Raw genomic sequence first — 247,233 nt, 5'->3', positions numbered from 1 at the left:
GTTGCCCAGGCTGGTCTCAAACTCCTGGGCTCAAGCGATACTCACACCTCAGCCTCCCAAAGTGGAATTACAGGCATGAGCCACCACGCCTGGGCCAGAATTCTGTATTTAAAAAAAAAAATTACTCATATCGGCATGCCTACACAATATATTGTTTGGTTTTCCTTAGTTTTGAACTTTTTTTTTTTGAGATGAAGTCTCGCTCTGTCGTCCAGGCTGGAGTGCAGTGGCATTCGGCTCACTGCAACCTCCACCTCCCGGGTTCAAGCGATTCTCCTCCCTCAGCCTCCCAAGTAGCTGGGATTAAAGGGGCCAACCACCACTCCTGGCTAATTTTTGTATTTTTTTAGTAGAGACGGGGTTGTACCATGTTGGCCAGGCTGGTCTCGAACTCCTGACCTCAGCCTCGGCCTCCCAAAGTGCTGGGATTACAGGCTTGAGCCACCGCGCCCGGCCAGTTTTGAACTTTTATGTAGAGGGCATCATATGATTTGTTGTCCTTTGTTACTTGCTTTTTTCACTCAACATATTACTATGATTCATCTGTTTCACAGTTAATTCACTTTTCACTGCTGTATACTGTTTTGTTGTGTAAATATACCACTGTTTGTTTATCTAGTCATCCTGAAGACGGACATTTTTATTTTCATTTTTTTCAGATGGAGTTTCTCTCTTGTCGCCCAGGCTGGAGTGCAATAGTGACATCTTGGCTCACTGTAACCTCTGCCTCCCAGGTTCAAGTGATTCTCCTGCCTCAGCCTCATGAGTAGCTGGGATTACAGGTATGTGTCACCATGCTCGGCTAATTTTGCATTTTTTTTTCTTTTCAGACAGAGTTTTGCTCTTGTTGCCCAGGCAGGAGTGCAATGGCACAATCTCAGCTCACTGCAACCTCTGCCTCCCAAGTTCAAGTGATTATCCTACCTCAGCCTCCTGAGTAACTGGGATTACAGGTGCCTGCCACCACGCCTGGCTAATTTTTTGTATTTTTAGTAGAGACGGGGTTTTACCATGTTGGCTAAGCTGGTCTCAAACTCCTGACCTTAGGTGATCCACCTGCCTCAGCCTCCAAAAATGTTGGGATTACAAGCATGAGCCACTGCACCTGGCTAATTTTGTATTTTTAGTAGAGACAGGGTTTCACCATGTTGGCCAGGGTGGTCTCTAACTCCAGACCTCAGGTGATCTGCCTGTCTCGGCCTCCCAAAGTGCTATTACAGGCGTGAGCCACCGCGCCCGGCCATGGGCATTTGGACTTCTAATTTTTTGCTACCGTAAGCTTTAGAGCACTGAGCTAATATGCAAAAACAGCAATCATGTAGTTTTTAAAACTTAGTCTGGGGTTAAAGAAGTATGTAAACAACTATGTTTTCTTAAAGATTTATAGGAGCATTGTGACTAGACCAAGGACAAAGAAGTTCCCAAACTCCTCGGCCCCTCGCTGCTGCCCAGATGTCTGCCATGGGGTACCTCTTGGTCACACCCTCCTCCTCTTCCCTGCCCTTAACATAGAAAGAGTCTAAGATTGTACTGACTTAAAATGGTACTTTAGAACGCTAGTACACCATCCTCTCAGTCTTGTTGGCTTTCAGAATAAACCAATAAACCTACTTTTTCTCCCACCAACCCCCCTATCAGTTGGGATCCTCTTACCTAGGCCTCCCAAAGAGCTGGGACCATAAGCACTCACCACCACACCCAGCTAATTAAAAAGAAAATTTTTTGAGGCAGGGTCTCACTCTGTCGCCATGCTGGAATGCTGTGGCATGACACTGCAGCCTCAAACTCCTGGGCTCAAGCAGTCCTCCCACCTTAGTCTCCCAAGTAGCTAGGACTAACAGCGTGTACCACCACACTCGGTTAATTTCTTTTTTTTTTAATTTTTAGTAGACACAAGGTCTTGCTGTGTTGCCAAGGCTGGTCTTGAACCTCTGAACTCAGGCGATCCTCCTGTCTCAGCCTCCCAAAGTGTTAGAATTACAGGCATGAACTACCAAACCTGGCTGAGTTTTTAAAAATCTTAATGAATGCATGGATTTAAATATATTAGCTGTGTTTTAATCAATTATAGTTATTCTTATTGAAATTCAAATTATTCATCTTTGGTTAGGGAGAACCTCTTCATGTTAGTTCTTCAGTCCTTTTGACACAATTCCAATATATGAGTCTTGGTGGCTCATACGTGTAATCCTAGCACTTTGGAAGGCTGAATAGGGAAGATTTATTGAGGCCAGGAGTTTAAGACCAGCCTGTTCAACATGGCACGATCCCTATGTCTATTAAAAATAATAATAAAGGCCAGGCGCGGTGGCTCAAGCCTGTAATCCCAGCACTTTGGGAGGCCGAGACGGGCGGATCGTGAGGTCAGGAGATCGAAACCATCCTGGCGAACACGGTGAAACCCCGTCTCTATTAAAAAGTACAAAAAAACCTAGCCAGGCGAGGTGGCGGGCGCCTGTAGTCCCAGCTACTCGGGAGGCTGAGGCAGGAGAATGGCGTGAACCCGGGAGGTGGAGCTTGCAGTGAGCTGCGATCTGGCCACTGCACTCCAGCCTGGGCGACAGAGCAAGACTCCGTCTCAAAAAAAAAAAAAAAAAAAAATAATAATAATAATAAAAAGCAATTGCAGTAGCCTGTGATAGCTTCCTTGCTATCTGATATGAAAAAATGTTTCTTTTCTTTTTTCTTTTTTTTTTTTTTTGAGACGGAGTTTTGCTCTTGTTGCTCACGCTGGAGTGCAATGGTGCAATCTCGGCTCACTGCAACCTCTGCCTCCCAGGTTCAAGCAATTCTCCTGCCTCAGCCTCCCAAGTAGCTGGGATTACAGGGGTGTGCCACCACGCCCAGCTAATTTTTGTATTTTTAGTAGAGATAGGGTTTCCATGTCGGTCAGGTTGGTCTCGAACTCCTGACCTCAGGTGATCCACCTGCCTCGGCCTCCCACGGTGCTGGGATTACAGGCATGAGCCACAGCGCCCAGCCTGAGAAGATGTTTCTAGACTCATCTAGTAAATTTTCTGCCCCAGATCTGAAATCCGACAGCTTTCCAAGGAGTCCTGATTTTTCTTAGTAGGAAATGTTATTTAGAGACTACAGCTTGAGTACTTCAGATATTTATTGCTACTGAGTCAGTCATTGTAGATGTTTTCGGTGAATAGTTAGTAATTTTTTTTTTTTTTTTTTTGAGATGGAGTCTTGTTCATTCACCAGGCTGGAGTATAGTGGCGTGATCTCGGCTCACTGCAACCTCTGCCTCCCAGGTTCAAGTGATTCCCCTGCCTCAGCCTCCCGAGTAGCTGGGACTACAGGTGCGTGCCACCATGCCTGGCTAATTTTTTGTATTTTAGTAGAGACGGGGTTTCACCATGTTGGCCAGGATGGTCTTGATCTCCTGACCTTGTCATCTCCCCGCCTCGGCCTCCCAAAGTGCTGGGATTACAGGCGTGAGCCACCGCGCCTGACTGTAATTTTTTTAAAATATGAAATGCATCAGGAGTTCATACTAATGTTTCCTATTCAAATTTAGAATTACAAGGTTTTTAAATTTTTATTTATTTATTAATTATGATGATGATTATTATTATTTTCTAGATGGAGTCTCGCTCTGTTGCCCAGGCTCACTGTAACCTCTGCCTCCTGGGTTCAAGCAATTCTCTGCCTCAGCCTCCTGAGTAGCTGGGGTTACAGGCGCCCGCCACCATGCCTGGCTAATTTTTGTATTTTTAGTAGAGACAGGGTTTCACCATCTTGCCAGGCTGATCTTGCACTCCCGACCTTGTGATCCACCTGCCTTGGCCTCCCAAAGTGCTGGGATTATGGGTGTGAGCCACCGTGCCTGGCTAGAATTACCAGGGTTTTAACTTAACCTTAGTCACTTTACATATTTCTCCCATGTCAAAAATCTTGATTCTCTTTTGAGGAAATAGAAAAGTCCACTCTTAAGTCCATATGGAGTCTCAAGGGACCCAAATAACCAAAACAATCTTAAAAAAGAGAAACAAAGGTGGAGGACTCATATTTTCTGATTCCAAAACTTACTACAAAGCTACAGTAATCGAAATAGCGTTCTATTAGCATAAAGGCAGACATACAGGCCAGCTGCAGTGGCTCACGCTTGTAATCCCAGCACTTTGGGAGGCTGAGGCGAGCGGATCACTTGAGGTCAGGTGTTCAAGACCAGCCTAACTGACATGGAGAAACCCCATCTCTACTAAAATACAAAATTAACCAGGCATGGTGGCTCATGCCTGTAATCCCAGCTACTTGGGAGGCTGAGGCAGAAGAATCACTTGAACCCGGGAGGTGGAGGTTGTGGTGAGCCAAGATCGAGCCATTACACTCCAGCCTGGGCAACAAGAGCAAAATTCTGTCTCGAAAAAAAATAAAAGATAGACACTATGACCGATAGTATAGAATAGAGAGCCCATAAAAATAAAACCTTTCCTTGGCCAGGCACGGTGGCTCATGTCTGTAATCCCAGCACTTTGGGAGGCCAAGGCAGGTGGATCACAAGGTCAGGAGATCGAGACCATCCTGGCCAACACGGTGAAACCCCGTCTCTACTAAAAATACAAAAAAAAAAAAAAAATTAGCCGGGCGTGGTGGCAGGCGCCTGTAGTCCCAGCTACTTGGGAGGCTGAGGCAGGAGAATGGTGTGAACCCACGAGATCACGCCACGGCACTCTAGCCTGGGTGACAGCGTGAGACTCCGTCTCAAAAATAAATAAATAAATAAATAAATAAAACCTTTCCATATACAGCTGAATTATTTCCAACAAGAGTGCCAAGACCATTCAACGGGGGAAAGAACAATCTTTTCAACAAATGGTTTTGGGAAAACTGGGTATCCACATGCAAAAGAATGAAGTTAACCCTTACCTAACACTATATACAAAAATTAACTCAAAATGGATCAAATGCTTGACCTGGTGACTCACATCAGTAATTCCCACACTTTGGGAAGCCAAGGCGGGAGGATCACTTGAACGTGGGAGTTCGAAACCAGCCTGGTCAACATAGCAAGATCCTATCTTTACAAAAGCCAAAAAAAAAAAAAAAAAAAAAGAAAAAAAGAAAAGAAAAAAATTAGCTGGGCATGGTGGTGCACGCCTGTAGTCTCAGCTACTCAGGAGGTTGAGACAGGGGATCACTTGAGCCCAGGAGTTCAAGTTCACGGCAGTGAGCTGTGCCACTGCACTCCAGCCTAAGCGACAGAGTATGACCCTGTCTCAAAAAAATAACTAAAAAGGGACCAAATACCTAAATGTAGGACCTAAAACTATAAACTCAGAAAAAGACATAGTACCGTATGTTTTTTATTGTTTATATGTTATTATTTATGTTTTTATTATGTTATTTATGTTGTATAATATTCATGACATTGAATTTGGCCGTGATTTATTGGATACAACATAAAAGCACAGGCCACAAAAGAAAAAAATAAATGAGGCTTATAAAAATTAAAAACATTTGTACATCAAATACAATATACTGGAGTAAAAAATCAACCCACAGAATGGTAGGAAACTTTTGCAAATTACGTATCTGATAAGGATTAATACCCAGAACATATAAAGAACTAATGATAGGCCGGGCGCGGTAGCTCACGCCTGTAATCCCAGCACTTTGGGAGGCCAAGGCAGGCAGATCACGAGGTCAGGAGATCGAAACCATCCTGGCTAACACGGTGAAACCCCGTCTCTACTAAAAATACAAAAAAATTAGCTGGGTGTGGTGGTGGGTGCCTTGTAGTCCCAGCTACTCGGGAGGCTGAGACAGGAGAATGGCCTGAACCCGGGAGGCGGAGCTTGCAGTGAGCTGAGATCGCGCCACTGCGCTCCAGCCTGGGCGACAGAGAGAGACTCTGTATCAAAACAAAAACAAAAACAAAAAAACAAAGAGATACCACTTCACACCCATTAGGATGGCTGTTATCAGAAAAACAAGATAACAGCTGTTTGCTGAGAAATGTGGAGATGTGGAGAACATGTGGAGAAATTGAAACACTTGTGAATTGCTGGTGGGAATGTAAAATGGTGCAGTCGCTCTGGAAAACAGTATGGCAGTTCCTCAAAAGAATTAAACCAGAATAGGCCGGGCGCGGTGGCTCAAGCCTGTAATCCCAGCACTTTGGGAGGCCGAGACGGGTGGATCACGAGGTCAAGAGATCGAGACCATCTTGACTAACACGGTGAAACCCCGTCTCTACTAAAAAATACAAAAAACTAGCCAGGCAAGGTGGCGGGCGCCTGTAGTCCCAGCTACTCGGGAGGCTGAGGCAGGAGAATGGCGTGAACCCGGGAGGCGGAGCTTGCAGTGAGCTGAGATCCGGCCACTGCACTCCAGCCTGGGCGACAGAGCGAGATTCTGTCTCAAAAAAAAAAAAAAAAAAAAAGAATTAAACCAGAATTAACACATGATCCAGAAATTTCATAGTACTCAAAACTACTGAAAGCAGGAACTCAAACTGATATCTGTACACCAATGTTCATAGCGGCATTATTCACAATAGCCAAAAGGCGGAAACAACCTAAATGTCCATTGATGCATGACCAGTGTGATAGTTAATTTCATGTGTCAACTTCACCAGCCCAAGTAATACCCGGATAGCTGGTAGAATATTATTTCTGGGTATGTCTGTGAGAATGTTTCTGGAAGAGGTTAGTATTTGAATCAGACTGAGTAAAAAGATCCATCCTGTCCAACGTAAGTGGCCATCATCGAATCCACTGAGGGCGCGAATAGAACAAAAAGGTGGAGAAAAGGTGAATTCTCTGCTGTCTTGAGCTGCAACATCCATCTTCTCAGACATCAGAGCTCCTAGAGGCCTTCAGACTCTGAGACATTACACCATTGGCTTGCCTGGTCCTCTGGTCTTTGGACTTGGACTGAATTACACCACTGGCTTTCTGGGTCTTCCAGCTTGCAGATGGCAGATGCAGATTCTCAGCCTCCATAACTTTGTCATCCAATTCCCATAATAAATCGCCTCTTATATATCTATATCTGTTTGGTTCTGTTCTGGAGACCCCGGACTAATGCAAATGGATTAACAAAATGTGGGCCAGGCACAGTGGCTCATGCCTATAATCCCAGCACTTTGGGAGGCCGAGGCGAGTGGATCACTTGAGGCCAGGAGTTCAAGACCAGCCTGGCCAACATGGTGAAACCCCACGAAACCCTGTCTCTACTTAAAAAATTACAAAATTAGCTGGGTGTGGTGGCACACGCCTGTAATCCCAGCTACTTGGAGGGCTGAGGCAGGAGGATTGCGTGAACCCAGGAGACAGAGGTTGCAGTGAGCCGAGATCACACCACGACACTCCAGCTTGGGTGACAGAGTGAGACTCCATCTCAAAAACAAAACAAAACAAAAACCCCAAAATATGGTATATACATGCAAGGGAATATTATTCACCCTTAAGGAAGGGAATTCTGATACATGCGGCATTGAGGAAACTTGAAGACAGCATGCTAAGTCAAAGAATCCAGACACAAAAGGACAAATGTATGATTCTACTTATGTGAGATACCTATAATAGTCAAATTCATAGAGAAAGAAAGTAGAATACCCGTTACAAGAAGCTGGAGAGAAGGGGAAATGGGGAGTTAATGCTTAACAGATGCAGAGTTTGTGTTGGGGATGATGAAAAAATTCTGGAGCAGGATAGTGGTGATTGATGGTTGCACACAGTGTGAATGTACTAAGTGCCATTCAGTGGCACACTTATAAATGGGTAACATGGTAGATTTTAGGTTATACATCTATAACCACAATTTAAAAAATCTCAGTTCTTTCTCTCTCTCTTTTTTTTTTTTTTACTTTTATTTTAGAAATGTGGTATTGCTCCGTTGCCTAGGCTGGTCTTGAACTCCTGGGCTCTGGGCTCAAGCAATCCTCCTACCTCAGCCTCCCAAAGTGCTGGGATTATAGATATGAGCTACTGCGCCCAGCCTCAGTTCTCAATGACACCAACCCATTACTCATTTGCTTTATCTCACACTGTATACAAAACAGTTTCAGAATAATGATACCAACTCTACCTCCATAATGATTTTTTTTCTTTTTCTTTTTTTCTTTTTCATAAAACTTATGACTCAACATAATATGACTTCTGAAAATATATTTTTGTAGTTCTTGTCCTTAGGTTATAGCCCACTAGGGATGATAGTCAGATAACTTTGTTTTGAATCTCTTTGAATAGTTAATCTCCATAAAGTTATACAGCAAATTAATACATAGTTTTATTTTCCATTTTTAGGAATTGCTTTTTGAAGTTTTATTTTTCTTCATAATGATGTGAGATATCGTTCCAAAGTCAAATCTATATAACAAGTTATGTTAAAAGAAGTCTTACTTCTTTTTTTTTTTTTTTTTTTTTTTGAGACGGAGTCTCGCTCTGTCGCCCAGGCTGGAGTGCAGTGGCCGGATCTTGGCTCACTGCAAGCTCCGCCTCCCGGGTTCACGCCATTCTCCTGCCTCAGCCTCCGGAGTAGCTGGGACTACAGGCGCCCGCCACCGCGCCCGGCTAGTTTTTTGTATTTTTTAGTAGAGATGGGGTTTCACCGTGTTAGCCAGGATGGTCTCGATCTCCTGACCTCGTGATCCACCCGTCTCGGCCTCCCAAAGTGCTGGGATTACAGGTGTGAGCCACCACGCCCGGCAAAAGAAGTCTTACTTCTATCCCTGTCCTCTCCAACCTGCTGTCTCCCTCCCCCTATAGGTAACTAATTTTTTTTTGAGATGGGATCTTGTTTTGTTGCCCAGGCTGGGGCAATAGTGCAATCATAGTTTACTGTAGCCCCAAACTTCAGGGCCCAAGGGATCCTCACCCTTCAGTCTTCAGAGGAGACTGAGGCCTGACACTACGGGCACTCACTACAACACCCCACTAATTATTTATATTTATATTTATATTTATTTTTATTTTTTGAGATGGAGTCTTGCTCTGTCGCCCAGGCTGAAGTGCAGTGGCGTGATATTGGCTCACTGCACGCTCCGCCTCCCAGGTTCATGCCATTCTCCTGCCTCAGCCTCCTGAGTAGCTGGGACTACAGGTGCCCACCACCACTCCCGACTATTTTTTAATATTTTTGGCAGAGACGGAGTTTCATCATGTTAGCCAGGATGGTCTCGATCTCCTGACCTCGTGATCTGCCTGCCTCGGCCTTCCAAAGTGCTGGGATTACAGGCATGAGCCACTGTGCCCAGCCCACTTTTTTCTATTTCATCATGTGTTTTCTTCCTTCTCCTTCTTTTTTCTTTTTTTTTAGATGGAGTCTCACTCTGTGGCCCAGGCAGGAGCGCAGTGGCATGATCTTGTCTCATTGCAACCTCCTCCTCCTGAGTTCAAGCAATAATCGCTCCTGCCTCAGCCTCCCAAGTAGCTGGGATTACAGGCGTGCACCACCGCGCCCAGCTAATTTTTGTATTTTTAGTAGAGGTGGGGTTTCACCATGTTGACTAGGCTGGTCTTGAACTCCTGACCTCAGGTGATCTGCCTGCCTCAGCGTCCAAAAGTGCTGGGATTACAGGTGTGAGTCATCACACTCAGCCTCTTCTTTCTTCTTAAAAAATGTATTTTATGGCCGGGCGCGGTGGCTCAAGCCTGTAATCCCAGCACTTTGGGAGGCCGAGGTGGGCGGATCACAAGGTCAGGAGATCGAGACCACAGTGAAACCCCGTCTCTACTAAAAATACAAAAAATTAGCCGGGCGCGGTGGCAGGCGCCTGTAGTCCCAGCTACTCAGGAGGCTGAGGCAGGAGAATGGCGTGAACCCAGGAGGCGGAGCTTGCAGTGAGCCGAGATCGCGCCACTGCACTCCAGCCTGGGCAACAGCGTGAGACTCCGTCTCAAAAAAAAAAAAAAAAAAAAATGTATTTTATATCTAGAGTTTCTTAGATAAATTGTAGTATAAGGATGTCTTCTGATGAACAGAAATCCTGAGTTTTAATATGGTAAAATTATTCAATGTTAAATGAATTTTTGTGGGCTGCACCTGGCCTACAGTTTATTAATCGATTCGCGTTAGTCCGGGGTCTCCAGAACAGAACCAAACAGGTATAGACATATAAGAGGCGATTTATTATGGGAATTGGTTGACAAGTTTATGGAGGCTGAGAAGCCCCACAATCTGCCACCTACATGAGCCACCACGCCTAGCCTCCCCCAAAACATTTTTGAAAAAGAACAAAGTTAGAGAAATTTCATTATTTAATTTCAAAATTTATTTAAAAGCTAAATGTGGTTGGGCGTGGTGGCTCATGCCTGTAATCCTAGCACTTTGGGAGGCAGAGGCAGGCGGATCACCTGAGGTCAGGAGTTTGAGACCAGCCCGGCCGACATGGTGAAACCCCGTCTCTATTAAATATACAAAAATTAGATGGGTGTGGTGGCACATGCCTGTAATTCCAGCTACCTGGGAGGCTGAGGCAGGATAATTGCTGGAACCCAGGAGGCAGAGGTTGCAGTGAGCTGAAATTGGGCCATTGTACTCCAGCCTGGGCAACAGAGTGAGATTCCATCTTAAAAACAAAACAAAACAAAAAACAAAGGCCGTGAGCGGTGTCTCACATCTGTAATCTCAACACTTTGGGAGACCAAGGTGATTAGATCACCTAAGGTCAGGAGTTCAAGACAAGTCTGGCCAACACGGTGAAACCCTGTCTCTACTAAAAATACAAAAAGATTAGCTGGGTGTGGTGGTGTGTGCCTGTAATCCCAGCTACTTGGGAGGCTGAGGCAGGAGAATCGCTTGAGCCCAGGAGGCGGAGGTTGCAGTGAGCAGAGATTGCACCACTGCACTCCAGCCTGGGTGACAGAGTGAGACTCCGTCTCAAAAAAAAAAAAAAAAAGATAAATGTTGGACTTTTTTTTCTTCCTTTTTTTTTGTTTGAGATGGAGTCTCCCTCTGTCACCCAGGCTAGAGTGCAGTGGTACAATCTTGGCTCACTGCAACCTCCCGGGTTCAAGTGATTCTCCTGCCTCACCCTTCCAAGTAACTAGGACTGTAGGCACATGCCACCACACTCGGCTAATTTTTGTATTTTTTAGTAGAGATGAGGTTTCACCATGGTGGCCAGACGGGTCTCAAACTCCTGACCTCAAGTGACCCACCTGCCTCGGCCTCCGAAAGTGTTGGGATTATAGATATGAGCCACCATGCCCAGCCAAATATTGGGCTTGATTAAAGGAGGTTTTACTGACAGTAACAAAACAAAACAAACAAAACTAAGAAAATAACACTGGCTCGGTGTGGTGGCACATGCCTATAATCCCAGCACTTTGGGAGGCCGAGACAGGAGGATTAACCTGGACGATATTCTGAGACCTCGTCTCCACAAAAAATTTGAAACACTAGCTGAGTCTCGTGGTCTACAAAAAATACTGAACTTAGCTGCGTGTGGTGTCACACATCTGTAGTCCCAGCTAGTTGGGATGAAGGCACTCTTTATTGCAGAAACTCCATCTGTTTACATTTCTAGCAATGTTTCCTAGCCAGTCCTGGAGTGAGAACAAATTCTTCCCTCCATTCACCGCTCCTTCCCTATTTCTCTTAATTGATTTTTAACAAGGTTTCCAAGGAAACCTTAGTGGGGGAAAGTTTAATCTTTTTAAGAAATGGTGCTGGAACAATAGGGAAAAATAAAGAAGCTCGGTCTTTCCCTTATGCCATATACAGGAAGTTGTTTCTTGTTTCTGCTGATACCCACTCATGGTCATTTACCTTCATGGGTTTGGTGGGTGGTTGTGAGGTCAAATAACAGTTCTGTGGGTTCACCTTGGGAACACTTCCTTCCACGGAGGGCTTGTTTCTGCTTCTGCTCCATCTTCTGCCATTAGGACTGGTAGGGTGAGGAGGTATGGGAGCACTGGATCCATTTTGGAACTAATTTGGCCTCTCTTGCGAGTTTATCTCTAAATAAGAGTCTCAAAGTCAGCATTTCATCATTGTTCTTGTTCTGGGAATTTATAAACATTGGCCTGAGGTTAACTACATTTGCTCTTTTTTTTTTTTTTTTTTTTTTGAGACAGAGCCTCACTCTGTCACCCAGGCTCGAGTGCAGTAGCATGATCTCCTCCGTTCACTGCAACCTCCACCTCCTGGGTTCAAGTGATTCCCCTGCCTCAGCCACCTGAGTAGCTGGAATTACAGGTATGCGCCACCATGCCCGGCTAATTTTTTGTTGTCGTCGTTATTTTGTTTTGTTTGTTTTTGAGACAGAGTCTTGCGCCGTAGCCCAGGCTGGAGTGCAATGGCACGATCTCGCTCACTGCTACGTCTGCCTCCCAGGTCCCAGTTCAAGAAATTCTCCTGCCTCAGCCTCCCAAGTAGCTGATTACAGGCACGCGCCACCATGCCCAGCTAATTTTTTTGTATTATTGGTAGAGAAGGGGTTTCACCATGTTGGCCAGGCTGGTCTTGAACTCCTAACCTTGTGATCCACCCACCTCGGCCTCCCAAAGTGCTGGGATTACAGGCATGAGCCACCGCACCAGGCCAACCTGGCTACTTTTTGTATTTTTAGTAGAGACAGAGTTTCACCATGTTGGCCAAGCTAGTCTGGAACTCCTGACCTCAGGTGGTCTGCCCACCTCAGTCTCCCAAAATGCTAGGATTACAGGCGTGAGCCAATGTGCCCGGCCCATTTGCTACATTTTTAAAAATTGGTGAGCCAGCCATAGTGGCTCACACCTGTAATCCTGTAACTGAAACACAGGTTCAGTTGCTCATTTGCTTGCAGAGTCCAATTAATAAGAGTGAGGTCTGGTATAAAGAAACTGACTTTTTATTCCAAAGCCTGCTAGGGCAAGAAGTACAGGCTTCCTGCCTTAAGGGGACCACTTTGCCTCCAAAGCAGAAAGCGGGTGCTTTTAAAGTGGGGGGTGCTGGTATGCTGGCATGAAAGGCATGCAGGGGAGGAAGCAAACAAGTAGGGGTTCACATACTCGCTTCAGTGCCTTATCTACCAGGTGGTCAAGCTGGTGGCTGCTGGTGCCTTCGTGGGCAGGACTAGGTTGTAAAAGTGTCCCAGAACTCTCCCAATGAGCGAGATTTTTGTAGTAGGCATACTTTGGGTTGTAGGTGGACTATTGTTGTAATGTAGGTTCTTGAGGCAACCTCCTGGTGGGAGAGAGTTTCATAGCGGGTACACTTTGGTTTGTAAATTGACTGTTATCTGTTGAGGCAGTCCCTGGTGGGATAGAGTTCTGCCCTGGAGCTTCTAAGCACCTAGTTAGATGAACTTGTCCCTAGGGAGTGTGTGGTGAAGTGGAGGTAAAAGCTTATGATTGCATTTCTAAAGGGCTACATAGGAAGTGGGGAATGGGGGAAATGGAGAAAACAGAAAATAAGAGAAAATAATTTAAAAAACATAGTAGTAATTCCTTATCTTTTTCTTTGAAAACTGGGAGTACTTGGTTACAATTCCCCACCGTCAAGTTCTGTTCCATTTCTCTGGGATTTGAATACTATATTCATTCTGGCTACTTCTGGCTGAAAGGGGTTGTAGGTCATTGGGTGTCAAAGAGGAAATGATCTAGTTGAAGTTGGAAATCTTCACAAGTGCCCAGTCTTACAGATGATATTTGTTGGAACATTATGGTGCAAGGTGTGGAAATTCTCTGGGAAACCCTGTCATGCAGTCTCATACAGAGGATACAACAGCAGTAAAATCCACATTGGAGAAGTCTACCTGTTTTTGCAACTAGAGCTAGAGTAGTAAGTAGCTTCCATCACCAAGACGGTCCTGACCCAAGCCAGAATGCCATCCATGGATCTAGCGACCATGTGGGGGCAGACATAGTTTTGACTTCCTGGTGCATATCTTGCAGGGCTGAGACATTTCCCAGATTATCTGGAATGTATACACAGCAGTTAGTCTTAATTAAAAGGCAGGTTCCCCACTGTCCATCGTAACTAGATATGATGACAGGTTGGCTAAATATGGATTTAACAGGTTATTATTGGAAGAGCTATAAACACTCATGAAGGTGATCATAAGTCCCGTCTAGTTCTTGAGAATGGATCAGTTTGGTTAAATAGTTGCATCCCATCCAGGAGGTGGCATTGCAGATGGGCTAGGCATTTACATGTGATGAAAGCAAACTTATGAAAAAGATTTTTCATAAGAGGCATTTCTGGCCAGGTGCAGTGGCTCATGTCTGTAATCCCAGCACTTTGGGAGGCCGAAGCATGTGGATCACAAGGTCAGGAGTTCGAGACCAGCCTGGCCAATATGGTGAAATCCTGTCTCTACCAAAAATACAAAAATTAGCCAGGTGTGGTGGCAGGCACCTGTAGTTCCAGCTACTTGGGAGGCTGAGGCAGGAGAATCACTTGAACTCGAAAAGCAGAGGTTGCAGTGAGCTGAGATCAAGCCACTGCATTCCAGCCTGGGTGACAGAGTGAGATTTTGTCTCAAAAAAAAAAAAAAAAAAAAAAGGCATTTCTATGGAAACAGAAGAAAAAGAAAGGTTAATTTTGGGCAAAATTTATCCAGATGTTAGATTCAAAGCCTCTTTAATCACAGAGGAGGAAGGGGGTAGCCATCTGATGTGTTTTTCTCACCTGTATTACAAGGAATAATGTAATAATAATTTCATTGAGTTCAAATCAGAACAATGGAAGAATAATTTGAAAGCATTAATTTAATAATCTGTAGCCTGGAAAAGTAATCCAAGTTGTGGAAAATTATAAAAACTCAAAAAACAAAAAAAAAAAACCAAAAAACAGACAAGACTAGAATCTAACAACAGGTTTACTATAATTTTTTTTTTTTTTTTTTTTTTTTGAGACAGAGTATCGCTCTGTTGCCCAGGCTGGAGTGCAGTGGCACAATCTTGGCTCACTGCAGGCTCTGCTTCCCAGGTTCAAGTGATTCTCGTGCCTCAGCCTTCCGAGTAGCTGGGATTACAAGCATGTGCTACCACACCCACCGAATTTTTTGTATTTTTACTAGGGACTAGGTTTTGCCATGTTGGCCAGGCTGGTCTCGAACTCCTGGCCTCAAGTGATCTGCCTGCCTTAGTCTTCCAAACTGCTGGGATTACAGGTGTGAGCCACTGCTCCCGGCCTATAGTTTTTTTTCCAAAACATAATATTTATCTCTCTAATCCCAATTTTGCTAAAGACAAATCATAGTAGGACAAATTTATTTGCAAAATAAGTTTTAATCTTATTTTGCACAGCATTTTAACTTCAGACCTCTTGTTTGATGGAGAGACACATAGAATGCCCACTCATATTATCAATTAGGCCAGGTTCAAAAGTCCTTCAAAGTATGGAAACAAAATATTGCCTCCTTCCATAAGAGAAAGAATTACTCCCACCCCTTCAACCGGGAGGTTTAGTCTTACTAAAAATGTGGAAAGAAGGAAGCCCTAAGGATCAATTACAACCAAAATGGAAGGGCCCCTGCTGGGTGCGGCCACCTGTGTGAGCCGAGATCATGCCACTATACTCCAGCCTGGGTGACAAGAGTAAAACTCCGTCTAAAAAAAAAAAAAAAAAGGAAGAGCCCCTATCGGGTGTTGCTGAGTATTCCCACTGCTGCTAAACTTCCAGCATTAAACCTGTTTCTTTCTTTCCTTTTTTTTTTTTTTTTGAGGAGTCTCGCTTTGTCGCTCAGGCTGGAATGCAGTGGTGCGATCTCAGCTCTCTGCAACCGCCGCCTCCCGGGTTCAAGCAATTCTCCTGCCTCAGCCTCCCAAATAGCTGGGATTACAGGCATGTGTCACCACGACTGGCTAATTTTTGTATTTTTAGTAGAGACAGGGTTTCACCATGTCGGCCAGGCTGGTCTCGAACTCCTGACCTTAAATGATTCGCCTGTCTCGGCCTCCCAAAGTGCTGGGATTACAGGCATGAGCCACCATGCCTGACCTAAACTTGTTCCTTATGAGTTGCAGACACAAAAGGACACTATGACCTACATCTGTGAACCTATGCCACCTGTTTAAAAGAATAAACATTCAGCCGGGTGCAGTGGCTCACACCTGTAATCCCAGCACTTTAAGAGGCTAAGGTGGGCAGATCATCTGAGGTAAAGGGTTCAAGACCAGCCTGGCCAACATGGTGAAACCCCATCTCTACTAAAAATACAAAAATTAGCTGGGTGTGGTGGCAGGTGCCTGTAATCCCAGCTACTCGGGAAGCTTTGGCAGGAGAATTGCTTGAACCCGGGACGCAGATGTTGCAGTGAGCCGAGATCATGCTACTGCACTCCAGCCTGGGTGACAGAGCGAGACTCCATCCCCCTCCCCCAAAAAATGGAAAAAAAAGAAAAAAGAATCAACACTCAGCCAGAAATGGTAATGTGATGCTGTGGGTGGAAATAGGAGCATTCATTTTTCTCTTCTTCCTGACTGTAATACTTCTTTTCTACTGCTTTTGCCAACTGCCTCCTCCTAGGAAACACCTATTTTGTCTTCATTGGGTGTTAGACACTACTCTAAGGCTTTGATCTCCTAGTTACCCTGATTGACTGTGGCTGGGAACAAAACTCCATAGTAAATATTTCAAAAGTTATAGCATCAGGGAATCATCTTCACAGTTTATGGATGTGTCATCAATATCCCCAGGAGAGAGAGTTGTACCTTCTGTACCATCCAGAAAATCTCACTGTCATCTCCCTAGGCTTCCTGACTAACCACAGCAATCCTAAGGTACCCAGAACCCCAATTTGTTAGGTGGACCCACTTGACAGATTTCACCTGAATCCCCCTACCACTGTTGCCTGGACCTGGGAAGTTGGGTGTCTATATCTCCAGTGCACTCATGATTCTGTCTTTTGCACTCACTGTTGTGTTAATGACATAAAAGCAGAAGTTTCCCTGCAATGCTCTGATCCAACTGTAGTTGCCAAGTTCCCAAGGCCTCAGTGAGATAAATGGGATTCCACTTGTAAGTGAGGAAACCATATATGGTGCCTTCTCTCAGATGAGACCACACAGGGCAAAAGCAACTGCCTACTCTAGGAAGGGGGAGTACTGGCCGGGCGCGGTGGCTCACGCCTGTAATCCCAGCACTTTGGGAGGCTGAGGTGGGCGGATCACGAGGTCAGGAATTTGAGACCATCCTGGCTAACGGTGAAACCCCATCTCTACTAAAATACAAAAAATTAGCCAGGCGTGCTAGTGTGCGCCTGTAATCCCAGCTGCTCAGGAGGCTGAGGCAGGGGAATCACTTGAACCTGGGAGGCGGAGGTTGCAGTAAGCTGAGATCATGCCACTACACTCCAGCTTGGCAACATAGCAAGACTCCGTCTCAAAAAATAATAATAATAATTAATAAATAAATAAGAGGGGAGTACTGCCCTTTCCGGAAAACAGAAATTTTTTGGCCACTCCTATCGCAGCAGACGAACATCCCTATAGACCCACTGGGCAGCAAAGGATTAACCTCACACCCCATAGGGCTTCTGTTTGTGACCCAACTGGTTTCATTTTTGTGTGTCAATGACTGGGAAGAAGTCAATCCTGTAACCACTCCTGATTCCCAGGGAGTCATCTGTTCTTTTAGGAGTAGCTTTCCCTTGTATATCAAAAACTTGGAGGAGAGATGAATGTATGTTGGCGCCCCCTGCCCCTCCAGGGGTCACAGTCTATAGGCCCCCGAGACCTAGGAACACCGGAAATAAATGAGCATAGGATGAATTCTGATAGGAATCGGGCGGCAATATGACTAGTGGCACCCCGGGGCAGCTTTGCCTACCACGAGTCAACCCTAAAGAACTTGACTCAGGCTGGGCGCGGTGGCTCACGCCTGTAATCCCAGCACTTTGGGAGGCCAAGGCGGGCAGATCACGAGGTCAGGAGATCGAGACCATCCTGACCAACACGGTGGAACCCCGTTTCTACTAAAAATACAAAAAAATTAGCCGGGTATGGTGGTGGGCGCCTGTAGTCCCAGCTACTCGTGAGGCTGAGGCAGGAGAATGGCGTGAACCTGGAAGGTGGAGATTGCAGTGAGTGAGATCGCGCCACTGCGCTCCAGCCTGGTGGCACAGTGAGACTCTGTCTCAAAAATAATAATAATAATAATAATTAATTTAAAAAAATTTTGGTAAAGCAGTGTCTATGGCAGTTTGGTTTTTAAAAACACCTCTTTTGCCCATTTTTCCTTCAGTTTCAAATTTGTTTCCAGTGTTCACATTCTAGCTAGTCCGCAAACAATGAGTCTTATCTCAGCACAGGCAGCTTAGTAACAGCAGACGTGAAGAAGGCAGAAAAGAAGAGAGAGAAAGCCAAGCTGGCAGGCCTCTGCATAGGAGCTGGGATTCACAAGCGGGGCGCGAGAAAGAAAGGAGAGGAAGAAAAACAGGTAAAGTGACCAAAAAGAAACTCACGAGCCTTCCAGCCACAGTTACTAGACTTTGGCTCAGCCTTTCAGGAGCGCCTCACTTCTCACTCCCTGGACAGGAAGCACAGCAGGTTTATCCAGATGAACTGAGAAGGTCAGGTGCTGTGAGGAGGGGCAGGGAGATGGCCGTCCAGAATACCACTGCCCCCCAACCCCGGGGCTGAGATGAGCGAAGATGTTCCTCTGTTTGGGACCAGGAGGCGTGTGTTCAGGAATGCTACCTGGCACCTGGCTGGAAAAGAAAAGCCAGTTCCCTGTAAGGAGTGTTCCCAGTGTTCCGTCTACGATGGCCTTGTTATTTTATTACCTTTAGAAAGTAAGTCCTGTTCTTGTTACAACAGTCACACTGCTGGGAAGTGGCTAAATAGTAATACTGATAAATAGATGAGGCCGGGCAAGGTGGCTCACGCCTGTAATCCCAGGGCTTTGGGAGGCTGAGGAGGGTGGATCACCTGAGGTCAGGAGTTCGAGACCAGGCTGGCCAGCATGGTGAGTCCCTGTCTCTACTAAAAATACAAAAATGTATTGGTATGGTGGTGCATGCCTGTAATCCCAGCTACTCAGGAGGCTGAGATGGGAGAATTGCTTGAATCTAGGAGGTGGAGGTTGCAGTGAGCCAAGATCGTGCCACTGCATTCCAGCCTGGGTGACAGAGTAAGACTCTGTCTCAAAAAAAAAAAAAAAAAAAAAAAAAAAAAAAAAAAAAAAAAAAAAGGTGAGTCTTCTTGGAAAACAAAACAAAACAAACAAAACAAAACAAAAACCCCACCATTCTTGTTTGTCTTCCATCAGGGAGAGTCTCAGTAGCCCATGTGGGCAGCTCTCCTGGATAGTCAGGAGGGTGAAATTGAAGGTAGAGAGTCTAGAAAAGGGCCAGGGCCCACACACAGTCATACATTCGCATGTGCAAACAAACAGTGTGCTTCCCAATGAGTCTCCAATTGAGGGGCTGGGTGAGGTCCTGAATCCCCCTCCTCAGATCCAAATGCCTCCATAGGCAGTTTGAGCTGAGCAAAGCTCTTATGGTTCCACATGTACAAACAAATATAAATGCATAAAATGCTCAAATGGTGTCAATAGCAGCCAAATCTGAAGTAGAGCAGGGCCCCCAGTGACACCCCAAAAGAGGTAGAGGGTGGGCCGGGCGCAGTGGCTCATGCCTGTAATCCCAGCACTTTGGGAGGCTGAGGCAGGCGGATCACGAGGTCAGAAGATCGAGACCATCCTGGCTAACACAGTGAAACCCCGTCTCTACTAAAAATATAAAAAATTAGCTGGGCGTGGTGGTGGGCGTCTGTAGTCCCAGCTACTCAGGAGGCTGAGGCAGGAGAATGGCGTGAACCCGGGAGGCGGAGCTTGCAGTGAGCTGAGATCGCATCACTGCACTCCAGCCTGGGCAACAGAGTGAGACCAAGTCTCAGAAAAAAAAAAAAAAAAAAAAGTAGAGGGTGGTCAGGGGTCAGGTGCACTCCAAATAACTCACCCAGTTTCAAAGTTTGCTGTCTTCTTCAGAGGTCACTTGCTTTGTACCAGTGAAACACTGAAGATGGCAGATGTCATGCCGGGAGGTGAAAGGAAGCCTCCTCCAAAACCAAAAGCACTTTTGGCAGCTGCTGGAAAGTTCCATAATGTTCCTGTCAGGGGATCCGCTAGCTATAAGCAGCTGGCACTCACAGGTGACCCCATGCCTCACCCAGGAGCATAACTGGGCTGTCCAGCTCAGACTCACCTAGAGCGGACAGCACTTCCCCATATGGGTCACCAAAATTGTAACTGAAATGCAGGTTCGGTCACTTGCTGCTTGCAGAGTCCAGTTAATGAGAGTAATGTCTGGTATAAAGAAAGAGACTTTTTATTCCAAAGCTAACTTAGGGGAAGAAGTATAGGCTTCCTGCCTTAAGGGTGCTGCTTTGGCTTTGGAGCAGAAAGTGGGTGCTTTTAATGTGGGGGAGGCTGGCATAGTGGCATGCGTGGCACATGGGAGAGGAAGCAAGCAGGTGGGGGATCTGCTTACTCTCTTTGGTGCCTTATCTACTGGGCAGTCAAGTTGGTGACTGCTGGCATCTTTATGGGTTGTAAAAGTGGCCAGAAACTTTCCAGGTGGGAGAGAGTCCTGTAGCGGGCATACTTGAGGTCGTAGATGGACTGTTGTCTCTTGAGGCAACTTCCTGGTGGGAGAGAGTTTCGTAGTGGGCATACTTTGGGTTGCACATTGACTGATATCTCTGAGACAGTCGCTTGGTGGGAGAGAGTTCTGCCCTGGAGCCTCTAAGCACATGGTTAGATGAACTTTCCCTGTGGGGAGTGTCTGGTGAAGGGGAGCTGAAAGGTTATAATTGCATTGGTTAATTAGGAAGTGGGGAATAGGAGAAATGGAGAAAAGAAAATAAGAGAAAAGAAGAAAAAGATAATAGCAACTTACTCTCTTTTTCTAAGAAAAATGGGAATACTTGGTTAAAATCACAACCCTTTTTTGGGAGACTGAGGCAGGAAGATAGTTTGAGTCCAGGAGTTTGACACCAGCCTGGGTAACATAGTGAAACCCTATGTCTAAAAAAAAATTAACTAGGCTTGGTGGCATGCAGCTGTAATCCCAGCTACTCAGGAGGCTGAGGTGGGAGAATCACTTGAGCTTGTGAAGTTGGGGCTCCAATGAGCTGTGATTGTGCCAACACCCCAGCCTGGGTGACAGAGTGAGACCCTATCTCAAAAAATAAAATAACAAAAAAATCCTGAAAGTTTATTGTCGTTATTGATATGCTTACTGTTTCCACAAATGATCCAGTTTAACACAGAGTTTAGGTTAATAAAACAATATAAATATTGTCAGTAGCACAATCTAGATAGCTTTTTTGTTTGTTTGTTTTCGAGACAGAGTCCTGCTCTGTTGCCCAGGCTGGAGTGCAGTGGCCGGATCTCAGCTCACTGCAAGCTTCGCCTCCCGGGTTTACGCCATTCTCCTGCCTCAGCCTCCCAAGTAGCTGGGACTACAGGCGCCCACCACCTCGCCCGGCTAGTTTTTTGTATTTTTTTTTTTTTAGTAGAGACGGGGTTTCACTGCGTTAGCCAGGATGGTCTTGATCTCCTGACCTCGTGATCCGCCCGTCTCGGCCTCCCAAAGTGCTGGGATTACAGGCTTGAGCCACCGCGCCCGGCCTAATTTTTGTATTTTTAATAGAGATGGGGTTTCACCATGTTGGCCAGGCTGGTCTGGACCTCCTAACCTCAAGTGATCTGCCTGCCTCAGCCTCCCAAAGTGCTGGGACTACAGGCATGAGCCACTGTGCCCAGCCCTAGATAGCCTTTTTTGTTGCAGTTGTTTGTTCTAAGAGAGAAGAAACTAGGTCTGAAGTCTTTCTGTGTGCATAAGCGCCTTAGAATCAAGATATCTGTCATTTTGTGTTTAACACAAATGAGAAACGTCGGTACCAGTTATGGATTTAGTATCTGTTTCTGTAGCTCTTTTAAAAACACCACCTTTTGCATCTCTAGATATTGCTCCCCATTACCCATGATTATTTGGAACTATATGAATCCAAATTGTATGAAATTGAGTTCTAGCTACTGGGAAGCCTGAGGTGGGAGGGTCGCTTCAGCCCTGGAGTTCTAGGCCACAGTGCACTATGCCCATCGAGTGTCTGCACTAAGTTCAGCTTCAGTATGGTGACCTTCTGGGAGCAGGACCACCACGTTGCCTGAGAGGGGTGAGCCTGTCCAAGTCGGAAAGGAGTGGATCCAAACTCCTGGGCTGATCAGTAGTGGGATCGTGCCTGTGAACAGTCACAGTACTCCAGCCTGGGCAATATAGCAAGACCCTGTCTCTTAAAAAAAGATTGTATCATACTAGAAAAGTGCACTTTGGGTATCTAAAGGAAGCACTGCATGCACCTTTCTGTCTGCCAACCAGTTTGTTTACTTTACATGTGGTCCATCCTGGTTCACTGGGCCCTGGGAACCAGCCCCCTCTGGCCCATCTCCAGCACAGTAACAATAGCCAATGTTTATTGAGTCTAGGCCGTGTGCCAGATGTTGAGCTAAATATGTAATAGGCTATTGTTTGAGGCTGAGTGCAGTGGATGATGCCTGTAATCCCAGCACTTCGGAGGTCGCAGCAGTAGGATTGCTTCAGGTCAGGAGTTTGAGACCAGCTGGGGCAACAAACTGAGACCCTGTTCATACAAAAAGAAACAAATAAACAAAACCAGAAATGAGCAGGGCGTGGTGGTGCACATCTGTGCTCCCAGCTACTTGGGAGACTGCGGCGGGTGGATTGCCTGACCCCAGGAGCTTGAGGTTGCAGTGAGCCACTGCACTCCAGCTTGGGTTACAGAGCAAGACCCAGACTCAAGGGGAAAAAAAAGGTTATTGTTTGAATCTAATGCTTACAACCAGCCTTTGAGGTGATACCATTAGTATCTTCACATTGTAAATGAGGTAACAGGTTTAGAGACATTGAGTAACATGCCCAAATCACGCAGATTAATGGAGGACCCAGGATTTAAACCTAGATTTGTCTGACTGCCATCTCTCTCTCTCTCTCTTTTTTACATTAAAAAAAAAAAAAAAATGGAGACAGGGGATGGCTATGTTGCCCAGGCTGATCCTGAACTCCTGAGCTCAAGCGATCCTCCCATGTCAGCCTCCCAGGTAGCTGGGACTACAGGCCTGCACCACCACCCCTGGCTAATTTATGTATTTTTGTAGAGATGGGGGTTTTTACCATGTTGCCCAGGCTGGTCCTGAACTCTGGGCTCAAGCGATCCTCCCGCCTTGGCCTCCCAAAGTGTTGGGATTACAGGTGTGAACCACTGCTCTTGGCTGAGAGCTGCCATCTCAACTGCCATTACCTACCACAATGGGACCCAGAAGCCTGGTTCTGGACACAGTGGCTGCAAGGACCCTCAGGGGCCCTTCAGTTCTGCCTTGAAGAAAATCATTTTTCCACAGGGTCATTCCGGGTCCACCCCTGGCCCCAGCATGGTCAGCTCAGGTGACAGGATGCTCTCAGGAGCTCTGGCTGGTCAAGGCCCTTTCTGATGTAGGGTCAAATCCATCCCCCGTTAGCTTCCGTGGGACGGTCAGCCTTCTGCCCTTGGGGCTGTAGAGAAGATGCGTGGCTCTTCCCACCCCAGGGAATCCCCTCAGATCTTGGCTCGTTCACTCAGCAGACATTTACCGTGTGTCCACAATGTGCCCAGGATAGAGGAGTGGACAAGAAGAAGTCGTGAGGCCTGGTGGAGCTGACATCTTAAAGAGGCAGAAAGTAAGTCCCATGTTGGCAGAGACATGCCCTACCCCCTTGATCCAGAGCCTCTCTGGATAATTCCAGCTTTCTAGATCGGAGACCCATTGGAAATGTGGTCCCAGATAAGGTACCCGCGTGAAGAACAGGGCCATGGGGCTGGCTGGGGTGACCCCACATAAGAAGCCTTGGCTGGTCCCAGGGTTTGGAGAGGCCATATGTCCAGGGCAGTCCTAGAGCTTAATCTGGCCAAATTCCAGTAAAAAGGAAAAAATAAAATCCTGCTTCCCCATCACCAAACACTAAATAAGCAGGCAGCAAGACAGGCCCAATCCACTGGCCTCCCCACTCCCTCCTAAACTCCAGAGCTCCCTCCCTAACTGTCTGCTGCCTCCTCCAGCCAGCGCCCATGGACATTTCTGACCAAACTCACATTCTGCCTTCTCCAGCCTGAAATCTGGCTTACCTATTCTCAAGACATCTTCCTCCCCACTCTCAGACTCTCCCCCTATCTCGGGTCTCTTTTATCTCCAAGATCTCTCTCCAGCCCTGCCAGGGTCCAAAATCAAGCATCAGCGCTGCTCCCCGCCAGACTTCCACCCTCCCTCACTCCCCTCAACCCGATTCTAACAGACACCTGAACAGGAGAACACAGTGTGAGATCATATCACAGGTCACAGACACACACACACAGACACACACAGACACACACACACACACATTTCCTGTTGTCCTGTGACCCTCCCTCTCCAGTCCCTGACTCAGGACACCATACAACAAAAGAACTCACAATACCAGTTTCAGTGTCATAAACGATAGATATGGGCCGGCACAGTGGTTCACGCCTGTAATCTCGGCACTTTGGGAGGCCGAGGCGGGTGGATGGCTTGAGGCCAGGAGTTCCAGACCAACCTAGGTAGCGTGGTCAAACTCTGTCTCTACAAAAAATACAAAGATTGGCCGGGTGCAGTGGCTCTCACCTGTAATCCCAGCACTTTGGGAGGCTGAGGTGGGCGGATCACAAGGTCAGGAGATCAAGACCATCCTGGCTAACACGGTGAAACCCTGTCTCTACTAAAAATACAAAAAAATTAGCTGGGTGTGGTGGCGGGTGCCTGTAGTCTCAGCTACTCAGGAGGCTGAGGGAGGAGAATGGCGTGAACCTGGGAGGCAGAGCTTGTAGTGAGCCAAGATCGCGCCACTACACTCCAGCCTGGGTGACAGAGCAAGACTCCATCTCAAAAAAAAAAAAAAAGAAAAAAAGAAAAAAAGAAAAAATACAAAGATTAGCCAGGTGTGGTGACTTGTACTTGTGGTCCCAGCTACTTGGGAGGCTGACTGGGGAGGATCACCTGAGCCCCGAAGGTTGAGGCTGCAGTGAGCCATGATCATACCACTGCACTCCAGCCTGGGAGACAGAGTGAGATGCTGTCTAAAAAACAGAACAAAACAAAAACTCCCCCAAACCCAAAAAGGTTTAGAAGAATAAATGCTCTGATATTGAGCCGGTCACCTTACCACTGCCCACCAAGGCAATTATGAAAGCATGAGGAGAGGGGAAGAGAGGAACACCAGAGGTTGTAGAAGGGAGCAGAGGAGTTGGGATGTCCCCAGGAAGAGCCCATGTCCCAGCCCCCACCACCCCCCACCACCCCCCACCCTGGCTGAGGAGTGAAAATGAAAAGAGACCCCCAGAGGCCAGGCACAGTGGCTCAGACCTGTAATCCCAGCACTTTGGGAGACTAAGGCGGGTGGATCACGAGGTTAGGAGATCGAGACCATCCTGGCTAACATGGTGAAACCCTGTCTCCACTAAAAATACAAAAAAATTAGCCGGGTGTGGTGGCGGGCGCCTGTAGTCCCGGCTACTCAGGAGGCTGAGGCAGGAGAATGGCGTGAACCCAGGAGGCGGAGCTTTCAGTAAGCCGAGATCGTGCCACTGCACTCCAGCCTGGGTGACAGAGCAAGACTTCGTCTCAAAAAAAGAAAAAGAAAAAACATACAGAACATTTTTGGTCAGGCACAGTGGCTCACGCCTGTAATCCCAATACTTCAGGAGGCTGAGACTGAAGGATCTCTTGAACCCAGGAGTTTGCGACTAGCCTGGTCAACATAGTGAGACCTCGTCTCTACTAAAAATACAAATATTAGTCGGGTGTGGTGGCACACGCCTGTAGTCTCAGCTACTCAGGAGGCCGAGGTGGGAGGATCACCTGAGCCTAGGAGGTCGAGGCTGCAATGAGCTGTGGTAGCGCCATTGCACTTCAGCCTGGGCTTTGGAGTGAAGACCCTGTCTCAAACAAAAAAGAAGAAGAAGAAAGAAGAAAGAAGAAGAAGAAAAATATTTAGAACATTTAAATCACACCTAAAACTACCCCTTGTGCTCCTTCCCAATCAAGCCCCATGCCCACCCTATAATCCAGACAACCACTGATTTATTTTTCCTTCCTTCTTTCCTTCCTGTCTTCCTGCCTTTTCTTTTCTTTCTTCTTTCTCTCCTTCTCTTTTTCTCTCTTTCTTTCCTTCCTTCCTTTCTTTTTTCTCTTTCTTTTCTTTCTTCTTTCTCTCTCCCCTCCCTCCTTTCCTTTCTTCCTTCCTTCCTCCTTCCCTCCCTCCTTCCTCCTTGTCCTTCCTTTCTTCCTTTCACTCTCTCTCTCCTTCCTTCTTTCTTTCTTTTTTGCTCTTCATCAGCCTCTACATTGACCTATGATCTGCTTTCTGATACTATGAATTTGTTTTTCCTAGAATTTCAAAAAATAAATCACACAATATGTATTATTTTGTGTCTGACTTTGTATATCATCTATTGAGAAGTTTGTATTCAAAAATTTTTTTGGTTTGTTTTTTGATTGAGTTTTTAGAGCTCTTTATGTAATAATTCTAGATAAAAGTCTTTTGACTTTGACTTTGCAATATGTGTATTGCAAATAGTTTCTTCCAGTCTGTGGCTTGCCTTTTCATTATACTAATGATGTCTTTCTGTAAGTAGATTTTTATTTATTTTGTAAATGTTTTTCTTTTTCTTTCTTCCTTTTTTTTTAGGCTAGAGTGCAGTGGTGTGATCTCCGCTCACTGCAACCTTTGCCTACTTGGTTCAAAGCGATCCTCCCACCTCAGCCTCCCAAGTGGGATTACACTGCCCGCCACCATGCTCGGCTAAGTTTTTGTTTGTTTGGTTTTTGTAGGGTCTTAACCAAATGACCCTGAAACAGAGTGGGACTTTTTTTTTTTTTAGTTATTTAAAAAATCTTGACGGGCATAATGGTATAGTTTTTTCTGCTTTTTTTTTTTTTTTTTTTCCACAGCACAGTAAGTGGATAACAATATTTGCAAGTCATGCCAAGTTAAAGAATATGGTCAATTTAATACAATTTTCTTTTGTTTGTTTGTTTGTTTATTTTATTTATTTATTTTTTTGAGACGGAGTCTCGCTCTGTCGCCCAGGCTGGAGTGCAGTGGCCGGATCTCAGCTCACTGCAAGCTCCGCCTCCCGGGTTCACACCATTCTCCTGCCTCATCCTCCCGAGTAGCTGGGACTACAGGCGCCCGCCACCTTGCCCGGCTAGTTTTTTGTATTTTTTAGTAGAGACGGGATTTCACCGTGTTAGCCAGGATGGTCTCGATCTCCTGACCCCCTGATTCGCCTGTCTCGGCCTCCCAAAGTGCTGGGATTACAGGCTTGAGCCACCGTGCCCGGCCAATACAATTTTCTAGAAACTTTCTTGGATCCTTCAAAAACTGGCCAATGCTTTTCTTGCATAAAGCCAAATCTGACTTAGAAAATGGCACATGTAATTTTTTTTTTTTTTTTTTTTTTTTTTGAGATGGAGTTTCACTCTCGTTGCCCAGGCTGGAGTACAATGGTGGGATCTCAGCTCACTGAAACATTTGCCTCCCAGGTTCAAGCAATTCTCCTACCTCAGCCTCCCAAATAGCTGGGATTATAGGCGCGCGCCACCACGCCTGACTAATTTTTTGTATTTTTAGTAGAGACGGGGTTTCACCATGTTGGTCAGGCTGGTCTCGAACTCCTGACCTCAGGTAATCCACACGCCTCTGCCTCCCAAAGTGCTGGGATTACAGGCGTGAGCCACCGCGCCCGGCCATGGCACATGTACTCTTTAGTCTTCTCCCATTTCTGTCAGGTAGCTCCTGCAATGGACACAGGTTTAACTTTAGGGTTGGATGGGGCCCCATTGCTGGTGGTACTGGTTGGGCTTAACTTCTCAGACAGCAGGAGGTAGGGGGTAGGGCTAGTTTGATAAGAGGGAATGGTGTCTAATGACCCTGGGGTGGAATCCTGCATTACAGAACTGGCTGGATTCCCCTTATAACTGGGGGCCTAAGAAGTCTCCAGGGAGGGTGTAGGCCCTCTAAGGGGAGCAGCTAGGAGGGGATCCCTTAAGCACAGCTTCTGGTGCCTGGAAGTGACATGAGCCAGTAAAGGGCTATAAACCCTGTATATAAAGGGCCTTCTCCAATTTTTCTTATTCTTTTTTTTACAGAATAACTCTAATTGTAAAATAGCATTATAGTGAATCATATTTAAGCCAAATTTCTTCTTTTTAAAAATTTGTATTGGACCCAAATGGTGCTGCAATAGAAAGTGAGGGGTTTTTGTTTTGTTTTGTTTTCCTTTAAGCAGAATTTGAATTTGCACTGATAGCCCAAAGACACCCTAGTGGTGAGTCCTCTGAAATACTTGTTATTGTCCCCATGACTAGAAGGATTGACACTGGACGCAGAAGTTTTTCTAAGTCTAGCGAAAACTGGGCTCTTGCTATTTTTCGCTTTTAGATTTTTACCTCTTGCAGAGAAGGCGTAAGTATAGGTAGCAAGGCATTGTGAAAGTGGATTATAAGCGTTTGCCAGTGAATGAAATATGACTAAAGACATATTTTTATTAAACGAAATGTAGAAGGAAAAGTGTAAATAAACCAAAAGAAAATGTTGTTACAGGCCAGGCACGGTGGCTCATGCCTGTAATCCCAGAACTTTGGGAGGCCGAAATGGGCGAATCACAAGTCAGGAGTTCGAGACCAGCCTGGCCAACATGGAAAATCCATCTTTACTAAAAATACAAAGATTAGCTGGGTGTGGTGGTGTGTGCTGGTAGTCCCAGCTACTCAGGAGACTGAGGCAGGAGAATCGCTTGAACCCAGGAGGTGGAGGTTGCAGTGAGCTGAGATTGCACCATTGCCCTCTAGCCTGGGCAACAGAGCGAGACTCCATCTCACCAAAAAAAAAAAAAAAAAAAAAAGATGTTACAGAAATGATAACTTTAGGGCGGAAAACAAGAAAACGCAAGGCCAAGACTCCCCTGGGGTGGGCACCCAAGCCACAGTCCTAGAAAGAATGCTAATGCCGACATCCCCTGAGCACCTGGAGGGCGGCCAACAATACCAAATGCCTAAAACCCCAGAGTATCTGAGAACTGGCCAACGAGAGTCCTCACACCAAATGTGGAAAACCCTGGACCATATCGGGGGTGGCCAACAGTGAACCCCAAAGACCAAGTCGGGGGCATAGAACAACTTTTTCCAGGGTCAATACGACAGGGACCTCTCACGAGCAAGTGTCCTGCCTTAAACAATTGCCCAAATATAGTTAGCAGGGATTTAAAGCAAAAACTACAAAAGAAATATATATTTCAGAGTGGAAAATAAAATGAAATAAAATGGCCAACAGAAAAATTAAATGGCATGAGAGGAGAAGGGACCAAGAGAAGGGGCAACAAGGATGCAATTGGTCAGGCATGCTTCGAGGGACTTTGAATTGACTATTTAGCTGACAGTCTTATTTCCTGGCTTACCTGATATGGAAGGGAGGAGGCAAAGGGACAGTCACCTGTCCACAGGAGCCAAAATGGTGCTGATCAGTCTCTAACTGGGGCCCAGTGAAGATCTTCTCCCCAGATTTCCCCAGCTTGGGCAAGCTTGGCTGCCAAAGGGGGATCAACAGGTGTACCAACAGCATGCCAGCTGCAGTAGTGAGTCCCACACAAGGCAGTTCTGCTATGGCTGCTTGCCCATCTGCTTGGCTCCATTGGCTGCCACGAAAGACAGTGGCTCTTATTTATTTATTTATTTATTTATTTATTTATTTTGAGATGGAGTCTCATTCTGTTGCCCAGGTTAGAGCGCAGTGGCGCAATCTCAGCTCACTGCAACCTCCACCTCCTGGGTTCAAGCGATTCTCCTGCCTCAACCTCCTGAGTAGCTGGGATTATAGGTGTGCACCACCATGTCAGGATAATTTTTGTGTTTTTAGTAAAGATGGGGTTTCACTATGTTGGCCAGGTTGGTGTCAAACTCCTGACCTCAGGTGATCCACTGGCCTCAGCCTCCCAAAGTGCTGGGATTACAGGAGTGAGCCACTGCACCTGGCCAAGACAGTGGCTCTTAAAATGAACCTTTGGGCTAGTGCTACACCTCTGCAGTATTAGAAGCTCTGCAGCTTCGATTGCTTGTAGCACTGATCACCTGCTGTCTCTTGCTGATCACCATCTTGACCTCTCTTGCCACCTCTCCCCAACTGCTACCTCCTGCCATCTCTCTGTTGTCTGTCTTGCCAATTGCTCTCACCACTTCTAATTGCCATCTATTGCTGTCTTTCTGTCCTGTCTCACCATCCCGCCAATTGCTGACCACCAATTGCCAATTTTCTCCTCTCTACTGTCTTGCTGCCTGTCTGCTAATTGCCAATCACTGCCATCTCTGCTGTCTTTGTGGTCTTCATGGTCACCAGGTGATGCAGAACAGGTGAGCCCCTAAATTGGGGCTTAGCTGGGAGGGTTCTAGGGTTCACACAAGAAGGAATTCAAGAGCAAGACAGTGGTATTAGAGAGCAGTTTTTAACTGAATGGCACTGCTCTTTGTGGAGCAGGGATAACTCATGGGCAGTGCACCTACAGCAGGCAACCTATGGGCTCTTGGCAACCGTATTTATATTCGCTTATACTCATTTTTAATTATATGCAAATAGAAGGGTGAGTTAATGCAAATTGATGGAGGGGTTATTTAGAACTTTTTAGGAAAGGGTGGTGACTTCTGGGTCATTGGTGTGGAAAGGCGTGGTAACTTCTGGGTCATTGCCATGACATTTGTAAACTGTCATGACGCTGGTGGGAGCGTCTTATGCGAAGGAGCAATGAGGGCAGCTAGGGATTGCTTTTGTCACCATCTGCTGGTTCTTTCCAGACAAGTCCTACTGGTCTCCTCTCTCGATTTTAACACTATTAATTCTCTGATTTCATGTGTATGGGATGTCTTTCCATTTGTTTGTGTCCTCTTCAATTTCTTTCATCAGTGTTCTGTAGTTTTCATTGTAGAGATAGTTTACCTTCTTGGTTAGATTTATTCCTAGATTTTTTTTTTTTTCCCAGCAAGATAAATGAGCTTCTTCATTTCTTTCTGAGCTAGCTCATTTTTGGTGTGTAGAAATGCTAATGATTTTTGTATGTTGATTTTGTATCCTGCAACTTTACTGAATTCATTATTAATTCTAGGAGTTTTTTGGTAGAGTTTTTAGATTTTCCTAAATATATGATCACATCATCAGCAAGGAGGGAGTTTGACTTTTTTTTTTTTTTTTTTTTTTTTTTTTTTTTGAGACGGAGTCTCGCTCTGTCGCCCAGGCTGGAGTGCAGTGGCGCGATCTCGGCTCACTGCAAGCTCCGCCTCCCGGGTTCACGCCATTCTCCTGCCTCAGCCTCCCGAGTAGCTGGGACTACAGGCGCCCACAACCGCGCCCGGCTAATTTTTTGTATTTTTAGTAGAGACGGGGTTTCACCGTGGTCTCGATCTCCTGACCTTGTGATCCGCCCGCCTCGGCCTCCCAAAGTGCTGGGATTACAGGCGTGAGCCACCGCGCCCGGCTCATTTCTTTTTCTTGCCTGATTGCTCTGGCTAGGATTTCCATCACTGTATTGAATAGGGGTGATGAGAGTGGGTATTCTTGTCTTATTCCAGATCTTAGAGAAAAGACTTTCAGCTTTTCCCCATTTAGTGTGATGTCAGCTGAGGGTGTGTCATATCAAATTGTTATGAAGTAAATTCCTTCTATTCCTAGTTTGTTTGGAGGTTTTATCATGAAAGGATATGGAATTTTATTAAATGCAATTTAGTAATTGTTTCAATTGAGATAATCATATGGTTTTTGTCTGTGTCTCCTGGGCTCAAGTGATACTCTTGCATCAGCCTCTTGAATAGCTAGAACTACAGGCATATGGCACCACACACAGCTAATATTTTACTTTATTTTCATAGAGATGGAGTCTTGCTACATTGTCCAGGCCATTCTCAAATTCCTGCCTCAAGTTATCCTCCTGTCTCAGCCTCCCAAACTGCTGGGATTACAGGTGTGAGCCATGGAATTTCTGTATACCATGTAGAATCAGCTTGTCAATTTCTATCAATCCAGTCTGCTGAGATTTCGATTGCTATTCTTGTTTGAATCTATAAAATTGAATCTCATTCTCAAAATGAGAAAGGCTTCTTGGAAGCTGCATTTTTTTTTTTTTTTTTTTAAAGATGGAGTCTCGCTCTGTCACCCAGGCTGGAGTGCAGTGGTACAATCTCCGTTCACTGCAAGCTCCGCCTCCTGGGTTCACGCCATGCTCCTGCTCAGCCTCCCGAGTGGCTGGGACTACAGGCGCCCACCACCACACCCAGCTAATTTTTTGTATTGTTAGTAGAGACAGGGTTTCACCATGTTAGCCAGGATGGTCTCAATCTCCTGACCTCGTGATCCGCCTGCCTCGGCCTCCCAAAGTGCTGGGATTATAGGTGTGAGCCACCGCACCCGGCCAGCAGTACATATTTTAATCAAATGTCTAGAATATGTCATTATTAACTGTTGCCATGGAGCAATGTGATATAATCTGAATAACTGTTAAAATTAAACTCTTAATTCCAAAAAATGAAAGATAAGCTTTGGTGTGAATGTGAAGAAATTGGAGCCCTAGTGCCTTGTTGGTGGGCATGCAAAAAGGTACAGCCACTGTGGAAAACAGCCTGGCAATTCTTCAAAAATTTAAACACAGAACTATCCTGTGATCAAGCAATTCCAATTCTAGGTATATATCCAAAAGAACTGGGCCGGGAGCGGTGGCTCATGCCTGTAATCCCAGCACTTTGGGAGGCCGAGGTTGTGGATCATGAGGTCAGGAGTTCAAGACCAGCCTGACCAACATGGTGAAACCCTGTCTCTAGTAAAAATACAAAAATTAGCCCAGCGTGGTGGCGCACACCTGTAATCCCAGCTCCTCAGGAGGCTGAGGCAGGAGAATCACTTGAACCTGGGAGACAGAGGTTGCAGTGAGCCGAGATCGTGCCATTGCACTCCAGCCTGGGCCACAGAGTGAGACTCCATCTCAAAAAACAAAACAAACAAACAAACAAAAAACAAAACAAAAAAGCAAAATCTGAAGTCAAGGACTTCAACAGATATTTGTACACCAACGTTGAGAGCAACATTATTTACAATAGTCAAAATGTGGAAACAATTCAAATGTCTATCCACAGATGAAGGGAGAAACAAGATGCAGTATACACATACGATGGAATATTCTGTGGCAATCTGAAGGAACGGAATTTTGGCATACGCTACAGCATGGATCAACCCGCGTCACATTATGCCAAGTGACACAAGCCAGACACAGAGGGACACATATTGTGTGATTTTACTTATTTGAAGTACCTAGAATAGGCAAATTCATAAAAACAAAAAGTAGAATAGAGATTGCCAGGGGCTGAGGTGAGGGGAATGCGAAGTTTTGCATAATGGACACAGAATTTATGTTGGGGACAATGAAAAAATTCCAGAGATGGAAAATGATGATAGTTGCATGACATTGTAGATGTACTGAATGGCGGTGAATTGCACACTTAAAATCAGTCAGATAAGCCAGGTGCAGTGGCTCTTGCCTGTCTGAAAGGAATTTCTCCTTTCACTTCTGTCAGTTTTTGCTTCATGCATTTTGAATTATTGAATGCATACTGTTATGACTTTGATGTTTTCTTAAGGAAGTAACTCCTTTATAATGATAAAATATCTCTTTTAATTCTCAGTAGTATTCCTTGTTTCTCATATGGCGCTCACCCAAGTCAAATGACTGATGTATCTCCAGGTCATCCCATCCTTGCCCTCCAGCTCTACCTTGGATGGGAGTCTACATCTCAAAAGTTCCTGAGATTATGTTCCCTACCCTCCTAGGCATGACGGACCTCAAATCAGAGATTAAGTTGAGTTATGGAGAAAATAAAGAAATAAAATAAAGAAAGTAAAGGTTCTCTTCTTTGTTGTCACTACTGGCTGGAGGCTGGATGCTCTTAAATGTCACAGACAAGTGCCACTCTGTTCCTCCCATGCTCCCTGCATGCCAGCTTGTCCCATGGTGTCCCTTTGTTTCTTTTCTTTCCTTTTTTCTTTTCTTTTTTTTTTTTGTTTGAGGCAAGGTCTCACTCTGTCACCCAAGCTGGAGTACAGTGGCACGATCTCGGCTCATTGCAACCTCCGCCTCCCAGGTTCAAGTGATTGTCCTGCCTCAGCCTCCTGAGTAGCTGTTACTATAGACGTGCGCCATCACGCTCAGTTATTTTTGTATTTTTAGTAGAGATGGGGTTTCACCATGTTGCCCAGGCTGGTCTTGAACTCCTGACCTCAAGTAATCCGCCTGCCTCAGCCTCCCGAAGTGCTGGGATTATAGGTGTGAGCCACCACACCCAGCCGCATGTGGCATTTTAATTTGGCAGGAAAGGGTGGAATTATGTAATGAGAGGCGCTGCAGTCAGCTCACTCCCCATCTGGAAGAAAATGCACCTGGGCCTGTCTCTTACACTAGCCCACAAAACAAATTCCAGAAAAGAAAAAGATTTATTAAATGAAAAAAAAAAAAACAAACCCATAATATGAATCTTGTAAGAAAATGTAAAATATGAGAAGACCTTCTCAATCAAGACTGGAAACCCAGAAGTTAGGAAATGTGACTGTTTAAATGTATGCGTGCCAAAAGAGGCTGGAGACAAAGTACAGGGATAAAGGAGAAACTCAGAAAAAATGTTTGCACAGCTGAAGACAATAGCAGCTTAATACCACCCCATAAAAGGGGTTTTTGCAAATCAAGAAGTGGACAACACAACAGAAAAGCGGGCTAAACATATAGAGGAGCAATTCACAGAAGAAAAATTCCAGTGGCCAACAAACAAAAGAAAAGGTGCTGCTTAATCAGGCTAAACAGTCGGGAAATGCAAAGTAAAGTTATACTACTACACCCATCAGTTTGGCAATAATTAAAAAGGCTTTGGGGCCAGGCATGGTGGCTCATGCCTGCAATATCAGCACTTTGGGAGGCCGAAGCAGGAGCGTTGCTCAAGCCAGGAGTTGGGGTACATATTCTCAGGACCTCTTGAGACTGCACCTCAGGACAAAAAAAAATTATATATATATATATGAGATATGGTTATATATGATATATATACTATATCTATCTATCTACATATCATATATATAAAATATGGTTAGGCTTTGTATTCCCACATGAATCTCATCTTGAATTGTAATTGCCAGGTGGAGGTAACTGAATCATCGGGGCAGCTTCCCCCATGCTGTTCTCATGATAGTTCTCACTCTCATGAGTGAGTTCTCATGAGATCGGATGATTTTATAAGGGGCTCTTCCCGCTTTGCTCGGCACTTCTCCTTCCTTCTGCCTTGTGAAGAAGATGCCTTGCTTCCCCTTCACCTTCTGCCTTGATTGTAAGTTTCCTGAGGCCTCCCCAGCCATCCTGAACTGTGAGTCAATTAAACCTCTTTCCTTTATAAATTACCCAGTCTCAGGCAGTTCTTTATAGCAGTATGGAAACTAATACTATATATATATTATATATAAGTTTTATATATAATATACATATATATGTAATATTTAACATCTATTAACGATGGGGATATGAGGAGATGGAAATTTTCATGCTTTTTTGTGGATAAGAGATGTTAATTTTTTTTTTTTGAGACGGAGTCTTGCTCTGTCTCCCAGGCTGGAGTGCAGTGGCGCGATCTTGGCTCACTGCAAGCTCTGCCTCCCGGGTTCACGCCATTCTCCTGCCTCAGCCTCCTGAGTACCTGGGACTACAGGCGCCCGCCACCACACCTAATTTTTTTTGTATTTTTTTAGTAGAGACAGAGTTTCCCCATGTTAGCCAGGATGGTCTCGATCCCTTGACCTCGTGATCCACCTGCCTCAGCCTCCCAAAGTGCTGGGATTACAGGCATGAGCTACCGCGCCCGGCCAAAGATGTTAATTTTTAAAAACTTAGCTAATATCTAGTAAAATAGAACATTCTTACATTTTCAGCCCAGCAATCTCATTCATGGCTTAGATGCCTCTTCCTCCAGGAAGCCTCCGGACCTCACAGTCCCAGCTGCTTGTGGGTTGTAAAGTGAATATCCAGCAACACGTCTCTTTCCCCTGTTCATGGGGCTGTGTCATCATCCAATTGCACCAGCACCGTCCAGTGCCTGCGCAGAGGAGACTCTTAGTGAACATCTGCTGGACGAATGGATCTGACCTCATGTCACCCTGCGAATGGCATAGGTGCTCTGCCAATTTGACAGGTGAACCATGAAGGCACAGCTCTCTGGTGACTTAACCAAACAATGGAGCTGAGACACCATTCCAACACAGACACTACTTTCCTTCCAACCCAGTGTTCAACCCACTGCCAGGCCTGCTCCAGGTGAGTGACCAGAGCCAGCAGAGACCCGGAAGGACAGACCTCACCTCAGCAAAGAATTGGGGGAGCTGTCTGAGTGGCCGAAACAGTGACTGGCAGGCAGGAAACAGCCTGTAGGTGCTGTGGGGTGTTTTGTTTTGTTTTGGAGACAAAGTCTCACTCTATTGCCCAAGCTGGAATGCAGTGGCACAATCTCAGCTCACTCAAACCTCCACCTCCCGAATTCAAGCGATTCTCATGCCTCAGCCTCCTGAGTAGCTGGGACTACAGACCTTTTCCCCAACACCTGGCTAATTTTTTTGTATTTTTAATAGAGACGGAGTTTCACCATGTTGACCAGGCTGGTCTTGAACTCCTGGCCTCAAGTGATCCACCTGTCTTGGCCTCCCAAAGTGCTGGGATTACAGGCGTGAGCCACCACGCCAGGCCATGTAAGTGCTGTATTTCATCCTAAATATGAATGTGGGGTTTATCATTCTAGTTTACAAGAGCAGACTTTTGTTGTGATCAAGTCCTCTTAACCACAAATAGAGTGCTTAAGTATTTTCAAATATCCTTCTTATGCCCATTATTGCAAAAATGCAACATGTCTGATTGAGCATTATTGGTTCTTGCTCCATCTGTCCTAATAAGCACACTTTCACACGTCAAGTGGTCTTCTGAGGCATAAGGAAAATTTGACTTGTGCTCTGCCGAGGACCATCCTGAAGATAGAGGGCTCATGTAGGCTTTTCAGAATTTTAATTTCACCCAAAATATACTTCATTGTTTAAAAATATTTTAGTGACTCTATACATAATACCTTTGACCATATGTGGAGAACCAAGGAACATAATGATGCTGGTTGGTTGCTCCTAAGTTCAGTGGACAAAATGATTAAAGAAAATGATGGGTAGGGCACGTTGACTCACACCTGTAATCCCAGCACTTTGGGAGGCCAAGGCAGTGGATCACAAGGCCAGGAGATCCAGACCATCCTGACTAACACAGTGAAACCCCATCTCTACTAAAAATACAAAAAATTGTCCAGGCGTGGTGGCAGGCGCCTGTAGTCCCAGCTACTCGGGAGGCTGAGGCAGGAGAATGGTGTGAACCTGGAAGGCGGAGTTTGCTGTGAGCCGAGATCGTGCCACTGCACTCCAGCCTGGGCAACAGAGTGAGACTCTGCTTAAAAAAAAAAAGAAAGAAAATTACGAACTCAGGGATTCTATCTGCCTGCTTCAAAGGCAGATACTGAGCCTCAAATCTGCTAAGATTGCCCTGAGTGAGAGTCTTATCTCCTGTAGAGAAAGAGCTGAAATTGTGGAAAAACAGACACAAGCTCTTATCATGCAAGTGGCTGACCTGCAACGAAAGAGGCATGCACAGCCTCACCAGGTGTCTACTGTTAAGGTGAGGGCATTGATTGGAAAAGAATGGGATCCTGTGACTTGGAATGGGGATGTGTGGGAGGACCGTGCTGCAGCTGGGGGCACTGAGCTTATAAACTCTGATGAATCTTTTTTTCCAGAAGACACAACTTGCCCATCCCCAGTAGCAGCAACATCCTCTCCCCAACCCATGCTATCATTAGCCTTTCCATCTTTGTCTGAGAAGATAAAACCTGTTCTGCCTGAGGCAGTTGCCAGGCAAGATAATGTTGATTCTCCTCAGGAGCCACCCCCAACACCTGTTTGCTTTAGACCTATGACTAGACTCCAGTCCCAGCAGGCCCCTAGAGGTGAGGTTGAGAGTGAGCTATACTCAAAAAGAACTGTTTGAGTTCTCTAATTTATATAAACAGAAATCTGGAGAACAGGCATACAAATGGATATTAAGGGTATGGGATAATGGTGGAAGAAACATAGAGTTGGATCAGGCTGAATTTATTAATTTGGGCCCACTAAGTAGGGACTCTGCAATTAATGTTGCAGCTCTGGGAGTTAAAAAAGTTTCTAATTGTTTATTTGCTTGGTTAACTAAATATGAATTAAAAGATGGCCCATTGTGAGCAAGCTGGAAATGCCTGATCTCTCTTTGTTTAATGTAGAGGAAGGTATCCAAACGCTTAGGGAGATTGCGATGGTGGAGTGGATTAGTCAAATTAGACCTACTCATCCCAGCTGTGAGGGTCCAGAAACTATATCCTTAACCTATGCCTTATAAAATAGATTTGTGAGGACAGCTCCTGCATCTTTGAAGAGCCCTGTAATTGTTCTTCTCTGTATGTCAGATCTAATGGCAGGAACCACAGTCACTCAACTACAAAATTTAAATACAATGGGAGTAATTGGGTCTTGAGGTGGCAGGGGCAAGTGGAGGCATTCAACGGTCAAAGGCAAGGTGGGAGTAGCTACTGTAATGGACAGCAGAGGCAAAGTGGCAATCAGAATAGTCTGACTCGTGTAGAGCTCTGGCATTGGCTAATTAATCATAGCGTTCCTAGAAGTGAAACTGATAGGAAGCCTACTTCATTCCTACTTAATTTATACAAGCAGAAAACTTCTAGGTCAAATGGACAAAAGACTAATTTGAAATACAAAAATAGAGAATCAGGGCTCTTCAATCAATTTCCAGACTTGAGCCAGTTTACAGACCAAAACTCCTTGAATGAAGGGGAAACCGGGTCCCCTTCAGGAAGGACCCCACTAGATTATTGACAATTTATGCACTGAATTGCTCACCCATCCTTCCCCAAGCACACATCTGGCTTTTTACCAGGGTAACTGTTCACTGGGAAAAGGGAAATGATCAGACATTTCAGGGACTACTGGACACTGGCTCTGAGCTGACACTGATTCCAGGGGACTATAAACGTCATTTTGGTCTTCCAGTTAAAGTAGGGGCTTATGGAGGTCAGGTAATTAATGGAGTTTTTGCTCAGGTCTGACTTCCAGTGGTTCCGGTGGGTCCCTAGACTCATTCTGTGGTCATTTCTCCGGTGCTAGAATGCATAATTGGCGTAGACATACTTAGCAGCTGACAGAACCCCCACATTGGCTCCCTGACTGGTAGGGTGAGGGCTATTATTCTGGGAAAGGCCAAATGGAAGCCATTTGAGCTGTCTCTACCTAGACAAATAATAAATCAGAAACAATATCGCATCCCTGGAGGGACTGCAGAGATTAATGCCACCATCAAGGACTTGAAAGACGCAGGGGTGGTGATTCCCACCACATCCCCGTTCAACTCTCCCATTTGGCCTGTGCAGAAGACAGATGGTTCTGCACGATATGCAGGCACCACCCAAAAGTGGACAGCTGCAGCGCTACAGCCCGTTCCTAGGACATCCCTGAAGGACAGCGGTGAAGGGAAATCTTCCCAGTGGGCAGAACTTTGAGCAGTGCACCTAGTTGTGAACTTCAAATGGAAGGAGAAATGGCCAGATGTGGGATTATATACTGATTCATGGGCTGTAGCCAATGGTTTGGCTGGATGGTCAGAGACTTGGAAGAAGCATAATTGGAAAATTGGTGACAAAGAAATATGTGGAAGAAGTATGTGGATGGACCTCTCTGAGTGGTCAAAAACTGTGAAACTATTTGTAACCCATGTGAGTGCTCACCAATGGGTGACTCAGCAGAGAAGGATTTTAATAATCAAGTAGATAGGATGACCTGTTCTGTGGACACCACTCAACCTTTTTTCCCAACCACCCCTGTCATCGCCCAATGGGCCCATGAACAAAGTGGCCATGGTGGCAGGGATGGAGGCTACACATGGGCTCAGCAACCTGGACTTCCACTCACCAAGGCTGACCTGGCTACGGCCACTGCTGAGTGCCCAATTTGCCGGCAGCAGAGACCAACACTCAGCTCTCAATATGGCACCATTCCTTGGGGTGATCAGCCAGCTACCTGGTGGCAGGTTGATTATATTTGACCTCTTCCATCATGGAAAGGTCAGAGGTTTGTCCTCACTGGAATAGACACTTACTCTGAATATGGGTTTGCCTATCCGGCACACAATGCTTCTGCCAAGACTACCATCTGTGAACTCACAGAATGCACCCTCATGGTATTCCACACAGCATTGTCTGACCAAGGCAACATCCTGAAGCAGCTGGATTGACAGAACGGTGTCAGGCAATCTGCCCGCCTCGGCCTCCCAAAGTGCTGAGTCTGTCTGTCCCAGGCTGGTCTGTCTCTGTCACCCAGGGTGGAGTGCAGTGGCATGATCTCGGCTCACTGCAGCCTGGAACTCCTAGGCTCAAGCGATCCTCCCTCCTCTGCCTTCCAAGTAGCTGGGAACACAAGCGAGGGCCACTGCCATGTCTGGCTAATTAAAAAAAATTTTTTTTGTAGAGACGGAGTCTCACTCTGTTGCCAAGGCTGGTCTGTAACTCCTGGGCTGAAGCGATCCTCCCACCTCTGCCTCCCAGTGTTGGGATCACAGCCGTGAGCCACTGGACCAAAAAAAAAAAGAAACCTAATATACAAAACAACGGCTGGGTGCGGTGGCCCTAGCACTTTGGGAGGCTGAGGTAGGCAGATTGCTTGAGCTCAGGAGTTTGAGGCCAGCCTGAGCAACATATTTTTCTTTTCTTTCTTTATTTTATTTATTTATTTATTTATTTTTTGAGACTGAGTCTCCCTCTGTCGCCCAGGCTGGAGTGCAGTGGCATGATCTTGGCTCACTGCAACCTCTGCCTCCTGGGTTCAATCGATTCTCCCACCTCAGCCTCCCGAGTAGCTGGGACTATAGGCGCCTGCCACCAAGTCCGGCTAATTTTTGTATTTTCAGTAGAGACGTGGTTTCACCATATTGGCCAGGCTGGTTTCGAACTCCTGACTCTGTGATCCACCTGCCTCGGCCTCCCAAAGTGCTGGGATTACAGGTGCGAGCCACCGTGCTCGGCCTCTTTTTTTCTTCTGAGACAGAGTCTCGTTCTGTCGCCCAGGCTGGAGTGCAGTGGCACCATCTTGGCTGACTGCAACCTCTGCCTCCTGGGTTCAAGAGATTCTCTAGCCTCAGCCTCCTGAGTAGCTGGGATTATGGGTGGATGCCACAAATGCCCAGCTAACTTTCGTATTTTTAGTAGAGATGGGGTTTTAACATGTTGGCCAGGCTGGTCTCCAATGCCTGACCTCAAGTGATCTGCCCGCCTCGGCCTCCCAAAATGCTGGTGTCAGAGGTGCATGAACCAGAGCAATTCTATCTAGAACAGGAGCTGGGTAAAATGAGGCTGAGACCTACTGGGCTGCGTTCCCAGAGGGTTAAGACATTCTAAGTCACAGGATAAGACAGGTGGTACAAGATACAGGTCATAAAGACCTTGCTGATAAAACAGGTTGCAGTACAGAAGCCAACTAAAACCCACCAAAACCAACGTGGCCACTAGAGCAACCTCTGGTCGTCCTCACTGCCACACTCCTACCAGTGCCATGACAGTTTACCAGTGCCATGGTAGTGTCAGGAAGTTACTGTGTATGGTCTAAAAACAAGAGACACGAATAATCCACCCCTTGCTTAGCATATCATCAAGAAATAACCATAAAAATGGGCTGGGCGCAGTGGCTCACGCCTGTAATCCCAGCACTTTGGGAGGCTGAGGCGGGCGGATCACAAGGTCAGGAGATCGAGACCATCCTGGCTAACACGGTGAAACGCCATCTCTACTAAAAACACAAAAAATTAGCCGGGCATGGTGGCGGGTGCCTGTAGTCCCAGCTACTTGGGAGGCTGAGGCAGGAGAATAGTGTGAACCCGGGAGGTGGAGCTTGCAGTGAGCCGAGATAGTGCCACTGCACTCCAGCCTGGGTGACAGAGGGAGACTCCATCTCAAAAAAAAAAAAAAAAAAAAAAAAACATAAAAATGAACAATCAGCATTGAGTTCCTTTACTTTCCTAACAAACTTGCTTTCACTTTATGGACTCGCCCTGAATTTTTTTTTTTTTTTTTTTTTTGAGACGGAGTCTTGCTCTGTTCCCAGGCTGGAGTGCCGGTGGTGCGATCATGCTCACTGCAACCTCCACCTCCCGGGTTCAAGTGATTCTCCTGCCTCAGCTTCCCGAGTAGCTGGGATTACAGGCGGGCACCACCACGCCTGCCTAATTTTTGTATTTTTAGTAGAGATGGGGTTTCATCATGTTGGTCAGGCTGGTCTTGAACTCCTGACCTCAAGTAATCCGCCTGCCTCAGCCTCCTAAAGTGCTGGACTCGCCCTGAATTCTCTATTGTGTGAGATCCAAGAACCCTCTCTTGGGGTCTGGATAGGCCCTTTCCTGTTAACATTGGGATTGCAGGCGTAAGCCACCATGTTCAGCCACCTTTGAGGCAGGAAAATAGCGTCTGGAGGCAGGCAACATACAAGGCCGACTCACATTTCAGTTATGACAGGAAATATCCTCTCCTTAGGGCGTACACCCTAAATGACTTTGTAACTTTACTTCATCCTCTTCATTTACACAGGGCGTATCCCAAGTACCCAAGAGTATTTAAACTCCAACAAATCCTGTAACTGGCCCCTATGCTCAGCCGGCCCCCACACTGGAGTGTACTTTCATTTTCAATAAATCGTTCATTCCTTCCTTGCTTTGTGCGTTTTGACCAATTCTTTTGTTCTTCTTTTTCTGTTTTTTTTTTTTTTTTTTTGAGACAGAGTCTCGCTCTGTCAGCCAGGCTGGAGTGTAGTGACATGATCTCGGCTCACTGCACACTCCGCCTCCCAGGTTCAGGCCATTCTCCTGCCTCAGCCTCCCGAGTAGCTGGGACCACAGTTGCCCGCCAAAACGCCCGGCTAATTTTTTGTATCTTTTTTTTTTTGTAGAGACGGGGTTTCACCGTGTTGGCCAGGATGATCTCGATCTCCTGACTTCGTGATCCGCCTGCCTCGGCCTCTCAAAGTGCTGGGATTACAGGCGTGAGCCACCGCGCCCAGCCGTTTTGTCCAATTCTTTAAGATGCCAAGAATCTGGACACCCTCCACCAGTGACATCTTCACAGTTCTGAGGAGTATTCATGGGGTATTTTGTAGAATGTTTCTCAATTGGTATTTGTCTGATCTTTTTCTCATGATTAGGCTGGAGGTAGCTGGGATTTCAGGTGTGAGCCACCATGCCCAGTCTCCAAATCCTGTTTACGCAAAAATTTTTAAAAATTAGCCAGCCTTGGTAGTGCGCGCCTGTAGTCCCAGCTACTCAGGAGCCTGAGGTGGATCACTTGATCCAGGGAGGCGGAGGCTGCAGTGAGCGGAGATTATGCCTCCCCCGCTGCACTCCAGCCTGGGCGACACAGACCTTGTTTCAAAAAAAAAGCCTAATATGGCTGGGCGCCCTGGCTCACGCCTGTAATCCCAGCACTTTGGGAGGCCGAGGCGGGCGGATCACGAGGTCAAGAGATCCAGACCATCCTGGCCAACATGGTGAAACTCCGCCTCTATTGAAAATACAATTATTAGCTGGGTACTCTGGAGGCTGAGACAGGAATATCGCTTGAACCCGGGAGGCGGAGGTTGCAGGGAGCCGAGATGGCGCCACTGCACTCCAGCCTGGCGACAGAGCGAGACTCCGTCTCAAAAATAAAAGAAGCCTAATACACGAAATAAAGCTAGAAATCTTCCCTGAGTCCTCTTGCCTACGGAATGAAGTCCACAGACCTAGGGGAGCGTTCGAGCCCCTCTAAGCCCACTTCCTTTCTCCAGCCTCTCGCGCGCAGTTCACTCCCGACAACACCTCCCGCCGCCACAAGGAGACGCCCGAGGACTGCCCTCCGTTAAAGCCCAAACCGTATTGCCACATGACCCGCTCCGCATCCACGTGAACAGCGTCGCACCCGGTGGGCGTCACGTGACAGACTCAGTAGTTCTCCAATCGCTGTGCACGTTGTGGGGTTTCCACCTAGGGCTCGGCCTGAGGCTTGTAACACTTCGTTTTCCCAGGAGTCACAGGGGCAGTCTTGCCCCTTGCAACTGGGTCGCGGTGACTCTCAAAGATCCCCCTCTACAGGGGCTTCGTGAGGCCCGGGCCTACAGCGGGCTCAGTCCCGGAAGTGACGTCTCCCACAGGGGCCGGAAGTGGCAGTGGAGGGAGGGAAGATGGCGGAGGTGGTGAGTCCGGTGCCCGGGGCGGGGCGGAGGGAGCCAGGGGAGGTGGGTAGAGCCCGAGGCCCCCCAGTAGCCGACCCTGGCGCCGCGCTGTCTCCCCAGGGGGAGATAATCGAGGGCTGCCGCCTACCCGTGCTGCGGCGGAACCAGGACAACGAAGATGAGTGGCGTGAGTGACGTTGGGGGGCGGGGCTAAGGAACCTGAGGGCGAGGGGCGGGAGGGAGTCAACTGAACCCCCGGGATGGGGAGGGGCCTCTGGAATTATGGGGCGGGCGGGGCGCAGATACTCCCATGAAGGGGCGTGGCTCTTAGCTGCTCCGAGAGGTACAGGGCGGGGCCTGGAAAGGGGTGGCAGTAGTGACTGAAGGAGGCTTAGGAGAGACCTTCTAAGTGCTGGAGCTTAGGGATCCGGCCTTGGGGTGGAGTTCAGGTCGTGGAAGGGTGGAGTCTCAGCCTGGCCCGGCCCGTCTAAGGCCCCTGCCTATGCTATTCCCATAGCCCTGGCCGAGATCCTGAGCGTGAAGGACATCAGTGGCCGGAAGCTTTTCTACGTCCATTACATTGACTGTGAGTTCTGGGCCTGAGGTGGGGCATCAGGGTAGGGTTGGGGAACAGTCTTTGGCATTCTGTCCTGAGCCATCCCCACTGCTGCAGTCAACAAACGTCTGGATGAATGGGTGACGCACGAGCGGCTGGACCTAAAGAAGATCCAGTTCCCGAAGAAAGAGGCCAAGACCCCCACCAAGAACGGACTTCCTGGGTCCCGTCCCGGCTCTCCAGAGAGAGAGGTGGTGAGTAGGTCCCCCACTTCACCTCTTCTCTCCTGCCTCGTGTTTCTCTTATCTGTTGGCATTAGGGGCTCCTGGATGGGCAGTAGGCGGCTCCCTCTCACCCTGACTTCATCTTGCAAAGGATGGGGGCCGAATTGCACATGTAGCTCCCAGAGTCCAGTAGCTAGTCCTGTGTCCTTCAGAAGGCGAGGGTGGGGTTTGATAATTTTGAGCTGAGGGACCCCTGTTCCCCTTCCCCATTCCACTGCCATCCCCGCCCCAGAGGAAGACCCTGGACCTATCTCTACAGCCGGCCTCGGCCCAGGCAAGCGGGAAGACCTTGCCAATCCCGGTCCAGATCACACTCCGCTTCAACCTGCCCAAGGAGCGGGAGGCCATTCCCGGTGGCGAGCCTGACCAGCCGCTCTCCTCCAGCTCCTGCCTGCAGCCCAACCACCGCTCAACGGTACCCTCAGCAATTCCAGGGACCTTGCTTTCTTCTCAGGTCCCACCTTCTCTACCTTCTGACCCACCTTTGTTGGTTTCTCTCTGCAGAAACGGAAGGTGGAGGTGGTTTCACCAGCAACTCCAGTGCCCAGCGAGACAGCCCCGGCCTCGGTTTTTCCCCAGGTGAGTTTCCCAAACCATTTCTTGTTCCCTTTCTCTCTTCTACTCTCTGGTGGCCTTTTTCAGGCTCATCTCACAGCCATCCCTTCTTTTACTACTATATCTGCAGAATGGAGCAGCCCGTAGGGCAGTGGCCGCCCAGCCAGGACGGAAGCGAAAATCGAATTGTTTGGGCACTGATGAGGTGGGTCTGGGGAGCAACAGAAGGAGCTGGGTGAAAAGGAAGGGATGCAAGCAGAGTGGAGAGTTAGTGATGAGTTTAAAAATAAAGAAGGGGTGGTAGGCGGGGCTAGTGTTGGTGGGATTAGGAGCCAGGCAGAACATGGTTCAAATGAGTCATTGGGGCTGGGTGCCATGGCTCATACCTGTAATCCCAGCACTTTGGGAGGCCAACCAAGGCGGGCAGATCACCTGAGGTCAGGAGTTCGAGACCAGCCTGACGAACATGGTGAAACCTTGTCTCTAATAAAAATACAACAATTAGCCAGGCGTAGTGGCAGGCACCTATAATCCCAGCTACTCAGAAAGCTGAGGCAGGAGAATTGCTTGAACCCTGGAGGTAGAGGTTGCAGTGAGCCAAGATCATGTCACTGTACTCCAGCCTGGGCAACGGAGTGAGACTCCATCTCAAAAACAAGGGTCATTCAGTGATCTTTTCCACATCATCAATCCCTTAGGGTTTCAGGTTTTTTATCCAGAAATTGGGGATCATGGTATCTCCCCCATAGGGTTGCTGTTAGGCTTGCAGGAAACCTGTCAAAGGGCTGTGAGCTGTGGTGTCCTGCTGAGCTGTCTCTTCTAACCTGGTATTTTCCACTGGCCCTGGGCAGGACTCCCAGGACAGCTCAGATGGAATACCATCAGCACCACGCATGACTGGCAGCCTGGTGTCTGACCGAAGCCACGACGACATCGTCACCCGGATGAAGAACATCGAGTGCATTGAGCTGGGCCGGCACCGCCTCAAGCCATGGTACTTCTCCCCGTACCCACAGGAGCTCACCACATTGCCTGTTCTCTACCTGTGCGAGTTCTGCCTCAAGTACGGCCGTAGCCTCAAGTGTCTTCAGCGTCACTTGGTATGAGGGGTCCAGGGAAGCTGCCTTCCCAGCACTCTCCACGTTGCCCTTGTTCCTGACTGTCCTCTTTTCTCCAGACCAAGTGCGACCTACGACATCCTCCAGGCAATGAGATTTACCGCAAGGGCACCATCTCCTTCTTTGAGATTGATGGACGTAAGAACAAGGTTAGTGCCTGAGAGGCAGTGGGGTGCTGGGGTGAGTCAAATGACATCTTCTTGCTCAGGTAGACACTGACCAGTCAAGCCAGCAGATCAGTTCACCCCATTTTTATTGAGTTCCTGCTGTCTGGCAGGTGTTGGTAGCCAGGAATGAGACAGTCTCTGTTCTCTGACAGCTTAGTCCATGGGAGAGACAGACATACCAATGACGTCTTAGCTCCCAGTGTCTAAAGTGTCATGAAACAGAGGGTAGGTTAGCAGGACCCAAAGGAGGTGGTTGGCAAAGCTTCACAGAGGGTTACTTTGGAGCCTTGGTGGATGACAGTGGCTGAGGCAGTTTCTCGCAGTGGTGCTGAGGAGGAGGCATGGATGCACAGAGATGCCTTGTGAAAGGCACAGATCATTCTGGCTGGGAGGCAAAAAAGGGAGGAAGCGGGAAGGCTCTTAACAGGGGACAGAGCTCAGGTGATGAAGATGCTGTGTTAACCACCATTCTGTAATTATTAACGTGGACCTGGGCATCCAAGTGGCAGTACCCAGCAGCAGGTGGTTAAAAAGCAATTTCTGGGCTGGGCAATTTCATGTCTGTAATCCCAGCACTATGGGAGGCCAAGGTGGGTGGATCATGAGGTCGGGAGATCGAGACCATCCAAATACGGTGAAACCCCGTTTCTACTAAAAAATACAAAAAATAAGCCGGGCGTGGTGGCGGGCGCCTATAGTCCCAGCTACTCGGGAGTCTGAGGCAGGAGAATGGCGTGAACCCGGGAGGCGGAGCTTGCAGTGAGCCAAGATTGCGCCACTTCACTCCAGCCTGGGTGACAGTGAGACTTTGTCTAAAAAACAAATAAAACAAAAAGCAGTTTCTGGCTGGGCACAGTGGCTCATACCTGTAACCCCAGCACTTTGGGAGGCTGAGGTGGGCCAATCACTTGAGTCCAGAATTTCGAGACGCCTGGGCAACATGGAGAAACCCTGTCTCTACTAAAAATAAAAAATTTGGCCAGGCACGGTGGCTCACGCCTGCAATCCCAGCACTTTGGGAGGCCAAGGCAGGCAGATCATGAGGTCAGGAGATCGAGACCATCCTGGCTAACACGGTGAAACCCCATCTCTACTAAATATACAAAAGAATTAGCCGGGCGTGGTGGTGGGCGCCTGTAGTCCCAGCTACTCGGGAGTCTGAGGCAGGAGAATGGCGTGAACCCGGGAGGCGGAGCTTGCAGTGAGCCAAGATTGCGCCACTTCACTCCAGCCTGGGCGACAGTGAGACTTTGTCTAAAAAACAAATAAAACAAAAAGCAGTTTCTGGCTGGGCACAGTGGCTCATACCTGTAACCCCAGCACTTTAGGAGGCTGAGGTGGGCCAATCACTTGAGTCCAGAATTTCAAGACACCTGGGCAACATGGAGAAACCCTGTCTCTACTAAAAATAAAAAATTTGGCCAGGCACGGTGGCTCACGCCTGCAATCCCAGCACTTTGGGAGGCCAAGGCAGGCAGATCATGAGGTCACGAGATCGAGACCATCCTGGCTAACACGGTGAAACCCCATCTCTACTAAATATACAAAAGAATTAGCCGGGCGTGGTGGTGGGCGCCTGTAGTCCCAGCTACTCGGGAGGCTGAGGCAGGAGAATGGCATGAACCCGGAAGGCGGAGCTTGCAGTGAGCCGAGATAGCGCCACTGCACTCCAGCCTGGGAGACAGAGCAAGACACTGTCTCTAAATAAACAATTAATTGTCCGGGCGCGGTGGCTCAAGCCTGTAATCCCAGCACTTTGGGAGGCCGAGACAGGTGGATCACGAGGTCAGGAGATCGAGACCATCTTGGCTAACACGGTGAAACACCATCTCTACTAAAAAATACAAAAAACTAGCCGGGGGAGTTGGCGGGCGCCTGTAATCCCAGCTACTCGGGAGGCTGAGGCAGGAGAATGGCGTGAACCCGGGAGGCGGAGCTTGCAGTGAGCTGAGATCCGGCCACTGCACTCCAGCCTGGGCGACAGAGCGAGACTCCGTCTCAAAAGAAAAAAAAAAAAAACACAATTAATTAATTTAGCTGGGTGTGGTGGTGCACATCTGTAGTCCCAGGTACTCACTCAGGAGGCTGAGTTGGGAGAATCACCTGAGCCTGGGAAGTCAAGGCTGCAGTGAGCCATGACTGCATGATTGCACCACTGCACTCCAGCCTGGGCGACGGGAGTGAGACCCTGTCTCAAAAAAAAAAAAAAAAAAACCCCACAATGTCTGAAATGCAGGAGAAATCATGTGCAGAGGTAAGGTTAAGCAGCATGATTCATAATTTTGCTGGGGTAACCCCTAAGGCAGTTATTTTGTTAAATTACATAGTTCCTTAACTCTGTCGTAGAGTAGCAGATCAGTTCCCAGGAGGTGTGACTGTGGATGTAGAATGTTAGGTTTTTTTTGTGTTTTTTTTTTTGAGACGGAGTCTCACTCTGTTGCCCAGGCTGGAGTGCAGTGGCGTGATCTGGGCTCACTGCAAGCTCCGCCTCCTGGGTTCACGCCCTTCTCCTGCCTCAGCCTCCCGAGTAGCTGGGACTACAGGCGCCCGCCACCTCGCCTGGCTAATTTTTTGTATTTTTAGTAGAGACGGGGTTTCACCGTGTTAGCCAGGATGGTCTCAATTTCCTGACCTCGTGATCCGCCTGCCTCAGCCTCCCATAGTGCTCGGATTACAGGCGTGAGCCACCGCGCCCAGCAGAATGTTGTGTTTTTTTTTTTTTTTTTTTTTTTTTTGAGACGGAGTCTCGCTCTGTCTCCCAGGCTGGAGTGCAGTGGCCGGATCTCAGCTCACTGCAAGCTCCGCCTCCCAGGTTTATGCCATTCTCCTGCCTCAGCCTCCCGAGTAGCTGGGACTACAGGTGCCTGCCACCACGCCTGGACAATTTTTTGTATTTTTTAGTAGAGACAGGGTTTCACCGTGCTAGCCAGGATGGTCTCGATCTCCTGACCTCGTGATCCGCCCGTCTCGGCCTCCCAAAGTGCTGGGATTACAGGCTTGAGCCACCGCGCCCGGCCAGAATGTTAGGTTTTTTAACAGCTAGACTCCCAAGACTGTCAGAGAGCGCTTCTCTGAGGAGCGGTGGTCGGAGTCTGACTTTGGACACATTAGTTTGTTGATTGCTGTTAAAAACATTACAGGGAGGTGGAGTCTCCTGGCCAGGCTTAGATGGAGGTGTGCAGAGTAAGTCGGGAAACTTGCCCGACTGAGCAGGGAGGCATTCAGACACATCACACATCTGGCACACAGGCTTTTCAACACTGAGGAGCAGCCCTGCGTAAGCTGCAGGCTGGTGGAGTGGGTCAGGCCCAGCCAGGGAAGAATACTCATCACCTATCAGTCTGGGGCATAGCACAAACAGTGAAGCTCCTGGTTGACCCTGAACCACTGGCCAGGCTCAAGGCAGGATACCCAGAATGGTGACAAGCCTTTTCTCTTGCAGAGTTATTCCCAGAACCTGTGTCTTTTGGCCAAGTGTTTCCTTGACCATAAGACACTGTACTATGACACAGACCCTTTCCTCTTCTACGTCATGACGGAGTATGACTGTAAGGGCTTCCACATCGTGGGCTACTTCTCCAAGGTCAGTGCCTGTCCAGGCTGTCCCTGTGCCCTATTCTGAGCCAGGTCCCTTCCCTGACACTCACCTGCCCCCCTTTTCCAGGAGAAAGAATCGACAGAAGACTACAATGTGGCCTGCATCCTAACCCTGCCTCCCTACCAGCGCCGGGGCTACGGCAAGCTGCTGATCGAGTTCAGTGAGTATGTGTGCTGCAGCCAGGGGGTAGTGCACCCATCATCGGTGCCCCATAGGCAGATGTGCCAGGCCACCGTGATTCTCAACCGTGGCTGTGCAGCCCGGTCTCTAGGGGAGCCAGCCAGAAATAACAGTGGCACTCTCCCAGAGTTCTCTCCATTCAGGCTGACTGCCCTGCTTATCTGGGGTAGGTTCTCAGCCCCACAGTTTGCTCCTTGGCCAGGGTTCTAAGTGCCACTCAGCTTTCCCCAAATCTGACTTACATGCTCCTGCCTGGGGCCATGGGCAGGTTAGTGAGCCGCTGGTGCTCATGTATCTGGTAACCGGTGTCCCATGATACAAGTCCTTGGGCAAGGACCAGTGGTTAATGTCCCCAGTTGTCCCCTGAGCCGTGCAGGCAGGTGTCCAAAATGCTGTCAACAGATACACGTAAGCATGGAATTCTCCCTTGCTCCTCGTGTCCAGTGAGGTCAGTCTCTTAAAGCCAGAAGGGACTCTGACCTTCATCACACATGAGCTCTTCAGTGCCCTCCCCAACCCTGAGGCTCCTTCTCCTCCTCAGCCTCTTCCCCATCACCCCGCATTCTATCTCACCACTCACTTGGAATAACTAAGCTCTGACCTGAGAAAAGAAGAGGAAGTTCTAGCTGTTTGCCTGGTGAAGACACAGAGGCTTTACTTGATCAAGGTTATGGTCCATTCGAGAAATTTATTGGTTAAGTGATGCCCAGATGGGGTCACATCCTCAGAACTTCTCAGCCTGGTAGCACAAGTGGATGCTTGAAGAAACTCAGTCTTGGAGCTCAGACTGCAATGGAGATGGGATGTGGGTGGGACTACCAAGGGGCTAAGGTCCATTGTGAGGGTGAGGAAGGGCTTCTAGAAGTCACAAACATCTCAGGTCCCTGGTGGGGAGAATGAAGACACTGCCCAAGAGATGTGAAGCCACTCAGGGCTGTGCAGGGTCAGGATCTCACTGGGGACTGCCTCCCAGTGTGCAGCTATCAGCAGGAGTTGGAGGGAAACAGCCATGGTGGGGGTCAGTCACCTGGCTCTCAGGAATGGTCTCCCCAACTTGGGAAGCACTTTGGTGCACCTTTTCTCCTTGCATCCTCACAACCACCCAGTCAGGCCACTCAGGTCTTAACAGCAGCTGACACTCCCAAGATCCCAGCTAGGAGGACTGATTTGACTGAGAATTCAAGCATTCTCAGGCCTGGATTAGAGACAGGAATCTGTCCCCACTTCCTTCCTTACATGCCCAGACATGGAGCCTGGGATGGCAAAGGAAAATTGGAGGCACTTTCTTCCCCTGAGCCATTTTCCCTGCATCCCCTGCCCATAAGCCTTCACTGGCCTCTGATCACCCTCGTGGTTGACTGCAGCTGCTCCTCTCAGTGCTCTCATGCCCTCCACTGTGCTCAACTCCCAGGGGAAGAGTGAATACTCGTTAGTTCTTCCTGAGGGAACTGAGGCGCAGAGAGGCGGAGGCCACAGAACTGCCAAGTGGCAGGGCCACGATGGGAACTAGGCAGCCTGCCTTGGCAACCTGTGTTTTTAAATGTTGCTTATGTTCATCTATGACCTCTTACTCACCCTCTCCTGCTCCATTGCTTTAGGCTATGAACTCTCCAAAGTGGAAGGGAAAACAGGGACCCCTGAGAAGCCCCTCTCAGACCTTGGCCTCCTATCCTATCGAAGTTACTGGTCCCAGACCATCCTGGAGATCCTGATGGGGCTGAAGTCAGAGAGCGGGGAGAGGCCACAGATCACCATCAAGTGAGCCTGGCGCTGCCTACCTGGGGGTACATGGCATGGCCTGTCTGTTCCTGGGCTTTCTTACTCTCTCCTGGGGCTCCTGGGGACAGATGAAGGTCCTCAGGGGACCTGACCTTTGCTCTCCTACAGTGAGATCAGTGAAATCACCAGCATCAAGAAGGAGGATGTCATCTCCACTCTGCAGTACCTCAATCTCATCAACTACTACAAGGTAGGGAGGCAGGCAGGGTGGAGACAGGTGTGTGGGATGCAGAGTGCAGGCCCCTGTGCGCTGGCCACTTGCTGAACCCATCTCCTCTGCCCAGGGCCAGTACATCCTCACACTGTCAGAGGACATCGTGGATGGCCATGAGCGGGCTATGCTCAAGCGGCTCCTGCGGATCGACTCCAAGTGTCTGCACTTCACTCCCAAGGACTGGAGCAAGAGGGGGAAGTGGTGACCAGGCACTGCCCACTGCAGTGCTAAGACAGCAGGACTGGGGCTGATAGCCCACCCCGCCCTCACTGCAGCTCCCACAAAGCACTCTAAGGGAGATGGGGCTGAAAAGCTCGAAAAGGAGGGGACAGGCCTGGCAGGGCCCATTGGTGCCCGGCACCAAGGCGAGCTCAGGGCTCAGGCTAACTCCAAGGTCAGCTGGCCACAGGCCCAGGCCTGCTCTGAACCAGGGACCAGAGGGAGCCAGGCAGCTGTGTACAGTGAGATGGGGGTGGGGGAGCTCTGTACAGAGGGCTGGTGGTTGTAAAAATTTCTTTTGTAAAGTAGAAGTTGGGGGTGGGGTGGGTGCTGGCTGCAAACAATTCTGGCTTCTCTTATCCCCATTGCCCACGGCAATAAATTGTTTCTATATGCCAGAGCCATGCAAGGTTCTTGGGGGAGAGGGGTCCATGCTGGCTTAGGGGCTCTAAGGTGCCCGGACTCACAGGTGCTGTAAAGAGCTCCTTTATTGGGGTGATGGAATCAGTGGTTCCAAAGAGCTGGTTTACTGCTGTGAAGGGATCGCAGCTTTGAATTTCAAGCTCTGGTTCTCAGTCCTCGGGCACCTGTGCGTGAATCTGCAAGAGGAGTCGCCTCTGCTGTTGGACTTGTAAGGCAGGGCGGCAGGCTGGCCCCCAGACCCGGGGAAGGACCCAGCTGTTCAGAATAACCCCTTCTAGACATGGCTAGGAAGAGTGGTCGGGGAGCTACGCTTCCCACGCACTACCCAGTAGAATCCTCCAGGCTTCGTCTGCCCAATTGTGCTCCACAGCCCATCCACCCGGGGACAAGACGGAACTCCTCATCTACTCACCGCTGCCGCAAGACTGGGCCAAGTTAGGGCCCCACGCACTTTGGCATCCGGGCCAGGGATGGTCTCCAGACCCCACAAGGTGAAGTGGCTGAAGCTGGCAGTGGCTCCAATGAAGCGGTCCTGAGGAAGGGGCCTGGCTCAGCATCGGGACTACAGCTCCCGCCCGCACCCCCTTTCAACCCTATCCCTTTGCTCACAAAGTCCCGTTCCAGCGGCGACTCTTCTTGGTCGTCAGTCCCGGAATCCCGCAAGGGGTCTGGCTTCCCCATGGACACTTCCTTCTCTTCCGTCACCATCACGTATCCCACGAGGCCAGGCGGCACCGCCACCTCCTCGCCCCGTAGACAGCGGCCCCGAAATGACACTTCGAGTCCTGGAGCGGGAGGCGCAAAGAGCCTCAGGCAGGACCCACACTGGGCCCAGGACCTGAGCCCTGCGGAGCGAGCCCGGAGCTGCCCTCCCGCCACTTCCGGACGCACCACGATCCCCCGGAGCCCAGGAGATGAGGGGCGCGCGGACCGGCGCGGGGGCTGCCGGGACCTGTAGTCCGGCCGCGATGCTCACCCTCGGGGCCCTGGCGGATGGCAGGCGTGAAGAAGCGCCCCACCGGAGCGGGCCCGTCCACCGCGACCTCGCAGGGCAGCAGGTGTAGTGCGACGGGGGCGGCGTCGCGTAGCGTGGCGGAGCGCAAATGGACGCGGTGCCTCTCGATGGCCGCCTCGTCGCCGCACTCCATCCTCGCTTCTACGCGACGCAAGGGCTCGCGGGTTGACGCTGAAGCTGGCGCGGAAAGCGCGCAGGGCCTCTCAGGAAGCCCCCCGCAGAGCCTCACGGGAAGCCGCCGCGGAGCTTCACGGGAAGTGTAGTCCCCTTACCCCTAATGCTTTCCCTGGGTCAAAGTCCTAGGACTCCCCTCCCCTCCCTTCCCTTCCCCGCCCCGCCCAGTCTCTCCCCTCCCCACCCCACCCCTTCCCTCCCCTCCCCTCCCCTCCCCTCCCTTCCTCCCCTCTTTCCCTTCCCTTCCCTTCCTTCCTTTCCTTCCCTTCCTTCCCTCTTTCTTATTTTTTATTTTTTAGAGTCTCATTCTGTCGCCCAGGCTGAAGTGCAGTGGCGCGATCTCAGCTTCACTGCAACCTACGCCTCCCGGGTTCAAGCGATTCTCCTGCCTCAGCCTCCGGAGTAGCTGGAATTACAGGCGCGCACCACCGCGCCCACCTAATTTTTGTATTTTTAGTAGAGACGGAGTTTTGCCATGTTGGCCAGGCTGGTCTCGAACTACTGACCTCAGGTGATCCTCCAGCCTTGGCCTCCGGAAGTGCTTGGATTACAGGCGTGAGCCACCGCGCCCAGCCAGGTTTTTTTCTTGTATTGTTTTTAATGGGACATGATCGTTGTAAAAATCTAAAATGATTCTGAACTCTTTATATTGGTTGGTAGATGGGTTCTTCATTTTTAGTTTATTAGGGACATCAACCCTTTTCTCAAATGCATTGAAAATGTTTTATCTGTGGTCTGTCTTGCAAACCTGTGTAAAGGTGATTTTTGGTGGACAAATACTTATTTTTGTTGTTATTTGGTTTTATAGACAAGGTCTCATTCACCTAGGCTGGAGTGCAGTGGTTTGATTGGCTAACTGCAGCCACGACCTCCCAGGCTTAATCCATCCCCCAACCTCAGCCTCCCGTGTAGCTAGAACCACAGGCCTGCGCCACCACGCGGCTCATTTTTGTATTTTTGGTAGAGGCAGAGTTTTGCCATGTTGCCCAGGTCTTGAACTCCTGGACTCAAGCTATCTGCCCGCTTTGGCCTTCCAAATCACGCTGGAATTACAGGCGTGAGCCACTGTAGCCGGGATAAAGACTTATTTTTTGTAGTCAAATTTATCAACATTTTTCAGTCTTTTAGATTTCACAATTCTCTTTTTGGTTTCTCAACTCTTCTCTAATGTTTATTTGTTCAGACACCCAACTTAGATATTATTTTTTCAAGTTCTCACATAAACACAAAACTGGAAATTTAGATTTAAATTGCGTTTAATTTATACATCCCTGGACATCTGGGAGCTGGCCTTGGTATTCTGTTGAACATAAATTTCAGAGAACATCAGCATCAGACAAGGTCACTCTGTGACCATGAGGGAGCAAGACAGAAACAGAACCTCTCCATCATCACATCTGAACGCTGGCAAAGGTGAACACTGTCCAAACCACAAAAGGCATGAAACATCCCTCTTTCTCCCACAGGAGAGTGACTGTTGTTTCCTTACCAATTACAGCACTAGCCTCCAACTAATCTTCTCTCCTGGGCAAGATTCATTAAGATAGTCCGTCATAGACATACCCCCACCTCTGACAGCATCCAAGCCAGAGAGAAGCCTGGCTTCCCTAAACCCTGACTGAAATCACTGAACATGGGCACAAATCCTCCTTTAAGTCCTTTCTAGCACCTTCTTACTGAAATGCCCCAGAGTGCAGGAGTAATATGCCCAATTTGTTCAACTGCAGATGTATTCCTGGTGGTCTTTGGCTAGAGTGGCAGATTAATTTAGAAAAAGGCTTGCTTTAGTTTTCTATCACGAAATACCTAATTCCATTTATTCACATCTCCTTGGATATCCGTACAGTTGTGAGGTTTTGTTCATATATAATAGTTTAAGTTTATTTCTTCCTAGGTTATATTAATAATTGTTTGTATTAAAAACTGAGGGGCTGGGCATGACTGGCTCACACCTGTAATTCCAGTGCTTTAGGAGGCCAAGATGGGGGAGGATTGCTTGAGACCAGGAGTTCGAGACCAGCCTGGGAAACATAGCAAGACTCCGTTTCTACAAAGAAAAAAATGTTTTAAACATGAGTGGGGCACAGCAGCATGTGCCCGTAGTCCCAGCTACTCAAGAAGCTGAGGTGGGAAGATCACTTAAGCCTAGGAGTTTGAGGCTGTTATTCGAGTCACAGTTGCACCGCTGCACACCAGCCTGGGTTACAGAGGAAGACTCTGTCTCTAAAAACCAAAATTGGGGCCGGGCGCAGTGGCTCAAGCCTGTAATGCCAGCACTTTGGGAGGCCGAGACGGGTGGATCACGAGGTCAGGAGATCGAGACCATCCTGGCTAACATGGTGAAACCCCGTCTCTACTAAAAATACAAAAACTAGCCGGGGGAGGTGGCGGGCGCCTGTAATCCCAGCTATTCGGGAGGCTGCAGTGGGAGAATGGAGTGAACCCGGGAGGCGGAGCTTGCAGTGAGCTGAGATCGCGCCACTGTACTCCAGCCTGGGCGACAGAGCGAGACTCCATCTCAAAAAAAAAAAAAAAAAAAAAAACAAAATTGGGGCTTTTATTTTTTCATTTTATTTTCTGACTGATTTTTTTTTAATCTATAGCAGGGGGTGGCAAACTTTTTCTGTAAGGGGTCAAATAGTAAATATTTTAGGTTTTATGGACCTTATGGTCTCTGTCACAGCTACTCACCTTCACCATTATAGCATGGAAACAGCCATAGACAGTACATACATGAATGAGCATTGTTGTGTTCCAGTAAATCTTTGCAAAAACAGACAGTGGATTGGATTTGAACCACAGGCCATATTTTTCAGACCCCTTGTCTGTAGCAAACCTGTTGATTTTTATATGTTAATTTTCAAACTAGATATCTACTGAATTCTTTTGTTCCTAATGATTTTTATTTTCTTAAGAAAATAAAATATTAGCCAGAATTAGCCACCTCTCTTTCAAATAATGATAATTTCACCTCATCATTACATCTTCTTTTTTGTTTGTTTTCATTACACCTTGTAATTTGTTTTCTTTTCTTTCCTTTTCTTTTCTTTTTTTTTTTTTTTTTTTTGAGACGGAGTCTCGCTCTGTCGCCCAGGCTGGAGTGCAGTGGCCAGATCTCAGCTCACTACAAGCTCCGCCTCCCGGGTTCACGCCATTCTCCCACTGCAGCCTCCCGAGTAGCTGGGACTACAGGCGCCCGCCACCTCACCCGGCTAGTTTTTTGTATTTTTTAGTAGAGACGGGGTTTCACCGTGTTAGCCAGGATGGTCTCCCCACCAGCATGGTTCAAACTTCATTTACCATGGAATTTTAACGAATTCTGTAAGGTCCAAACCTTGCTGCTGGTTCTTTTTTTTTTTTTTTTTTTTTTTTTTTTTTTTTTTTTTTTGAGACGGAGTCTCGCTCTGTCGCCCAGGCTGGAGTGCAGGGGCTGGATCTTTGGCTCACTGCAAGCTCCGCCTCCCGGGTTTACGCCATTCTCCTGCCTCAGCCTCCCGTGTAGCTGGGACTACAGGCGCCGCTACCTCGCCCGGCTAGTTTTTTGTATTTTTTAGTAGAGACGGGGTTTCACTGTGTTAGCCAGGATGGTCTTGATCTCCTGACCTCGTGATCCGCCCGTCTCGGCCTCCCAAAGTGCTGGGATTACAGGCTTGAGCCACCGCGCCCGGCCTGCTGCTGGTTCTTTAGTCCAAAAAACATGACATAAATAACAGATGGGCATCATGATTAGAACATCACTGCTTTCGAAGACTAGTGGTGATTGGCTGGTCAGTGCTGGTCTGTCATTCAGCTCATGCAGACGCCAGACAAGTGTATAGTTGGGTTGCCTCCTTGTCTCTCAGTGATCAACAGATATAACATTTTATGAAATTCAATGATTGGGCCAGGCGCGGTGACTCACACCTGTAATCCCAGCGCTTTGGGAGGCCAAGGTGGATGGATCACTTGAGGTCAGGAGTTGAAGACCATCCTGGCCAACCTGGTGAAACTCCGTCTCTACTAAAAATACAAAAATTAGCCAGGCGCCCGTGGTGGTGGGCGCCTATAATCCCAGCTACTCGGAGGCTGAGGCAGGAGAATCACTTAAACCTGGGAGGCAGAGGTTGCCGTGAGCCAAGATTGTGCCACTGCACTCCAGCCTGGGTGACAGAGCGAGACTCCTTCTCAAAATAATAATAATAATAATAATAATAATAATAATAGTAATAATTTTAAAAATCGGATGAATAACTGGAAGGGGGAATGGCTAACAAATATAAAAGTACAGCAAAAAAAAATGAGGATAAGACTGGAAGTGAAATTGTATATGAAGCTGTGGCACGAACTATATTGAAAGTCTGATGAATATCATGATATAGTTTGGATGCTTATCTCCTCCAATTCTCATGTTGAAGTGTGACCCCCCAATGTTGGAGGTGGGGCTTAGTGGGAGGGGTTGGGCCATGGGAGTGGATCCCTCAGGAATGGCTTGGTGCCCTCTGCAAGGTAATGAGTGGTAGTAAGTTCACATGAGAACTGATTATTTAAAAGTGTGGCAGCTCCCCATCCCTCTCTCTTGCTCCCTCTCCTGCCATGTGATACACTGCTCCCCCTTTGCCCTCTGCCATGGTTGTAAGCTTCCCGAGGCCTCACCAGAAGCAGGTGCTGGAGCCATGCTTCTCGTACAGACTGTAGAACTGTGACCCAAATAAACCTCTTTTCTTTATAAATCACCTAGTCTCCAGTGTTCCTTCAGAGCAACACGAAATAAACTAATACATATAATAAACGAGGTAAAGTTGCTTCAACATATTTTTTAAATTTTTTAATTTTTTTTTTTCTTTGTTGCCCAGGCTAGTCTTGAACTCTTGAGCTCAAGAGATCCTCCCACCTCAGCCTCCCAAAGTGCTGGGATTACAGGCATGAACCAACACGTCCAGGCTGCTTCAACATCTTTTAGTTTAAATTGCACTGGAAACAGAAGTCGTTTGTGGTTGAAATGGAATGTTTACTTCTATGTTGAACTGAAGACTGTAATTTGTTAACAATCCCCATCGGTTTGGCCAGCATTCAGGCTGAAGCATTGAAGTTAATTGCCACATTGACAGAAAACAGTAATTTCAAGGAGACTGTAGAAACTTTTACCAACGGTAAAGTGTGGTTTGTTTCATCATTTCAGAAGTTGGCATGAATTGATTAATGTGAAACTGTCAAGCACAGATGAGGATATTGCTGTGAATTCTGCAAGGATTCAGATGTCAAGGATTTTTTTTTTTTTTTTTTGGTCAGGGTCTCGTTCTGTTGCTCAAACTGTACTGAAGTGGCACGATCATGGCTCACTGCAGCCTCAAACTCCTGAGCTCAAGCAATCCTCCAGCCTCAGCCTCCCAAGTAGCTTAGATGATAGGCATGTGCCACCACACCCAGCTAGGTTTCTGCATTTTTTTAGAGGCCAGGGGCGGTGGCTCATGCCTGTAATCCCAGCACTTTGGGAGGCCGTGGCTGGCGGATCACCCAAGGTTAGGAGTTCGAGACCAGCCTGGCCAACATGGTGAAACCCCATCTCTACTAAAAATACAAAAATTAGGCCAGGCATGGTGGCTCACACCTGTAATCCCAACACTTTGGGAGGCCAAGAAGGGCGGATCACCAGGTCAGGAGTTCAAGACCAGCCTGGCCAACATAGTGAAACCCCATCTCTACTAAGAATACCAAAAAAAATTTTTTTTCTATAGATGGGGTCTCACTGTATTGCCCAGGCTGGTCTTGAACGCCTGAGCTCAGGCAATCCTCCGGCCTTAATCTCCCAAAGTGTTAAGACTATAGGCATGAGCCACCACATCCAGCTGATTTTGTTTTTTTTAACTAACCACTATACTAACGAGGATCAAGGATAATTATTAAGGCAGGCAGTGGTCACAAAAAGGATAACGATGTCCTAGAAGAAATGCCGCTGGCAAAAAGTTTAAAAGAACTTGGAGATATTTCACAACATTGGAAGTACAAAGGATAAGATGTTGAAAGTTGATCCAAACTTAGAAAGGAGTATGACAATTTGCCAAGGCATGCAAAATGTGTTCTTTTGTTGTTGTTGTTGTTTCTTTTGAGATAGAGTCTCGCTCTTGTCACCCAGGCTGGAGTGCAATAGCGCAATCTCGGGTCACTGAAACCTCCACCTTCCAGGTTCAAGTGATTCTCCTGCCTCAGCCTCCTGAGTAGCTGGGATTATAGGCGCCCACCACAATACCCAGCTAATTTTTTTTATCTTTAGTAGAGACAGGGTTTCACCATGTCGGGCAGGCTGGTCTTAAACTCCTGACGTAAAGTGATCTGCCCGCCTTGCCCTCCCAAAGTGCTGGGATTACAGGTATGAGTCACCGTGCCCGGCCTTCTTTTTTCTTTTTTTTTTTTGAGACAAGGCCTCACTCTGTCACCCAGGCTGGAGTGCAATGGTGTGATCATGGCTCACTGCAGCCTTGAACTCCTGGGCTCAAGCTGCCATCCTCCTGCCTCAGGAGGCAGCTAGGACTGCACACATGCGCCACCACACTTGGCTGCTGTGTTTTCGTGTTTTTTTTTTAATTTTTGTAGAGACAGGGTCTCACTATGTTACCCAGTCTGTTCTGAAACAGCTGGCCTCAAGCGATCTTCCTGCCTTGGCCTCCCCAAGTGCTGGAATTACAGATGTGAGCCACCACGCTCAGTCTATATATAGTATTTATAATTGTTCTCTTTGGTGTGGATAAAACACATCTCTATCAGACTGGCTTATGGGTGCAGAATTCCATTGGTACTTATTGAAAAACAGAAAATTGTTTCCTATAACCATGATACTTGAAGGATAGTTTGTCTGAATATAAAATCCTGGCTCACACTTGTAAAGGTATAATGTCTAAAACCTGCTGCTCCGTTGCTATCTCGCTTTGTATGCTGGTTTAAAAAGTCTGCTGTCGGCCAGGCGCGGTAGCTCACGCCTGTAATCCCAGCACTTTGGGAGGCCAAGGCAGGTGAATCATGAGGTCAGGAGATCGAGGCCATCCTGGCTAACATGGTGAAACCCCATCTCTACTAAAAAAATACAAAAAAATTAGCCAGGCGTGGTGGCGGGCACCTGTATTCCCAGCTACTCAGGAGGCTGAGGCAGGAGAATGGCATGAACCAGGGAGGCGGAGCTTGCAGTGAGCCGAGATCACGCCACTGCACTCCAGCCTGGGCGACAAACTGGAGTCCTTGAGGGTTTTTCTTTTTTTTTTTTTTTGAGACGGAGTCTTGCTCTGTCGCCCAGGCTGGAGTGCAGTGGCCGAATCTCAGCTCACTGCAAGCTCCGCCTCCCAGGTTTACGCCATTCTCCTGCCTCAGCCTCCCGAGTAGCTGGGACTACAGGCGCCCCACCTCGCCCGGCTAGTTTTTTGTATTTTTTAGTAGAGACGGGGTTTCACCGTGTTAGCCAGGATGGTCTCGATCTCCTGACCTCGTGATCCGCCTGTCTCGGCCTCCCAAAGTGCTGGGATTACAGGCTTGAGCCACCGCGCCCGGCCGGGTTTTTCTTTTTTAAAGAGTCTTTGAGGCCAGGCATGGTGGCTCACACCTGTAATCCCAGCACTTTGGGAGGCCAAGGTGGGCGGATTACCTGATGTCAGGAGTTCCAGACCAGCCTGGCCAACATGGCGAAACCTCGTCTCTACCAAAAATACAAAAATTAGCCGGGCGTGGTGGCAGGTGACTGTAATCCCAGTTACTCAGAAGGCTGAGGCAGGACAATCACTTGGATCCAGGAGGCGGAGGTTGCAGTGAGCCGAGATCATGCCACTGCATTCCAGAGTGGGTAACAGAGTGGGACTCCGTTTAAAAAAAAATAAAAAATAAAAGTCTTTAAAATTAGAGTTTTACTAGGATATGTTTCAAAGTTGATCACACTGAGTGAATCTTCCCACATTCCCAGTGGGCTCTTCCAATGTGCAGATTTTTTGCTCCTGGACAGTTTTCTTACAGTGTTAAATATTAGTGCTAGTTTAGTTGTTTATTTTTTCTTCAGGGACTCCAATAACACACATGTGATTCCTTCTTTGAGTATACTCTGTTTCCATTACTTTCTTTGGACCCAGCCTACTTCTTTATCTCATTTTCATTCTCTTGCTTGGTTTCCTATGTTCCTTTAATGCCCCTTATTAAATTTTTATTTGAATTTATTCTCCCTTGGGCATCTTGTAATTTAATCTTTACTTCTAGATAATTTTGTCTGTTTATTCCATTTCTTTCCAGAGTTCAAATCTATTTTCATTTCTTCCTCTATTTTGTCTGTTTCTGTTCTTTGTTTTTAAATTTCCCACCCAAAGTGGTTTTGCATGTCTTCAAATGCTTGTTTTGCATGTATTTGGTTCTGTTTAGTGTTGTATTGCAGCTTTCTTCTTCTTCATGGCTGTTGTTTCAGAGGTTTGTGTGAATTTTCCTTGGTTCATATGTGATGAAGTTCATTTTCTGATATTTTGCAATAACTGTATGAACCTGTCTTTTCATTATTCATTTTTGTGGTATTGGATGTTTTACAAGATCCCTAGATAATGCGCCCTCTTCTGGCAACATTATGAAGTCCAGATGCTTTAGTGAATTTGTTTTGCAGGGGTGGGGGTTGTGGGTCTTCTTCTTTTTTTTTTTTTTTTTTTTTGTCTTGGAGGGCAATTAAACTTCTCCATTTGCTTCCCTAGTCACACTCAAATGCCAAAGGACACTTTTCCCTTCTTTTGTGGGTAGTTGCTCCCCAAGGATCTATGTGTTTCCAAGACTGTGGCTTCACATTTCACCTGTAACTTTTTTTTTGAGACAAAGTTTTTTCTCTGTCACCCAGGCTGGAGTGCAGTGACACGATCTCAGCTCACTGCAACCTCCACCTCCTGGGTTCAAGCGATTCTCCTTCCTCAGCCTCCCGAGTAGCTGGCACGTGCCACCACACCTGGCTAATTTTGTATTTTTAGTAGAGATGGGATTTCACCATGTTGGCCAGGCTGGTCTCGAACTCCTGACCTCAGGCAATCCACCCGCCTCGGCCTCCCAAAGTGCTGGGATTACAGGCATGAGCCACCGTGCCTGGCCTCATGTGTACTTTTAAATCCTCCACATATTGTCCCAGCTCTGACACTACTGCAGACACTTTTGAACATTTTCAGGCTCAAGGTGTACTTAAGTGTTTTTGGTGAGGTCTTAGATCAAGCTTAAGCCTTTTACAACTCCCTCCTCTCCTTTGTCCCAGTTTTCCTCAGCCAGTCTTGTGGCAGGTGGGGCTGGAATGGGCATGTGGGAAGGAAAGTCTGAGCTGTCACTTGTTTTTCCTTTTTCTCTCTTTTTTCTTCTCCTTCTCCTTCCTCCTCCTCCTCCTTCTTCTTCCTCTCTCTCTTTCTCTTTCTTTCTTTCGTTTATTTCTTGTCTCACTCACCCAGGTTGGAGTGCAGCCTGGACCTCCAGGGCTCAAATAATCCTCCTATCTCAGCCTCCCAAGTAGCTAGAACTACAGGTGCACACCACCATGCCCAGCTAATTTTTGTATTTTTTGTAAAGACAGGTTTTTGCCATGTTGCCCTGGCTAGTTTCGAACTCCTGGGCTCAAGGAATCTGTCCACCTCAGCCTCCCGAAGTGCTGGGATTACAAACGTTGAGTCACTACGCCCGGCCGGGTAATTTCTATGTTATTTGTTTTTCTTGTTCTTTTTAAGTTTGAGCATTCTTGTCTCCAAGTTATCCTGAGGGCTTGCTGTTGCATAATTTTATCTTTTCTCCTCATTCCATATTGTTTCTCTAGGCGACACTGGGGACCTACGCTGCTACCATTGTCCTCCTACCTGAAAGCCTCTGACAAAATATTGTCTTCCCATTCCATCGAAGGTTTAGAGGCCTCAGTGTCCAAGGGAGAATGCTGCCAGGAATTGACACTGCATGGTTTTTTTGAACTGGAAGCCTGCCCCCGTCGCTTTGCCTGGGGGCCAAGAGCTCTAAGAGGAAGACTGACCCTGACTGTCCACCAAGGAGCTGCTGCTGCCACACAACAGAGACAAGGAGTCCGTCGTACCCAGGGGATCCCCGAGACATCTCTGAGGATTGCTGGGTTCAGTGACAGTGTTAATGAAAGCCTCAAGTGACCCAATACAAGCAGAATAACCAAGGACTCAAGACCCTTCAGGAATGAAGTTTGGGTCACCTCATTAAGTAAAGGAACTAAAGGAACATGAATGGGTATGGAAGAAAGAAGCTGTAAATATCAATCCAGGGTCAACAGATAAAATACAGGATGCTCAGTGTCAAAAAGGAAAACTTTAGCCCAGGTAAGTTTCACAGTGTTTAACTGAGCAAAGAACAATTCAAGAATTGGGCAGCCTCTCATGCCAGAGTGGGCTCAGAGATGCCAGTGTAGCCACGTGGTGGAAGATTTACGGACAGAAAGGAAAATGAAGTACAGAAAACATAAGTGAGATACAGGAAACAGCCAGACTGGTTACAGATTGGTGTTTCCCTTATCTGAACACAGTTTGAACAGCTGGCCACCTTTGATTAGCCAAAACTCAGTGACTGCCACAAGTGTTGGCTACAGTCTGCTTACAAGTCCATTTAGGTTATAGTTCACAATGTACAGAGAAACCTTTAAGCCAGACTTAAAATATATAAGAAGGCAGCTTTAGGCTAAACATGATTTAACACTGGTGATAGCCCGGGCACAGTGGCTCACACCTGTAACCCCAGCACCTTGGGAGGCTGAGGCAGGTGGATCACTTGAGGCCAGGAGTTGGAGACCAGTCTGGCCATTATGGCAAAACCTTGTCTTTACTAAAAATACAAAAATTAGCCAGGTGTGGTGGCACGCACCTATAATCTCAGCTACTCAGGACGCTGAGGCACGAGAATGGGTTAAACCCGGGAGGCGGACGTTGCAGTGAGCCAAGATCACGCCACTGCACTCCAGGCTGGGCAACAGAGCAAGACTGTCTCAAAAACAAAAACAAAAACAAAACAAAAACCCACCAATTATATCTGAACCTTGGAGAAACACCTATTGGTTTTTTAGTATAAGTATGTCCTATTAACAACTAAAAAAATTCATTGTTTCTCCAAAATTCAAATTTAAATGCAAATCCTATATAATATTTTTATTTGCTAAACCTAGCAACCCTAATTAGGGCCTTGTAACCCATTGCACAAACGATTCATACTTTCTTCCTTCCATGTAAAATAGAGATTAAGCAATATCTTTCCCCTTGTTTCATATAAAGTGTATTATTGATAATTGTTAACTAAAAAAAGAAACTCAATATACACAGTTTATAAATTTTGAAAGGAGGAGACTATTTCTTATAAAGGGTTAGGCTGGGCTTGGTGGCTCACACCTATAATCCCGGCACTTTGGGAGGCCAAGGCAGGAGGATCACTTGAACCCAGGAGGCCTTAACCAGCCTGGACAACATAGTGAGACCCCATCTCTACACAAAATTTTAAAAATTAGCCGGGGCCGGGCGCGGTGGCTCAAGCCTGTAATCCTAGCACTTTGGGAGGCCGAGACGGGTGGATCACGAGGTCAGGAGATCGAGACCATCCTGGCTAACACGGTGAAACCCCATCTCTACTAAAAAATACAAAAAACTAGCCGGGCGAGGTGGCGGGCGCCTGTAGTCCCAGCTACTCAGGAGGCTGAGGCAGGAGAATGGCGTAAACCCGGGAGGTGGAGCTTGCAGTGAGCTGAGATCCGGCCACTGCACCCCAGCCTGGGCGACAGAGCAAGACTCCGTCTCAAAAAAAAAAAAAAAAAAAAAAAAAAAAAAAAAAAAATATTAGCCGGGTGTGGTGGCATGCACCTGTAGTCTTAGGTACCTGGAGGCTGAGGCAGGAGGATCACTTTGGCCCAGGAGTTTGAGGGTGCAGTGAGCTATGATCACATCGCTGCACTCCAGCCTCAGAAAGGGAGTGAGACCCGCTGGGAAGCATGCCTCCAGTCAAGACCAGAGACAGGGCCGGGCGCGGTGGCTCAAGCCTGTAATCCCAGCACTTTGGGAGGCCGAGGCGGGCGGATCACAAGGTCAGGAGATCGAGACCACAGTGAAACCCCGTCTCTACTAAAAATACAAAAAATTAGCCGGGCGCGGTGGCGGGCGCCTGTAGTCCCAGCTACTCAGGAGGCTGAGGCAGGAGAATGGTGGGAACCCGGGAGGCGGAGCTTGCAGTGAGCCGAGATCGCGCCACTGCACTCCAGCCTGGGCAACAGCGTGAGACTCCGTCTCAAAAAAAAAAAAAAAAAAAAAAAAAAAAAAAGACCAGAGACAGGAACTTCAAAGGAGGAGGGGTTAGGGTAGGAGCTTCATGCTCAATGGATTGACTAAACATACCTATTCAATAGGTTACATGAGGAGCTATGAATATTCATGAAGGTGGTTCTGACACACGCATATTGAACAAACATGCATGTAACATACAACCCATGGTCACTCTGGGGTGAAGACTTAACATTTACATGTATTATAATTAGGCCCTATATGGCAAAATGTCTTTTCAGGACATGAAGACATGCAAGTGCAGGAGCTCTGTAAGCCAGCCAGAAGCAGTCCATGGTAGGTGGTCATCTTGTCGGGAAGAAATTACTGAAATCAGTCTTGTCCAACCAAAGCTGTAGTTATGGCTGGTGAAACAGTGGCTAGAGGTCAGTCAGTCAGCATCTGGTGGAGCTGAAAATTTTTTTTTTTTTTTTTTTTTTTTTTTTGAGACAGAGTCTTGCTCTGTCGCCCAGGCTGGGGTGCAGTGGCCGGATCTCAGCTCACTGCAAGCTCCGCCTCCCGGGTTTAGACCATTCTCCTGCCTCAGCCTCCCGAGTAGCTGGGACTACAGGTGCCCGCCACCTTGCCCGGCTAGTTTTTTGTATTTTTTAGTAGAGACGGGATTTCACCGTGTTAGCCAGGATGGTCTCGATCTCCTGACCTCGTGATCCGCCCGTCTCGGCCTCCCAAAGTGCTGGGATTACAGGCTTGAGCCACCGCGCCTGGCCGAAAATGTTTTTAATATTGCTTATCTCAAAGCCAGTGCTTGGGCCGAGTGCGGTGGCTCACGACTGTTATCCCAACACTTTGGAAGGCCGAGGCGGGTAGATCACCTGAGGTCATGAGTTCAAGACCAGCCTGAAGGCCGGGCGCGGTGGCTCAAGCCTGTAATCCCAGCACTTTGGGAGGCCGAGGTGGGCGGATCACAAGGTCAGGAGATCGAGACCACAGTGAAACCCCGTCTCTACTAAAAATACAAAAAATTAGCCGGGCGCGGTGGCGGGCGCCTGTAGTCCCAGCTACTCAGGAGGCTGAGGCAGGAGAATGGCGTGAACCCAGGAGGCGGAGCTTGCAGTGAGCCGAGATCGCGCCACTGCACTCCAGCCTGGGCAACAGCGTGAGACACCGTCTCAAAAAAAAAAAAAAAAAAAAAAAAAAAAAGACCAGCCTGGCCAATGTGGTGAAACCCCATCTCTACTAAAAATACAAAAATTGGCCGGGCGTGGTGGCGGACACCTGTAATCCCAGTTACTCAGGAGGCTGAGGCGGGAGAATCACTTGAACCCAGAAGGCAGAGGTTGCAGTGAGCCAAGATCACGCCACTGCACTCCTGCCTGGGTGACAAAGTAAGACTCCGTCTCAAACAAACAAAAAAAAACCAAAACACACAAACAAAAAAAAAAGTGTTTGTTTTTAAGCTTTTTAGCTGCTACAGAAAAAAAAAAAAACAAAAAACCCTTGTGCAGTTAGAACATAGTTTATTCATAAGTGGGGGGCAGGGGAGGCAGAGTGTGAAGGGGGGCCCTACATGACTTAACCCTTGCTTGGCATGGCCTTAGGTCCTGTTTACAATTTGGTATCTTATGCCACAGAGTCTGTTCTGTCCATCTCATGATCCCTATTTTGTTCATTCATGCTGGGCAGTTGTGTCTAAACCATAAAGGGATGGGGTATAACAGGTTGCATCTGACCTCCCAGCCTGTCAGGGCCAGGAATTAGGTTTTTTCTGAGGTCCCCTTGGCCACGAGGTGGCGTCTGTTCAGTCGGTGGGGTTTTAGGATTTTTAGTTTACATAACTAATTTGATAATCCAGGGCATTTGTTACAGCGTATCAAGGTGAGATTATGACTCAGCTATTTAGCACCTCCATGGCAACATGTACTTCCCCAACTGTCATGGCAGAGGAAGAGAGGGCTGGAAAAATGAGCACTGGCAATGACATACTGTGCCCCAAAACTGACCCCCTTCACATTTTTCTTTTTTTTCTTTTTGAGAGGAGTCTCGCTCTGTCATTCAGGCTGGAATGCAGTGGCCCGATCTCAGTTCACTGCAACCTCCACCTCCCAGGTTCAAGCGATTCTCCTGCCTCAGCCTCCTGAGTAGCTGGGATTATGGGCACGCCACCACGCCCAGCTAATTTTTGTATTTTTAGTAGAGACGGGTTTCACTATGTTGGCCAGGCTGGTCTCGAACTCCTCACCTCAGGTGATCAACCCGCCTTGGCCTCCCAAAGTGCTGGGATTACAGGCATGAGCCACCCCGCCCAGCCCTTGACCCCCTTCACATTTCATTAGCCAGAGCTGGACTTGTGGCCAGACCTGCCTTGAAGGAGGCAAGGAAAGGTATGTGAACATGAGCAACATCCACACAGGTGGACAAAGTGACCCATGTGACTTTGGTTCCCTCTCTTTAGGAAGAATTTTTGGATGTACTTGGGACAGTTACAGGCATGCTGCTATTGCCATGATCTTCAGGAAGCTGAAGTGATGAGCAGCAGTGTGTGATTCTGAGAACACAGAGGGCTGGGGTCTAGAAGCTATCTCAGGTGGGCTCACTCAGTGCCATCCTCCCTCTTGGTGCCTCCCTAGGAATGCTGAGAAGATGCAAAACCAAAAGCTTTTACTCCAACATTGCTTAGCCAAGCTAAACACATGCATTCCCTATGATTTAACAATTCTGCTCCTAGTATGTATCACAGAGAAATTGTCCCATGGGTCCATAAGGGCATATAAGAACGGCCATTGCAGCACAGTTCTGGTTGGGGTCGGGGGAGCTGAAGGTCATGTGGTGTCCACCACTGGAGGAATGGATGGATAAAATGGGATGGATGCACAGGTGGGCAGATGGGTGAAAGGATGGTCAGTCCTCACGTGGACTAGTTACCTTACTCTTAGGCTAACAACTAGCATCTCCAGGCAAAAAGAAAACGTTTCTGGATTCCCTTGCCACTGGAGTTCTGTGGAAGAGAGAAATGGAGTCCACTAATGAGATGCCCTTTGAAGGATGTGGATGGAGGAAACAGGGCCAAGCAAGTTTGCCCTGCGGGCCCAGCCTTGGGGATATTCAGTCCTTCTGCAGCAGCATCAAGCTTCTGGCTTTGTGGGTGTCAGGAGGCAGGAGTGGCAGTTGCACCCCAAGTCCCAGGGCCCAAGCACAGCTTCTGGGGTGCTTAGAGGGGGTGGATGGCAGGCAGGACAGTATGTTCTGATCTCAGCTCCAGTGGGAGCCTCCTGGAGGCGACTTCTCCAGCCTTCCCATGTACTTTGTTAAGTACCCTGATTCCCTTAAATTCCCTTCTGCCAAAAACAGCTGGAGAAGTTTCTGTTTCCTGAAACTGACCCCTTCCTGATTGGGAAATGACTTGCCAAGGTGACAAAGCAAGTTACTGTCACATCTCAAATTTGAGACAGGCCTCCTGACTACCTATTAACAGTCCCACTGTCCCAGGCCGGTTTTTTGTTTTTTGGGTTTTTTTTTTTTTTTTTTTTTGAGACAGAGCCTCGCTGCCGCCCAGGCTGGAGTGCAGTGGCGTGATCTTGGCTCACTGCAACTTCCGCCTCCCGGGTTCAAGCAATTCCCCTGCCTCACCCTCCCAAGTAGCTGGAATTATAGGTGCCCACCACTATGCCCGGCTGATTTTTCTATTTTTATTAGAGACAGGGTTTCGCCATGTTGGCCAGATTGATCTCGAACTCCTGGCCTCAGGTGATCCACTCACCTCAGCCTCTCAAAGTGCTGAGATTACAGGCATGAGCCACCACACCCAGCTCAGGCCCGTCTTTCCTCTCCTAGCCTGCCCCAGTCAGAAGGATCAGGAGGTAAAGCTGGCCCATGGGGAACCTGTGGCTGGGAGCCCATGAGGCAGGGGCAGCAGAAGGTGGCAGAGAGGGTTGGACCTCTGTGACCCTGGCTGTCTGCTCTGATGGCATGGTAATGGAAACCTGCTACCAGATGACAAAACACTATTACCAAACAGCTGGGTGACCTTAGGAAAATCACTCAACCGCTCCTGCCTACAGATTTCCTCACCTGCGGGGCCCTGCAGAGCTGTTGCAAGGATGAAATGAGGCAACGTACATGTGCCTGGCAGCAGAGCTGACCCCACACAGCTCAATCCTCAGTGTTGGCATGTTTGGGGAAAAAAAACAACTAGAGGAACTAGTTCTTCTTACCTGGGAAGATTCCTAAGCACAAATTAGATTTCTTAGGGGCTGAGATTAGAAAAAGCTTAGTCTCAGCTCCTAGACCTTATTAGCAGGCCCTTCCTAGAGCTGGCTCTAATCGGCATAGCTTGGGAAGCTCTCTTCCTGGGGAAGAAACCACCTAGCCACTGCGGCCTTTCTGTTTCTGGCTTAGGTCCACTGGCCTGCCTGGCGTGAGCTCCCTGGGGCAGGGAGCCTGCAAACCTTGGGAGTGGAGAAGCGCTGGCTTGGCCGGGTGTGGTGGCTCACACCAGTAATCCCAACACTTGGGTGAGGCTGAGGCAGGAGAGTCGCTTAAGCCCAGGAGTTCGAGACCAGCCTAGGAAACGGGGAGATCCTGTCTGCAAACAATACAGTGGTGACTCACACCTGTAGTCCCAGCTACTCAGGAGGCCAGCTGAGATGGGAGGATCACCTGAGCCTGGGAGGCAGAGGCTGCAATGATCCCTAATCGCACCACTGCACTCCAGAGCCAGAGTGAGATCCTGTCTTTAACCTCCCCCAAAAACAAAGAAAGAAAAGTACTGTCTGATAGGTCAGGAGGTCCACACTAGCTCCAGCCTCCTTCCTAAATCACTGGGAGGCCTTGGGCAAGGCCAGACCCTCTCTGGGAAGCAGAAAGGAGATTTTCCCCCTGCCTCCTGGGCAGGGATTGTGGAGAACGCTAGTGCGTCTGGGTGAGAAGGCACTCTGCAGCTCTGCAGTGCTGGGTTCTGTCTGGAAGCCTTCTCAGGGCCTATGACCCTGCTACGGTTTGAATGTTTGTCCCCTCCCACACTCATGTTGAAATGTAATTGCCACTGTAACAGTGTAAGATTAGACCCTAAGAGGTGGTCAGGCCACGAGGACTCTGCCCTCCTGTGTGAACTCAGGCTGTTATCTTGGGAATGGGTTCGCTCTCCCCTCACTCCTGCCATTCTGTCCAATGTCATGGGATGATGCAGAAGGGTCCTCACTAGGCTCCGGGCCCTCAACTGTGGACTTACCAGCCTCCAGAGCTCTGAGCCAATACATTCCTGTTTATTATAACTTACCCAGTCTCAGGTATCTTGCTAAAGCAGCAAAAACAGACTAAGACAGACCCTCACCCCCATGAGCCTGCTCCCAACCGGGGCCCAAAAGAAAACAAGCCAGCGAGGGCACTGGGGAATGCAGGGTTTTGGGGAAAGAGCTACAGGAGTGTGCCTTGGCCCCCACAAGGGCCACAGTCCTGCCCCCACCTGGTCTCCCGGGGCTCAGAGAGCAGCCGCCAGCCCACGGAGGTAGTCCCCCGCCAGGGGCAGCACAGCCCAGTCATCAGTCCGCAGGGCCACAGGCACTCCGTCTGCCAGGGCCGCCTCTAGCCGCAGCAGCAGCTTTGAGTTCGGGGGCAGGTGGATCGCTACATAGTAGCTGGTAGGGGGCTGGGCCACCACCACGAAAGGCTCCAGGTGGTGGGACACCAAGCCCTCCAGGCCCTGTGGCCCAAGTGGACACCACACACGACTCTCGGCACCCTCTGGCAGGCAGGAATCCCAGAGCTCCTCAAAGAAACCCAGCCCAGCACCCCCTGGGGGCTTCGGGAAAGGCAGAAAGAGGTCGGCAAAGTTGACGAACAGGGGTGGCAAGTGGGCATGGCACGTGAGACCAGTGGATGTGGTGTAAAGGGCGTGGACATCCAGCCGTGCGGGGGCCGGGCATCGGGGCTGCAGCGGCAGGAGCAGAGGGCGGGCAGGGCGACCAGGACACAGGCAGGGCACATGGACAGCCTCCAGGGGTGCATACAGCTGCCCTTCTACACGGAAGCGCAGCTCCAGAGAGTAGATGGGCTCCAGCGCCTCCGGCTGGAGCTTCAGCACTGGGAGTGGGCCCTTGACCCCATGGGACCCCACGCTCAGCCGTACCAGGGCCGGGGCCTCCTGCACCATCAGTGCTGCCACAAAGCCCTGGTTCTCGGCCACCAGTGAAGAGGCCAGTGCAGGTGGGGCAAGCGAGGGGCCCAGGGCCACCCCCAACTTGGGTCCAGCCAGGTGTGCCAGGAGGATGTAGTAGAGACGGGCATGGTCACGCCCATCGGGGTCCTCCAGCTGCCTGGCCAGCACCTGCAGCAAGTCAACCAGGCCACCCCTCACCCCTGCCCGCAGCAGCGCCCGGCAGACCCGCAGTAGGCCCTGCTGTAGGTCCCAGTTCGTGCAGTGGGCAGCTGCGGCCTGTAGAAAGTTGAGAGTAGCACTCTGGGCATCTCCATCTGCCACCTTTGCCAGCATTTTCAGGTGCCAGCAAAGAGCTTCATCCCTGCCCGGCCTGGACACCACCTCCTGCCGCAACACCACCTTCAGGGGCTCCCTCAGCTCAGAGTCCACCTGATCCAAGAAGTCCACAAAGTGGGAAGCCAGCATGGGCCGGACTCGGTATAGCTGGGCCAGTCCGTGGATCAAGGGGGTCAGCACTGTAGGTTGCCCAGCCAGGCAGCGGGTCACCAGATATGAGGCCTGGAAGCAGACAGTGGCCAAGGCCCGGGGGCCCTCATCCAGGGCTGCCCGCTGCCGCAAGCCGGCCAGCAGCTCTTCCAGGTAGTGCCGTGGGCTTGGAAGCTGGCCTTTCTCCTCTTCTTCATCCTCAGCACAGAGCAGGCATAGCAAATGCAGGCGGGCCAGGAGAGCCATCGGGTCATGCAGGAGACTGGGCAGGAGACCACGGCATAGCTGAGGCCCTAGCAGCAGTGGGGCAGCCTCCTCACCTTCGGGACCCAGCGGCCAGTTCTCAGGGAAGCTCAGGAGGCAGTGCAGGTAAAAGAGATGGGTGGGCGGAGGCAGAGCAGGGTGCTGGGCAGCCAAGGTGAGCCGGCGGAGCAGCAGTGCTTCATCCTGGGCTGTGAACAGGGCCTCACCAAAGGCCGCCTTGAGGGCAAGCACGGCGTGCAGCAGTGTCAGCTGTGCTGTGCCTAGCAGCCGTACCAGCTGCGGCTTGAAGAGTGCGGGTGGCTGTCCCTGCAGACCCCGCAGGGCCCAGCCCAGCAGCCACAGGAGCTGGGCCTGGGCCACAGGAGTGAGCAGATAGGAGGTGTCCAGGAGCTGGATCACCGCAGCCCGCAGCTCCCGCGCCTCCTCAGGGCTGTGCTCTCGTGCTGTAAGACTACGCTCCCCCTCTCCCTCCTCAGCTGCCGGCCAGCTGGGTGCTTGGGGCTGAAGGCGTCCATCGCCCTCCTCCACTAGTGTCCAATCCCAGGGACCACCCCCAGTTGGGGAGACCTTATCCGTGAGCAGTCCCCCTAGGCCAGCCCCAACCCGGGACTGGAGCACCAAGGTGTTGCGCAAAGCAAGGGCCAGCAGCAGGCTGATTGGCTGGACGGGGCCTTCCTGCCCCAGCAGGCCCCGTAGCAGCCCCAGGGAGCCCCCCAGCAGCCCGGGCTTGCAGCTCTCTAGCTCTCGCAGGCACTCGCAGGCGGTGGCCTGCAAGGGGCGCTGTTCCGAGGCGGGGACAAAGCCTCGCCCCAGATCGCTGCCTGCGGCCAGGCCGAGCAGTAGGGGCAGGAGCCGGCAGGAGGCGCCCGAGGTGGGGCCCAGCGCGCCGCCCGCCGCCAGGGCTGTGGTGGCCGCCAGCAGCAGGGGCCGACGGAGAGCTGAGGGCCGCGGGGGTAGGAGGACCAAGGTGTCCAACAAGGAGGTGGCGGCCACCTCGGCCGCAGAGACGTCGGGCCACAGCTGGGCAGGGTACTCCAAGCTCAGGGCCAGCAGGGAAACCTGGATAGGGGATTAGGAGGCAATCACGAAGATGAGGTTCAGGACGCGGCGGGCTGGGGTGACTCTGCGGGCAGGGGCAGGGGACGCGTGGGGGCCTACCTTGGTCTGCTCGCTCAGCTTCTCACTCCTCAGGTCGCCCAGCAGGTCCCGACCCAAATCCTCCCCCTCGGGACCTGCCATGAAGGCGGACGGGCTGGCCCGGAAGGCCCCCAAGCGCTGGGCCCAGGCGTCCCGGCTCAGGGGCCCCATCGTGAGGCGCGCGGGCCCCTGCGCAGGGAGAGGGACCCTCAGGCAGCAGCCACCAGGAGCGCGGGCCCGCCGCCAACCCCGAGGGGCTACGGTCACTCCCGGCCGCCGCGCAGATGCCGACGGGACCCGCGCCCGGCTCCCACGGTGACACCAGGGCTCTCAGGGCCGACGCCGGGGCCCCCGCGGGTCGGGACAGGAGCAGGGCGAGGGAGGGTGCGTGCCGAGAGCTCGTTAGGCCGCCGCCCTCCAGCCCGCGGCCCGCACCGAAACCACAGCGCCACCCCGGCCCCCGGCGCCCGCGGTAACGGGCCGCGCTCGCCGCCTGACTCAGCCGCCGCGGGCGCTCAGGCCGGCCGGCTCCTTCCGGGCTGGCGGCGCGGGGCGGGGCGCAGCGCGGGGGCGGCCAAGGCCCGGCGGGGTGGGGTGGGGCGGGGCGTAACGGGGCCACCGCCTCCCGCAGGTGCCGACTCGCCGGTTTCGCGGGGGCTGACTAACTGTCCCGCCGTGTAGGCCCCCTTCCCCGAAACCGCCTCAGGCCCAGGCAGGAAAGGCGGAGGGGAGTGGGTAGGGGCGGCGGAGCGGGGTGGGCCTGGGCCCCCGATGCCGGGTCCCGCGGCGCAGGGCTGCGATCCCGCGGCCCTCGGCGGACAGCGGCCCGGCCCCACCAGCGCCCGCCAAGCCGCGCAGGGCGGCGGCCAGCGCGCCCCCCGCCGGCGCCCGGGCGCACCACACCCTGCGCCAGATGCGCGGCCCCGGGGGGCGTGGGTGCGGGTCCTGGGGCTCCCGGAGTGGCCGCTGGGGGTGAGCAAGCTGCGGTCGCAGGGCGCCCGCAGGAAGAGCGCCCCAGCTGAACCGGTCCGGCGGGCGCCGCAGGGCTTGGCTTCGCTTCCCTGACGCCTGCCTGGGCCCCCCGCCCGCTCGGCTTGGGGGCGAGGAGCCGGCGCCGCGGTTGCGGCCCGCCAGGAGCTGCTGACCTTTGTTTGCCCGAGGCCGCGCTGGCGGCCCGCAGGGGTCGTGACGGCGACGGTGGGGCAGGGCCCTAAGTCGAAAACAACGGGATCCATACTCGGGAAGTGCGGGCTGTCAGGGCCTGGCCGGTCACGGGGCTCGAGGCATGCCTAGCGATGGGGAAAACAGGCCCGGGAGGAGGGCGGCCTTGCCAACCGAGACCTGGGGCCAAGCAGGGCCGGAACTCAGCACTCTCGACTTCAGTGGGCTGGATTCTGGCTGTTTGGGGGCATTCGGGGGTCTGGGCCGCCGCCTCTCCTAGGCCAGAGGCCCAGGTTACAGGTGCCCCACAGACCACCGGTTTTCCAGGGCACAGAACCGCCGGCGCCCAAACCCCACCACCCACCTCTAGCTCTAATTAGCCGCTTTGAAGATGAAACAGGCCTGAGCCCCCATGCAAGCCACTGCCAACTGGCCTCTCCCTACCCCATCCTGCTCCAGATGGGAGGTGGTGGAGAGTTGAGGGGTGGAGAGTGCCAAAAAGGAGGCTGTCTGGGTGCCCTCGGGGATGGAGAGATAGGGACCCACCCGGAGGGACAGGTCCAGCCAGAAGGCCCGGTCCCGGCTCCTCTAGGCCCTGGCTCCACAGTTGACTCACAGGCGGCAGCCCCAAACCACTTCCCTCTAGGTGCCTCAGTTTCCCCATCTATAAAATGTGAGTGATAACTCCCACCCAAGAGGCTGTGGGGTGAGGCAGCCTGGCTAATTAAACCCAAGATGAAAGAGGGCAGGATGAGAGCAGCCCTGGGGAGGGGAGGCAGCCTGCAGTAGGAGCCAGTCTGGTTTCCCTGTCTGAGCCCAGAGGGTGCTGGTAACTGCACATCCCCGGCCCTCACCACCCTCACGGTGAGGCAGGAATGATTATTAAACCCCTCGCAGAGTTGAGGAGACAGGCTTCCAAGGGTCAGGAGGCCTGACACTGGCTCTGGCCCCGGCTCAGCCTCTGACAGCGTGGCCTCTGCACACCTCCTGCCTGAGTGTTGGCTCCTTGAGGCTGAGGGTCTGGAGGGAGGGAACCCACTTGTGGTCTCCAATGCTGCAATGGACGAATCTGCATGGACTGACTGAGGCTCACAGCACTCAAGTACCGAGGGTGGGTACCAGATGAGGAAAGGGAAGCCCACAGAGGTGCGGTCACTCAGTCACAGAGCCCCTCAGAGGTGAAGCCTCGACTTTCACAAACAGCCCCTTGTTGCATCTGACCTGGTCCTCCCCCTACACCAGGTACCCTTGGCCCTCTTGGGTGTCCAGGTCCCTGGGTGGGCCCTGTTCTCACCTGTCTGTTCCCCTATGGGCGGGTGGTGCTGGCTCTGTCCCTGGCAAAGCCAAGCATGGAGCTGAGCTCAGACTGTCATCAGACTCACCCTCGACATCAACATGCCAGCCGAGGGCCCAGGTGTGGGCCACTGCCGGATGCTGAGCTGGGAATTCCCCACTCCATGCCCTGTCTCATTTCTCCTCCTGCTGAGTTTCTGTCCTCCCCATGCAGCCCAGTTATGGGCAGACACTAGACACAAGGCTTGGAAAAGGGAAAGTCAGTTTCCCAAGGGTTCTGAGCCTCAGTTTTCTCATCTGTAAAATCGGGCTACAACAAACACACCCTCGCGGGCCTGGCTGCTGGAGATACAGGAAGGCTTAGGAAAGAACGAGTCGATAGGCAAAGTCATGGAGATAGAGCAGATAGTGGGTGCTGGGCCACGGAGAGGGGAGACACAGTGACAGCTAATGAGTACAGGGTTTTCTTTGGGGCGATGAAAATGTTCTGAGATTTAGTGGTGCTGGTTGTACAGCTCTGTGAGGTTACTAAAAACCAGTGAATTGTACATTTTATAAAAGGGTGAATTTGATGGTATATGAATTCTATCTAAATAAAGCTATTTAAAATGGCATTTAAAAAGGGGTCCCACACCAGACCAGCAGAGGCACAAAAAGTAAAAATAAAAAGGGGCCGGGCACGGTGGCGCAAGCCTGTAATCCCAGCACTTTGGGAGGCCGAGACGGGTGGATCACGAGGTCAGGAGATCGAGACCATCCTGGCTAACACGGAGAAACCCCGTCTCTACTAAAAAATACAAAAAACTAGCCGGGCGAGGTGGCGGGCGCCTGTAGTCCCAGCTACTCAGGAGGCTGAGGCAGGAGAATGGCGTGAACCCGGGAGGCGGAGCTTGCAGTGAGCTGAGATCCGGCCAGTGCACTCCAGCCTGGGCGACAGAGCGAGACTCCGTCTCAAAAAAAAATAATAATAATAAAAAAATAAAAAATAAAAAATAAAAAAAATACAAAGGGGTCCCTCAAGTTCAGAACTTGCAGTGGTGGGGAGGAGAACCAACAATAAACAAGGAAGACAAAACAAAATGCCACAGAGTGAAAATTGTGGCAAAGAAAATAGGATAGTGGGACAGAGGTGGCGGGGGACAAGGATTTAGTTGGGGTGGATGGAGAGGCCCCTCAGAAGAGGGGACATTTGGTTGAAACCTGAATGAAGAAAGGTGGCCAGTAATCCAGTAGGGAAATGTGTTCCAGGCAGAAGGAGCATCAGGAGGAGGGCCAGATCTGGGAACAGGCCAAGGCTTGTTCAGGGGACGCAGGAGACAGCAGTGTGACTGGCATACAGGGACCCAGCTGGAAGGGAATTGGGAGGTCAGGGGCGGCCCCAGCACGCCAGGCCTCAGCCTCTTATTCCAGCTGCAGTGAAGCCACTGGAGGGTATGAGCCGAGGAGAGGCCTGGCCTGGGTTTTAACAGCACCTCGTGTGGCCCACCTGCCTCTCCAACCTCAGCTCCCCTGCCCTTTCTTCCCCTCACCACACAGCCAAGTTGCATTTGGGTTCGTGGCACACACACTAGACTCACTCCTGCTTTGTGGCCTTGGCATCAGCTGTTCCTTCTGCTGGTCATTGTCTTCTCTGCTCTGCACAGCTGGCTCCTCCCTCTCATTCAGGCCTCAGCACCCCTACCTGCCACCATCACATTCTCTTGCCAAATGTTTTGTTTGCGTCTTATGCTTATGCTTACTTGTTTCCTTATTTGTTTGCCTTGCTTTGTAGAATCTCAGTGCCTGGCACAGCAGGTTCTCAGAAATTAAGGGATGAATTTAGGGATGAATGAATGCCATGTAGCTGGCACTGTGCTGCTAGATGAACAGAGATATGCTGCTAGATGTGAACAGAGCAGAGGGCGCCAGCCTTCATGGCACTCACAGTTCAACTACGTTTCCCCGCCGTCACATACATCGTCTGTCTCCTGAGCTGCCCAAGAAGACAGCCACACCACACACTGCGGCCTGTGGGTCAAACCTAACCCACAAAGATGTTTTGTTGGACCCATTCCATGTTTTAAATTTTTTTTATTAGCTGGGTGTGGTAGTAAACACCTGTAGTCCCAGCTACTCAGGAGGCTGAGGCAGGAGGATCACTTGAGCCCAGTAATTCAAGATTGCACCACTGTGCTCCAGCCCAGGTGACCTAGTGAGACCCCAACTCTTAAAATTATTTTAAAAATAAAAAAATTGAGCTAACATTTAAAAATTAAGTCAGTTTCACTTACAAATCTGGACTTCTGGCTTCTCTTGGAAAATGGAAAGCTGTGGCCACGTGAGGTTTGTGCACCTGAATGACAGGATTGTGGCTGCCTTTCAGATAGGCACATTCTCTCCAGTTCCCACCCACTCTGTTCTCCCCCTGACCACCAGGGTCAGTTGTCTTTTGTCACTGAATTTGTAGTATTGTCTTCCTGTATCTGTGTCTCTACCAAAAGTTGGACTGTGAAAGGTGAATGGGTCACGGGAATCAAGAAAAGAGGATATTCATTCATTCAACAAACATTTATTGATAACCCACTTTGTGCCAGGCACAGCTGGGGATATAGCAGTAGACAACACTGCCTCCCACCTCGGGCCCCATTCCACACCCTGTAACCACACCTTGTGCAGGGAGGGGTTCCCTTGGCCGGCTTCACTTTATTTACCCAGTGTCCTGTCCTTCTGGACACTGGAGTTGCTCCCCTGATGGGGAAGACTGCACCTTGTGTCTAGGGACATCTGTGAAGACTTCACCATAGTATCCACCGAGCACCCACTGTGTACCAGCCCATCAGGGGGTGGCACAACAAAACTGCTCAATCAATACTTGTTGAACGAATGAACTAACTGCACCTCTCTCCTGGACAGAGAGTGGTTTAAGGTTGTTTCTCCTGGATTCACCTCAAAAGATAGGCACATACCAGGTGTTCACTTAATGTCAGTTGAACTCAAAGGTCTGGCTGGGATCAGAGTGGAGGTCACAGCCCTTGGAAAGGCAGGGGAAGAGGCAAACGCGCACGCCCCATCCCTGCCCTTAAGTAGGTCAGCGAGTGAGGGAAGCCCAGCCAACCCCAAAGTGTCACGATGGGATGGGAGCGTGGGCTTCATGGAGGCCTCTGAGGAGCGGGGGCCTCCCTCCACATGGGCCTGGGGCCTGAGGAGAGTATGAAGAGTGGCTGGGGGCGCGGGTCCCAGGCTGAACCTCAGCCCAGGGCAGGCCGTGGTTAGGAAGCTCTCCGCGGTGGCCGTAGCAGGTCAAAGGCGGCTGGGCCTTTCCCGGTCTGAGGTCCCCAGCCCTCCGCACTCCACCAGCCTGGCTGCACCTGAAATCCACCCATTTGGGACAAGGAGAGTTTTTGAGGGTGCATAAGTCCCAGTGGCCAAGACGTGGGGGTCTGTCGGGCTCTCGGCGCACTCCGCGCAGTTGAAGCCACTTCCTCCGTGAAGGCTTCAGGGCAGAACGCGGGTTCTCTGCCGGGTACTCGGTCGCGCGGTCCGCGCCTCCCCACACACCGGCCGGGGACGCTCCTGCGGCCCTGCGTGCCTTTTCGCACGAAGCCGGCGCCCAGCAAACACCCACCGGCTGAGCCACGAGTTGCTCAGCCAGGCCTTTGGGATCCCACGCCGCCTGGGCCCAGGCCCGGTTCAACAAGTGCGGACCGGGCCGCCCGTTCCCGCCCGGCGGCTTCGCGCCTCCCCAGGAGCCTCGGGCGCGCCGGGTTGGGCCGGCCCCAGTTGGACGAGTTTCGTGTCATCACCCGCGGAGCGTGCCAGCGCCGGTGCAAATAACGTTGCCCCCTCCCTCCGAAACCCCTGTTTGCAAACGCCGGTACGCCTGGCTGGGAGGTCCCGCTGGAGCCGGGCCCGCTGGGCAGCCAGGGGCAGAGTGCCCGACGCCCGCCCCCCGCCCTGCCCGGACGCCCCGCCCGGGCCGCGAGGCCACCTCACCCGCAGCGGAATGGAAACCGGTTCGACAGGTAACAAATAGGTGGGTTGTCACCGTTATTTCCCAACGCATGCGCCGTCGCTCCCCAGGCCACTCCAAGCTAATTAGATCAGATCACCGCCCCCCACCCCCCCGTCCCAGCCACCAACACACACCGCCGCGAGCCAATAAAGCGTCAACCCGTCCGTCCGGCTCGCACTTTAAGACTTCCCGAGCGGCCGCGGGGACGCCAGTCGAGCCGGGAGACGCTTACCTGCCGCTTCCCGGTGCACCTGGCCTCAAGGGACCTCGTTTGCAGGGAAGACGGCGACACTCTGCGGAGTTGGAACCGGCGCGCGCCGTCCGGGCTCGGACCTTCCCCGGAACGTAGGGGCGCCTTAGCGACTCCTTCCCTGCTGTGCCCCGTTCCCGGCGTTCAGCCCGGCCCCGCAAAGGTGGGACGGTTCCCGGCTTCAGTTACGGAAGCGGCCCGTGTCCAGCGACGAGGGTTCGAAAATGCCCCGCGCGTTCCTGGTGAAGAAGCCGTGCGTCTCCACGTGCAAGAGGAACTGGAGCGAGCTCCCAGACGAGGAGCGCGGCGAGATCTACGTGCCAGGTGAGGCAGCCGCCCTCCGGCCTGGGACGCCCGCCACGGCGTCGAGGCTGCGGGCGGGCGCAGGTAGGTCCGCGGAGCCGGACGGCAGGCGCCGTGTGGGCTCCGGGGCTGAATGCGGCCGCGGCCCAGGCTGGGTGGGCCCGCGGCTCCCGACCCGGGGCACAGGGGGCGGGGGCGGGGCCGGCGGAAGAGCGCCGGTGGGGGCGGGGGCTGCATGGTGGAAGCGGAGCCGCTCCCAGAGTATAGGGGGCGCGGAACCGCTTACCCCCACCCCCTGAACCGCGGCACAGAGGAGGCAGTGGGGTGTGTCACCGCTCAGGCGACCCTCGGCTCCGACGTCGTAAATCCAGAAAACCGGGATTTGCATGAGGCGGGAGGAGGGCACTGGAGCGATGCCACTTTGGGGGGCGGGGAGCGAGCTGGAGTTTCGGCCGAGATTTGTGTTAAAAGACTCTGAGCTCCAGCCGCTCGCACAGGTCCTTCCTCCTCCCCGACAACACTGGTGGCCGGGTCGGAGTGAGGGTCGAGCCGGTGGGGGGTGTGGGCCCCCAAATTTTCGTGGGGCTCCGGCTCCTGGTCCCGCGCAGTGCGCCGAGACGGTAGGGCAGGCGCCCGCTGCGCCCCTCTTGCCCTTAAAGCAGAGGTGGGATCGGGTCTCACGTCTGCTAGAAACGCACTTCCTTCACCTTGGCGGAGGACACAATTGCATAGAAAGCAGCTGAAGGGAGCCCACCCCACAGCGGGGGGCCAGGCCCGGGGAAGCTGGTGTACCCAGTTATTTTTGGCAAACGCCTAGACAGCGTCGACTGTGAATGAGTAACCCGAGTTGCTTCTTCCTCCAGCGGCATCTTCCCCTGAACGCCCCAAGAACACTCCTATCCCTTCTGTCCTCCCCAACCCCCAACAAAGTCTTTGGTCTGGAGAAAGCCTGCTTCCTTCCGAGCGCCCCCTCCCCAGGCCGTGGGGGCGGGGCGGGGACGCTCTGAACGCCCAGCCCAGCCCCTCCGAGGGGGGAGGGGGGAGTAATTAACCAACTGACTTTGACCCTTGATCTGCAGACTCCCTGGCACCGCCCCAGGCCTTGTAGGAAAGTGGGGAAATGCGGGCAGCAGTGAGGGGCCCTGTGAGGGCTCTTGCTCAGTTTCCCTCCTGAATCAGCTGTTGAAGACAGTGTGGTGAGGTCTTTGTGGCCTGTGGTGCTGGCAGGATGTTTCACAGCTTAACCTGATCTCAAGGGGACCCCTCTTTCACAGTTCCTTAAAACAAGGGAATGTGCCAGAAGACCCTGATAACCCCATTGGGGAAACTGAGGCAAAAAGGGACGTGAGTGGCCTTCTCACCTGTGGCAGATTAGGGTGTGGGCTCAGGATTCTGTTTATAGCTTCTTGTTTGGCCACCATCCCTGGTGAACTGGCTGGTTCTCTACCTGGGGGTTTGTGGGGGCACGCACAGGGCCGGAGCCCCCTCCCCGCTCGGCCCTCCGCCCTCACCTATGTTTGACTTGCTGCTTAGCTGCTCCTTGGAATCTGATAAACTGAACTTGGACCGTGGTAAAGGTGAGCTGAACTCCGAGCCAGGCTCAGTGTGCTGTTATTTTTTTTTTTTTTTTTTTTTCTTGAGACAGAGTCTTGCTCTGTCGCCCAGGCTGGAGTGCAGTGGCCGGATCTCAGCTCACTGCAAGCTCCGCCTCCCGGGTTCACGCCATTCTCCTGCCTCAGCCTCCCGAGTAGCTGGACTACAGGCGCCCACCACCGCGCCCGGCTAATTTTTTGTATTTTTTAGTAGAGACGGGGTTTCACCGTGTTAACCAGGATGGTCTCGATCTCCTGACCTCGTGATCCGCCTGTCTCGGCCTCCCAAAGTGCTGGGATTACAGGCTTGAGCCACCGCGCCCGGCCTGTGCTGTTATTTTTAGTTTTATTTCACATCCCAATCAGTAACAGATCATGTGTTGACTTTTACAAAGAACAAAGAAATTCCGTTTGTTGAAATCATTGACTTCTTCGTGTCCTAGCGATTTTCTCCACCACAGTTCTAGTGGCCACAGTGGAAGTGGCAGGGGAGACTTATGCCCCAGGGGCTGTCCCATCAGGTGCAGGGGAGGGCCTCTGGGTGGTCCGGGCCACCGGCTGCCACTGTCCAGGTGAGGGAGACCTGCCGGCTTCTCTGTAGGCTCCTCCAGGATGTGTGACGGGAGTCCAATCTCAAGGATGAAGAGAGAATTTGTCCTCATCTCTCTGGCAAGGAGAGAATCCTGTGGGTCAAGTAAAGGGTAGAAGATAGAGAACTTAATTTTACCTCTGAAAGCCATGTGGCCCACTGAAGAGTTTTCCCAGAGTTTTTGGCAATGAGAAAGGGAGTGTCCGCAGTCCACGCTCGGGTGCCTCAGATGGCTGGAGAGTGGGGGTGTGTTTTGTGCTGGCCTGTCCCCTGGCGGGGCCATTCCATCACCAGCCAACCATGACCCCAGAGCCAGCTGGGCACGTTTCCGTTCGCCTCACAGATTCCTGGAACGTTGTGACCAGCTAAGCGTTGACCCTATTTCCAGTGGAGGGCCCAGGAACGTGGGAGTGTTTGAGTTCTGACCTTGCTGCCAGGTTCCTCTGAGACCCTCAAAGCCTCCCAGAGACCACCTGGAAGGGGAAGGTTTTACTGGCCAGAGGTGCTGGGCCCCAGCCCAACAGCACTGATTCCAGGGCCCGAGTTTGACAATCACATCAGCCTCTCTCCCCCAGGTAGAGTTCTAGAGCTTCTCACTCCCAGGGCAGAATCTTGCCCCTGGGAAGAGGTGAAGACAGCTCCATGCATGCGCCCTGGAGACTTGAAAGGATTACTGGCTAGGAAGCCACCTTGAGCCACCGCCCCCCCCACAACTGCCCTCCCCTCGCCTTCCTTTGTTATGTCAATATTGACTTGGAGTGACAGGGAGTAATGCCTGGTTCCTTGAGGATAAACCCAGGCACCTGTACCCAGGGGGTAAATTCTACCTCCTGGACTGACCAGGGAAGGGCTCCAGGAACAGGGTTGAAGCTGGTTCTCCCAACCCCCCAGCAGAGCCCCACCCCCTGCTGAGTGAAATCTCCAGGTCAGAAGGCACCTGAGGACAGACTGGAAGCTGGAGTCAAGGAGCATCCCAGGGCCTCTTCCAGGCTTCCCAGCCTCCCCTCTGTCACTGGGCTGGCCACGGTCTGCTCTGCCACTAGCCTGGTGGACACTCGAGCTCAGGGAGGCCAGCAAGCTGGGCGGTGGGACACTGGAGCTTCCTTCAAGGAATGCGGCCCAGCCTGGCTCTACCGCTAGGTAGTGTGGGCACTTGGGCAGGTCTCTTTCCAGCTGGTCAGGAAGGCTGAGAGTGAGCTTTGGGGCCCGAGGATGCGTCGGGGGTGAGGATGGGGAGAGCTCCAGCCTCCGATGGGATGGTTACCCTGTAGTGGTTCCTTGGCCGTGTTTGGCAGCGAAGGAGATGTTTGCTGTGCTTGCCAGGGAGTGGGGCTGGGAGAGCGGACAGCCACACAGTGGATAGAGACAGAGGAGCAGGATGGGCCTGGGCAGCCAGCTAGCTGAGACTCCTACCTGTCCGCCGGGATCCTGTCACCCAGGCTGCTAGGCTGTCTGTGCTGAGCTTGGGTGTCCTGAGGCGGAAACCTGGCAGAGGATTTGTCCTGGAAAGAACAGGTGAGGGCAAGTCCTTTGGCCGCAGGGAGGATGGCGAGGGAAGCTGGCCATGGGTGAAGTCGGGGCTCCTTTGTATCATCGGCCATTTCAGCAAGTCCTGGATGGAGTCCCACAGGGACACTGGGCCTGTGCCCGGCTGGGTGGGGGCTGCCACAGGAAGCACTGCCCCCACTGTTCTGGGCGGGCACCCTGGCGGGAGGTCCAAGGCACAGTTTTAACTTCTTTGTGGATACCCAGTGAAAAGTGGTTGGGAAAGAGGGAAAATATACTGTCTGAAGGAACTTCTGGAAGTTCACAGTGGGAACAGAAAGAGCAGAGACTGGCCCATGCGTTTCTGGGCTGGCCTGCCTCTGGCTGGTGCTGGGTCCTTTTGGATGATTTGCTAGCTGACCTACAGGGAACAGAGGAGATGGGCACGGGGGCACCAGCCCTTCCTGATAAGGGTGTAAGGCTGCTGAAAAGCAGCTGCACTGTGCTGACATGCCGTCTCACCTTCAGAACTGGGCTGACCCCCATGTTCCGGGGCAGCACCCATGTGGTCAGCGGGGCCCAGGAGGGGGTCATCCTTGCATCTGCTTCATTTGCTCTCTCCAGACAGCCAGGGACAGGCCTCATGCCCAACATCTGGGCCAACAGCTTTCCATCCAAGAGATGGAGGACTTACAGAGGCTAAGGCAGGAGACAGGCCTCGATGGGCAACTGCCCTGGACACGGTTCCTCGGTGTCCGTGCCTCTGCTCTGGGCCTGGCCCTAAACATTGTCCAGGTAGAGGCAAGTTGGGCTAGCAGGAGGGGACCCATAAGCCCCCAGGCAGTAGGAAGAGGGCCAGGCTAGTTTGGCCTTGCCATACTCCACAGCTGTGGGTGGGTGATGAGTGGTCACAGCGCCACCGCCTTGCCGGAAACATCTAATTAGGGACAGAGAGCACCACAAGCAGGGCCCAACCAGTTCTGCTTCCTGCCTCCTGCCACTCAGCGACACTCAGTGCCAGGTGGCACGCCAGTGCGCACTCCCTGTGCGTGTGGCCACAGGAGGGACATGCTCATGGGGGTGGCAGGGAGACAGGTTTGGCAGGGTGGGTGGGATGAGGCAAACATCCCCACCCTGGCGGCGGGTGGCCGCCCGTCCAGCCTCCTCTGCCCCTCCCTCACGGTGGAGGTGGACCAGAGAGCCAAAGCAGGCAGGCCCACTCTCCCTGGCCCCGGTCTCCCAGCACCAGCTCGGCCAGGTTTGTGTGGAACAGCAGAGGCGGGCAAAGGACACAGGTCTACCTCCCAAATGCATGGATCTCAGGACCCTGACCATGAGCCTTCCCTCTGGTGGAGCAGAACAGCCCAGAGCAGCCACCGTTGTGGGCTCAGCCCGTCCCTCATCTGCTGTCTCCTGCTGTGGTGCGGCTGGGGGACCTCGCTCACATCATCCAGTACTGACAGGCAGAGGTGGGTAGGGGTTGCTGTTTGTCTCCACCTGGATTGAGAAATGGAAAATGTCATCCAGCTTTGAATTCTCAGCCAAGGTCTCCAATAGCTGGTGAGCCTGCATGAGAAGCTCACCATCGCCCCTGCCCACCCCCAGCCAGACAGCTCCTGTGGCAGGGGAACAAGCCGGGGTAGACAGCCAGACCCCGACACTCAGGCTCAGAGAGAGGTGCAATGCCAGCCCAGAGGCCAGGCCTGGGCCAGGCGCTGGTGAATCAACCCTAGGAATGAGGTGGCCCATTAAAGGCCCCCGGACAGACGGACGCCAGTGCCTGCAGGACGGGTTCTGGGCGGCGGCGGGCGCATTCTTCTCTCTCAGACCTTTGTTGTGTTTTGAGGGGGCGAGGGCTGGGGCCTCTCCCGAAACTTCAGCACTGTCAAACGCACCCTTGCTCCACAACCACATTCCTCTGCTTCCCCCACGTCCCTGTCCTCTGGGAGAAGAGGTGAGGGCAGCAGCCCTCCTGCCTGGGCCCTTGCCCGTTCTCTGCCTCGCCGACTGCGGGGCGGCAGGGTGCACAGGGCCATGCTCCTGCTTCTGCAATCCCACATCAGCCTCCCTCAGAAGCTCGCTCATCCTGTAGGTCATAGGCCCCTGGTGATTTTTCCTTCTGAAGTTTGGAGGATGTCCTTAGCTTACGGGTTTCAAGTACTGAGCTCAGGCTCTTTGGAAGAAAAATATTAAGTTGAAAAATTTGCCCCAGCTCTGTTGGCTTTGAGAATTGTCTCTCTGTGTCCCTCAAGAGTGCTCTCTTTCTGGTCGTCTGTAGTCAGCACCGGGCTTAGGGTCTGAAGCCAAGCCTCCCTGGCCCGCTCAGTGTGAGGTGCCTGCCGTGGGGCGTGGCTGCATCCAAGGGCTGCCAGGTATCGGTGCTGCCGCTGCTGAGGGAGCCCAGCCCGACATGCCCCAGCGAGTGGTCCTGCCGAGGGGGAGGGTTGCATAAGCCTGGGCAGGCCACCGAGACTGTTAGGCTGCATCCACCTGCAGCTCCCTGACCTCCTCCCTGTTCCACCCACCTGGCCTGTTTCCCCGCAGAGCTGGGACCAGCTGGGAGTGGAGAGCCTGGAGCCCTGGGCTACAACAGCAGGGACCGGCCTGCTGGGGTGGGGGTGGGAGGCAGGGCTAGGACCACCCACACCCCCAAGACCAGCAGCCAAATCTGTCGGAGGAGAGGCCTGGAGCGGCCCAGACCACCGGGGACCATTCTGATGCAGCTCCAAGAGCTGTCCCTGGGCAGAAGGTCTCCACTGGCTCATGTTCAAAGCCAGGGTGCAGGAAGGGGGTTCGGCCACAGAGGGCTCTGGCTCCCAGTGCCCTTTGTCCCTGTAGGAGAGTGGATGAGGCCTGGAATTCAGAGGGACTGGCCCAGGTGGGGCAGGCAGACAACTCCAGAGGGATAATTGGCAGGACAATTCGGTCCTCCCAGTTCCGCTAAGACACAAATTACTCAGCGGGCAGTGGCGCTTGGCTGGCATCACCTGCAATTACCTTAATAGGGCAGGAGGGCGGTACAGCAGTGGTGGTCGGGGCAGCCCCGCTCTGCCACACGTCTGCGATGGGAGGGACGGAGTCTCCAGGTTCCAGCCATCTCATGGATAGGGAAGCTTCCAGAAACCCCGCTGGATCCTTTCTTCTCTACCAAGCCCCTCACCTGTGTGTTCTCTCCCCAGTCAGCCTGGGCTTCTGCCCACCACAACCCTACCGGGAGCCGGAGCCCTCTGTGGCCGAACCCCCTTCCTGCCCCCTGGCTTTGAACATGAGCCTTCGAGACTCTAGCTACAGTGTGGCCCCTGGGCCCTGTGTGGTGGCCCAGCTGCCCTCTGAAGACATGGGACCCTTGACAGACCCCCAGAGCAGAGACCATGGCTTCCTGCGCACCAAGATGAAGGTAATGCCACTCACGCTGTCTCTGAGGGCCAGGGGCGTGCGTGTAGACCTGTGTCCAGCTCGTAAGACATGGCACAAATGAGATGTAGGCAGAGACTGACCTGGGACCTGGGCCAAGGTTTCTGCAGAGGAGTGCCGATCTCCGGGCAGATGGCACAGAGCTGTGGCCTCTGGGAGGTGGGCACCACCCTCCTCAGGGGCACTGGGGGCTGGCATCCACGTCTTCCCAGTCTGCCAGCCTGTGGCCCCGACTTCTGGAGGTCTGTCAGCAATGCTGTCCTCACCCACAGGTGACCCTTGGGGACAGTCCCAGTGGAGATCTGTTCACCTGCCACATCTGCCAGAAGGCCTTCACCTACCAGCGCATGCTGAACCGCCACATGAAGTGTCACAACGACGTCAAGAGGCACCTCTGCACGTACTGCGGGAAGGGCTTCAATGACACTTTCGACCTCAAGAGACACGTCCGAACTCACACTGGTAAGCAGAAGCCCGTGGCTGGGAGAAGCACGCCAGATCCACCCGGCTGCGGCCGTGCGGGAAAAGCCCAGCACCCCCGCTCTCCCTCGGTGACGGGCAGCCTGGGAGGGCATCCCGGAGCTCAGGGCCCAAGTCCTCCTGAGCTCATCAGTTAGGAGTTTTGATTTGAGAGTCACTCGGGAAATTGGTGTTGGACAGGCCTCCGTCCATCCCTTGGCCCGAGAGGCAGGGGTCCTGTCCTTTCTGTGTCCAGAAGCAGCTGACAGCCTCCCAAGTCCCTGCCAGGTCTCTGATGCTGGCCCCTGTCCTCCCCGCAGGCGTGCGGCCCTACAAGTGCAGCCTGTGTGACAAGGCCTTCACGCAGCGCTGCTCTCTGGAGTCTCACCTCAAGAAGATCCACGGCGTGCAGCAGAAGTATGCGTACAAGGAGCGGCGGGCCAAGCTGTACGTGTGTGAGGAGTGTGGCTGCACATCTGAGAGCCAGGAGGGCCACGTCCTGCACCTGAAGGAGCACCACCCTGACAGCCCACTGCTGCGCAAGACCTCCAAGAAGGTGGCCGTGGCACTACAGAACACTGTCACTTCCTTGCTGCAGGGCAGCCCCCACCTGTGAGTAGCTCGAGCCCTGGGGGTGCTCCCAGAGGCCCTGAGAGGGTCCAGGGTTGCCTCCCAGCTGCCTGGCCAGCCCACCCTCCTGCGACCTCTCACCCGAACACCAGTGATCAGGACTGGAGCCCCTGTGCCTTGGTCTCCCTTCTGGGCACACGTGCTCACTCAGGCCCAGCAATGACCTCTGCTCATTTTTGCATTTTTGACTTATGGTCTGAGGCTGCTCTGAGCCTGGGAAGATGTGCCTATGTCTGGAGAAGGGATGAGGCCAAGGCTGCCTTCAATTAGAAGCAGCCGCCCACAGAGATAGGCACTGTGTGCCTGGCAGCAGGACTTCCTACCCAGAGGAAATTCGAGCTAGGATCCCACTGCCCCCGCCTCTCAGCACAGGGCAGGGGCTGCAGGTCCCCAGTGGACAGCAGAGTCAAAAGCACTGGCAAAGGGCACCTCTGCAAACAACCGCGGTGGGGGCTGGCAGCGAATCCCCCACCTGGCAGGGCTTCCTCTAATGCTCAGGGTTCTGGAGGGCTCTGTCCTTCCGGCAAGGAGAGGCACACATGTGTGCCCAGCCATGTGTGTGTGCGTGTGCTTGTGTGTATGCACTGCTCTGTGTGCGCGTGCATGTGCACGCACAGGAAGCCTTTCCACATATCACCTCATTTCTAAGAAATAAACTGCAAGGTGCCAAGAAGGTTTTATTTCCTTTTTTTTTTTTTAAAGATGACAAATGTACAGATGTTAATATATTTTTGGTGCCAATGGCGATGTTTTTAAGAGCGGGACGGAGCTGGCTTTTCTCCATTCCCATGCGCTTCTATTTATCCTGGACATTTCAAACCTCCTCTGTGCCTTGGCTCTGGGCAGGGGCTGCCCCAGCCCACCCCTATTCTTTGTACGTGCTGAGACAGTCACTGGAAGATCTTCCTCCAGCGGTGCCCTGGATGGCTGCTCCTGCAAACAGCACGTGGCATCTTCTGCTCTTCCCTCCAGGCTCTGCCCTGCACATCCTGTCAAGGCAAGCCCCAGTGACCTGGAGAGCTGGCCTGATGCTGAGGGTGTGGCCTTCTGGGGCTTTAAGGGGCAGCAGGTGGGACGAATGACGATGTCCATCCACTACCTGAAGCACTAGGACACTCTTGCAGGGCCAGGCTGGAAGGCCGGCCCTTTTCTTGGTTGAGTCAAAAGCCCTAGCACAATGGCAAAAAATGGGACAGAATGACGACCAGCACCTCAGAAACTTCCAGAGGAAGGAGAGGATTTGATGGCTATCAAATTGTATCTGTTGCCTTTTTTCTGACTTTTTCACCTGGCCAGGCTGGCGTTTGGAGTGCCTGTGGGGAGAGCCATCCTGGCTGGCTGGCTGGCTGGCTGGCTGGCTGGCTCCCTTGCTGCAGCTGGGAAAGGGATTCTGGGTATAAAGGGGTGTGTGTCTTGTGGGCCAAACGGAAAGACAGGCAGGGGTCAGAGCCAGCCTGCCAGAGGCAAAGGCAAAAGTGGTCCCCAGAACACAGCCAGCGGGGCAGCCCCTTAAAGCCAAACCCCACCCGAAGCAGAACCACTTTGGCCTCCCCTGCGCAAAATGGGTAGTGTCTACACCTCCCTGGGCTCAGGCTCAAGCCCAGCCCTGGGCTGACCTAAGAGGAAAGCGCCTTCCTGGACTGCCCTCTGAAATGTGTATAGATTGATTCTAAAAACTCTTGTTTCACTTGACTTTAGAGTGTCTGGGGAGCTGCCATATTCTGAAAGTTACATAGCACACAATAATGTTATCTGGAAGCTCTGTTTTTGTTTACATTTCTGTATCCCTGGGTTGACTGCCAATCCGAGGCCGTCATGAAGCTCTGTGTTGTCTGTTTTATTTTATAACCTTCCTCTCAACTATTAAAATTAGAGATCTAATGTTTTCTGTGTTTTGGATGTTTTTGTCTTATGGGTCCCTTTTTCCCCATGCAGAGAAGTAATCGAAACGATTGACGCATTCTTATCCAAACCTTTCCTCGTTTCGGTCACCAGGGGCGCCCTGGTCAAGACAAGAGCCTGGCCCAGATAGCTTAAGTGACCTGCCCAGGGCCTTGGACAGTCACTGCCTGCTGAGTCCTGGTTCAGCATTCACTGCTCTCGGCAGTGGCAGCAGCGGGGTCCCCTGGGCTCCGTCCATCTGCCTCATACCACCCTGCATCCTGACTGGTGGCCTCTGCCAGGCTGAGACCACCAGGCTTTATGTAGTCACCCAGGGACCCAGTCTTGGCCTATCAGGAACCCCCCCCAGGGTTAGACCACAGGAGGAGCCACAGTCCCAAAAAGAGGGTGCAAAGCTCACATCACTTGCGGTCAGACACTTAGGGACAGCCACACTCTGTGTCCACACACCTAGGGACGGCCACACCTCTGCCCACGCACCTAGGGACAGCCACACTCTGCATCCAGGCACCTAGGGACAGCCACGCTCTGCATCCACGCACCTAGGAATGGCCACACCTGTGTCCATGCACCTAGGGACGGCCACACCTATGTCCATGCACCAAGGGACGGCCACACCTGTGTCCATGCACCAAGGGATGGCCACACCTATGTCCAGGCACCTAGGGACGGCCGCACCTGCACAGCACTTGTGCTGTGCCAGGCACACTCAGAAGTGTGTTACGTGTATTGGCTCACTTGACTCAACTCGCTTCGGAGGCAGGTTCTGTGACCACCCCCACCCTGGTAGAGTGAATTTGGGCAGCTGACACAGTGTCTCACGACTGATCAGCAGTGGAGCTAGGATGCTACCCGCCCGGCCTGGCCCAGGGTCTGCTCAGTAACACTGCTCATGCTATGGATGGAGAAAGCAGGAGGGGACGTAGGGTCCCTCTAGGAAATTCAAACTAGGAGGAAATCTGGAGCTTGCCTGGCTTTCCCTGTCGCTTACCATGATTGCTCTGGGAGACTGATCTCTTTGGGGCCCCTGGTCCCTGAGTCCCAATTTGTGCTTTTCCACCATGGCCTGGCCAGATGGATAAGAAAGCTACAGGCCTGGGACACTGGTCTTGTTCCAGGAGGCGTGAGAAGGGTTGGTACCAGGCGCTGTGAGGTGAGGGAAGGCACCCTTTTCCAAGGTTCCCTGTAGTCCGCCCACAGGACTCAAAAGGGCCCTAACCCGTCTTCTGTCTCTAAATAGCTGGGCATGAAGGATTTATCTTATCTAGAGAGAACTCTCTGTGAAAGGCCAACTAAATCCCATTTCCTATCCCAAGACATGCAGCCCCGTTGTTGGGAGCCCAGGGGACTGCCCACCACATGAACTTCAGGAGGCAGCACATGCCTCCAGGAAGCCGGGGCAGTGGAGGGGTGGAAGAGGCTCCCTCTGAGCCTCTGCACTTCCTCCCACGCCTCAGATGAGCTCAGGTGGGTGCTGTGCCCTGTGTCACCCAGACGAACTCTTCCCTAGCAGGGCGGGGCCAGTCACATTTCCGGCCCAGAATATTCTCCAGGCTCTGTTGGATGGCGGCTGTGAGGGAAACGAGACGTGTACAGGGCTCTGCTGACTGGGAAAAGGAGAGGAGATTAACCCAGAACAAATGGTGTGGCCAAACTACAAACACTATGGAACCCAAAAGCAGTCTTTTGCATCAGAAAGAACAAAGGCTTCTTGGAAGAGGTGGGTCTGCAGCTGGGCTGGAAGAGCAGGAGGATGTGAGTAGAACAGAGGAGGAGGTGTTTCAGGGAAGGAAAGTGGGCTCAGACACCAGGGGAGAGGAGTGAAGCCAGGAGCGGGGTGGAAGGCGTCCCTGTTTCCACTAAAGCCGATGCCTCTTCATTCAGCCAGTCACACCGTAGGCATTTTTTGAGTCCTGCCTAGGTGCCAGCGAGAACTGGTAACTATACAAGATTCTGAGACACAGGAGAGCTGGGGCACGTAGCCAGACGGCCTTATCAAGGATGAACGGAGAGTCCTATTTTTATACCTAAAAACAAAACAACCAAGTGCAGGGTGGGAAAAACAACAGTAAGTGCCATTAAGATTTATATTCTGGCCCGGTGCGGTGGCTCAAGCCTGTAATCCCAGCACTTTGGGAGGCCGAGACGGGTGGATCACGAGGTCAGGAGATCGAGACCATCCTGGCTAATGCGGTGAAACCCCGTCTCTACTAAAAAATACAAAAAACTAGCCGGGTGAGTTGGCGGGCACCTGTAATCCCAGCTACTCGGGAGGCTGAGGCAGGAGAATGGCGTAAACCCGGGAGGCGGAGCTTGCAGTGAGCTGAGATCCGGCCACTGCACTCCAGCCTGGGCGACAGAGCGAGACTCCGTCTCAAAAAAAAAAAAAAAAAGATTTATATTCTATCTTGGAATATTTTCCAATATATATATTTTTTGAGATGGAGTTTCACTCATGTCGCCCAGGCTGGAGTGCAGTGGCGTGATCTCAACTTACTCCAACCTCTGGCTCCCAGGGTTCAAGTTACTCTCCTGTCTCAGCCTCCCGAGTAGCAGGGATTACAGGCACCCACCACCACACCCGATTAACTTTTTGTATTTTTAGTAGAGACAGGGTTTCACCATGTTCGCCAGGCTGGTCTCGAACTCCTGACCTCAGGTAATCCACCCATCTTGGCCTCCCAAAGTGCTGGGATTACAGGTGTGAGCCACTGTTCCCTGCTCCATTTTTTTAATAGTGAATATATATTATTTTTACAATCAGAACAAAAAGTTATAAAACAATTTAGGTTTTTTCAGTGACTTGAAGTTCAACAGGTCAACAGGAAAATGGGGAAGTCCCTTCCCCCACCACCCAAAAAAGAGCTAATGATGGCTGAGAGTGGTGGCTCACAGCTGTAATCCCAAAACTCTCGGAAGCCAAGGCAGGAGGATCGCTTGAGCCCAGGAGTTAGAGGCAAGCCTGGGCAACATAGGGAGCTCCTGTCTCTACAAAAAAAAAAAAAAAAAATTACAATTAGGCGGGGTGTGGTGGCTCATGCCTGTAATCCCAGCACTTTGGGAGGCTGAGGCGGGTGGATCTCCTGAGGTCAGGAGTTCCAGACCAGCCTGGCCAACATGGCAAAACCCTGTCTCTACGAAAAATACAGAAATCTGCCGGGCATGGTGGCACACTCCTGTAATCCCAGCTACTCAGGAGGCTGAGGCAGGAGAATCGCTTGAACCTGGAGACAGAGGTTGCAGTGAGCTGAGATCGAGCCACTGCACTCTAGTCAGGGTGACAGAGCAAGACTTTGTCTCCAAAAAAAAAAAAAAAAAAAAAGCTGGGCATGGTAGCATATTCCTCTAGTCTCAGCTACTCCCAGGGCTAAGGTGGGAAAATCGCTTGAGCCTGGGTGGTCAAGACTGCAGTAAACCGAGATTGCACCACTGCATTCCAGCCTGGGTGACAGAGCGAGACCCTATCTCCCAGAAAAAAAGAAGAGCTAATGTGATTTTGGACAATATCAGAAGTGTGGCACCAACAGCCAAGGCTGCCTCCCTCTGCTTGGTCAGGCACCCATCAGTGGTGCAGGGGAAGAGCAGGGCCTCACATCAGGAGCCTGGTCTGAGCCTAGCCCCTCTGTCACTGTCTGCGCGATCCCGGGCGAGTGACCACCTCTGTTTCCTCATCTATAAAATGAGGTGGGCTCCTAAATCCAAAAGTTTCAGTTCCTCTCTACTCTAAAGACTCCATAAAAACCTTTTTTTTTTGAGACAGAGTCTCACTCGCTCTTGTCACCCAGGCTGGAATGCAATGGCACAATCTCGGCTCGCTGCAACCTCTGCCTCCCAGGTTCAAGCGATTCTCCTGCCTCAGCCTCCTGAGTAGCTGGGATTATAGGCTCCCGCCACCATGCCCAGCAAATTTTTGTACTTTTAGTAGAGATGGGGTTTTGTTATGTTGGCCAGGGTGGTCTCGAACTCCTGACCTCAGGTGATCTGCCCGCCTTGGCCTCCCAAAGTGCTGGGATTACAGGCATGAGCCACCATGCCGGGCCTCATAAAAACTCTTGAAGGCACTTGCTGGCAAACTGGCAGAGGTGAGAAGGCTAAAGGCTGGGAGGTTGCCCTGCAGGAGGGTCCAAGGGCGGGGAGGCCAAGAGAGCGGTGCAGGCAGTGGGAGACTCTTCCAAGCGCCCCAAGCCCCAGCTGCTGGGAAAGGCTGCAGGGCTGCTGGCCTGGCTGGGGGTCATGTGCTGGGACTCACTAAAGGGACCTAATTCTGGCGCTGCAGGTGGGACACAGCCACAAAATCCTCTACGGTCAAAGTACGCTGGCCGTGACTTCCAGACCTGCTCATCAGATCCAAGAAGGTAGAGCTAGGGAGAAAACGCTGGTGAGCCGAGTGGGATGGAAAAAACAGCTGAGCGGACAGCAAGACCTGCAGCAAGGCGGCTCCCTGAGCTGAACCTGGACTCGCTGTGGGCAGGGGCTCCCCTCTCACCCTCTCACTGTTCTCTGGGTCCACTCCCTCGGGCGATGGCAGCCACCTGACCCAGGATGTCCCACTCTTTTCACATCCAAAGCTCTCCTCCTGAGCTCTGGAGTCTCTTTGGCTCCTGCTCTCCCACCTTAGGCTCCAGGGCCTGGCTCTTTCAGTCCCTGCAACCAACCAGTCAGCTCCCAGTTCACCACCCTCCCCCAACACCCCAGCTCTCCCCTGCGGAGGTGGCATGGGGACAGCGGGGGTGGCAGGCAGGCTGCATGTGGGGGCTCAGGCACCTCACCCCTGTGGCGCCCATGCTGGGGGTAGGTTGACTCAAGTGTGGAGATCGGGGTCTTGGGCAAGGCCGCTCCCTTGTAACTTAGATCTTCCAGGTTCTGTTTCCTGATTGTAAGAGCTGGGTATCAGTGCCTGATTTCCTCCATTCCTCACTTTCTGTCTCTCTGTGAAATGATTCCATATAGTCCTACTTTGATCAATCTTTTAAAATAGAATAAAGGCCAGGCATGGTGGCTCACACCTGTAATCCCAGCCTTTTGGGAGGCCAAGGCGGGCAGATCACGAGGTCAGGAGATCCAGACCATCCTGGCTAACATGGTGAAACTGCGTATCTACTAAAAATACAAAAAAAAAATTGGTCGGGCATAGTGGCTCACGCCTGTAATCTCAGCACTTTGGGAGGCCAAGGCGGGCGGATTATGAGGTCAGGAGATGGAGACCATCCTGGCTAACATGGTGAAACCCTGTCTCTACTAAAAAAAATACAAAAAAATAGCCAGGCGTGGTGGTGGGCGCCTGTAGTCCCAGCTACTCGGGAGGCTGAGGCAGGAGAATGGTGTGAACCTGGGAGGCGGAGCTTGCAGTGAGCCAAGATCGCGCCACTGCACTCCAGCCTGGGCAACAGAGCAAGATTCCGTCTCAAAAAAACAAAAACAAAAACAAAAAAAATTAGCCAGGCGTGGTGGCACGTGCCTGTAGTCCCAGCTACTCGGGAGGGTGAGGTAGGAGAATCACTTGAACCCAGGAAGCAGAGGTTGTAGTAAACCGAGATCGCGCCACTGCACTCCAGTCTGGGTGACAGAGCAAGACTCTGTCTCAAAAAATAAAATAAATAAATAAAAATAAAATAAAACAGAGTAAAACACAAAGAAAACAGGTCATTTAAATTGTGCTCAGAGGCCGCGTGCAGTGGCTCACGCTTGTAATCCCAGCACTTTGGGAGGCGGAGGCGGAAGGATCACCTGAGATCGGGGGTTCAAGACCAGCCTGGCCAACATGGTGAAACCCCGTCTCTATTAAAAACACAAAAATTAGCCAGGCATGGTGGCACGCACCTGTAATCCCAGCTACTTGGGAGGCTGAGGCAAAGAATCGCTTAAACCCCGGAGGCGGAGGTGCAGTGAGCCGAGATTGTGCCACCACATTCCAGCCTGGGCAACAGTGTGAGACTCCGTCTCAAAAAAGAAAAAAAAAAAAAAAGACCAAGAGTTCTTGGGGCAAGATTTGGCTTTGGGGGCAGAAGTAAATAGTCCTGTAATAGCAGCTAATCATGACTTGCACTACCTGAGCTCCTACTACGCGTCAGGCCGAAGCCGCTGACATCATCTCTAGTCCCCAAAACAACCCTAGAAGGTAGCTATTATTGCTGCTATTTTTAGGCAAAAAAACTGAGGCTCAGGGAAATTAACGATCTTGCTCAAGGTCATATGGTGAGCAAGTGATGAAGCTGGGCTCTGACCTGACGCCTGCTAGACTCTAAAGTTTGGGCTCTTGTCTCTCAGGTCCTCAAGTGCTTATGAAACTCCTTCCCATTCAGTTCTTCATTTTGTCTCCAAACACTCAGTCTCTGCACCCACTCTGTGCCAGGGGCAGTGCTCAGGTTTTGAGGATGCCTAAGATGACCTCTGTCCAGAAGGTCACCTTCGAGTGGGGGAAACAAACACGGCCCAGTCCAGGCAGCGGAAGAGGAGGGTAAGAAGTGCAGGCTGGAGGGGGCCAGGTTGCCCCAGGATGCAGAGACTCCACCACCACAGACTCCACCCTCCAGCAGGAATCTCTTAAGCTCCCGAATGTACACCCCATGTCAAGAGAGTTGAGAAAAGACAAAGGAAGAAGAAATACTAACCTGGGTGGGCACCTACCTGCCATCTGTCTGGCATACTGCACATGGCATCTCATTTAATCTTCCAGCAACCCTGAGAGGCTGGCACTGTTACTGTCACTGTCACTTTCTAGACAAGGGCAGTCAAACCTAAAGAAGTTAAGAAACAGCCATGGTCAGCCCACGTTCCCTGCAGAGCAGAGTGTCCCGGCAGCCTGGGCTTTCTCTAGAGCATGCCACTGTCTTCCCAAGAATGTGTGGAAGTAGAAGGAAAGAGAGTGGGGACACCCCGAAGCCCGACTGCAGGGAACTAAACCCAAGACCCGGAGGGAGACCACAGGTGCCCAGGGCTGGCCCCGCCACACCCTGCCAGGTGTGTTTGCTCCTGCTAATGTCTCAGCCATAGCTGTCTCTTAAATGTCCCAGACCTGGAGGAAGGGTGAGACGGAAGTGCAGGAAGGAAGATGCTGGGGGATCCGGAGTGAGCGAGGACATTCCAAACCCACAGGAGCTCTGGAAGGAACTCCCAACGTCCGCCCCCGCCATGCCCTAACTCCTCCCTGCAGTTCCAATTTTCCAAAGTAATGATCTTGGTGGGTAAGAAACTCATCCTGTCCTCACCGCCTCGGCCTTGGCAGGGCTAGTCCAGCCGGCTCCCTCCACCTCTTCCCCTTGAGGACTCCAGGCAGGTAACAGGCCTGAGCGCCTCCCTCCCCAGGCACAGCGGACAGACGGACAGACGAGACCAGGACTGGAAGGACTTGCGTCCCTGTCACCAGTCGCACAAATGAAGCTGCCAGCGATAATAACAGGGCAAGGGCGCGCTCACCAGCTCTCAGGCCTTGCTAGAGCATGGGCCCTGGAGGAGTGGGGTTCCCTGCGTGCCAGACTGGTGCCTCCTGCCCTCCCCAACCAGCGCACTTTCCTCTGACTCAAACGCCCCCTAGGCGTTTGCTCCCCTTCACGCCCTTCCTGGGAGTTCTAAGAGGTTCCTGCCAGCGTTCTCTGAAGCCTTGAGTAGGGACCTCTGTGGGGCCACCACAGCCCTCAGGCCACAGCCCTGTAAGGGAGGCGGTGGGTGCTGGAGTCAGGGCAGAGGGGCTGCTGAGAGCTGCCCTGGCTAAGTTTCGTGCCCAGGTGAGGAGGAAGCATTCCCTAAGGAAGCCAGGAGCCCTCTAAGAAGTTTGATTTGCTTGGGGTTTGAAATTTCAGCCTTAATATAAAGAGTTCCTACATATCTGTAAGAAAAATAAAATGCGGCCGGGCGTAGTGGCTCACACTTGTAATCCCAGCACTTTGGGAGGCCAAGGAGGGTGGATCACCCGAGGTCGGGAGAACATGGAGAAACCCCGTCTCTACTAAAACTACAAAAAATTAGCTGAGCGTGGTGGCACATGCCTGTAATCCCAGCTATTCGGGAGGCCGAGGCAGCAGAATTGCCTTAACCCGGGAGGCAGAGGTTACGGAGAGCCAAGATTGCACCATTGTACTCCAGCCTGGGCAACGAGAGCGAAACTCCATCTAAGAAAGAAAGAAAAGAAAGAAAAAGGAAGGAATGAAGGAAGGAAGGTAGGGAGGGAGGGAGGGAGGGAGGGGGAAGGCAGGCAGGCAGAAAGGCAGGAGGGAGGGAGGCAGGCATGGTGGCTCACGCCTGTAATCCCAGCACTTTGGTAGGCAGAGGCAGGCAGATCACTTGAGCCCAGGAGTTCGAGACCAGCATGGCTAACAAGGCAAAACCCTGTCTCTACTAAAAAAAAACCCACAAAAAATTAGCCGGGTGTGGTGGTGTGCACCTCTAATCCCAGCTACTCAGGAGGTTAAGGCACAAGAATTGCTTGAACCCAAGAGGTGCATGTTGCAGTGAGCCAAGATTGCACCACTGCACTCCACCCTGGGAAATAGAGCAAGACTCCATCTCAAAAAATAAAAATAAAATAGAAAATAAAAAAAATAAAATGTGTACCATGGGAAGCTGGCAAACAGTATGGATTAACTATTCATAAAAGAGCTTCAAATGATAACAATTATATGAAAAAAGTTTTGGGAGGCTGAGACGGGCGGATCACGAGGTCAGGAGATCGAGACCATCCTGGGTAACATGGTGAAACCCCGTCTCTACTAATAAAATAAAATAATAAAAAAAACTAGCCGGGTGAGGTGGCAGGCGCCTGTAGTCCCAGCTACTCGGGAGGCTGAGGCAGGAGAATGGCGTAAACCCAGGAGGCGGAACTTGCAGCGAGCCGAGATCCGACCACTGCACTCCAGCCTGGGTGACAGAGCAAGACTCCGTCTCAAAAAAAAAAAAAAAAGAAAAAGAAAAAAAGAAAAAATTCAACTTCATTCATAATCCAAGGAATAAAAATGAAAATTAGGTATGTTTTACCTATAAACAAGTCTATCAAGGCCCAGTGTCATGGCTCACACTTGTAATCCTAGCACTTCGGGAGGCTGAGGCAGGCGGATTGCTTGAGGCCAGGAATTCAAGACCAACCTGGCCAACATGGTGAGACCTCCATCTCTTTAAAAAAAAAAGAGTGCAGTGGGTCACACCTGTAATCCAGCACTTTGGGAGGCCGAGGCAGGCAGATCACCAGGTCAGGAGTTCGAGACCACCCTGACCAACATGGTGAAACCCCATCTCTACTAAAAATACAAAAACTAGCCAGGTGTAGTGGCATGGGCCTATAATCCCAGCTACTCAGGAGGCTGAGGCAGGAAAATCGCTTGAACCCGGGAGGCAGAGGTTGCAGTGATTCAAGATCATGCCATTGCATTCCACCTAGGCAACAGAGCTAGAGACTGTCTCAAAAAAAAACAAAAAAACAAAAAAACAAAAAAAAGCCTATCATAAAACTAGTTTTAATATTGAAAAAGTAGAAACAATCTAAATATTTAACCTGAGTACATTAAAAATTATAATGAAATAAGCTATGTGTGGTGGCTCACGCCTGTAATCCCAGCACTCTGGGAGGGCGAGGCAGGCGGATCACTTGAGGTCAAGAGTTCAAGATCAGCCTGGCGAACATGGTGAAACCCTCTCTCTACCAAAAAATACAAAAAAATTAGCCAGGCGTGGTTGTGTGCTCCTGTAGTCCCAGCTACTTGGGAAACTGAGGCACAAGAATCACTTGAACCTGGGAGACAGAGGTTGCAGTGAGCTGAGATCACACCACTGCACCCTAGCCTGGGCAACAGAGTGAGACCCTGTCTCAAAAAAACAAACCAAAAAAACTATAATGAAATATGTGTAGCTCTTAAATATGATGACATAAAAATATTTCAGGAAAATGCTTACAATATATTAAGTTTAAAAGCAGGTTCCAGCTGGGCATAGTGGCTCACGCCTGTAATCCCAGCACTTTGGGAGGGCAAGGCAGGCGGAACACGAGGTCAGGAGATCAAGACCATCCTGGCTAACACAGTGAAACCCCATCTCTACTAAAAAAAATACAAACAATTAGTCAGGCGTGGTGGCGGGCACCTGTAGTCCCAGCTACTCGAGAGGCTGAGGCAGGAGAATGGCGTGAACCCGGGAGGCGGAGCTTGCAGTGAGCCAAGATAGCGTCACTGCACTCCAGCCTGGGCGACAGAGCAAGACTCAGTCTCAAAAAAAAAAAAAAAAAAAAAAAAAAGCAGGTTCCAAAACAGTATTATGGGGTAGGCACACTTGTCATTTTTATAAACATCAGTCAGTCCACATGTCTGTAGTAAAAATCATGGAATAGTAAACACTACAGTGTTTATAATCTTAAATTCTTGTTCAATGGCAGAATTATGACTTTTCTTTTGTTTTTCTATATTTTGTATTTTTTTCTACAATGTTCCCATATTGCTTTTGTAATGAAACCTTCTTGATGATTTTGAAAGAGTCCTTCAGGAAGGCAACGTTGGAATAATTGGCTGCACGAGGATGTTCTTCACTGAACAGTGAAAATTCTTGCCAATTTAGGCCAGCTGCGGTGGCTCACGCCTGTAATGCCAGCACTTTGGGAGGCTGAGGCGGGTGGATTACTTGAGGTCAGGAGTTTGAGACCAGCCTGGCCAACATGGCGAAACCCCCTCTCTACTAAAAATACAAAAAAATTAGCAGGGCGTGGTGGCCGGCGCCTGTAGTCCCAGCTACTCAGGAGGCCGAGGCAGGAGAATCGCTTGAACCTGGGAGGCAGAGGTTGCAGTGAGCTGGGTTTGCACCACCGCCCTCCAGCCTGGGTGACAGAGTGAGACCATGTCTCAAAAAAAAAAAAAAAAAAAAAAAATTGCCCATTTGATGGTTATAGAAATGGGCTGGGATGGCAATGGCTGGGAGGAAGGCCAAGGGGATAAACTGCTCCAGATCCAGGAATCCCGAATTTGATGTTACCATGAAATCTAAATGTGTAGAAAGCACAAAGAATCTGGAGTCCCCAGACACTGAATCTGAATCCTACAGCTGCTTTGAGGAAGATGCCTAGCTTTCTGAGACTCACTGTCCATAAAGTGGAAGTAAGAGCAATGTAGGATGATGGTGAAGATTAAATAAGATAATGAGTTGCTTTGTGAAGCAGAAAGCTCTAAACTAATGCTGGATGCAGCAGATAATAACATCTATGTCTGGTTTAGCTTTGGCAAGCTGGACAGCGGCTGCTGTGGTTGAATTTGCCCTGACTGCTGAGAACACTGGGCATGTTGCAGGTGAGAGACAATTTTCCCATAGGGTTCAGGGCAAACTCTTTAATTTTCTGGTCCATAGTACTATAGAATATAAAAATAAACTAGCTGGGCATGGCAGCTCATGCCTGTAATCCCACCAACTGGGGAGGCTGAGGCAGGAGAATCACATGAGCTCAGGAGTTTGAGACCAACATTGTGAGATCTTGTTTCTGCAAAAAGTTTAAAAATTAGCCAGATACAGTGGTAGGGCCTATAGTCCCAGCTACTTGGGAGGCTGAGGTGGGAGGATCACTCGAGCCCAGGAGTTTGAGGTTATAGTGAGCGATGATGACACCATTGCATGTCAGCCTGTGTGAACAGAACGAGACTCTATCCCAGAATTTTTTTTTTTTTGAGACAGATTCCTACTCTTGCCCAGGCTGGAGTGCAGTGGCAGGATCTCGGTTCACTGCAACCTCTGCCTCCCAGGTTCAAGCAACTCTCCTCCCTCAGCCTCCCGAGTAACTGGGATTACAGGCATGTGCAACCATGCCTGGGTAATTTTTTTTTTGTATTTGTAGAGATGGGGTTTCACCATATTGGCCAGGCTGGTCTCGAACTCCTGACCTTGTGATCCACCTGCCTCAGCCTCCTCAAGTGCTGGGATTACAAGTGTGAGCCACTGCATCCAGCCTAAAAAAATTTTTTTTCGGCCGGGCGCGGTGGCTCAAGCCTGTAATCCCAGCACTTTGGGAGGCCGAGACGGGCGGATCACGAGGTCAGGAGATCGAGACCATCCTGGCTAACATGGTGAAACCCCGTCTCTACTAAAAAAATACAAAAAACTAGCCGGGCGAGGTGGCGGGCGCCTGTAGTCCCAGCTACTCGGGAGGCTGAGGCAGGAGAATGGCGTAAACCCGGGAGGCGGAGCTTGCAGTGAGCTGAGAGATTCGGCCACTGCACTCCAGCCCAGGCGACAGAGCAAGACTCCGTCTCAAAAAAAAAAAAAAATTTTTTTCATTAAAAAAATTAAATAAACTTATTCAGAGCTCAGAGGAAGGTGTTTGGTGACCTGCTGACTACTCTTTGAGGAGTGAATATATGGCCCCTGATGAGAACCCCTGGTTAGTCGTGTGCTGAGCACTGGGAAGGAGAGAAAATGGCATAAAATGCAGACACCTGTTACCTCCTTCACCTATACCTGCTTACTGATGTTTTGGCGAAATGCTTGGGAGCTGAGTTGGGTGGACCAAGGATGCCAGAGCTTGTCATCTAAGGAGGCTGGGAGAGGCTGGGTGGTGGTTCTGGTTAGATGGGTCTCCACCCTGCACGAGATAGATGGGCAGGCTCATGAATCATGAGCCCCTCGTGTTCATAACCCATTAACTAGTTTGTCGCAGCACCACTCTTGACTTTCCCACAATATGGGCCCAGACATTCTCAGAGGGTACCATGTTCTTCAGTCCACCCAGATGAAATGGATTTACAAATCCAATGATGAGCTTTCTGAGTATTGACTGTGTTTGGAGATTCGTTCTTGACTGTGCCACTCCAAGTCCTTCAAATGAAAGACAACGTTCGCCCTTTTTTTTCCTTCCTTTTCTGCTCCTTCTAGGATACCCCTCGCCACGTTTTCTGTTTTACCTCCTTTTCTTTCAAGGAACCATTTTAATTGTTCTTCCTCTCCTTGTTCCTCAGTTTCCCTCGCCTTCTCCTCATGTCCTCCTCTCTCTGCCTCTGGATCCAGCCAGCGTCTTCCTCTGTGCTCTTCATGTCACAGGCACCTGTCACCAGGAGCCACTGATGCCAGGCTGTCCTGAGCCAACACACAGGGAGGACTGTGTGATGAGGGAGTACAGATGGCAAGACAGCCATTCAGCAGCAGAATGGGGGCTGCCCTTGCCACCTAGGCCATCCAGGCTGGGGCTCCTGAGCTGCGTGGTCCTCCCTTCATCACTCACCCCTTCTCTGCCAGCCCTCCTCCCCTGCCCTCCCTCCACAGGAGCCCTTGGATTTATCCACACCTGCTGGTGCCGACATGCCCTAGACTGAAAGCACCGCTCCAGGTGTGGTTTCGCCTGGTGAATGGAGAGGCACGGGGCAGCTCTGTGTCCAGAGGTGGGAGAGGCTGTTCAGGGCCTGCCTTGCGCTTGGGTTCAGCCAGCGCGGCTGCCCCCGTCCATGCCAGGCCGTTCTGTTGATCCCCGCTATCGAGCGGAGCGTCAGGACAGGAGCTTTTGCTGTCTCCTTCCTGCCTTAGAACCCCACCCACTGTGTTTTTTCTCATCTGAATCTCATTTTGAAATCTCCAGCCCAAGGGGTTTCCCAACACCTCCCAGTTTTGAATCAACCCGCTGATGCCAGCACTCCCAGATGAGGAATAGAGATGTGAGGTGTGACCTGGCCTGGCACTGCGCCCTGAAGACACTCCTGTGCCCGCAACAGTCATCCGACTGGTGGCATCTGGACAAACAAACCTAGTTCCTTCCTTAGCTTCCATGAAGGAGAAAAACAAGTGGGTACAAGCTGAGGACAAGGCTGGGAGTGGAACTGTAGGAACAAGGACTGGCCAGATGGGGACACCAAGGCAGCCACGCTCCTCCCCTGGAGCCACAGCTGCAGGTCTGGCCTGCACCAGGTGGTTCTCTTGGGCAGCCAAAGAATTCTCTGCCCCCACCAGTGTCTCGGTGGAAACCATGCCCAGTCTCTCTCGGGGCCACCCCACAGGAATATGCCTTTAGTTCCCCACCTATGGCTTCATGGGGAAGACTGCCGGCAGCAGGGGCCCAGACACGGCAGCAGAGTCTAGAGCAAACACAGAGAACTGGGTCAGTCTTCCTCTTTGTCCTACTGCAGCCTCGGGGTCCGGTCATTCTCCGAATGGGGCTGAAGGACACCAATAGAGCCAGAATGGCAGCCTGGGTCTGTGCATCATGTTCTAGCCAACAAAACATCCCACCTTGGATTTTATTTTTAAAATCTATTCAAAGCTTCGGTTCTGCATCCAATTCCCAGAGAGCCCATCCCCTCATCCAAATGCGCAGAGTGGCATGCCGGCACTGAGCCACCTCTGGAGGGTCGGCACCCTCTCACAGGGGTGAACACCGCAGACTGTAACTGAGCCTCTCTCTGCTCCTCTGATTTGAGGAGCAAGCACACCTGATACCACAGCAAGCACTTGTTCTTGGCACTTGGTGTCACTCTTGCTTCATCTTGGCTCAGCTTACACTCTTCAACAGACTGGTGGCGATCACCACAGAGAACTCTCTTCTTCCCCCTCAGCGCCACATGCACACACATGCACACTCACACAAGTATACTCACATATGCGCACAATTGCACACACATGCACACTTGCACACACACTCACAAAATTGCACACACATGCACTCACACACGCACTCACATACGCGTGCACACGCACACTTGCACACACGCACATTCACACAAGCGCACAACTGCACACACGCACACTCCACATGCACACTCACACACACACACACGCCCGCCAGGGCAGGAGCCTGGCTCTCCAGGAGACAGGGCAAGTGTCCAGACAGAAGGATGAGCGCCATGTTGTGGCACAGGAGGGCCCCATGGCGGATGGTGGGGAGGAAGGGCCGTGTGGACAGGCAGGGTGGGGTTGGGAGGGGTCCTCATCTTTCCTGAGCAGGGCCCTGGGTGGAACCAAGTCTTCTGCGATTGCTCATTGTTGACTTCATCAGCATATTCTTAAAATTCGAAATTGCTCAGAAGATAATCTAACAGCACAAACATGCACACATAAACAGTAAGAGTCCGTTGGCATCAAATTGGCAAAGTGTGGTGGCAGAAGCACAGGAAGGATCCATTCCAGGTGTGGGGCTTGCTGCCTCTCCCTCTTCAATGCGCTGGCTACCAAGCCTTTGCCAGTCCCCAGTGCAACAGTTCACAGACTTTTTTCTGCTAAGAACGGCTTTTGGCAACCCCAAAAATGTGATGTGCCCTTTCGGTGGATAGAATTAATTGGCGTAATAGAACGTGTCCTCCTCTCAGGCTTCAGCGCTGCTGCCTCTTCGCAGCTTCTCTCAGCCTCAGTTCTGTCACTTTTCCTCACTCAGACAACAACAGGTTCCTCCTAGCGAGGCGGTAATAAGCTCCCACTGGACTTTGGGGTCCTCTAGAATCACCTGCAAACTCCGCTCCTCCCTCCCAACGTTGTCTCTAGAAGATTCCTTTGTCCTCGAGGCTCTCCTTTCAGTGAAGGACCCTCATGGGGACACAGTGCCTCCTCTGGGACACACAGCCATAATATTCTTCTCATAAGAAATCCAACTCCTTGACCGGGCACAGTGGCTCACGCCTATAATCCCAGCACTTTGGGAGGTCAAGGCAGGTGGATCACCTGAGGTCAGGAGCTTGAGACCAGCCTGACCCAACATGGTGAAACCCCATCTCTACTAAAAATACAAAAATTAGCTGGGCATGGGGGTGCATGCCTATAATCCCAGCAACTCGGGAGGCTGAGGCAGAAGAATCACTTGAACCCGGGAGGCGGAGGTTGCAGTGAGCAGAGATCACACCACTGCCCTCCAGCCTGGGCAAAAGAGCAAGACTCCATCTCAAAAAAAAAAAAAAAAAAAAAAGAAAGAAAAGAAAACTTCTCTGCTACCCATGAGGGAAGGTGACTCAGGATGAAAGAGAAGTTTGACAATCCCTAAATATCACCAGCTTAAGAAGAGCCATTACCCAAGAAGTCAGTGTGGAAAGGGCTGCCGGCCTCAGCCACAGCTGTCCTCTACCCACACTGCCGCCTGCCGCAGGCCACAGCACTGTCAGCCGAAAAAGCCCAGTGACATCTGGGTTACAGGGCTTGAGGCTGCCCTGATTTCTAGCCAACAGCTGGGCAGTCCTCAGCAAGAGCTCTCCTGGGAACGGGTCGGGGAGATTCCCTGTGCCCTGTCATTCTGACATCTCCCTGCACAAGGGAGCGGGTTAACCATGTCCTTGCCACCTCATCTTTGAAAACATCTCATAAAAGCGCATCAGAGAAAACAGTCTTTTCATCCCACCTATCATTAGTTCCCAGAACAGGGGCTGGGGGTAGGCAGCCTCCCTGAGAGTTTGCGGGATGAGGCAACACCGGCGCCTGAACTACCATTTAGCCTATTTCTGGAGATAAGCCTGTTGATGTCAAAGTCAGAAATGACCAACTCCAGCCAATAGCGCCCTGTGGAACTGGGTCTGTGGCATCTCCTTTCTCCCAGGCACCATCCCCAGGGCAGGAGACAGGAACCCTAGATCGTGGGGGTTTGTGAACTGACCTAGGTAAATAATAACAAGTCGGGCTGCGCTCTCCTTGAGGTAGTTCAAAGTACTTTATCACCATTACCTCACTGATCTCACCAACATCCAAGGAAGGAAGGAAAGAAAAAAGGCAGAAGCTTTCTCATTTCATAAAACAAAAGTGAATGAGGGATGGGCGCAGTGGCTCACACATGTGATCCCAGCACTTTGGGAGGCCGAGGCGGGCGGATCAGCTGATGTCAGGAGTTCAAGACCAGCCTGACCAATATGATGAAACACCATCTCTACTAAAAATACAAAAACTTAGCCAGGCGTGGTGGTGGGCACATGTAATTCCAGTTACCCAGGAGGCTGAGACAGGATAATTACTTGAACCTGGGAGGCGGAGGTTGCATTGAGCCAAGATCTCATCACTGCACTCCAGCCTGGGCAACAGAGCAAGACTCCATCTCAAAAAAAAAAAAACAAAACAAAACAACAACAACAAAAAAGTGAATGGGGAGTGGGAGCTTTTAGGTGAACCAGCTCCTATTCACTCACGGTCAGTGAAGAACAGGTATCTCAAATATACACAATAACACTAATGGGGAGGGGGGAGGGCACACAAATGAACTCCAAAGCCCTGACTGGCCCATAGCCAGAAAAAACAAAAAAATTCCCGATTTGGGTAGAGGAGTCCTCAACTGGGAGTTTGACAGTTCAGACTGATTTCAAAAGACGGGCTGAATTTCACTCCTCTGTGCTGGAAAGGGTATCAAACCATAAATTCCCCCTGCCCTGACTTCACCAAACTGTCAACAACAGAGACGCGCACCTCAGTAATTAGAAGAAAAAGCTAAGTGGCTTGTCAGCTAAGTGGCTTGAGTAGGCATAGGTGTGGCTGGAAGCATTCTGTGTATTTTCTCTACAGCCAAATGTATAAATAGTCAGAAATACTAGTTTAATAAGCTTATAAATTTGGAGTGACTCTTTACATCTGACAGTGAGGTCTGGGGTTCAACTATTTCACCTCTGAAATCAAAGGGGCTGCTATGGAGTATTCATCTCTGACCACTTCTTTTTTTTTTGAGATGGCGTTTCGCTCTTGTTGCCCAGGCTGGAGTGCAGTGGCGCAATCTCAGCTCACTGCAACCTCTGTCTCCTGGGTTCAAGCAATTCTCCTGCCTCCGCCTCCTGAGTAGCTGGGATTACAGGCGCCCACCACCACGCCTGACTAATTTTTTGTATTTTTAGTAGAGATGAGGTTTCATCATGTTGGCCAGTCTGGTCTTGAACTCCTGACCTCAGGTGATCCACCCACCTCGGCCTCCCAAAGCGCTGGGATTACAGGCGTGAGCCACCACGCCCGGCCCATCTCTGACCAATTCTTCCAGAATGTTCCACAGGTTTCTTCCTCACACTTTATGATTCTATTTTACTGACACAAACAATTTGCCCTCCAATGTTTTGTGGAGGGGATAACAACTCTGGGTATTCAAAGATGTTTTCTGACATCTTCTCTCTTTCCTTCCCTTCTTGGTCTGCCCTGGACTACCTGAAATGCCTCCAAAACACGTGCTTCCCTTACCAATGTTCATGAGATGGGTACTTGTCCTGGTTAACTCCTACAAATTCACAAGATTCTCTAATGTTCAAGTTCAAAGCACTTGCATCTCTAGGTAATCATTGTTTGCTATAATGGTCTTTAGTTTTTTCTATCTACAATGTTTCTTTTTCTTTTTTTTTTTTTTTTTTTGAGATGGAGTCTTGCTCTGTCGCCCAGGCTGGAGTGCAGCGGCCAGATCTCAGCTCACTGCAAGCTCCGCCTCCCGGGTTTACGCCATTCTCCTGCCTCAGCCTCCCGAGTAGCTGGGACTACAGGCGCCCACCACCTCGCCCGGCTAGTTTTTTGTATTTTTTAGTGGAGACGGGGTTTCACCGTGTTAGCCAGGATGGTCTCCATCTCCTGACCTCGTGATCCACCCGTCTTGGCCTCCCAAAGTGCTGGGATTACAGGCTTGAGCCACCGCGCCCGGCCTTACAATGTTTCTAAACGTTAATTTAATTGAACTTAAAAGCGACTGTGCATAATGTGCCGCAACTTGGCACTCAGCTCATGTAAACAGTGTGTTGCTGACAGGGTAGGTCTAGTGCAGGAAATAACCCCGTCAGCAGCGCTGTCCCACATAGGACTACAAATCCATGACAGCCTCAGGGTTCCCCACGAGTCACAATGGGTGATGTCATTCTTCTGGGGCTTGGCTAGGCTATGGCTGGGTCTAGAGGCACTCTCTCTTCCCAGTCCGTTTTTAGAACTAATATTTGCAGTGCTACTTCCACATTTCCCTCTATTTCTGATTCATGCCAGCCTGGGGCCTGAGACAGAATAAGCCTGCAGCTGAACACATTGTTACCACTTTTTTTCCAGAACCTTAGGAAAACGTTGTTAATATCCAGGGCTATGAGTGACCTTGCCGTCCCACATCATGGAACTGTTTATTAAACAGACGGATGGACAACCTTATAATTAGGTCAACTACGTATACTCCGATTCAAGCCCTTGGTTCCATTCCTTTTCTCTCTAAGATTAGGGAATTTCTCAATGACCAATAACGCACAAATGCCCCCCCCCCCACATCCCGAGGGAGATTGCTCAGCCTACAGCCACCCTGTGAAGATCCCATGACTTCTGGCATCTGCCCCAATAACCCAAGTCTCTTATCTGTGAGCTTTGGTTTGTCAGACCCTGTTGTTCGCATTAGTCTTCCTGTGCCTGTGAGGACAGAACCCGGACAAAGTGGGAGTCCTGATCCTGCGTATGCTGGTTGAATAGGTAAACACCCTCAGATAAGGAGGCCTTGGGAAAACCATTGTGACGTCCTAAGAATGCAAGGTGTAAAAGTTCTGATCCCACTCTCCCACCCCTAAACCAGTTGAGACACAGACCTGCCCTTCCCCAGGTTGACTTGGCCCGAGTAGATAGCATCTGCAATCTACACTCGCTCCCTCCCTCCCAAGTGAATCAGTCCCCAACTGGTTACCTCCCCAGGCTCCTTGGAGACAACGCCAAGTACAGCCTAAGGGGTGACGGCTCCATTTCAGGAGCCTGGCATCTCCGAGAGTGCCACCCCAATCCTCCGCTTTGGGCAGGTGCATGGGGAGGACTCAGGAAAGAGGTGTTCTGCCATGGACCAGTCCAGGTCCAAAAAGTCTCGAGAAGTGCCCGGGAGCCAGGAGAAGAGCCGAGAGATGAAAGGAGATGCCTGAGGTGCCGCAGCCCAGGTCTGAGCCGGGCTAGAAACCGCGTGACAAAACAACGATGCGTTCTTAGCCGTGATGGAACTCCCAGATTAGCTCAGCTTTCTTCCTTTTGTTTTGTTTTGTTTTGTTTTATTCATCTCTGTAGCATCTGTTTTCCTCTGGGCATGTGACACTTCCACTTTTTCCCTTCTTTGGTCCTCTTCCAGAGGTTCTGTTCTGTGCCGGATTAGGTCAGGAGTGATGGATTGTTCTTATACACACGGGATATGGTGGATGAATGTGTTGATCTGACACTCATTGAGAGTTCTAAACAGGGAATGATAGCAGTGACAAGTGGCGAAAGACACAGCCCCTGCCTCTTGAGCTTCTGTGGGACCCAGCAAGCTGGTGGGGCGCACCCAGCTTTATGCAACTGCCCTCAGGAGAGCTGCACAAGCTCCAATGTTTCTACTTTTATTTTTATTTATTTATTTTTTGAGATGGAGTCTCACTCTGTTATCCAGGCTAGAGTACAGTGGCACGATCTCTGCCCTCCAAGTTCAAGCAATTCTCCTGCCTCAGCCTCCCAAGTAGCTGGGATTACAGGCGCCTGCCACTGCGCCCAGCTAATTTCTGTATTTTTAGTAGAGACAGGGTTTCACCATCTTGGCCAGGCTGGTCTTGAACTCCCGACCTCGTGATCCACCCACCTTGGCCTCCAAAAGTGTTGGAATTATAGGCGTGAGCCACCGCGCCCAGTCTCAGGCTCCGATTTTTCTAAATGGAAGCCTCATCTCTTACTGACCCACTGGGTAACGGAACCCTTGATTTTTTTTTTTTTTTTTTTTTTTTTTTTTTTTTGAGAGGGAGTCTGGCTCTGTCGCCCAGGCTGGAGTGCAGTGGCCGGATCTCAGCTCACTGCAAGCTCCGCCTCCCGGGTTCGGGCCATTCTCCTGTCTCAGCCTCCTGAGTAGCTGGGACTACAGGCGCCCGCCACCTCGCCCGGCTAGTTTTTTGTATTTTTTAGTAGAGACGGGGTTTCACCGTGTTAGCCAGGATGGTCTCGATCTCCTGACCTAGTGATCCGCCCGTCTCGGCCTCCCAAAGTGCTGGGATTACAGGCTTGAGCCACCACGCCCGGCCTTTTTTTTTTTTTTTTTGAGATGGAGTTTCACTTTTGTTGCCCAGGCTGGAGTGCAATGGCGCGATCTCAGCTCACTGCAACCTCCGCCTCATGGGTTCAAGCGATTCTCCTGCCTCAGCCTTCCTGAGTAACTGGAATTACAGGCATGCACCACCACATTCAGCTAATTTTGTATTTTTAGTAGAGATGGGGTTTCTCCATGTTGGTCAGGCTGGTCTCGAACTCCCGACCTCAGGTGATCTGCCCACCTTGGCCTCCCAAAGTGCTGGGATTACAGGCATAAGCCACCACACCCGGGCAGAACCCTTGATTTTTATGTAAGACCGATCTCTTGGCCTGGCGCAGTGGCTCATGCCTATAATCCCAGCACTTTGGGAGCCCAAGGCAGGCAGATCATCAGTTCAGGAGATTGAGACCATCCTGGCCAACATGGTGAAGCCCTGTCTCTACTAAAAATACAAAAATTAGCTGGATGTGGTGGCATGCACCTGTAAACTCAGCTACTTGGAAGGCTGAGGCAGGAGAATGGTTTGAACCCGGGAGGCAGAGATTGCACAGTGAGCCAAAACCACGCCACTCCACTCCAGCCTGGCAACAGAGTGAGACTCTGTCTCAAAAAAAAAAAAAACAAAAAAAACCGGATCTCCCGCTGGTAACAACTGGTTAATTAGTCTCTGGTTTTCTGTCCTCCTTCTACTCAAATGCTCCAGAAGAGCTCTGTATTTAAATACGCCCAAGTATGAATCTCTGGTCAAGTGAAGACTATTTCTAGAAAACGAGTAAGTCTTCCCAAATTCATCTGCCTCAGCTAGGACGGGCATAAATCACTTTTTCTTGAATTGGTCTGCATTGCATATCCCCCGTTTCCTTTTCATCTTTTTTTTTTTTAATTGCCAAACAAGATGTATGCCACCCAAGCCACAAAATGGTAGACAACCAATTTCTGTCCTGCTACATCCAAAATTCTCTAAGGTTCTACAAATACGAGCAATGATCACTAAATGACTTGTGCTGTAAGGGAAGAAGAGGAACTGGAAATATTCTGGCTAGTGCCAGGAGCTCTGGGGACCCCAGCTCTGCCTGGCTGCCTGGGTCCAGTCATTCCCAAGGAGATAATGTCTATGGCTGCTGACAGGTCTCTCTGGTGACCACACTTTCAGAACTGGAAATTGGTGGTGGCCTGATATGTAGCCTGACAAAGGGCCAGTGTGTCTCTGTCCCAGAAATTGAGATTGTCCCAGAAATCTGAGGCCACATGGTTACCCGCAGGACAGTTCTGACACCATTTAGCTCATTAAAGCAGATGTTCAAACTCTCCAAACCCACCTATCTACTCACAATTTGCATCCCCCCAACCCCCATCAGTCCCCTTTTTTAAAAAAAGAGATATGTTAAGCCAGGCATGGTGGCTCAGGCCTGTAATTCCAGCACTTTGGGAAGCTGAGGCAGGAGGATCACTTGAGACCAGGAATTTGAGACTAACCTGGGCAACACAGCAAGACCCTGTGTCTACAAAAAATCAAAATAAAAAAATGAGCCAGTGATGCGTGCCTGTGGTCCCAGCTACTCGGGAGGCTGAGATGGGAGGATTGCTGGAGCCCAGGAGGATGAGGCTGCAGTAAGCTGTGATTGTAACACTGAACTCCAGCCTGGGCAACAGAGCCAGACCCTGTCTCCAAAAAAAGAAAGAAAAAAGAGAGAAATGCTAGCGGTAAAAACAAACAAAAAAACCTAACTTAAAGCCTGCACATTCCCCACAGGAGGTTGTTTATGGCCCTGTATCCAGCTGGCTCTTCCTAGATTCAAAAGTAATTATTCCAAAAGAATGCTTTATGGTTAAAATTAAACCACAGTCCAAACGCTATTAGAACCAGACTTTGAACAAATGCCAAAGAGGACAGTTATGAACATCTTGACAAAAAAAGAGATCTACCAGAAGGAAGAAATCTAAAACAAAAAAATTAAGTAAAATGTTGAAACCTGTTCAACCACCCTACTATAGTTAGTACGCACTTTTTAACCACATTAGGAAAGCGAAACTCGTCGTGGGTGGGGTGGAAACGCTGCCAGGTCATCCTGTCTAAAGAAACTCGGGTCGCGCCTACCTGAGGGACGTGCGGGCGCGGCTCGGCCCCCACGAGGCGCCCCGACACCCCGCCGGCCGCGCGGCTCCCGCAGGCACAGCGCCCGCCCCGGCGAGCACCAGTGCATCACCCCGGTGACGTGGGTCACCTGCCCTGATGCGTTATTCCGCCGCTTGATGAAGAAACCAGCATCTAGGAAAACACAGAGGCGCCCATTAGCGTGCACGAAAATGCCCGAGGGAGCTGAGAGCTGGCGAAGTCACGAGTGCCGGGCTCCGGGCGGGAGGTGGGGGCAGGGCGGCGGGGCAGGGCCGGGGCGGGAGCGGCGATCCGCTGCCAGATCAGCAGCGCCCCCTCCTGGAACGCCGGGAGCGCCGCGCGCTCGGGTGCCGCTCTCCTTCCAGCCCGGCGCGCCGCTGCCCCCTATCGGACAAACGCTTTGACCGTTGGCTAAAGCAAGTATCAGACGTCAACTCCTCCAGGTGGCAAGCACGCCTGGCCAAGCCTCAGTTTCTACATCTCTCAAATGGGCGCGATGGCAACACCAGCTACCCTTGCACACCTCAGAGGGTGACCAGGAACAAATGAAGGAAGAGCCGCTGTTTCTCCCTGGGCTGGCCTCACTGCTTAGGCCCGCCTCGCTGCTTAGGCCCTAACAAAATCCAAGTCGCCTCCCTGAGGTCATCTTTCTCCCCCTTGTCTGAACTAGGAGCACAGTTATAAAACCACAGTCATGTTGTTCTAAGAGTGGTGTCTCTCTTCTAGTAGCTTCAGTAACTACACAAATGTATTTAGCATGATTTTCAAAACATTTTTTCTTATAAGCATGTATCATAATTTAAATTAGTTTTCTGGCAATTAGCCATTCACTGTCTAAATCCCCCACCACACTGTGAGTCCTGGGGATGCAGGGACCTCCCTGCCACTGTCATTGTTGTGTCTCCAGAATCTGCCTAGCATAGTGCCTCCCACACAGTAGGTGCTCAATAAATCACTGTTGGAAAAATACATGGATGAAGCCTAGGAGCTGGAGGCTAGCCAGAAACAGAAAGGACAAAGTCAGATATGGGGGGAAATAGTATTTCCAGAATGGTAACTCAAGTTAATATTAAAAATGAGGCCAAAGGCCGGGTGCGGTGGCTCATTTCTGTAATCCTAGCACTTTGGGAGGCCGACGTGGGTGAATCACTTGAGGCCCCAGGAGTTCGAGACCAGTGGGGCCAACACGGTAAAACCCTGTCTCTCCTAAAAATAGAAAAAATTGGCCGGGCGCGGTGGCTCAAGCCTGTAATCTCAGCACTTTGGGAGGCTGAGACGGGTGGATCACGAGGTCAGGAGATCGAGACTATCCTGGCTAATGCGGTGAAATCCCGTCTCTACTAAAAAAAAAAAAAATACAAAAAACTAGCCGGGCGAGGTGGCGGGCGCCTGTAGTCCCAGCTACTCGGGAGGGTGAGGCAGGAGAATGGCGTAAACCCGGGAGGCGGAGCTTGCAGTGAGCTGAGATCCGGCCACTGCACTCCAGCCTGGGCGACAGAGCGAGACTCTGTCTCAAAAAAAAAAAAAGAAAAAGAAAGAAAGAAAAAATTAACTGGGCGTGGTGGTGCGCATCTGTAATCCCAGCTACTGAGGAGACTGAGGCATGAGAATCTCTTCATGCCTCCCTTCATGGGAGGCAGAGGTTGCAGTGAGCCGAGATTGCACCACTGCACTCCTGCCTGGTGACAGAGTGAGACTCTGTGTCAAAAAATAAAAATAAAAAAGGCCAGACACAGTGACTCACGCCTATAATACCAGCACTGGAGGAAGCCAAGGTAGGAGGATCACTTGAACCCAGGAGTTCAAGACCAGCCTGGGCAACAAGGTGAAACCACATCTCTGCAAAAAATACAAAAATTAGCCAGGCACTGTGGCGCATGTCTGTAGTCTCAGCTATTTGGGAGGCTGAGGTGGGAGGATTGCTTGAGCCCAGGAGGTGGAAGCCGCAGTGAACCATGATCACACCACTGCACTCCAGCCTGGGTGACAGAGTGAGATCCTGTCTCTAAATAATAATAATAATTAATAAAATAAAATAAAATAAAAATGAAAGGCCGGGCACAGTGGTGAGTGCCTATAATCCCAGCTACTCAGGAGACAGGTTGGAGGCTCACTTGAGCCCAGGTGTTCTAATCCAGCTTGGGGAATGTAGCCATCTCTATTTTAAAAAGAAAAAAGAAAGAAAAGGTAGGGATGATGAAAAAGGTTTTTAAATAGAAAGACGTGGTGGTTGCACAACATTGTGAATGCATCAAATGCCACTGAATGGTACGCTATAAAATGATTAATTATATGTTATATGCATTTCACCTCAATAAAAAAAATGAAAGGGCAGAATTGTAATACAATCATTATGATCCTTCCTGATTTAGACACTGCAAATACTTGATGAAGTCAACATAAAGAGAATAACTTTTATAGAGTGTTCTACAGTTGACATAAATGTTTCATATAAATGATTTCATTTGTCCCTCCCAACAAGCCCATGAACTTGCAGACGAGGAAGACAGGATTGCAGATCAGTGGCTTCCTTCCAACAGGTAGGGCACACTCCCACTCGGGGGCTCTGCCCTTGAGGCTCCCCGCTATGAAAAGACTTCCTCCAAACCACAGCTTCCCCCTGCCCTCTTGCTGGGCTCTGCTTCAAGAGTCACCAGAAGGGCCTTCCTCAAAGAGCGGCCCTTCTCCCCACCGTCATTCTCTCTCCCTTACCCGGCTTGAGTTTTTCTTTAAAATTCTTCAGACATATTATATTGACATTATTTCTTTTTGTCTCCTTCCATGATAATGTAAGCACCAAGAGAACAGGGCTATTTGTGAGTTTTGTTCTCTGTTATAATCCTGACATCTGGAATGGTACCTGACAAATAATAGGTGCTTAATAAATACTGTTAAATGAATGCATTTGTTAATTGGCCAGATCTTTTGAGGAGCCAAGGCTTTTTAGGTCACATCACAAAAACGAAATTACAATGTGATGGAGATAAAATACCAGTTGTGAGAGGCCTGTAACGCAGCGCTACCCAGTTCACTGATTATTCCCTGCGTGTGCTCCCCTTATCCCCCAGGGAGGCACCTGTCTGTTGTATCCCTGGCTTCCAGCACGGTGCTAGACACCTAGTATTAGGCACTGGTCTGCATCAGTAAGCAACAATGGATTCTGAGCAACATAGACAAGAACAGAACTGGCCACAATGCACGTCCCAGTCCCACCCTAGGTGTGCACATGGCAGGGAACGGGGAGTCTCTGAGGATCAGAAGAAGGAGGAAGGAGGACATGCAGGACAGGGGTCAGAGTCCAGGGAGCAGCAGAGCATGGCCTTGTGAGCCCCACGTGATCTGTGTAGAAATGGCTACCAAGACCAAGCTGATCTGCCATGCAAACCTTGCACGATTACTTCTTGTTCCCAGGAGAGAGCTTGCAGGGCTAGCATCTCATGAGTGGGGTTGGTGTGGTCTGACAGGATGGATGACCCCTGTGCTATGGACAGTGAGCCTCTGAGAGGCAGTGGCCACTCCATAATACTGTCCAGTGGCCTCTGAGAAATTCCTGGCCAGCAGTGGCCGCCTTCCTCCAGTTCCTGAGCCAGGCAGCCAGGTGTGATGGAAAGTTGTCAGGTATAACTCAAAGAACATAGATTAAGAGTCTAGAGGCTGAGCACAGTGGCTCACACCCGTAACCCCAGCACTTTGGGAGGCCAAGGCAGGTGGATCACCTGAGGTCAGGAGTTTGAGATTAGCCCAGACAACATGGTGAAACTCCATCTCTACTAAAAATACAAAAATCAGCCAGGCATGGTGGCAGACACCTGTATTCCCAGCTACTTGGGAGGCTGAGGCAGGAGAATTGCTTGAACCCGGGAGGCAGAGGTTGCAGTGAGCTGAGATCAAGCCACTGCACTCCAGCCTGGGCGACAGAGCGAGACGCTGGCTCAAAAAAAAAAAAAAAAGAAAGAAAGAAAAAAGAAAAGAAAAGAAAAAAGAAAAAGAGTCGACTCCTGTGCTTTGCTGGCAGCTCTGCTTCCCGCACCTGTTTGAACCTGTATCTCTAAGGGCAGTTTACAGATTGCAAACAAAAACTCACACAAGCATGAAATGTGGTCATTTGTCCAACCTGACCATGGACATAGGGGATTACTGTTACACTTTAAATGGAACAAAATAGGCCAGGCGCGGTGGCTCACACCTGTAATCCCAGCACTTTGGGAGGCCGAGGCGGGCGGATCACGAGGTCAGGAGATTGAGACCATCCTGGCTAACACGGTGAAACCCCGTCTCTACTAAAAATACAAAAACTTAGCCAGGCCTGGTGGCGGGCGCCTGTAGTCCCAGCTACTAGGGAGGCTGAGGCAGGAGACTGGCGTGAACCCGGGATACGGAGCTTGCAGTGAGCCAAGATCGCGCCACTGCACTCCAGCCTGGGCGATAGAGCAAGATTCCGTCTCAAAAAAATAAAATAAAATAAATAAATAAATGGAACAAAATATTTAATACAGATAATACCTGTTTGCCAGTGTGGGCCTCACATTTGAACGTTATGGTACAGAAACATGTTTTCATCCTTAATAAATCATAAAAGTTTATTAAAATGTTCTTTTTTTTTTTTTGAGACCGAATTTCACTCTTGTCACCCAGGCTGGAGTGCAAAGGTGCAATCTTGGCTCACTGCAACCTCCACTTCCTGAGTTCAAGTGATTCTCCTGCCTCAGGCACCCGCCAACATGCCTGGCTAATTTTTGTATTTTTAGTAGAGATGGGATCTCACCATGTTGGCCAGGCTAGTCTTGAAAAAATGTTCTGAAAGTGAAGTTTCCTTCCCTCCCTCCCTCCCCTCCTCCTCCTTTCTTTCTTCCTTTCTTTCCTTCCTTTCCTTCCTTTTCTTTCTTTCTTTTTCTTTCTTTCTTTCTCTCTCTTTCTTTCTTTCTCTCTCTCTTTCTCTCTCTCTCTCTCTCTCTTTCCTTCCTTCCTTCCTTCCTTCCTTCCTTCCTTCCTTCCTTCCTTCCTTCCTTCCTTCCTTCCTTCCTTCCTTCCTTCCTTCCTTCCTTCCTTCCTTCCTTCCTTCTTTTCTTTCTTTCTTTCTTTCTTTCTTTTTAATGGTCTCGCTCTATCACCCAGGCTGGAGCATAGTGGCACAATCTCAGCTCACTGCAACCTCCACCTCCCAGGCTCAAGTGATCCTCCCACACCAGTTTCCCCAGTAGCTGGGACTACAGGTGTGGGCCACCAGGACCGTCTAATTTTTGTATCTTTTGTAGAAACAATTTTTGTATCTTTTGTAGAAACAATTTTTGTATCTTTTGTAGAGATGCCATTTGCCTCGGCTGCTCTCAAACTCCTGGACTCGAGCAATCTGCCCACCTCGGTGTCCTAAAGTGCTGGGATTATAGGTGTGAGCCACTGCACGCAGACTCTGAAACTGAATTTCTTTCTTTCTTTTTTTTTTGAGACAGAGTCTCGCTGCAGGCTGGAGTGCAGTGGTGTGATCTCGGCTCACTGCAAGCTCTGCCTGCCGGGTTCATGCCATTCTCCTGCCTCAGCCTCCCGAGTAGCTGGGACTACAGGCGCCTGCCACCACGCCTGGCTAATTTTTTGTATTTTTAGTAGAGACGGGGTTTCACTGTGCTAGCCAGGATGGTCTCGATCTCCTGACCTCGTGATCCGCCTGCCTCGGCCTCCCAAAGTGCAGGGGTTACAGGCGTGAGCCACTGCACCTGGCCTGAAACTGAATTTCTGTAGAAAACTCCAAGCTTTGTAAACTGTAGTCCACGCCCCCATAAACAAACATGCACAGGTGCGTGCCCACGCGCGCGCGCACACACACACACACACACACACACACACACAATCTTCCCCCAAAGCTTCCTTATCATATGTCCAAAGTACGCAGCTCGAAATTCATGCAAATTATTTATTACAAAACAAATTTTTTAAAAATCACAACGTGATTTGCATACTGGCAATAGGCTGTTACTTGCCATTTGCCAGGGTATGATTTGTATTTTGTTTTCATTTATGCTGGTTTCAGGAACTCTGGCCATTTGCCGTTTCCCTGCACTACCTGTGCAGAACCCTCCTCCCCGTGGGAACTCAGGCATGGGTGGGCATTTAGTTTTTCTCAATTCCCACAGCATGTTTTCATCTTATATTGCCTAAAATTCAGAAAAGGTATTTAGCCATCAGTGGAGGCCTGGGCTTGGCAGGCATTAAATGCACAAACACAGCCTGGCGTCAAAGCCAAGCTGAGTGGCACACCTCGTGATGGAACAGCACAAGAGCAGACCCAGGTGCGTGCGCAGGTGTCAGGGGCCCCAGGCAGTGGGGCTGGCCAACTGGGGGGCACAGGCCCCAGTTGAAGGAAACAGAGAGAGGCAACTCCAGGTCCTACATGGGCCCAGTGTGGCCAGATCATCTCATTTTCCAAGAAAAGCCAGAAACATACTTTTTAATGTGAATCTCTGCATTTTATAAAGGTACCAATTAATTCTAAACATGGTGTTAAAATATTCTTTGGGGCAAACACAACACGTCTATGGCTGATGTGGCATCAAAGCCACCTGACTGTGAGCTCTCCAGAGTAGAAGATGGTTCCAGCAGGCTTCTGGACCGTTCATTCATTCACTGCTAACTAGGGCGGTCGCTTCACCTCCCAATCACATGGCACTGAAGACCCAGCCAGCTGGTAGAGCTACCACATAGGTCCAAACCCTCCTCACACCACCACTTACTACCAACACATACTAGCTATGTCATTTCGATTGACCACTCTGATGGGCTTCAGTGCCACCGCAGATAGTAATACAATCCTGCTTATAGGGCGGTTGTGGGATTAAGTTAGATAATATGGGCAACATGCCTAATGCAGAGTAAACATTTCACATCAACTACTGCTATCCATGCCCCTGGCGCCTCCTTCCTCACCATCCATTCACATTAATCAGCCAATTCTGTTAAATCGGACTTTTAATACTCTCTCAAGTCTTGTTTTTATTCCTCCTCTCTCTGCTGTAATTCATAACCTCATCCTCTCTACCTTGAACTATTTATTTATTTGTGTGTGTGTGTGTGTGTGTGTGTGTGTGTGTTTGAGACAGGGTTTTGCTCTGTCACCCAGGCTGGAGTGCAGTGGTGCGATCAAGGCTCGCTATAGCCTCAACCTCCCAGGCTCAAGTTATCCTCCCACCTCAGCCCCCTGAGTAGCTGGAACTACTGGTATATGCCACCATGCCCAGCTAATTTTGTTTATTTTTGTAGAGATGGGATCTCACTCTGTTGCTCAGGCCAGTCTGGAACTCCTGGACTCAAGCAATCCTCCTGCCTCGGCCTCTCAAAGTGTTGGGATTTCAGGCTTGAGCCACCTTGCCAGGCCTGAACTACTTACCATAATGATCTAGTAATCGTATCTCCACTTTACTGAGTGCCCGCACACCATGGCCTGGTGACTCCATCTCCGAGCCAGACTTCTCTATGTGAAGCACAGATCTGATGGCATCATCTTCCCTGTCACCTACAGAACAGAGTCACAATTCCTCCTGCCTTTGAGGCTCCCTCCCAAGTCTAGCCCTAGGCTCATATCCTGCTAGTTTCTTTTCCCTCTGCTCTGGGCCGGGCGTGGTGGCTAACGCCTGTAATGCAAACACTTTGGGAGGCCGAGGCTCAGGTGGATCACCTGAGGTCAGGAGTTTGAGATGAGCCTGGCCAACATGGTGAAACCCTGTCTCCACTAAAAATACAAAAATTAGCCAAGTATAGTGGCACATGCCTGTAATCCCAGCAACTTGGGAGGCAGAGGCAGGAGAATTGCTTGAACCCCGGAGACGGAGGCTGCAATAAGCTGAGATTGTGCCACTACATTCCAGCCTGGGTGACAGAGTGAGACCCTGTCTCAAAAAGAAAAAAAAAAAAAAAAGGCCAAGGCCAAGAGCCTGGTTTTACACATTTTTTGCATTCCCAGAGGGCATACAGTAAGTGCTCACTGTTTGCTGAATGAATTAATTGGACCAACTAAGAATGCATTTTAGCCAAAAGTTAATGTTACTTATTTCTTTGTTTGTTTGTTTTGTTTTGTTTTTTGTCTGAGACGGAGTCTCCCTCTGTCACCCAGGCTGGAGTGTGGTGGCATGATCTCTCCTCACTGCAACCTCCACCTCCCAGGCTCTATCGATTCTCCTGCCTCAGCCTCCCTAGTAGCTGGGGTTACAGGTGAGCACCACCACACCTGCTTAATTTTTGTATTTTTAGTAGAGATGGGGTTTCACCATGTTGGCCAGGCTGGTCTCAAATGCCTGACCTCCAGTAATCTGCCCGCCTCAGCCTCCCAAAGTGCTGGGATTACAGGCATGAGCCACGGCACCCAGCCAAAAGTTAATGTTACTTTAACACATTATGTTACAAGAAACAAGACTGGGACTATACAAAGAATAAAATAAAAAAATTTTTTAAATCATCCAGGCTTGAGCCCAGGAGTTTGAGACCAGCTTGGGCAACATAGTGAGACTCCATCTCTATTTAAAAAAATATACATATGTATATACACACACACACATGATATACATATATCTTTAAAATATATATATGTTTATTTATATACATATATAAATGTATACATACACATATAAAATATACATATATGTATATAAAATCACTCAGGAGCCCTGGAATGTGTGTGTTTTGGTTAATTTTAGTAGAAAAGGGTATTACCTATGCAAAGCTCTAGTTGCCTAGATAACTGAAAATATCTGCACTTACCAGGTTGTTGGCATTTGTCTCGGTGTCTTGGTCTTCATTTCTCTTTCTGTGGCCCTGGTGAAATGCGTCTGATATCTCAGGAGAAAATGTAATCCAAAGAACGAATGTGGTTGTCTGGTTTATCATTTGTATACTGTGCAGTGCAATCTGAGAGATTTTCACAAAGCCAAAAAGTGCCCAAGTATGACCTTGTGCCTGTGCAGGCCTCTTACAAAAAGAGACGATTCTCTGGCTCTCAGAGAGTTTCCAGAGGAGGCGAGGAGTGATGATCTCAGGATGGCAGAGATCTAGGAAAGAAAATAAACTTCATTTTTTTTGACATATATATATATTTATTATTATTATTATTGGAGACAGAGTCTCACTCTGTCACTTAGGTTGGAGTGCAGTGGAAGGATCTTGGCTCGCTGAACCTCCACCTCCACGATTCAAGTGATTATTGTGCCTCAGCCTCCCAAGTAGCTGGGATTACAGGTGTGCGCCACCATATCTGGCTAATTTTTGTATTTTCAGTACAGACGGGGTTTCACCATGTTGGCCAGGCTGGTCTTAAACTCTTGACCTCAGGTGATCCGCCCGCCTAGGCCTCCCAAAGTGCTGGGAGTACAGGTGTGAGCCACCACACCCCACCAAAATTTATATTCTTAAATACTTGCCACCGAAGTGCTCATCCAGCAAGCATGAGCCGAATGAATGGAAAGGTTGCTACATAGCCTCATTCCCTACCCCCATGCAGGATCCCAGGCCTTGCTTTGGCAGGTGAAGAAGCCGAGGTTCAGGGCTTGTCTGGTAGGAATAGAGGAGGCCATTCAGCAGACAGAGCTGTTTCCAGCTCAGCTATGGAGTCAGGCTGCCTGGCTCTGGCAGTGTCTAGTGGGTAGAGTCAATAGAGTAATAGTTCCTGTCTCAAAGAGCTATTAGACTAAATTATAGGGAACATGTAAAGTGCTTAGCATGGTGCTGATTAAACTACTCTGGTTATTACAAGAATTCAGTAAACGTTAGCTATCATAATCATTTGTCAAAACGATCCTACCATGAGGCTTGAGCCATCTATAGCTTATCTTTACAACTCTGCCCACACCTTATTAATATCTCCACTTTATTGTCTAACAATGGGATCAGAGTTCCTAGAAAATGGAAGAACAAGCTCTCAGCTTCTGCCCAATAAAGAAGCAGAAATAGCGGAGCTGTGGAGAAGCAAACAGGTCTCATACACAGAACGCCTGGTTGTGCAACTGGCTTGGCGTAAAAATAGATCTGGACTCTCAATGGCCATGCAGGAAGGAAGAAAACAAAGGCGCAAGTCTTCAGGCTGCTGAGGGAAATTCTATACCCAGAAAAATCTCAAGTACAAGTATGGAACAAAGACAGTTTCAGGCTTTTGAGGCTTCAAAAAATGTGACATTCAAAGAAACGGGGTAAATTATTATAGCAATTTCTCAATAGATATTAAATAGTACTGAGACTGATAAAGTCACTGAATATGACGGGTTGATTCATTCTGCAAACACATGCTGAGTGCTACTATGTGCTGGTTACACACTGGACTAGAGAGGGTAACCAGACAGACACATATTGCTCCCCTCATAGAGCTCATTTACATCCTAGTGGGGACAGACAAATGTAAACAGCTACAGTAGGAAAGCTCTGAGTCAGAAGGTGATGAACGAACGTGATGGAGAAAGAGAAGTCAGGGCCTCTAGCCTCAGCTTCCAGGAACTGGAACTACAGAACTACAGGAACTACAGCAGACAGAAGAACGAACTACGGCCGGGTGCAGTGGCTCATGCCTGTAATCTCAGCACTTTGGGAGGCCGAGGAAGGCAAATCACGAGGTTAGGAGTTCAAGACCAGCCTGGCTAACATGGTGAAACCCAGTCTCTACTAATAAATACAAAAATTAGCTGGGGATGGTGGCGGGCGCCTGGAGTCCCAGCTACTCAGGAGGCTGAGGCAGGAGAATAGCATGAGCCCAGAAGGTGGAGCTTGCAGTGAGCTGAGATCGTGCCACTGCACACCAGCCTGGGCAACAGTGTGAGACTCCATCTCAAAAAAAAATTACCAGCAACTGATGGCTTAAAACAACAGAGGTTTATTCTCTCGCAGCTCTAGAGGTCAGACGCTAAAACCAAGGTGCTGGCGGAGGCCACACTCTCTACAGAGACTCTGGGGAAGAATCCATTCTGTGCCTTTTCCAACTTCAGGCGACCATCGGCACTCCTTGCCTCATAGCTGCATCACTCCAGCCTGTGCCTGGGAGATCACACCGCCTCCTGCTCTCTGTGTGTCTGTTCTCCTTCTCTTCCTCTCTCTTATAAGGACACTTATAATGGCATTTATGACTCACCTCTAAAGTGGGCCCTTCTCTCGAGATCTTTAACTTAATTACATCTTTTGCCATTTTAAGGTAATATTCACAGGTTCCTGGGATTAGGAAGTGAATATATGTTTGGTGGACCACTTTTGTGCCTACCATAAGGAGCAAGAAAAATGGGGCAGTCACTGGAGGGAAATGTAGGGTACAGAGAGGTTTTTTGTTTTTGTTTTTTAAGATGGGAAAAGTTGGCAGGGTGCAGTGGCTCACGTCGGTAATCTCAGTACTTTGAGGTAGAGGCAGGAGGATCACTTGAGCGCATAAGTTCAAGACCAGCCTAAGCAACATAGAGAGATCTCATCTCTACCTAAAAAAAAAAAAAAAAAAAAAAAAAACTAACCTGGTGTGGTGGTGTGTGCACCCGTAGTCCCAGTTATTTGGGAGGCTGAAGAGATTGCTTCAGCCCAGGAGGTTGAGGCTGCAGTGAGCCATGATCATGCCACTGCACTCCAGCCTGAGTGACAGAGTGAGACCCTATCTCAAAAACAACAACGACAAAAAAAAAAAAAAAAAAGAACAACAACAACAAAAACGTTTGGAGATGGAGTGGGAACCAACTTGGCAGAGTGGAGGTAGCTGGCACTTAAGTACTTAAAGATAATAGAAACAAAAAGTTAACAGCTCACTCTACTTATCCCAAAAAAAGTTCAGGACACTGAGGGACCAGATACCTCAGATGGAAGGAAAAAGGCATAGATCTGAGAACAGAGAAATTGTTTAAGCATCTGTATATAAAGCAGTTAAGCTCACAAATCCCCCCAACCTTTTTTAGCCGGGCACCAACTCCCGTAGCACAGTAGAGGGTTTCCTCTCTGGGGAAATTGAATCTCAGAAGCACCAACTCAGGGACACCAGGCACAGCTGAAGATGGAGTGAGCACTGAGCTGAAAACAAGGGACTGGGTGAAAACATGTGTACCAAGTGGTGGCTCCACAACCCTCTCTCCCCACCCTGCTGCTATAACCTCTATAGCAGGGGCCATGCAGATATCCCCCAGACAGATTGGAGAATTCTCTGGAGAAACTAGATGGTCCCTTCAGTGAGATTTACAGATTCTGATATTTGGGTGTACCCAGTAAAATATCCTGCTTGCTTCAGTCGCCACAGAGCGGAGCCCATAGATCAACAAGCCCCAAATTGTGCTTCCAGTTGCCTCTGCTTAATGCCTCATTCTTTTTTTTTTTTTTTTTTTTTTTTTGAGACGGAGTCTCGCTCTGTCGCCCAGGCTGGAGTACAGTGGCCGGATCTCAGCTCACTGCAAGCTCCTCCTCCCGGGTTCACGCCATTCTCCTGCCTCAGCCTCCTGAGTAGCTGGGACTACAGGCGCCCACCACCTCGCCCGGCTATTTTTTTGTATTTTTTTAGTAGAGACGGGGTTTCACCGTGTTAGCCAGGATGGTCTCGATCTCCTGACCTCGTGATCCACCCGTCTCGGCCTCCCAAAGTGCTGGGATTACAATGCCTCATTCTTAAATATGGACAGTCAGGCCGGGCGCGGTGGCTCAAGCCTGTAATCCCAGCACTTTGGGAGGCCGAGACGGGCGGATCACGAGGTCAGGAGATCGAGACCATCCTGGCTAACACGGTGAAACCCCGTCTCTACTAAAAAATACAAAAAACTAGCCGGGCGAGGTGGCGGGCGCCTGTAGTCCCAGCTACTCGGGAGGCTGAGGCAGGAGAATGGTCTAAACCCGGGAGGCGGAGCTTGCAGTGAGCTGAGATCCGGCCACTGCACCCCAGCCTGGGCGACAGAGCAAGACTCTGTCTCAAAAAAAAAAAAAAAAAAAAAAAATATGGACAGTCGAAGATCAAACATTTGAGGAAAACTTCCAACAATACACACACACACACACACAAACAAAAAGGAGCGGGGGGATGGGGGGGAGCAGGGGGGTAGGGGGGAAGCCAGGGGGTGGAGGGGAAGCAGGGGAGGGGAACTCAGGGGGAAACAATAAGAAAAGCAGAAGAAAACTCAAAAACTGGAAAAATCCTTGGAAAGTTAAGAGAACAGACTCATGAAACAAGAACAGAAATACTATATATACAAAAAGAAGCATGGCCAGGTGCGGTGGCTCATGCCTGTAATCCCAGTCTTTGGGAGGCCGAGACAGGTGGATCACCTGAGATCAGGAGTTCAAAACCAGCCTGACCAACATGGCGAAACCCCATTTCTACTAAAAATACAAAAAAATTAGCCAGGCGTGGTGATGCATGCCCGTAATCCCAGCTCGTGCAGGGCGCACAGGACGCTGAGGCAGAAGAACTGCTTGAATCGGGGAGGTGGAGGTTGCAATGAGCCAAGATCACACCATTACACTCCAGCCTGGGTGACAGAGTGAGACTCCATCTCAAAAAAAAAAAAAAAGCAACCAATGAACAAGACAGTTAAAATGTAAAATTTCAATAGAAAGGATAGAAAGATATAGTTAATAAAGTTGAAAGTGGATCTCATGAAAATAGAGATGAGATTGGTGGTTACTGGAGGCCAGGAAGGGTGGAGGAAATAAAGACATGCTAATGAGTAGAAATGTACAGGTAGATGGAAGAAATGGGACCCAGTGTTCTATAGGGTGACTGTAGTAAACAATAATCTATTGTACATTTCAAAATCGCTAGAAGAGAATGATTCAAATGTTCCTGGCATAAAGAAAAAATAAATATTTAAGATGATGGATATCCCAATTACCCTGATTTGATCTTTACACATTATATGAATGTATCAAAATATTACATGTACCCCCAAAAATGTTCATCTATTATACATCAGTTGTTTTAAAGTTAATGAAATTGTCCAGAGAGTAGAATAAAAAGAGACAGACAAAAGGAGAAAAAAAGATAACAGCTATAATTCTGGGTCCAACATCCTCTAGTAAAGCCAGAGAAAATGGGATGAGGATATAGGTTGAGTTAGGGAGTGGTAGCAAACAGGTAATTTACATAGAAAAGAAAAATGCTCTCTATACAATTAAAAGAAAAGAACAAAAAGACTTATAAATAGCAATACTTGGAAGTTAGAAGATAGTGAGGGAATTAGCCAGGCACAGTGGCACATGTCTGTAATCCCAGCTACTTGGGAGGCTGAGGCATGATAATTGCTTGAACCAGGAGGTGGAAGTTGCAGTGAGCCAAGCTCATGCCACTGCTCTCCAGCCTGAGTGACAGAGTGAGACTTTGTCTCAAAAAAAAAAAATTAATTAAAAGGAAAAAAAGAAGAAGATAGTGAGGAAATGCCTTAAAAAATCTAAGGGAAAAATATTTCCAGCCTAGAGTTCTATACCTAGCTAAACTATCAGTCAATTATGAACAAAGAATTGAGATTTTCAGACAGATAGTGTCCCAAAGTTTACCTTCCATAGTCACTTTCTCTAGGAGCTATTAAATGATGCAGTTGACCAAAGTGAGGGAGTAAAACAAGAAACAGGAAGATCTAAGATCCAGGCAGTAGAAGCTGCAACACAGAAGAGCAAAAAGAGGTGGTATTGACATAGGGATTTTGTAGGACTAGTTTCCCAAGACACAGGTCACAAGACCCCACTAATAAAAAAGGATACAGCAGGCCAGGTGGTGGCTCACGCTTGTAATCCCAGCACTTTGGGAGGTCAAGGCAGGAAGATCACTTGAGATCAGGAGTTTGGGACCAGCCTGGCCAACATGCTGAAATCCCATCTCTACTAAAAATACAAAAATTAGCCGGGCATGGTGGCGGGAGCTTGTAATCCCAGCTACTTGGGAGGCTGAGGCAGGAGAATCGCTTGCACCTGGGAGGCAGAGGTTGCAGTGAGCCAAGATTGTGCCACTGCACTCCAGCCTGGGCAACAGAGCAAGACAGTCTCAAAAAAAAAAAAAAAAAAAAGAAAGAAAGAAAAGAGAAGAGAAAGGAAAAGAAAAAAGAAAAGAAGGACATACCTACCAACAAACAATCACCATTATGGCATGTGGCTTCTTATGTTTTTTCTCACTTCTTTCTTATCTCCTCTCCTGCTTTTGTCACTTGGGACCCCTTCATTCTTCAGGCTCCTCTTTCAGAAATTTTGCACACTTCAGCCTGCACCTTCTTCCACAACCCTCAAAATCTACCCTTTATCCTGCTGCAATTATCCCCCATCTCATACACCCCATCATGTGTCAGACAAAATCCTTCTAGCCCATCTTCCATCCTTTTCTCAAACATTTCCCTATGAGCTCCCAGTCAGGTTTTCTCCCAATACCCAAGTTTCCTCTGTCAACACGTTACCAACACGTTCTCTTTCTCCTCCATATGTTCCCACTCCCTCTGAACTAGCCACTCCTCTTTACTTCCTTTGATCCTGGCCTCCACCTTCAGCCCCAGTAGCTTTTCTTCCTCACTTCCACTCTCTTTTATTTTAGGCTCAGACTCTCTCCATTCCTCTCTCAACTTTACCCCTTCAGTGTAAAGTTGCCTGGCTCTAATTTCTCCTCTGACTTCCAGTACTTCCCTTGTCTGCCTCTTTCCTTGTTTGGTGTCAGTCCTTCATCTGCCTCATTCACTGGTACCTTCACCTATAATATCTTTATTTTCCATAGAAACAGATTCATCAGTGATATCTTTCACTTCACGCAAGACGCCCCCGTCAACTCCCACTCCTTTCTCAGTCCCTTGTAGTTCCTCACTCCCTTTGACACTTTCAAAAGGAATTTCCATCTCATCATCAGTAAATGCCATCACTCTTTCATCACCAGTAACTTCTACCACTTTTTCAATGTTCTCCTCATTTATGCTCCCCATTCTTGAAACCTCCAATTTCTCCCCACTGGTCCCCAACTTCTCCTCGCTAGATCTCAGCTTCTCTGCACTTGACCCCAACTTCTCTCCACTCAACCTCAGCTTCTCTCTGCTTGATCTCAGCTTCTCTTCACTGGTTCCCAGCTTCTCTTTGCTTGATCTCAGCTTCTCTCCACTCAACCTCAGCTTCTCATCACTGGTTCCCAGCTTCTCTCCACTCAACCTCAGCTTCTCTCTGCTTGATCTCAGCTTCTCTTCACTGGTTCCCAGCTTCTCTCTGCTTGATCTCAGCTTCTCTCCACTCAACCTCAGCTTCTCTCTGCTTGATCTCAGCTTCTCTTCACTGGTTCCCAGCTTCTCTCTGCTTGATCTCAGCTTCTTTCCACTCAACCTCAGCTTCTCATCACTGGTTCCCAGCTTCTCTCCACTCAACCTCAGCTTCTCTCTGCTTGATCTTAGCTTCTCTCCACTGGTTCCCCGCTTCTCTCCATTTGATCTCAGCATCTCTCCACTCAACTTCAGCTTCTCATCACTGGTTCCCAGCTTCTCTCCACTCCATCTTAGCTTCTCTCTACTTGATCTCAGATTCTCTCCACTTGATCTCAGATTCTCTCCACTTGATCTCAGCTTTCTGCCACTGGACCTCAGCTTCACTCCACTGGACCCCTGCGTCTCTCCCCCGGACACCAGCTTCTCACTACTAGACCTCAGCTTCTCTACACTTGATCTCATCTTGTCTACACTCGACCTCAACTCCTCATTCTGCCCCAGTTTATATCCACTGGATCTCAAGTCCTCTCCAGTGCTCCCTACCTTCTCCCCAGCAGACCTCAACCTCTCTTCAAACCCAGACCCCTTCATAGGCCCTGCTGTCATCCCTGCACTCTTAGATTTAGCCCTTATTTCGTGTTTGACCTCTTGCTTTCCCCAAATCTCCCTTGGGCTGTCTTTCCCCAAATCTACTGAAGCATGTGATGCACTTGCTCCATGGTGCAGCAGCTTCACATCCGTCCTTTCCTGACTCGGGCCTGACTTCCCTTTCAAGACCGTCTTTTCCACATCTTCCAGTCTCCAGTACTCAGACTCCAGCTTCGGTTTTTGAGTGTTTCTACTCAGGAGCTCCACTCTTTTCCCAATCACCATAAGCTCATTCCAAGGTTCCCAGGTTTTCTCTCGCAGCAACGGCACCGCCTTGCAGCCCCGCTCCATTGGCGACCGTCCGTGGACCGCGGCCTCGCTTGGGGCGCCCTGGCCGCGGGCCTTGTGGAGCCCCCTAGTCCTCCTAGGCTGCTTACCCCGCCGCTCCCTCCCGCCCAAGGGCGGAAACCTTAACAGACCCCCCTTCTCCACAGACACTGTCCCCTGCCCTCGCCCCTGGTCTACCACCCACATCCCCACCACTGCTCCCCATTTCCCGTCCCCACCCTGCCACCCTCACCCTCTTCCCCTTCCCCTTCCCCACTGCCTGGTGGGCGCCAAACTGGGCGAGTGCGCACGCGCAGGCCGCACGTGGCCGTTGGAAGGAGGGGCCCGGAACGGCGGCACAGGGTTGTGGGGGTTCAGTCCGCCGGGGACTGGAGGGAGACGCGGCACGCGGCCTCTGCGACCCTATGAGCTCTGACCCCAGCTCCCACACTGTAGCCTATCACCGGACCACGCTCCGTGCCGCGTGCCCCTTAAAAGCTGGGGCCTGGGACAAGAACGACAGACATTGCAGCCAATGGTGTCACGCACGGTGCCCCGGTACCCAATCGAAAGGCGCGGCTGAGGGAAAGGCGGTGGGAACCGCCCCCGACTCCAGGCGACTCCTTGGCCGGGCGGGGGAGAGCGTCCTCGTCAGCTGAGAGCACACTCACTCGGTCGGTTCCTTGGGCGAGTTACGGGGACGACCTGCGGGAGCACGCAGGCAGTGGCCGGCCGCTGAAGCCGTGTGTGCTGCAGCCCAGGAGAGCGATGGAGACGCATGCGGAGGCTGGGAAGGAGGGCAAGGTAGAGAAAGGATGAAGAACACCCCCACCCCCAGCCTCCCCTCTCTCCATGAGAGCCCGTGATGCCCAATCATGCGGTGGTGTGTGTATGTCTGTGTGTGTGGTTGGCTGTCTCTGTATGTTTGTGTGTGTGTGTGTGTGTGTGTGTATAGTCTGCATGTGTGTGTCTCTGTGTGTCTGTGTGTGTGTATGTCGATGTGTCTGCATATGTCTGTGTGTGTCTGTATCTGTGTATGTCTTTGTGTCTGTGTGTCTCTGTGTGTCTCTTTGTGTGTCTGTGTGTCTGTGTATCGCCTACGTGTGTCTGTGTGTGTGCACGTGTGCATCCGTGTGGGTCTGTGTGTGTGTGCGCATGTCTGTCTGTCTCTGTGTGTGTCTGTGCATGTCTGTGTGTGTGTGTCTGCGTGTACTTGTCTGTGTGTGTCTGTGTCTGTGTGTCTGTGTGTATGGTCTGTGTGTGTGCACGTGTGCGTGTGTGTCTGTGCATGCATGTGTCTGTGTGTGTCTGCGCATGTCTGTGTCTCTTTGTGTCTGAGTGTGTGTGTGTCTGTGTATGGTCTGCGTGCATCTTTATGTCTGTGTGTGTCTCTGTGTGTATCTCTGTGTGTGTCTGTGTGTGTGTGTATGGTCTGCGTGTGTCTGTGTGTGTGTCTGTGTATTTCTGGATCTGTGTGTGTGTTTGCATGTGTCTGTGGGTGTCTCTGTGTGTCTGTGTGTGTCTATGTCTGTGTGTCTGTGTGTGTGTCTATGTCTGTGTGTCTGTGTGTGTCTATGTGTGTCTGTGTGTGTCTATGTCTGTGTATCTGTGTGTATTTCTATATGTCTGTGTGTGCCTGTGTCTGTGTTTGTCTCGCGTGTCTGCGTGTGTGTGTGCGCCCATGTGTCTCTGTGTGTATGTGTGTGTCTGTGCAAGTGAGAGAAGGGAGACTTGAGCAAGGGAGTGGGTAGCCTCTGTGGCACCTGTGTGGGGACTGATGAGGATGCCAAGGGAGGCGGGGTTTTGCCTTTGTCCTGACAGATGGAAAGGGACCGTCACTGTCACTCTTACCCTCCCCAGGACCAACTCATGCTGGCTTGATGGGGGTAGGGGGTGGGAGGTGGGGGCAGGGAGAAGGGCAGGATGTTAGGGATTGAGCAGAGGCTGGCATACTCTTCTCCTTTCCCAAGGCGAGAGAATCCTGTTCAGCCCTAATGGCTTCATTTGTGTTCTGAGTTCATATAATCATAAGACTATTTCTTCCTTTTGACTTCATTCAGCAAAGAGTTGAGTATCCACGTTGTGCCAAGGATGGTTAGAGCATGGAGAGGTGCACCCTTTTGGGAGATGGAGGCATATGCACAGTGGGCCATGGCTAAGGATGAGGATGGAGCAGCTGTGGTTCACCTTTGAGGCCCATCTCCCTCAAGCAGCTACCAAGCAGTGTAGGTCAGAGCAGAAATACTAAGGCAGCAGGAAGGAGGCTGGGGACTAGGGAACCTGCTGCACCAGTTAGCCAAACTGCATGTGTTTGGGTTCTGGGGCAAGTGGGAGAGGCTGCCTTGGGAGTGTCAGAGAAGCCAAGAAATGAGGAGCGAGGTTCAAGTGGTTTGGAGGGACAAGAGGGGCTGAGAGACACAAAGCATGGAACAGAATGGTCTGCTTCAATGTTTATCTATGTTCATCTTCATGGTTAAAGGAGTTAACATATATAAAATGCTTAGGGCATATATATGAAATGGTTAGAGTCGTGCCTAGCATATTGTAAGGGCCAACATAAGCGTTAGCCATTATATTATTATTACTGTTATATTATTATTGCTGTATGTTCTGAGGATGTGCTGAGCTATTGAACAGATGGATGCACCCCCCAGCCTTTGCAGGAGCCATACTCTCTGAAAGTTCACTACCAATACTTATCCTCTAGGTTAGGTATTGCCTTCTCTAAGACCTTCCTTTAAATATAGAGACATTAAAAGAATATATAAACAAAAATATAATAGAGGAGAAAATGAAATAATATAAAATACTAGCCAAGCATGGTGGCTCAAGCCTGTAATCGCAGCACTCTGGGAGGCCAAAGCAGGCAAATCACTTGCGGTCAGGAATTTGAGACTAGCCTGGCCAACATGGTGAAACCCCATCTCTACTAAAAATCCAGAAAATTGGCCAGACATAGTGGTGTGCGCCTGTAATCACAATTGCTTGGGAGTCTGAGACAGGAGAATCACTTGAACCCGGGAGGCAAAGGTTGCAGTGAAACGAGATCACGCCATTGAACTCCAGCCTGGGCAACAGATCGAGACTCTGTCTCAGAAATAAATAAATAAACCCAAAGGATTATAAATAATTTTACTATAAAGATACATGCACACATATGTTTGTTGCAACACTACTTACAACAGGAAAGACTTGGAACCAACCCAAATGCCCATCAATGATAGACTGGATAAAGAAAATGTGGCACATATACACCATGGAATATTATGTAGCCATAAAAAAGAATGATATCATGTCCTTTCCAGGGACGTAGATGAATCTGGAAGCCATCATTCTCAGCACACTAATACAGGAACAGAAAACCAAATACCACATGTTCTTACTCATAAGTGGGAGTTGAATAATGAGAACACATGGACACAGGGAGGGGAACAACACACACTGGGGCCTGTGGGGGACTGAGGGGCAAGGGGAGGGACAGCATTAGGACAAATACCTAATACATGTGGGGCTTAAAATCTAGATGACGGGTTGATAGGTGCAGCAAACCACCATGGCATATGTATACCTATGTAACAAACCTGCACATTCTGTACATGTATCCCAGAACTTAAAGTTAAATTTTTTTTGTTTTTTTTTTTTTTTTGAGACAGAGTCTTGCTCTGTCGCCCAGGCTGGGGTGCAGTGGCCGGATCTCAGCTCACTGCAAGCTCCGCCTCCCGGGTTTAGACCATTCTCCTGCCTCAGCCTCCCGAGTAGCTGGGACTACAGGCGCCCGCCACCTCGCCCGGCTAGTTTTTTGTATTTTTTAGTAGAGACGGGGTTTCACCGTGTTAGCCAGGATGGTCTCGATCTCCTGACCTCGTGATCCGCCCGTCTCGGCCTCCCAAAGTGCTGGGATTACAGGCTTGAGCCACCGTGCCCGGCCTTAAAGTTAAATTTAAAAAATAAAATAAAATAAATAAATAAAAGAAATAATATAAAATACTATTTAAATAATTCAAAAGAAGACAAGAAAGAAAGAATACAGGAATAAAAACAGATGGGACAAAGAGAAAGCAACAAGCAAGGTGACAAGTTGCTAGCCTGCTACATCAGTAATTACAATAATTATGAATGGACTAAATTCTCCAATATAAAAAAAACATCGTCAGATTGTATTTTGGAAAAAAAACAACTAGAGTCTGTTAAAAGATACATATTTTAAATATAAGGACACAGAAAGGTTGACATAAATGGGTGAGAGCTGGGCATAGTGATGCACACCTGTGGTCCCAGCTATGTGGGAGGCAGAGGTGGGAGAATTGCTTGAGCTCAGGATTGTTTGAGGTTACAGTGAGCTGTGATTGTGTCCCTGCACTCCAACCTGGGACACAGAGTAAGACCTTGTCTTTTTTTTTTTTTTTTTTTTTGAGACAGAGTCTCGCTCTGTCGCCCAGGCTGGAGTGCAGTGGCCAGATCTCAGCTCACTGCAAGCTCCACCTCCCGGGTTCACGCCATTCTCCTGCCTCAGCCTCCCGAATAGCTGGGACTACAGACGCCTGCCACCTCGCCCGGCTAGTTTTTGTATTTTTTTTAGTAGAGACGGGGTTTCACCGTGTTAGGCAGGATGGTCTCGATCTCCTGACCTCGTGATCCACCCGTCTCGGCCTCCCAAAGTGCTGGGATTACAGGCTTGAGCCACCGCGCCCGGCCGACCTTGTCTTAAAAAAAAAAAAAAAAAAAAAAAAGGGTCAGGCCCAGTGGCTCACACCTGTAATCCCAGCACTTTGAGAGGTCAAGTTAGGCTGATCACTTGAGGTCAGGAGTTCGAGAGCAGCCTGGCCAACACAGTGGAACCCCATCTCTACTAAAAATACAAAAATTAGCTGGGCCTGGTGGCATGCACCTGTAATCCCTGCTACTCAGGAGGCTGAGGCAGGAGAATGTCTTGAGCCCAGGAGGTGGAGGTTCCAGTGAGCCAAAATCATGCCACTGCACTCCATCCTGGGCAACAGGGCAAGACTCTCTCTCTCAAAAAAGAAGAAAAAAGAAGAAGAAGAAGGAGGAGGAGGAGGAGGAGGAGGAGGAGGAGGAAAGAAGAGGAAGAAAGAAGAGGAAGAAAGAAGAGGAAGAGGAAGAAGAAGAAGAAAGAAGAAGAAGAGGAAGAGGAAGAGGAAGAAGAAGAAGAAGAAGAAGAAGAAGAAGAAGAAGAAGAAGAAGAAGAAGAAAGAAGAAGAGGAAGAGGAAGAAGAAGAAGAAGAAAGAAGAAGAAGAGGAAGAGGAAGAAGAGAAGAAGAAGAAGAAGAAGAAGAAGAAGAAGAAGAAGAAGAAGAAGAAGAAGAAGAAGACGACGAAGAAGAAAGAAGATGAAGAAGAAGAAGAAGAAGAAGAAAGAAGAAGAAGAAGAAGAAAGAAAGAAAGAAAGAAAGAAAGAAAGAAAGAAAGAAAGAAGAAGGAGAAGAAGAAAGAAGAAGAATACTAGAAATAAAGAAGGATGGCCGGGTGCAGTGGCTCATGCCTGTAATGCCAGCACTTTGAGAGGCCAAGGTGGGTAGATCACCTGAGGTCAGGAGTTTGAGACCAGCCTGGCCAACGTGGTGAAGCCCTGTCTCTACTAAAAATACAAAAATTAGCCAGGCGTCGTGGCAGGCACCTGTAATCCCAGCTACTCGGGAGGCTGAGGCAGGAGAATCACTGGAACCTGGGATGCAGAGGTTACAGTGAGTCAACATCATGCCATTTCACTCCAGCCTGGGTGATGAGAGTGAAACTCTGTCAAAGGAAGGAAAGAAGGAAGGAAGGAAGGAAGGAAGGGAGGGAGGGAGGGAGGGGAGGGGAGAGGAGGGGAGGGAGGAAGGAAGGAAGGAAAGGAGGAAGAAAAGGGAAATAAAGAGGGACATTTTGGCCGGGGGCGGTGGCTCAAGCCTGTAATCCCAGCACTTTGGGAGGCTGAGATGGGCAGATCACGAGGTCAGGAGATCGAGACCATCCTGGCTAACACGGTGAAACCCCATCTCTACTAAAAAAAATTCAAAAAACTAGCTGGGTGAGGTGGTGGGCTCCTGTAGTCCCAGCTACTCGGGAGGCTGAGGCAGGAGAATGGCATAAACCAGGGAGGTGGAGCTTGCAGTGAGCTGAGATCCGGCCACTGCACTCCAGCCTGGGCAACAGAGTGAGACTCCATCTCAAAAAATAAATAAAATAAAATAAAAAGGGACATTTTATAATGATGAAAGATTTCATTCCACAGAAAAATAATCCTAAATTTATATGAACCTAATAATATAGCATCAAAATATGCAAAATAAAAGATGACAGAACTAAAAGGAATAATAGGCAAACCTACAATTAAATAGTAAGTAATTGTATTTTTTTTTTAGAAATGGGGTCTTTTATGTTGGCCAAGCTGGTCTCCAATTCCTAAGTTCAAGTGATCCTCCCACCTTGGCTTCCCAAAGTGCTAGAATTATAGGCATGAGTCACCATGCCCAGCCCAGTTAGAAATTTTAACACAATTCTCAACAACTGTTACAACAAGCAGACAAAAATATCAGTAAGGATTTAGAAGATTTAAATAACATGATTAATCAACTTGATCTAATTGACTTATGTAGAGCTGTGTACCCAACAACTGCAGAAAATATATTGTTTCAAATGCACGTGAAACATTTACCAAAATAAATGATACCTTGAGCTATAATGCAAGTATAAATAAATTTTAAAACACTGAAATCATATAGATTGTACACTCTGACCCAGAATTAATGTGGAATCAAAACAAAAACATAACTAGATTCCAAACTATTGGAAATTAAGCAACATGCTTCTAGATAACCCATAGGTCAAAGAAGAAATTATAATGGAAATTAGAAAATATTTTTAAATTGATGATTATAAAAATATGACATATCAAAACTCATAAGATACACAGTTTCCAGAGGGAGATGTATACCACTACATGCATATTTTAGAAAAGAAGAAAGCCGGCTGGGTGCGGTGGCTCACGCCTATAATCCCAACCCTTTGGGAGGCTGAGGCGGGCGGATCACGAGGTCAGGAGATCGACACCATCCTGGCTAACACAGTGAAACCCCATCTCTATTAAAAATACAAAAACTTAGGCCGGGCGCGGTGGCTCAAGCCTGTAATCCCAGCACTTTGGGAGGCCGAGACGGGCGGATCACAAGGTCAGGAGATCGAGACCAGCCTGGCTAAATACGGTGAAACTCCGTCTCTACTAAAAAATACAAAAAACTAGCCGGGTGAGGTGGCGGGCGCCTGTAGTCCCAGCTACTCGGGAGGCTGAGGCAGGAGAATGGCATAGACCCGGGAGGCGGAGCTTGCAGTGAGCTGAGATGCGGCCACTGCACTCCAGTCTGGGCAACAGAGCGAGACTCTGTCTCAAAAAAAAAAAAAAAAAAATACAAAAACTTAGCCGGGCATGGTGGCGGGCGCCTGTAGTCCCAGAAACTCGGGAGGCTGAGGCAGGAGAATGGCGTGAACTTGGGAGGCGGAGCTTGCAGCAAGCTGAGATCTCAGCACTGCACTCCAGCCTGGGCGACAGAGCAAGACTCCATCTCAAAAAAAAATAAAGAAAAAGAAAAAAAGAAAAGAAGAAAGCCTTGAGTATACGACACTAAAGAAAATAAGTAATTATTATTATTATTTTTTTTTGAGATGGAGTCTTACTTCCTTGCCCAGGCTGGAGTGCAGTGGTGTAATTTCAACTCATTGCAACCTCCACCTCCCAAGTTTAAGCGATTCTCTTGCCTCAGTCTCCCAAGTAGCTGAACTACAGCTGTGCGCCACCATACCTGGCTAATTTTTTTGTATTTTTAGTAGAGACAGTGTTTCACCATGTTGGCCAGGCTGGTCTTGAACTCCTGACCTTAGGTGATCCATTAGCCTCGGCCTCCCAAAGTGCTGGGATTATAGCGTGAGCCACCGCATCCAGCTGGAAAATAAGTAACTAAAAAAAAAAAATTTTGGCCGGGCGTGGTGGATCATGCCTGTAATTCCAGCACTTTAAGAAGCTGAGGTGGGCCTGGTGCAGTGGCTCACGTCTGTAATCCCAGCACTTTGGGAGGTCGAGGTGGGCAGATCACAAGGTCAGGAGATTGAGACCATCCTGGCTAACATGGTGAAACCCCATGTCTACTAAAAATACAAAAAATTAGACAGGCGTGGTGGCGGGCACCTGTAGTCCCAGCTATTTGGGAGGCTGAGGCAGGAGAATGGCGTGAACCCGGGAGGCAGAGCTCGCAGTGAGTGGAGATCGCGCCACTGCACTCCAGCCTGGGAGACAGAGCGAGATCTCTGTCTCCAAAAAAAAAAAAAAGAAGCAGCAGCTGAGGCTCAGGTGGATCATCTGAGGTCAGGACTAGCCTGGCCACCACGGTGAAACACCGTCTCTATTAAAAATACAAAAAAAATGGCCAGGCACGGTGGCTCATGCCTGTAATTCCAGCACTTTGGGAGGCCAAGGCGGTCGGATCACAAGGTCAGGAGATCGAGACCATCCTGGCGAACATGGTGAAACCCCGTCTCTACTAAAAATACAAAAAATTATCTGGGGGTGGTGGCAGGCTCCTGTAGTCCCAGCTTCTCGGGAGGCTGAGGCAGGAGAATGGTGTGAACCCGGGAAACGACGGAGCTTGCAGTGAGCGGAGATCGCGCCACTGCACTCCAGCCTGGGAGACAGAGCGAGACTCCGTATTAAAAAAAAAAAAAAAAAAAAAAAAAAATTAGCTGGGCGTGGTGGCACACACCTGTAGTCCCAGCTACTCTAGAGGCTGAGGCAGGAGAATTGCTTGAACCTGGGTGGTGGAGGTTGCAGTAAGCTGAAATTGTGCCACTGCACTCCAGCTTAGGCAACAGAGTGAGACTCTGTCTCCAAAAAAAAAAAAAAAAAAAAAAAAAAAAAAAATTAAAGAAAACAAGAAAGGCTGAGAAATTAATGATACATTCATTCTCAACAAGTCAGAAAAAGAAGAGCAAGTTAAACCCTAAGAAAATAGAAGAATAGGCCGGGCGCGGTGGCTCAAGCCTGTAATCCCAGCACTTTGGGAGGCCGAGGCGGGTGGATCACGAGGTCAGGAGATCGAGACCATCCTGGCTAACATGGTGAAACCCCGTCTCTACTAAAAATACAAAAAACTAGCCGGGCGTGGTGGCGGGCGCCTGTAGTCCCAGCTACTCGGAGGCTGAGGCAGGAGAATGGCGTGAACCTGGGAGGCGGAGCTTGCAGTGAGCCGAGATCGCGCCACTGCACTCCAGCCTGGGTGACACAGCGCGAGACTCCGTCTCAAAAAAAAAAAAAAAAAAAAAAAAAAAGAAGAATAAGAGGATAAGCACACAAATCAACAAAGGCCAGTTGTAGTGTCTCACGCCTGTAATCCCAGCCCTTTGGGAGGCCAATGTGAAAAGGGGAGGATCACTTGAGAGTAGGAGTTTGAGACCAGCCAGGGCAACATAGTGAGACCTCCTCTCTACTAAACAAACAAACCAAAAAAAAAAAAAAAAAAAGAAGAAGTCAACAAATAGAAAATAAACATACCAATAGGGAAAATAAATAAATCAATAATGCCAAAAGTGGTTTTATGAAAATGTTAATAAAATTAATAAACTAGCAAGACTGACAAAAGAGAGATTGAGAGAGCAGGAGAGAGATGGAGAGGAAGGAGAAGAATACTAATTACCATTCTCAGGAATTATAAAGGCGACATCACTAGAAATACTACAGACAAAAGAAGAAGGAGTAGATATGAACAAGTTTTTGGCAAACAAATTAGGTAATTTAGATGCAATGGACAAATTTATTGAAAAAGGCAACTTACCAAACCTGAAGCAAGAATAGAAAATCTATGTAGTCCTATACATATTATAGACATTTAATCTGTAATTTAAAATATTTCCAAAAATATCTTTCTAGCACAAATAAAATCACATGTAAATTCTTCAAAACATTACGGGGGAAAATATCATTTTTATATAAATTATTCCAAAAAACAGAAGGCACAGTTTCTGTCTTATTTTAGGAGGACAGCATAACCTTGATACTAATATCTGTCAAGAGGAGATACAGATGGTGAGGATTGCACAACAATGTGAATGGACTTAATGCCACTGAATTGTGTGCTTAAGAATGGTTAAAATGGGGCCGGGCACGGTGGCTCACACCTGTAATCCCAACATTTTGGGAGGTTGAAGCAGGTGGATCACCTGAGGTCAGGAGTTCAAGACCAGCCTGGCCAACATGCGAAACCCCATCTCTACTAAAAATACAAAAATTAGCAGGGCATGGTGGCGGGTGCCTGTAATGCCAGCTACTCTGCAGGCTGAGGCACGAGAATCACTTGAACCCAGGAGGCAGAGGTTGCAGTGAGCCAAGATTGTACCACTGCACTCTAGTTGGGCAACAGAGTGAGGATCCATCTCAAAAAAAAAAAAAAAATGATTAAAATGGTAAATTTTATATTATGTATATTTTATCACAATAAAAAAATTGTTAGGAACATTACAAGAAAGGAAAAATACACGTTAATATCTCTCATGAACATAGATGCAAAAATCATAAAATATCAAGTTGCAGCTGGGGGCCAGGCATAGTGGCTCATGATTATAATCCTAGCACTTTGGGAGGCTGAAGCAGGAGGATTGCTTGAACCCCGGAGTTCAAGACCAGCCTGGGCAACATAGAGAGACCCCCATCTCTACAGAAAAATTGAGAATTAGCCAGGTGTTGGCCGGGCGTGGTGGCTCATGCCTGTAATCCCAGCACTTTGGGAGGCCAAGGCGGGTAGATCATGAGGTCAGGAGATCGAGACCATCCTGGCTAACACGGTGAAACCCCGTCTCTACTAAAAATACAAAAAATTAGCTGGGTGTGGTGGCGGGCGCCTGTAGTCCCAGCTACTCGGGAGGCTGAGGCAGGAGAATGGCATGAACCTGGGAGGCAGAGTTTGCAGTGAGCCGAGATCGTGCCACTGCGCTCCAGCGTGGGTGACAGAGTGAGACTCTGTCTCAAAAAAAATAAATAAATAAATAAATTAGCCAGGCATGGTGGCACATGCCTGTAGTCCCAGCTCCTTGGAAGGCTGAGGCAGGAGGATCACTTGAGCTCAGCAGGTTGAGGCTGCAATGAGCTGTGATCATAAACACTGCACTCTAGCCTGGGCAACAGAGTGAGACTCTGTCTCAAAAATTAAAAAAAGAAAAAGGTTGAGGCTGGCCACAGTGGCTCATGCTTATAGTCCCAGCACTTTGGAAGACTGAGGCAGGAAGATTGCTTGAGCCCTGGAGTTTGGGCCTACAGTGAACCATAATCACACCACTGCACTCCAGCCTGGGTGACAGAGCAAGACCCTGTCTCAAAAAAAAAAAAAAATTATCAAGCTGAATAAGCAATATACAAAAGGATAACACTTCATGAACAAGGCCTTCTTCCAGGAATGCAAGGTAGTTTAACATTTGCAAATCAATCAAATGAAATTCAGCACATAAACAGATGACAAGAACATCCATATGATTATCTCAATCAAGGGAAAAACGATTGATAAAAATCAATACTCTCATCAAATTAGGCATAGCAGGGAGTTCCATTAAGCTTCATTAAGATACCCTTGATTAAAAAATATATATCTAACAACACTTTGGGGTTAAATTTTAAATGCAGTCCCTATGAGATTAGGAACATGTCATCATATCATCACTTCTACATTGTACTGGAGGTCCTGGCGAGTATAATAAGGTGGTAAAAAGAAATAAAGGTTGGAAAGGAAGAACTAAAACTGTCATCATTTTAGATTATAGGACTATATATGTAGGAAATCCAAAAGAACTGGCCAGGAAGGTGGCTCAGACCTGTAATCCCTGCACTTTGGGAGGCCTAATTTAGGAGATCTCTTGAGCCCAGGAGTTCGAGACAAACCTGGGCAACATAGTGAGACCCTATCTCTACGAAAAATACAAAAATTATCCAGGCATGGTGGCAGATGCCTGTAGTCCCAGCTACTCAGGAGGCTGAAGTGGGAGGATCCCTTGAGCCTGGAAGTTCAAGGCTGCCATGAGCCAAGGTGGCATTACCACACTCCATCCTGGATGACAAAGCAAGACCCTGTCTCAAAAAAAAAAAAAAAGGATCCACAAACAATTAAATTAATAAGTGAGTGAGTTCAGCAAGATAGTTAAAAAATTTATTAAAATTAACAAGTAAATTTGCGTGGACACAAAGTAAATATATAAAAATGTATGATTTTTTTTCTTTCGTTCTTCCTTTTTTTTTGAGATGGAGTTTCACTCTTGTCACCCAGGCTGGAGTGCAATGGGGCGATCTCGGCTTACCACAACCTCTGCCTCCGGGTTCAAGGGTTTTTCCTGCCTCAGCCTCCTGAGTAGCTGGGATTACAAGCGCCCCGCCACCACACTTGGCTAATTTTTGTGTTTTTAGTAGAGACGGGGTTTCACCATGTTGACCAGGCTGGTCTCAAACTCCTGACCTCAGGTGATCCACCAGCCTTGGCTTCCCAAAGTGCATGAGCCACCTCGCCCGGCCTTTTTTCCTTTCTTCTTTTTTTTTGTTTTTTTTTTTGTTTTTTTTGTTTTGAGGCAGGGACCCGCACTGTCATCCAGGCTAGAGTGCAGTGGTGTGATGGTGTGATCATGGCTCACTGCAGCCTTGACCTTCTGGGCTCAAGTGATCCTCCTGCCTCAGCCTCCTAAGTAGCTGGGACTACATGTCTTTGCCACCACACCAGGCTAATTTTTGTATTTTTTTGTAGACATGGGGTTTCGCCATGTTGCCCTGGTTGGCCTTGAACTCCTTGGCTCAAGTGATTCTCCTGCCTCAGCCTTCCGAAGTGCTGGGTTCACAGGCATGAGCCACCATGCCCAGCCTATTGTTTTTCTGTATACAATTAGAAGATGAAACTTTTAAAAATATAATTTAAAAAGCAAAGAAAGGGCGCCTATAATCCCAGCTGCTTGGGAGGCTGAGGCAGGAGAATCGCTTGAACCCAGGAGGCAGAGGTTGCAGTGAGTCGAGACCATGCCATCGCACTCTGGCCTGGGCAACAAGAACAAGACTCTGTCTCAAAAAAATAAATAAATAAAATAAAAATAAAAAGCAAAGAAAAAAGAGAATCACCAAATACCTAGGAATAAATCTCACAGAAGACATGCAAGACCTTTACACAGAAAACTACAAAACATTAAAGATGACCTAAATCATTGGAAAGATATTACATGTTTTTAGATTGGAAGATTAAAAATTATAAATTATAAAATTACAAAGAGATCTAGTCTTCCCAGATTGATCTATATATTTGATATAATCACAATCAAAATCCCAGTACGTTTTTTAGGGGTAGAAATTAACAAGCAGAATATCTGTAGAAATGTAAAGGACTTATAATAGCCAAAATTATTTTGAAAAGAAAGGATAAAGTTGGAGGCTTTGCACTATGTGATTTCAAGTCTCGCCTGTCAAGTTACGGTAATCAAGACAGTGAGATATTATCATAAGGATAAACATTTAGAGCAATGGAACATAGCAGAGAGTCCAAAGAGTGACACTCTTTTTTTTTTTTTTTTTTTGAGACGGAGTCTCATGCTGTCACCCAGGCTAGATTGCAGTGGCAAGATCTTGGCTGACTGCAAGCTCCACCTCCTGGGTTCATGCCATTCTCCTGCCTCAGCCTCCCGAGTAGCTGGCCCTACAGGCGCCCGCCACCGCACCTGGCTAATTTTTTTTTGTATTTTTAGTAGAGACGAGGTTTCACCGTGTTAGCCAGGATGGTCTCAATCTCCTGATCTCGTGATCCATCCACCTCAGCCTTCCAAAGTGCTGGGATTACAGGCATGAGCCACCGCGCCCGGCCTGTCACTTTTAATAGGTCAATTGATATGTGTACACCAAAGCAATTCAATAGCAAAAGGAAAATGTTTATAACAAATAGTGCTCAAATAGCTGGCCACATGGCACAATGAATCACAACCCATACCTCACACTGCATATTCAAAACAAATTGAAAATCGCCAGGCGTGGTGGCTCATGCCTGTAATCCCAGCACTTTGGGAGGTTGAGGCAGGTGGATCATATGAGGTCAGGAGTTTGAGACCAGCCTGGCCAACATGGTGAAACCCCATCTCTACTAAAAATACAAAAATTAGCCAGGCGTGTGGCGCACACCTGTAATCCCAGCTACTTGGGAGGCTGAGGCAAGAGAATTGTGTGAACCCAGGAGGCGGAGGCTGCAGTGAGCCAAGATCACGCCACTGCACTCCAGCCTGGGTGACAAAGCGAGACTCCATCTCAATAAATTAAAATTAGGCCAGGCACGGTGGCTGATGCCTGTAATCCCAGCACTTTGGAAGAACAAGGCAGGTGGATCGCCTGACGTCAGGAGTTCGAGACCAGCCTGGCCAACATAGTGAACTTCATCTCTACTAAAAATACAAAAATGAGCTGGGCGTGGTGGTGGGCACCTGTAATCTGAGCTACTCAGGAGGCTGAGGCAGGAGAATTGCTTGAACCTGGGAGGCCGAGGTTGCAATGAACTGAGATCTGCCATTGCAATCTAGCCTGAGCAACAAGAGTGAAACTCCATCTCAAAAAAAAGAAAGAAAGAAAGAAAGAAAGAAATTAAAATTAAAATGAAGAGAATGAATTGAAAATAGATCATAGCCAGGTGGGGTGGCTCACACATGTAATACCAGCACTTTGGGAGGCCAAGGAGGGTGGATCACTTGAGGTCAGGAGTTTGAGACCAGCCTGGCCAAAAGAGTGAAACCCCATCTCTACTAAAAATACAGAAATTAGCTGGGCGTTGTGGCGGGCGCCTGTAATCGCAGCTACTCAGGAGGCTGAGGCAAGAGAATCATTTGCACTCCAGCCTGGGCGACAGAGCAAGACCCTGTCTCAAAAAAAAAAAAGAAAAAAGAAAATGGATTATAGACTCAAGCGTAAGCTTAAACTGTAATACCTCTAGAAAAATAAATAGAATATCTTCATGACCTTGGGGTAGGCAAAGATTTCTTCAACAGGACATAAAAAGCCTTAACCATAGAAATAAAGGACTCTTATGTTGAGCTTGTAACATTTGAACCATTAAGAGAGTCAAAGGCAAACTATAGACTAGGAAAAGATACAAAACGTATAATCAACAATGGACTTGTCCCCAGGAACTGAGTTCCTACAAATTACTGAAAAACAGATAATCTGATCTTTCAAAGAGGTGGCTGGAAAGAATCAGAGAACTGAACAGGCACTTTACAAAAGAAGATATGCAGATGACTGATAAATACAGAAAATGCCGCTCAACATCATTCCTCACCAGGTAATACCAGTTACACTCCCATGCACAATTACCATGCCTTGACTAACAGGGTGGAAGTAAAAAAGACTAACAATTCCGAGCCGTCACAGTGGTTTGTGCCCAGACTGATCTGTATATTCGATGCAATCACAATAAAAATCCCAGTACATTTTTTAGGGGTAGAAATTAACAAGCCGAGTATGTGTAGAAATGTAAAGGACCTATAATTGCTAAAATGATTTTGAAAAAAAAGAATAAAGGTGGAGGCCTTACACTGTCTGATTTCCAGTCTCACCTGTCAGATTACAGTAATCAGGCCAGTGAGATATTATCATAAGGACAAACATAGACCAATGGAACAGAGAGTCCAAAGTTTATCATACTTAATAGGTCAATTGATACGTGTACACAAAAGCAACTCTCAGCTACTCCAGAGGATTGCCTGAGCCCAGTTCAAGGCCAGCCTGGACAACACTAGTGGGACCCCATTTCTTTAAAAAAAAAAAAAAGAGAGAGCGAGAGAAAGATAAAATGACTAACAACTCTTAAGTATTGGCAAGGATGTAGTGCAACTGGAACTTTCATACACAGTGCTGCTGGCAGTGTACATTGGTTTAGTCACCTTAGAAAATTGTTTGGCAGTATTTTTTTTTTTTTTTTTTTTTTTTTTTTGAGACGGAGTCTCGCTCTGTCGCCCAGGCTGGAGTGTAGTGGCCGGATCTCAGCTCACTGCAAGCTCCGCCTCCCGGGTTTGGGCCATTCTCCTGTCTCAGCCTCCTGAGTAGCTGGGACTACAGGCGCCCACCACCTCGCCCGGCTAGTTTTTTGTATTTTTTAGTAGAGACGGGGTTTCACCGTGTTAGCCAGGATGGTCTCGATCTCCTGACCTAGTGATCCACCCGTCTCGGCCTCCCAAAGTGCTGGGATTACAGGCTTGAGCCACCGCGCCCGGCCTGTTTGGCAGTATTTACTAAAGTGTTTTAAACATATAATATGCCTTCCCTGTGAACAAGCACTTCTCATACCCAACAGAAATGGGGACTTAGGTCAAAAGTCCTCAAAAGATGGCTGGATGCGGTGGCTTACACCTGTAATGCTAGCGCTTTGGGAGGCCGAAGCAGGCAAATCACTTGAGGTCAAGAGTTCAAGAGCAGCCTGGCCAACATGGCAAAACCCCATCTCTACTAAATTACAAAAATTATCTAGGCATGGTGGCAGGCGCCTGTAACCCCAGCTACTCAGGAGGCTGAGGAGAATCACTTGAACCTGGGAGGTGGAGGTTGCCGTGAGCTAAGATTGCGTCACTACACTCCAGCCTGGGTGACAGAGCGAGACTCTGTCTCAATAAATAATTAAATAAATAAATAAATAAATAAATAAACTTGGCCGGGCGCGGTGGCTTACGCCTATAATCCCAACACCTTGGGAGGCCGAGGCGGGCGGATCACCTGAGGTCAGGAGTTTGAGACCAGCCTGGCTAACATAATGAAACCTTGTTTCTACTAAAAATGCAAAAAATTAGCCAGGCATGGTGGCGCGTGTTTGTAATCCCAGCTACTCGGGAAGCTGAGGCAGGAGAATTGCTTGAACCCAGGAGGCGGAGGTTGCAGTGAGCTGAGATCTCGCCGTTGCACTCCAGCCTGGGTAACAAGAGCAAAACTCCGTCTCAAAAAAAAAAAAAAGAATTGTTCATGGCAGCTTTATTCATAATAGCCAAAAACTTGAAATAATCCAAATGATAATCAACAGTAGATACATGCATTATGATATAATCATGTAATGAAGTAAGACACAGCAATGAAAACAACTACTTCTCCACTCAACAACATAGAGAGAGCTCTCTAAAGAACAGGGGCACAAAAGAATACACAATGCATAACTGCATTTCTGTGAAGTTCAAGAATAGGCAGGTCAGAATAGGCTGGGTTCAGTGGCTCACACCTGTAATCCCAGCTCTTTGGGCGGCCAAGGCGGGTGGATCACCTGAGGTCCGGAGTTCAAGACCAGCCTGGCCAACATGGTGAAACCCCGTCTCTGCTAAAATACAAAAATGAGCTGGAAGTGGTGGTGTGCGCCTGTAATCCCAGCTACTCAGGAGGCTGAAGCAGGAGAATCCCATGAGCCTGGGTGGTAGAGGTTGCAGTGAGTTGAGATCACGTCACTGCACTCCAACCTGGGTGACAGAGTGAGACTTCGTCTCAAAAAAAAGAATAGGCCAGGCCTGGCCAGGCGCGGTGGCTCACGCCTGTAATCCCAGCTCTCAGGGAGGCAGAGGCGGGAGGATAGCTTGAGCCCAGGAGTTCAAGACCTGCCTGGGTAATATAGCAAGACCCCGTTCTCCACAAAAGGGAAAAAAAAAAAAAAAAAGACAAGAATAGGCCAGGCTGGGCACGGTGGCTCACGCCTGTAATCCCAGCACTTTGGGAGGTGGAGGCGGGCAGATCACCTGAGGTCAGGAGTTTGAGACCAGCCTCAACATGGAGAAACCCCATGTCTACTAAAAATACAAAATTAGCCAGGCGTGGTGGTGGATGCCTGTAATCCCAGCTACTCGGGAGGCTGAGGCAGGAGAATTGCTTGAACCGGGGAGGCCGAGGTTGCAGTGAGCCGAGATTGCACCATTGCACTCCAGCCTGGGGAACAAGAGCGAAACTCCATTTCAAAAAAAAAAAAAAAAAAAAAAATTAGCTTTAGTTTTTTTTGTTTTTGTTTTTTTTGTTTTCTTTAGACAGTTCCTCACTCTGTCACCTAGGTTGGAGTGCAGTGGCAAGATCCTGGCTCACTGCAGCCTGCACCTCCCAAGCTCAGTCTTCCCACCTCAGCCCCCCAAGTAGCTGGAACCATAGGCATGTGCCACCATGCCCAGCTAATTTTTAAAGTTTTTTTGTGGAGGTGGGCGTTGAAGGGTGTCTCACCATGTTGCCCAGGCTGGTCTCAGACTCCTGGGCTCGAGCAAAATTTAGGTGGGAGTGGTGGCACGCGCCTGTAATCCCAGCTACTCAGGAGGCTGAGGCAAGAGAATCTCTTGAACTCGGGAGGCAGAGTTTGCAGTGAGCCGAGATCATCACAGCACCGCACTCCAACCTGGGTGACAGAGCAAGACACTATCAAAAAAAAAAGAGGGAGAAACCATGTAGAGATAACCCTGTAAACAGTGACCAGTGACCTCAGGGTCAATTCCTTCATGCCGGACAGCCAGGCGGAGGGGACAGATACAGGGATCTCCATCCGGGAAGGAGACATCACTAGACCAGCTGCAGATGGGCCACCATCAGGCAAGGTCTTGCCTGTTTCTGGACCCACATATCACCAAGCCCCATCTCAGGGACCATCTCCAAAGTGTGCCAAAATCAGAGAGAGGAGAGAGTGAGGAGGCCTCCAGATTGAGAGGTGGGACAGATGCCTCTTGTATACTGGTGAGCAATGCTGAAAGGCAGAGTGATTCTTAAGCCTCTTCTCTTCCCCCTAATATCACTTGGCACTATGGTGTGGACACAGTAGGTATTCAATAAATGCATGTTGCTTCCAGCCCTTTGGGAGGCTGAGGTGGGAGGATTGCTTGAGCCCAGGAGTTTGAGACCAGCCTGGGCAACAGAGCAAGACCCTGTTTCTAAAAAAAAAAAAAAAAAAAAACACAAAAAAAACTTGGCATGGTGGTACATGCCTGTAGTCCCAGGTACCTGGGAGGCAGAGGCAGGAGGATCACTTGAGCCCAGGAGTTGGAGGCTGCAGTGAGCTATGATGGCACCACTGCATTACAGCCTGAGTGACAGAGCGAGACCCTATCTCAAAAATAAATAAATACATATTGAATAACTCAATGCAAGAATGAGCTAGTAGCTTGGTGTCTTGTTGATCTTTTCACTTGAAGAAATACACGTGCTTTGCATGTAAGCTGTTGCCTCTTGGCATCAAAAGTAGTAAATGGAATGGTTTTGGCAACCCCCCCCCCAAGAGAGGTGAAAATGTCTCACCCAACTCACTTGAAGCCCTGGTTAAGGGATGCCTGAGTAGCCGGCTGGGGAAGGGGTGGGCAAGTAACTGAGAAAGTACATGGGGTTGGAAATTAAGAAACTGGGTTTTGCTGGGCACAGTGGCTCATGCCTGTAATCCCAGGACTTTGGGAGGCCGAGGCAGGTGGATCACTTGAGGTCAGGAGTTTGAGACCAGCCTGACCAACATGGTGAAACCCCATCTCTACTAAAAATACAAAAGTTAGCTGGGCATGGTGGTGCACGCCTGTGGTCCCAGCTATTTGGGAGGCTGAGGCAGGAGAATCGCTTGAACCCGGGAGATGGAGGTTGCAGTGAGCAGAGATCGCTCCACTGCACTCCAGCCTGGGCAGCGTAAGACTCCATCTAAAAAAAACAAGCAAACAAACAAAAACAACAACTGGGTTTCGACCTGGCACCGTCGCTTTGCAGCTGCATAACCTTAGACAATTTACTTCCCCTCACGGCACTGCACTCCAACCTGGGTGACAGAGCAAGACACTATCAAAAAAAAAAAAAGAGGGAGAAACCATGTAGAGATAACCCTGTAAACAGTGACCAGTGACCTCAGGGTCAATTCCTTCATGCCGGGCAGCCAGGCGGAGGGGACAGATGCAGGGATCTCCATCCGGGAAGGAGACATCACTAGACCAGCTGCAAATGGGCCGCCATCTCTGGTTGTCTCAGCTTCAATATCTGTCAAATGGGAAGTTTTCTGCCTGCCTCCAAGGATGGGAGGGTTAAAATGTTTTGGCAGTTGCAAAGCTCAGGTCAGTGCCTTATCAGGACCCCTCTCTGGTGACCTGGGGCATTGCTGAAGCAGTGCTGCTAAAGAGGGTTCTGCAGGTGGACCAGAAGGCCTGCAGGGTGAGGAAGGGCAAAGGGGCCATGCTCAGCTAGGCCAGAGACCTCCCCTCCTCCGCAGCCTTCCTGTGCATCGGTGGATCTGCAGGGAGACAGCTCCTTACAGGTGGAGATCTCTGACGCAGTGAGTGAGCGGGACAAGGTGAAATTCACTGTTCAAACCAAGGTGAGGCAGTGCGGGGCTCGAGGAAAGGTCCTGGTGGCTGCCCGCAGGAGGCATCCCCCAGGGGTGGTAGGCACGTGCCAACACAGCCTGTGGGCACTGTTCCTCCACCTGGCACTTGCCCTCAGCCCTTCCTGGAAAGCAAGCATCTTAACTAGGCTCTGGGTGCCTCTTCCTGAGGCCCCGAGTCCTAATCATCCCCATCCACGATTCTAAATGAAATCACGCACACCTGAGCTCTAACTTGGTCCTCCCTGGGATGTGGGATGAGGGGGGCCCAAAAGTGGGTGCCCAGGAGACTTGCTGAGGCAGGGCTTGGGGCAGAGAGGGTACCTCAGACGGCCTTCCTGCTTCCAGAGCTGCCTCCCTCACTTCGCCCAGACCGAGTTCTCAGTCGTGCGGCAGCACGAGGAGTTCATCTGGCTGCATGACGCCTACGTGGAGAACGAGGAGTACGCCGGCCTCATCGTGAGGAGGGGCCGGGCAGGGGCTGGGAGGGACAGGCAGAGCACTTGGGTGAGGACCAAAGGCTATGGCGGCCGTCTCGGCAGTGAGAGGTCTCCTAGCTCCATCCCTCCTTTGAGCAGATCCCCCCAGCCCCTCCGAGGCCAGACTTTGAGGCTTCAAGGGAAAAGCTACAGAAATTGGGCGAGGGGGACAGCTCTGTCACTCGGGAAGAGTTTGCCAAGATGAAGCAGGAGCTGGAAGCGTGAGTGCCCCCTCCTTTCCCAGCCCTCCCCAGCTATCTTCATCAGCTATCCCCCCATGAATGTTTAGAGACCCTGACCTCTGACCCCAGAAAGGGGGCAGGCAGGATGATGGGGGCTGAGGAGGGCCCGTGAGCCGCTGCCACTCTCGCAGGGAGTACCTGGCCATCTTTAAGAAGACAGTTGCGATGCACGAAGTCTTTCTACAGCGCCTGGCGGCCCACCCCACCCTGCGTCGAGACCACAACTTCTTTGTGTTTTTGGAATATGGACAGGATGTGAGCTGGGCCGAATCCCTGGCCCTGGGGCCGGAGTCTAGCTTGGGTGGGGAGGCACCCAGGGGTGGCAGTGCTGGAGAAGGGGCCCCAGTGGGCCCAAGCCTGTGTCACAGCTCCGTGAGTGGCTTGTGACTCGGCATGGGAGGCGAGAACGCCCACCCCAGCATCATACCCTCCCTGTGTGCCTCAGCTGAGTGTCCGGGGGAAGAACAGGAAGGAGCTCCTCGGAGGGTTTCTGAGGAATATCGTGAAGTCTGCGGATGAAGCCCTCATCACGGGCATGTCAGGGCTCAAGGTAACCCCTGGAGCTCCTCTCCAGATTCAATCCAGCACCTCAAGTCCACAGTACGGATTGAGGCTCAGGCTGGGTGTGGGAAGGAAGCCACTGGTGGGGCCTGGCCTGGATTGGAAGGAGATTTTGCCAACCCTGCGTGCCTGTGCTGCCAAGCTCCTTGGTGACCCAGTGTAAATGGGGTCCTGCCTGGCTCCCTTAGGAGGTGGATGACTTCTTTGAGCATGAGAGGACCTTCCTGTTGGAGTATCACACCCGTATCCGAGATGCCTGCCTGCGGGCCGACCGCGTCATGCGTGCCCACAAGTGTACGCAAGGTCCAAGGGGTCCTGGATCCCACAGCCCCTCTCCCCAGTGGTTCAACTCCTTGGGGGAGAGAAGAGAGCAGGGCATGCCTTGTTTGTCTGTGGCCACAGGCACCAGGGCTTGACGTGCAGATGTAGGGGCTCTGATGGGGGCTGTTCCCCCAACAGGCCTGGCAGATGATTATATCCCTATCTCAGCTGCGCTGAGCAGTCTGGGAACACAGGAAGTCAACCAGCTAAGGACGTGAGGACTCCCTCCACCCCTACCCTCTCCCTATGCCTGTAATACCATGTCTTCCCATGAGGGGTCACTCTGTAGATGTCTACTGTCAGCTCTAGGTGGGAGGTGTAGGCTCTCCTGTTGGGGGAGGGTGTTGGGAGGGAAAGGCGAGAGGGAGACTCTCAAGGAGGGACTGAGACAGATAGGCTTTGGGCTGTTCCTCAGCCCCCTACCCTAACTCCTCCCTACTACTTCCTAGGAGCTTCCTCAAATTGGCAGAGCTCTTTGAAAGGCTGAGGGTGAGTACTGCCTTCTGTGCTCAAAAGCTTTCCTGGTGATCTTTGCAGGGAAGATGAGTCCTGGCAGAGGGAAGAGCTCCAGGATCATCCTGGGTTCAGTGATAACTTGGGCCCAGTGGCAAGCTGGGCTCACACTCCAGACTAGTTTAACGAGAGCTGGGCTGAAGACAAGGATCCAGCTTCGTGTGTGTGTGGGGGGGTGCGCACGCGTGTACATACGTGTGTGCAGCAGGGGAGAGTTGGGAGGCACAAGGATGTGCCCAAATCTCTGGCAGGCTGCACCCAGCTGCCAGCACACTGCCTGGGTACACACATCCCCCACTCTTCCCCAAGAAGTCACTGGAGTGTTGCTGTCTTCCTAAAACGTCTATTGGACTGCATCTCTTCCCTGCTCAAGGCCCTTCAGAGACCCTGCCCCTTCTGGAAGCTCCCAAAGTCCTGAGCTTCCACTTTCAGCCTCTTGTGCTCCAGCCACTGCCTCCCTTCCCTGCTTTGCCCAAGTGCCCTCCCTGAACTAAAGGTTCCCTGAACACATAGCCGCGTTTGCACAGCTGCCAAGCCCTCGGCTCCCTGTCTGGCTCTTAGTCCCTGAGATCCAGATTAGATCCCACTTCCTCTGTGAAGCCTTCCCTGGCCTGCGCCCCTCAACACCAGGCCTGACCTGGAACAGTTACCTAAGGCCTCTTTGCTGGATATTTACATGAAACGGTGCCTCCCACCCCTTAGCTGCCCCTCTGACAAGCTCCCTTCCCAGTGCCCACCTTTCTGATGCAGAAGCTGGAGGGCCGAGTGGCTTCCGACCAGGACCTGAAGCTGTCAGACATGCTGAGGTATTACATGCGCGACTCACAGGCAGCAAAGGTGAGAGGCAGCCCCAGAGCAACGCTCAGGCCTGGAAGCCAGGACAGGGAAGCAGTGACCCTGTGCCCGTGGTCCTAGGACCTGCTGTACCGGCGGCTGCGGGCACTGGCCGACTACGAGAATGCCAACAAGGCGCTGGACAAGGCGCGCACCAGGAACCGGGAGGTCCGCCCCGCCGAGAGCCACCAGCAGCTGTGCTGCCAACGCTTCGAGCGCCTCTCCGACTCCGCCAAGCAAGGTGAGCCCGCAGCCCCCCGGCCCCAGCCTGGGGCCACATGCCCTGCCCAGGTTCCCATGCCTCTTCCCTTCCTCTCCAGAGCTCATGGACTTCAAGTCCCGCCGGGTCTCCTCTTTTCGAAAGAATCTCATTGAGCTGGCAGAGCTGGAGCTCAAACACGCCAAGGTGAGCCCTCCCACCTCCCTCCCTCCCTCCCCCAGGCACCAAGGTGTGCGTGCACGTGTGGATGTGCACACGTGTATGTGCATATGTGGGTGTCTGCATGTACATGCGTGCGTGTGTGGATGAGAGCAGCCTCAGCTAAGGCTTGGGGTCATGCTTCCCTGGCTCACGACCCATGCCTTCTCGGTAGGAAGACCCAATTAACAGCAACTGTTATTGCACAGAGCAGGGGTGTGGGGAGCAAGGGGGTATCTACAGTGCAGAAAGAATGGCAGCCTGACTCAAGGAGCAGAGTACTTCAAGGACCTGTTTCTCCTCTGCAGGCCAGCACCCTGATTCTCCGGAACACCCTTGTCGCCCTAAAGGGGGAGCCTTAGAGCAGCCAGAGCTCAGCCAGACCCTGCTCTGGGATCTCCAGTGACCAGGGTATCCCAGACCCCTCTCTCTGGCAAGATGTCTCCTTCTCTAGCACAGTGCCACTAGCCACACCCTCACTCTGCCCCACATCCTCCCAGGGAAAGCCCAAACCCCCTACCACTACCACCACCAAAGGTGCCAGGCCCTGCAAGACACAGGGCAGCATAGGCATCATGATTGGCCACAGGTCAGCAGAGCCCCAGGGACCCCAACACCCCTCCCCAGGAAGCTGAGGAACAGCCTCCTCTCTCACCCAGGGCTTTGAAGGAATCATAGCTCTCTTGATCCCAGCCTGTTCTCCTTCACAAATAAAAACCCTGGTTTTGTAGCAAGGAGGCCTATTGTCCTTGCTTCCCTTCCCACAGCTCAAGGGTCCACCAGGTACACCTTCTGCCAAGGCAGTATGATCAGATCCTGGGTACACCAAGGAGGGCACCCCGCAGTATCCTCAGCCCTCTCTCCAGTGACAGCAAGCTCCTGTGGGAAGGCGCGACACCCAGAAGTTGGGATACAGGAACCCCAGAAGTGTCTTCCAGGTTTGCCCCCACCCCCATAAACCCTAGCACAAGAATGAATTGCAAGTTCTCCACACGTTATTTCCTAACCACAAAAGGGATCTAGCCCTTCCTCCCAGAACCACTCACAAGCTCCTGAGAGGTAAGGAGCCAACTGTTAACACCAGGCGGCCTCTTCCCTTCTCGGCTCAGTTAATTAGAGAGGAGATATAGATGCCCCATTACCACTCCCAATTCACCTCACCCTAGGGCCAGATTTCTTGGATGTCTTTGCCTGCTGGGCAGGTGAAAGCCCAAAGTACAGGCTGGAAACAACCCATAGCAATGCTGGCAAAAGGCTCAGGGTACCGGCAACACCCTTTTGGTTAAACATAGGGAGGCGGTGCTCAAGACACCTGGGTCTGAAGTCCTGGGCTCCACCTGGCTGGCCCCACCCTGAAAGGACTCCAGCCACATCTAGAGGAGGTCAAAGGCTCAACTTGGGCTGACTCACAGCAACCACTGAACCTGACCCTCATAAACCTGAGTCAGCCATGCAGGGAAGACAGCAAACCAAACCGACCCTTTAAGCTACCTGTGACTTGTCTATCAGCCCACACCTAGGAAGGGACAGAAAAGACTATCAGATGGACCTCACTGCCCATCCAGGCAAGGCTACAGAGCACCCAGTTCAGGCATAAACCACTTCCGCTGGAACACCCCTGTAGCCAGCACCACTCCTTAAACAGCCCAGTCCAGTGTCGATCACAGCCCCACCAACAGAATAATGGTGACCATCAGAAAGGTGTCTCAGCCAATCACTGGAGCCAGATAAGGGTGTGCAGGGACTGGCTGGGTATGGGGTACAGAGAAGAGAGATAGCACCATTCTCCCAGTGCACCCCCCCTCCAAAGTCTCCTGGGCCCCAACCTTGAAATACACATCCCATTAATGAGCCTTTTTATTATTGTCTTTTTTAATCGAAGGTCCCTTACTGGTCCTGCTTCCATGAGTAGCAGTGACCAGGGGAAAAGGGAGAGGAACCAGCCGGCACAGGGAGGGGTCATCTCCACAACATTCCATTTATACACAGAACTAAACAGACAAGCACAGAGTCACTATTGCGGTTAGAAGTTGGCAGCATGGGAAGGGGGAGGACCAGGTGGGGAATGGGGATGTTGTTAAAAAAAAAATACAGGCTCCCCCACAACTGGGGTACCTGGGGGGAACTTGGTCTGCTTCAACCCAAGAGGAATCAGAAGATCAAAAGCAGTTTGGGAAAGCCAGAACCGTCAGGGATGGAGGGAGAAGGAAAATCCAGGGGGTGGGGGGGTCTGTTTGGCAACTGGGGTGAAGGGATTGCCCTCCCCCTGCTGGGATCCCCCCAGCCCCTCCGGTCTGGCAGGAAGGGGGCAGCCTGCAACCCCCGAGGGCAGGTGTGGGGCTGCCAGATGCTCCAGGCAGGGGGCCAGAAGGGGCTCACAAAGGCTTGCCCTCCAGGGAGATGACAGCACTGCCCCCCAACTTCTCTGCCAGGGTGCAGCGGTCCTTGACTTCCTCGTAGCAGTTTGCTTGCAATTCATGCTTGATCCCTGTAAGGAAAAAGGGGAGCATCTGTGAGCAGTAAGCACTGGGGTGGGGGTAGTTTCTGTGGCTGGGAAGGAGCCAATCAAAGCAGATGGAAGGAACAAGCAGGCAGTGAAGGGGGCGGACCCTCTCTGGGTGCTGTTCACCCTACCCTGCAGCCAAGGTCACAGCAGAAAGGCACTCAGCACCAATGCTGGCCCTTACCTGTCAGCTTCTTCTTGATGGCATCCTTGGAACTGGCATAGATCATTTTGCTCTTAAGGGGCGCACACTCAGGGGCCCTGAACAGAAACATGAGTCAGGCAACTCGCAGCAACAGCAAAGCCATAGGTGACTTTGAGAAACCCTTGGGCTGGCAGTGAGGAGTCTTTTGTTACAACCCCCTCCCAATCCAAACCCACACCTTTCTGGGTTGACCAGGATCCACAGAAGTTCCCATCATGGGAAAGAGGGTAGGTGACAAGAAGTAGTGCCAGAATGAGCTCACCAGAAAATAAACACCAGGTCCTCCTTCTTGCTCTCCTTGGTCTCATAGGTTGCGTCATAGAGGGCGTAGCGGCAGTCCTTGTCTGGCAGCATCTTGACAAAGGTGGCATAGGGATCGTCGACAGTCTGGCCCACATCGCCCACCAAGATCTCCTTGCCCTCCTCCAGGATGATGTTCTTCTTGTCCTCACTCAGGCAGAAGAGCACCGCCTTCTTGCGCTTCTTCACCTCCTCTGGCGTTGAAGACTTACGCACCTTCATGTCGTTGAACACCTTGATGACACCATCAGAGACAGCCACACCGGAGGCCTGGGAGACACGCCACGTATACCTCATCAAGAAAAAGACCCTAGGGAACTGCCCCTTGTTTTCTCAGAAGATCCCAGTCCGCGTCTTGAGTGGTCACTAGTGCCCTTCCCAAGGCAAGTCACTAGTTTTTCCACCCAAGCCACTCTCAAAGAACCAGATGGGACACAACCTCAGAATGGCAGCCATGGCCTCTGATCACCTAGTTCAACAACCCCTTCCCTCATTTTACGGGACAGAAATGGAAAACTCGTGAAAAGCAGAGCCTTGACCAAAATGTGAACCCAGAATTAAAAGATCCACCGGCTACTGACTCACTTGCTACTCACCGTATTTGCTCTCAGCCTTTGGATAAAACTGGTGACTTAGAACTTCAGATATGGAGGACCCAAACGCCTGAGCCAAGACTCCTCTTCAGAAAGAGCCAAGACCCCACAATGCTAGATGGGACCCCAAGGACACTAACAGTTACAACAAACCCACCAGAACTGCTTGATGCAGTGTTACTACAGAAACGACCCCTGTTCCCTCCTAGGGTCTTTCCCAACCAAAACAAGAATCACAACCCCCAGTAAGGACCCTGCCCGACAACTCCCTTCTTCCGGGAATAGTGCTAGGCCCCAGAAGTCGCTGGTAAAAACATGCCAAACTCAAGTGCCCAGAAGCCTCGCGATCTTTAAACTCCTACTCTGCGTCGTGCTTAGCAGTGCCCGAGCCAGGAGGGGGGGGCAATCCACGGTAAATCTGGTCCCCCGAACTCCCCGGAGCTGCAGAGGAAGCCGGCCACGTGACTCGGTAGCTTCCGGAGTAGGCGGGGAAAGGAGATCTACTAGGTCCGGCCCCCTCCTCCCCAATAGAGAACGGCGTACCCGAAAAGCAGCAGCATCTCCAGGTCCCTAACCCTGTGGAATCACCTTAAAACAACGGATGTATCAGACCTATCTGCTGCAGGCAGGAGCCTGGGCACGCTACATAACCTTCGGTTTTCTCAGCCCTCGGGCAGTATACAGGGGGCGGGGTGGTTTCCGGGCGGTGCCCGACTGGGTCACTTCCCTAAACTCGGCTCCACCCTCAGGCCCATCCGGGAAGGCCTGGCTGGCCCAGGGCTTCGGCACCCGCGGCCGGGCCTGAGCGTGCGCGCACGCGCCGGCAGACAGCGCCTTTCCAGCCCTCGCCCAATGCACGGGTGAGAACGCAGCTCGTTAGATGTGCTCCCGAAGGCGCTGCGGTCTCTGCGATGCCCCCTCTAAGCCTTGCGGTGCAAGGCCCTAATCGCAGGCACCCACGCCCCAACCGGGACCCCGTCTTCCCAGCATCCCCCCTCGCCGCGCCAGCGCCCGCCCCTCCCGGGCGCAGGCATCCCTGCCACCTGCTCCCGAGACGGACCCGGCTGCCGAGGGAGGGTGACGCGCAGACAGGAACAGCCTTGGGTGGGGCGCGCGCGCCGAGATCTCTCGCGCGCTTTTCCCTCGCCGCCCCCGGGCCGGGTTTGGACGCCGCGTGCTGCAGTCGAGAGCGCGCCCCTAAGAAACGCACGACGCTGGTCGTTCCGCGAGGGGCGCGCCAGCGCGCGCCCCGGACCCCTCCCCCCACGGCCGGTTTCCGCGCGGGCGCACCAGCGGGTGGGGGAGGGGAGCCCAGGGGGCGCGCGAGCGACGTCCAGACCGGCCCTCCCCGGCGCCCACGGGCGCGCACGCGCATTCCGGCACCGCCCGCCCCTCCGTGCGAGACCCTCATCCCGCCCGGGGCGCTGGGGGAGGGGTTGCGGACATCGCTCCCCCGTCGCCTCCTGAGCGCAGGCGACCGACCCGCAGCCGCCTCCCTCGGGCGTCGTGGCTTGCCGCTCACCATGTTTCCGGAAACGAAAAGGAGCGGGCACCGAGAGCCGCAGTAGACAAGAGCGCTGCAGACGCTGCCGGGACCCGACTGAACGCGGCCTCTCCCGGCCCCTTCCGTTTAGTAGGAGCCGCACAATGAGGGGCGGGGCGGGCTTCCGGCGCTCCCTCCGCGGGCCGACGGGAAATGGAGTCCGCGGGCCCTGCGCCGCCGCCTCGCTCGCTCGCTGGGTAACGGAGTCTTCCCGCCGGCCAGCCCGGAGCTGCAGTGCATGCGGGGAAATGTAGGCCCGGGTTCCGGGCGGCACCGCACCGCGCAGCGCGAGCCCATTGGTCCAATTTCCCAGGAACCGCTCTGAACCCGGCGAGGTGGCGCTCAGTAAAATGACCCGAAAACGATCCCCGAGTAAGCGGCTCTTTATCCCGCAGCAAAACGGCTTTCTTAAGACCCATCTGGTATTATCTGGATCCGTTGGCCTGAAATTCTTGAGTGAGGTTAGGGTTTTGCTTTTCTGAATCGAAGCAACTATTGATTAGCCTGGAATCCCGACCTAAAGCAAAGAAAATCACAAGTATGAAGGCGTCATCGGTCGGATAACACTAGTACTCCACATGTGCAAAGCCACTCGTCTCCTGAAAAAAAAAGCCATGTGCAACGTCAGTAAAATAAGAATAGGAGGAAAAGGCACAGGGGAAAGGTACAAGCAAATCTCTGAGAGCTTTGTTCTTGTTTAAAGATGTTTGGCAAAGTCATGAGGCGATAAAGGGTAAAGACGAGGCTTTGTGCATTCAATTCAAAGCTTCTTTATGTGCCTTTTACGTGCCACTGAGCAAAAATAGATATTAAGCCAGACTTGCACCCAGCTCTCGAGTTGATAGCCAGATACGTGGTTATTCTAACACCTGAAAAACTGAGACAGAATCTATGGTAGTATATGCCTTAAAAAAAAAAACGAGCGGGGGACTCCGGGATGATTTTGTTGTCCTAGAACAGTGATCACAGCCTCACACTCTGCAGGAAGAGAAGACTGGGTCGCAAACAAGCCAGAGGCAAACCCAGAAAGGGAACTGGGGACTCTAATCCTATAAACGGAATTAAGGGTGTAAACGGAGAGCGATGCCAGGGAGTGGAGTACCTTGCAGAGCATGCCGGGGGTTGTAGTCGGGGACATTCCACTGCACCGCCCCCGCCTGGGCTCCCGGCGCTCCAGGTGGAGACAGCAGCTTGACCCCCGCCTCCCGCGAGCGGCCCTGCATGAAGACGCTAGTGCCCCCTTTTCCGAGCCTTAGAGTTTCCAAGAGCAACGGGGAGAGGGAGGGGGCTTCGCAGTTACCCTGGAGACGCGCTCCCAGCCGCGGGATGCCCTAGATGTCCTTATTAGGACATGAGACTCGAGGGGGCGGGGTCAGCCCGACCGCCGGCTTCAGGCTCCTTATAAGGCCGCGGCGGGCAGGAGGCGGGAGCCGGAGCCCATTGGTCCAATTTAGCCCGGGTGGGGCTACTGCGCCGTGGGCTAGGCACAGTCCTGAGGGGCGGGCCTGGAGCTCCGGCGCCCACCTCTCCCTTCCTCACAGCCTGGAGACCTGCGTCTCACGACTTCCGGTATAGCAGCTAGATGCCGGGTGCTGCTTCGAACCCTGGCGGGTCGCCTGTGTCCAACTCAGTTATACGTGTCCTTGAGGCTTCTCAGGTTGAAACCCTTTGTAGGGTTTCCATCTTCAACCTCCCTGGGGGTCTCCCACTTCCGATTAGCCACAAAAATGACGAACTGTTCTCCCCTCTACCTGTGTCTGGGCTTCTTAACCCGCAGCCTGCTCCTCCGCCCCGGAACCCAACCACGTGCCCATCTCAGGCCTCCCCAACTGCCAGGGTGCCCAAGCACCTCTTACTTACAGTCCTCCTTCCTCTAGGCCTCTGACCCCCGACCTTCCGAGTCCTATTTTAGGCCTTCTCTGCTCGTCCCCGACTTCCTTTCCACCATACACTCTTTGCCCTGTATCCCGGGGATGAGGATGACCATTTCCTCCAAGGATCCTGCAGCTCCTCCTGCTTTACCTTTGTGTCCTCATCCCCAGCACCCATTTCTGGGTGTCCTTCCCACCAATACGTTTGCACCCGTTTGTCTCCCAGCCCTCGCCTCTCCTGGACTCTTTTCAAGACCAGTCTCCATCTCCAGCCTCCTTCAAGCTTGAGGCTGAAACTGGCAATCTTAAGAGACTTAGAGCAGCCAAGTTCAGGTTAGTCCGTTAAGCGCCGCCCAACCAGTCCTCCCCGTCACAGGGGGCGCTGTCCGCCTTCCTCTCGCCTACACAAAGATGACCCCGCTCTCGAATCTGGGGTGACAGGAAGGAGTCGGTCCCGGCTCCGGGGGCTGGGATTGGGCGCGTCCCAAAGGCTAGCTGGAGTGGTGCCGAGGGGAAAGATCGTTTAAGAGACAGCGCACCTCACCAACCACTTAGAGCAGCGCAGTGGCGGGAGGGCGGCAGGCTCTCCTCTCGTTAGTGCCCCGTGTGTTTGGGGCCCTGTGATCTTAGCGGTCCTGCCCTCGGCCTCCCTCTTCTCCCGCCCCGCCCCGGGCCAGGTGTTCGAATCCCTACTCCAGAACTGGCGGCGTCCCAGTCCCGCGGGCGTGGGGCGCCGGAGGACCCGCCCTCGGGTTCATGGCGGCCCCGGTCCGCCTGGGCCGGAAGCGCCCGCTGCCTGCCTGTCCCAATCCGCTCTTCGTTCGCTGGCTGACCGAGTGGCGGGACGAGGCGACCCGCAGCGGGCGCCGCACACGCTTCGTGTTTCAGAAGGTGGGTCCTGGCGTGGCCCGATGGGAAAAGCTGCTGGCCAGGTCGGGCCTGCCCTGACCAGGTACCCTACCCCTGCCCGGCCAGGCGCTGCGGTCCCTCCGACGGTACCCACTGCCGCTGCGCAGCGGGAAGGAAGCTAAGATCCTACAGCACTTCGGAGACGGGCTCTGCCGGATGCTAGACGAGCGGCTGCAGCGGCACCGAACATCGGGCGGTGAGCGTCTGGGAAAAGGGTCAGTGATCCCCTGCCTCCCCCCAGGTGCAGCTTCCGTACTCACCTGGAGGCCCTTAGCTTTAAGCTCCCCACTCCTGTCCAAGTTGCCGTTCGGCCTCGGGCTAGTGGCTGGCGCTCCCTGAGCCTCCCTCACTGGTTTCACTTATCATTTGAGCAGGTTGCATCCCAGACCTTCGCAGCTGCCGGATTCCGTGGAGTGTGGAGTTGACTCTCTTCTGCTCCCGCAGGTGACCATGCCCCGGGCTCGCCATCTGGAGAGAACAGTCCAGCCCCGCAGGGGCGACCTGCGGAAGTCCAGAACTCTTCCATGCCAGTGAGGAAGGGGCAAGGGGAGCGGAAGGCAAAGTGGGAGTGCGGGAGTATGATTTTCTGGCTTGGGGGATTTGGCAAGCCTGAGTCCAAATCTCACCAGTGATTCCTGGCCTTGAGCAAATGACTTACCCTCTTTTTGACTTAGTATTTTAATCTGTGAATAGGAGTATTGGTAACAGCCAACGAGAGAATTCCATAATCAAACTACTTAGGGAGCCCAGCTCAGTTAGTTACGGGGTCACCATTATTGAGTTTTCCTGTCTAATCACACGTGTTCTGCAGCGCGTGGTAGAACTGAGGCCAGGCTGGGCAGACACCCCCACCCGCTGCCCGGAAACTGCCTGCTGTCTCATCGCACATTTGCAGTGGGCCATCCCATCACCTGGCCCGTTTTACAGAGAAGGAAACTGAGAGATAACTGAGTGACTTACCCAGGGCCACAAAGCCTGCTGGGGACTTATTCGAAGATGACTGGCTGGCTTTCACGTTCAGAGCTCCTCTGTACCTTTCAGGTTCCTGCCCAGTCCAAAGCGGGAGGCTCTGGCAACTACTGGCCAGCTCGGCACTCAGGAGCCCGAGTGATACTGCTGATGCTCTACCGAGAGCACCTGGTGAGCACTGGGTGGAACCATGGCAGTGGGGTGGGAAGTTCCCAGAGGTGCCTAGCCCTGGCAAGGCAGGCAAAGATTATCCCAGCCACCTGAGCGAGATGAGGAGGGTCCCTGGCACTGAGCCTACCCTGTCTCTTCTACCTTGGTTTCAGAATCCTAATGGCTACCACTTCTTAACCAAGGAGGAGCTGCTGCAGAGGTGTGCTCAGAAGGCCCCCAGGGTGAGCACAGGGATTGGGGAAGACAGGCCCAAGTGGCTCTGGAGCCCACCAAAGACTGCCTTTTCTTGCAGTGGGCCCGTGTGTGGCCCGTGGCTGGGGACACAGGGAACATGGACTTGTGGTGGTACCAGGTGCTCTCTGACGGTCTCTTTTCTGATCCACAGGTAGCCCCTGGGAGTGCTCGACCCTGGCCAGCCCTCCGCTCCCTCCTCCACAGGAACCTGGTCCTCAGGACACACCAGCCAGCCAGGTGGGGCCAACTGCAGGAGATACAGGAAAGCACATGTGAACTTCTTAGTGGGGCCTTAGAGTCACTCAACAACTCCCAGAGCTGATGCTGTTGAGGTTGGGGGCCTTTCCTCAGGAGCCCCCACTGTTGGAGTACCTGGAGGGTGTGAAACCGCAGGTGCGGGGGTGGGAGGGTGCCGTGGTTATTGGAGGAGTAGAAAGACTTTTCAGAGGAGATAGTGTTTGACACGTTTTAGGATTTGGCAGGTAGAGATTCAGGATAAATATTTCGAGGAGGAGGAAACAGCATTAGTGAAGATAGGAAGAAGGAAATCGTCTGAGACACACTTCTTGCAGACCTGAGAATGGAGCTGAGCAGGTCCAAGGAACTGCTCTAAGAGTCAAGAAGACCAGGAGCAGCAGGAGCCACTGGGGTCATTTGTGCAGGGCACCAAGGGGGCGGTGAGGCCAGCCCAGCTAGGGGCAGGCAGGAGAGCCTGCCAGGAATGAGTGAAGAAGGGAGAGCTGTATTTTTCCCCTCTGCCTCCCAGGTACTCATTGACCCCAGAGGGCCTGGAGCTGGCCCAGAAGTTAGCCGAGTCAGAAGGCCTGAGCTTGCTGAATGTGGGCATCGGGCCTAAGGAGCCCCCTGGGGAGGAGGCAGCAGTGCCAGGAGCAGCTTCAGCAGAGCTGTGAGAAGGAGGGCGGAGGAGGGGGGAAAACAGGGAGGTGGGGATGGGAAATGAGGCCAAAACCCCACCTCTATCCATCACCTGTAGCTGAGCTGTGGCTGCCTCCCTACTGTAGGTGGGTGGTGGGTGTCGGGTGGCATGGGTGTGGGGCAACTGCCCTAGCACAAGGGGTTCTGGCCTCACATACCGATACCCCCCACTTAGTGCCAGTGAAGCAGGGGTCCAGCAGCCACCACTGGAGCTGAGGCCTGGAGAGTACAGGGTGCTGTTGTGTGTGGACATTGGCGAGACCCGGGGGTGAGTGAGGTGGGGAGAAGTGAGGTAGATGATCAGAGGAGGCTAGGGGGTAGGCACTGCCCTGCCCTGATCTAGGATTCCCTCCTTGCCACTCCAGGGGCGGGCACAGGCCGGAGCTGCTCCGAGAGCTACAGCGGCTGCACGTGACCCACACAGTGCGCAAGCTTCACGTTGGGGATTTTGTATGGGTGGCGCAGGAAACCAATCCTAGAGACCCAGGTGAAGGACCGTGGGCAGGCTGGCGCCAGGGGCAGGGCCTGGTGGATGGGGGATCACAAGCTAACGGCTGGCTTGTCAGCAGCGAGCCCTGGGGAGTTGGTACTGGACCACATTGTAGAGCGCAAGCGGCTGGATGACCTTTGCAGCAGCATCATTGACGGCCGCTTCCGGGAGCAGAAGGTAATTTTGCTGGCTTTGCCAGGCTTCCCTGACTGCTCTGAGGCCCTCCTTTTCAGCCCAGAGCAATCCAGGGGCACTTCTGGCAGCCTCCTTGAGGCAGAGCCCTTTGGAATCCAGCCACATCCACCATGTGGTTGCTCCAGAATCAGACCCCCACAGGCCTGTCCAGGCACACAGTAGGAAGCCAGGTACCTGCATTTTTGGGCTGAGCTCAGGAGCATATTAAAGACCTCTTGGGTACCGAGCCCCTGCAGTCTTGGATAAACAAGGCTTAAACCTCCAGAATTGGAAATACAGAGGCCGTACCTTGGTACTTGCTGCTGGGTGGACCCCCTAGTCACAGAGGCCATGTACCGGCCCAGGGGAGGCTTGAAGGATGTTGAGAGATGGAGGAAGGGCTTTCTAGACAAGAGCGTCAGCATGAGCAAAGCTGTGGAGGCCCCTCTGAGGCAGGTGGAGAGGCTAGGGAGGATGCAGAGGCTAACTGGTGGGAACAGGGTCGTAGCACCATTTTGAGTGTGACATCATGGACGCCCAGGCATGTGGTCATCCAGCCTGACCCTCCCTGCCCACTCTGTCCACTTCCCCAGTTCCGCCTGAAGCGCTGTGGCCTGGAGCGCCGGGTATACCTGGTGGAAGAGCATGGCTCGGTCCACAATCTCAGCCTTCCTGAGAGTACGCTGCTGCAGGCTGTCACTAACACTCAGGTGAGCAGGGAGGGCAGGGCCAGGCAGGCAGGGGCCGCTGTGGTCCATGGTTCATGGTCTGGGCCAGGAACTACCTTCCCTCTCTTGGGTCCTCTTCCCCAGGTCATTGATGGCTTTTTTGTGAAGCGCACAGCAGACATTAAGGAGTCAGCTGCCTATCTGGCCCTCTTGACGCGGGGTTTGCAGAGACTCTACCAGGTGAGCAGAGGCCCCTGTCCCAGTGTCAGGACACAGCCCACAAGGAATTCACCTTGCCTGGGCCCTGTGCATCCCCAAAAGAAGCAAGGTGGGTGAGATCCCCATTTCTCAGGCTGGCCCCCCGAGGCTGAGGACTGGGCAGGGGCTGGCTGGAGTTGTCCCTTCGAGCTCCAGCCTGGCCTCAGTCCCTTCTTCCCTCAGGGCCACACCCTACGCAGCCGCCCCTGGGGAACCCCTGGGAACCCTGAATCAGGGGCCATGCCCTCTCCAAACCCTCTCTGCTCACTCCTCACCTTCAGTGACTTCAACGCAGGAGCCATCAAAAATAAGGTACCGTCTCTGCCCAGCTTCTCGGACGTGGTCTGGCCCAGACCCCCACTGATCCAGCCCTTCCCCAAACCCAGGCCCAGTCAGTGCGAGAAGTGTTTGCCCGGCAGCTGATGCAGGTGCGCGGAGTGAGTGGGGAGAAAGCAGCAGCCCTGGTGGATCGATACAGCACCCCTGCCAGGTAGGCCCTAGAGGGCCCTTAGGTGTCCTCAGCCCCTGCTCTCCGTGCATGGAATTCACCTTAATCCATGCTTTGTGGAGGGAGCTTGGCCTTGTGTGGGCTGTGCAAACCAGAGATGGACAGATCCCAGGGTGCTCATGGAGGTCAAGCGGGGAGGAAGCCAGCAGACCCACACAGTGTCCCAGGCATTGGAGGCCACAGGAGGGAGGGAAATGTCCCACGTGGTGGCGAAGAGGCTTCTTGGAGAATGGGGCTGGGCCATTAAGGGGAGTGAGGGTGATGGTTTGGAGCCTTTGCTGGTTTTGCCCCAGGTTCCCACAGGGAGGGAGGACAGCCAGGCTGGCCTGGGGCCTTGAGTGCCAGGCTCAGGAAGTGGGGCAGTGTCCCAACTCTTCTATCCCATGCTGACCCCTCTGCCTGGCCCCTCATGGTGCTGGCCCAGAGTGGGCCACCGTCAGCCTCAGAAACTCAAGCCCCTGTCCCCCAGCCTCCTGGCCGCCTATGATGCCTGTGCCACCCCCAAGGAACAAGAGACACTGCTAAGCACCATCAAGTGTGGGCGTCTACAGAGGTGAGGGCAAGAGATGGAACCTGGAGGGAGTGGTGGGGACTGGGGCTGCCCTAGGCCCAGGGCGTGACCCTCGCTGCTTCTCTTCCTGCAGGAATCTGGGGCCTGCTCTGAGCAGGACCTTATCCCAGCTCTACTGCAGCTACAGCCCCCTGACCTGAGCTTATGCTGTGAAACAGCCCCCAGCCCCCATCTGTACCCCCACGTAGGCTAGCCAGCCTTTTAACAACATCTTTTGTGGTAAAATTAGAATCTAAGTGTTTGCAGCCATATGTGTTATGTAGAAGATGCCTGGCCCTGGGGACCTTGTGAAATACGCAGGAACCAGGGATACCGTCTGGACCAGTGGTTTTTAAACAAAGCTGCTTAGGACCTGGGATTGCCTGGTCAGGGAGATGGAGTCAGTGGGGCACTGCAGCTTTGAATCGATTTTATGTCATCAGTTGGTCCTCATCAAATAAAACTTCCTTAGGAGTGCAGAGGGCTCATTGGGAAAATAAAAATAATAAAAATAAATAAAACTTCCTAAAAGAAAAGCTTGAAAACCACTAACAGTCCAGTTGCCTCTTTTTATAGAAAAACAGGCCCAGGGAACTACTAGGGCTTATCCAAATGTACAGTTTGAGGCAGAGTTAGGACTGGAACCCAGGGCCTCCTGGCGCTCTCCGGAGTAGAGTTTCTTAGGACCCCTGCAAGCCAGCCAAGTCCACATCTCTGGGCCAGGGCCTGGAGTCCGCCCTCCTCGTTACCTCCTCTCCTCTCGGGGTGGCTGAAGCTCGTGGTACAGAGCTCCCAGCTCCTGTCAATGGGGCCCCCTGGGCCTGAGCATATAGAGACCCCCATTTAGGTGAACTTGGCCTGCCCCTCCAAGTCCCACCCTGCCCCAGCCTGAGGCTTGCTGCAGTGTGACCCGCCCACCTCAGCCACCAGGACTCCTTCTTTCTCCCTTTATTGCCTTTCTCGTTCTGCCCCTCGTAACAGGCTCCTCAGCTAGGGTAGCTGCAGGGAGGGTGGCTCCCTCCTGCTCCTCAGAAGGTGTAGGCCCCCACAAAGACGGTGAGCCTCAGTACAGAGCTGGCCCGGTAGCTCATGAGGGAATTCATGGTGACCATCTCCAGGTCCAGCACGTACTCCCGGGGGCCTGTCACCGGCCGGGCGAGGACCAGCATGGCGCTGACGTTGTTGATTTGCTGCAGGGCAGTGGGTGGAGGGATATATGTTGTGTCAGCCTGTGTGCTAGGCCCCTACCCCAGCGTCACCTCCCTGCCCCGTGGCTGTGAGGTGGAGGGACAGCCCTGGCCCTGGCCAGGCTGCGACCCCAGACTCTCATCCAGCTTTTTGACACCCTCAACATCTCTCCTCCCCAACCCAGGCTCCTGCCTTCAGAAATCTCCTGCTGGGGCTCTTCCCACCCTTTCCAGCTCATTCTGTCTGACCCAGGCTAACTGATGATTCAAAGTCACCATGTGGCTCTTGGGAGTGGTGGGACCTTTGGTGACCCAAAGTCAGCAGACTCCCTTCAGAGCATTCAGTTTCAAAATGAAAGAGAAGTGCTGGTTCTAGACAAACCCCTTCTCCTGGTGAGACCCATGCATGCCGCTGCCACTCACCGTGAGCAGCTCACTGTGAGCCACCCCTGGCCCCCTCCCACCTAACACATCCACCAGCAAGGAGTGGACTTTCTGACCCCAGGCCCCTGCACACGCCATTCTCTTGGTTTGTGGGTGAAATTGAGATCAGATATGGAAAACTAGTACCAGGACTCAAACTCCCGTATCCGAGTGCTTCGTTAGAATTGCATTTAACCATCTGCCCTTTGCACCATGGGAATTTAGAATATCCCTGTTGTCCTACAGAAATCCCGCCTCCCGGGGGCGGGGCTTTGGGGAGGGGAGGGGCATAGCAGCCTGGCCGAGTTCCCCCTTAAGGCGTCCTGGAGTTCAGTTTTAGATTGTGCATGTCAGTTGAGGGTTGCAGAAACCTTACCCTAATGTAGAAGTCCCCCTGCGAGTTTCCGGCACGGATCTGAAAGGCATTGTAGGCACCGGGGTAGACAGATGTCGCCTGGATCTGGAACACGTCAGCGGGCACGCTCCGCTCCGAGGTGATGGTCATGTACCGGTGCACAATGGATGAAGGCTGCTCTCGACACAGAGGGTTGGAGGCTGGGCAGAGGCAGCGGCTAGAGACCCCGAGGTGGGGGACATGAATGAGCTCCTTGCCTGTCCCCCCAATTTCTCCTACCCTACAAAGGAAGGGAATTCCAAAAGGACCCTCCCACCCCTGTGACTGGTTGTCATGAAGGACTATGGTTCCCATCAGCCCTCAGGGGCACTCACTTGTCCGAATAGATGCCAGTCAGCCCCAAAGCCCCCTGGGAGACGTAGTTTCTCTCGGGGCCTGGCATCAAATTGACTCACTTGTCAGAGACCTGGACGTAGGGCTCCACACAGCGGTTGGTGTCCACGCAGCGGTAGCCCCCATGGAAGTTGACACAGGTTTGGGCCTCAGAGCACTGGTGCGCACCAGACTCACACTCGTCAATGTCTGTGCCAGGGGAGAGGGGCTAGAATCGGGGGCGTCAGGCTGCCAGCTCCTGACACCATCCTGCCCATCCCACCCAGGCAACCTGTACCTTGGCAGAGGCGTGTGGCCAGCAGCTGGTACCCCTGTGGGCAGTGGCAGGAGAAACGGCCTGGCTCGTTGACGCAGCGGTACTGGCAGAGGTAGCTGGAGTAGCTACACTCATCAATATCTGAGGAAGCATGGGGATGGGGACCCCGGGTCAAGGGCAGTCTTCACCATTCAGTCCCACAAACATTTCCTAAGAAGGCCCAGCCCCGTGTTAGGCTGAATGTAGGAAGACAGGGGGATGAGACAAGCCAAAAGCTCAGCCGGGAGATGGAGGGTTCAAACAAAGTTCTGCCCAGGCTGCCCCAGCTCAGACTTCTCTCTGCCCAGAACTGGAGGAAACACTGAATAAAGTTAGTGGGAATCTAGAGGCTTGGGTGTGAATCCCACCAGCTGATTTAGGGGAATCTTATTTTCCCAATCAGTAAAATGAGTGTCTTAGACTAGATGAGTCTCGTGGGTCTGCCCTGTGCTGTAACCTGCCCAATTCCTGCAACCCACAGTCAGCCCGAGCACCCAGCGGTCACCTCCAGCTAACTGAGCTTCACAGGCAGACCATTTCCCTTCTCTTGTTCCACTCATGCTGCCGGGTAGCAGTGAGGCCTCATCCCGCAGCAAAGCATAACATAGAGGGTATGTGCCAGTTGACAGGGTGTGAGAAGTCTAGGATCGAGCCCTGGCCCCATCTCATCCTGGCTGTATGAACTCGGGCAGGTCACTTAACCTCTTTTAGCTGAATAATGAAAGTCACCATTTACCCAGGACTTTGTGCTTATTTTAATGTAATCCTCTCAACAAACCTGGAGGGAGATCTGAATGTCCTCATTTTGTAGAGGAAGGAGAAAATCATACCTCCTAGGATTCTTGAGAGGAAGGAGGCCAAGTGTGTCAGGGAACACACTACGAGGGCAGGTTCTCATTAAGTGGCAGTCAATTCACTTTAAAGCACTGCAGCTTGAGACGGGCTGGAGCCCATCTATCACACTCTCACCTAATCCTCAACACAACCCACTATAGAAGCAGAAACAGGCTCAGAGAGAAGCGACTTGTCCTAGTGCAAAATTCAAATGCAGGTAAATGCAGGTGAGCCTGACACGTGGGACAAGTGGCACCCACATCCTCAGTCTCCCCAGTAGGCTTCAGTAGGGACCTAGCTGCCTCTTCTTGTGCCTTCCCCACTGGTCTGGGAGTGCTCCACAGCCAGCCGGAGTGGAGTACCAGGAGGCAGCTGGGTGCACAGTGACGGGACGCGGAGGCCTCAAATGGAGAACTGTGTGGCAGGAGGCACGGCATAGGTAGGGCCTGGGGGCTCATGGAGGAGTACGAAGCAGGGGTGGAGCTCTCACCACTGCAGGAGAAGCCATCCCGGTGCAGCTCATAGCCCTGGTGGCAGCGACACAGGAAAGTCCCATAGGAGTTGAAGCAGCGCTGCTCGCATGGGGCCCCCATATCACACTCGTTCACATCTGGGGGTGCCAGGTAAAACAGGGATGAAAGCAGAGGAGCAGCCCAGAGCCTCCACTCTACCTGGGCTGGTCAGGAAGGGAGCGCCCCCACCTCACACCTCCCTGCCCAGGACCCAGGAGCCTGGCCCGGCCCAGCCTCACCCACACAGGAGCGGTTGTTAGGCCCCAGCTGGAAGCCCGGCTCGCACTGGCAACGGAAGGAGCCAGGCAGGTTCACGCAGCGATGCTGGCAGTAGCGGTAGCGGCACTCGTCTATGTCTGGGATAGAGGCAGAAGAAGGAGGGCAGAGGGCAGAGGGCAGGTGGGCTCGAGCCAGGTGGGACTCAAGGCTTAACCACCCATAATCCTGCCTGTGTCCGGGGAGCTGAATTGGGCAGGGTCAGCCAGGACACCTCCCAAATACACCCCCATACAGTCCTCTGTGTCTGATGACAGGAGGGTGAGGTGGCAGGGGCTGGGGGTGAAGCGTGGGTTGAATGGGGGTCAGGTGCTAGAGCAAGGGCCAGACCAGGGTCACAGAGCCTAGAGAAGCTGCTCCCTGGACTCACCCACACACTCGGGCCCGATCTTGCGGTAACCATCAGGACAGGTGCACTGATAGGAGCCAGGCAAGTTATGGCAGTCCTGGCTGGGGCGACAGTCGTGCAGGGCCTGGGCACACTCGTCCACATCTGCGAGAGACACCACTCAGCCCCCGCCTGGGATCCTGCACACCACCCAACATAACACATAGATCTAACACTTCAATTCAGTTCTCTCAACAGCACACGTAAGAGTTCACCAGCCTGGAGCCAACAGGAAAGGCACCCCTAACCTCTAAAACCGCATGTTGGGGGTTGCATAGGAAATAAGGTCCTGTCCACACCCCCAGAAGCACTGATTCCTGGACTGTCCTTCCTCCAAGGCCTGTGGCTCCCAGGGGACAGACACTGGAAGGCAGAGTTCCTGCAGTGTCTCTGCAGCAACCAAGGGGAGGGGGCCAGAGCTGGCTGGAGCAGTGGCACACAAGCTGGGGCCACCTGTGGCAGGTCGCAAACAACATGAGTGTCTGGATGAGGGTGTGGACGTCACCAGCGGCCCTTTTGAGCCGGGAAGGAACATGAGGTCTTTTAAGTTTAAGACGCTTGGTGAGAGGACTGGAAGCCAGGCACCAGAGCAGTCCCCACTCACCCACACAGCTCTCCTGATCGTCGGGCTCATAGCCTGGTGGGCAGGGGTTGGGGTGTTGAGCGGGAGGCACTGGTGGCGGGGGTCCCTCGCCATGTAGGTCGTTGATGACGGCAGCGGAGCGGGGCAGGCACAAGTAGCCCCCGTAGTGGTTGATGCACTTCATTTCTCCCTTGCAGGCCTCAGGGATGGTCAGACACTCGTTGACATCTGCAGAGAGGGGCCTGCTGGGCACAGCCAGTCTCCTGGGCTGGCCCTGGAGGGAGTGGAGGCAGGAGCCCAGCTCGGCCTTCTCCAAGATGTGTGGCCCCAGCAAAGCCTTCCCAGTCTGCTCAACAAGCTAAGTTTGCCTGCCTGGGACCCCTTCCCAGGGTTGGTCAAGGCTGGAGGTGGGGCAGCAGTTCCCACTGTTGCCCTCATTCTTGGCCTGCAAGTGGGTCTCTATCCCTCCCCACAGCCCTAGCCCTAGCTCAGCCCAAGAGTGGGGGCCTCCTTACCCACCCCTGGGGACACTACCCTCCCAGGTTGTGATGAGACAAAGAGCTGGGACAGGAGAGTGGTTCAGAGAAGGCGTACAGGATCCAGCTCTTCTGAGGGGTAGGGGCAAGGTTTCCTGGGTTTCTGGGAGAGGGCGAGGCCACCCCTAGCTGAACTGGCCTCCAGAGAACCAGGGCTGGCCTCGGTGTAGCAGAGCTGGGCAGAGGACGAGCTGCTGGGCTCCCATGGCAGCTCTCGGATGTGGGGCTGTCCCTTGGAAAGCAGCTATCAATCCCCTTCTGGGTTCCTGGGGGTGTTTGGTCCCCCAGGCACACACACCCCGGCAGTGCTGGCTGTCTGGGTCCCACTCATAGCCATCTGTGCATTCCTGGAAGGGAACCAGAAGTGGCCAGTGGTCACCCAAAGATCTCCTCCAACTGACCAGGCCAACACTAGGGCCTGAGCCTGGCCACCCTCCAGCCTACTCCAAACAATGGCCCCCAGCCCTCCCCCAGCCAGGAGAAGGAGACTTCCCTGGCAGCAGCCACCCCGGGGTCCCGGTCTCTTCCTCCCTACCCTCCCCATCCCAGGCCAGCGGCCCTCACTGTCCCCACCGTGTAGCTGTCGGGCTCTTCGGAATCCTGAGGAGAAGCTGATCCCAAGAGCAACAGCAGCAGCGCCCAGAGCAGTAGAGACCCGGGTAGGCAGGAGGCACAGGGGAGCATCCTGGGGCTGCGAGATGGTGGACACCGGTCAAGGGCCTCTGCCGCGGCACCCCGCTCCCTGTGCCGGGAGTCCGAGCCCAGCCCCCGCCACTGCCCGCTCAGGAACGTGCTTGGGTCTCGGGGCCTCCCAGGGCTGGGGGCCGACTCCTCACAGGCCCAGGTCCCAGGCCCCGGGTCCCAGGCCCACCCGCCCCGGCCACCCCGCCCCGCGCCCCTGCGGCGAAGGCCGAGGAGCGCGGGCCTCTGTGGGCGCTACGCTGCCGCAGATTCGGCCGAGACTCCGGCCCGCGCTCTCCCCCACGGACGGTCACAGCCACTCACTTGGGCCTGCGACGCCCCGGCCTGCGGCTCTGGCGGCTCGGCTGGCTCCGGCAATGCCTGCGGGCAGACGGACGGGCGGACGGCACAGCTCCCTGGACGCGCGGCCCCAGGAAGCGCCCCCCGCCCGCCCGCCTGCCGCGACGCGGCCCACCCCGGCGCCTCCGCCCGCCCTTCGGCGGATTCCTGAGCCCGCGCCAGGGGGAGGGACCCCGACCCCCCGCTTCTCCGCCCCCGGCCAGCCACAGGCCCCCACCCGGTCCCCCGCGGCGCCGCCCGGAGCCGCCTCCCGACGCCGATCCAGGGTCCCCCAGCGCTCGATCCTGGGGCCCTGACCTTGATACCAGGCCCCCAGACTCACCCGGGGGCCCCCAGACGCTCACCAAAAATGTCATCCTGCTCGCCTAGATCCTACCTAATCTGCGCCCCCAGAATTTCATCCTGTGCACCCACACCGTAATCCTGGAGCCCCTAGATTCTCATTCTGCGCCTCCCGAGATCGTCCTGGGTACCCAGAGCCCACCTCACCCAGTCCTCCAGACCCTCAATCTGCTCCCTTCAAAATTTTATTCTCTGCCCCAGACCGTCATTCTAAAACATCCTAAAACTTCATCCAGGGTCCCCAGACCCTCGCCCAGGAACGAGAGGCTCCCAGGTGCAGAATTGTCCTTCTCGCTCCCTCCTGCCCTCCACCCCCAGGACCGTCTTCAGCCAGGTGGTCTTCACTGCACACGGCGTCACCCACACCCTCCATCCACAAAGCTACAAGTTTGGGGGCGAGGGCGGCAGTTCCCTTTTGGCACAAAATGAATGGAAGCCCCTGAGAAGGAGGGCAGGGCTGATGTCGGACGTGCAGGATGCCAGGGTCGGGTGCCAACGCGCCTCCTCGACCTCCTCGCACCCGCGTCCCCCGCCCGGTTTCCGCCTCCGCCCCAAGTGGGGGCGTGCCCTTGGAGGCGGAGTATGGGCGGTGCTGGCTCCCAGGAAGGGGAGTGGCCTCTGTTTGCCCACGTCTCTGGGCGGAGTTAGGCGGGAAAGCGCTGCGTGTCCGGGGATCCCCCGCCTGGGGCCCGCCCTTCCTTTCCCTTTGCCATCCCTGCTTATCCCCACAGTCGCCCTCCACGTGACCCCAGCCTGCCGAGGAGGGGACGTGCTGGTGGGTCCCGAGGCGAGCGCCTGGGGTTCAGGTTAACTGCGCAGTTCCCGCTCCTCGCCACTCTACCACCACCATCCCTCCCAGCCGCTGGGGCCAGAAGGTTAAATGATAGTTCTTCAGGGGCCGGGCGCGGTGGCTCACGCCTGTAATCCCAGCACTTTGAGAGGCCGAGGCGGGTGGATCACCTGAGGTCAAGAGTTCGAGACCAGTCTGGAACACCATCTCTACTAAAAATATAAAAATTAGCCAGGCGTGGTTGCGCGTGCCTGTGGTCGCAGCTACTCAGGAGCTTGAGGCAGGAGAATCGCTTGAACTCGGGAGGTAGAGCTTGCAGTGAGCCCAGATCACACCACTGCACTCCAGCCTGGGTGACAGAGTGAGACTCTGTCTTCAAAAATAAGAGGCCAGACGCAGTGGCTCACGCCTGTAACCCCAACACTTCGGGAGCCCGAGGGTGGGCAGATCACAAGGTCAGGAGTTCAAGACCAGCCTGGCCAACAAAAACACAAATTAGCCAGTGTGGTGGTATGTGCCTCTAATCCCAGCTACTCCGGAGGTTGAGGCAGAAGTATCTCTTGAACCTGGGAGGCAAAGGTTGCAATGAGCCGAGATTGTGCCATTGCACTCCAGCCTGGGTGACAGAGCGAGAGTCCGTCTCAAAAAATAATAATAATAATAATAGCTCTTTAAAACAAGAAAGACAATAACAAGTGTTGGCAAAGATATGGAGAAACTGGAGCCCTCATACACTGTTGATGGAAAATGGTTTGGCAGTTCCTCAAAATGTTATCACATGACCTGGCGATTTCATTCCTAGGGACACAAACCTAGGATAATTGAAAAGATATGTACACACACACAAATCTGTACACAGCATTTATAGCTGCATTATATATGAGCCAAATGCAGAAACAACACAAAATCTGTCAACTGATGAATAACACGATGCAGTACATCCATACAGTGGAACATTATTCAGCCATAAAAAGGAATGAAGTGCGGATGCATGCCACAATATAGGTGAATTCTTGAAAATATTATGTGAAGTGAAAGAAGCCAGACACAAAAAGCCACATATTCTATTTATTTTTTATTTTTTTTAGGTGGAGTTTTGCTCTTGTTGCTCAGGCTGGAGTGCAATGGCATGATCTCGGCTCACCACAATCTCTGCCTGCCGGGTTCAAGCAATTCTCCTGCCTCAGGCTCCCGAGTGGCTGGGATTACAGGCGCCTGCCACCACGCCCAGCTAATTTTGTGTTTTTAGTAGACACGGGGTTTCACCATATTGGTTAGGCTGGTCTCAAACTCCAGATCTCAGGTGATCCACTCACCTCGACCTCCTACAGTGCTTGGATTATAGGCGTGAGCCACCGTGCCCAGCACACATATTACATTTATATGAAATAACCAGAATAGGCAAACCCAGAAAAACAGAAAGTAGATTAATGGTTGCCAGAGGAAGGTGGGGAATGGGGAGTGACTGCTAATGGGTCTGGGTTTTCTTTGGGATAATGAAAATATTCTAAAACTAGATAGTAGTGATGGTCACATAACTATGCAAACATATTAAAACCCACTGAATTGTACACTTCAAAAAAGTGAAGTTTCTTTAGGAGGCCGAGGCGGGTAGATCACGAGGTTAGGAGATCAAGACCATCCTGGCTAACACGGTGAAACCCCATCTCTACAAAAAAATTAGCCAGGCATGGTGGTGGGCACCTGTAATCCCAGCTACTTGGGAGGCCGAGGCAGTAGAATGGCGTGAACCTGGTAGGCAGAGCTTGCAGTGAGCCGATATCACTCCACTGCACTCCAGCCTGGGCGACAGAGCGAGACTCCGTCTCAAAAAAAAAAAAAAAAAAAAAAAGTGAAGTTTATAGTCTGTAATAATACCACAATAGGGCCGGGCGCGGTGGCTCAAGCCTGTAATCCCAGCACTTTGGGAGGCCGAGACGGGTGGATCACGAGGTCAGGAGATCGAGACCATCCTGGCTAACACAGTGAAACCCCGTCTCTACTAAAAAAAATACAAAAAAATAGCCAGGCGAGGTGGCGGGCGCCTGTAGTCCCAGCTACTCGGGAGGCTGAGGCAGAAGAATGGCGCAAACCCGGGAGGTAGAGCTTGCAGTGAGCTGAGATCCGGCCACTGCACTCCAGCCTGGGCCACAGCACCAGACTCCGTCTCAAAAAAAAAAAAAAATAATAATAATAATAATACCACAATAGGCCGGGCATGGTGGCTCATGCCTGTAATCCCAGCACTTTAGGAGGCCAAGGTGGATGGATCACCTGAGGTCAGGAATTCCAGACCAGCCTGGCCAACATGACAAAACTCCAACTCTACTAAAATGACAAAAATTAGCTGGCTATGGTGGTGAACACCTGTAAGCTACTCAGGAGGCTGGGGCAGGAGAATCACCTGAACCTGAGAGGTGGAGGTTGCAGTAAGCCGAGATCGTGCCACTGCACTCCAGCCTGGGCGACAGAGCAAGACCCTGTCTCAAAAAAAGGAAATATTAAAAAAAGGCAGGAAAGGGGTGCTGCTATCACCCCGTTTCACAGATAGGGAGGCTGAGAGACTTGTCCCAGGTGAAGGATGGGACTTGCACTCATGTCCCATGGACTTCAAGACCCGCTGAACTCCTTGCCCCATATTAGAGCATGAAGCACCCGCCCTGCGAACACTCACTCTGTGCCACAGTGTTGGGTGCTCCACTAAGTATCATTCCATTCAAGCCTCAGCCTGAGAATTGTCATTGCCAATTAGAGATGAAGACATGAGGCCCGGGGGGATGACTTAGTGCACGGCTGGTGCACAACCTTGACCTGAACCTCCATCTTTGCACTATCCAGCCTGAGTGAGCCTCCCACTTGGAGTTGCCTCCTCAGAATGCCTCCCCAGTCCTCTGCACCCTCAGTGACTTTCCCTGCCTTGGCCTGCTCTGCACTGGGTCCCTTTCAAGGTCCCAGACACCACTGGATCAGTGTCTCTCTCTGACCAAGTAGTGAGCTCCTCTCAGGCAGTGAGGCCCCTGTGCCCGTGGCCCACCCCTTACTGGGTGCCAGCAGGGATCTGCAGGGTCGGCAGGTGAATGGACAAATGAGTGAGTGGGTGGAGGAAGTTCACTGATCCACTCAACAAGTTTACTCGGCTGGGCGCAGTGGCTCATGCCTGTCATCTCAGTACTTTGGGAGGCTGAGACAGGTGGATTGCTTGAGGTCAGGAGTTTGAGACCAGCCTGACCAACATGGTGAAACCCTGTCTCTACAAAAAATACAAAAAAATTACCTGAGTGTGGTGGCGCACACCTGTAGTCCCAGTTACTTGGGAGGCTGAGGCAGGATAATCGCTGGAACCCGAGAGGCGGAGGTTGCAGTGAGCCGAGATCGTGACACTGCACTCCAGCCTGGGCGACAGAGTGAGACTCCGTCTCAAAAGAACAAAACAAAACAAAAAATGTTTACTGACTGGCCACTGTAAAGCAGATGCTGTGGTGCCGGGCACCAGGGACACAGCACTGACTAAAAACAGACCCAAACCTCCTGGCCTTGGGAGCTGTCATGCAAGGGAAGGAAAGAGAGGATCAAAGAGGAAGGCCACTGGGCCCCACACCTCCAGTCCCTCCTCCCCGTGGCCTCCCACATCCTACCATCACAACAGACCCACATTGGGACCTCCACCTCTGAGGGCTGACATGGAGCCTTAGCCATCAGTCATACAACAGGACAAGCCTGGCTGGGGCCCGTAACTGGGCTCTAGAACCACAGGGCCAGGCACCACTCTGGGGATGGTCTGTCCACGGCATTTCAATAAAGGCAGCAGCATGCTTTTCAAATAGAGAAGCCCCTTGGCTTACTCTCTGGGCAGGGCGACAAAGTGTGGCCTCACGACTCTGGGAGGAATCCTAATAAAGAAATGCAGTAGTGAGCATGTAAGTGAATAAATCCCAGGATTACAGCTGTCCTGTCTCCCGCCCCATGGAACCCTAGAGAGCCAGCTCTTCACACCCTTCTCTGGTCTTGGTCACCAGTTCTCAGCCTGAACTCCTAGAAGGGAGGTCTCCAGCCCAAGGACCCACTTAGAACAAAGACAGCAGTAATGGGTGTTAATACTGCTGCCCAGCCCTTGACCTCACAAGTTAAGTTTTGGCCTCCCTCTGTCTGTGATGCTCACAGTTATCCTTCTGGCTCTTCAGCCCCCTCATCCTCATCCCTAGACCATGGGAGGGATGAGGAACGGGAGGCACTAGCAGCAATGGCTGCTCCTGGACTCTGACTCTGCACTTTCCTGTTTTGTTTTGTTGACATGGAGTTTCACTCGTTGCCCAGGCTGGAGTGCAATGGCGCGATCTCGGCTCACTGCAACCTCCACCTCCCGGGTTCAAGTCATTCTCGTGCCTCAGCCTCCCGAGTAACTGGGATTATAGATACCCGCCGCCACGCCCACCTACTGTTTTGTATTTTTAGTAGAAACAGGGTTTCACCATGTTGGCCAGGCTGGTCTTGAACTCCTGACCTCAGGTGATGAACCCGCCTCGGCCTCCCAAAGTGCTGGGATTACAAGCGTGAGCCACCGCGCCTGGCCTGGTTTTGTTTTTTTGACACAGGATCTTGGACCCAGGCTGGAGTGCAGTGGCATGATCATAGCTCACTGCAGCCTTAATCTTCCAGGCTCAAGCAATCCCACTGGCCTCAGCCTCCCCAGTAGCTGGGACTACAGGAGAGCACCACCATGCTTGGCTAACTTTTTTTTATTATTTTTTTAGTAGAGATGAAGTCTTGCTCAGTTGCCCAGGTTTGTCTCCAACTCCTGAGCTCAAACGATTCTCTTACCTTGGCCTCCCAAAGTGATGGGATTACAGGCATGAGCCATTGTGCCCAGCCTGCTTTCTTGTTTACAACTTATGATGATCAACTGTTCAGTCAACAAACACCTAGCGAGCCTGCCCCATGCCTAGCCCTATCCTGGGCACCGGGGACACAAGCAAACCGAACCCTTCTGGTGTGGCTGGAGGCAGATGCCCAATGGGCACAGGTGCAGCTGGGCTGAAGGGGCTGCAAAGCTTCTACCAGAGGTTGGGGAAGCAGGGAAGGCTTCTTGAAAGAGGCAGCCATTGAGGTGACTGAGCTTCATAGTAGGAGCAAGAGTGGTTCCTTTGGCCAGGTGCAGTGGCTCACGCATGTTATCCCAGCACTTTGGGAGGCTGAGGCGGGTGGATCACCTGAGGTCAGGAGTTCGAGACCAGCCTGACCAACATGGTGAAACCCTGTATCTACTGAAAATACAAAAAAATTGCTGGGCGTGGTGGTGCACGCTTGTAGTCCCAGCTACTTGGAAGGCTGAGGCAGGAGAATTGCTTGAACCCGGGAGGTGTAGGTTGCAGTGAGCCCAGATTGTGCCACCGCACTCCAACCTGGGTAGGAAAAAAAAAGAAAGAAAAAAGGGGTGGGTTGGGGAGCAGACAGGCAGAGGACTGAAAGCCTGAAGGCCTGAGCAAGTTGTGGGTTCTAGGGGTCCACCCCTCACCCACCAAACCTGTCTTCCCCTTCGTGGTTTCTCCAGCCCCGCCCTCACACCCTCCTCCTCGATCTGCACGGCTTCCTGCCTCCATGCCTCTCCAGACTGCACCAGCATGGCACTGACTACCCACCCCTCCTGCCTCCTGGCCCTGTTGGTGGCAGGCCTAGCCCAAGGCATCAGAGGCTCCCTTAGGGCCCAGGTAAGTGCTCCCAAAACCTTACAACTGCCAGTCCCACACCTGGGGTCACCCCTTCAGAAACAGCTGGCCTGTCATTCTCATTTTTCAGAGGGAGTCACTGAGGTTGGAGAGGGGGCTGACGTGCCCAAGGGCACATGGGAAGACAGAGAAGGCTAACTGGCTGACCCCTAGCCCAGTCCTTGCACGGCTAGGAGCTAAGGTGGGGCCCCAGCAATGATTCCTCTGCCCACTGCCCCTCTCTACCCTTGGTTCCTTGCCAGGACCTCAGTCCCCAGCCGCTGGAGCTGAAAGAGGCCTTCAAGCTGTTCCAGATCCAGTTCAACCGGAGTTACTTGAGCCCAGAAGGTATCACAGGGCACATACATCTCCACTCCAAGCCCCCACGTTTTTTTTTGTTTTTGTTTTTTTTTTTTTTTTTGAGACGGAGTCTCGCTCTGTCGCCCAGGCTGGAGTGCAGTGGCCGGATCTCAGCTCACTGCAAGCTCCGCCTCCCGGGTTCACGCCATTCTCCTGCCTCAGCCTCCTGAGTAGCTGGGACTACAGGCGCCCACCACCTCGCCCGGCTAGTTTTTTGTATTTTTTTAGTAGAGACGGGGTTTCACCATGTTAGCCAGGATGGTCTCGATCTCCCGACCTCGTGATCCGCCCGTCTCGGCCTCCCAAAGTGCTGGGATTACAGGCTTGAGCCACCGCGCCCGGCCACGTTTTTTTTGAGACGGAGTTTCACTCTTGTTGACCAGGCTGGAGTGCAATGGCCTCATCTTGGCTCACTGCAACCTCCACCTCCTGGGTTCAAGCGATTCTCCTGCTTCAGCCTCTAAGTAGCTGGGATTACAGGCATGTACCACCACACTTGACTTTTATATTTTTAGTAGAGACAGGGTTTTACCATGTTGGCCAGGCTGGTCTTGAACTCCTGACCTCAGGTGATCCACCTGCCTCAGCCTCCCAAAGGACTGGGATTACAGGTGTGAGCCACCGAGCCCAGCCATCCCACTTTGTAATAGATGAAAAACTTGAAGCTCAGGGTGGGGAACAGGCATGGCCAAGGTCACTCAGCAGGACAGGGCAGGGCTGGGCATGTGCTCCCTGGTTTCCTGAAAGCATGAGTGGGTCCAGGATCATTCTTTGCTATGGATCTGGAGGGCAGTGGCAGCGGGTGAGGTCCTGCCCTAGTCCTACGTGATCCCCTGGCTCCGCAGTCACTTCCCTGTGATTCCAGGCAGTGGGCAGGGGGCCACCACCTAGTCATTCGTTCATTCAGCAAACACCCAAGGACACCCATTTTGTCCCCACGTTGGGGACTTCTTCTCTAGCCCATGATCTAACCCCTGCCCCTGCCCTCTCGCTGTACTGATCTTTCTTTTTTTTTTTTTTTTTTTTTTTTTTGAGACGGAGTCTCGCTCTGTCACCCAGGCTGGAGTGCAGTGGCCGGATCTCAGCTCACTGCAAGCTCCGCCTCCCGGGTTTACGCCATTCTCCTGCCTCAGCCTCCCGAGTAGCTGGGACTACAGGCGCCCGCCACCTCGCCCGGCTAGTTTTTTGTATTTCTTAATAGAGACGGGGTTTCACCGTGTTAGCCAGGATGGTCTCGATCTCCTGACCTCGTGATCCGCCCGTCTCGGCCTCCCAAAGTGCTGGGATTACAGGCTTGAGCCACCGCGCCCGGCCTGTACTGATCTTTCTAGGGGGCTGGTCTGCGTGTGCCTTTTAGCCCAGGCTGCCCGTGCCATCGTCTCCTCTCCCCGTCATGTTCCAGCTCTCCTCCTGTGGTCAGAGGTGTAAAGGAGGTGGCCTGGCAGGAAGCTGGTCTCTGGCCGCACATCCTTTCCTTGAGTCACCACCACCAGACCCCTTACCTGGCTTCCTACCCAGGGTGGCCAGAGATGGTCCTCTCGCTGCCTCTGGGGAAAACCCAACCCTAGGTGGGCTGGGTAACCACTTCCTGGGCCTGGGTATCTGCAGTGGGGCCTTGTAGGAGCTACACGAAAGGAGCCAGTGCTCAACTGGGTGGGTGTGGGTGGAAGGGTGCCCAGCCAGTGGCTACTTCCTGCCCCTGAGGGTTTGGGAGTCAGCCTAGGACAACTCCCTCTTGGTCCAGAGCATGCTCACCGCCTGGACATCTTTGCCCACAACCTGGCCCAGGCTCAGCGGCTGCAGGAGGAGGACTTGGGCACAGCTGAGTTTGGGGTGACTCCATTCAGTGACCTCACAGGTACCATTAACCCTTCTGGCCTGTAGGTGGTGGTTGGGGAAGCGGTCTCCCCAGGGACACTGGCAGCTGGACCCAGTGGACCTTCAATTTTCACTTCCCAGGGAAGGAAATTCATTTCCCTGAGGAGCAGGGGCTTGGGTGCTGGTATCAAATCACCCAGTGCAGGGGCAGAATCTCTGTAGCCCTGTGTCCTAGCCCAGCCCAGGGGCCAGCACAGCAGCTACACGGAAGCACCCAGCAGGGAGTCCAGCCTCCCTAGGCTCAGCATCCCTGCCTTTTTGAGACAGGGTCTTGCTCTGTTGTCCAGGCTGCAGCACAATGGTGCAATCACAGCAGCTCACTCAGCCTCTACCTCCTAGACTCAAGCAATTCCCCCAACCTCTCAGCCTTCTAAGTAGCTGGGACTATAAGCCCGCACAACCACACCCAGCTAATTCTTCTACTTTTTGTGGAGATGGGGTCTTGGACTCCTGACCTCAAGTGATCCATCTGCCTTGGCCTCCCAAAGTGCTGGGATTATAGGCGTGAGCCACCACACCCGGCCTATCCTTGCCTTTTTGCCCCTCAGGGCATTATGGGACCAACGGCTGGAGTGGGAGAGGCAGAACAGGGAGAAGGGGTCAAAACAGAGACCTCAGTGGCCCTGTCTGTTCCCCAGAGGAGGAGTTTGGCCAGCTCTACGGGTATCGGAGGGCAGCCGGAAGGGTCCCCGGCATGGGCAGAGAGATAGGGTCCGAAGAGCCACAGGAGTCAGTGCCTTTCACCTGTGACTGGCGGAAGGTGGCCGGTGCCATCTCACCCATCAAGGACCAGGTATCTGCCCCTACCCAGCTCGCTCTAATTCAGCTAAGTGGTGGGAAGGAGAGGGGCCTGGCCCGAACACCTAGCCCCGCCTCACCCTCTCGCCCTCCAGAAAAACTGCAACTGCTGCTGGGCCATGGCAGCGGCAGGCAACATAGAGGCCCTGTGGCGCATCAATTTCTGGGATTTCGTGGATGTCTCCGTGCAGGGTAGGGCTGACAGAGGGTGCAGGTGTGACAGGGGAGGGAGGCCTAGGGGCCTGGTCACCCACACTGTCCCTTCTTGCACCAGAACTGCTGGACTGTGGTCGCTGTGGGGATGGCTGCCGTGGTGGCTTCGTCTGGGACGCGTTCATAACTGTTCTTAACAACAGTGAGTGCACTGCCCCGCCACTCTGTGCATCTGCAGGGGGACAGGGTGGGCAGGAGCGGAGCCTCCTCCCTTGTCTTGCTTATCTGCAGGTGGCCTGGCCAGTGAAAAGGACTACCCGTTCCAGGGCAAAGTCAGAGCCCAAGGGTGCCACGCCAAGAAGTACCACAAGGTGGCCTGGATCCAGGACTTCATCATGCTGCAGAACAGCGAGCACAGTGCGGGCAGGGCAGGGACATGGGGGGACGGCAGGGACAGACACCGGGGCAGAGGCAGACACACTGGGTGACTGGGCTAGAAGACAAGAGGGGGTGGGAGGAGCGAAGGAGCGAGAGAGAAACCGACACTCCCACATGCCAAGGGTCTGATGATGCTCCCGTCCCCAGGAATTGCCCAGTACCTGGCCACTTACGGCCCCATCACCGTGACCATCAACATGAAGCCCCTGCAGGTGGGATGGGAGAGCTGGCGGGGGAGGGGAATACAGGGGACTTGGCCCTACACTCAGCCCCTCGGCCCCCACCCCCTGCAGCTATACCGGAAAGGTGTGATCAAGGTCACACCCACCACCTGTGACCCCCAGCTTGTGGACCACTCTGTCCTGCTGGTGGGTTTTGGCAGCCTCAAGTCAGAGGGGATATGGGCAGAGACAGTCTCATCGCAGTCTCAGCCTCAGCCTCCACACCCCACCCCATACTGGATCCTGAAGAACTCCTGGGGGGCCCAGTGGGGAGAGAAGGTGAGTGTGATCTATTGGGGGAGGGGCGAGGCAGAACAGGCCACTTCCCACCTTCCCGCCCCTGTGTCCCCAACCTCCTAGGGCTACTTCCGGCTACACCGAGGCAGCAATACCTGTGGCATCACCAGGTTCCCGCTCACTGCCCGTGTGCAGAAACCGGATGTGAAGCCCCGAGTCTCCTGCCCTCCCTGAACCCACCTGGCCCCCTCCGCTCTGTCCTGTTAGGCCAGCTGCCTCCTCGCCAGCCCTACCCCCAGGTTTTTGCTCATCTTCCCAATCTCAATACAGCCTGAATAAACCAAGACAAGACGTCTGGCTTGTGAGTGGACTCTTCTGGTGGATGGGCGGAGCACAGTCACCATTCCCTGAGATATGTCCCAGTTCCCAAGAGGCCACTGTAAATGTCCATCCTTGTACACGGACACCAGGTGCTCAGAGACAGACACAGGCACATCTGCATGTCCCCCACCTGCTCCCCGGAGCGAGGACCAGTCTCCAAACTCAGGGCAACTTTATTGTCAGTGTGGGCGGGACATTGGGAGGGGCCTCAGTCATGATAGAGGCGCAGGAGGCAGCCGCGGAGGGTGCCCATGTAGCGGTCCCAGAGGGCCTGGTGTCTGTAAGAACATGAACAGTGACAGCTGAGTTTTCACAACACTCACCATGGTGGAGGCCCTGCCCTGAGTGCTTTCTACACCTTCATTCATTTTGCCCTTAGAAAATTCTTACAGTTCTTCTCATGATGAACCCCAGTTTGTATATGAGGAAACTGAGGCATGGAGAGGTTAAGAAACCTGCCCCAAATCACACAGCTTCTAAGAGGGGGAGCCAGAGCTTTGGTCCTACCCCCAGGGTAGTAGAATGAGGAACCTTGAGTCTGCGGGAGGTGAGGTCCTGGCAGGTGGCAGGCTGGGGCAAGGCCAAGCTAGACAGGAGGACAGGACTGCTCACCGGAAGCCATCGAGGGAGTGGACAGACGCTGAATACTGATTCAGGAAGAACCGCACGTCGCTGAGTGGCCAGTGGTCGGAGCGGCAGGGTTCCACAAACTGTGGGCCCAAGAGAATACTTAGCACTCGTCTAGGCCGGGAACAGGCCAGGTTGGGTGTCAGAGGGCACGACAGCTCACCTTCTCCACGAGGTCCACAAACAGGTCTCTGACATCTTTATTGTGAGTCAGCTTGGCGGCCACGTTCACCAGCCCCCGGGACAGGTTCTGTGGGGCAGGGATCTTTGGAGTTCTGCTTTCTGCCCCAGAAGTTGGGAGCTGAGCACAGAAGCTGGGGGAGGAGTAGGTCCCTCCCCAGATCCATCCACCTCCCTCCAGCAACCAAGTCCCCATTGTTTATGAGCTGCTCCCGTCAGCGGCCACCGTCAGCAGCCACCAGAGGGAGCAGCAGCGCCACCTGCCGGCCAGTCTCTGGGAGGGGCAGAGCTGCCCAGTAGAGGTGGCGAACTAGAGGCTGACGATGCCAAAGGCCAGAGGCTGGATGGGACCACAGACCTTGAAGTTGGCTTCCATCTCAGAGAAGACGCCCAGCTTTCCCCGGAGAGCAGTGCACACCAGGCTGCAGAGACAGGGTCACACCTATAGCCACCTGGGCCCCTACTGCAGGCCCTGCCCCATGGCCCCCTACAAGGTCACCTCTTATGCAGGTCCAGAAGGTCCTTGTCAGCCACTAGCACCTTGAGTTCCTTCAAGTCCTGGAGAAATTCCTTGTCTAAGTCCATGTCCATGTCATCCATCTGCGAGTCTATGAGGCCATGAAGGGGGTTGCGGTGGGTGATAAAATCCCCTTCTGGGATAGCCTAAGCCTTTCCTCACCCAATACTTCATTTCCCCCCTAGGGACAGAAGAGGAAATGGAGTGTCAGAGAGATGCAGTGACATGCCCCGGGCCACAGAGAGGCAATAGGCCCTCTGTCTGCAGACAAGCTGTGTGTGGGAAAACATTCTATGGGCAGGGTAGCCTGGGTGTGGGCCGCGAACAGGAGCGAATGCTGGGAACTGGGGGCCTGTGGGAGAAACTACTGGTGGGGAATCAGGTCCTGAGGATGGGGAGACATCCAGGCACCTAGGTCAATGGGGGCCTCACCGACGGCTCCAAGGGTCCAGTTTTGGATCATGAGCTCAGCGCAGAAGGCAAAGTCACCGAAGCTCAGATACTGCAGTTTTTTCTTCCCTGTCTCAAAGCGGTTGTTAGCAAAGAAGACGATGGCTGCATAGTCCCTGCACAGAAGAGAGGAGGGTCCTCTGGGCTTGAAATTCCTTCTTAGGCCGGGCACGGTGGCTCACGCCTGTAATCCCAGCACTTTGGGAGGCCGAGGCGGGCGGATCACGAGGTCAGGAGATCGAGACCATCCTGGCTAACACGGTGAAACCCCGTCTCTACTAAAAAATACAAAAAACTAGCCGGGCGAGGTGGCGGGCGTCTGTGTTCCCAGCTACTCGGGAGGCTGAGGCAGAATGGCGTAAATCCGGAAGGCAGAGCTTGCAGTGAGCTGAGATCTGGCCACTGCACTCCAGCCCGGGCGACAGAGCCAGACTCCTTCTCAAAAAAAAAAAAACAAAAAAAAAAAAGAAATTCCTTCTTAGGAAGCAGCTGCAACCTCAGCTGGGTGTCCGAGTTCTGGCCTCTCTCCGCCTCAAGTTGCTGTGTGACATGTCTCAAGTCACTTCTCTACGCCCTTTCCCCATCTGTGCGAAGAGAAGGTTCCAGCCCAAGTTTCCTAGTGCATACAGTGGGAGACCATAAGGGTAACAGTTACTATTTACTGAGCACTTCCTAAGTGCCAGGGCTGTGCCATGGCTTTACATATGGCATCTCTCAACAGCCCAACTGGAAATCGCTGGACTGTGCTTTGCATCCAGGTCAGTCTGGTCCAAAGTACAGACCAAGTTGGGTGCGGTGGCTCAAGCCTGTAATCCCAGCTACTCGGGAGGCTGAGGCAGGAGAATTGCTTGAACCGGGAGGCAGAGGTTGCAGTGAGCCGAGATTGCACCATTGCATTCCAGCCTGGGCAACAAGAGTGAAACTCCGTCTCAAAAAAAAAAAAAAAGTACAGACCAAAAGTGGGATAATCACTCCCCCAGCATACTAAGGAGGTCAGAAGAGTTGGGGTAGGGAAGGTGGACAAGCCTCAGGGCCCAGGGAAGTAGTGTGCAGGATGGGGAGGTGGCTAGCTCCTCACCTGGCCAACCGGTCAGAGAGGAGAAAGTGTTGCTGAATATTGTCCACCAGGGAGCCCCGCATTTCCTCTACCACCTTGAAGACTCGCTTAAAGTTGTCAAACTGCAGGGCAGTTAGGGCAGATAGAAGAGAGGACTGGTCAGAGTGTCCACCATGTCGCTCACCCAATAAACCACTTACTGAACATCCCTCCCTTCCCCATCCACCTATCCAGTCGGCAAGTGCTGATTTAGCATGTTATTCCTTCAACCAACTATTGGTTATTAGTACTTGTTATCAACTCAAATGCTTAGCAGCTCCTGCCGTATCTTGCCTTGGATAAATGTTTACTCAATCTTATCTCTAAATCCAACCCCATTTTAGCACCATGCTCTCCAGATCTTCACAAGTTTGAGTTGGAACAGACTTTCCTGGCTAAGCCCCAGGAACTAAAAAATAAAAAACAAATGCTAAGTTATAAACAGAAAGCTCACAGGAGATACAAAAGAAAGGCATCAAAGGCCCAGAAGGGTTACTTCTTCCTGGCGTACCAAAAAGGCTTGTGGAGAAGGTGGCATCTCATCTCCTGTCTTGGATTTCAAGATGTAGATATTGCCAAGAACAGTACCCTCCGGGTAGAGCAACATGAGTAAAGGAAAGCCTGGGGGCTGGACAAATGTAAGCCTAGAGAGGTCTGCAGGGACGAGATCACAGGACAGTCTATAGGTCAAAGCCAAGAAGTGCAGCTGCTACCCAGGACGCAGTGGGAGCCCAAAGTCAGATCTGGGCTTCTGAAAGGTCACTCTGGCCATACAGTACAGGATAGCTTGGAAGGAGCAACAGGGAGCCAGGCACAGTGGCTCACGCCTGTAATCCCAGCATTTTTCGAGGCCAAGGCAGATGATCACTTGAGGCCAGGAGTTCAAGACAAGCCTGGCCAACATGGTGAAACCTCGTCTTTACTAACAATACAAAAATTAGCCGGGTGTGGTGGTAGACGCCTGTAATCTCAGCTACTGCAGAGGCTGAGGCACAAGAATTGCCTGAACCCAGTAGGCGGAGGTTGCAGTGAGCCGAGATCACACCACTGCACTCCAGCCTGGGGCACAGAGCAAGACTCTGTCTCAAAAAGGAAAAAAAGGCTGGGTGTGGTGGCTCACGCCTGTAATCCCAGCACTTTGGGAGGCCGAGACGGGCGGATCATGAGGTCAGGAGATCGAGACCATCCTGGCTAACACAGTGAAACCCCGTCTCTACTAAAAAAATACAAAAAACTAGCCGGGTGAGGTGGCGGGCGCCTGTAGTCCCAGCTACTCGGGAGGCTGAGGCAGGAGAATGGCGTGAACCCGGGAGGCGGAGCTTGCAGTGAGCTGAGATCCGGCCACTGCACTCACTCCAGCCTGGGCTACAGAGCGAGACTCCGTCTCAAAAAAAAAAAAAAAAAAAAAAAGAAAAAGGAAAAAAAAAAAAAAGGGGGGGGAAAGGGGAAGGGAGGAGAAGACTAGGTATGAAGCTGCTGCCACAGTCAGAGGCTGGAGCTGGGGCAGTGGTCAAAGGGAGGGAGTGAAGTGCAAATGAGATGCTGTGTCTGTGTGGGTGCAGTGCCCACCTGTCTCCGGCAGCTCTTGAGGGTGATGCCTGTTTTGGTGCTGATGTCATCCAGGTCTTTCTTGGTGCCTTTGGACAGCTTCTTGCCCAGCACCTCCCGAACAAAGGCCTCATCAAAGGCATAGTACCTTGTGGAGTCAGACAACACCATTGACCCCCCCATAAAAGAGAGGAAAGGGGGCCTGGCGGGGCCTGGCAGGGCCTGGGTCTGACCCCTTCTGCTCTCAACTTTCTGATGGCTGGGTAAGTCCCATCCCTCCCTGGGCCTGTTTCAGCTGGGAAAATGGGTATACAGTCAGACTGGTTGATGTCTCCACCATCCCACAGGGTGAGCACCTCTCGATGAGTAGTGCCTGCCGGGAGGGCGGAATCTGGAAGATGAGCTGGTGCAGTAGCTTGGGTGGTGCGTGCAGCAGCCGCTCGAGCATGTGGAAGGTGCGGTAATGGTCCATGGTGTCGCTCTGCAGCACCGCTGCCGTGGCGCCCGTCTGCTCCAGGATTCCCGAGCGCACCCGCAGGGCCACCGCGTCGGTCACTGGAAAGTGGGTGCTAGCATCAGGTCCCGCCCCGCCGACGCCAGAAGCCCTTAAGGGATTCCATCCCCGATCCCTATAACACCCCTTATTCCCAGGCGCTCGCCCACTTCCCTAAAGGATGACCAAGTCCTAGCCCCGCCCCCTCTCCCATTCAAAACAACCGCTCCGCTGACGGGCTTCCCCACACGCCCCTGACGGACCCGAGTAACCATCGAGCCAGAGGCGATACACGTCCTCGTCGATAAGGGTAGTGTTCCCCACGAAGATGTCCAGCTCGCTGGTCATGGCGACGCCCGGGGCCGCAGCGGCCCGAGCAGGAGGGAGCACCGCTCGGGCCTGGCGCGCCGCCTCCAGGCCACTTCCGGGAGTGCCGAGATTCCGCTCCCGGCATCCGGACCCAGCATAGGACCACTTCCGGGACACAGCCAGTGGTGGCGGGGACGGGGCGGGAGCAGCGAGGGAAGAGAGGGGGAGGACTACGCGGAGGAGCAACGCTTCCTCCGGCCGGGAGGGGGAGTCCCGGGCTCCTGCGTCCTGTCTCCCCGCGGCGGTCTGCAGGAGCTCGAAGGGAGTTCCTCTTTTCGTCTCCACGGTCCCCGCAACCTCTCCCCTCACTTCCTCCTGGCTTTTCTCCCACCTTCTCTGCCCTCTTCGGGACCTCCTAAGTTTGACCTGTATCCTAAACTTAGGGGGTTTCACAGGGCTCTGTACTAAATCTCTTCTCCGCAAAAATGGGGTATGCCCTGACTTCCTCGGGCTCTTGCTGGAGACCCCTTTGTCCATCCTGCGCATGAGCACCTCTCCTGGGCCTGGGGCGCCTGCTTCCACCTTGGTTTTAACCACACCCCCATCCCCACGAGCTACTGACGTCTCTAATTCTGCCTTTCTGAGCTCTGCCTGGAAGTTCACATCCGGAGGGGCCGCCTATTGGCCAAGTCTGTCCACACTCTTCCTGTAAGCCCCTCAAAAGCTCAACATATTCTAGACAGACCTCTCGCTCTCCCCATTTGTTTCTTTCCTGCGTCGCTATCTCAGTGATAACCCTAACATCCACCAGTTCTCTCTTTTTTTTTTTTTTTTTTTTTGAGACGGAGTCTCGCTCTGTCGCCCAGGCTGGAGTGCAGTGACTGGATCTCAGCTCACTGCAAGCTCCGCCTACCGGGTTCACGCCATTCTCCTTGCCTCAGCCTCCGGAGTAGCTGGGACTACAGGCGCCCGCCACCTCCCCCGGCTAGTTTTTTGTATTTTTTAGTAGAGACGGGGTTTCACCGTGTTAGCCAGGATGGTCTCGATCTCCTGACCTCGTGATCCGCCCGTCTCGGCCTCCTAAAGTGCTGGGATTACAGGCTTGAGCCACCGCGCCCGGCCCATCCACCAGTTCTCATACGAGAAACCTGGGCGTTCTCCCAGACTCCTCTCTCCCCACGTTCAGTTCGGCTGATTTGCCTCCCGAATATTTCTAGTATCTGTTTGTCCTCTCCACCTCCACTGACGCTGCCCCAGCCGTTTTTCTGCTTAGCTCTCCTTGCTCCTTGCACAGTTACCAATCTCCCTGTTTATGTCCCCTCCCCGCAGGGTTCGGCCCACACAGGGTTCGGCCCAATCTTTTTTAAATACTTTTTTTTTTTTTTTTTTTTTTTTTTTTTTTTTTTTAGACAGAGCCTTCTCGCTCTGTCGCCCAGGCTGGAGTGCAGTGGCGCGATCTCGGCTCACTGCAACCTCCGCCTTCTCGGTTCAAGCAATTCTCTGCCTCAGCCTATGGAGTAGCTGGGATTACAGGCTCCTCCCACCACGCCAGGCTAATTTTTGTATTTTTAGTAGAAACGGGATTTCACCATCTTGGCCAGTTAAATGCATATATATATATGTGTGTGTGTGTGTATGTGTATATATATATTTGTTTTTTGTTTTTTTGGTTTTTCTTTTTGAGACGGAGTCTAGCTCTGTCGCCCAGGCTGGAGTGCAGTGGCGCGATCTCAGCTCACTGCAAGCTCCGCCTCCTGGGTTCACGCCATTCTCCTGCCTCAGCCTCCCCAGTAGCTGGGACTACAGGCGCCCGCCACCAAGCCCAGCTAATTTCTTTTTTGTATTTTTAGTAAAGATGGGGTTTCACTGTGTTAGCCAGGATGGTCTCGATCTTCTGACCTCGTGATCCGCCCGCCTCAGCTTCCCAAAGTGCTGGGATTACAGGCGTGAGCCACCGCGCCCGGCCAAATGCACATCTTAGAATGTTACTCCCTTGCTTAACATCCTTACAAATGTTACTCCCTTGCTTAACATCCTTACTGGCCTTTGGAAATGCTCCAATCTAGTACTGGAAGTTCTTAAGAATCTGGCTTTTACCTACCCTTGAAGCCTCTCTGTCTCTCTCGCGTTTTCTGGACACATCTGCTTTTCAAAAACCATCAAGCTATCCTCATTGTTCCTAAAGCAGCTAAGCTCTTTCGGGCACCAGTGTCTTTCACCTTGTTATTCTCTCTCCCTGAAATAGCTCTTTACTGGGCAAAGTCCTATGGATCTACCAGAGCCTCTTGGATAGCATCCCTTTTGGGAATCCTCTTAAGGACCCTCAGACCATACTTCTCCCCGATTTGTTTCTTGTTTAACACAGCTTGTCTTCCCGGACAGACTGCGTCCTCCTTGAGGATGGAATCAGTATTTTGGTTAAATTTATTTCTGCATGGGCCTTGCACATAAAAAACGTTTATTGAACAAACGAATCCTGTATGTTCCTCCCCCCAGGCAAGAAACGCTCCCTGGGAGGGATAGTAGTCTAACGGTGAGCTAGAACGTTTGGACTTAGGGTTCCGAGGAACCGGGAGCAATCCTTAGTGAGCCCAGACTTCCGAATTTGATCAAAGGTAAAGAGGGACTGGAGAGCGGTCCATCTGACTTCCGTCGGGGATGGGCAGGAGTCCGGGGTGGACGCCTGAGTCTTGGTTCTCAGAAGAGCCGAGAGGCCTAGGCTCGAGCTTAGGGCGATCCGGTACTTGGAGGTTCGAAGCTCCTAGTTTAGGGTTGAGACCGGTGCGGAGGGCGATGACGCGGGCCTTCCTTGACATCGAGGATCAGTAACACTAGGAGTGGGTGGGGAAGGGGGCCCCCTGAACTCAGGCCCCGCCCCTTTCCGGGGACTTTTCACCGGATTGGCTGTCCTTCCATAACGTCGTGCGGCCCCGCCCCGGCGCGCGCCCCGCCGCGTGCCCAGCTGGGGTAGCTGCTGCAGCCTACGCTGCCTCGGCCACTGCCTGCTGCGCGCGGAGCCGGAGCCCGACCCTGAGTGGCGCCGGGCCCGACGTGGGGCTCCTGGGTCGCGGCGGCGGGCGGGCGATGCTCCAGCGGCCTGACCAGCCATGGAGGCCGAGGCAGGCGGCCTGGAGGAGCTGACGGACGAGGAGATGGCGGCGCTGGGCAAGGAAGAGCTAGTGCGGCGCCTGCGGAGGGAGGAGGCGGCGCGCCTGGCGGCACTGGTGCAGCGTGGCCGCCTCATGCAGGAGGTGAATCGGCAGCTGCAGGGCCACCTGGGCGAGATCCGCGAACTCAAGCAGCTCAACCGGCGTCTGCAGGCAGAAAACCGTGAGCTGCGCGACCTCTGCTGCTTCCTGGACTCGGAGCGCCAGCGCGGGCGGCGCGCCGCGCGCCAGTGGCAGCTCTTCGGGACCCAAGCATCCCGGGCAGTGCGCGAGGACCTGGGCGGCTGTTGGCAGAAGCTGGCTGAGCTGGAGGGCCGCCAGGAGGAGCTGCTGCGGGAGAACCTGGCGCTTAAGGAGCTCTGCCTGGCGCTGGGCGAAGAATGGGGCCCCCGCGGCGGCCCCGGTGGCGCGGGGGGCTCAGGCGCCGGGCCAGCACCCGAGCTTGCTCTGCCCCCGTGTGGGCCCCGCGACTTAGGCGATGGAAGCTCCAGCACCGGCAGCGTGGGCAGTCCGGATCAGTTGCCCCTGGCCTGTTCCCCCGATGACTGAAGGCACTGCCTCCTCCACGCCGATGCCCGCCCGGATTGCTCCCCGAGCTGTGGACCTCGGGACTTGGACGCCGTCCTGGCTGCGCAAGAGGGGCCGCTGGCATGGACTAAGAAATCCTGACACCGATAAGGGCCCCTCGCTCTTGCTGGCAGGGCAGCAGGGGGACTGAAGGCTGGAGCGGAGGGACTTGCTGGGGGTTGGATTGGGGGTAATAAACCCGGACGGAAGCGGAGCCCGCGGCCTGGGCAGCGTCTGTTTGGTACTCGCCGGGGTTGGGGCGAGGGTGGGGTGCTGAAACAGGGTACCATTCCCATCCAGAAGGACTGCAGAACTAATGATTCCCCCATTACTTCGAGCCTGGGGTGGGATGCGGGGCAGTGGTAAACCAGATTTCCCCCATCGGGCGCCGGGACCGGCCAGAATCCAGCCCCTGAAGTGGCTCCAGCTCCCTTCCCGGCTCCTTCCTGTTCAAGACAATGGGGCAGGAAGCAGCTGCTGGGGGCTTAGAACCACTCGGCCCCCTCCTCTGAGGCTGGAAGGGGGCATAACAGCGCCCCACCGTGGCACACGCAACAGCACTGTGGGCCCCCACGGGAAGAGGGACGGTAAGCCTCTTCGCTTTTACCCCAGAGGACTCTCTCCTCTCAGTCCTGGAGATGAGGCCGAGCGGATGTAGCCCCACTTGTCAGATAAGACAAAGTCCAAAAATATCAAATAATTTGTCCAAGGTCATGCAGTGAGTCTGTAGAGCTAAGGCTGGGACTTACGACTCAAATACTCTCCCATTGGCCTTGGGGTCCGGTGAGGCGCTCAGGCCACAGCTTCAAGCCTTTTATTCCATTTTGGTAGGTTTGTATAAAAATACTCTCTTTAGGAAAATAAATAGCAGCTGCCCTCGCTGTGGAGGCTTGGATTCCCTGGAGCTGAAGGCTTCTCAAAGCTGAGATCGGCAGATCTGCTCATCACAGAAGCCGTGGGCACCTCCTGAGTTGTGCGGTTCAGGAGGGGGCGGCAGAATGGCCTGGTCCAATCACCTGCTGCTGCTGGCAGTGGGGCTGGTGAGTTAGTGTTCTAGGTGGGCAAAGTGGCACCTTCTGTCAGGGGGTAGGGTTGGGTGGATCACAGGAAGAGGGTGATGGATAGTGTGGCAGTGACCTGGAAGGGGTTAGGGCTCCAGAGGACCTCTAAGGATCTACAAAGTCTCTGGGCTGCCGGGAATTCTCTGGCACAAATGGGGAATATTTTGTCTCTGATTTAGTGCAAATTGTGCTAGAGAGGCCAGCTCTAGAGAAACAGTGGGCAGCTTTGGTGGCCCCAAGCTGGCTCTACTGTGAAGCACAATATGGTCAGTCTCATTAGAGGGATGGAGAAGCTGCTGGAGTTGGATGTGGGATACTGTCCAGGCCAGCTGGACCGGTGGGGGAAGGGGAGGAGACGTTGGTTAGGGTGGCACCTGCAGGGTGTAGGGCTCGGGTGCCTCACAAAGCAAGGAGGGTTGGAGAGCCAAGGGGGTCAGAGGATGGGTCTCCACTGCTGCTGCTACTCTTGCGATGAGCTGAGGCACAGGGCTCAGGAGTGCTGGGGTAGGTGAAGACTAGGCTGGGGGTGAAAGGAGTTAGGGAGGGTGTAGTCATGAGCGTGGGGGTGTGCAGTGCCTCAGGTTCAAGCACAGGCCCTGGGGAAAGGGAGATACAAGGTACAGGGCGGCAGGGGGCTGGCGGGCTGCTCGTGCCACTGGTACTGCCTGTGTCCCCCTCCTTGGCTCCTTCGGGGATTTTGCAGATGGGTCGGTGGGCTTCCAGCACCAGCTCCAGGCGCTCCTTCTGCTTCTGCAGCTCCTCAATCTCTCGCTGCAGCCCGGATTTCTCATCTTCCAGTTTGTCAGTCTCCTGTAGAAGATCAGGAGAGGAGTCAGGAAGGTGAGGGCTGAATACCCTGGAGCCTCAGATGTTTGGACTCAGGGTTCTGAGGAGCTGGGGTTGGGTGGGGAGAGAGGGGGGGCAGTGGAGAGTCTCCAGCAAGTCTGGACTGCAATTCCCATGAGCCCCTGGGAGAAAATGGGCACGACTCCCATCAGGCCCAGGCGTTTTAGGAGATTGCTGGCACCGGGCGGTGACTCAGGCCTGTAATCCCAGCACTTTGGGAGGCTGAGGCGGGTGGATCACTTGAGGTCAGGAGTTTGAGACCAGCCTGGCCAACATGGCGAAACCCTGTCTCTACTAAAAATATAAAAATTAGCCGGGTAGGGTGGCAGGTCCCTGTAGTCCCAGTACTCAGGAGGCTGAGGCATGAGAATTGCTTGAGCCTGGGAGACAAATGTCACAGTAAGCCATGAGCCGAGATCTCGCCACTGCACTCCAGCCTGGGTGACAGAGCAAGACTCTGTCTCAAAAAAAAACAAGGAGATTGCTGGCTGAGCCTCAGCTCTGCTCTGCCTCCAGTGAGACATGCTGCAGCCAGTTTTTAATCAATTTTTCCTCATCATTTGCCCAGGACTGCCCCTCGGACAAGGAGCTAGGATGGTGGGGAAGGGGCTACATATACTGGGGCTTTGGGGGCTCCTGGGAGACAGGGTCCCTCAGAGTTCGGTGGACCAGGGCTGGTGCTCACCGCCTGCAGGAAGTCAGTCAGTTCCTTCCTCCGGTTCCTGCACTTGGCCGCAGCCAGCTTGTTCCGCTCGCGCCTTACTCGTCGGCGCTCCTCTTCCTCAGGGCTGATCTGGGGGTGAGACTGGCAGTGAGGAGGACCCTGGGCCATTGGTTGCCTGGAACTCGCCCCTCACGGTGGCCCAGTGGTAGGACCCTGACAGAGGTCATGGCAGGGCCCCCTCAGCTAGTGTTTTAGGGATCACTGCACCCAACCAGTTCTCTGCACTGAGGCACTGTCTGCTTGGATTGGTAAAATTTCCTCCTCGCACCTAGCTTTAGTGCACATTCCTCTCCCATAATGCCCTCCCCTTCCACAAACCCTAACCCTCCTTATCTCTCAGGACTCAACTAAGATGTTCCTGCCCTCAGGAAGCCCTCTTATTCCCCAGCCAGAAGTGACCTTTCCCCCTCAGCACCCTCTTTGCAGGACCCTCATCCTTTTGGATCTCTGGACAACCAAGTCTCCTCTTCCAAGAGCTGTAAGCACTAGGAGGGGATAATGAGTGCTGCTGATTAAGTTGCAATGTGTTGGAAACCTACTATGTGCCAGCCAAGTACTTTATATAGATTCTTGTTTTTTCACTGAGAATATGCAAAGATTTTTTTTTTTTTTTTTTTGAGACGGAGTCTCGCTCTGTCCCCCAGGCTGGAGTGCAGTGGCGCGATCTCGGCTCACTGCAAGCTCCGCCTCCCGGGTTCACACCATTCTCCTGCCTCAGCCTCCCAAGTAGCTGGGACTACAGGTACCCGCCACCTCACTTGGCTAATTTTTTGTATATTTAGTAGAGATGGGGTTTCACCATGTTAGCCAGGATGGTCTCTATCTCCTGACTACGTGATCCGCTCACCTCGGCCTCCCAAAGTGCTGGGATTACAGTCGTAAGCCACCACGCCCGGCCTTTTTTTTTTTTTTTTTGAAACGGAGTCTGGCTCTGTCGCCCAGGCTGGAGGGCGGTGGCCTGATCTTGGCTCACTGCAAGCTCCGCCTCCCGGGTTCACGCCATTCTCCTGCCTCAGCCTCCTGAGTAGCTGGGACTACAGGTGCCTGCCACCACACTCAACTAATTTTTTGTATTTTTAGTAGAGACGGGGTTTCACCGTGTTAGCCAAGATGGTCTCGATCACCTGACCTCATGATCTGCCCACCTCGGCCTCCCAAAGTGCTGGGATTACAGGCATGAGCCACCGCGCCCGGCCTTTTTTTTTTTTAGACAGAGTCTCACTCTTTCCCAAGCTGGAATGCATTGGCCTGATCTCGACTCACTGCAACCTCCATCTACTGGATTCGAGTGATTCTCATGCCTCAGCCTCCCAAGTAGCTGGGATTACAGGCATATACCACCACACCTGGCTAATTTTTGTATTTTTAGTAGAGATGTGGTTTCACCATGTTGGCCGGGCTGGTCTTGAACTCCTAACCTCAGGTGATCCACCCTCCTCAGCCTCCCAAAGTGCTGAGATTACAGGCATGAGCCACTGTGCTTGGCCTTTTTTTTTTTTTTTGTAGTGATGGGGTCTCGCTATGTTGCCTGGGCTGGTCTGGAACTCCTGGGCTCAAGGGATCCTCCTGCACTGGCCTCCTAGAAAGCTTGGATTACCAGCAGGAGCCACCACACCTGGCCTCTTTTTTTTTTTTTTAACATAGATTTTTTTTTTTTTTTTTTTGAGACAGAGTTTCACTCTTGTTGCCCAGGCTGGAGTGCAATGGTGTGATCTTGGCTCACCGCAACCTCCACCTCCCAGGTTCAAGCGATTATCCTGTCTCAGCCTCCCTAGTAGCTGGAGCTGGGATTACAGGCATGTGCCACCACGCCCAGCTAATTTTTTTGTATTTTTAATAGAGACGGCGTTTCTCCATGTTGGTCAGACTGGTCTCAAACTCCTGACCTCAGGTGATCCCCCTCCTTGGCCTCCCAAAGTGCTGGGATTACAGGTGTGAGCCACCGCACCCGGCTTGTTGTTGTTGTTTTTTGTTTGTTTTTGTTTTTGAGACGGAGTCTTGCTCTGTCGCCCAGGCTGGAGTGCAGTGGCGCGATCTCAGCTCACTGCAAGCTCCGCCTCCTGGGTTCACACCATTCTCCTGCCTCAGCCTCCCGAGTAGCTGGGACTACAGGCGCCCACCACCACGCCCGGCTTTTTGTATTTTTTAGTAGAGACGGGGTTTCACCATGTTAGCCAGGATGGTCTTGATCTCCTGACCTCATGACCTGCCTGCCTCGGCCTCCCAAAGTGCTGGGATTACAGGTGTGAGCCACCACACCTGGCCTTAAACATAGATTCTTTTTTTTTTTTTTTTTTTTGAGACAGAGTCTCGCTCTGTCGCCCAGGCTGGAGTGCAGTGGCGCAATCTCGGCTCACTGCAAGCTCTGCCTCCTGAGTTCACGCCATTCTCCTGCCTCAGCCTCCTGAGTAGCTGGGACTACAGGCGCCCGCCACCGCGCCCGGCTAATTTTTTTAGTAGAAACGGGGTTTCACCGTGGTCTCGATCTCCTGACCTTGTGATCCGCCCGCCTTGGCCTCCCAAAGTGCTGGGATTACAGGCGTGAGCCACCGCGCCCGGCTAAACATAGATTCTTAACCCAACTTTCCATGAAAAACTGAAGCCCACGGAGGATAACTTGCTTATGGTTCCAGAGTAGGACTTAGAACCCATAGAACCCACTCACTCTATTCCACATTGAGTGACAGGCCAGATGAGAGAGACCATTTCCCCAAAAGGATCCAACTCACAGCTCACAGCCCTACCTGGAGAACCCAGGATCAAAGGGTCACCCGCAGAACCAGGCTGAAGGAAGGATGCACAAGAGGGTTTACCCCTGGCCCGCTTCTGTGGCTCACACCACAGTCCCTCCTCACCACAAAGGCCAGACATCCCGTTCTGGGAAACCTATCCCTGGCTATCTCTCATCTTTCCCAGGGCCCTAACCTCTCTCCCCATCCTCTACCTGCCAACCAAGCTTTTTAAACTCATCCCCTGTAGTCTCCCACACCAAAATGCCCCACGGAGAGGAAAGAGAGCCACTCCTTTAAAGACTCACCATCTCTTATTCACTTATTTTGGTAAGGGCCTTGAGGAGCCAAGAATTCTCAGTTCCCTCTACTTTGAGCCTTCTGTTAGCTCCCAGTGAGACAGAGTGGCTTGGTGATTAGTTTTGGGGATTTTATTTTATTTTGTTTTTTTCGGTAGAGACAGGGGCTCTCTACATTGCCCAGCCTAGTCTTTAACTCCTGGCCTCAAGTGATCCTCCTGCCTAGGTCTCTCAAAGTGCTGGGATTACAGGCATGAGCTACTGCACCTGGCCTTGGCTTGGTGGTTAGGATCTGACTTCAGAGCTGGATAGACCTGGAGCCAAGGCCAGTTCTGTGCCATTACTCACTACTTGTGTGATCTTGGGCAAGTGACTACCCCTCTGTGCCTTCATTTCCTTGGTGGAAGATGGGGAAAACCAGGGTACATACCCCAGATAGATTTCTTGAGGATTAAATGAGACAGGGAAACTGAGACTGAGGGAGTAGCTGAAGGGAACCCTCTTGTTCCTGTTCTCTCCCAGACAACATAAGTATCCCCTCTATGCATGCTGGTAGGTGGAGACCCCCTCACCATTACATGTGCGCATGTTACATGCTCTTGCCTCCACCTCCATCCTTGCTCCTGCCATCCCTCTCTACCTGGAATGTCCTTTCCTTCCTCTGTGCCTCTGCCAGTCCTACCCATCCTTCTAGGCTAATATGCCACCTTTTCCAGGAAGCTTCTGTGATCCAGAAGTGACTGTTGTATCCTCTGGGCCTCCCGTGGGGCTCCTATCGCTTTCAGCCTTGGGCAGTAGTCACCTATAGCCTACCTTATTCTCTCCTAACCCTATGTTCTCCTTTCTGGTAGGAGCTTCTCTGCACCCAGCACTCCTGGGTGGAGTCGGAGCCACTGCGATGCCTCTGTGCCTTACCTGTTCACAAGGTCTTCGACGCACCCCTGGAGGCGGCCCCAGGGCCCGAATGACTCCTGGCCGGGGTTGTGGGGGGCTGTACTGAGGGTAGGTCAGAGGCCTGGGGTAACTGCTGGGCCCCAGGAAATGAGGCTGTACCATCCACTGCAGCTCCTGACTGCCACTCATGGTGTTGATGCTTGGCACGAGGTGGAACTTCTAAGGAATAAGAAATGGAAGGCCACAGATGAGGTCCATGTGGATTGAGGGGCTTCCACTGGGCAGAGGCTACACTGCTGTCTACCTTCAATGTACAGGCTAGCTCTGAGAACAGAAAGAACACAGCCTGGCAGTCAGAGACTGACCTGGTGGCAAATCCCTGCTCATAAGCTGTGTGGTTTTGGGCAGGTCACATAACCTTTCTGTGCCCCCGTTTCCCCATTAGAGCTAACATTTATAAAATATAAACTGCCAGGAACTGTTCTAACCACTTTACAAATACTGACTCATATCATTGGCACAGTAGTATCTTCATTTTCTTTTCTTTTTTCTTTTTTTTGAGATGGAGTCTCACTCTGTTGCCCAGGCTGGAGTGTAGTGGCATGATCTTGGCTCACTGCAACCTGTGCCTCCCAGGTTCGAGTGATCCTCCTGCCCCAGCCTCCCGAGTAGCTGGAATTACAGGTGTGCACCACCATGCCCGGCTAATTTTTGTATTTTTAGTAGAGACAGGGTTTTACCATGTTTGCCAGGCTGGTCTCCAACCCCCAACCTCAGGTGATCCACCCGCCTTGGCCTCCCAAAGTGCTGGGATTACAGGCTTGAGCCACCACACCCAGCCTAGTATCTTCATTTTCAGACAGGAGAACAGTTGTCCACAGACACAGAGCCAGTGAGTAGGAAACAGTATTTGAGCCCAGCAGCTGGTCTTTTACCCACTCCTGCACCTGTTTGCACGAAGAGGATAATTACAGCTCCCATCTCACGGGGAGGCTGTGAGAATCAAGTGAGAGAATGTGTGCGACAGTCTGGTAAGTGGCAGGTGCCCAGTGCAGAGGGGCTGAGGCAGGAAAGAGTCACTGCTGTGGGTTCAGGCCATCCCAATGCTTTTTTTTTTTTCTTTTTTTTTTTTTTTTTGAGACGGAGTCTCGCTCTGTCACCCAGGCTGGAGTGCAGTGGCCGGATCTCAGCTCACTGCAAGCTCCGCCCCCCAGGTTCACGCCACTCTCCTGCCTCAGCCTCCCGAGTAGCTGGGACTATAGGCGCCCGCCACCTCGCCCGGCTAGTTTTTTGTATTTTTTTAGTAGAGACGGGGTTTCACTGTGTTAGCCAGGATGGTCTCGATCTCCTGACCTCGTGACCCGCCCGTCTCGGCCTCCCAAAGTGCTGGGATTACAGGCGTGAGCCACTGCGCCCGGCCTTTTTTTTTTTCTTGAGACAGGCACTCACTCTGTTGCCCAGGCTGGAGTGCAGTGACCTGCGGGCTCAAGCAATCGTCCCACTTCAGCCTCCTAAGTAGCTAGGACTACCGATGTGCACCACCACATTTGGCTTTTTTTTTTTTTTGAGACAGAGTCTTGCTTTGTTGCCCAGGTTGGAATGCAGTGGCTTGATCTTGGCTCACTGCAACCTCCACCTCCCTGGTTCAAGCAATTCTCCTGCCTCAGCCTCCCAAGTAGCTGGGACTACAGTCGCCCACAACTGTGCCTGGCTAATTTTTGTATTTTTAGTAGAGATGGGGTTTCACTGTTGGCCAGGCTGGTCTCAAACTCCTGACCTCAGGTGATCCACCCGCCTTGGCCTCCCACAGTGCTGGGATTACAAGAATGAGCCACCGCGCACAGCCTGGCCAATTTTTTTAAAAAAAATTTTTGTAGAGACAGGGTCTCACTAGGTTGCCCCAGGGTGGTCTCAAATTCCTGAGCTGAAGCAGTCCACCCACCTCAGCCTCCCAAAGTGTTGAAATGACAGGCTTTAGCCACCTGGCATGGCAGGCTGTCCCAATTCTAATCTTAGCTCTCAGCTACTTACTGCCTGTGCGACCATGGGCAAGTTATTTAACCTCCATGTGCCTCAGTTTCCTCATTTTTAATATTGTTACAGGTGAAGATTACAGGATTTCATTGATGTTAAGAAGTACCATTTAATACCTCTGAAATCAGTTTAATTGGCAATTTAAAAAATTTTAGTGGACTAGGCATGGTGACTCACACCAGCATTTTGGGAAGCTGTGTCTAGGATCACTTGAGCTCAGGAGTTCGAGGTCACACTGGGCAACACAGTGAGACTTCATTTCTACAAAAATATTTAAAACAGTAGCTGGGTGTGGTGGTGCGTGCCTGTGGCCAGGTCGCTTCCCAGCTAGGATCTCAGTAGGATTGCTTGAGCCCAGGAGGTTGAGGCTACAGTGAGCTGAGTTTGTGCAACTGCACTACAGCCTGGGCAACAGAGGGAGACCCTGTCTCAAAAAAGAAAAGAAAAGAAAAGAGAAAGAAAGAAAAGAAAGAAAGAAAAAGAGAGAAAGAAAGAGGGAGGGAGGGAAGGAAAGGAGGGAAGGAAAGGAAGGAAGGAAGGAAGGAAGGAAGGAAGGAAGGAAGGAAAGAAAAGAAAATTAGTGGCATAAAGTTATGGTGGGTTTTTTTCAATCGATGAGGTCTTCGACTCTGTGAAATACGGTAAATGATGTGGCAAGCGCCCAGCACGACGTCCCTGTTCCCCTTCTATCAACCAGCTATCTGAGGAGTGGGCTGGGATGGAGCTCAGTGTTCTGGGAGAAGTGGGTTCGAGCTCTGCCGCTGGGCCCTGGGTGTGGGCGCCCAATCATCCGGGAAGCGCCCCACAAGCCCAGGCAAGTCCCGACAGCAGTAGCCTGAGCCCAAGCGCTGCGGGCCCGGCGGCCCAGTGACCCCAGTTCCGGGTCCAAGGCACCGCCGGCGGCATCTCCTACTCCCGAGGTTGTCCGGGCCCGGGCCGCTCCGGGCCAGGAAGGGAGGGGCGCCCCGGGTGACTCAGCCGCCGTGACTCGGCCGCCGTGACTCGGCGGAACGGACGCCCCTCCTTCCCTCCCCTGCCGACACGTGCTCGCAGCCCCTCGACAGGAAACGGGCACCTGCAGCCTCCCGGGTGCCCCCAGCGGGCAGCGGGCGCCGTTAGGGGCCGGGAGCGGGGTCGCGAGAGTCGCCCGCAGCCTGACCCCGCGCACGTCCCGGAACCTCGAGGTCTCTATTCGCCGCATTCGGCAAAGGTCCACTGCCCGAACCCCCCGGGGCTCCCCAGGCGGAGAAACGATAGGGACTTGGCGACGGAGGGGCGAAGGACAAACAGACGGACGGAAACGCGGACGGTCGCAGACCGGGCCGGGACTCCCACCCCGGCCCAGCTGCTCTCCCGACGGATCCCGCCTCCCTCCCGTGTTGGGACATCTCACCCCGGCCCAGACTCCAGATCCCAGGAATTCAGCCCAATGCGAAGAGACCCTCCGAGCCGTCGGGGCGGCCAACCCAGGCGCCCACGCTCCTTCTGAAGCAGGGTGGACGCAGAAGTCAGAGGTGGGCAGGAGGAGAGAAAGCGGGCAAGGAGACAGAGGGACAGATGCGGACTGCAAGGGAGAAGGGGGCGGCTGGGAGAAGGGGAGTTCGCGGGTCTCTGCCGCCCGCTGCGCAGTGGGGGCAACTGGCCCCGGACGCCGAGGGGCAGGATCCTCGCCCCGGCCCCCAGCCCGGCCCAGACTCCGCTTCCCGGCTCCAGTCCCGGAGTGTGCGGCAGTTGACCCGGCCTCCCACGCGCCGTCCTCCCGGGGGACCCCCGGCGTCGGGCCCCTCTCACCTGCTGGGCTGCCTGCGCTGTGGCCGGGTGCTGCGCGGGGCCGCCATACCCGCCGCCGTTCCCGGAGCTCGGGCCTGGTTCCCCGAAGTCTCGGAACATGCCCGGGGCTGGCGGCTTCGCGGGGTCCACGGCTGCTGGGTTCTGACTCACCCGCGCCGTGCGGAGTCTTTTCTTTTTATGAATGAAAAGTTCTCGGGCTGAACCACTGCGACCGCGGGGGGTGGGGGCGTTGCAGCGACGCGGTCACCTCCAGGCTCCACCCGCGAGACGCGCAGCCTTGGCCCGTCGGTCCCGAACTTGGCGACGCCTCCCCCAGTCCGGCGGCAGCCTTTTCACTGGGATGGGCCCGGCTCGGCGTTCCCCGGTGGCTGCGGGCCCGCCCCCCTGACGTAGCTGCCCATACATGGTGCAACTTCCTCGCCGCGCCCAGGTGGAGCCCCGGGTTCCCCCGCGGACTGACGCACCTGCCCGAGCCCGCGCACAGCCCCAGCCCTCTCGCGGCCTGGGCTAGTCTCCGTTTCTGCTCCCACAAAATAGCGTGAAAGAATCACATCTCTAGGAGCCACGCCAACCGCGACCCAAAGCTTCGTGGAGTGAGATCTTTCCGCTGGCCTTGTTTTAAGGCTTCGAGTATATGAAAAGTGAATAAATGACAAACCAGGGTTACAAAAATGGTGGCATAATTTTATTTTATTTTACTTTATATTTTTGAGACAGGGTCTCTGTCACCCATGCTGGAGTGCAGTGGCCCGATCTCGGCGCACTGCAGGCTCAACTTGCTGAACTCAAGGGATTCTCCTGCCTCAGCGCCCCCTCCAAGTAAGTGGGACTACAGGCGCGCGTCACCACGCCCGGGGAATTTTTGTGTTTTTTGTAGAGATTGGGTCTTGCCGTGTTGCCCAGGCTGGGTGGTATATTTTAAATGTTTACGATAAGGTAATGCTTTGAACTAACCACACATACAATGCAATATAATTGTATTACTCAGGATAATTTCAGGAACCATAACGAATTTTAATTCAGGGCCACTACAGGTGTCCTGAGGTCTGGTAAACGCCATCTTCTTTACTGTCAGTGCCTTTCGGCCACCGGTCTTGTTTGGAGAGTATGTCAAAGGCGAGTGAATGTGAGGCCATGGCCAAACGTGCTTGGGAGGCAGGTATCATCCTCATCCCTGTTTTACAGATGGGGAAACTGAGGCTGGGAGATGTTGAAATGAATTGCTCAAGGTTGCTAAGTGAGTAGCTGGCACAGGTTGCCAAGTCACAGCCATGGGCGCTCCAAGCCCAGGCTCAGCCAAGATTTTTCACAGCCCTTACACTTTTACAGACACCTTGTTGCACATCCAGAATGTCAGTGCTAGGTACCATCCCAAAGCTTCTTCTCTGATTACTTCCATCTATAGGTGAGGAAACTGAGGCCCAGATGGAGAACTGAGCTGCCAGCTGTCACACGACTACAGAAAGAGGGCTGGGGCCAGGTGTGGTGGCTCATGCCTGTAATCCTAGCACTTTGGGAGGCCAAGGCAGAAAGAACCATTTGAGACCCCATCTCTACAAAAAATTAAAAAATTTTTCCGGACATGGTGGTACTCCTGCCTTGTGGTCCCGCTATTCTGGAGGCTGAGGAGGGAGGATGGCTTGAGCCAGGGAGGTCGAGGCTGCGGTGAGCTGTGACTGTGCCACTGCACTCCAGCCTGGGGGACAGAGCAAGACTCAAAGTAAATAGATCAAGAGGGCTGGGCTCTCCTGCTTCTCCATCGATCCTTCCATTTCATCAGCTCTAGCTTTTCCCTCTGGGCTACTTTCCTTGGGAACACAGGCCAGCAGTCTGTGGGTGCACTCGGTACTTAGAGCCAGGAAGGCCAGTTTGACCCTGGGGTTCTAGTCCCAGAGCTACCATTTTCTGTCTGTATGACACTGGGCAGGTCACCTTCCCTCAATTGGGCCTCGCTGCTGATCTCACGGAGCTGTTGTGGGATCAAATGAGATCACAGATGTGAAAGTGCTTTGGCCGGGCGCGGTGGCTCAAGCCTGTAATCCCAGCACTTTGGGAGGCCGAGACGGGCGGATCACGAGTTCAGGAGATCGAGACCATCCTGGCTAACACGGTGAAACCCCGTCTCTACTAAAATACAAAAAAAAAAAATTAGCCGGGCGAGGTGGCGGGCGCCTGTACTCCCAGCTACTCGGGAGGCTGAGGCAGGAGAATGGCGTGAACCCGGGAGGCGGGGCTTGCAGTGAGCTGAGATCCGGCCATTGCACTCCAGCCTGGGCAACAGAGCTAGACTCCGTCTCAAAAAAAAAAAAAAAAAAAAAAAAAAAAAAAAAAAGAAAGTGCTTTGTAAGCTGTAAAGTGTTGTGCACTCAGAAAGTCGTTACCAACCTGGTGCCTCTCCTTTGCCTTTGAACGACCCAATGTTTGTCATCCTCTGGTCATCATGATCTGTGTGTGTGTGTGTGTGTGTGTGAGAGAGAGAGAGAGAGAGAGAGACAGAGACAGAGACAGAGACAGAGACAGAAAGACAGAGACAGAGAGAGAAAGACAGAGACAGAGAGAGAAAGAGAGAGACAGACAGAAAGGAGAGGAGAGTGTTTCTGAGGCAGTGTGATCCATGGACAGAACACTCGTGCTGGGGTCAGACAGCTCTGGGGTCTGGGTTTGAATGTGGTTAGGCTGCTCACCAATTGTGTGACCTAGATGAGGCACACAATCTCTCAGAGCCTCTTTCTTTATCTGTGAAATGGAGACATAATGATAACTATCTCAAGGGTTGTTGGAGGACACAAATAATGTCACATGCTTAGCACAGCACATAGTAAGAATTTGACACATAGGCTGGCTGTTGTGGCTCACGCCTGTAATCCCAGCACTTTGGGAGGCCGAGGCGGGTGGATCATGAGGTCAGGATTTAGAGACCAACCTGGCCAATATGGTGAAACCCTGTCTCTACTAAAAATACAAAAATTAGCTGGGCATCGTGGCCCATGCCTGTAGTCCCAGCTGCTCGGGAGGCTGAGGCAGGAGAATCGCTTGAACCCGGGAGGCGGAAGTTGCAGTGAGCCAAGATTGCGCCACTGCACTCCAGCCTGGGTGACAGAGTGAAGCTCCGTCAAAAAAAAAAAAAAAAAAGAAAAATTGACAAATAGCAGTGAAGATGAATTCACATGTTAATAAAAAGCCCCAGGGGTGGGAACCTTTGGGACTGATCACACGTGAAGGCACTCATACGGCACATGTGCACACACATGTGCCCGCACATACACACACACTGATACCTCAACTTCTTGGCAGAGCCCAACCTGGACAGGTCAAGTGTGACACAGGTAACCAGGGAGGGATGACACAGGTCAGCCTTGACTGTGTTCGCTTGCCTGCTCCAGAAACATCACCCTGCACCCGACCCCACGGTCCCCAAGCAGTGGATGCTGGGGCCACTGCGGCAACTGAGGGAGCAGGGTTTCAGGTCTGGGGTGGGCGTGTGTGTGTGTGTGTGTGTGATTACATGACTTTGAAAGTCTCTTCCTGCTCTAACCGTCGCTGGAGCCACAAGGAGGTCCTTTCAGAGGGAGCACATTCCAACCTGCTCAATCACTAACCCCAGCCTTGTGGCCGTAGAAACGTTCCTGGCCTCTGACCTCACCAGCTTCCACTGAGGGAGGCCAGGCGAGAACCCCAGGGGGCCACAGCCATCGCTGGAAGTTTGGGGGCAGGGAGGCCTGAGAGACTCTGCCACTGTGCCTTGGTGGCTCTGTAAGACTGGCTCAGTCCCTTCCCCTCTCTAAGTCCCAGAGAATCCCCACCTTTTGGGACTGCAGTGAAGGAAAGGAGGCTTGGCACCCAGTGGGTTCTCAGTGTGGCCAGGGCATTGGAGGTGATATTTATGTTTATCAGTTTCTATTCACTCTTTAATTGAAGTTTATGTTGTTTTTGTTTGGTTGGTTGGTTGGTTTGAGGTAGGGTCTCACTCTGATGCCTAGGCTGGAATGCAGTGGCAAAATCACAGCTCACTGCAGCTTCAACCTGCTGGGCTCAAGCAATCCTCCCTTCTCAGCCTCCCGAGTAGCTGGGGCTACAGGCGCGTGCCACCACGCCCAGCTAATTTTTTTTGGCTCAAGCAATCTGCCTGCCTCGGTCTCACAAATTGCTGGGATTACAGGCATGAGCCACCGCGCCTGGCCTTTGAAGTTTACGTTTTTACTTGAGATTAAATTCATGTAACAAACAATTAACTACTTTAAAGTGTACACTGCAGTGCCATTTATTACATTCACAATGTTGTACAACCACCACCTTTCTTTAGTTTCAAAACTTCATCACTCCAGAAAACACCCCACACCCATGAAGTAATGACTCCCTATTTCCCCTTCCCTCATCCCCTGGTGCCACTAATTTGCTTCCTGTCTCTATGGATTTGCTCATTCTGGGCATTTCAAGTAAATGGACTCATGTATTATGTGGTCTTTTGTCTGATTTCTTTACTTAGCACAACATTTTCTCTTTTTTTACCTTTCTTTCTTTCTTCTTCTTCTTCTTCTTTTTTTAGATGGAGTCTTGTTCTGTCACCCATACTGGAGTGCAGTGGCCCTATCTTGGCTCACTGCAACCTCTGCCTCCTGCACTCCTCAAGTGATCCTCCTGCCTCAGCCTCCCGAGTAGCTGGAATTACAGGCACCTGCCACCACACCTGGCTAATTTGTGTATGTTTAGTAGAGAGAGGGTTTCATCAGGTTGGCCAGGCTGGTCTCAAACTGCTGACGTCAAGTTATCTGCCTGCCTCAGCCTCCCAAACTGCTGGGATTCGAGGTGTGAGCCACCGCACCCGGCCAGCATAACATTTTCAAGACTCATTCATGTTATAATATGCATCAGTACTTTGCTCATTTTTATGGCTGAGTATATATGACCATTTGTTTATTCATAAGTTGATGGACATGGGATATTTCCACTGTTTGGCTATTATGAATAATGTGGTTATGTACATTTCTGTACAAGTTATTGTGTGGATATATGTTTTCATTTCTCTTGAATATATACCTAAGAGTGGAATTACTGGGTTACATGGTAATCTTCTGAGGAACTGCCGGACTGTTTTACAAAGTGACTATACCATTCTACATTTCCACCAGCAATGCACGAGGGATCTAATTTCTCCAAACCCTTGTCAACCCTTGTTATTTTCCATTTTTTATATTAAAGACATCCTAGAGGGTATGCAGTGGTATCTCATTGAGTTTTGATTTGATTTGCATGTCCTTAATGACCAATGAACATCTTTTCCTGTGTTTTTGGTTTCATCTGTACGTTTTTTGGACAGATATCTATTCAAGCCTTTACTTTTTTTCTTTTTTTTTTCTGTAGAAATATATTGGTCTTAATATATTGCCCAGACTAATCTCAAATTTCTGGCCTCAAGTACTTCGCCTGCCTTCACCCCTCTTCATGCTGAAATGACAGGCAGGAGCCACTGCTCCCAACCATTGCCCAGGCTGGAGTGCAGTGGTGCAATCTCGGCTCACTGCAGCCTCCACCTCCCGGGTTCAAGTGATTCTCCTGCCTCAGCTTCCTGAGTAGCCGGGATTACAGGCATGTGCCACCATGCCCGGGTAATTTTTGTATTTTTAGTAGAGATGGGGTTTCACCATGTTGGCCAGGCTGGTCTCGAACTCCTGACCTCAAGTGATCCACCCACCTCAGCCTCCCAGAGTGCTGGAATTACAGGCACCAGACACCACGCCTGGCCCATTGCCCATTCTTAATTTTTTTTTTATTTTGAGACGGAGTTTTGCTCTTGTCACCCAGGCTAGAGTACAATGGCACAATCTCAGCTCACCGCAGCCACTCCCTTCCTGGTTCAAGCGATTCTCTTGCCTCAGCCTCCTGAGTAGCTGGGATTACAGGAATGCGCCACCACACCTGGCTAATTTTGTATTTTTAGTAGAGACGAGGTTTCTCCATGTTGGTCAGGCTGGTCTCGAACTCTAGACCTCAGGTGATCCAGCCACCTCGGCCTACCAAAGTGCTGGGATTACAGGCATGAGCCACCACACCCGGCCAATTGTTTATTTTTTTTTCATGTTCAGTTCTTTTTATATCTGGATTCTAAACCTTTATCAGTTATAAGATTTTCTTTTTTTTTTTTTTTTTTTTGAGACGGAGTCTTGCTCTGTAGCCCGGGCTGGAGTGCAGTGGCCGGATCTCAGCTCACTGCAAGCTCCGCCTCCCGGGTTTACGCCATTCTCCTGTCTCAGCCTCCAGAGTAGCTGGGACTACAGGCGCCCGCCACCTCGCCCGGCTAGTTTTTTGTATTTTTTTTTTTTAGTAGAGACGGGGTTTCACGGTGTTAGCCAGGATGGTCTCGATCTCCTGACCTCGTGATCCGCCCGTCTCGGCCTCCCAAAGTGCTGGGATTACAGGCTTGAGCCACCGCGCCCGGCCTAAGATTTTCAAACATTTTATTTTATTTTGTAAGTTGTCTTTTCACATTCTTGAAAATGTTCTCTTTTTTTATGAGATGGAAAAATGTTCTTTGATGCACAAAATGATGCATTACTATTTTTTATGAAGTCCAATGTATCTTTTTGTTGTTGTTGCTCATGCTTTGGGTGTCTAATGTAAAAATCCATTGCCAAATTCGAGGTCATGAAGATTTACTCCTATGATTTCTTCTAAGAGTTTATAGTTTTAGCTCTTAGATTTAAATCGTTGGTTAAATTGAAGTCAAGCACACATACAGTAAAGTGCACACATCAGTGTGTTCAGCTTAATGATTTTAAAATAAGTCATTATGTATTATTATTATTATTTTGAGACAGAGTCTTGCTCTGTTGCCCAGGCTAGAATGTAGTGGCACGATCTCAGCTCACTGCAACCTCTGCCTCCCGGGTTCAAAAAATACTCCTGTCTCAGCATCCTGAGTAGCTGGGACTACAGGCACATGCCACCACGCCCGGCTAAGTTTTGCATTTTTAGTAGAGACGGGGTTTCACCGTATTGGTCAAGCGGTCTCGAACTCCTGACCTCAGGTGATCCACTCACCTTGGCCTCCCAAAGTGCTGGGATTACCAACGTGAGCCTCCACACCTCGCCTTATTTATTACTATTTTTAAGACAAGGTCTCACTCTATCTCCCAGGTTGGAGCACGGTGGTGCTATCACAGCTCACTGCAACCTTGAACTCCTGGGCTCAAGCTATCCCCCCACCTCAGCCTCCCAAGTAGCTGGGACTGCACGTCTGCCACCATGCCAATTATTTATTTATGTCTTTATTTATTTATTAGTAGAGAGGAAGCTGTTGCCCAAGCTAATCTCAAACTCCTGAGCTTCAGTGATCCTCCCGCCTCGGCCTCCCAAAGTATTGGGATTACAAGTATGAGCCACCAAGCCCAGCTTCAATGGCTTCTGCATGTATATAAACCCATGTAATCACCACCCTTATCAGCATGACATTTTTAGCAACTCAGAAGGCTCCTCTGAGTCACACTTCCCACCCATAGGTAGCCACTATTCTGACTTCTGTCATCATAGATTAGTTTTGCCTGTTCTTCAACTTCATATACATTTGACCATATGGCGTGTACTCTTTTGGGTCTGGCTTCTTTTACTCAACGTGTCTGTGGGATTCATCTGTGTTATTGAATGACCTGGTAGCTTGGACTTTTCTGTTGCTGCGTCCCATTGCACAAATATTCCACAATCGGTCTCTCCATTCTCCATTCCCCTGCTGATGACTTGGGGGGCCTTCTAGTTTTGGCCTATTATGAATAAGGCTGCCATGAATATCCTTTTGGGAGCCAGCTGTATTCATTTCTCTTGGCTATGTGCCCGGGTTGGGAGGAATTGTTGGGTCATATGGTTGGTGTACATTCAGCTTGAATTGATTCTCTCCACCAATGCTCCAACGTGGATGTACCATTTTACATCCCACCCATGTTGTTCAGTGGGTAACAGTTCCAGTTGCTCCACATCTGGAGATGACTTTTTTTTTTTTTGAGACAGGGTCTTGCTCTGTCACCCAGACTGGAGTGCAGTGGTGTAATCTCAGCTTACTACAACCTCTGCCCCCCAGGCTCAAGCGATTCTCCTACCTCAGCCTCCCAAGTAGCTGTACAGGCACCTGCCACCATGCCCGTCTAATTTTTATAAATTGTAGAGACAGGTTTTTACCATGTTGGGCAGGCTGGTCTCGAACTCCTGACCTCAGGTCATCTGCCCACCCTGGCCTCTCAAAGTGCTGGGATTACAGGCATGAGCCGCGGCACCTGGCCTGGAGATGACATGTTAATTCACTTCTACAAAGATTTATTTTCCTTGGTCCTGGCCCCATCCTCTCTCCCCTGAATGCTCTCCACAGCTTCCAGCTCCGCACTTCCCACCCAGCAGCCTGAGGGATTTTTTTTTTTTTTTTTTTTTTTTGAGACGGAGTCTGGCTCTGTCGCCCGGGCTGGAGTGCAGTGGCCGGATCTCAGCTCACTGCAAGCTCCGCCCCCCGGGTTTACGCCATTCTCCTGCCTCAGCCTCCCGAGTAGCTGGGACTACAGGCGCCCGCCGCCTCGCCCGGCTAGTTTTTTGTATTTTTTAGTAGAGACGGGGTTTCACCATGTTCACCAGGATGGTCTCGATCTCCTGACCTAGTGATCCGCCCGTCTCGGCCTCCCAAAGTGCTGGGATTACAGGCTTGAGCCACCGCGCCCGGCCGAGGGATTGTTTTAATCCTGAAAAATTTTAAGAGTCTGAGCATTTCACCATCAGACTTGGACCTACCCCAGCTGTGGCACCTTTGGAATTGCTACCCAGGAAGGCTTGAAGCCTGGGAAGGGGTGGGCTAGGGGTGCTTGGCGTACCCCATGTTCTTTTAGGTTACATGCTGCTTGGGAGGCTTGAGGGGCTAAGAGGATAACACTAGTGGCTCTTGCTCATTGAACTCTGATGAACCAGACGCCATTCCAAGTAACATGTTTAATCCTCACAGCAACCCTGTGAGAGAGATGGTATAATACACCCATTTTACAGATCAGGAAATGGAAGCACAGAGAAATTAAGCAACTTGCTAAAAGCCACACAGTGAGGAAGGAAAGTGTGTGGAATCCAGACCCTCGCAAATCTGGTGGGGCTTGGCCAAATTCACAGGCTTTTCCTTCTTACTCTGCTTACTCTCCGCCCCAGGCTGCCAGACCGAGCCCCTCACCTTTTGCACAGACGACTCCCTCTGCCCAAGGAACCTCCCTTGTCCCCTCACCTGGCTGACTTTTATGCTGCAGCTTTCAGTTTCCCCACCACTTCCTCAGCAAGGTCGTCTACAAGTCCAACCCAGGTGAAATCCTTTAATCCCTTATGCAATGAGCAATACAGTTCCCTCGTGCAATGAAGGACATTACCTTTTGTTTTTGTTTTTGTTTTTTGTTTTTTGTTTTTTTTTGAGATGGAGTCTCGCTCTGTCGCCCAGGCTGGTGTGCAGTGGCGCGATTTCCGCTCACTGCAAGCTCTGCCGCCTCCTGGGTTCATGCCATTCTCTTGCCTCAGCCTCCCGAGAAGCTGGGACTACAGGCGCCCGCCACCTCGCCCGGCTAATTTTTTTGTATTTTTAGTAGAGACGGGGTTTCACTGTGTTTGCCAGGATGGTCTCAATCTCCTGACCTCGTGATCCGCCCGCCTCAGCCTCCCAGAGTGCTGGGATTACAGGCTTGAGCCACCGCACCCAGCCAGGACATTACCTTTTATTCTCCCTTTTTGGAATAATGTTTGAAGGTATTGCATTTTGGAGATGGATATGCGTGTTTCTGTATATATATCTATATCTGCATCTACCAAGTTAATGGCCATAAAAAGGGGGTGTGGAAAAGAAATTATTTTATTTTATCATATTTCATTTACTTATTATTTGAGACGAAGTCTTGCTCTGTTGCCCAGGCTAGGGAGCAGTGGTGCGATCTTGGCTTACTACAACCACTTCCTCCTGGGTTCAGGCAGTTCTCCTGCCTCAGCCTCCTGAGTAGCTGGGACTACAGGCACCTGCCACCATGCCCGGCTATTTTTTTATTTTTTATTACTATTTTTTTTTTTTGTATTTTAGTAGAGACAGGGTTTCACCATGTTGCCCAGGGTGGTCTTGAACTCCTGAGCTCAGGCAATCAGTCCACCTTGGCCTCCCAAACTGCTAGGATTATAGGAGTGAGCCACCACACCTGGCCTGGAGAAGAAATTATTTTAAAACCTCGTTTTTATTTTTTATGTTGCTTTACACTAAAAACATTTAATTGCATTTCTTTTTCTACTAGGTAATACATTAAGATATTTTAAAATTCAAAAGTTACAAAAGGGGTAGAGTGAGAAGCCTCCCCTCCACAGTAACCAGTTTCTTGTGTATTTTTTTTACCAAGAGGTTAGCCTATCTACATCCCATATCATTTCTTGCTTTTTGGTTTTCTTATTATCTTGGAAGATCTTTCACTGAGTATATATAGATCTGTCTTGCTAAAAAGAAAAATCTGGCTGAGCACTGTGGCACACGCTTATAATCCTAGCATTTTGAGAGGCTGAGGCAGGAGGATCACTTAAGCCCAGAAGTTGGAAGCTGCAGTGAGCTATGATCAGGCCACTGCACTCCAGCCTGGGCAAGAGTGAGACCCTGTCTCACGAAGCTACCTCGTCGAGGTTTGTCTTACATTCAGTAGAATGCACGCTTTGTTAATGTGCCGGTTATGTGTATACATCTGTGTAGCCACGTTCCAATCCAGATACAGAACATTTCCGTCCCCCTAGAAAGTTCTCTCCTGCCTCTCTGCAGTCGATTCCTCCACCCCAGGAAATCACTTAACTCATTTATGTTGTCATCGATTAGTTTTGTCTCTTGCAGAATTTCATATCAATTGAATCGTTCACCACATGCTCTTTTGTGCCTGGCTTGTCTCCCACTGCACAGATGTACCACAGTTTCTTTATCCATTCTTCTGAATTAACTGAACTAAAAGTTGAATGGAGTCAGATGTTGGGGAGGTAGGGATTATTAAAGACTTAGTCCCAGGCGCGTGGTGGCGGGTGCCTGTAGTTCCAGCTACTCAGGAGGCTGAGGCAGGAGAATGGCGTGAACATGGGAAGCGGAGCTTGCAGTGAGCTGAGATGGTGCCACTGCACTCCAGCCTGGGCGACAGAACGAGATTCCATCTCAAAAAAATAAAAGACTTGGTCCCAGGCCAGGGGCGGTGGCTCACGCCTGTAATCCCAGCACTTTGGGAGGCCGAAGGGGGCGAATCACTGGAGGTCAGGAATTCAAGACCAGCCTGGTCAACATGGTGAAATCCTGTCTCTACTAAAAATACAAACATTAGCTGGGTGTGGCAGCGCACTCCTGTAATCCCAGCTACTTGAGAGGCTGAGGCAGGAGAATCACTTGAAGCCAGGAGGCGGAAGTTGCAGTGAGCTGAGATCGCGCCATTGCACTCCAGCCTGGGTGATAGAGTGAGCCTCTGACTCCAGAAAAAAAAAAAAAAAAAAAAAACCACATGCATACACACAAACAAACAAAAAAACAAAACAGCGACTTGGTCCTCCTGACCACAAGGCACTTTCGTTCAGCCCAGAGAGGTGGTCAGACACTCAGACTAGTCCTGGTGCTAAGGAGACGGTGCTGCGGGGAGGGCCCAGAGAGTGCCAGGGCCATCACTGGAGCCCAGGAAGGAAGAGTTCTTTCCAACTGTGGTGGGGGTAGGAGAAGCCTTCCTGGCAGAGGAGAATTGGGGAGAAACATTTATAAAAAGCGAGGCTCCCTTTCCCTCACCAGCCACCTCTCCAGCCCAGGACTGTGGGACGAACATCAAAGACACAGCTCCAGCCTGGCTGGGTCTCTAGTAGTTCGTTAAATGACGTCATTATGTGACTTCAGGTCAGTCTCTTTCCCTCTGGGAGCCTCAATTTCCCCTTCCTGCAGATGAGGTTTACATACTGTGGACCCTGAAACTAGAGGTTTCCATGGAGATGGCAGGGGCTGGGATGGGGTTTTGGGCCTCTCATCCTTGCTTCAGTAAGCGCCATTCAGCAGGCAGGAGGGGCTCTGGCAGTGGACATCTTGGGTTTGAATTTCAGTTCAGCCACTTCCTGGCTGGGCAAGCTGGGGAAGCTGGGAAATTCCCTAACTTCTCAATGCCTCAGTTTCCTCCCTTGTAAAGAGGATGCTGGCCGGGTGCAGTGGCTCTCGCCTGTAATCCCAGCATTTTGGGAGGCTGAGGCGGGCGGGTCACCTGAGATAGCGAGTTTGAGACCAGCCTGACTAACATGGAGAAACCCTGTGTCTACTAAAAATACAAAATTAGCCAGGCGTGGTGGCGCATACCTGTAATCCCAGCTACTCAAGAGACTGAGGCAGGAGAATTGTTTGAACCCGGGAGGCAGAGGTTGCAGTGAGCCAAGATCACGCCATTGCACTCCAGCCTGGGTGACAAGAGCGAAACTCTGTCTCAAAAAAAGAAAAAAAAAAAAAAAAAAGAGGATGTTAATAATCTTACCCGCTTTTCACGGTTGTAGGGGAGTGACTGAGCCATGGCATGGACAGTGCTGAGCATGGCACCTGTACAGTAAGGGATGGATAAATGTTAGTGAGAATTTTCTTGCTGTTTTATTTTGTGCTTTATGGGCAATTTCCTCTGAAGGGTGATGTCAGGGGCGCTGCTGTCAGTGCCCAGGATGGATCTGCCCACTCCGCCTGGCCCCTTAAGTTTCTTGGAGTGGCTCCTGCTTCCTGCCGACCCAGGCTCAGACAGTTGGAGCTTGTCACCCAGTTCTCAGGTTCCCCCTAACTCCTCAGACCTGGGCCATACCCCAAGCCCAGTACCCCATGGGTGCCAGCTCCTGCTCTGGGCCAGGAGTGGTATGAAACACCCGTCCTGGATGAAAGGCTGACAGGCCTGGGCTGGGCCAATAAACCACCCCACCCATCCTGGGAGGACTTCTGGGCACCGGTGTAAACTGAGTCATGGGGGGTGAGGGGGTGAGTCACACAGCCTGGATGTGGGAGCCAAATGGGACAGAGCTTGCCTGTGTGGGGTCCCTGGCCCCGTCTCAAACAGCCACAACTCTCAGCCCACCTCCGACACCCATCAGGCCCCTGGCCCACCGCAGAGGTGAGCGGGGCCAGACCAGGTTCCCAGAGGACAGGAGCCTGGAGGCTGGACTCCCAGTATGCACGCATGTCTGTGTGTGAGTTTGTGTCATGTGTTGTGAGGGGCGGGTGGCAGACCGGAAAGGGAGGCTCTGACTCGGGAGGGAAGGATGGATTGGGGTTTGGAAAAGAGTCAAAGCCCTGGAGAGATTTTGGCGGGAATGCTTCGCTGCCCTCTCCTGGCCTCTGAGGGTTGGGCTGATTTTCCTGCCTGAACCAGCTTTCTCCCTTTAGGGGAGGGAGGAAGAGGAGCTGGGGCCTGGTGGGTGACCTCCGTGTCCTCTAGGGTATACAGAGGGCAGAGTCGGTCGGAGGAGGGAAGATCCCCAGAAGCCAATTTAGACTTCATCCCAGAAAGGTCTTTCCCCTCGGGGCCAGAGCTGCTCAGGGACCAGGGACAGAGCTCCCTGCGACGCGGGTGTACAAGGACTCCCGGGAGTTGTGCAGGCCCCAGAGCAGTTCTAGCCTTGACCTTGGCCAAGTTGCCAAGTTACTTAACCTCTTTCTGCCTCAGTTTCCTCATCAGTAAAAGGAGGAGGTCTGTGAGGACCATAATGAGTTAATGCATCTGAACTGCTTAGGGTGTGCCTAGCACAGAGTAGGTCTATATACAGGTTTGATTTTTTTTCTTTTTCCAGACAGGTTTGCCAGGCTGGAGTGCAGTTGCTGGATCGTGGCTCGCCAAAGCCTTGCCCTCCCAGGCTCAACCGACCTTCCTCCCTTAGCCTCCTGAGTGCTGGGAGTGTAGGAATGTGCCACCATGCCTGGCTTTGTTTTGTTTTGTTTTGTTTTTGGTAGAGATGGGGGTCTCACTGTGTTGCCCAGGCTGGTCTTGAACTCCTGGGCTCAAGCAATCCTTTTGCCTCGGCCTCCCAGACTGCTGTTATTATAAACATGAGCCACCACACCTAGCCCATGTTTACTTTTACTATTTGAGCCTGTTTTCTCATCTATAAAATGGGTGAGAAAGGACCACTGAGGTGGCCCTTGTCCAGCTTTCTCTCTGGTCCCAGTCTCTGGTTTTATTCCCTGGGAAGGTGCCCCCTAAGCCCTGTCACCCTGCCTGACTCTATCTCCCTGGCATTTTCCAAGTAAGCAAAGGAGGATGGGGTTGGTGGGCTTCTCAGCTGGGTGTCCTCAGGTTTACCCCTGGGTGCCTGGGGGATGTATGTCAGAGGAGCGGGGAGTTTCCCTCCTCAGATGAATCAGCTGTGTGACCCGATCCTCATCCCTGCCAGAGCCCCTCCCAGCCGGCAAGAGTGGGGCGCAGCTGCCCCACTGGGAAAATCCCCCAAATCCTGCCAAAGCTCCTGCTGAAGCATTCTCCCGACTCAGCTGATTCAGTCCTCTTTGAGTCTGCATGAGTTCCAACAGAAGTACAAGTCGGGCAGATTCTCTCCTTCCCTGGACAGACCCTCTGGAGCCTCCTCCCTGGGATCTGGGGTTTGCAGTATGTGAGAGTGGGAGGAAAAGGAGTTGGGGCGGGGGTTCTTTACCTGGCCTCAGTCACCCTTCCCCTGGGTTTTTTTTTTTTAGACGGAGTCTGGCTCTGTTGCCCAGGCTGGAGTGCAGTGGCACGATCTTGGCTTACTCTAAGCTCCGCCTCCCAGGTTCACGCCATTCTCCTGCCTCAGCCTCCCGAGTAGCTGGGACTACAGGCGCCCGCCACCACGCCCGGCTAATTTTTTGTATTTTTAGTAGAGACGGTGTTTCACCGTGTTAGCCAGGATGGTCTCAATCTCCTGACCTCGTGATCCACCAGCCATGGCCTCCCAAAGTGCTGGGATTACAGGCGTGAGCCACCGCGCCCGGCCCCCCTGGTTTTATAAAAGGAGCGGAGCACAGGACTTGTCCAAGTTTTCCCAGCACCCTCTGAGCTGAAGGCACGTCCCTGCTCCAAGGTAGGAAGGGGCCAAACAGGGCAGAACCCACTGCCAGCCTGAGGGGGTGGGTTTTGGAGGGCCATTGACCTAGCAGGGGACCAGTTCCCACTGTAGACCTGGAGACTCTTCTTGCCCAGTAGGTTTGGTCATTGCACTGTCTAGGCCTCAGTTTCTTCATCGGTAAAAAAGGGACTTTCTGCTGGGCATGGTGGCTCATGCCTCTAATCCCAGCACTTTGGGAGGCCAAGGTGGGTGGATCACCTGAGGTCAGGCGTTCAAGACCAGCATGGCCAACATGGCAACCCAGGAGGAGGAGGTTGTAGTGAACCAAGATCATGCCACTGTACTCCAGCCTGGGTGACAGAGTGAAACTCTGTTTAAAAAAAAAAAAGAGGCCGGGCGCGGTGGCTCACGCCTGTAATCCCAGCACTTTGGGAGGCCGAGGCGGGCGGATCACAAGGTCAGGAGATCGAGACCACGGTGAAACCCCGTCTCTACTAAAAATACAAAAAATTAGCCGGGCGCGGTTGTGGGTGCCTGTAGTCCCAGCTACTCGGGAGGCTGAGGCAGGAGAATGGCGTGAACCCGGGAGGCGGAGCTTGCAGTGAGCCGAGATCGCGCCACTGCACTCCAGCCTGGGCGACAGAGCGAGACTCCATCTCAAAAAAAAAAAAAAAAAAAAAGAGAGACTCTCAGTTTTGGCCCAGCTTCTCTCCCAGGTGGTTCTGAAGACCCAACCTCCCGTGTGCTTTAGAAACGAGATCCTGAGTCCTTGCTGGGTCTCATCTGTCTTTGCAGTCCCCACCCCAACAGCACTTTGATAAAGTGGGGGTTCAACAGTGCATAAGATGCCTTGGAGTTGGATGAACTGGGTTTGAATCTTGGCTCTGCCACTTACTTGCTCCATGACTTGAGCCAATTATTGAACTTGTCTGGGTCTCAGTTTCCTCTTCTGCAAAATGGCAATAATAATAGAGCCAGGTGAAACTTAGATGAAATCATGTAGGTAAATGCTTCGCACTGTGCCTGGCTCTTGTTATGAACAGAATGAGGAAACTGAGACCCAGAGAGGGAGAGTGGCTTTCATTCACTCACTCATTTATTCAAGAATGTTTGGCTGAGTGCAGGGGCTCATATTTGTAATTCCTTTGGGATTACTTTGGGAGGATGAGGTGGTAGGATTGCTTGAGCCCAGGAGTTCAAAGCTGCAGTGAGCCATGATCATGCCACTGCACTCCAGCCTGGGCAGCAGAGCAAGACCCTATCTCAAAAAAGAAAGTTAATTTGGCATCTGCACTAGGCTGGGCCCTATGCCGGATGCTGGAGGATAAAGCATTGCCACTGTTCTGAAGGGATCTTACACACAGATGAGAGCAGCAGGCAGGCGGGAGCTGTGGGAGCCTAGGGGACATTCCTGCAACAGTTGGGGTGAGGAAGGATGCGGAAGGATCCTGAAGAATTACACCTGAGCCAGTAGGTCTGGAACATGGCGCCAGCCAGGGAAGTGGGCGAGGGTAAGCCAAGCAGAGGCTACAGCACCAGCAAAGGCATGAAAGTGAGAAAGGCCACCATGTGTGCAAGAAAAGTCGCACGCAGCTCAATGTTCTTGGACAAGGAGTGCGAAGCAGGGAGTGGAGACGGGATGAGGCAGACGGGTCCAGCAGGGGCTGGAGTCGCCAATTACCTCATTCATTCATATAATAACTTATGGAGTCATTGTTCTGGCCTAGCACTGTGGTAGGCTCTGGGGACAGGGCTGAGATCTGGCCACTGTTCCTGCCTTCACAGAGCACAGTATGGGCATGGGGCTTAGGGGCCAGCAGGAGACGGACATCCATCAATCCATTACACAAGTCACCACACACTCCGGCCATCAGGGCTGCAAGGCAGGTGCTCAAGCAGAAGGAACAGCCCGAGGCCCAGGGTTGTGCGACAGTGGGTGAAGGAAGTAACAGACGGCTCCAGCAGAGTGAGCATGGGCAGAAAGGGGTGCCCCAGGGAAGCGGGGACAGTCGATGGGCACCAGGTCACGGCCAGTGCAGGAGAGCGGACTCTATCCTGCAGACTGTGGGGAGCCATGGAAGGGCTTTTGGCAGAAGGACATGGCCACTCTGCGGGAGGGATCTGTTGACCTGGCTGTGGAGAATGGAGGAGGGACAAGAGGACAGTGGAAGTGGCTTGGGAGACAGTGGGTTGTGGGGTGGGGCAGGGCACAGCGATGGAGAGGGGCTGTGTGTGTGACACACTCAGCTATGAAAGAAGCCAGTGCCATTGACCCCACCTGGGCATCTCTGCGGGACCCATGAGGTGCCTTGGCCCACTTTGGTGGAGTGCAAAGCCCTGGCGGCCCAAGGGAGGCAGAGCACCAGGCTCCAACTTGGAGACCACCCAGCTCTGGGGACTTCCCAAGGCTGGGCAGAGGGGGACTCAGCCCTGGGGAAGCTCAGGGTGGGGAGGAAGCTGGAGAGAGGACTGAGCCAGCATCTCATGACTCAGCCACTTCCACCCAGTCAGCCTGGTGGCATCTCCGCTCCCCTGCTCTAAATTCCGATTTGGTGAGACTGCTGGGGGCTGAGTCAGTCTCGGCACGGCACGAGAGCTGTGTCCCAAGGGGCTCCCTGCCAGACACCCTGGCCTCCAATCCAGGCCAGGGCCAGGCACTGGGCTGGAGAGATGGAGGCGTGCGGGAGCCAGGCTCCGAGGCTACAGCAAGTCCCAGCAGAGCAGGGCGGCCTAATGAGATCACATAAGTGAACATGCTTCGTGAGTTATGAAAAGCTGTTTTCCTCGGTGGGCTCAGGGACCTCATTGCCTGAGGAAGGGACTGGGATTCAAGTCCTAGCTCTGCCCACCTCATCGCATGACACTGAGAAAACTCCTTTCCCTTCTTGGCTTCAATTACCTTGACCGCAGAATGGGGCCAACATCTCCTAAAGAGGTTGTGAGATTTAAATTTAATACATATGAAAGCGCTTTGCAAACTGTCCAGTGGGCCCTATGAAGGTCAGGATGGTAGAAGAGGACAGTATGAATGGCGGGGCTTCCAGAGAGACTACCTAGGGTTGCGCAGGTTGTTCACTGCACAAGATGTCCAGCCTAGGGTGCCGAAATCCAGCCCATCCCATCCTCTGCTCCCCAAACCACGTACCCTGGCCTAGGACTGCCTGGGCTTGGTACCTTCCTCTAATATGCACAAATGTACCTTGAGGGCTAGCAGTGGCCCCTTAGACGTTCCTGGAGGGATCAACCCCTGGAATTATGGGAAATCTCTGAGAAACTGATTTGGGATGGAGGGGAAGTGGGGCTGGTTTTGCAGAGGTTCTTAGAGACAGGGCCTAGCCTCAGCAGTGAGGCACAACTTACTGCTAGGGGCAGCTATGGGGGCCTGGCCGGGTCAACGGGGTAGTCTCTCCTGGCCCTGCCTCTCCCTAGCAACCAAAGCAGGTAACCACCAAGACAGTATTTTAAAAAACACTCAAGACACAGACCCAAGCCGGGTTTTATTGAAATGCCAGGAGCAGGCACATGTCAAAGTAGCCAAGGAAGGGGGGATGGTGGGACAGGCTGTGTGAGCTGGCAGGGATGCGCAGGCCTCATGTCCATGGTCCTGGCATCCCCTCTGCCAAAGGACAAGTAGGCACAACCACCCTCCCCCCAAAATGGCATGCTCAGGCCAGTGGGGCCCCTACCCCTAGACCATGAAGGCTCCAAGGAGAGGGGCTGGAAGTACTAAGTTTTCTCCCTTGTGAGGGGGAAGGAAAGAAGGGGAGATGCAGGAGGAAGGGGAGGTATAGCAGGGGATGAGCGTCCCAAGGAAGTCTCTCCTCTTAGGTGTCTGCACCCAACCCACGGTCCTGGGCAGTGGAGAGGAGCAGCATTACAAAGGGAGGCTGAAGGCTCATCCCTCAGACAACCGGATTCCCCCAGCCTGTGGGGCTTGCATCAGCCCTGAACAGAGGGCAGAAGTTCAAGGGGACTGAAGATGCAGGTAGTTCCCAAGTGACCTAGTAGTCCCCAGAGTTGGGGGGCTTGTCCTTCATGGGACAAGGAGGAAGACAGGAGGATCCATCCCCAGCATGGAGTGGGGAGAGGGCAGTCTCCCCAGTTTGGCCCCTCTAGGTCAGTTCCACGTTGTTGGCACGGTCAAGCACTCGGGAGCCACGGGCACTGCCCCCAAGCTGGAAACGACTCTCATAGAGAGTGGGGCAGAGGTGCCAGCGGTTGGCCCGGTAGATGCCCAGGTAGGTGTAGACATCAGGCTTGTAGGTGAGCAGACACTTAATACCTGCTGCACGGATGGCTGAATCTGCCTCCAGTACACCCAAGCGGTCCGTGAAGTCGTCCGTGTAAACACAGATGACCTGGCGCCCACCCTCCTTGGCCCGTGGGCTCACCTTGGCCACCTGAAGCCGGCCTTCAACCACGGCCCGGGCAATGCCAGCCCAGGCATGGTCCAGCTTAAAGCCTGGTGCCAGATGCATAAGCCACTTGCCTGAGAGCACGTGGTGGGTGATGGCGAGCTGGCGCAGGGTGCCCGGTGTGATGGGCCGCCCACTGGTCTGCAGAGCTTCCCAGGCTGCCTGCAGGCCCTGCACATCCCCGGAGTTGGGGCTGTAGCCCTGCCCATACACTGCAATCCAGCCCACAGGCTCTGAGTTGGGTGAACCGGGGTCCCCATAGCGGGTAACTTGGGATGGTGGGTACTTGGCCAGCCAGGCATCCAGCTCAGTGGCAGGTGTCGTGTGGGCATCAAACACTAGCCAGGGGTCCATGTCAGCTGCCATAGCCTCTGCAGCCAGGTGCTCAGCAGTGAAGCCATCCTCACGGCCACCTGGAGAGTCCTCCTCTTCCAGCTCCTCACCTGGTTCCGTCCTGCTGTGAGGGAACCGAGTCAGGGCAGGGTCTGAGACAATAACTACAGGTGCCAGGCACTGGATTAAACTGTGGCCTTGGGTAAGAGTTATTGTCGATGCGCCTCAGTTGCCTCATCTTTACAATGGGATAACAACTGTTCCTGTCCTGTAGATCCGCTGTGAAAATTAGATGCCTGAGGAGTGAGCGCTCCAGAAGGGTTGCTGCAGTTATTACTATTCTCCTTGACTTACAGACAAGGAAACTGAGGCTCAGAGAGAAAGGACTTGCCCAAGGTCACCTGTAGTGCGTGGCAGGGCCAAAGGGTGAATCCAGGCGTGGGAGCAACCGGCCCCAGCTACACCTCCCGGCCCTGACAAGGCCCCCTTTTCCTGGCAGGTATCCGGAGCGCTGGCATTTAATAGAGGAAGGCAAAGAAGCGCACGTTCGCGCAGCTCCCAAGGCCGGCTCTGTAGGGCCAGGCCTCCCGAGAAGGCGTTATCGGGCCCACTTAAAGACGAGGACACTGAGGTCCAGAGAGGGCACAGGCCGTTCTGAAGCCAATGGGGCGGTGCCCGGACTCGAACCTGGGCTTGCTAGAGCCTGCAGGAGCGCCAGGTTCCGGCCGTGCCGCGCCCGCCGCCATTAACGCCCACGGCCCGAGCGGTGCTCCCGCCCCGGCCCTGCCCTGCCCCTCCCGCCGCCCGCAGTCACCTCCGGCCTTCGCTGCGTTCGACGCCGGCCCAGCCCCGGGCCCGGTTCCGCTCCTGCCGGGACTCCGTGCCACCGCCGCCGCGCCCCACCCCCGCCACGGCCGCCGCCGCCGCCGCCATCTTAGCGCCGTGCCACCTCAACAACAACTTTATAGACAAGCGCAGCCACGGGGCGGAGCCGCCAGCCTCAGCGGCCGCAGCGGCCGCGCTGTGGGGCGGGGCCGGCAGGGGAAGGGGCGGGGCCGACGGGGAGGTGCTGACTCGGGGGGCGGGGCCATCGCGGGAACCCCGGGAGGGGCGGGCCGTGGGGGGCGGGGCCAACGTTCGCACTTCTGGTCTTGGGGGCGGGCGGGAGCAGCGGTACAGACCGGGGAGGGATGCGCACGGCCCGGGAGGCTCCAAGAGGAGGGCACTAGGGCCCTGTGAGCGGCGTCTTAACCGGCGGCGCTAGGACTCCACGGGAAGCGGCGGGGGCGGAGCGGGCGGCACCAGGACCCGGGGGAACCGAGGCGGGCGGGCAGCGAGCAGGCCCGGGAGCCGGGAGGCTGCGGGCGGCGGCGCTGGACCCGACGCGGCGAGAGAGGCCCCGAGATGCCGAGCAAGAAGAAGAAGTACAACGCGCGGTTCCCGCCGGTGAGCACATGGCAGAGCCCGGCAGGGAGTGGGCCCGGCTCCCGGGAGGCTTGGGCCCGGTTCCCTCTGGAAAGGCAGGCGCGCCGCGGTGTTCGGGGGCCTGGACGCCCCGCCTCCTCCGTGCCCTACCCGCGTCCGCGTCCTCCGCCCCCTTTCTCCGGGGATGCCCCTTCCTTCCCCGGCACCCCTTTAGGGGACGGAGGCGACGGGGTCTGAACTCTGCTCCCCCACCCGAAGGCGCGGATCAAGAAGATCATGCAGACGGACGAAGAGATTGGGAAGGTGGCGGCGGCGGTGCCTGTCATCATCTGTATCCTGCCGGGGGCGGGCCGGGTCGAGGGACGTCGGGAAGGGAGGCAGCGGGTCGCCCTCCCCCGCCCTGGCGTTCTCCTTGACGCCCCTCAGCCCGGGCTCTTGAGCTCTTCCTAGAGTCGCTGTTGAAGAAGGCCTGCCAGGTGACCCAGTCCCGGAACGCCAAGACCATGACCACATCCCACCTGTGAGCGGCGAGGAGCAGGGAGGGGCCGGCGGGGCTGGCGCGGGGAGTTCACACACTGAGGGAGGCAGAGCTTGGATGGCGAGGGAGGTGGGCGGCGGCCGGGACACCAGCAAGGCCACAGACTGGCAGAGGAGGGGCTGGGCGTCCAGGCAGAGGGAGCCACTTAAGTAAAGGAGTGCAGGCCCGGGGGCGGAGATCAGCCCGAGCTCCAGTCTGACATCCGGAGCCCCTTGCTGCCACCCACTGAGGGTTCGGGTGTCTGGGCCCGTCTTGAGTGCCAGCCCCTCCTCACCTCTTCCAGGAAGCAGTGCATCGAGCTGGAGCAGCAGTTTGACTTCTTGAAGGACTTGGTGGCATCTGTTCCCGACATGCAGGGGGACGGGGAGGACAACCACATGGATGGGGACAAGGGCGCCCGCAGGTGGGGCCAGGGCCTGGCATACAGTGGGGAAGGCCAAGGCCACAGGGCTTGGGGGTGGCCAAGGAGTAGGGAGACCTCCGGGCAGATGGACTGTACCTTCCCAAAGGGGCCGGAAACCAGGCAGCGGCGGCCGGAAGAACGGTGGAATGGGAACGAAAAGCAAGGACAAGAAGCTGTCCGGGACAGACTCGGAGCAGGAGGTGAGTGAGGCCCCAGCTCTTCGCCCTGCCCTTGATGATGGGACAGACAGCCTCGCCCCAAGCTGAACTGGCAGGAGGCCAGCGCTCATCCTTTTCTGCGACCTCTTTGCACCCGGTTTATTTGTAAACTGGGGCTGAGAGGGTCTACTGCTGTCCCTGCCACTCCCAGTGATGGGCTCGTGTCTTTTCTTGTCAACTCTGACCTCTGTGGTGCTCACAGGATGAATCTGAGGACACAGATACTGATGGGGAAGAGGAGACATCACAACCCCCACCCCAGGCCAGCCACCCCCCTGCCCACTTTCAGAGGTGAGCAGCCCAGGGGCATGGAAGGGTGCTGGCAGACTCCCTAGAGCCAGTTTACCCTTCCTGGTCTCCCTGGCCCCTTGGTCTTGTTGATTGTGGCATATTTGGGGGGTGGGAGGAGAATAACTGAGGAGACTGAGGAGGGCTCGAAGGCAGGAGACTGTTCTCCTGAAAGATCCTGCTCCACCCTGCCAGGGCCCGTGGGTGGGCCCTGGGCCTGCCCTGCGTGAGCTGCCCTGGGCCTTGGCCCCATGGATCTGGAGGGTGGTGGTGGGAGGGTCAGGTGAGGGAGGGAGGGGCTTGGCAGCTGCCCCCGTGGAGGGCATGGTGGGGCTTAGGCCTGACTCCCCCCTGCCTTCTGCTCTGCAGCCCCCCGACGCCCTTCCTGCCCTTCGCCTCTACTCTGCCTTTGCCCCCAGCGCCCCCGGGCCCCTCAGCACCTGATGAAGAGGACGAAGAGGATTATGACTCCTAGCGTCTTCTGCCCCCCAGGCCATAGCCCCTTTTAGTTGGTTTTAGTTGCTCTGGGGGGAAGAGAGAAGGTAGAGCTGTTCTTAAATTTATTAAAAAAAATAATAAAAGGGAATCTCAGTGTCTGTTCCAGGCTCTGTGCAGGACATCATGGTTGCCATCCCATCCACCCACCTGCCTTCCCCACATGAAACTGGGAGCTGGGGCCGGGCGCGGTGGCTCACTCCTGTAATGCCAACACTTTGGGAGGCTGAGGTGGGCGTATCCCCTGAGGTCAAGAGTTCAAGACCAGCTTGGCCAACATGGTGAAACCCCGTCTCTACAAAAAATAGAAAAATTAGCTGGGCGTGGTGGTGTGCCCCTGTAATCCCAGCTGCTAGGGAGGCTGAGGCAGGAGAGTCGCTTGAACCTGGGAGGTGGAGGTTGCAGTGAGCTGAGATCACACCATTGCACTCCAACCTGGGTGATGGAGTGAGACTCCATCTCAAAAAAAAAACTGGGAGCTGGGGCCGTGTCAATGGCAGGTGAGGTGCAGTGAGGGGAGAGAGGGATCATCTGGGGAGGCTGGAGGCCCTGGCTCTGCTGAGCACGCCAGGGCTGCCTACAGAAGGGAGGTGGGAGAGCTCGCAAGTGCTGGGCACGTGGGGGACACCTGCCTCGCGGGCTGCTGCCCTGCTCTCAGCAGCCTCTTGTCTCTCTGATGGAGACTGTTCTGCTCCCTGTGGGCTGCTGTGAAGGGATAAGTGGGACAGGGAGCAGGAACAGGTCTTGGAAACTGTAGAGTCCTGTGCCCAGTGTAGTGAAGGGCATGTGGAAAGGAGCAGACATAGCAAGATTGTGAAGGGCCTTGAAGGTGGTTTTTGAGCAGGGCGGTGACACAGTATGTTCATCCAGATAACCTTTCAGAGCAGACCCAGGAGCTGTGTTGCGTGTAAAGCAGAGGCACTCAGTGAGGTTGGGGAAGGTGCAGGTAGCCCACGTGGGGCCTCCTGGGGCCCGCAAGGCATTCAGTTTTAAAGGTCTAAATGGTGGCGTATGCCTGTGGTCCCAGCTGCTTAGGAGGCTGGGACAGGAGTTCGAGGCAGCAGTGAGCCATGATTGCACCACTGCACTCCAGCCTGGGCAACAGAGCAAGACCCCGACTCAAAAAAAAAAAATGTCAAAAAGAAAACGTATACATATAGTCTGTTTCTTTTTTTTTTTTTTTTTTGAGACGGAGTCTCGCTCTGCCACCCAGGCTGGAGTGCAGTGGCCGGATCTCAGCTCACTGCAGGCTCCGCCTCCCGGGTTCAGGCAATTCTCCTGCCTCCCCAGTAGCTGGGACTACAGGCGCCCGCCACCTTGCCCGGCTAGTTTTTTGTATTTTTTAGTAGAGACGGGGTTTCACCGTGTCAGCCAGGATGGTCTCGATCTCCTGACCTCGTGATCCGCCCGTCTCGGCCTCCCAAAGTGCTGGGATTACAGGCTTGAGCCACTGCGCCCGGCCACGTATAGTCTGTTTCTTTTTTTTTTTTTTTTTTTTTTTTTTTGAGGCGGAGTCTCGGTCTGTTGCCCAGGCTGGAGTGCAGTGGCGCGATCTCGGCTCACTGCAAGCTCCGCCTCCCGGGTTCCCGCCATTCTCCTGCCTCAGCCTCCCAAGTAGCTGGGACTACAGGCGCTGCCACCACGCCCGGCTAATTTTTTTGTATTTTTAGTGGAGACGGGGTTTCATTGTGTTAGCCAGGATGGTCTCGATCTCCTGACCTCGTGATCCGCCCGCCTCGGCCTCCCAAAGTGCTGGGATTACAGGCTTGAGCCACCGCGCCCGGCCTATAGTCTGTTTCTTAACAAGCTCAGTGGCTTTCTCGTGGGCACTGGTGGCAGCAGGGAACTGACTCGGAAGTCTGGGTGAGGTGATGGCAGCTGGAGCAGGACGAGGTAGGGGCACAGTGAGCGGTGGGCAGACTTGGGTCTGTGCTGGCCTCAGCCTTCAGCATGGAGATGGCCAACTGCACATGGAGGCTGAGGGGATTGTTAAGGGCGACCCCCAGGTTTCTTTCTGCAGCAGCTTTGGTGGTCAGGGGCTCCTTCCCTGCTGGGGGACATAGGAAGAACAGGTTCAGCCTGAAGGTCACAATGTGGCTGTGATGAATTGGGGGTGCCTGTGAGGCTGCTGAGGGAAGGTGCTGAGTGGATGTGTGAATGTAGGGGAACAAAGACACGTGTGAGCCTCAAAAGCAGGTGACCTTGCTGAGCATGGGGTGCTGGGGCAGACCACCAAAGGAGATGAGAGAGCCCAGAACCCGTGCCACCCAGGATCCACGGTGGTGCCCATACAGGTACATCTGGAAGCAGGGAGAGGTCAAGTGTCAGACACCGTGGACAGGAGGTGGTGCCTGCAAGGCGACCCTCAGCTTTCCCGGCGACTCCACCAGTGCTGCTTGGGCCTTGGTGGTGGTTGTAGGGGGTGAGTGGGCTGGAGGTGAGAGACCCTGAGGCGTGTGGAAGCAGCACTTAGGGATGCCAACCAGAGACCACTCAGAGTGAGGGGCATAGGAGTGGGCAGTGGTTTATTTACATACATATTTACATTATATATTGTATATATATAAATTTTTCACACCATATGGATGCATAGGGGTGGTTTTTAGATGGTGAGAATTTTAGACACGATCTGCAGGGATAGGATGGGAGAGAATTGATGGGGTGAGGTGGGGGAACCTCAGGCCAACCTCAACCTGCCAAGGGACAGGGCAGTGAGTGGGTTTTGCGGGGAGGATTGAGGTAACTGTTTTTGTTTGTTTGTTTTTTGAGACGGAGTTACTTTTTCACCCAGGCTAGAGTGCAGTGGCGTGATCTCAGCTCACTGCAACCTCCACCTCCCAGGTTCAAGCAATTCTCCTGCCTCAGCCTCCTGAGTAGCTGGGATTACGGGTGCCCGCCACCATGCCCAGCTAAGTTTTGTATTTTTAGTAGAGACATGGTTTCACCACGTTGGCCAGGCTGGTCTCAAACTCCTGACCTCAAGTGATCTGCCTGACCTGGCCTCCCAAAGCGCTGGGATTACAGGCATGAGCCACTGCGTCCAACCAGAGGTAACAATTTTTTTTTTAATTTTAACTTTTTTGTTTTGTTTTGTTTTGGAGCCAGGGCCTCTCTTTGTTGCCTGGCCTGGAGAGCAGTGGCACGATCACGGCTCACTGCAGCCTTCTGGGCTCAAGGGATCCTCCCGCCTCGTCCTCTGGAGTAGTTGGGACTATAGGCGTATAGTGTGTGTGTGTTGTGTGTGTGTGTGTGTGTGTAGAGATGAGGTCTCACTATGTTGTTCTGGCTGGACTCGAACTCCTGGGCTCAAGTGATCCTCCCACCTTGGCCTCCCAATGTGCTGGGCTTTCAGACGTGAGCCGCCACACCTGGCTGGTCTTCACAGCTTTTATCTGATGGTGTCTGACTTCTCTGTGAAGCAGGGGGTGGGTCTCCTTCCCTGAGTGAGAGACCCAAAGAAGGAGAAGGTGGGTTAAAACACCCAAGGCTGGGCTGGGCGCGGTGGCTCAAGCCTGTAATCCCAGCACTTTGGGAGGCCGAGACGGGCGGATCACAAGGTCAGGAGATCAAGACCATCCTGGCTAACACGGTGAAACCCCGTCTCTACTAAAAAATACAAAAAACTAGCCGGGCGAGGTGGCGGGCACCTGTAGTCCCAGCTACTCGGGAGGCTGAGGCAAGAGAATGGCATAAACCCGGGAGGCGGAGCTTGCAGTGAGCCGAGATCTGACCACTGCACTCCAGCCTGAGTGACAGAGTGAGACTCCGTCTCAAAACAAAACAAAACAAAACAAAACAAAAAAAACACCCAAGGCTGGTGGGAGGGTCAACGATTTGAGACATGGAGAGGGGACAGCCCTGGGGAGCTGGAAACGGGCGTCTGCAGGCCCTGCCTGCCTCTAGGTGCCCTGCTTTGGTAGCAGTGCCTTTTTTGGTTTCCTTTCAGGAACCATCTCTCCTCTGCTGGGACCTGTGCTTTGTGCAGTTGAGCGCCCTCCCTGGGGCTGAGGGGTGGGAATGGCACGCCAGGCTAGCCCATCACAGAGCCACCCACACTCCACCACTGATTGGTGCAGGGGTGGGGTCCTGAGCCCTGGGACTTCAAGTGGGACCATCAGGAAAGGGTTTTGACAGGATCGCTGGCAAGATGACAGCGACCACATTGGGGCAGCAGAGCTGGCGGAATGAGTGTGGGCTGCCAGGAGCTGTTGGAAGCAACTTATTACCCTGAGGGAACCATCCTGCCTGAGAACAAAACCAGCACAGAGAGCAGAGCCAAGAGGTCCAGAGACAAGAGCTTCCTGATGCCATCTGGGCACCTGGGGCTGAGCTGGCTCGAGGCCTGTGGACCTTGGACTTCTTAAGTCACATGAGCCAATAAACATTTCCCTCCTCTAAGCCAGTTGGGTTTCTGTCACTTGTCATTGAAAGAGCTCTGGTTGACATAGGGCCTGTGGACAGGAGGTAGATCCCACTGGCCCAGAGGCAGCTTTCTCTCAAAACAGATTGGGGGTGGACCCAGGGAAGGTAGACACTTGGGGTCACCAGAGCAGAGGTTGTGCCAAGTGTGTGTGAGGAGTGGGAGAGGGAAAAACCCCTGAAGCCTATTGGCTGGGTCCATCCAAGAGATGAGGGTCAGAATGGGGAGGGTTCAGGGTGACGCCTGGGAAGGCGAGGAGGCAGGGGTGCAGGGTGCGACCCTCACTGCATCCAGGCAAAAGGCCCGAGGAGGCCTAGGTGGGCAGGAGGAGCTGCCTGGAGCAGCTGGCCTGCACCTCTGTATTCTTGGCCTGCTGGTTCAGCCTTGAGGTGGAGCACTTAAGACTGGACCCTCTGGAGCCAGGCCCAGGGTTCAAATCCTGACTCCTCCACTTACTAACCTCAGACAAATTCTCCACCTTCTCTATGCATCAGTTTTCTCATCTGTAAAATCAGGCTAGTTGTTACCTATGTTAATTATATGTACTATGTGTTTTCTTTTTTAAAACATATGTACTATATATTTCATAGTCACTCCTCAGTATCTGGGGGATTGGTTCCAGGACCCCTATGGATACCAAAATCCATGGATGCCCAAGTCCCGAAGTTGGCTCTGCAGAACCTGCCAATAGGAAAAGCCAGCCTTTCATATCCACGGGTTTCACATCCTGTGAATATTGTATTTTTGATCTGTAGTTGGTTGAATCCACAGACGTAGGACCCGCGGGTGTGGAGGGCCAACTGTACTGTATATACCTGTATGAGGGCAAAGCTTGCTGATATCACAAAGCCCAAACATACAGGTTCAAATGCAATGGAAGTTTGTATCTTGCTTACCTAAGATTCATAATGGGATTTATCTGATCAGTGGGCAGTACTTCTCTAAGAGGGACTTCAGGGCCTTGGCTCTTGTGGTGCCATCTTAGCCCATGATTTCCAAAGTCACTGTGGAAGGGGGAAGCTCAGAGCCCATGGAGGTTTTTATGGGCTAGGATGGGAAGTAGCCCAGTGCCTCTGCCCACCTCCCACTGGCTGGTAATTTCTGCTGACCTCACAGGCCACGCCCAGCCTTTGCCAAGTGTTAGGATGCAGCCTCCTGAGACAGAGGGCAGGGGCCCAGGGGAGATGGTGTTCCTGCCTGGGTCACGTGGCCTCTGGGTGCCTCCTAGGAGTGGTGAAAGATGGCCTCTGCCCAATGGGTGCCACTGGACACCGGGAAGGGGCAGCCTATCAGTGTCCTGTCTGCAGAGCTCTGCTGGGGAACCAATGATTTTCTCTTTTTTCTAGCCATGGGACACCTTTAGCCTAGTCCGTCTGAATGTCTTGCTCTGATCTCAGCTGCGCCCAGGGTGCAGGTGTGACCAGTATGTGGAATGGAGAGCAGCTTCTGAGGCCAGCATGGCAGCCAACAGTGACACTCCCCGCCAGTTGAAGAGCCACTCTCTATAGCCCACCACAGGGTTCAATCAGCAGATGTTTCCTGAGCACCCAACATCATTACTCAGCAGGGAAATGAGATAACAGTCACCCACCCATTAAGAGTCTGACATCCCTGGCCAGGCGCGGTGGCTCATGCCTATAATCCTAGCAGTTTGGGAGGCCGAGGCGGGCAGATCACCTGAGGCCAGGAGTTGGAGACTAGTCTGGCAAACATAGTGAAACCCCATCTTTACTAAAAATACAAAAAATTAGCTGGGTGTGGTGGTGGGTGCCTGTAATCCCAGCTACGAGGGAGGCTGAGGCAGGAGAATCGCTTGAACCCAGGAGGCGGAGGCTGCAGTGAGCTGAGATTGCACCATTGCACTCAAGTCTGGGCGACAGGAGCAAAACTCCATCTCAAAAAAAAAAAAAAAGTGACATCCCCAAGTACTAGAGAGGAAGAGGCTACACAACACTCATACATGGCTGGTGGGAATGTCAGTAGGTACAACCACTTTGGAAAACCATTCAGCAGTTTCTTATTAACACACACACTTCCCCTATGACCCAGCAATTGCACTCCTAGGTAGGTACCCAAGAGAGATGGGGGCATAGGGCTACCGGAAGACATGTACAAGACTGTAGCCCCAAACTGGAAACAGCTCAAATGCCCATCAGCAAGAGCGTGAATACGTAAATGGTGGAATGTTGTATGATAGAACAGCAGTAAAAGGAACCACTGTCAATGCAACACCATGCGTAGATCTTGTAGACCTTACGTGGAGCAAAAGAAGCCAAACAAAAAAGGACATGGGCCAGGTGCAGTGGCTCACACTTGTAGTCCCAGCACTTTTGGAAGCCAAGGTGGGCAGATGGCTTGAGTTCAGGAGTTCAAGACCAGCTTAGGTAACATAGTGAGACCCTGTCTCTACAGAAAAATACAGACATTAGCTGGGCATAGTGGCACCCGCCTATAATCCCAGCCACTCAGGAGGCTGAGGTGGGAGGATGGATTTAACCCAGGAGGTAGAGGCTGCAGTGAGCTGAGATTGCTCCACTGCACTCCAGCCTGGGCGACAGAGTGAGACTCTGCCTCAAAAATTAATTAGTTAAAATGAAAAAGAGTACACACTGAAGTAATTCATTTAAGCCACGCTCAGGAACAGGAAAACCTAATCAATGGTGATGGAAGTCAGTACATCTGTAAGGGGTGGGGATTGGCTGGGGGTCGGGTACAGGGAGCCTCTGGAAGTGTTCTTCCACTTGAACTGGGTTACATATAAAATGATTAAGCTGTACACTTAAGATTGGTGCACTTCTCTGATATCTTCATAAAAGTTTTACTTAATCTTTATCTATCTATTTAGACCCTATTGCACGCCAGACACTGTTCTAGGTGGTGGCGATTAAGTGAACAAAATGTTCTTGGAGTTTATTTCTGAAGCAGTGAGACAGACAATAAAGATGGATCGTGCCAGGCACGGTGGCTCACGCCTGTAATCCCAGCACTTTGGGAGGGTGAGGTGGGTGGATCACCTGAGGTCAAGAGTTCAAGACCAGCCTGGCCAACATGGTAAAACCTCGTCTGTACTAAAAATACAAAAAACTGGCCGGGTGTGGTGGCAGATGCTGTAATCTCAGCTACAAGGGAGGCTGGGGCAGGAGAATCGCTTGAACCCGGGAGGCAGAGGTTGTAGTGAGCCAAGATTGTGCCATTGCACTCTAGCTTGGGCAACAAGAGTGAAACTTCGTCTCAAAAAAAAAAAAAAAAAAAAAAGAATCGCATGTCAGATGGTGATCCATGCTCTGGGGAAAATAAATAAAGCATAACAGGCAGTCCAGGGTGAGAAGGGAAGCCTGCATTCTTTTTTTTTTTTTCCCGAGACAGAGTCTCACTCTGTCTCCCAGGCTGGAGTGCAGTGGCACAACCTCAGCTCACTGAAACATCCACCTCCTGGGTTCAAGCGATTCTCCTGCCTCAGCCTCCCGAGTAGCTGGGATTACAGGTGCCCACCACGCCCAGCTAATTTTTTGTATTTTTAGTAGAGACAGGTTTCACCATGTTGGCCAGGCTGGTCTCAAACTCCTGACCTTGTGATTTGCCTGCCTTGGCCTCCCAAAGTGCTGGGATTACAGGCATGAGCCATGACGCCTGACCTTGAGGGGCCAGCATTCTTTTGTTTGTTTGTTTGTTTGTTTTTGTTTGTCTGTTTTTTGGGTTTTTTTGAATAGTCTTTTTTTTTCTTTTTTTTTTTTTTTTTAAAACAGAGTCTCACTCTGTCGCCCAGGCTGGAGTGCAGTGGCACGATCTCAGCTCACTGCAAGCTCCGCCTCCCGGGTTTATGCCATTCTCCTGCCTCAGCCTCCCAAGTAGCTGGGACTACAGGCGCCCGCCACCTCGCCTGGCTAGTTTTTTGTATTTTTTAGTAGAGATGGGGTTTCACTGTGTTAGCTAGGATGGTCTCGATCTCCTGACCTCGTGATCCGCCCGTCTCGGCCTCCCAAAGTGCTGGGATTACAGGCTTGAGCTACTGCGCCCGGCGGGGCCAGCATTCTTAACTGGGTTCGGGGAAGACTCTGGTGACAGTGAGTATGGAGTGCACGGGCTCACAGCCCTCTGTGGGGAGAGGGCTCCAGGCAGAGGGAACAGCAAGAGCAAAGGCTGGGAGGACTGGATTTCATCTGTTAGTTTCCTTGTGGTCTCCTCTGCTCCCACTGCCTCAACCACCACTCAGGGCCTGACTCAGGGGCCACCAGCTCTGGACTCAGCCCGCCTTAGCTGAGAGGTGTCCTTGTGGCACTGGCAGCCCCTTGGGCCTGAGAAGCTTGGTGCAAAGGGAGAAGGAAGAGGCATGGGGAACCTACCACACCCCTGCCCTGGGTGCTGCTGGACTTGGGGCCCCAGAGGCCGGGGAAGGAGGCAGAAGGGTAAGGAGAGTTGAATGACTGAGTGAATCTGCTCGTCCTCTCTCAGCCTCATCCCTGGCCTGGTCAAGGAGCTGACATGCTGTGGGATCTGTTGACTTTCCCTTTCCCTCTCTGGGCTTTGCCCTCCACAGCCATGAAATAGGGCTGCAGATGCCTCCCCCGGGGGTTCATGAGAGGCAGGAGGCGTTGCAGCAGTGCGTTGCTCTGTGCTTGTCAGGTCTGAGGCCACTGTCAGTTTCTCTGCACCCCCGAGCCCTCCTCTAGGAGAGATGTCCTCATACCCCCACCTTATGGATGAGGAGACTGAGGCTCTAGAAGTGAGGTAATGGCCCAGAGGTAGGCAGGAGCTTGATCTAGGCATATGTGTCATCTAGGACATGGAGAGGTGGAGTTAACAGCCTAACCCCCAATACACACCCAAAGGCCATCCCTTTCTCTGGCACAGGGACAGTTGGCTCCAGGACATAGACGCGACCAAATTCCCACTCAACTAGGCTACAGGCCCCGAGGCAGGGGACTGGCGCCCATGATCTGGGCAATCTACCAGGGGCCTGGTCCCTCCCCTCTTTGGGGCAGGGCCTTTGATGAGAGTGGGTCTGGACTTTCTCGGGAGCTCCTTGTAGCCAGGAAGTGACAGGGCTGTGTGACTACTTCCCATCATCAGAGTGAATTATCATTATTCTGAAATCCCATTTTTCCTATTGTGTGTGTTCAAATGTCGTTTTAAAAAATGGAATAAGGACTAAGATTTTTGCCAGTAATCAGAAAGCTGCAAAGAAAAACAGGATCCCACACGATGCCCATCAGATAAAACAGAAAATCAGATAAAACCTGTTGCTAGTAAGGCTGCCAGTGAATGGAATTCTGGCATTTGGTGGGTGTGTAAGTTAGTGGGGATGTTTGAAAGGGCATTTTGGCACTTGTGTGTCCCCTGGCAGGACCACTCCTGGGTTAAACCTCTCACAAGCAGACAGATGTATCCCAGGCATGGTTTGAGGTGGCAGAAAAATCAGTGTCCATCACTGGGCAACTGCCTGGGCAGAGAGCAACAGGGATGGAGCTTAAATGCAGAGTGCTGAGTGAAAAATAGTCAAATAGAGAACCAGAAACAAAAAATGCAGACATACACAAGAATCCTCTATACAGCATTTCTGCCACTTACTCTGTTACCTTGGACAAGTGACTTTAAGCTGTCTCTACCTCTGTTTTCTTTTTTCTTTTTCTTTTTTTTGAGACAGTCTCTCTCTCTGTCGCCCAGGCTGGAGTGCAGTGGAGCAGTCTTGGCTCACTGCAACCTCCACCTCCCAGGTTCAAGCGATTTCCCTGCCTCAACCTCCTGAGTAGCTGTGACAACAGGCGCATGCTGCCATGCCTGGCTAATTTTTGTATTTTTAGTAGAGACAGGGTTTTGCCATGTTGGCCAGCCTGGTCTGGAACTCCTGACCTCAGGTGATCCGCTCGCTGCGGCCTTCCAAAGTACTGGGATTACAGGTGTGAGCCACCGCGCCTGGCCTATTTTCTTTTATAAATAAATAAAAGAAAGACAAGGGAATGGCACTTGCGATCCAGGCCCTCCACCAGGGGTCTGGTCCCTCCCCTTTTTGGTACAGAGCCTTTGATGAGAGTGGGTCTGGACTTTTTTTTTTTTTTTTTTTTTTTTTGAGACGGAGTCTCGCTCTGTCACCCAGGCTGGTCTCAAACTCCTGACCTCAAGTGATCCACCCGCCTCAGCTTCCCAAAGTGCTGGGATTACAGGCATGTGCACCCCCGCCGGCCTCTACCTCTGTTTTCTTTCTTTTCTTTTCTTTTCTTTTTTTTTTTGAGACGGACTTTCTTGTCACCCAGGCTGGAGTGCAATGGCACTATCTTGGCTCACCACAACCTCCGCCTCTCAGGTTCAAGCGATTCTCCTGCTTCAGCCTCCTGAGTAGCTGGGATTACAGGCATGCGCCACCACGCCTGGCTAATTTTGTACTGTTTTTAGTAGAGACAGGGTTTCTTCATGTTGGTCAGGCTGGTTTCAAACTCCCGACCTCAGGTGATCCACCTGCCTCGGCCTCCCAAAGTGCTGGGATTACGGGTGTGAGCCACCGTGCCCGGCCTACCTCTGTTTTCTAATCTGTAAAATGGGGATCATAATAGCACCTCCTTCAGGGACATGTGATGGTTTCATGAGATATGATATGTAAGTTGCTCAGCATAGTGCCTGGCATAGAGTAAGTACCCAATAACTGGTGCTGTTACAGACATTTATGGAAATAAGATCCTGGAAAGCAGATTGGAAGGGCATGTGCCACACAGACAAGGGGGCGTCGTGGCTCAGGGCAGCAGGAATAAGACTGGGATGCAGGGAAGGGGAAAGTCCATTGAAAAGGGAAGCTTTAGGCCGGGCACAGTGACTCACGTCTGTCATCCCAGCACTTTGGGCGGCCGAGGCAGGCAGGTCACCTGAGGTTGGGAGTTTCAGACCAGCCTGACCATCATGGAGACACCCCGTCTCTACTAAAAATACAAAATTAGCCAGGCGTGGTGGCGCATGCCTGTAATCCCAGCTACTCGGGAGGCTGAGCAGGAGAATTGCTTGAACCCGGGAGGCGGAGGTTGCGGTGAGTTGAGATCGCGCCATTGCACTCCAGCCTGGGCAGCAGGAGCAAAACTCCATCTCAAACAAACAAAGAACAGGGAAGCTTTTCAGGGCCCTATGGCTGCATGGAGTGTCCCAAACTAAGGCGCATGTCTGCTTGATTCTATGCACCCTGTGTTCAAGAAACACAAAAGATATTGTCAGAATGGGCCCAACCTTAGGGGACAGCATCACATAGGGCAGGGTAAAGCATGGCCCTACAGGATTCATGGGATCATACATTGTCTTCATTCAGTCACTCAAGAAGTATTTGCTGAGCACCTACTCTGTGCCAGGCTCTGCTCTGGGCTTGGGGAAGATGAACTCAGAGAAAATACACAGAGCCTCTGCTCCCAAGCTCGGTCCAGCTGGGGGAAGGGGCAGCAGGCTGATGGTAAACAAATAGGCACACACACGCCTCTACAGGGGTATCGGGGAGAGGGGACCCCAAGGAGGCCAGGGTGTTGAAGCCGCAGTAAGCAAGTGGGTGGGCAGGGCCCTGGTTCCTCCGGGGTGGTGGCTGCCCTGTGTTTAGCCACAGATGCTCTTCCATCCCAGCCTGGTGCCCAGGGTCGGTTTCACTTTCCCCTTACTCCTTTTCTTAGAGTTTGGTTTCTGTTTTGTGGGTTCCCTGCCCCCCTTCCGCCTTTGCCTGGAGTTGCAGATTAGCCTAGTGGTTCTCAACCCTGGCTACACCTTAGAACCCTAGGGAGCTTTTTTTTTTTTTTTTTCTTTTTTTTTTCCTTTTGAGACAGTCTCATTCTGTCTCCCAGACTGGAGTGGAGTGGCGTGATCTCAGCTCACTGCAAACTCCGCCTCTCAGGTTCAAGTGATTCTCCATTCTGCCTCAGTATCCCCAGTAGCTGGAATTACAGGCACTCGCCACCATGCCCAGCTATTTTTTTGTATTTTTAGTAGAGACAAGGTTTCACCATGTTGACCAGGCTGGTCTCAAACTCCTGACCTTAACTGTTCCACCCACCTCAGCCTCCCAAAGTGCTGGAATTACAGGCATGAGCCACCGTGCTCAGCCAACCCTGGGGAGCTTTAAAATACCCATATCTGGGCCGGTCTTCAGTTAGATCAGAAGCCCTGAAGATGAGCCTTCTCAAACTCTGGTCTCCTCTTCTTAACTTGGTGAGAACAATGGTCCCCCTCCCAGCACAGCGGTAGGAGAATCACCTCAGGCAGGCGGTGGGAACTAGGCAATGTCAGGGCTCCTCTCCTTTATCTTCCATTGCTCAGGGATCACAGCCCTGAGCTGCCCTTTGCCTAATATCTGAAAACACTTGTTTCCTGTGCTTTGTCCAGTTTCTTAACTGTTTGTAGAGAAAGGGCAATTTCAGTTCATCTTTCTTCCTCAAGGCCAGAACCCAGAGTCCCTCCTCATCCTTTGAACTCCCCAAATCCTTCACCTGTCACCTCTCCAAGTTTCTTCCCGTGCTCTGGCTGGGATCGTAACTGTGCGTGCAAGTTTCACCTCCACTTCTGGAAAGTGCCCCTCTCGGGGGCACAGGGCCTGTCAGGTTCACGTCTGTGTCTCCAGGATGTCTCGCAGGGCCTGGCATGTGGTAGCTATGTGGTGCGCATGTTTTTGTGCATGGCTCTGCCCCGCCCTTCTTCCTTCAGGCCACCCCAAATCATATCCGTATCCCTAGATAACTGATGCCCACCCCACTCCAACCAGGTGGCACCTCCAGGACCGCTGGTCAAGATACCCTCTCCACGGCCATTGGTTCAGGGGTGGTCATGAGACTCAAGACAACACACGTGGCCGGGCGCGATGGCTCATGCCTGTAATCCCAGCACTTTGGGACACGGAGGCAGGCAGATCACCTGAGGTCAGGAGTTCAAGACCAGCCTGGCCAACATGGCAAAACTCTATTAAAAATACAAAAATTAGCTGGATGTGGTGGTGGGCGCCTGCAATCCCAGCTACTCAGGAGGCTGAGGCAGGGAGAATTGCTAGAACCTGGGTAGTGGAGGTTGCAGTGAGCCGAGATCGCACCACTGCACTCCAGCCTGGGCGATAGAGTGAGCTCCGGTTTTTAAATAAATTACCCAGTTCCAGGTTTTCTGTTATAAGCAACAGAAAATGGATGAAGACATTTATTTTTATCTTCATTAATTTATTTCGGCCAATTGCATGCCAGAGAGACCTGGCTACTACAAGACATCTGTATACTTGCTGAATAAATGAAATAGTATTGATTAATTTGCAAACCACATTCCCAGTGCACCTGAGGTGGCTTCCAAAAAGAACAAGGAAGGTAAAATTTAAAAAACAGAAATGGAGATTCAAGAATGTGGATGGGTGCAGTGGTATACACCTGTGCTACCAGTGGTGCACTCCCAGCTACTCTGGAGGCCTGAGGAGGGAGGATCACTTGAGCCCAGGAATGTGAGTCCAGACTGGGCAACATAGCAAGATCTTATCTCTAAAAACAAAAAAATGTTAGGCCGGGTGTGGTGGCTCAAGCCTGTAATCCCAGCACTTTGGGAGGCCGAGGTGGGTGGATTATGAGGTCGAGAGATTGAGACCATTCTGACCAACATGGTGAAACCCCGTCTCTACTAAAAATACAAAAATTAGCTGGGTGTGGTGGTGCACACCTGTAGTCCCAGGTACTTGGCAGACTGAGGCAGGAGAATCTCTTGAACCCGGGAGACGGAGGTTGCAGTGAGCCAAGATTGCGCAACTGCACTCCAGCCTGGTGACACAGCAAGACTCCGTCTCAAAAAAAAAAAAAAAAAAAAGAAAAAAATTTAGGCCACATGGGAAGGCTCCTACCGTAATCCCAGCACTTTAGGAGGCCAAGACAGGAGGATCACTTGAGGCCAGGAGTTTGATACCCGCCTAGGCAACATAGTGAGACCCTGTCTCTAAAAAAATTATTTAAAAATGTTTAAAATAAAATAGTAAAATTTAATTAAAAGAGAAAATAAAGATCAGAAACAATAGCATAAATACATAAATATGCAACCTATAAAGGCCCATAAAGGTGCTTTATTGATTCAATATCAAATTTAGTTCTGAGCTTTCTGGCAGCCAAAGTAAAAAGCTTTTTTTTTTTTTCCCAGAGAAAACTTCTTCAGTGGAAAGAAATTTTTTCCTAGACTTTAGCTGCAAAGGAACAGTTTCAGATGGGGCCCACAGTGTGATGTGACGAAGGCCAATCCCAGCCACATTCGTACAGCCAAAGCCTGTATTGAGCCTCCCACAATGAGTCCTTGGAGAATGGGTCCAGGCGATTCAGTTGTTCTCATTTGGGCTCGCCTTGACCTCTCAGTGGCTCTTGTTATAGTTGGTCGCTTTCTTCCTCTTTGAAACACTTTCTTCACTTGGATGGGGGCCCTCACTCTCTTGGCAATCTTCTTCCCCACTGTGGGCTCTGGTCTTGTCTCCATGGCCACATCTCCCTGACCTCTCTTGACCTCTGAATGGTGGCAGGCCCAGGCTCAGACCCCTCCCCTCCCCTTCCCTGCCCTCCCTTCCCCTCCCCTCCCCTCCTCTCCTTTCCCCTCCCCTCCCTTTCCTTCCTGGCCCAAGTCCTCCAGTCGTCTTCCGGGATGACAGACCACTGTTTCCACCCCAGGCCCTCCAGTGTGGTTTCTACTCGCAGCCAGAGGGAATGCAGCCATTGCATTTTTATGCCATTTCCTCACCGTCCTGTGATCACCTAAAGTTACTAAACAAATCTCTATTAGAGTGCCCAGTTTTGTGTAGTAGCCAAATCCCAGAACTTGATTTAGAATGAAGTGTTCTTGGGCTGGGCGTGGTGGTACGCACCTGTAGTCCCAGCTGCTCATGAGGCTGAGGCTGCAGGGATTGCTTGAGTTTGAGGCTGCAGGGACCCGAGATGGCACCACTGCACGCAAGCCTGGGCAATAGAGCGAGAGTTTGTCTCAAAAAAAAAAAAAAAGAACAAAGCGTTTTCCACTTCTGGCCATTGCAGCCCCCACTGATAAGGAGTGGGGGAAGTCGGGTCTGCGCCTCTCCCTGGCCCCACTCCCAGGCTTGAGAAGACGCTGCCTTTGGAGAACAGGGAGGGAGGGCAGTGGGTGCAGACAGTGCATGCTGGATTGACACTGGTGTAAGATGGCATCTCACTCCCTGGGTGGTAGCTGTCTAAAGCTGGCTCCTGCCCTCTGAGGGTTTTATGGGCTCCCTTATGCACTACCCCCTTGACTGAAACTCCTGGGAAAGGGGCAGCACCTCTCTGTTGACTAGCTCTGGTTTTCTTTCAAGTGGCATGCACTAACCCACTCTGTTGCATACCCTGTGCCAGAGAAAACAAGTCCGTGGGGCCAGACCCCTTTTTCCATTCCCGCTGTCCAGTGCCCACTGCAGTTCACCTCCTTTCTGGAGGCCTTCCCTACCAATGACCCACTGGGGTGCCATGACTGCAGGCAGCCCACCTTGAGCTCTCTGGGGGGCTTCCTTGAAGCACTTCTCACCAGATTTGGGGTTAGAAGGCAGCTCCCCAGCCCCACCCCTGCAGACTCAGTGCCATAGCAGCTCTTTCCAAATCAAATCACTGCCCCTTTCAAATCCACCCCTGATGCCTTTATACTCTTGAGGTAGATGAGGGGTTTCGAGAGTGGCAACATGGATTTCTGCTTTCTTTAAAATTCTGCAATTTGGCCAGGAGCAAGCACTTCACTTTGGCATTTCATTATCTGTTCCATTCTGGAGCCTCAGTCGAATATTCTTTCATGCTGTTCATCCTTAGGACAAACCCAGACTCCTCTCCCTGGCTACCAGGCCCCACGTGATCTGACTTTTGAGCCCCCCTATGGAGGTTTATTTATTTATTTATTTGAGACGGAGTCTCACTCTGTCGCCCAGGATGGAGTACAGTGATGCAATCTCGGTTTGCCGCAACCTCCACCTCCCGGGTTCAAGCAATTCTTGAGCCTCAGCTTTCGGAGTAGCTGGGACTACAGGTGTACGCCACCATACTCGGCTAATTTTTTTGTATTTTTTAGTAGAGACGGGGTTTCACCATGTGGCCAGGCTGATCTCAAACTCCTGACCTCAAGCGATTTGCCCAACTCGGCCTCCCAAAGTGCTAGGATTACAGGTGTGAGCCACTGTGCCCAGTCTCCCATGGAGTTTTAAATTATCAAAACACCAACCTAGGCACAGTGGCACACACCTGTAGTCCCAGCTGCTCAATAGGATTGTTCTAGTCCAGGAATTTGAGTCCAGTCTGAGCAACATAGCAAAACCCCATTTCCAAATAACATAAAATATCAAAATACCAAAAAATATTACAAATAATTGTATGTTGGTAAATGTAGAAACTTAAGCAAAGTAAATACCTTTCTGGGAGAATGTGAAATGTCAAAATTGGCACAAAGGCTGGACGCGGTGGCTCAAGCCTGTAATCCCAGCACTTTGGGAGGCCGAGACGGGCGGATCACGAGGTCAGGAGATCGAGACCATCCTGGCTAACACCTCGTCTCTACTAAAAAAATACAAAAAACTAGCCGGGCGAGGTGCCGGGCGCCTGTAGTCCCAGCTACTCAGGAGGCTGAGGCAGGAGAATGGCGTAAATCCGGGAGGCGGAGCTTGCAGTGAGCTGAGATCCGGCCACTGCACTCCAGCCTGGGTGACAGAGCGAGACTCCATCTCAAAAAGAAAAGAAAAGAAATGAAAAAATTGGCACAAAAATATCAAAACTTCAGTAGACCCATAACCAGGAAAGAAAATTGAGTAGCTCATGCCTGTAACCTCAGCACTTTGTTTTGTTTCATTTTTCAGACGGAGTCTCACTCTTGTTGCCAGGCTGGAGTGTGGTGGCGCAATCTCGGCTCACTACAACCTCTGCCTCCCATTTTCAAGCAATTCTCCTGCCTCAGCCTTCCGAGTAGCTGGGATTATAGGCACCAGCCATAACACCCGACTAATTTTTTTTGTATTTTTAGAAGAGACAGAGTTTCATCATGTTGGCCAGGCTGGTCTCGAACTCCTGACCTCAGGTGATCCGCCTGGCTCAGCCTTCCAAAGTGCTGGGCTTACAGGTGTGAGCCACCACTCCCGTCCTAACCTTAGCACTTTGGGGGAGGCTAAGGCAGAAGGATCATTTGAGGCCAGGAATATAAATTCAGCCTGGGAAACATAGTGAGACCCTGTCTCTTGGGGGAAAAAAAAACCACTAAAATAGGCAGGGCACAGTGACTCACGCCTATAATCTCAGCACTTTGGGAGGCTAAAGCAGGCAGATAACCTGAGGCTGGGAGTTCGAGACCAGCCTGGCCAACATCGTGAAACTCTGTCTCTGCTAAAAATACAAAAATAACTCGGATGTGGCAGCACATACCTGTAATCCCAGCTACTTGGGAGGCTGAGACACGAGAATCACTTGAACCCAGGCGGTAGAGGTTGCAGTGAGCTGAGATCAACTACTGCACTCCAGCCTGGGTGACAGAGCAAGACTCCGTCTCAAACAAAACAAAACAAAACAAAACAAAACAAAACTGAAAGAAAAAGAAACGTGTAATCTGAGACTCCAACAAGAAAGAACCCAACAGAAATGTTTTTATAGGGCGGTTCTACCAGCCTTTGGAGGAACAGATGGTCCTTATCTCATACCAATTGT

The 247,233-nt window shown here is 51.8% G+C and overlaps 15 protein-coding genes and 3 long non-coding RNA genes across 71 annotated transcripts; 9 read left to right on the top strand and 9 right to left on the bottom strand.

Moving 5' to 3' along the window:
- Positions 1–20,384: 20,384 nt before the first annotated feature.
- LOC105469587 (uncharacterized) lies at positions 20,385–44,068 on the bottom strand. 2 transcript variants are annotated; one of them, XR_979989.2, is made up of 5 exons: positions 43,913–44,068; positions 35,949–36,120; positions 29,418–29,654; positions 25,819–25,895; positions 20,385–20,685 (listed from the first exon to the last, which is right to left on the bottom strand). It is a non-coding gene; the product is annotated as an uncharacterized lncRNA (long non-coding RNA). The 2 variants fall into 2 exon arrangements; XR_011610483.1 differs by lacking the exon at positions 29,418–29,654 and having other exon boundaries at positions 43,913–44,064.
- A 73-nt stretch (positions 44,069–44,141) lies between these two features.
- On the top strand, positions 44,142–53,343 carry LOC105469586 (lysine acetyltransferase 5). 5 transcript variants are annotated; one of them, XM_011720842.3, is made up of 14 exons: positions 44,142–44,362; positions 44,462–44,528; positions 44,859–44,927; positions 45,015–45,151; positions 45,414–45,596; positions 45,686–45,760; positions 45,867–45,941; positions 46,588–46,836; positions 46,914–47,003; positions 50,464–50,604; positions 50,686–50,779; positions 52,398–52,557; positions 52,687–52,768; positions 52,863–53,343. In XM_011720842.3, the coding sequence occupies exons 1-14, from the start codon at positions 44,351–44,353 to the stop codon at positions 52,995–52,997; spliced, it is 1,569 nt and encodes a 522-aa protein (XP_011719144.1). In that variant the 5' UTR covers positions 44,142–44,350; the 3' UTR covers positions 52,998–53,343. The 5 variants fall into 5 exon arrangements, with proteins under 5 accessions (XP_011719144.1, XP_011719145.1, XP_011719147.1 ...); XM_011720843.3 differs by having other exon boundaries at positions 44,144–44,362; positions 45,441–45,596; XM_011720845.3 differs by lacking the exon at positions 45,414–45,596 and having other exon boundaries at positions 44,148–44,362.
- Positions 53,344–53,481: 138 nt separating this feature from the next.
- LOC105469588 (ribonuclease H2 subunit C) lies at positions 53,482–54,638 on the bottom strand. Its single transcript, XM_011720846.3, has 4 exons — positions 54,411–54,638; positions 54,044–54,219; positions 53,847–53,966; positions 53,482–53,610 (listed from the first exon to the last, which is right to left on the bottom strand). The coding sequence occupies exons 1-4, from the start codon at positions 54,580–54,582 to the stop codon at positions 53,584–53,586; spliced, it is 495 nt and encodes a 164-aa protein (XP_011719148.1). The 5' UTR covers positions 54,583–54,638; the 3' UTR covers positions 53,482–53,583.
- Positions 54,639–58,191: 3,553 nt separating this feature from the next.
- On the top strand, positions 58,192–65,964 carry LOC105469590 (uncharacterized). Of its 2 annotated transcripts, none has more exons than XR_011610482.1 (3): positions 58,192–59,752; positions 64,155–64,270; positions 64,396–65,964. It is a non-coding gene; the product is annotated as an uncharacterized lncRNA (long non-coding RNA). The 2 variants fall into 2 exon arrangements; XR_979991.2 differs by having other exon boundaries at positions 58,193–59,752; positions 64,159–64,270.
- A 6,126-nt stretch (positions 65,965–72,090) lies between these two features.
- On the bottom strand, positions 72,091–75,294 carry LOC105469591 (adaptor related protein complex 5 subunit beta 1). Its single transcript, XM_011720847.3, has 2 exons — positions 74,913–75,294; positions 72,091–74,813 (listed from the first exon to the last, which is right to left on the bottom strand). Exons 1-2 carry the CDS (start codon positions 75,060–75,062, stop codon positions 72,327–72,329), a joined length of 2,637 nt encoding a protein of 878 aa, XP_011719149.2. The 5' UTR covers positions 75,063–75,294; the 3' UTR covers positions 72,091–72,326.
- A 6,215-nt stretch (positions 75,295–81,509) lies between these two features.
- On the top strand, positions 81,510–91,943 carry LOC105469595 (ovo like transcriptional repressor 1). 4 transcript variants are annotated; one of them, XM_011720864.3, is made up of 4 exons: positions 81,510–81,910; positions 88,735–88,952; positions 89,242–89,431; positions 89,749–91,943. In XM_011720864.3, exons 1-4 carry the CDS (start codon positions 81,811–81,813, stop codon positions 90,042–90,044), a joined length of 804 nt encoding a protein of 267 aa, XP_011719166.1. In that variant the 5' UTR covers positions 81,510–81,810; the 3' UTR covers positions 90,045–91,943. The 4 variants fall into 4 exon arrangements, with proteins under 4 accessions (XP_011719166.1, XP_011719165.1, XP_024644811.1 ...); XM_011720863.3 differs by having other exon boundaries at positions 81,521–81,973; XM_024789043.2 differs by having other exon boundaries at positions 81,812–81,910; positions 88,739–88,952.
- Positions 90,716–132,179, bottom strand: LOC105469592 (golgin subfamily A member 6-like protein 22). 27 transcript variants are annotated; one of them, XM_071074261.1, is made up of 9 exons: positions 129,978–132,177; positions 123,691–123,977; positions 122,324–122,449; positions 114,928–115,098; positions 101,843–112,005; positions 99,946–100,068; positions 98,588–98,697; positions 96,967–97,057; positions 90,716–93,987 (listed from the first exon to the last, which is right to left on the bottom strand). In XM_071074261.1, exon 1 carries the CDS (start codon positions 132,018–132,020, stop codon positions 130,569–130,571), a length of 1,452 nt encoding a protein of 483 aa, XP_070930362.1. In that variant the 5' UTR covers positions 132,021–132,177; the 3' UTR covers positions 90,716–93,987; positions 96,967–97,057; positions 98,588–98,697; positions 99,946–100,068; positions 101,843–112,005; positions 114,928–115,098; positions 122,324–122,449; positions 123,691–123,977; positions 129,978–130,568. The 27 variants fall into 27 exon arrangements, 26 of the variants coding, with proteins under 26 accessions (XP_070930362.1, XP_070930355.1, XP_070930353.1 ...); XM_071074254.1 differs by lacking the exon at positions 96,967–97,057 and having other exon boundaries at positions 101,843–104,501; positions 104,821–112,005; XM_071074252.1 differs by lacking the exon at positions 96,967–97,057 and having other exon boundaries at positions 101,843–104,992; positions 105,201–112,005.
- Positions 132,180–132,383: 204 nt separating this feature from the next.
- Positions 132,384–158,781, top strand: LOC105469598 (sorting nexin 32). Of its 4 annotated transcripts, XM_011720874.3 has the most exons (14): positions 132,387–132,800; positions 152,210–152,314; positions 152,669–152,779; positions 152,899–153,020; positions 153,173–153,296; positions 153,487–153,591; positions 153,791–153,896; positions 154,062–154,137; positions 154,373–154,412; positions 155,187–155,273; positions 155,352–155,511; positions 155,591–155,676; positions 155,997–156,099; positions 156,456–158,781. In XM_011720874.3, exons 1-13 carry the CDS (start codon positions 132,765–132,767, stop codon positions 156,048–156,050), a joined length of 1,212 nt encoding a protein of 403 aa, XP_011719176.1. In that variant the 5' UTR covers positions 132,387–132,764; the 3' UTR covers positions 156,051–156,099; positions 156,456–158,781. The 4 variants fall into 4 exon arrangements, with proteins under 4 accessions (XP_070930349.1, XP_011719177.1, XP_011719176.1 ...); XM_071074248.1 differs by lacking the exon at positions 156,456–158,781 and having other exon boundaries at positions 132,384–132,800; positions 152,210–152,272; positions 155,997–156,422; XM_011720875.2 differs by lacking the exon at positions 156,456–158,781 and having other exon boundaries at positions 132,384–132,800; positions 152,693–152,779; positions 155,997–156,422.
- LOC105469597 (cofilin 1) lies at positions 157,528–163,382 on the bottom strand. Of its 6 annotated transcripts, none has more exons than XM_011720872.3 (4): positions 163,243–163,382; positions 158,659–158,966; positions 158,376–158,452; positions 157,528–158,176 (listed from the first exon to the last, which is right to left on the bottom strand). In XM_011720872.3, the coding sequence occupies exons 2-4, from the start codon at positions 158,916–158,918 to the stop codon at positions 158,064–158,066; spliced, it is 450 nt and encodes a 149-aa protein (XP_011719174.1). In that variant the 5' UTR covers positions 158,919–158,966; positions 163,243–163,382; the 3' UTR covers positions 157,528–158,063. The 6 variants fall into 6 exon arrangements, with proteins under 6 accessions (XP_011719174.1, XP_070930351.1, XP_070930350.1 ...); XM_071074250.1 differs by lacking the exon at positions 163,243–163,382 and adding an exon at positions 162,855–162,983; XM_071074249.1 differs by lacking the exon at positions 163,243–163,382 and adding an exon at positions 161,935–161,961.
- A 77-nt stretch (positions 163,383–163,459) lies between these two features.
- LOC105469596 (MUS81 structure-specific endonuclease subunit) lies at positions 163,460–169,118 on the top strand. 4 transcript variants are annotated; one of them, XM_024789047.2, is made up of 16 exons: positions 163,460–163,594; positions 163,679–163,808; positions 164,057–164,142; positions 164,654–164,752; positions 164,905–164,973; positions 165,138–165,223; positions 165,753–165,893; positions 166,098–166,190; positions 166,288–166,409; positions 166,492–166,589; positions 167,180–167,296; positions 167,399–167,494; positions 167,696–167,824; positions 167,899–168,002; positions 168,490–168,573; positions 168,665–169,118. In XM_024789047.2, exons 1-16 carry the CDS (start codon positions 163,460–163,462, stop codon positions 168,729–168,731), a joined length of 1,656 nt encoding a protein of 551 aa, XP_024644815.2. In that variant the 3' UTR covers positions 168,732–169,118. The 4 variants fall into 4 exon arrangements, with proteins under 4 accessions (XP_024644815.2, XP_024644813.2, XP_070930348.1 ...); XM_024789045.2 differs by having other exon boundaries at positions 168,445–168,573; positions 168,665–168,836; XM_071074247.1 differs by lacking the exon at positions 166,098–166,190 and having other exon boundaries at positions 168,445–168,573; positions 168,665–168,836.
- A 7-nt stretch (positions 169,119–169,125) lies between these two features.
- On the bottom strand, positions 169,126–176,277 carry LOC105469600 (EGF containing fibulin extracellular matrix protein 2). 2 transcript variants are annotated; one of them, XR_979992.3, is made up of 12 exons: positions 175,358–176,277; positions 174,926–175,043; positions 174,651–174,699; positions 173,838–174,044; positions 173,216–173,338; positions 172,809–172,925; positions 172,548–172,667; positions 171,206–171,325; positions 170,991–171,117; positions 170,557–170,752; positions 169,489–169,760; positions 169,126–169,391 (listed from the first exon to the last, which is right to left on the bottom strand). XR_979992.3 is itself a non-coding variant. In XM_011720876.3 (11 exons), the coding sequence occupies exons 1-11, from the start codon at positions 175,747–175,749 to the stop codon at positions 169,599–169,601; spliced, it is 1,731 nt and encodes a 576-aa protein (XP_011719178.2). In that variant the 5' UTR covers positions 175,750–176,277; the 3' UTR covers positions 169,126–169,598. The 2 variants fall into 2 exon arrangements, 1 of the variants encoding a protein (XP_011719178.2); XM_011720876.3 differs by having other exon boundaries at positions 169,126–169,760.
- Positions 176,278–181,995: 5,718 nt separating this feature from the next.
- LOC105469602 (cathepsin W) lies at positions 181,996–186,862 on the top strand. Of its 5 annotated transcripts, none has more exons than XM_011720881.3 (10): positions 181,996–182,230; positions 182,491–182,575; positions 184,332–184,445; positions 185,104–185,258; positions 185,359–185,455; positions 185,538–185,618; positions 185,708–185,833; positions 186,002–186,066; positions 186,148–186,354; positions 186,483–186,858. In XM_011720881.3, the coding sequence occupies exons 1-10, from the start codon at positions 182,144–182,146 to the stop codon at positions 186,645–186,647; spliced, it is 1,182 nt and encodes a 393-aa protein (XP_011719183.2). In that variant the 5' UTR covers positions 181,996–182,143; the 3' UTR covers positions 186,648–186,858. The 5 variants fall into 5 exon arrangements, with proteins under 5 accessions (XP_011719183.2, XP_011719188.2, XP_011719181.2 ...); XM_011720886.3 differs by having other exon boundaries at positions 186,436–186,669; XM_011720879.3 differs by having other exon boundaries at positions 186,002–186,354; positions 186,483–186,862.
- Positions 186,849–192,038, bottom strand: FIB (FGF1 intracellular binding protein). The gene is made up of 10 exons (XM_011720878.3): positions 191,868–192,038; positions 191,468–191,666; positions 191,133–191,259; positions 189,546–189,646; positions 188,450–188,583; positions 188,000–188,108; positions 187,859–187,922; positions 187,484–187,570; positions 187,306–187,403; positions 186,849–186,971 (listed from the first exon to the last, which is right to left on the bottom strand). The coding sequence occupies exons 1-10, from the start codon at positions 191,950–191,952 to the stop codon at positions 186,902–186,904; spliced, it is 1,074 nt and encodes a 357-aa protein (XP_011719180.1). The 5' UTR covers positions 191,953–192,038; the 3' UTR covers positions 186,849–186,901.
- A 2,826-nt stretch (positions 192,039–194,864) lies between these two features.
- On the top strand, positions 194,865–195,861 carry LOC105469603 (coiled-coil domain containing 85B). The gene has a single exon (XM_011720887.3). It carries the CDS (start codon positions 195,021–195,023, stop codon positions 195,627–195,629), a length of 609 nt encoding a protein of 202 aa, XP_011719189.2. The 5' UTR covers positions 194,865–195,020; the 3' UTR covers positions 195,630–195,861.
- A 565-nt stretch (positions 195,862–196,426) lies between these two features.
- On the bottom strand, positions 196,427–206,603 carry LOC105469604 (FOS like 1, AP-1 transcription factor subunit). 2 transcript variants are annotated; one of them, XM_011720888.3, is made up of 4 exons: positions 206,026–206,603; positions 202,222–202,419; positions 198,240–198,359; positions 196,427–197,518 (listed from the first exon to the last, which is right to left on the bottom strand). In XM_011720888.3, the coding sequence occupies exons 1-4, from the start codon at positions 206,122–206,124 to the stop codon at positions 197,108–197,110; spliced, it is 828 nt and encodes a 275-aa protein (XP_011719190.2). In that variant the 5' UTR covers positions 206,125–206,603; the 3' UTR covers positions 196,427–197,107. The 2 variants fall into 2 exon arrangements, with proteins under 2 accessions (XP_011719190.2, XP_011719191.2); XM_011720889.3 differs by having other exon boundaries at positions 198,240–198,347.
- LOC139357423 (uncharacterized) lies at positions 205,341–211,288 on the top strand. Its single transcript, XR_011610474.1, has 3 exons — positions 205,341–205,748; positions 206,743–206,844; positions 210,572–211,288. It is a non-coding gene; the product is annotated as an uncharacterized lncRNA (long non-coding RNA).
- Positions 211,289–224,544: 13,256 nt separating this feature from the next.
- C12H11orf68 (chromosome 12 C11orf68 homolog) lies at positions 224,545–226,888 on the bottom strand. 2 transcript variants are annotated; one of them, XM_011720890.3, is made up of 2 exons: positions 226,627–226,888; positions 224,545–225,936 (listed from the first exon to the last, which is right to left on the bottom strand). In XM_011720890.3, the coding sequence occupies exons 1-2, from the start codon at positions 226,743–226,745 to the stop codon at positions 225,177–225,179; spliced, it is 879 nt and encodes a 292-aa protein (XP_011719192.2). In that variant the 5' UTR covers positions 226,746–226,888; the 3' UTR covers positions 224,545–225,176. The 2 variants fall into 2 exon arrangements, with proteins under 2 accessions (XP_011719192.2, XP_011719193.2); XM_011720891.3 differs by having other exon boundaries at positions 224,545–225,933; positions 226,627–226,885.
- Positions 226,889–226,978: 90 nt separating this feature from the next.
- On the top strand, positions 226,979–229,288 carry LOC105469607 (DR1 associated protein 1). Its single transcript, XM_011720892.3, has 7 exons — positions 226,979–227,258; positions 227,496–227,568; positions 227,664–227,757; positions 228,059–228,178; positions 228,285–228,378; positions 228,599–228,687; positions 229,054–229,288. The coding sequence occupies exons 1-7, from the start codon at positions 227,217–227,219 to the stop codon at positions 229,157–229,159; spliced, it is 618 nt and encodes a 205-aa protein (XP_011719194.1). The 5' UTR covers positions 226,979–227,216; the 3' UTR covers positions 229,160–229,288.
- Positions 229,289–247,233: the final 17,945 nt, after the last annotated feature.

Source organism: Macaca nemestrina, chromosome 12, assembly GCF_043159975.1.
Source record: "Macaca nemestrina isolate mMacNem1 chromosome 12, mMacNem.hap1, whole genome shotgun sequence".
NCBI classification, from domain to species: domain Eukaryota; kingdom Metazoa; phylum Chordata; class Mammalia; order Primates; family Cercopithecidae; genus Macaca; species Macaca nemestrina.
This window is presented reverse-complemented; position numbering and strand designations above follow the sequence as displayed.

Excerpts from the sequence above, each read along its gene's own strand:
- LOC105469592 (XM_071074255.1), bottom strand. The coding sequence starts at position 132,020 with ATGGAGCGGGGCTGCAAGGCGGTGCCGTTGCTGCGAGAGAAAACCTGG.
- LOC105469602 (XM_011720879.3), top strand. The coding sequence starts at position 182,144 with ATGGCACTGACTACCCACCCCTCCTGCCTCCTGGCCCTGTTGGTGGCA. Across the intron at positions 184,446-185,103 it reads TCCATTCAGTGACCTCACAG|AGGAGGAGTTTGGCCAGCTC; the intron begins GTACCATTAACC and ends TCTGTTCCCCAG. Across the intron at positions 185,456-185,537 it reads CGTGGATGTCTCCGTGCAGG|AACTGCTGGACTGTGGTCGC; the intron begins GTAGGGCTGACA and ends TTCTTGCACCAG.
- LOC105469597 (XM_011720869.3), bottom strand. The coding sequence starts at position 160,664 with ATGCGCGTGCGCGCCCGTGGGCGCCGGGGAGGGCCGGTCTGGACGTCG. Across the intron at positions 158,453-158,658 it reads GACCTGGTGTTTATTTTCTG|GGCCCCTGAGTGTGCGCCCC; the intron begins GTGAGCTCATTC and ends GTTTCTGTTCAG. Across the intron at positions 158,177-158,375 it reads CATCAAGAAGAAGCTGACAG|GGATCAAGCATGAATTGCAA; the intron begins GTAAGGGCCAGC and ends TTTTCCTTACAG.
- LOC105469600 (XM_011720876.3), bottom strand. The coding sequence starts at position 175,749 with ATGACATTTTTGGTGAGCGTCTGGGGGCCCCCGGGTGAGTCTGGGGGC. Across the intron at positions 173,339-173,837 it reads CGATCAGGAGAGCTGTGTGG|ATGTGGACGAGTGTGCCCAG; the intron begins GTGAGTGGGGAC and ends TGTCTCTCGCAG. Across the intron at positions 171,326-172,547 it reads GGATGGCTTCTCCTGCAGTG|ATATTGATGAGTGTAGCTAC; the intron begins GTGAGAGCTCCA and ends ATGCTTCCTCAG.
- FIB (XM_011720878.3), bottom strand. The coding sequence starts at position 191,952 with ATGACCAGCGAGCTGGACATCTTCGTGGGGAACACTACCCTTATCGAC. Across the intron at positions 191,667-191,867 it reads CTGGCTCGATGGTTACTCGG|TGACCGACGCGGTGGCCCTG; the intron begins GTCCGTCAGGGG and ends CCCACTTTCCAG. Across the intron at positions 191,260-191,467 it reads CAGGCACTACTCATCGAGAG|GTACTATGCCTTTGATGAGG; the intron begins GTGCTCACCCTG and ends TGACTCCACAAG.
- LOC105469596 (XM_024789045.2), top strand. The coding sequence starts at position 163,460 with ATGGCGGCCCCGGTCCGCCTGGGCCGGAAGCGCCCGCTGCCTGCCTGT. Across the intron at positions 164,753-164,904 it reads TGCTCTACCGAGAGCACCTG|AATCCTAATGGCTACCACTT; the intron begins GTGAGCACTGGG and ends CCTTGGTTTCAG. Across the intron at positions 167,297-167,398 it reads AGGCTGTCACTAACACTCAG|GTCATTGATGGCTTTTTTGT; the intron begins GTGAGCAGGGAG and ends CCTCTTCCCCAG.
- LOC105469604 (XM_011720888.3), bottom strand. The coding sequence starts at position 206,124 with ATGTTCCGAGACTTCGGGGAACCAGGCCCGAGCTCCGGGAACGGCGGC. Across the intron at positions 202,420-206,025 it reads CAGCGCAGGCAGCCCAGCAG|AAGTTCCACCTCGTGCCAAG; the intron begins GTGAGAGGGGCC and ends CTTATTCCTTAG. Across the intron at positions 198,360-202,221 it reads GTCGAAGACCTTGTGAACAG|TCTCACCCCCAGATCAGCCC; the intron begins GTAAGGCACAGA and ends CCTCACTGCCAG.
- LOC105469603 (XM_011720887.3), top strand. The coding sequence starts at position 195,021 with ATGGAGGCCGAGGCAGGCGGCCTGGAGGAGCTGACGGACGAGGAGATG.
- LOC105469591 (XM_011720847.3), bottom strand. The coding sequence starts at position 75,062 with ATGGGGCCCCTGAGCCGGGACGCCTGGGCCCAGCGCTTGGGGGCCTTC. Across the intron at positions 74,814-74,912 it reads AGCTGAGCGAGCAGACCAAG|GTTTCCCTGCTGGCCCTGAG; the intron begins GTAGGCCCCCAC and ends TCCCCTATCCAG.
- LOC105469595 (XM_011720863.3), top strand. The coding sequence starts at position 81,811 with ATGCCCCGCGCGTTCCTGGTGAAGAAGCCGTGCGTCTCCACGTGCAAG. Across the intron at positions 81,974-88,734 it reads GAGGCTGCGGGCGGGCGCAG|TCAGCCTGGGCTTCTGCCCA; the intron begins GTAGGTCCGCGG and ends TTCTCTCCCCAG. Across the intron at positions 89,432-89,748 it reads ACACGTCCGAACTCACACTG|GCGTGCGGCCCTACAAGTGC; the intron begins GTAAGCAGAAGC and ends TCCTCCCCGCAG.
- LOC105469588 (XM_011720846.3), bottom strand. The coding sequence starts at position 54,582 with ATGGAGTGCGGCGACGAGGCGGCCATCGAGAGGCACCGCGTCCATTTG. Across the intron at positions 54,220-54,410 it reads CATCCGCCAGGGCCCCGAGG|GACTCGAAGTGTCATTTCGG; the intron begins GTGAGCATCGCG and ends CTCCCGCTCCAG. Across the intron at positions 53,967-54,043 it reads CGCCGCTGGAACGGGACTTT|GACCGCTTCATTGGAGCCAC; the intron begins GTGAGCAAAGGG and ends CCCCTTCCTCAG.
- LOC105469607 (XM_011720892.3), top strand. The coding sequence starts at position 227,217 with ATGCCGAGCAAGAAGAAGAAGTACAACGCGCGGTTCCCGCCG. Across the intron at positions 227,758-228,058 it reads ACCATGACCACATCCCACCT|GAAGCAGTGCATCGAGCTGG; the intron begins GTGAGCGGCGAG and ends CACCTCTTCCAG. Across the intron at positions 228,179-228,284 it reads GGGGACAAGGGCGCCCGCAG|GGGCCGGAAACCAGGCAGCG; the intron begins GTGGGGCCAGGG and ends ACCTTCCCAAAG.
- LOC105469586 (XM_011720841.3), top strand. The coding sequence starts at position 44,351 with ATGGCGGAGGTGGTGAGTCCGGTGCCCGGGGCGGGGCGGAGGGAGCCA. Across the intron at positions 45,152-45,440 it reads GCTCTCCAGAGAGAGAGGTG|CCGGCCTCGGCCCAGGCAAG; the intron begins GTGAGTAGGTCC and ends CTATCTCTACAG. Across the intron at positions 52,558-52,686 it reads AGGCCACAGATCACCATCAA|TGAGATCAGTGAAATCACCA; the intron begins GTGAGCCTGGCG and ends GCTCTCCTACAG.
- LOC105469598 (XM_011720874.3), top strand. The coding sequence starts at position 132,765 with ATGGAGACGCATGCGGAGGCTGGGAAGGAGGGCAAG. Across the intron at positions 153,021-153,172 it reads ATGAAGCAGGAGCTGGAAGC|GGAGTACCTGGCCATCTTTA; the intron begins GTGAGTGCCCCC and ends CCACTCTCGCAG. Across the intron at positions 153,897-154,061 it reads CGTCATGCGTGCCCACAAGT|GCCTGGCAGATGATTATATC; the intron begins GTACGCAAGGTC and ends TTCCCCCAACAG.
- C12H11orf68 (XM_011720890.3), bottom strand. The coding sequence starts at position 226,745 with ATGGCGGCGGCGGCGGCGGCCGTGGCGGGGGTGGGGCGCGGCGGCGGT. Across the intron at positions 225,937-226,626 it reads GAACGCAGCGAAGGCCGGAG|CAGGACGGAACCAGGTGAGG; the intron begins GTGACTGCGGGC and ends GTTCCCTCACAG.